We start from the raw sequence: 236,733 nt of genomic DNA on the forward strand, positions 1-236,733 counted from the left end.
TTAAGCGGACAAACGTCCAGACCTCTGGTCCTCAGCCTCAGACGCGACAGGGAAGAGGCCAGAGCAGGGCCGAGGGGAACCCAGGCCAAGTACACACGGTGGTGGCCTGGGAGAGCGCGGGCCGGGGGCGGGGCCATCTGGTGGGGTTTATTTTACAAGCAGCGTCCTTCACGGAGGGGGCGGGAGGGGAGGGGCGTAGGGGAACGGAGAGGACGTTTACAAGTGTGAGGCGGAGGCAGAGCCAGACGCCTGGAAGGCCCCGGCCCCCGCCCGGCCCGGCCCCGCTGGCACGGCCCCCTCGGCCCCCCGCGGCTGTCCGCCGTCCACGGCGGGTGGCCGGTTCCCAAAGCGGGTTCCCTCTGGCTCCGCAAAGTGGCTGCCCTCCGGCCGGGAGACCCCGGGCTGCTGGCAGGGGGCGAGGGTCACGGAGGTGAAGCCGTAGGTCTCCAGCCCGGGGGGCCGGCCCGCCTCGGAGGCCTCCAGGATGAACTCCACGTCCGAGAAGGCCACCAAGGCCTGGGTGGAGTCGCAGGAGCTCGGCTCCAGCTGGCCGGCGGCCGCCAGGGCAAGAGGCCCCGGGACCCCCAGGCAGGGCCGCAGCCGCCGCAGGTCCTCCCGGAAGTGGGGGCTGAAGAGCAGGTAGAGCAGGGGGTTGAGGCAGGCGGGCAGGGGCAGCGCCAGAAGCAGCACGGACTTGACGGCCTCGGGGGTGACGGGGACGAGGCCCAGCGCGGACGCCAGGCTCAGGAAGGCCACGGGGCAGTAGAGGAGCCCGTCAGCGAAGGTGAGACGGGCCACGTGGCGCACGGCGGCGCAGTCCCACACGGCCTCCAGCTCGGCCCCGGGCAGCTCGCAGGACAGCCTGACGTAGGCTGCGGCCACTGCCAGGAAGCAGGAGGCGTTCAGCATCGCCAGCGCCGCGGCGAAGCCCAGAGCGGCCGGCCGGCCATCGGGCGGGGCGTACGGCAGGCAGAGCGGGGAGGCCCCGTACTCACCCACGGAGGCCAGTGGCAGGGCGGCCGCCAGCCCCGCCAGCGCCAGGCAGCCCAGGGCCCCCGCGTGCAAGCTGCCCGGGGCCGGCGCCTTCCCACGGGCCCGCACGCAGGCCACGGCCACGCTGCAGTGCACGGCGGCCAGGGTCAGCAGCAGCATGGAGGCCTCGGAGCCCAGCACGGCCAGGAAGCCCACGGCCCGGCAGCCCGGGCCCGACTCCCAGCGGGCGCCATACTCCGCGAACCGGCCGAAGGTCAGCGCGTCCACCGAGGCGAGAAGGCCGCAGGAGAGGCCGGTCAAGGTGTTGGCCCCTGCGATGGCCCCCACCACGAACTTGAATGGGGGCAGGGGGCCGGGCCCGGCTGCGGACAGGCTCAGCAGCACCAGCCCGTTGCAGAGCACGGAGAGCAGCACGGCGGCCCACACGGCCAGGCGGACGCCCCAGCTCTCGAAGAGGTGCTCGCAGGGCTTGAAGGGGCCTGCGGGAGAGAGGACCACGCTCTAGCCTGGGGCCGCGGGGCGGACATGGCCTCATCCATCTGCAGGGCAGCCCTGCAGGCCACCAGGAGTCTCAGGGCTCCTGGTGGGTCTGGGAGAGGAGCAGAGGGGACACAGAAGGAGGGCTTCCTCCACGAGCTGCAGGGGGTGGACGCCAGCCCAGGACACGGAGGCACAGACACGTGAGAAACGCACACGCGGTACAGACTAAGGCAGCACGGACCAGCCTTGGGGAAACATCAGGCAGAGGAGCCCTCCCCACGGAGCAGCGTCCAGAGCAAGGAAGAGACAGGCTGGCCTGGAGGAGCGGCCAGGGCAGCAGCCCTAGGGACAGGCTGGGGCCAACCCGCAGAGCGGCACCCAGGACCCTGCCTCGAGGAGCCTGGCCAGGTGGGCTCTCCCTGGTTCCTCGGCCACATTTAATGCTCACGACTGGGTCAGTGTTGGGGGCAAAGCCTACTGAGAACATCAGAGGGCAGGTGGCCCCTGGGGTTTTCCCGTCTGGTTCTGCACTGGATGGCGGACAGCCTGGCGCTGTCCATCTCTCTCCCCAGGCCCTGTCCTCAAACCACCTTGTAACTTTGGACCTCTGTTCCTTCATCCATCCTGGCCTGGACTCCTGTTCTTCCATGTGCTGCTAGGCGGCCTGGGCACTTGAGAGGATTTGTGACAGCTCTTTTTTAAACACTTTTTTTTTCTGATTACCAAATAATAGATGTCAGTGGTAGAAAAATTGGAAAATGTAACGTGGATTGAAACTGCTTATGATCGCTCCTCAGAGAAACTCATCATTTTGCCATGTTTTCTATCAGTTTTAAGAAATACATATATACATATAGATTTTTTTTAACTAAATTGGGACTTTACTGTAGATCGTTTCTCATTCTCTCTTTTTAAAAATTTATTTATTTGGCTGCGTTGGGTCTTCGTTGTGGTGCGCGAGCTTCTCATTGCGGTGGCTTCTCTTGTTGCGGAGCACGGGCTCTAGGTGCGCAGGTTTCAGTAGTTGTGGCTCGCGTGCTCTAGAGCGCAGGCACAGTAGTTGCAGCGCACGGGCTTAGTTGCTCCGCGGCACGTGGGATCTTCCCGGACGAGGGACTGAAGCCTTGTCGCCTGCATTGGCAGGTGGATTGTTAACCACTGCACCACCAGGGAAGTCCCATAGTTTCTTATTCTCTTTTTTAAGTTAAAGTTTTATCATGCACACTTTCCCATATTGTTACATTACTGAAAAACACGTTTTAGGTGTCTGTGCAGTGAATATGGGCACACCGGAATTTATTTGGCCATTTGTATGTGCTATTGTAAAAGTGAGTGCAAGTTGGATTTTGTCTTTTGGAGCTTCCCCTTTTACATCATCGCTGCTGATCACCGGTTTTCAGAGGCCGCGTGAACACGCACCTGCGCCTCCAGGTGCGCTGGTGCGCTTGTCGCTGCGGGCACTAGAGGGCGCGCTACAGCCGCGAAGCGCGGGGCGCGTGTGCTGCGGGGCCTGGGCGGGGCTGGAGAGCCGGTGAGAGGGACGCTATCCGCTGCCTTCCACTCGTCCGACGCTTCCCGGCCCGGCTCCCGTGGCCGCTGCTGCCTCCGGGGTGGCCTGGGGCTTCACGCTAAACACAGAGGCTGGGCTGGACCAAAGGGGAATTTTCTTTGTTTCCTGACAGCAAGATGGATTTAGCGGAGACTGAAGGAGGCTTCCTCAGCCGTTAAGGAGCGGACAGTGCTGGAAGGAGCCCCCAGGGACACCTGGTGTTTTACGCCCGGGAGAGCTTTACCTACGAGAGGCGGCACCCCTCCTGGGATGGAGTGGGGAGGGATGCAGAAGGGGGCCTTGCAGGGTGCTGCCCTGCTCGAACTCTGCGGGTCTCAGACGAGCCAGCCCCGCACCCGCCGCCTGAGCAGTGGGGTCTCTTCGCTGAGAGAAAGTTCCTCCTGGCTGTATCACCTCTGGCGACTCGTAAATGTCGCTTTGACTCCCCTCCCCTCCCCCGCTCCCGCTGCCCCCAAGCAGCCACCGAAGGGGGGCGACAGCCCCTTCCCCGGGAATGACAGAAGAGGCTGAACTCGTGGAAGAGCGGGGGCTCCTGCAGCGGAGCAGGACGCTGTGGTCCTCCCCACACCCATGTCCTCCGCCTGCCTCTTGTCGCTTTTAACCAAAGAGTAAGTTTAATTAGAGAAGTGAGAAAATGCAGAAGCAAAGGAAAGAGTCAAAGGACTAAATAATAATAGTCATTGAGCAAAGTCAAGGGCCTTCAGTCCGTCCTCAGGGCTGTAGATAATATTCTGAGCCACGTCCTTTGAGCTGTTTTATAGATGCTGAAACCCGCCCCCGCCAGCTGGAAGAAGTTAACTACATGATGACCAGGCTGTAGCCATGACCTAAGCTGCCACAGTTCTGAGAACCGGCCTGAAGAAATGGGGACAAACCGACCCTGGAACTGAAGCCTAACTGTACTTAAAACAATCAAGATGACGCTGATCAGACCACCGATGACCAGTTTCAAGATGACCGTCAGAGCTGACTGTGCTGTCTCTGCATGTAGCCCCCTCCCTCTGCCTGTACATCCCTGAAACTCCCCCGTAAAAGCTCTTGGCCACTGATTGTCGGTGGGGGGAGTCGGCCGTTGGACATGAGTCCACCCTCCCCCTCCCAGGTTGCCAGCCTCCAAAGTAAAGCAAACTTTCCTTTCCACCGACCTTGTCTCTCGAGTATTGGCTTTCAAAAGGCGAGCAGCTGGACCCCACTTTCCGTAACGCTCCTTCCCCAGTCCCTGCCCTCCCCACCCCGAGGCACCCCTCTCACCTGGAACAGGGCTGCACTGGACAGTGGGGTGCGGCCTGGGGTCCTCCACCTCCAGCTGGAGCTCGTCTGGGTCCACATCATCTGAGGGGAGACCAGAAACTGGCTCAGACCCTGGTCTTGGTGTGGGTCAAGCCCCACCTTTCTCCAAAACCCCACCCCTCTGAGATGTTGTCCCGACTCGTCTGCTGGGCACGGGGCCTCCCTGCGGCCCTGCACAGGTGTGTCTACCCTCGGGGGCAAACCTCTGGTCAGCTCCCTGTTATCCGCCTGTGGGCCTCAGACACCGAGTGCCCCCATGTCCTCCCGGGCGGCTGCACAGAGTCAGGGGAGGCTGCCCTGCTGGTGGGGGCCCTCCACACGGGCCAGCCCACCACTGTGACCCCGTGTCCGGCTGGGAGCCCTGCACACTGCAAAGGACAGAGCAGCGAGCGGGATGCGCTCGGAGGAGGTGGACCAGGGACGGTGACGACAGCCGAGCTGCTGAGAGTGTTGGACTCGGAAAAGGCAGGGTGAGGGGAGGAAGGCCGTCCTCAAAGAGCTGCCGGCCTGCAGGCATCACTACACCCCGACGTGCTGATGGTCCCAGGCAGCAGAACCAGCATCAACAGACGCGTCACAGAAGGAGGCAAATCATGATCCAGAGGGAGAAGTTCTGGTTCTTCCTACACAAAGAAGCTCCCACCATCAGAGGTCACGTGTGCTGACCACAGAACCCTGTTGCTGGGCGTTGGGCACAGGCGGGGGGCGTGTGGGGTGGACGAGACGCGGCCCTGCTGTCGAGGAGCCGTGGGCACGCACGCTGCCCCCACGAGGAGGTCACCTGGCGCCAGGGCTGGGGCTCCCCCAGCTCTCATCCTCCAGGCCCCGCGCCTACGGAGTCCTCACCGACCCTCCCCACAGCTGCAGGAGGCAGGCAGCCACAGGCATCATCGGACACGTGAGGAAAGCGAAGACCTTGCCTTGGGTCTCACAGCCAGTGAGCGACAGAGCGGAAGTCAGACCGAGCCTCGCTGGGCCGCAGAGCCAAGGTGGGGGGACGGGGAGACGGTTGGGGGAGCTTTACAGATGCACACGGTGTGCGTAACTGGAGAGACTGGAGCAGGAAGTCTCCAGTGTGAGAAGGCGCTTCTCTACTGTGTTAGCAGGTGGACTAGATCATCTTTAACCACCCTTCCAATTCTAAGTCTAGGCTCTGCGATTCTGTTCGTCTGAGAAAGGCAAATCCCTTGTTAAAGAAACTCCAAAACGTGATTGAATCAAATGGCATTATTTTCCTTATTCGCTCTTGTGCTGTTCCTTAAACCAGGGCCTGCAATCTCCACGGGGGTGGACATCTCAGGGCCCAGAAATTCTTTAAGGATATTGAAATGATAAATGATAACTAAACCAGTTTATAGTTTATAAAGACGAAACTCTCTTTTGCAGCGATAATTCAGCATTGGAAGATCCCCCTCGAGGCTTGCGGGATCTTAGTTCCCCGACCAGGGATTGAACCCCGGCAGTGAGCGTGCAGAGTCCTAACCACGGGACCGCCAGGGAGTTCCTGGAAAGTTTCTGGAGTTGGGTTGGGGTAGGCGGGGGAAACTGCCTCTCCTGGAAGGTTAGGGAGCCGGGCCAGTGGGCTCTCCACCGTGTACAGGCCAGGCCCAGGCAGGCGACCGTTTGTCACACTTGTCCCCGCCTTCAGCTCACATGCCTGCTTCCTGTGTGGAGCCTTCCTCCCACTTAAAGGGTAAACAGCTCAGTTGGGAGCTTTCCCTGGAGGCAGGGAGGCCCTGTGGAGCTGCCCATGGCCTGGGCACTGCTGGGTGGGCAGGGGGCCGGGCTGTGCCCACAGCCTAGCATGCCATCCCTCGCCACCTTTCCTGCTCTGCAGAACGGAGCTCAGCAGTGCCTGGAAATCAAAATGCACGGACGAGGTGCAAGAGCTGAGGCCCGTGGACTCCGTCTGAGGCTGCAAGGTCACAGCCAAAGTGCTAAGGACCGCTCTTCACCGAGGGGGTGTGGGATGTGGCTGTAGCCGCGGCCCTGGCCCCCTCCTAGGCTCAGCAGCTCCTCAGGAAGTGGGGCCCGGCCCCGGTGCCGTTATGGCAATGGCCGCCCACCAGCCCGATGCCCTGTGGTTCTCCCAGACTCTGGCCTGGTGGAGTTTCACGTTCAGGAAGGAAGGGTTCCACTCCTATCCATGCGGAGTGGACGGCAGACACCCAGACCGCCCCAGGGAAGCTGCTGCCCCTGCCGGGCCTCACACTCTCCCGGGAGGGCTCCAGTCCCCTTCGCCTGCCCACGGCGGCCTCCCGGGCTCCCAGCTACACTCCTGCGTGTCCGGCCAGAGGCCCCTCCCTGAGTAGCCACCGTGGACGGAGGGCACACGCGTCTGTCTGCGGGATCTTCAATGCTCCCGACGGCCTGTGGGGCGCGAACGCCGCTCCCAGCTTACGGATAAGAAACGGAGGCTCCCAAGGCCTTGTCCGTGGTGACCTGACCCGTGAGTGGTCTGGAGGAGTTAGAACCTGGGTCCGTCTACACTGGCGTGAATGTTCTTACGTGTTTAGATCTGATCTTTCTGTTTAGCTTCTGCACTGACACATTGTGAAGAGAGAGTTAGAGACTGAAGGGAAACCCCCGAGTCGGGGCCCTTTCCCCTCCCTCCTAATTCTGCTTGTGCTCTGCAACAGGGGGCAGGCCATGAAGACCATCTCTCTGCCCTTCACCAGAGACCCCAGCCCGTAGGTGTCCCCTCTGGCCTCCCCGAGAGGCCCCCGGGCGCCAGGGCCTCTGAAGCCCCTGGTGAGACAGCGGGGCAGACGGTGGGGGCAGCAGTGACCCCCCAGCTGCTCCTTTTGGCTCTGAGACACGGCGTGAAAGGACTCTTTTCCAGAAGCAGGTTTAATTGATTTAGCCTGACCCCGCCTGGCTCGGGCTGATTGGAAAGCGCTGTCTGCTCTGAGGACGCCCGCTGCAGGGCTCGCGTGGCGGGGCGCGGGGTGCCGTGGAGGAGCTGCGGCCCACCAGGACAGGGCTGTCACGTGAGCCACGGCCTGGGGCGCGCCCTGGGGGCCACAGAGGGCTTGGCAGGTGGGAGGCATGCCTGCCGTCAAGGTCAGCGCCGCCCTTGTGTCCCCGGGGCCTGGAGGACAGGCGTGAACAGGGGCCGCCCCTCCCTGGGCCCCCAGCAGCCCCTGCCGGCTCCCCTCGGGGTCCTGCGCCTCCTCCCTCCCGGCCCCCCCACGGCCCCCCGGGTCACTCACAGTGGCTCTCGGCTGCGTCGGCAGGGAGGCCCAGGGGCCTTTTGGGAGCATCGTGGTCGTCAGGGTGAGGGCCCTGGGGCGTCTGTCGGCCCAAGGCCTTGAAGACGCCACGGCACACGCCGTAGGAACAGCACTGGTAGGCGTAGGGCACCTCCAGGGCCCTGGGGGGGGGGGGCGGGACACAGCCACCTTAGCCACGGCCGGGGCTCCGGCAGCCCGCAGCCGCCCACTGCCCCCGAGTGCCCTGCTGGTGGCCTCCCGGGCTTCTTCCTCAGGCCCGCAGCCGCCCTCTGCCCCCCAGCGCTCTGAGTGCCGTCCAGCCTCGTCCTCCCCCATCTACAGGCCTGAGCCAGGCTCCGACGGGGAGCAGCTGGGCCACGCAGCCTGAGAGCTCCGCCCCTCCGGGCGGCCCTCCTCTTCCGCTAGCGAGGAGACAGGGCTCTCCTGGCCCGTCTTCACCCTCGCTCTCCGCGAGGCCTGCGCCCCGCGCCTCTGGGCACGTCAGAGCTGGGTTGGCGCCCTGCGGGTGAGGCCGGACCCCCATTGCTTTGCAGCAGAGCGTGGGCCACATGGGCCGAAGGAGGCCTGGGGTCCTCGGCACCAGCAAGGGCTGAGCGGCTGTTTTCTACTTATCAGCACCCTGGGCTCGGCCCTGATTCCAGGCCCGGAAGCTGCCCAAGCAGGCGGGGGGCCTTCACACCATCTTAGCTCTGTCCTCGCCGGGGTCCCCCAGGGCTGGGACTGGGAGAGGGAAACGCTACGCGGGGATGAGGGGGAAGGGGCCCTCCCCACTCAGGCTGGCCAGACCCTGGGCCTCCAGGCTTTTCTCGGGGTGAGGCCCTGGGCTCTCTCCTGTCCCTCCCGGCCTGGCCACTGCCCTGAGGCAGACCTCTGTAGGTGTGGGGACAGGAAGCCTCACCTCAGTCTGGGGAAGCTGTCCTTGGGGAAGGCCTGGGACAGAGCCCAGTTCCCTTTGAGCTTCAGATGCACCAGGCCCCCAAGCCCGGCCAGGGGCAGTGTGGTCAGCTGGTTGTCCGTCAGGTCCCTAGGACAGTGGATGGTCAGGGTCACTGGCAGTCAGGGGGTGGCTGGAGGCAGACTGTGCTGAAGGCGTGGCCAGTGTGCCCGGGATGGGAGCCAGAGGAGACGAGGGAAGGAAGGCTCGGAGGAAGGAGCACGGATGCCGGGCAGAGGTGGCAGGGTTGCCAGAGCTCCGTCGTCCCCCACTCGTGGGACCTCGGGGGCCGACTACACGGGGCTGTTGGAGGTGACGCCACGCCGTCCCAGCTCCTGGGTAACACAGCCGCTCGGCCACAGCTGCTGGGCCCCGTCTGAGTCCCACCGGAGTCCCTGTCCAGCCCACCAGGGCATCCGCCTGCTGTGCCGGCCCCCGGCCCCCTGCTCTTCTGAGGACGCGGAGGCCAGAGCTGGGACTGAACAGCGCGGCTGTCTGGCCGCACGCAGGGGTTCGGTCGCCCGTTCTGTTTCAGGGCCAGCTTAGTAGCCAGAGGTGAAGATGTGCATGGCTCCCCCTGGAGAAATATCAGAAGAAGCCAGGCCTCCAAACCAGACAGCGCGGCCACAGACCGGCAGCGTGGAAACGGCCTGGGCTGGACGTCAGGGAACCGGGCCCCGTCACCAGCTCCCCGTGAAGCCGAGGCGTGTCGCAGGTCTGCCCGAGCCTCAGCGGCCTCATCTTTCAAAGGGATAAAAATACCCATCCGACCGCTGTGGCGGGAGCAGAGCGAACAGGCGGGAAGCAGCGGTGAGAGTGTGGCCTGAGCCCAGAGAGCAGGGCTGTGAGCGCCGGGGTCCCGGCCCCTTGAGTGAGCACCACCTCCGCAGGCCGGGGAGCACCTGAGAGGCGAGGGGCAGGGCTGCACGGCCTCCGGCAGACGAGCCTTCAGGACACAGTGGAGAACACGCACCCCTGTGCGCGGTGGCCCCACACGCTCCCCGTTCCCGCCCCGGTGGCTTCGGGGCCTGGCTGCCCGGGGGCTGAGGCTGCGCGTGGCGCCGCAGAGCTCGTAGGGGTGGCTCCGGCTCATCAGGTCCCACGTCTGTCCAGGGGGCTGGGAACGCGGTTAGGCTGCAGCCACGTCCCCAGCACGTGTGGCCGACACCCACGCGTGTCCCACCCCAGGCCGGGCCCTCCTGCCCCCGCTGGGCAGCCCACAGGCCCACGGTGCTCCAGCTCCCAGGAGGAGAGGGCAGTGGACACTCACAGCTTGACCAGGGAGCGCAGGGTCGCGAAGGCCTCGGGGTGGATGGACCGGATGGCGTTCCAGCTCAGGTCCCTACGGACAGAGGACGTGACAGGAGGGTACAGTGACACATGGAGGACCCGTCGTTCTTACCCTGGGTCACCGACACATGTGCCATGGTGTGGGCATGCAGGGAGGCTGCCCGGTGGGGGTCCTCACGGGGTGCAGGCGTGCAGGGAGGGGCCCCACTGGGGATCCTCATGGGGCGCAGGCGTGCAGGGAGAGCCCCCCGGGTGCTGGGGTTCCCTACGGGGTGCAGGCATGCAGGGAGGGCCCCCCGGGTGCTGGGGTTCCCCATGGGGTGCAGGCGTGCAGGGAGGGCCCCCCAGGTGCAGGGTCCTCATGGGGTGCAGGCATGCAGGGAGGGCCCCCCGGGTGCTGGGGGTCCCCACAGGGTGCAGGCATGCAGGGAGGGCCCGCCGGGTGCTGGGGTTCCCCATGGGGTGCAGGCGTGCACGGAGGGCCCCCCAGGTGCAGGGTCCTAACGGGGTGCAGGTGTGCAGGGAGGGCCCCCCCGGGTGCTGGGGGTCCTCACAGGGTGCAGGAGTGCAGGGAGGGCCCCCCCATGTGCAGGGTCCTCACGGAGTGCAGGCGTGCAGGGAGGGCCCCCCAGGTGCTGGGGGTCCCCACGGGGCGCAGGCGTGCAGGGAGGGCCCCCCTGGGTGCTGGGGGTCCCCACGGGGTCCAGGCGTGCAGGGAGGGGCCCCTGGGTGCTGGGGGTCCTCACGGGGCGCAGGCGTGCAGGGAGGGCCCCCCTACCCTAGGTACTCACAGGGCCTGCAGGGAGGTCAGCTGGTGGAAGGTGTCAGCTCTGATTTCCCAGATGCGGTTGTGCTGGAGGCCACTAGGGCAGCGAGAGAGGCTGATGAGCCCAGAGGCCCAGACACTGCCCCCAACCCCGACCCCACCACTGGGAGGAAGAAAGGACCCAGCCCGCAGAATCACCAGAATTAAAGGGAGCATGGGGGACGTGGCTGCCTTGGGTAAGTGGTCAGGAGACAAAGCTACAAAGCCGTCCCTGTGGCCCCAAAGGGAGTGGGCTTCCAGGGCTCCCACTGGCCCTGGCTCCCAGCCCAGCTGGCCTCACTCCTCGGGTCCTCCAGACCCTAGTCCAGCAGCAGAATGCAGCCCAGCCCCTGGCGGCCCCAGACGGGCCCAAGCTGGGAGGCAGAGCTCAACAGACTGGCGTCTGAGTGGGAGATGGACCCTGGGCCTCGGCAAAGGTGCAGACCCTCCTTCCTTCAGTGTCAAGGCACCAGGACAGGCCCTCACGTCCCCGACCCTGCCTGGTCCCGCGGCCCAGACATGGAGGGCCAGAGGCCCTGTCATTTGGGGACGCAGGAGCTGGGTGAAGGGAGCTCGGAGAATCTGTGAAGTGGTTTCGGTCCCCGTGGAACCTGCAGCCCAGGTTTCCCTCCCGGACACGATTGTGCACGTGCGTGTGCGCTTATGGAAACCGAGAGCCTGGGTACTTCCAGTCCCCCACGGCCACCCCACGTCCAGCCCACCTGCCCCTCCGCTGGCCCTAATCACTGTCACGTTTCCTGCTGCCTTGACCCCCAAGGAGCCGCCTCGAGACCCCTTTTGGGCACCATCTCATGGGCTGTCACTGCGAGTCATGGCCTGTCCCGGCCTCTGCCGAGCTCCCAGCCCTGACCTCAGGGTCAGCAAGCCCAGGGCGGGGAAGGTCAGAGTGCTTGCTGACCCCGCCCTCAGGCCCAGTGCCCCACACTCACATTTCCTCCAGCTTCTGACACCCGTGCAGGCTGGGCAGCCCCTCGATCTGGTTGTGAGACAGCTCCCTGGGGAGAGGGGGCCGGGCTGGTGAGGGGAGCTGGGCCTCAGGGACACGGCTGTGGACCTCCTCACCCCGGGCACTTCCCTCCAGCTCCCTGCTGGGCCCCTCCCCTCTGCGGGGCCCGGATGGGGCCGCCTCATCCATGTGAAGGCCCAGGGGACCCTGGGAGGGCCCCGGGGGTCAGGAAGCAGGAGGTGAGAGGCGCACAACAAGGCCACACTAGGACGAGCCAGCTGGCCGAGGCTACCCAGGCGGTACCACTGTCACAGTACGGAGCCAACGCCCCTAGGGATCCCCTGGCCCAAGCCCCCATCCAGCTGAGGCACAGAGGGGACAGGACGTGCCCACGGACACACAGCCTGTCGGTGGCAGGCTAGACACCCGTCCAGGGCTGGTCGTGCACATCTTGAGCCAGGGGCTGTGGTCCGTGGTGAGCACCTCAGACCCGAGTGAGACTCAGGGGAGAGGAAACTCCCTGCTCCTCACGGGACACGTAAGGTCCTCTGTGGTCCCTGTGTAGACTCGGGTAGCCTATTAGAGCCACTCTGGGGGGACCTACGATGTGCCGGGCGCTTCCAACCCTCCTAAATGAGCCCACGTTTTGCAGATGAGAAACCGGAGCTCAGAGACACAAAGCGGGAGCTGGGGTCCACCGGCCGGAAGCGGCAGAGCTCGGCCTCAGCCCCGGCCCTGACTTCGAAGACCGAGGCTTTTCCCCGAATGGGAGAGGGCAGCCCAGTCCCTCTCGGGCAGGTCTCAGCCCAGGCTGCCTCTCTCCAGGAAGAGAGTGGCGAGGGGACGGAGCCCAGGGGGGCCTTGCTGGTGGGAGGGCGCGGGAGGCACTCACAGGACACGGAGCCCGGGCAGCTGCTGGCACATCCCCGGGGGCAGCCGCCGGAGGCCCGCACGGGTCAGGGTCCTGCGGGGAGAACGGAGCGGGGCTGGCACCGACCCGGGCCCTGCCGTCCCCGGCCCCTCCCCGTGCCTCCCCTCTGGCCTGACGCTGACGTGGGAGCACAGAGCTGACAAAAGACAAGTGGGGGGCACGGGGCGGGGGGCTGTGGGGAGAGAGAGGAGGAGGTGGGTTGGGGTGGACAGAGGGGCACGGCCGGGCACCGCCTGGCAGGCGGTCCTGCAGCCAGCCCCTCCCGCCCTCCCCTTCGTGTCCCCCCACGTCTCCTGGTGTCACCAGCAACACAGGGGCCGGACCCTGTTCTGCTCCCTGTAGGGGAGGGGGCCATGCGCAGGCCGTGGATGGAAACTCCAGCCCCAGTGGGGCCCTGGGAACCAAGCCCAGAGCCCGTGCCCTGTGCCTGGGGCAGAGAGGATGCCGGGGCATCCGGGGCGGGGCAGTGGGATGCGAGCAGGCTGCAGGGCGGCGGCCTCGGGACAGGGTGCTCTGGGGAGGGCGTGAGGCCGAGGTCACCCTCGGGGAACTACTACTTCCCTCGTGGAAGATCTTCCAGCTCTGGGTGTTCGCGGGACCCTTCTGTTCACTCTCTTACGGTGAATCGAGGGCCTGCTACGCTCTCCCCCCTCCCCCCAGGACAAAGCGGCAACCAGGAGGCACAGGAGGTGGCTGTCACAGCCCTCCTGCCGCTCCCGGGTCCTCCGTGCACCTCAGCTTGTGGTTAGGATCGCCGAGAAACCCCAGGCTGGGAAAGTGGGGGAGAGCAGCACCACCCCCCGAACCACCTGCCAGCCCGGTGGGAGCGGCCATGGGCCCCTCGCGGCCAGGCTAGAAGGCCAGATAACGGGGACCAGACTCTGGGGGCGACGGGGGGCGACGGGGGATTGGGGGGCCAGCGTCCACTCACAGGACCTCCAGACTGGTGGTGCCTTTGAGATCTGGGAACCCCTGGATGTCCGTGGCACCATTCAGAGATCTGGAGATAGAGCACCAGGTGCTGAAGGGGGTTCAGCCCTCAGGGACCCCCCCACACAGGGACCCCATCTTCTGGGGACACCGTCCTTCCCCGACCTCCCTCCGGTGACCCCAGTTGCTCAGGCCCTGGTGGGGGCTGGACGCCTAGCAGGGTCCAAGCTGCCATTTCCTAGGTCAGCTCCACCCAGCCTGGCCCGGACAGAGCCGGTCACCTGGCCCCCAGCCACCTGGCCACCCAGCCACCCAGGCCCAGTGCGCACAAAACACAGGCAGGGACTGTGGGACTCGCCCCGTTTGAAAGGCAACGGCTTGAGTGCTTCCGGAAAGGTGTTTGTCTGCTGGGGTTGCTCGTTGGAGCCGGGAAGCGGGTCTCCCCTAAGTGTCACCTGCCGGGGCTTCCCCCAGTGGTCACCCCACCTCGGGGGACCACGCAGGCCTGCACGCGACAGGAGCCCAGCAGGATGGGTGCCGCCGGATCCTGAGGAGGACCCTGGGCTCGGGCGTGAGCGGGAGAGCCTGGAGTCCAGCGATGAAACATACGCATGGCGCCAGCCTCAGGGGTGAGAGTGGGGCGCACAGGAAGGTGGAGCTTGCGCCCCAAAAGACTCGGGGGCGTCCCTGTGCTGCTGCGTGTAGAGCGCCACCTGCAGGAGGTTTTCTGAAGACGTTGCACTTGGGATGGGAATTGACAGAGCAGGAGCGACGAGGATGCCTTTGGGTGGCCGAGAGTCCCAGGGTGTGGCTCCGGGGGCCCCGGAGAACCAGAACCTTGTCGGGTTGTTGCTCCTTCAGCTATGTGAGCAGGACCCTGACTTGGCGGGACTGGCGGGCGGGGGTGGTGCCAGGGGGCAGGGGGAGGCACCAACTCACAGGGTGTGCAGCCTGGGCAGGTACTGGAACGCCGACCTCCCCACGAACTGGATCGGGTTGTCATAAAAGTGTCTGCAGGAAAGACACCAAAGCCCTTCATTCTCCCTCCCGGAGGCAGGTGTCTCCCTGCACCGAGGCAGGTGTCTCCCTCCCGGAGGCAGGTGTCTCCCTGCACCGAGGCAGGTGTCTCCCTCCCGGAGGCAGGTGTCTCCCTGCACCGAGGCAGGTGTCTCCCTGCACCGAGGCAGGTGTCTCCCTCCCGGAGGCAGGTGTCTCCCTGCACCGAGGCAGGTGTCTCCCTGCACCGAGGCAGGTGTCTCCCTCCCGGAGGCAGGTGTCTCCCTGCACCGAGGCAGGTGTCTCCCTCCCGGAGGCAGGTGTCTCCCTGCACCGAGGCAGGTGTCTCCCTCCCGGAGGCAGGTGTCTCCCTCCCGGAGGCAGGTGTCTCCCTGCACCGAGGCAGGTGTCTCCCTGCACCGAGGCAGGTGTCTCCCTCCCGGAGGCAGGTGTCTCCCTGCACCGAGGCAGGTGTCTCCCTGCACCGAGGCAGGTGTCTCCCTCCCGGAGGCAGGTGTCTCCCTGCACCGAGGCAGGTGTCTCCCTGCACCGAGGCAGGTGTCTCCCTCCCGGAGGCAGGTGTCTCCCTGCACCGAGGCAGGTGTCTCCCTCCCGGAGGCAGGTGTCTCCCTCCCGGAGGCAGGTGTCTCCCTGCACCGAGGCAGGTGTCTCCCTGCACCGAGGCAGGTGTCTCCCTCCCGGAGGCAGGTGTCTCCCTGCACCGAGGCAGGTGTCTCCCTGCACCGAGGCAGGTGTCTCCCTCCCGGAGGCAGGTGTCTCCCTGCACCGAGGCAGGTGTCTCCCTGCACCGAGGCAGGTGTCTCCCTCCCGGAGGCAGGTGTCTCCCTCCCGGAGGCAGGTGTCTCCCTGCACCGAGGCAGGTGTCTCCCTCCCGGAGGCAGGTGTCTCCCTGCACCGAGGCAGGTGTCTCCCTCCCGGAGGCAGGTGTCTCCCTCCCGGAGGCAGGTGTCTCCCTGCACCGAGGCAGGTGTCTCCCTCCCGGAGGCAGGTGTCTCCCTGCACCGAGGCAGGTGTCTCCCTCCCGGAGGCAGGTGTCTCCCTCCCGGAGGCAGGTGTCTCCCTCCCGGAGGCAGGTGTCTCCCTGCACCGAGGCAGGTGTCTCCCTCCCGGAGGCAGGTGTCTCCCTGCACCGAGGCAGGTGTCTCCCTCCCGGAGGCAGGTGTCTCCCTGCACCGAGGCAGGTGTCTCCCTGCACCGAGGCAGGTGTCTCCCTCCCGGAGGCAGGTGTCTCCCTGCACCGAGGCAGGTGTCTCCCTGCACCGAGGCAGGTGTCTCCCTCCCGGAGGCAGGTGTCTCCCTGCACCGAGGCAGGTGTCTCCCTGCACCGAGGCAGGTGTCTCCCTCCCGGAGGCAGGTGTCTCCCTGCACCGAGGCAGGTGTCTCCCTGCACCGAGGCAGGTGTCTCCCTCCCGGAGGCAGGTGTCTCCCTGCACCGAGGCAGGTGTCTCCCTCCCGGAGGCAGGTGTCTCCCTCCCGGAGGCAGGTGTCTCCCTGCACCGAGGCAGGTGTCTCCCTGCACCGAGGCAGGTGTCTCCCTCCCGGAGGCAGGTGTCTCCCTGCACCGAGGCAGGTGTCTCCCTCCCGGAGGCACCGAGGCAGGTGTCTCCCTGCACCGAGGCAGGTGTCTCCCTCCCGGAGGCAGGTGTCTCCCTGCACCGAGGCAGGTGTCTCCCTGCACCGAGGCAGGTGTCTCCCTCCCGGAGGCAGGTGTCTCCCTGCACCGAGGCAGGTGTCTCCCTGCACCGAGGCAGGTGTCTCCCTCCCGGAGGCAGGTGTCTCCCTGCACCGAGGCAGGTGTCTCCCTCCCGGAGGCAGGTGTCTCCCTGCACCGAGGCAGGTGTCTCCCTCCCGGAGGCAGGTGTCTCCCTCCCGGAGGCAGGTGTCTCCCTGCACCGAGGCAGGTGTCTCCCTCCCGGAGGCAGGTGTCTCCCTGCACCGAGGCAGGTGTCTCCCTGCACCGAGGCAGGTGTCTCCCTGCACCGAGGCAGGTGTCTCCCTCCCGGAGGCAGGTGTCTCCCTGCACCGAGGCAGGTGTCTCCCTGCACCGAGGCAGGTGTCTCCCTCCCGGAGGCAGGTGTCTCCCTGCACCGAGGCAGGTGTCTCCCTCCCGGAGGCAGGTGTCTCCCTCCCGGAGGCAGGTGTCTCCCTGCACCGAGGCAGGTGTCTCCCTGCACCGAGGCAGGTGTCTCCCTCCCGGAGGCAGGTGTCTCCCTGCACCGAGGCAGGTGTCTCCCTGCACCGAGGCAGGTGTCTCCCTCCCGGAGGCAGGTGTCTCCCTGCACCGAGGCAGGTGTCTCCCTGCACCGAGGCAGGTGTCTCCCTCCCGGAGGCAGGTGTCTCCCTCCCGGAGGCAGGTGTCTCCCTGCACCGAGGCAGGTGTCTCCCTCCCGGAGGCAGGTGTCTCCCTGCACCGAGGCAGGTGTCTCCCTCCCGGAGGCAGGTGTCTCCCTCCCGGAGGCAGGTGTCTCCCTGCACCGAGGCAGGTGTCTCCCTCCCGGAGGCAGGTGTCTCCCTGCACCGAGGCAGGTGTCTCCCTCCCGGAGGCAGGTGTCTCCCTCCCGGAGGCAGGTGTCTCCCTCCCGGAGGCAGGTGTCTCCCTGCACCGAGGCAGGTGTCTCCCTCCCGGAGGCAGGTGTCTCCCTGCACCGAGGCAGGTGTCTCCCTCCCGGAGGCAGGTGTCTCCCTCCCGGAGGCAGGTGTCTCCCTGCACCGAGGCAGGTGTCTCCCTCCCGGAGGCAGGTGTCTCCCTGCACCGAGGCAGGTGTCTCCCTGCACCGAGGCAGGTGTCTCCCTGCACCGAGGCAGGTGTCTCCCTCCCGGAGGCAGGTGTCTCCCTGCACCGAGGCAGGTGTCTCCCTGCACCGAGGCAGGTGTCTCCCTCCCGGAGGCAGGTGTCTCCCTGCACCGAGGCAGGTGTCTCCCTGCACCGAGGCAGGTGTCTCCCTCCCGGAGGCAGGTGTCTCCCTGCACCGAGGCAGGTGTCTCCCTCCCGGAGGCAGGTGTCTCCCTCCCGGAGGCAGGTGTCTCCCTGCACCGAGGCAGGTGTCTCCCTGCACCGAGGCAGGTGTCTCCCTCCCGGAGGCAGGTGTCTCCCTGCACCGAGGCAGGTGTCTCCCTCCCGGAGGCACCGAGGCAGGTGTCTCCCTGCACCGAGGCAGGTGTCTCCCTCCCGGAGGCAGGTGTCTCCCTGCACCGAGGCAGGTGTCTCCCTGCACCGAGGCAGGTGTCTCCCTCCCGGAGGCAGGTGTCTCCCTGCACCGAGGCAGGTGTCTCCCTGCACCGAGGCAGGTGTCTCCCTCCCGGAGGCAGGTGTCTCCCTGCACCGAGGCAGGTGTCTCCCTCCCGGAGGCAGGTGTCTCCCTGCATCGAGGCAGGTGTCTCCCTCCCGGAGGCAGGTGTCTCCCTCCCGGAGGCAGGTGTCTCCCTCCCGGAGGCAGGTGTCTCCCTGCACCGAGGCAGGTGTCTCCCTCCCGGAGGCAGGTGTCTCCCTGCACCGAGGCAGGTGTCTCCCTCCCGGAGGCAGGTGTCTCCCTGCACCGAGGCAGGTGTCTCCCTGCACCGAGGCAGGTGTCTCCCTCCCGGAGGCAGGTGTCTCCCTGCACCGAGGCAGGTGTCTCCCTGCACCGAGGCAGGTGTCTCCCTGCACCGAGGCAGGTGTCTCCCTCCCGGAGGCAGGTGTCTCCCTGCACCGAGGCAGGTGTCTCCCTGCACCGAGGCAGGTGTCTCCCTCCCGGAGGCAGGTGTCTCCCTGCACCGAGGCAGGTGTCTCCCTGCACCGAGGCAGGTGTCTCCCTCCCGGAGGCAGGTGTCTCCCTGCACCGAGGCAGGTGTCTCCCTCCCGGAGGCAGGTGTCTCCCTCCCGGAGGCAGGTGTCTCCCTGCACCGAGGCAGGTGTCTCCCTGCACCGAGGCAGGTGTCTCCCTCCCGGAGGCAGGTGTCTCCCTGCACCGAGGCAGGTGTCTCCCTCCCGGAGGCACCGAGGCAGGTGTCTCCCTGCACCGAGGCAGGTGTCTCCCTCCCGGAGGCAGGTGTCTCCCTGCACCGAGGCAGGTGTCTCCCTGCACCGAGGCAGGTGTCTCCCTCCCGGAGGCAGGTGTCTCCCTGCACCGAGGCAGGTGTCTCCCTGCACCGAGGCAGGTGTCTCCCTCCCGGAGGCAGGTGTCTCCCTGCACCGAGGCAGGTGTCTCCCTCCCGGAGGCAGGTGTCTCCCTGCACCGAGGCAGGTGTCTCCCTCCCGGAGGCAGGTGTCTCCCTCCCGGAGGCAGGTGTCTCCCTGCACCGAGGCAGGTGTCTCCCTGCACCGAGGCAGGTGTCTCCCTCCCGGAGGCAGGTGTCTCCCTGCACCGAGGCAGGTGTCTCCCTGCACCGAGGCAGGTGTCTCCCTCCCGGAGGCAGGTGTCTCCCTGCACCGAGGCAGGTGTCTCCCTGCACCGAGGCAGGTGTCTCCCTCCCGGAGGCAGGTGTCTCCCTGCACCGAGGCAGGTGTCTCCCTCCCGGAGGCAGGTGTCTCCCTCCCGGAGGCAGGTGTCTCCCTGCACCGAGGCAGGTGTCTCCCTGCACCGAGGCAGGTGTCTCCCTCCCGGAGGCAGGTGTCTCCCTGCACCGAGGCAGGTGTCTCCCTGCACCGAGGCAGGTGTCTCCCTCCCGGAGGCAGGTGTCTCCCTGCACCGAGGCAGGTGTCTCCCTCCCGGAGGCAGGTGTCTCCCTGCACCGAGGCAGGTGTCTCCCTCCCGGAGGCAGGTGTCTCCCTCCCGGAGGCAGGTGTCTCCCTCCCGGAGGCAGGTGTCTCCCTGCACCGAGGCAGGTGTCTCCCTCCCGGAGGCAGGTGTCTCCCTGCACCGAGGCAGGTGTCTCCCTCCCGGAGGCAGGTGTCTCCCTCCCGGAGGCAGGTGTCTCCCTCCCGGAGGCAGGTGTCTCCCTGCACCGAGGCAGGTGTCTCCCTCCCGGAGGCAGGTGTCTCCCTGCACCGAGGCAGGTGTCTCCCTCCCGGAGGCAGGTGTCTCCCTGCACCGAGGCAGGTGTCTCCCTCCCGGAGGCAGGTGTCTCCCTGCACCGAGGCAGGTGTCTCCCTGCACCGAGGCAGGTGTCTCCCTGCACCGAGGCAGGTGTCTCCCTCCCGGAGGCAGGTGTCTCCCTGCACCGAGGCAGGTGTCTCCCTGCACCGAGGCAGGTGTCTCCCTCCCGGAGGCAGGTGTCTCCCTGCACCGAGGCAGGTGTCTCCCTGCACCGAGGCAGGTGTCTCCCTCCCGGAGGCAGGTGTCTCCCTGCACCGAGGCAGGTGTCTCCCTCCCGGAGGCAGGTGTCTCCCTGCACCGAGGCAGGTGTCTCCCTCCCGGAGGCAGGTGTCTCCCTGCACCGAGGCAGGTGTCTCCCTCCCGGAGGCAGGTGTCTCCCTGCACCGAGGCAGGTGTCTCCCTGCACCGAGGCAGGTGTCTCCCTCCCGGAGGCAGGTGTCTCCCTGCACCGAGGCAGGTGTCTCCCTCCCGGAGGCACCGAGGCAGGTGTCTCCCTGCACCGAGGCAGGTGTCTCCCTCCCGGAGGCAGGTGTCTCCCTGCACCGAGGCAGGTGTCTCCCTGCACCGAGGCAGGTGTCTCCCTCCCGGAGGCAGGTGTCTCCCTGCACCGAGGCAGGTGTCTCCCTGCACCGAGGCAGGTGTCTCCCTCCCGGAGGCAGGTGTCTCCCTGCACCGAGGCAGGTGTCTCCCTCCCGGAGGCAGGTGTCTCCCTGCACCGAGGCAGGTGTCTCCCTGCACCGAGGCAGGTGTCTCCCTCCCGGAGGCAGGTGTCTCCCTGCACCGAGGCAGGTGTCTCCCTCCCGGAGGCAGGTGTCTCCCTGCACCGAGGCAGGTGTCTCCCTCCCGGAGGCAGGTGTCTCCCTCCCGGAGGCAGGTGTCTCCCTGCACCGAGGCAGGTGTCTCCCTGCACCGAGGCAGGTGTCTCCCTCCCGGAGGCAGGTGTCTCCCTCCCGGAGGCAGGTGTCTCCCTGCACCGAGGCAGGTGTCTCCCTGCACCGAGGCAGGTGTCTCCCTCCCGGAGGCAGGTGTCTCCCTGCACCGAGGCAGGTGTCTCCCTCCCGGAGGCAGGTGTCTCCCTGCACCGAGGCAGGTGTCTCCCTGCACCGAGGCAGGTGTCTCCCTCCCGGAGGCAGGTGTCTCCCTGCACCGAGGCAGGTGTCTCCCTCCCGGAGGCAGGTGTCTCCCTGCACCGAGGCAGGTGTCTCCCTGCACCGAGGCAGGTGTCTCCCTGCACCGAGGCAGGTGTCTCCCTCCCGGAGGCAGGTGTCTCCCTGCACCGAGGCAGGTGTCTCCCTGCACCGAGGCAGGTGTCTCCCTGCACCGAGGCAGGTGTCTGCTCGCCCCTCTCCGCGGAGACCAGCACGCAGGGAGCCCCTCTCCAGTTCCGCCTGCCAACCCCGTCCTCCCCCAACATGCGTCAGGAGCAAGGACTCACATCGTCTGCAGCAGAGGGTTCCCCAGGAAGGCCTTCTCGGGGATGGCCTTGATGTTGTTGTTATGGAAACCCCTGGGGGATGACATGGGCGTCAGAAGGATGCGGAGAGCCCGTGGACGGGGACAGGGGACCCCAGGACGCTCTCCAACAGCCGGACAGGAAGGCCATGGGCCCAAAGGGACATCAGCCTGGGGACCCCGGTTCCACATCTGCCTGTGACTTTCCCTCTCTGCTCAACGACCCGTGGACAGGAGAGAGGGTGAGCCTGGGCTGAGGGCACTGTGAGAGCCACTCAGGGGAACAGGCTGGGCCCACACCCCAAGGAGGGCAGAACCCTGGAGGCCCCTAGGGGGGAGCTGAGGCTGCATGGGAGGAGGGAGCGCAGAAACAGGGGCCCCTGGAGGAGAAGCGGTCCCCAGATGGAGCCAGGCTTGGCCTCAAGGCCCTGAACTGAGGAGCGGAGCCCCGGGGGGGAGTAGGGGGGCGCAGGGGGGACGCCCGTGACCGTGGAGGAGAAAAGGCGGCGAGGCCCCCCCGGGCATCCAGGCTCTAGAGGCCGGGAACAGTGCATCTGGTTACGGGGGAGGACAGTTCCAAGTAAATGCTGGACCGGAAAGCACAACCCACGCTGAGCAGCCCCCTCTGCCATCCTTTTTTCACCAGAGACCCCTGGTTTCTGAGTGTCTTCCTGGCCTCTGGGACCCGTCCTCCCTCCCCTCATCACTTCCACGCTCATTCACGAAATTCACCTGCAGCCAACGCCCACCCAGCCTGCTTTGTTCGGTCAATGTTCCTGCATGAGTTCGCTCGTGGCACGTGTCTGATCACCGGCTTCGTGGCCGGGGTTGAGCTGAGCTCCGAGGGATTCAGAAGTTTACGAGACAGGAGCCTCTGTCCTCAGGCTGCTTCTCCCAATAGACGTGGACAGACATGCCCCACGCGTGTGCCTTCCTGCTGCTGCCACCCCAGGGCTCTGCTCTCTCCCCCGAGCTTACATCTCCTGCTCCCAGGCCTCTGCACGCCCTGCTCCGGCCACGCCCTACAGACCCAGCAAATCTTCTCCCCACCTTCCCCCTCCACACCCCACTCCAGGGGAAAGGCAGGCCTTGGTGATTCGCTGGCAGTGGGGGCCGTGCAGCCGCTCCTCACGCGGACCCTCCCCTGCGCTGGTCCAGCTCCCCACCCGCTTCGCTTCCCGGTGTTCACACTGTCAGCCGGCTGGACCAGGCGAGGGGGAGGCATGGGGTTGGTGCTAAAGGCCCCGGTGGCCGTGAGAACAGATCCAGTGCTGCCTGGAGGTTTGGGCTCTGGTCGTAAACTTCCACTGCCTTAACTGGTCCCGCTCAGCACCGCGCAGAGCCCGTCCTGCTACACGGCGGCCCCTCCTCCCCGAAGGCTGTCTCCCCACCGGCTCAGCGCCCCTCTGCGTACTCACTGGCCCGCCGGGTCCTCATCTCCACTGGTCCTCCTCCCCCACTGTCGCCTAAGGCCCGTCCACCCTCTAAGGCTGACCTCAGACACGTGAGCCCACAGCGCTCTTCCTGTGCTCTCTGGACACCCAGACCGTTTCAGCTAAGACGACATGATCTAGGGTCGGAGTTACATGCCGACCCTGAGCTGCTCTGTCCTGCCCCTGTACGCTGCATCCTCGACAGGCCTGAAGCCCTAGGGGACGGCTGGTGTCTGTCTCACCCCTGGTTTGCATTTGAGAATAAAACGAGCAGTGGCCGCCCGGGGGTGGGGCAGAGCCAGCTCCGAGGCCTGTGACTGCTGACCCGGGAGGTCGGGACCTCGGGAGGTGAGGGCGTGGGGGGCCCTTGGGCACAGGGGACTCCCCAAACCCCACAGAGGAGCTTACAGTTCCTGCAGGCGGCCCAGCGTCCGGATGGCCACGGGGAACTCGTGCAGCTGGTTGTAATTCAGGTCTCTGGAAAGAAGGCAGGACAGTCGCTGGAGGACAGTCCCCAGGGCGCGTCAGAGGCTCCGGGAAACGGACGCTGGCTCTGGGCTGGCTGGAGAGAGGGGCTGGCAGCCTGCCGGGCCCAGGGCCAATGTCCGCAACACACTTTGGGCTGTTCCTCTCCCATCGCTGCCCCCAGACCTCGGCAGGGGCCTTCCCGGCCACAGACCTGTTTTGCGGGGACACTTAGGGGTGGATAATGGAACCAACTCTCTCCGAACAGCCCCCTGGGCTGAGGAGAGCATCTCAAGCCTTTGGAGACACCAGTGGATGGGGAGGGGGCCTGGGGAGGAGGGGGCAATTTTTAACACCTTGTCACCGGCACGAGGGATTCTGGAAGCTTCCTCAGGTGACCATCCTGGCTATCTGTGGCCTCTGCTCTCTTCTTTTGCAAAAATGGACAGGACATCTTACCTTCTGGTGGGGGCGTGACAGCTAATCTTTATTTTCTCTCACCCTTTTCTGCATTTCCCCCTTTTCTTTAAACAGTGAACATATATCATGTGTATAATCAGAAAACATTGGAGGGACTTCCCCGGTGGTCCAGTGGTTAAGACTCCGCACTCCCAATGCAGAGGGCCCAGGTTCGATTCCTGGTCAGGGAACTAGATCCCACGTGCATGCCGCAACTTAGGAGCCCGCCTGCCGCGACTAAGACCCGGCGCAACCAAAGAAAGGAAGCAAGAGAGAGAGAGAGAGAAAGAAAACATTGGAAATGATGTTGAAAAGCGATAGCAACCCAGGTTGTCGAGGGGAGGGGGAAACAGCGTTCCAATAAACCCTCAGTGGGCATTTAAACGTGCACAACGTTTTAGGCAAAATTTGACAGAATCTTTTCAAATGAGAAGGTTCACACCGAGTCACTCCACTTCCACGAATTCAACCCACAGAAAAGTCTGCAGCCAGGGGTGCAGATGTTTGTAAAAGGAGGCTTGTGGCAGCAGGCGTTGTGCCCTTCACGGCGATGCAGCTAAGGGCGGGAGGAGACATGCGAGCGACCAAGAGCAAAGCTGATCGTCCTCGAGGAGACTGAGAACCCAGCGCCCACACGGCGGGGAAGCCCCGCCGGAAGAGGGGTGCGCATTTTGAGGAGTGGAGACTGGGGGGGGCGAGCACGACAGGGACTTTTAGAGGATGTCCCCCCGCCCCACCAAGAGACTTCAGGACGGATGTCGGCTTTCAAAGCTGTAAAGCTGGCTTCTGTCTCACTCAGTAGCCAGTGCCTCGGCCCTACGTAGGATGTGCCCTGATCTGGGGATGCCATCCTGGCACCTCTACAAGCCGGTGGCTGTGAGCCAGGCTGGGACCTGGGCCCCTTTGCTGCAGTGCTGGCACCTGGACACATCTCTCCTCGAGCCACAAAATACAAAGAAACTGTGTGGGACTAAAATTAACCGTGTGCGTGCACAGCTGGGGCAAATCCTCGACAAAAGATGCGAAGAGACCAAAAAACCCAAGTGCCACCTCTGAAGAGCCGGGAGCAAAGCAGGGGACTGCAGCGCCAGGACAGGGCCACGGGGAGGCCCTTTAATCGGTGACTCGCAGGTGTCGTGGTAAATACGGGTCAGCACGACGACGGCAGACTCCTCTACACGGCAGGGTCGCGACACCTGACAGTCCCCGGGGAGAGACGGGCGCCTGGCCCAGGGGCCAGGGGGGCAGTGACCGTCGAGCTGGGTAACTGGCCCCTGACACGCGCGCAGACGCAACTCCCGGGCTCCGCTCAGACTCCCCTGGTGACCTCGGGTAAGCCCTGGTCTGCTCTGCTCTGCCCTGTCCTTTAGGCAACCAGACACCGTCCCCTCCTGTGTGCACACCTGGACTCGCTCAGAGAGGCCCCCGGGCCGCATGAGGGGAAGGTAAGCCGAGGGCAGGGGGTTTGCAACGCACCTTCCTGAGGCCAGAGGTGCTGCAGGAGTTCGCAGATTCCTGGGGTTCTACAAGGAGCGGCAGAAGGCGCCTGGAAGATCAGGCCGAGAGGGTTGGGGACGGAGGCAGTGGCGGGGTAGGTGAATTGTTTTTCTGACCTTTGACTGTGCGAACGATTCACCCTCCCGTCTCAACGTCTCCAAATGCAGAGCCCCCGTCAACCTGCTCAGCCCATTCTTCAGGAACCCTCCTCTGCTGCCCCAGGAGAACTGGACTTCCCCCGAGTAACATGCGAGCATCTTCCCTCAGAAGTCTCAGTACTGCAGCCTCATCTTCAATGCAAAGGCCCACCGGGTCTGGCCCCAGAGCTTTTGCTCACCATTTCATCTGCCTGGGACACTCCAGGCATCGGCACAGCTACTCCCTCCCTTCCCTCAGGCCTCTTCAGGAGGCCCCCCCGACCCGCTGGGCGCCGTTCCCTTGCCCTGTGTGGTCGATCGGAGGTGGCCCCGGGTCCCATCATTTGGCAGCATAAGTGAATCAAATCTTCACATCGCACACCTTCAACTCACACAACGTCGTCGGGTCGACGACAGCTCAATCAGGCTGCCCGGAAAAGGGGGCCGAGTCCCCTGCAGCCTCGGCATCCCGGCTCCTGGGCAGAACGGGGTGGAAGTGACGTGGGGTCGCCCCGTCCTGAGTCACAAGAGCCCTCACAGCCTCCGCCTCCTCTGGGAGGGCCCTCAGCACGTGTGAGAGCCCGGCTGGCCTCCCGCAGGACAAGGGCCGCGTGGAGAGGGCGGGTGGCCGGCACCGAGGCCCCACGCGCCCCGGCGGAGCCCCAGCGGAAGGCAGCTTTGTGACGGGTCCGCGGAACAGCTCGGCAGAAGAGCGACCCGCACACGGGTTCACGAGAAATCGCAAATGCTGTTTTCAGCCACTAAGCTTGAAGGTGACCGCTATGCGGCGATAACAACGAGATACCCTGCTTGCTTTGTCCTCGTGGAACACGTTGACATCCGACAGATATCTGTTTACTTTCTTCCCACCAAACTGGCATGAAAGTTCCTTGAAAATAGAAACTTTGCTGTTTTCTAATTGAAACCCCACAAGGGTCCTGGCACAGAGCAGCCGCTCAGCGAACACTGTTGTCTGAGTAAGTGAGTCAGCGAAAGGTCTAGACAAGTTGGTTAATGAGAAACATCAATGGAGTCTTACAGGAATCTGGAGTATTTGCGGGGACAGCCTTAAGATGCCGAGGCTGATGTCGAGAGGCATCAGACAGTCCTGAGCGGTACCCTCAGGGTTGCCCGGGGCCAGCGAGCCTGGGACAGGTCCCCTGGGACCTCGCCGTCGTCGAGCCCTTACATACTTCACTGGACTCACGTCCAGCAGCCAAACCGACTGGTTCCAGCCCTCCTCGACGGTTTCTGGTCAGGAATCTTACCAGGGACGGCCTGACAGACAGTGGGCATGTGAACTAAAAGGCTATTCTTGTAGAAAAATGTGGGAGAATAAAAATGGTGCAAATGTCAAGAAGAACGCTGGAAACCACATGCCAAAGAGGTAGCCTGATTTTTTCCAACTGGAGGTCTACACAGGTTCAAGGGTAACTGCCGCGCCCTGCTTCATCCGGGCCGCGCAGATGTCACCTCTGCGTCACCTCCGGTCTAACGGCCCAGGAACGCCCCCGCAACCCTCTCTGCCCCCGAGGAATTCAGTTTAGGGCGACGGGGGTTTGTTGCTGCCCCCAAACACACAGAGAATTCCACTGGGTGGAGCGGGCGGTGCAGAGACGCATGGGAGACACCCCGTCTGGACGGCAGGAAGAGCGGCTGCGCAGGATGTGGCGGGTCCCACAAACCCAACACCAGGGCCTGTGGAGACGGAGATGCACATGGCTGAGACAGGGCTCCACGGGGATGCGGCCCCTGGACCAGGTGCAGGCAGCAGGAGGGATATCAGGGCAGAGAGCATGGTCTGCGGGAGGCGAGGGGTGGGCTTTGGAGAACAAGCAACGCAGTCGGGTTGAGCAGAAGGCACTGTTTCCAGGTGAAGCCGGGGGCAGGGGCCGCGCGCTCCCCGGCCTGAGCCCTGGCTCCAGGTCGTCCCTGGGACAACCTCTCCGGCACCCAGCATCCACCCCAATGACCTCTTGTCCTGCAGCTGCCTCGCCGGGAGCTGCTCCTGTTACACCCTTGTCACAGTCGAGGGAAGTGAGCACAGGAATTAAGGAAGGTTCCTGACCGCATCCAGCCGTTAACTGGCCAAGGCGGAGAGCACCGTGTCCCCCAAACCCACCCTCTTCTCTCCCAGCAGCCACGCTGCCCGTGCCACAGCCCCTAGCCCCGTCGGCCACGTAAATGTATGACACGTGAGAAAAAGTGAAAGTTCAGCTACCCCGGCCACACTTCAGCTGCTTGGTCACGACGTGCGGCTAGTGGCCGAGGTGTCAGAAGCACAGATGGAACCTTCCCACCGTCACGGAAGTGCGGCCCTCTGTAATGGGGCACAGCCAGGTGCGGCACCTTCCCGGCTCCCTGCGGTAGGCCTGGCCACGGCACTGGTCCTCAGAAGACGGGCAGCGGTGACGCCTGCCACCTCGAGAGCAGGGCCTACGAGGCAGCCAGACTGCCCCCTCCACGGCCTCGTCGCCCTTCTGCCAGCTAGATGCCAAGCACAGTGAGGCCCTGGGGATGGCAGGACCCCAAGACGCCAGATCCCTGCGTCACCACACGGAGGAGGGCCACCTGCCGAGGAAAAGCACCTCCTGGGGCTACTGCACGATCCAGAAACTTGCGCTATGGTTCATGCTTTGGTCTACTGGGGACAGCAATTTAGATATCATTCCACTGACCTGGCATCACACCTGGCCTCGAACCTGAGTCTGAAGCCCCCTCTTAGCTACTACACACCTGCCAGAAAGATGCTTCTAAAATGCAAAGCTGACGCTGTCATCCTTCGGAACCCTCAGAAAAGGCTTCTCACGGCTCACAGAACAGCGTTCGGGTGCCTTCCTGGGCTCCAACGCCTGAGCAATCTTTCAGCTCCACCTGCCGTCTCACCCGCGTGGAGCCTCACCCCCTCCTGCGTTTAGCTGTGGCTCTTCTGCCCTCAGCCCGATGCCCTCTCCCCACATCCTCAGCTGTCAAAGCCCTAGTCATCCTTTGAATCCCACCCAGTCCCTGCGGTCAGGATGACTTACTCGCTCTTCCAGAACCGTCCTGGTGTTTTCTCCAGAAACAGGGTCAGGGTGAGACGGGTGATGACGCTGGTGGTGGCGACAATAACGATGATGACAGTAATAGTAATCACGGTGTAACAGTCACGTCCTAGGTGACTTACTATCGTCATTCATCTCATTCCCACGCCAGCCCTTTGAGGCAGGTACTGTTATCACCTCCATTCTGCAGGAGATCAACTGAGGCACAGAGGGAGACCATCCCCGTACCACGGTTCTAGGAAAGGAATTGCCAGGATTGTAGTCCCAGCTGTTGGCATCCAGAACGGGGTGGTCCGGGTACATACTGTCTCCCACGTGAGACGGGAAGCCTGTTGGCACCAGGAAGCAAATGGATCCCCTTGTGGATTTCCCCGAGCCCAGGCACCGGCCACGTGCATGAAGGTCCACTGTCAGGGTGATGGTCTGAGCGCCCTGCGGCTGGCCACGTGGGGCTGCGTCTCGGCCCTCAGGTCAGGCTCTGACCTGCAGGCTCCTGGGGACGGCAGGGAAGGCCTCCCCTGGCACGAGTCTGATTCTTCCGTCGCAGGTGATTTACGATGCCCTAAACTTCAGCTGGAAAACGCATCCGTGGCTGTAGAGCCTATTGTGTTTAATGACCCAGAATCAGCCGGAAGCCCAGGAAGAGTGAATTGTTCTGTCTGCAGCTGGGAAGGGCTGAGGTTAAAGAGAACCCGTTCCCAGCTCCAGCCAGAACTCGCTCTGGAAGCGCAGTTGTCTGTGGCTAATCCTCCCCGTCGTCTGCTCAGCTGTCCCAGCCACATCCAGCCGGGACCGATGGCGTCGTCAGCAAATGTAGCTAGGAAGGCGCCCCCAGCTCCGTGATGTTCCAGGACCCGCAGCCCCGGTTTCTCCTTCCATCGGGCTGTGAGGAAAACAGCCACTCCTGGGAACCCCGGGAGCCTCGCTGTGTATTCGGAGCACAGAGCTGGCAGGATTTTACTGTCTTCTTGTCCAGCCCCGTCTTTCTATTGATCGGGAAACTGAGGCTCGGAGAGAAGTGGTAGATCTCTGCCCGTCAGAGCCAGGCCCTGAAGCCAGTCCTGCTGGCTCCCGGGCTAACATGGGCTCCGTGCTATGCAGAGCGAGTCCCGCTGGGCTCCAGGTAGCAGGGCCAAGGGCAAGGTTTTGGAGAGACTGGGAGAGACGGGGAGTGGAGGGGGAGTCAGGAGGGAGGGAGACGCTCACAGGCAGGTCGAGGCAGGTGACTCCGAGCTGGAGGCTGGGGTCTTCTGTGAGTTCTCTGCTTTGGAGTGAACGGAAGAGCTCCTGCCGTCTGGGACCAGCAGCGTCACCCTGGACCAGTCACTGAACTTTGCTGTTTGCTCCCTCACCTGTAACTCGGACGCCCACCGCACAAGGCACTCTGTTCACCTGGTCCAGAGCCCGCACGGGGGGTGCTCACACGACGCGATCCTCTCCGTCTTCCTTTTCCTGGACACGAGGCTCCAGGAGAGACGGCACACACACAAGCTGGCCTCTACTTCCCACAGCCGTCAAGGAAGATCAATGTCATTAACTGGGTTTCCACTTCCACTTCTATTCTCAAGGCTCATGTCTGTGTTTATCACCAGATCACAGGGAAAGGCATGTGGAGGAATGCGGGGGCCCAGCCCCCCGTGAAACACAAACCCCAGACCGTCGGAGCCACTTTTACCTACCAAGGCTGGTGGGGAAGGCGGCTAAGCGCGGTGAGCACACTACCAGTCCTAACTGCTGAGCCCGGGCCCCAAGGCTGACTCCGCACACTCGGGGCAGATGTCCTGGTGAGCCAGGAGCCAACAAGACTCACAGCACTGCTGTACTGTCTAAACAGCCTGCCGACCAGGCCACCCATTAACGAATGCAGCCATTAGTAAAACTGTCCTCAGTTTCTTTGGAGAGACGGGCATGCCCTCCTTCCCCTTCCCTCTACCCACACCCTCTTCTTTGCCAGAAAGAAGCCCCAGAAAGTCCCTGATGCAGCAGCGTGGCTGATTTTAACGCAGCTGCTGGTCCTGACACTGAGACTACAAGCTGCCTGCCCTCAGGAGGCGCCGGGGATCGGAGAACCCTGGACTGGGAGGGAAGTGAGAGGGAAAGTCCAACCCGCCCGGGGTCATCCCTGGCGTCCCGGTGGCCAGGGCTCCGCCTCTGCCTCGATCCCCTTGCACTGGCAGCCGCTGTCGGGCTGCCCTGAGAATGAAGTTGCCGTCCTCATCCTGGGCTAGAGCATCCCCTTCGCTTCCCACTTGGCCCCCACCCCATCCGCCAGAAGACCACCCATGTGTAACCTAAGTCACGCTCCGCCTCCGGTCCTCCCAAGTTCTTTGGGTCGCGGTTTGTAGACATTGCACATTCTCACCACCCTGCCCAGAAAAGCCTGTCACTCTAAGATATGATACTCAGAGCAGGACCGGGTCCTGTAGAAGTGGGTGGGTCCCCGTGGGCAGCACCGCCTCACCTGGACAACCTGGATGCTGGGCCCATCCATGCAGGACACCGGAGGCTCTGAGGCGCTCCTGGTCACAGCAGAATGCAGCTGGCCTAAAGGCGGGACCCCGAGGTCTGGACCACAGGGCTTGTGGGAAGGGGACCTCGCGTCAGGCAGGGATGAGGGACGTGGGCATTTCTCCAAGTTAGAGAGCTTGGGGCACCTGGGCTACCTCCTGGGCTGTCTGACTCGGCGAGAGGTCTGGGTACGGGTGACCAGAGCTGAGAAGGACCTTGTGGATGAGATGGTCCCTCGCTCCCACAGCTCAGAGGGAGAAGCTGAAGCTCAGAGAAATGGATTTTCCAGGGGCCACAAGCCCATTCGTCTGTTCACCAAATACCTGCCAGGCGTCCTCCCTGTGCCAGGAGCCGTGCCAGGCGCTGCAGGTACAAGAGTGGACAGAGCGGGGGACAGACCACGGATGACGTCGATCAACGAATAACGAAGACTCAGACTGTGGAGAAAACTAAACAGGAAAAGGAGAATGCCGGGAAGGAGTTGCAAAATGGTGGTGGAGGAGGACCTCCCTAGAGAGGTGACATCTGAGCAAAGTCTTGCAGGAGGCAGATCACTGTGGAAGGAACATTCCAGACACAGGAGGCAGCCAGGGCAGGGCTTGGGAGGCGGGACATACCCGGCGTTGGCAAGGGCGAGGCCGGTGGGAGTGGGGCTCGTCACCTGAGGCCAGAGTCGGACGGGGAGACACTGAGCGTTTGGACAGAAGAGAACAGGATCGGATCTGTGTTTCAAGTCCCAGTGGCTGTCGCGTGGGATGCAGACTGCAGAGTGACGAGGATGAGACCATGGCAACAACCCGGGGACAGACTAGGGCGGCCTGGGGACGGGGGCGGGCGTCAAGCGCTCAGACCGTCCCAGTGAGCTGAAGACGGAGCTTGGATGCGGGACGTGACAGGAGAGCACTTGCGTCATGCAAGGTCCAGCAAAGCTGCCTCCGCAGAGCTGGGGACACTTCTGGTGGGGGGGCTCCGTGGGCGACTCCGCTGGCATGTCAGTCAGCACCCAAGTGAGCGTGGCAGGAAGGCCTGTGGACGTGGAAGTCTGGGGTCCAGGAGCCACGACCTCCGTGCTGGAGGCATCGGCAAATCCACGGGACGGAAGAGAGTGGGGCCCGCGGAGGACGCAGAGGGACAGGAGCTGAGCCTTGGGGTCACCAGGGTCAGGAGTTAGGGTGCTGGGGGCAGACACGCCGGAATTAGTGGTAAGTTAAGAGGCACTCGGGACTCCCGGCCTGGAGCCCCGTAGTCACTGTGAGGAGGGCTACGTCTTTCTTGTTCATAAATGTTCCCCCGGAGCCTGCAGTGGGGGCCTGGCACATACTGGACACCCAGTAACATTCACGGAACCGGTGAACTAAAGAAACAGAAGAAGGAGGGTGGCTACCCTCGATGCCTGCCGGTGCCTTCTGCCCACGGGCCCTGGGGGCCAGACCTCAACTTCCTAGCTTCCTCTCCACGGCGTCCACCCGGGAACCTGCTGCCCCGTGGTTCCGGGCCCTCCACCCGCATTGCACACCAGCTGGCCCGGAGGCTGGGGGAGCAGGACCTTCAGAGCCAGCGGGGAGCAGTGATAAGCGCAGTGACCTTGACTGCCCAGAGAGAGGTTGCAGGGGGATCTGCCCTGCTGGGGACGACTATAACAGCCGTCCTGGTTAGGACGCAGAGCAGACCCGTCCGGAGCTCAGTTTTCTGCCTGTTAGAAGTCATTAGTGGTTCTGCGGGAAAAGCCAGAAAAAAAAGTTTTATATGGAATAATAAATTCTTCTATAAGCCACAAACCCCCACTAATTTGCAGTTAATAAACCCACAAATGTAAGAGGATTAAAAACTGGCGAGGAAAGAGTTCCTCAACTCCTACAAGGCTGGCCTCAAGCGGCCGCGGGCCTGACGGGCTGACGTCGGGCCAGAGGCAGGAAACCCTGGGCGCCGGCCAGCGGGCAGCTGGAGCGGATCGACCTGCAGCCCCACACAGACACGTCCGAGTCCTGAGCCCGGGAATCTATGAACGTGACCTCGTTTGGAAGAAGGGTCTCTGCAGATATAATTAAGTTGAGGATCTTCTCAAGATGGCTGGTTTACTGGGGTGGGCCGTGGAGCCAGTGGCAAGGTCCTTATAAGAAGAGGATGCTCGGAGAGGCCGTGTGAAGCAGAGGCAGAGACTGGAGGAAGCACTGACCGGCCCAGGGACACCAGGGGCCTCGGCAGCCACCAGACGGCAAGAGGGGCACCAGGCAGGTTCCACCACAGCCGCTCAGAAGGAAGCAACCCCTCCCACACCTTGACCCTGGACTCCCGGCCTCCAGAGGTATGGGAGAATACATTTCTGTTTTGTTTTGTTTTGTTTTTTTAAAGCCCCAAAGTCTGTGGTAACTCGTTATGGCAGCCACAGGAAACTGATACAGTGGCTGTGCCCTGACTGACCGGGAATTCCTGTCCACCCTACAGAGAAGGTGATCACAGCTCGGGCCACCGTGAGATGACATCCGCGGACAACACTCTCCCTGCTGCCTTCTGACACGGCGCTGTGGAAAAGAAGGGAATGAGGGAGAGAGGGAGGAAGGAAAAGAACATTAATGACCTAAGGGGGAGGAAAGGCACATTGCTGTCTGCCCATCATTAAATGGGACGACAGGCTGGAGAGGCCAACGTAAATTAAGAACCCACAGGGCTCCAGGGCTGTGAATTTCACTCCACGAACTGTAAAATATCGCCCCATTTTCCACGTGTGGAAACTGAGGCTCCTGAGAGCTCAGGTGACTTGCACGTGTCACACGCCTGTGGCAGAGCCAGGGTCTGAATCCAGGTCCACCAACTCAAGTCCAGTCCCTGGAAGGACCTCCGTGGAAAGCTGCCTGGTTGTCCATCCCTGGCCTAAAGCTGACCGTCGGGCCCAGGACTGGGAGGTGGCTGGATGCTTTCGGGACCCAGTCAAAGCCGGTTTAGAGCAGAATCTGTCGGCCTGGGTGGTTTCAGTGAGGCGGAGACAGAGGGACACGCTGCAGCCTTGGCTGCTGGTGAAGTAAAAATGTTCCGCAGAAGCAGACCCCGGGGGTGTCTGCACCAGAGGAGGTGTTACATGGAATGTGCAGTTTGGGACCATAAGGCAGAACCTTCTAATCCCCGTCCCGTCCTGTAGGCCTCCCAGACCTCTGCTGGATGCTGGTCCTGATCTAGCGAGGGAGCTATAGCCTGGAGGTGAGGTTTCTGTTCCTGCCGGGGCCCCAGGCTCCCCTCTGAAGCGGGGAGGTCCAGCCAGCCGGGGGCTCAGTCAGTCTGATTTGTTTAATGAGGTTATAAGGCGGCCCAGAAGCCATCACCCAGGCCCGAGGGAGGTAAGGCGCTGTTGTCCCCAGACGCCTCCTAGCCCAGCCCCTCTGTTCTAGCTGAGTTGCAAACCCCAAATCCCCAGATCTGGGGGGCTGGTACGGGGCGGTGCTCAGGCTGTAATTATGTGTGTTGGGCCTTTTCTTTTCCTTTTGCACAATTTTATTCGCAACCGCAGCTGGGTCTTCCAGGACCATCCGTGACAGTTCTGAACAGCATCCCGTGGTCTCCAAGCGTGATTTCCAAACACTGACCTCAGGGCCCGGGGCGCCTGGCTGGATCCCTGAGACCTCCCCGGAGAAACCTCCCAGGGTTGCTCTGGGTCACGCTTTCTCTTATTTCTCAGCCCAGGTACCTGGGAAGTCCCGTAACTGGTCTGAATTCACGGGAGCTGGCACTAAATGGAGCCATGTATCAGGAGGCCAGAGGCCTGGGTTCCACCATCACTTACAAACTGTAGAAACTTGGGCATCTCACCCCAAATCTCTGGATTTGGTCTGATCTGGAAGGTGGAGGAAACAGTTCTTGGCAGGCAGGGCGCTGGCCCACCTCTGGTTCCAAATTTCCCGCAGGGGCTGGGCATCCTCATTGTGGGAGCAGAAAGGAGGTGTGGGTACAGGATAGAGGCTGTCCTGTCTGCCTCCAGCTGGGCTTTCCTGCAGGGTCTGAACTGGTGAGGGCAGCGCGGTGGGGGGTGGGGGGGGCACGGCAGCCGAGTTCCCACAAGCCTCTCCCAGCGGGAGGCCTGCACCCACCCACCGCCGGGAGCCTTCGTGCTTTGCTCTGCTCAGCGGGAGGGCGGGACAGCAGCCCGAGCCCCGGCCCCGCCCCTGTCCTGATCACCTGGGTGTGTGGGCTGTTTGGGAGTAAAAGAGCGACGCACATGCATGTTCACCTCAGTTACTCCTCCTGCAGGTGAGGGGGTGAAGCCTCCGGCTCTGGTTGACCCAGCTGGCACGTGCTGGCACGTGTAGAACCGGGCGTGGGACCCAGGCAGCCTAGCCTTCAGAGCAGAGGTCACAACAGAAGCCGCGTGGCCATGGGTGTCCCCATGCTATGCTGCGGCCCCGCGTGACCCTGTGTGTGTGTGCCTGCACCTGGCCCCTCCTCCCCAGGTGGAAGGGTCAGGCCACAGATGGAGCCAAACCACAGCTCGGGCAGGAGGGTTTGATGAGAAGAGTCTAAGTGCAGAGATGCCGCCCCAGAGAGACTTGCCCTTCCAGAGAGACGCGCACACAAAAGCTCCAGGGTAACCGCGGGGCTGCAGAGCAGGCCAATTGTGCAACAATTCAAGGTTGGGCTACCTAACCTTCCCCGTTTCGTTCTCCCATTTCATTCTCCCAGCCACTCCCCCCTCTGCATGTGGCTGCCCCTCCGGCCCCCCCAGCGAGCTCTGGGAGATCGAGGATAAGAATGCACTCTCCCCCTTTTCACTGGGAGATACAAAGTTGGAAGAAGAACTCAGCCCTCAGGGGTGGGGCGGGAGGGTGCTGAGATCAAGGCCCCGGAGGAGGAGGGGGTGGGGCGCGGCTGGTCTCCATGGGGTGCCGTCTTCGGGAGAGCTCTGCACAGGGCTCTCCTTTAATCCAGCGTCACCGAGGGTGGGGAATTGCAGATTGGGTCCCGTGGCTGGGAGACTGGGTGTTACTGCCCCCGGGTGGCTGAGGCCGGGCTGCAGTCTTTGTCCCCCGCCCCCCCCCCACCGCGGTGCAGGTCTCTCAGCCTTGGCCTTCCCGGCTGTAAAGTGGATGCAGGCCCTGGGCTTTGTGCAGTGAGCCAAGCACTGCCGCGGATGAAAGGTGAGTGGGCGCCAGCGGCACCGGCTCTGAAGCTCAGCCAGTGCCAGCCGAGCCCAACGCCCTGCGCTGCCACCCAGGGCTCCCTGAGGAAAAATCAAGCAGCGCGCCCCGACCGTGAAGAAACAGCGCTAGTCGAGGTGCCAACCCACACCCAGCGTGTGCCCCCTCCCCAGCCGACTTCCCGACAGAGCTAACAGCCCCACCCTGCCCCGGGCAGCTGCACTGGCCTCCCTGCTGCTCTCTGGGCGCCAGGCAGCTCCAAACCTGCCCCAGCGCTCCGTATCCCCCAGGGAGGGCGGCTGCAGCCCAGGCCTCGAGGGGGTGCTGGCCACCCCCACATCCGGGGCCCCAGGCACCCAGCACACGGCAGGCTTGCACAGGTCACATGTGGCACAGAGACTGGGCACTGGCTGGGGGTTCGGTGGGTTTTCTCGGTTAACCCCCCAGGTGTGCTCCGTCCCCACGGAGGGTAACTCCGGGCGGCCCCGCCAGCTCCCCAGACATCCATTTCCCAGCACGTGACCGAGCCGCCTAGACTGTCCCGTTTAACTGTCTGGCTGCCCGTGACAGCTGGCGGGGGGCGAGGGGGCACGCAGCCCAAGCCACGTGCAGTGGCAAGGAGATGCCCAGCTTTCCTGACCCCAGGCTGGGGCCCCCAGCCCACCGGGCATCGGGTTGAAGGTGGAGAGGCTGGAAGATCTGTGCCCCATCCAGAGAGCCCAGGACAGCCCGGAGCTGTGGTCCCCACCTCCTGTCCGCTTCCCTCTGTGGCCACAAAGGCAGACAGCCCGGCCCCGCGCAGAGGCCCCAGCCCAGCCCCCCTTCTCAGGTCACAGCTTGTCTCCCACGTTTTCTCCTCTGCCGCTTCGGATGCTTGCAAACCCCTCCCCTCAGGAACGCCACTTCGTGTGCTGGGGGGAGGCAGCACCGTGCGTCGCGGGCTCACCCTTGCTGGCCTGGGGTCCTGCTCTGCCCCGTGCCCTCCCAGGCCTGCGGCCGGCGCTAAGGTGCGGCCCCTCCCCTCCCGTGGGCCGGCTGTTGGCTCCAGGGGGGTGCATCCCGCCCGCTCTGCGGGGGCCGCGGGACCGCAGAGGAGGTGCTGAGGGCTTGGGTGCCTTCTGACCGCAGCTGAATTCCAGGATGATCATGGGTAAATAATGTGGCTTTTCCAGAGTCCACAGCTTGGGCGCTGAACGGGCGCCTCCTGCCAGGCTTTCCGCGAGTTAGAGCAGCCGGAGACCCTCCCCCCCGCCCCCCCACCCCGGTCAGCAGCCGCTCTCCCACGGTGGGGGGGCTGGGGGTCACTGCTGCCAAGCCAGTCCCGCCCCACCCCGAGCCCTCCACTTCCAGGCTTAGTATCCTCACTCTCCTCGCAGTTCCATCTCTGTCTAAGATCTCATTGTCCTGGTCTCTCTGCGGGCAGGGCCACCCTGAACTCCCAGGGGGCACAGCCCACCCCCTGAAGGAGCGCGGAACCCACTGGGAGCGACACTCCAGAGAAAGGCCACGCCCCGGCACCCCAGTCCTGCTGCTTCCCCTCCACCACCCCATGCCAGGACTGCTGTCCCCAGCAGGACAGACCCCCCACCCCGGCACTCACAGAGTCTCCAGGTTGTGCAGCCCCTCGAAGCTGTGGGTCCCCAGATGCTCGATGTGGTTGTTATGGAGATGCCTGTGTGGGAGGAGAGGCGGGTCAGGACAGGTGCGTGCTGCATCGGGCTGCGGCGGGGAAGCAGACGCGCTTGTGGGGGAGGCATGGACAGTGACTCCAGAGGGTCAGCCTTTGTCTCCAGGGACAAACCGACGGGCCAAGATGGACTTCGGAAGCCACAATCTCCAAGGCTGGAGTGGCCAGGGGCTACGCCGTTCAGACTTCCTATCGAAGGAGAAAACCGGAGGCATTCCACAGGCCGAGGTGAAGAAGGCTCCCACCAGGCTCCCACCAGGCTTGAGGGGAGAGGCCCGATGTCGGGGCCCCAGCTGGGGCTTCCTCTACGGGACCCACAGCCGCCTGGGTCAGGGGCCAGACACAACTGGGGGAGCCAGCAGCAAACCACTGCGGACAGCGTGTCACTAAAGGGGAGCTTTCCGTTACAGCCGGAGTGAGCTGTGGGCCAGCTCGGAGATGGGGACGGGTGACAGAATATTCTTCCCCCAATTCCTAGTGAGAGGAGCAAAAGCAGCAGAGACAGGCCCCCTGCCCCACCCCAAATACTACCAGCAGCAGCAGAGCAAGGGCAGAGACATAACGTAAATAAACAGCAAAGACCGTGGCCAAGGAAGCGTCCTCGTCAGAAACTGAACTGGTGAGAAAACAGGATCCTGAGGATTCTCCCTGCAGCCCCAAATCTGAAGAGAGGCGGCTGTGGATGTCCTTCTCCCTCCCCACTGCTGGCTTCCCAGGGAAGAGGGGAAGGGAAAGTAAAATGAAGGCTCCGGGCTCCTCATGCATTGAGGAGACGACCTGAAGCCCAAGGGAATGCCTGCGTGGAGGGAGCGAATTCCTGCATTTACCACAACCTGACCCTGCCGAGGGACCACCCTACCTGCACCAGCGCACCTGGGCACCCACAGGCGGGTGGGCCCTCATTTACCCACCGCTCTGGCCCACAAACTACAGCCTTGGGGGAGAGCCGAGGGGGCCGAGGTGATGCAGCTGTCCCAGCAGAAGCCAGAAAGTGAAATCACATGGCAATTGTGCAAACATACAACAGGAAGAGCAGAAGAGAGATGCCCGGGCCCGGTGAAGTCCCAAGCCTAGAAGAAAACTAACGGATGCACGAGCAGCAAGACATTATCACAGCTGCCTTCTGCTGCAAAACTACCCAGCAAAACATTTCAAACACAGCGTTTCTAAGTGAAAGCGAAAATGACATTGTAGAGAAAGGAAATGAATTGAGGACCAAAAATACATCAGTAAAAAAACAGTCAGTAGGGCTTCCCTGGTGGTGCAGTGGTCAAGAATCCGCCTGCCAATGCAGGGGCCACAGGTGGGCTCAGCGACCGGATCCCAACTGGTTCCCAGATCCCTGGTCCAGGAAGATCCCACATGCCGTGGAGCAATGAAGCCCATGTGCCACATCTACTGATTCTGTGCTCTAGAGCCCACGAGCCAAAACTACTGAGCCCGTGCACCACAACTACTGAGCCCACGTGCCACAACTACTGAAGCCCACGCGCCTAGAGCCCGTGCTCCGCAACAAGAGAAGCCGCCGCAATTAGAAGCCCGCGCGCCGCAACAAAGAGTAGCTCCCGCTCGCCGCCTAGAAAAAGCCAGCGCCCAGCAACAAAAACCCAACACGGCCAAAAATAAATAAATAAAATAATAATAATAATGAAAAGCTACTCAATAAGTTTGAGACAAGGAACAGTATAGACACTGCTGGCAGTGGAATGGGTGTCAGAGAAAAAGCCTGAGCTAAAACGGTGAGCTTGGCTGCATGAGAGCGAAAGGCTAAAACAGCTGGAAACTAATCGATGTGAGTTAACACTGGGCTATTGATGTCTCTGAGGGCCAGGATCCAGACATGAGACAAAGACGTATTCAAAATGCAACACAAAAGAAAACTCTCTACAATAAAGAATGAAATCCGCAGGTCAAAGCATACATTGTTTCAGGAAAATTGGAGGCAGAAAATTCCACACTGTGTCATATTCTAGTGAAGCTATTAAAGTTCAAGGATTAGAAAACATCTTCAGGAAGGAAAAGGAAATCACGTACATGGGGAAGAAATCAGACTGGCCTCCAAGACGTTCAGATGGCAACAGGCAGACCCCATCCTACATGGTGCGCAGGGCCGGGGGTCTCGAGAGAAGGGGGTCCTTCCCCACCTGCTCCATGCCCAGGAGGCAGACAGACCCACCGCAGGGGCTTGGGTTTGAAGAGAGAACACAGCCCCGGCCTCTGGGAACGAGCCCCTCCCCCGCATGCTTCCTTCGCTGTCACCAAACTCCCCTTTCCCGCACCTTCCGCTGAAGCTCATCTCCGTCCCCACCCCATCCCCCAGCCCCGCCAGCGCCTCTGGTCCACAGCGTCTCAGCTTCTGACCGTGCAGCCCAGGCCTCCAGACGACGACTGGGTCACCCCAGGCGTCCCGAGCGCCTTCTGCAGGCCAGCCTGTTGGGGCTTATGGTCCAGAGGAAGAGATGAGACCCCACACAGGACAGCACTGCTGTCCAGTTCAGCGCCCCTCGGTCCCCGCAGGGCCGCGCAGAGCAGCCTGACCAAGGCCCAGCGTTCGGGATGAAACGAAGGCCCTCTCCACCCGCTGGTTGCCTCACGCCTCCGGCCACACCCCCGTCCACCCACCTTCTTGACTCTGCCTCTGCGCTTTGCTGCAGCTCAGCCCTAGGTCCTGGACGGCTTTCTCCAGCCCACTCTGCCCTGCGAGGTCACCGGCCGCGGCAGCCTATGTCCCCCGTCCCAGGGCCAGAGGACCTGAAGGGCAGGGGCAATGCTTCTGGGCCTTCTCCTCTCTCAGCATCGTGGGCCCCTGGGCCCCTCCCCTCCTGTGCCCGGTGAGACCCCCGGCCCCTCCTGGATCCGCGGTAGCCGAACTCCCCCACTCGCGCCCCCGACCTTGGCCTCCCACCCTGTGAAAACCTCAAGTCGGATAGATTCTTCCTTCGCAACGTCCCTCAGGGCCACGCCTGATTCCTCCCTAAGCTGGACTTTGCCTCCTAGATCCAGTCTCCCCTGTTCCCGCCCGTTCTTCAAACCAGACTCCCAACCCCCTTCTCGCCTCCAGCCTCCCCTGCCCCACGCAGGCCACAGCCGGACTCCTGCTCTGACTCTGAGCCCGCAGACGCACCTGCCCGGCCTTCTCTCCGGCCTCACTGGCACGCTCGCCTCAGCCAGCAGCCCGACGCCCCCGGGTCTTTGCTGACACCTGCTTGGAGCCCCTGCTCTTCACCTGCCTACTCGAAGCCAACTTTCCGGCCCAGCAGGCCCCCACTTCCCTCCTCCAGCTGCTTTGGCCGCCCTGAGCCCCGAGACGAGCCTGACTCAGCGTCCGGTCCCCTCGGCCTGAGTTAAGGACTCAGCGCTGCTGTCCTTCCCACCAGCATCCTGCTACTGGGACTGGCCCGCCAGCCTCTGAGGCAGCGGCCGGCTCTCCACCCCTGCACTCTGCAGGGCCCCCACGGGGCTCCGTACACCCCCCGCTGCTCGCTCGTCGGGGGCCCATCGTGAGGCCTGCATTTTTCCAGTAGTCTTGTCTCTGAGAGACCTGACGCCGTTTATTCCCAGGGACCATCACGATGTCACGGGGCATCACCAAAGCTGCAATCAGCTGCCCCGTTCTGTTCCGCCGCAGTCAGTACCCCTCACTGGCGCCCACGAGGAGGACCATGTGGCCGTGCTGACGGAGGATGGGGTTCAGAAGGATGCTGGTCCCGCTTCTCCGGTCTCCCAGGACAGAGAAGTAGACAAACTCATGCCTCGTCCGCTCCCTGGTTTGGAGAATCATACCAGATTTCCAAGAGCAGGGGAGGCCTTACGTCCCCACGGCAATTAGGATGTAACCCAAAGCAATTACACGTGACCTCCAAGCCCTTGGCAATTACCCTGTGAACTTTGCACTCCAAAGTTCCCCGGGGGGATGGTGGGGGGAGGACAGAGTTAACCCCGGGCTCCAGTTCCTGCCAGAGATGCTACCTCCCAGGGAATTACCCGTCGGGGCTCTGCTGTCTAATTACAGCGCTGGCTCCTCTCTCCTTCTCCAGGCCTGGGGATGAGGTGAGCTTATCCCACCCCTGTGCCAAAGCACAAGACTGCATCCACCCATTGCCCGACTGTCAAACATGGTGGAAACCATTCAGGAGATTCTGGGCATGCATTCCCATTAGTACAGTATAGTTACAATATTTGCACATAATAGCAGAGGGAATCGCGGCTTAATTCCTCTCTTCCAGCCTCTCAGAGCACTTCTTCTGTCGCCTGGCCTCACAATGGCCCCACAGGATCAACAGGAGATGGTCATCCTCACGTCAGGAGGGGAAACGCAGACCAGAAGGTTCGGAAGCCTCAGGGACACAGCCAAGAGCGAAGCCGTGCGGGTGGGGGGAGGGGCAGCACTCACAGCACCACGAGGCTGGACAGGTTCCGGAAGGCGTAGTCGGGGATGTGGCCTATTCGGTTCAGGGCCAGGGTCACGGCCTGCAGGGCGCGGAGATTGCCGAGGGCCCTGACGGGGATCTCGGTGAGCGCGTTGTCGTCCAGCCACAGGTGGCGGAGGGAGGACAGCCCCTCGAAGCTCCTGTCCGGGACCAGGGAGATGAGGTTGGCATCGAGGCGCCTGGTGGAGAGAGGGGAGGGTCAGTGCTGGGCCAGTGCAGCCTCCGAGGTGCCTGGGAATAAGGGACCCCGGGGTTCACCTCGGCTCCAAGCCGCAGCTCTTGGCCCTTTCCGCCCTGCATTCCCGTCGGTGACGCAAGACTGGACCCACAGCCCGGTTGTGGACAACAGCGTTCCCCCTGCCACGCTCAAGTTCCTCATCTGTGCTGCGGCTCCCTGCTCTGGGGACGCTGTTCTCCCCAGCCCCGTCCACTCTGAGGCCGGATAACAGAGATGTTCCCACCACGGACACGGGGACAGCTCCTCCCTGGACGTGGCCAAAGGAAACACCTCCTCAAAACCACAGGCCGCTCCCTACTGCTCGGCCCTGGAGACCCTGCTCCCCGGCTCAGGGGCCCGGGTGTTGGACGGGGCTCCCTTCTTGGCTGATGGCCTACGGGAGGCTCCTGGATGTCAGAACAGGCAGACGGGTGGTGGACGGTCCAGTCTGTCCACAGCCAGAGGGTCCACGGTGGCAGAGGACTTCTGGTGTGAGGTCTCGACACTCTTGGCGGCCAGCAGGACAAGGAGACAGCCCGCGCCAGCTTTTCACAGCCGTGCCCCAGCCACGATGTCCCTGACCAATGCGCCTCCTGGTCCAGGGCTCGGGCTGAAGCCCCATCACCCCATGCAGCTGGTCCCACAGGGACGAGACAAGCTGGCCTGTGGCCGTGGATCTGCCCCTGGACTTTGCTGTCTTGAGGGGCTTTGCACTGAGGCCTGGTCCTCCGTGCGGGCAGATGGCACCTACGTCACGGAAACGCCAGCCCTCAACCACACAGGCCCGAAGGCCCCGTCACGCTGACCCTAAGGAAGACTGGGCGGTGGCGGAGGTGCCTTTCTTCCGTCCCAGCAGCACGAGCCCACGTGTCGACAGCCGGCAGTGCTTCTGTCTGTTCCCTGAGCCGTTTCACCAGTGTGCCTCCCAGCCCCGGGAGAAACCCCCAGGCTCACCAGCAGGGGAGCTGTGGGTGAACAGGCAGACACAGGAGCCTTGGATGGGAGAGCAAACCGACCAGGACAGGCCCCGAAAGCTGCAACTAGGAAAGATCTCCACCCACATCAGACCTGACCTGACGGCCACAGACCCTTCGGTGAGTGCCTGTCACTCGGTCACTGTCGTCAGACCCTCGATGGTCTGACTGTGCTGGTGACCTGGGGACCACAGGTGGGAACAGGCTCCAGGAGCCTTCCCAGGATGGCCTGGCTCGGAAGGCCAGGGTGGGGCCTGGAATCTCTTTCTAAAGAGTGCCCTAGATGTCTCTATGTACAGACAATTTGCAAAGTGCTGGATAAGCATCGGCTACGAAGAGGACGGTGTCCCCGCCCTTCACAGCTCAGTGGGAAGGTCGGAAGACGTTCCAGCGCAGTGTGATGGCTGGGGAGGCGTTGGGAGTGGCCTCCAGGTGGAGGTGATGTTACGTGGAGACCTGGCCGAAGAGGAGGAATCAGCCAGTGGAGGAGGGCGGTGTGTGGGAAAGAGAGCATCTTGCAGGGGACCCAAGCAGCCAGGCCCAGGCGGGGCTTCAGGAAGGGCAAGGGGAAGCCGGAGGGAGCAGGGCAGGTGCAGCCGGCGAGGCAGGCAGGGCTGGAGCTTGAGGGCCCTGCCAGCGATTCTGTGTTGTGTCAGGGAAACGGGGAGCCAGGGAGGGTCGTAAACAAAGAAGGACGTGGCCAGGTTTCTGGTGTTGAGGAGGGGCCAGCCTGGAGGCGGGCAGATGGGCGAAAAGACAGGTGCTCTGCACACGCACCTCGCCCAGAGAAGGACAGGCACGTCCGTGGGAGCTCGAGGGGTGAAATGACCACTGCAGGGTCCAGACCCCAAAGGGTCCTCTCCTGAAGGAGCCCCTGCTGCCCTGACCGGGGATGTCACGGTGCCGGCCTGGCAAGCCCCCTGGCACGGGGACCGCCCCCGGCAGTTCTAGGAGCCTTTAGCATGCCCAGCAAAGTGCCCCGCACGGGACGCCCCTTCACCTCACGCCCCTGCCCAGCGCGCCACCACAGACCGTCGGAGGCGGCGCCTGAAGCGTCATCCTCATACAGTCGGAGGCCCCGTCCACCAAGCGTGCACTTGCTATGTTCCGGGGCACTGGATGTATCAAGTCATTTAATTTCACAGCCTGTGAGGTTCTCATTCTGCAAATGAGAACAGTGAGGCACAGAGGGGTTAAGTTACTTGCGCCAGGTCACACGTCTAGGAAGCGGTGCAGCTGGGATTCAGGCTCAGGCAATCCAGCTGCAGATAACACACCTCTAACCGTCATGCCGTACCGCCAGCACGCTCCCGCGTCCACACGCCTCGCCGATCCCTGTACCAACCTGGAGCTCCTCCCTCTGCCCCATCCACCGTCTCCCGCACCCCGCACTCACACACCGCCTCTCCACCCCATCGAGCAGGCTTGGCCACACCGGCTCCGTCATCGCCCCCCCCCCCGCAGCGCCCGCCCCTGGCCCCGGGCATCAGTGGTGCAGCAGATCGTCCTCTGGCAGTGTGGTCCACAGACCCTAAGCTCAGCACCACCGAGGAGCTGGTCGGAAAGGCAGAGTCTGAGGCCCCGTCCCAGACTTTCTGCATCAGAACCTGAATTCCAACCTGACTCCCAGGTCATCGGTTGGGTCATAAGCACATTAATGTCTCCCAAGCACCGAGCCAGGCCTTCCAGAGCTTCTGACGCTCTGGTCGGCAGCAGGGACAGCTGGACGGGAGAGGGAGCCTGAAAGGGGAGCCAGACGTTTCGTCCTGTGGTCAGTGCTCGGCTGGCCCTGGGGCCTTGCTCTGCGGTTCAGTCACCCATCACTCCAGGCCCCGGGCTCCAGCACCTGCTCCTGGGTATGTCATCTCCCACACCCTCCACGACACACCGTTCACAGACAGCAGTGTCCTCAAATAAACAGGGGAGCGACTCCCCAGCCTGGGGTTGGCCGAGGGGACCCGGACAGACCTTCCTACCGGGCGTGGTCTTGCTCTGACACCCGTTCCACCGTGGTGAGGCTCTCACCCTCACCTCGCTCCCGTCCACAGAGACCCCAGCAGATGCCCGGAGGCTCTTCATGGGCCTGGGGAGACCCCCAGTGGGGCAGCACCTTGGTTCCAGCTTTCCCAGAGACCGTGGGCAGGAAGCTGAGCCCTGAGTCCCACTTAGACCACATAGACCGCAGCTGCACAAACGGCCTTAAGGAAGGTAGGATTTAGGCCCGGACAGTGGCGGGTGGGGCTCATGAATGAGGGCCTCAGGCAGGGGACACAGGGCCAGTGTGGATGCGAAGCGGGCACGGACTTCATCATCCCTTAGGAGGTCAAATCCATAAGCCCCCCTCCCCGTGGGACACGGGGGGTTGCGCGGGGCTGCAGCCTGGCTCTCGGCCGCTGCCTTTCCAGGGAGCCTGGGTCCCCGAGGCAGGGGTGCTCCCCCTCCAGGGACAACCGTGACCCCGCAGCGTCATTGCTCCCACTTACGAGCCCTCGTCCTAGGCCAGGTCGGTACCAGGCGTGTGATCCGCATCCTGGCAGCAATGCCATGAGGGGCTCTGAGCGTGCGTTTCACAGAGGGACCAAGGTCGCTAGAGAGCTGGGGTTCCACCCAGGTGTCTGAGCCCAAATCCACGTGCCTCACCCCCCGCGACACCAGTCCTGGGGGCGGGAGGAGGGTGAGGACCTGAGCGCCCGGGGAAGCGTCCCGCTGAAGGACAGAGGACAGAGGCGGGTAGCCGGACGCGAGCCGGGACTGGGCAGGGGGGCGGCCTTCACTCGGTGAGCTTGGCGTCTGGGGGCTGCCTCTGTGCGCGTACGTGTGAGCACACACGTGTGCCCTCACACACGCCTGTGCCCGCTTTCACAGGTCACCACGGCCCTGATTAGTCCTGCTGCTGCGCTGGGTGCAGCCCAGGGGCAGGAGGGCTGAGAAGGGCCACCTCTCCCTGGTCGGCCCTCCCATTCACAGGGAAGGGCTGGGCTGGACCAAGGAGAACACCCCGCCTCCGTCCACAGCTCACAAGCTTCAGGCCGTAGGCAGGGGGTCGGGGGGGCAGTGGGGGCTGGGGGAGGCTGAGAGCAGAGGAAGTGTCGGCAGCACCTCCCACCCTGCCCCGATGCTTGGGGACAGGGACGTGCCGAAGGGGGAATCCAGCAAACGGGCAAGTGTTGGAGCTGGGACAGTCGCGGGCGAGGTCGGTCAGGCCTGAGCCTGCGTCTGGGCGGGCCTGGCACAGGTGGGCTCGGCGTGGGCCGCGGACCCAAGGCAGCAGGGCTGGATTTCCCACACAGTAATCCATGTTGCCCACTTCGAGTTGCATTTCGGGTAAATAACAAATCGTTTTCTGTATAAGTAGGTCCCATGCAATATTTGGGACAAGGCCCGGTTAAATTTCCAGTAAACAGGAATAACTTTGTAGAGTAAGTAGGTCCTGTGCAGTACCTGCACCTTATGCGGCAGCTCTCACCCTGGGGGTCCTGTGAGCAGGGACTTGGCTAGCAGCCGGGTCTCCTCACAAATCCCTCATTTAACCTGTTGGGCTGGTCTCCTCAGCCGTACACGCTGACTCCCCGCCCATCCGAGACCACTCGGAGGTGAAATGCACACAAAACGCAGGCTCAGAGGCTGCCCCCAGCTGCCTCTCTAACAAGGAGGCTGTGCAGAGGGGCTGGGGGCCCAGGGAGGAGCTCGGCACCTGGCGGCCTCAGGTCCTCCTGAGGTCAGAGCCCCCTTGGAGGAGGGTCCCCAAGGCGCCCAGAGGGGAGTGCGGAGGGGCCGAGAGGAAACCGAGCGGCACCGGCTTCCACTCCCCCTGCCCCTCTCCTGTGTGGGGCGGCCCCCTGCTCCCAGCAACCTCTAGCCTCTAGGAACCCTCCTGCGGACCCTGCCCAGCCCCTGGCAGGCCGGGTGTCCTCCAAGCAGCCCCCACCCCTCAGTCTGGGTTCCGGCTCCCGGGTCCCGTGCTCGAGGGTGGGCGGGGCGCCCCCTGCTCTGGGGAGGGGCGCAGCTGAGGAGCTGGTCCAGCTCTCTGGCAGGGAGGAAGACGGCAGTTATGCCACGGAGCCCTGGAGTAAAGCCAACAGCCCGAGCTCCCACGGGGGCTGGGCTCCGCTCCCCGGGAGGCTGCTGGCCAGCAGGCACCTCACAGGCCGGTCCGGGCCTGCCTGGGCTCTGGGGAAGCCGCGGAGCCTCTCCAGAACCAAGCGGCTCCCCATGCTCCCCCAGGAGGCCAGGAGGGAGGGCTGGGCCCCTGCTCTCCAAGCCCTGCAGGTGCAGGCAGAGGCCTGGTCCCGCTGACAGAAGGGGAGGGAGGAGAGACCCCAGCTGGGAGCCCGTGGCAGCAGAAGACGTGGAGCTGGGACCCTGCTCACCGACAGTGACAGAGACCGGAAGAGCGGGGGTGCAGACGCAGACCCTGTTCCCTCGGAGCTTGAAGGAGCCTCCCGCCCCACTCAGCTCACCAGAAGGGCCAGGAGCCCAGAGAAGGAGGGAGAATTGCCCGAAGCGGGGAAGCGGCAGGGCTGGACTCAAGCGTAGGGCTTCTTTCCAGCAGCCTGGGTCCCTATAAGGACGGCACCTCTCTGAGCTGCAGGAGGCACACTCCCACTTGGAGACCAAGGTCGCTTACAGCCCGCAGAGCACTAGGGTGACCGAACAGGCCCTCTCTGCAAGTTCTTTCTCTAACCCTTCCTATGTCCTACCAGATCTTAGTCAAACTCAAGACAGAGGGACAGATTCGGGGCTCCTAGTGGGCCATCAGCTGATCCACTTGTTGTCACCAGGTATCCATTCAAAAGGCATCAGGCATGGTACCTGCTCTCTGAGCGCAGTCCCCAGGGAGGGTCCCCTGGTCTATTCTGCTCCAGTGGCTGCAGGGTCTCTCCAACTTTGAGCCACGCCACGTGGAGGTCCAGCGGTTGTAGGACACAGCCCTTAGGAGCGGAGAGGGACTGACACCCCTGAGGCCCAGCGGGCCCAGCAGAAAAGACGAAAAAGAAAGGTGAAAGAAGGTGAAAAGAGAAAGAAAGCAGCCACTTTGGACCCAGTGACCCTGTGCACGAGGCAGCCGTTGACACCGGGGGGCCACCGTGAAGGTGAGGGCTCGGGGACAGACTGGCACCTGCTGAGCCGCAAGGACGTGCCTGGGCCTCCCGCAGGCAGTGGGCCCCAGTCTCCCACGTCAACACCGCCGCCAGTGCCGGCCTCCAGCCTCAGCGGGAGGGCATGGGGCTCCCAGGGGGAAGGCTTGCCGGAAGGGCTCCACCACCTGGGCACCAAGCAGACACGACCAGCTGTCGCCCAGGTATCGCTACACATGGACACTCTCACCGCTCCCTGGGAGACCGCAGCCTGCACGCCCACCCCCCGAGAAGGCCTCTGCGCTCTCCCAGGGCTCTCACAAAGCCACTACCGCAGCCCCCCAACCACCAGGCTCCCCAGATGCCCCTCATCACAGGAGTCTCAGTTCAGCCAGTATCAGTCCCTTAGCCCTCGATTCCATCGGAGTGGATGAACTTCAATCCCGATGGACTGAGACCTTCCATCCGATGGAGTGCACGGAACACACTAAGCGCTCATCAGCGCCGACGGCTAGGCCAGCCCTGGGCTCGGCTCTGGGTTCCAGCGTGAGCTGCACACAGCCCCTCTCTTAGACTACGAAGCTCTCAGACTATTTATTATTTAATGAAGCAACACAAAAACGTCAGCCAGTGTTTCCTGAGAGCTAGTCGCCACCAGGCGCGCTAGCGTTTCACATACACTTGCATGTTGAATCTCCACCCCAGCCCTGTGGAGTTGGAAGCTCGTACTTCTCACCTGGCCTGCAGGAAAGTGGGCTCAGAGGTGAAACCGTGGGTCTGACTCCAAAGTCTGTGGCTCCAAACCCACGGCTGGTACTTGGTCAAGTGAGCCCGTGGAAAACACTCTGCAGCTGGGACCCGCCCTCTGCCTGCGGGAAATCCAGTAAGGCCTCACAGAGGAGGTGACGTTTGAGCTGGTTCCCAGGGGAAGAGTTTTCTGAAGGGCGAGGGGGCGGGGCCTCTGGTCCCCTCTGAGACAGCACTTCCGATGATGCCGGCTGCCGCCTCCTGCCTCCGGGGCACCTGCGGCTCTTGACCACCTGAAGGGAGGCTGGTGCCCCTGAGGAAAGGAGCCTCTATGTTTATTTCATTTTAATTGACACACATGCCTAGCATTCCCTAGAGGCTTCAGGCAGCCAACCCCACCCCCGTGGCCCACAAGCATTTCAGGACGATTAGAATTTTACCACTTGGACACAATTCCTTTTTTAAAGAATGGAAGTTGCCGATAGTGTTTTTAGAAATCTGGCAGACATTATTAGGTAGCCTTTTAATTTCAATGGAGATTATAGCTTTCTGAGAGAAACTTCTGGAACTGGGACACAGACTTGGAATGCAGGGAGCTTTGGGCAGAAGGATGGGAAGGATGCTCAGTGTAGGTGGGAGGAAGGCCAAGGCCAGCTCTGGACTTTTGACCATTACCACGCTTTTCTCTGATCAGACGGGAAGACCCCTGGGGGCATGGGCTGTGTCCTCTCCCTGCAACTTGCCAAGTGGGCATTCAATGCCCAAGTGGGCATTCATCTGTGTGGCTTTTGTTTGTTTTGATGGAGCTTTGAGCGCTTCCAGCACTGTTCATAGGACTGCCTACCGAGAAGAGACCAGTCACAGGGTGAGAGCTGAAAGGGACCCCCGCAACCAAGGAGGAAAGGGGTCAAGGACGGTCAAGGTCACAGAGCAAAGGGAGGGCGGAGCCAAAGAAGGCGGTGGGCCTGGAGCCAGTTTCCCTTCCCTCCTGCCCTGGTCCACTGGGGAGCACACGGCACTCACCCTTCTCTGCCCCACAGACAGGGCCCGGTTTAGCCGCCCAGAGACCCCAAGGGGGACGGCCACTCCTGCCCCGCGTCATGGCCAAGGTCTCGTGAAGAGCTGGGGTCCCACTGCCCGGCCTCCCGGGGTGTGCGCGACGCTGAGTCCAGAAGTGAAAACTCTTGGGGGTTGGAACCCCGAGCACCCCAGCGGGAGGAAGCGTCCTAAAGTGACAGACAGCGTCGGGGGGGCAGAGCGGACGCTGACGTCTAGGCCCCCAGAAGCTTAAAGCCGAGCTTTGCTGCAGGGGCGGGGGTGGGGGTACAGGAGACGGAGCCTTAATTAATCTCTGTGTCCCCCCTCAGCGGAGGGGAGGGTTAGGGCCACACCGCTCACCGCCTCTCCCCACACAGGAAAGTCTGCGTCTGTCCGAGGACCGTGGTTTCATTAGCTCTGATTTATGTCACCTAATGAGATCCTTCCCCTCTCGCTGTCAGCCTCCCAGCAGATCAAAGGGAGGATATTAAGACAAAGCCGATTCCAACCGGTCCTCTGAGCTCTGCTCACGCCCGAGCCACCCTTCCCCTCCACCCACCAGGAGAGTGATGGATGGGTGAGAACCCCAGGAGCAGAGACAGCTTCCTTTGTGCACATCAAAGGTGACACCTGAGCCTTCCTCCAGGCTATTCCGCGTGTTTAATCGGCAGCAACATATAAGAATAATTACCTGCCCTCCGTGGGGGAGGCAGGGAGGAGCCTCCGTGAGCAGCCTTTACCAGCTTCCCCTGAGGACACCGAAGGCCAGCCCTGTGGGTGATAGCCCCAGAATCCGGGGTGGGGACTCCGAAAGGCACCCATCCACGCCCCCGCCTCCCGCCGCCGGATTCCAGACAGCAGGCTGGCTTCCGTGGGCCTTCCTGGGCCGTCTGAGGCGTGGCTGCCTAGGGCCAGGGCTCGGCAAGGAGCGCTATGGCTGCTGGGGGAGGAGGCAGACGACCCGTCCAGGGAGGTGCAGAGATGTCCGAGGTTCCGGGAACACGTGCAACACCCCAGTGTCCTAAAGGCCATCCCACCAGACTCTGCAGCAGCAGGTGCCACGGAAAAGCGTGCCGTGGGGGATGGAGAGAAGACGCCGGTTCTGCGCCCCTAACCCAGGGTCCGGTCGTCCCTCCTGCCGAGGGCCCCTGGCTCCCCGTGGACCAGTGTGGGAGCCGGGAGGCCACAGCTGCGGGGGGTCAGTCCTTTCCCCCCAGCCCCTACCTCCCGCCCCTCCACCGACCCCTGTCCGTCCAGCCATCCACTCAGAACCACCCCCACGTTCTGGGCTCGTCTTCCTCCTGCTCCGTCACCTACGGCTTCCGGCCAACCCTCAACTCTTTAGCTTGGGCTTCAAGAGCCCGTCCCCGGAATGACTCTCGCATCAGCCTCGTTTCTCAGAAGGGCCCCCCGTTCTCCACCTCATCTGGGAAGTATGACTCTCTCTCTCCCCACTTCCTGTCCCGAGTTCATGGTTTATTCACCTCTGCACCTCCGTAAAGGTCGGTGCCCTTCCTTGCACTAGGCCCCCCTTCTCCCCCTCGGGGGCCCCCGACGCCCGTCACCTGCTCGGGCCTCACGGATTGACCCGTGAGCACCCTGCACCTCCACCCGCGCTGAAGCCCTCGACACGGGAGACTAGCCATAGGCCTCTCCCCTGGCCCAGGAGACAGGTCAGACACTCCAGTAGTTCCCAGTTAAAACAGGAAAATGTAACCACCTTCCCACTACGACACCTATGGAGACACTGAAAAAGACGAAACCTTAGACCTTGACCAGAAGCAACACTTAACTAGAATCTGACATCTCTGCTGGCCCTGAGGCCAGTGGAACTGAGGAAAACAGCCAGGAATGAGTGGTTTTCATCTGTTTTGCTCTGTGAAACAGAGGAGCCCCCAGCCTTAGACGGAAGGCGGAAGGCACGTCCCCCCTTCCCCGTTTCTTCGGAATCGCGTTCCAGAAAACTCCACAGCCGCCTCCCCTGACTGTGTGAGCGACGCGTTTCCAGGCAGCCAGGGCTCCAGCCCCGCCCCCGGTGCCCCAATCCCCACTCCTGTGTCCACTCAGAGACCCCGATTCCCGAAAACAACACGGCAGGAGGGAGGGGCGGGGGGAGGGTGGCACCTGCATCCTGGGAGGCCAGGGCCACCGCGCAGGAGGACAGCCTGAGTCAGGCATCTTGAGACAAAGCAGTTCTGGCCGTGGCTCCACTGTGGCATCACTTGCGGAGCCGGTAAACCTCTGGTGCGTGGGCCGGACCCAGAACCCCTGAGTCGTCGGTTCAGGGTGGAGCCTAAGCATAGCGTTGTTTAACATTTCCTCTGGTGCGTCTAACGTTCAGCCCGGGAGCAAACCTTCACACCATGCAGTCCTCGGTGCAGTGAATCAGAGAACCACCCGCTGGGTGAGGTGGAGGCTTCCACGCAGGACACCAGAGCTACGAGCCCCTGATTGGGTGTTGAAAACGGCCTGGGGGTCACACACACCGACCTGCTTCCCATCCGTGTATCTGAGAAGCTGACTGAAACAGCCCTGGACGATGGAGAGCCAAACCGTGGGGAATCCACATTGCCTCCTGGTGACAAACACCACGTGTACATACACACAGTGGACTATTATTCAGCCCTTAGAAGGAAGGAGATTCTGACACCTGCCACCACGCGGATGAACCTGGAGGACACGATGCTGAGTGAAACAAGCCAGACACCCAAGGACAAATACTGTGCGATTCCACTCACATGAGGTCCCTGGAGTAACAAATTCACAGAGACAGAAGGAGGAAGGGTGGGGGCCAGGGGCTGGGCGGGGGGCTGGGGAGTGAGCGCTTAGCAGGTGCAGAGTTTCAGTTTTGCAGGACGGAGGGAGGTCTGGGGATGGATGGGGGCACGGTGACACAGTGACGTGATGCACTTAATGCCACTCAACTGCACACTTGACTATGGTTAAGACGGAACATGTTATGTTATATAGATTTAACCACGATTTTTTTGTTTTAAATTTTTATTGGCGTATAGCTGATTTACAATGTTGTGTTCGTTTCAGGTGTACAGCAAAGTGCATCAGTTATACGTATACATACCTCCACTCTTTTTAGATTCTTTTCCCATATAGGTCATTATGGAGTATTGAGTAGAGTTCCCTGTGCTACACAGCAGGTCCTTATTAGTTACCTATTTTATATATAGTAGTGTGTATATGTCGATCCCAATCTCCCAATTTATCCCCCCCTTACCCCCCGGTATCCATACGTTTGTTTTCTACATCTGTGACTCTATTTCTGTTTTGTAAATAAGTTCATTTGTACCACAGTATTGATAGTTTGTGTATAACTACATCTTTTTAAATAAAATTTTTTAAAAGAGAAAGGAAGTAGTTTAAAGCAACAATTTTTTTAAATTCTGAAGAACATGAACATGTAATAGCATCCTGAAACCCAGGAAAAGATCAAATCTCTAAAAATAACTTATTACTAGACTGAGAATAAAAACATTCTCAATAAGGTACAGGAAATGATGACGTCGGTGAACAGGAACAGACACGCATAGGAGAGAAAAGGCGGAGGCGCAGGAACAACAGCACAAAACGGGGAAAAGGAAGGTAAACTTCAAAGGCGAACTGAAATGTGAGTGGAGCTGGGTGGGCAGGGAAGGTGCAGGAGGGCAAGTTGAAAGAGCAAAATTGGCACACGCGTCCCAGGTGACAGTGAGCGGAGCCAGCACCGCAGAGAGTTAAGCGGCCGTGAGAACAGGATGGGACGCTGCCCCTGACGTCGAACACTGGTCAGAACAACGAGACCAAAGTCGTGAAAACAGAGATCAGCCGAGCAGGAGAGAGGATTAAATCTGAACTTGAGAACTGCAGGTATTCAGAAGATTAACCCACAGCGCACGGAGCAGAAGCACAGCACAGCTATAATTTTCAAAAATTCTTTGCAGCTGAAGAGAATGTATTTTATAAATGTTTATTGTGTTCCAGGCAAACTGAAGGAAAAGTGATTCCTACCCAGACACATTCTGGCTAAACTTTAAATTGTAAAGATAAAGGGAAAAACTTCCATAAGCATTCATAAGGAAGACACATGCTCTTCTCTGAGGAAAAAATGAGGAGGACAACCTCCGAATTTTCTGGCACACCACGTGCCACGGGAGAAACTGAGCTACATCGACAGGATTCTGAGAAAAATACATAATGATCCATGAATCTTATATCCAGTTATTTTGACAATTATATGTGAAGTCCACAAAAATATATTCTCAAATATGTAAGGGATCAGAAAATGCACTGAATGGGATTTTTTTGGGGGCCGGAGTTAGGTGTAGCCTCATAAAATAAAACTAAAGGCCATGTTATAAAACAAATAGATGAGCAAAATATAACAGAAAAATGGACGGGAACTTTCCTTATCAAACATTAAAATACCAAAAAACAAAACAAAACTCCAAACATTAAAATACCTAATTAAACAACCATTTGAGCTTATAAATAAGTACAGCAAGATCGTAGGATTCAAGATCGATACACAAAAATCAACTGTACTTCTACACACCTGCAGTGACCAATCCCAAAGTGAAATTGAGAAAACAATTCATCTTTAGCAAGTGGCGTTGGGAAAGCTGGACAGCTGCATGTAAATCAGTGAAGTTAGAACTCTCCCTTACACCATACACAAAAATAAACTCAAAATGGCTTAAAGACTTAAATATAAGACATGACACCGTAAAACTCCTAGAAGAGAACACAGGCAAAACATTCTCTGACATACACCGGACCAATGTTTGCTTAGGCCAATCTCCCAAGGTAATTGAAATAAAAGCAAAAATAAACAAATGGGACCTAATCAAACGCACAAGCTGTTGCACAGTGAAGGAAACCATGAACAAAACAAAAGGACAATTTCCAGACTGGGAGAGAACATTTGCAAACGATGCAGTCGACAGGGGCTTAAATTCCAAAATATACAAAGAGCTCATACAACTCCATAACAAAACAACAAACAACCCAATCAAAAAATGGGCAGACATTTCTCCAAAGAAGGCATACAGATGGCCAACAGGACGTGAAAAGATGCTCAACATCGCTAATTATTAGAGCAGCAGTTCCCAACATTTTTGGCACCAGGGACCAGTTTCATGGAAGACAATTTTTCCACGGATGGGGGGATGGTCCAGGTGGTAATATGAGCGATGGGGAGCGGTGGGCAGCAGCAGCTGAAGTTTCACTCACTCGCCCACCGCTCACCTCCTACTGTGCGGTCCAGTTCCTAACAGGCCGCAGACCGGTACTGGTCCGTGGCCCTGGGGGTCGGGGACCCCTGTATTAGAGAAATGCAAATCAAAACTACAATGACGTATCACCTCACACCGGTCAGAATGGCCATCATTAAAACATCTACAAACAATAAATGCTGGAGAGGGTGTGGAGAAAAGGGAGCCCTCCTACACTGCTGGTGGGAATGTAAATTGGTACAGCCACTGTGGAGAACAGTATGGAGGTTCCTCAAAAAACTAAAAATAGATCTACCATATGATCCAGCAATCCCACTCCTGAGCATATACCTGGACAAAACCCTAATTCGAAAAGATACATACGCCCCTATGTTCATAGCAGCACTATTCACAATAGCCAAGACATGGAAGCAACCTAAGTGTCCATCAACAGATGAATGGATAGAGAAGATGTGGTACATATACACAAGGGAATATTACTCAGCCATAATAAAGAATGAAATAATGCCATTTGCAGCAACATGGATGGACCTAGAGATTATCATACTAAGTGAAGTAAGTCAGAGACAAATATCATATGATATCACTTATATGTGGAATCTAAAATATGATACAAATGAACTTATTTACAAAACAGAAACAGACTCACAGACATAGAAAACAAACTTATGGTTACCAACGGGGAAAGGAGTTGGGGATAAATTAGGAGTTTGGGATTAACATATACACACTACTATATATAAAATAGATAAACAATAAGGACCTACTGTATAGCACAGGGAACTATATTCAATATCTTGTAATAACCTATTATGAAAAAGAATACATATACGCATATATATAACAATCATTTTGCTGTACACAGGAAACTAATACAACATTGTAAATCAACTATATTTCAATAAAAAAGAAAACAATTCAATTTTCAATAACATCAACGCAAATAGGAATAAATTTAATAAAAAGTACAAAGTCTATACTTTGAAACCATAAAACATTGTTGAAAGAAATTAAAGAATATCTAAATAAATGGAAAGACATATTCATGGACTGTTAAAATGGCAACCCTCCCCAAACTGATCTATAGATTCAACACAACCGCTATCAAACTCCCAGTGGCCCCCTTTTTTTTTCAGAAATTGCCAAGCAAATCCTAAAAATCCATATGGAAATGCAAGGGAGACAGAATAGTTAAAACAATCATGAAACAGAAAAACAAAGTTGGATGACTCACACTTTCTGATTTCAAAACTTACTACAAAACTACAGTCATCAAAACTGGATGGTGTAGGGACTTCCCTGGTGGTGCAGTGGTTAAGACTCTGAGCTCCAGGGGCCCGGGTTCAATCTCTGGTCAGGGAACTAGATCTCACATGCATGCCGGAACCAAGGAGCACGACTGCTGCAACTAAGACCCGGTGTAACCAAAAAATAAGTTAATTAATTAATTAATAAAAAAAAAAAGAAAAAGACTGGATGGTCTATAAGGATAGACATATAGGTCAACTGAATAGAACTGAGAATCCAGAAATACATTCATACATTTATGGAAAATTGATCACAAACAAGGATGCTAAGACAATTCAATGGGTGAAAGAACAGTCTTTTCAAAAAACAGCCTTTGGGGTGATGAAATGGTTTGTTGAACTCTCCATCTGCGTGCAGAAGAATGAAATTGGACCTCTATCTCACACCTTATACCAAATGGACTCAAAACAGATCAAAGGCCCAAAACTATAAGACTCTTAGAGGAAAACGTAGCTATAAATCTGCCTGACCTTGGATTAGGCAACAGTTTCTTCAACAAAACAACAAAAGAACGAAGAAAAAAAAAAGAAAGAAAACACAGATAAATTGGACTTCATCAAAATTAAAACTGTTCTTTAAAGGACACTATCAAGAAAATGAAAAGACAAGACTCAGAATGGGAGAGAAGATATCTGCACATCATACATCCGGTAAGGGACTTGTATCTGGAATATTTAAAGAACTGTTACAAATCAACAACAGAAAAAGGCCATCCAGTTTTAAAATAGGCAAAGGATCAGAACAGAGATTTCTCCAAACAAGATAAACAAATGGCCAATAAGCACATGAGAAGATGCTCAACACCATTAGTCGCTAGCATGTGTAAATCAAAAGCACGACGAGACACCACTTCACACCCACGAGGAAACTATAATTACAAAGACAGTAAGTACCAAGTGTGGACACGGACATAGGGACATTGCTGGCGGGAAGGTGAGATGCTGCAGCCACCTTGGAAGATAGTTTGACAGGTCTCCAAACAGCCGTCCATAGAGTTACCATGTGACCCAGCAATTTCACTCCTGGTTATACACCCGAGAGAACTGAAAACACATCCACACAAATGTTCACAGCAGCATTACTCACAATAACCAAAAAGTGAAAACAACCTAACATCTACCAACTGGTAACAGGTAAACAGATCGTGGTCTATCCACACAGTGGAATATTATTCAGCCATCAAAAGGAGTGAAGTACCGATAGATCCGCGAATACACACCTGGGCAAATGTCGACAACATGCTAAGTGAAAGAAGCCAGACACAAAAAGCTACGTTTTGTACGATTCCATTTATAGGAAATGTCCGGAACAGGCAAAGGCAGAGAGACAGAAGGTAGATTAGAGGTCTCAGGGGCTGGGGTGTGGGGAGCGGAGATGGGGAGTGACAGCTCACGGGGATGGGTTTCTTTTGGGGAGATGACAATGTGCTGGAATTAGAGAGTGCTAATGGCTGCACAAGTTTGTAAACATGCTAAAAACACTCAACTGTCTACTTTTAAAGGGTGAATCTTACGCTGTGAATTACATCTCAAATTTTAAAAGTACTTAAAGCTAAAACAATGACCCCAGTGCTAGGTTACTACAGTCTCGAAGGAACAATAAAACAGGCCCCAACACAATCTGTAAAGATTTAACATATCATGAAGGAAGCGTGTGTTTGTGAGGGTATGTGGTTTCAGAGAGAAATGCAGACATGTTAACAAGCATCGTGTCTGGGAGGTAGAACTGTGGGTGATTTCTATTTTCTTTTTATTTTCTGTATTTTCTAAATTCTCTACAATGAGTCAGAACAAAAACAAACATGTTTTTTAAAAACAAACTGTGTCAGTGTATAATTAAATCCCAGGCTCTGTTGCGCTCGGCTGGGGATGGCGCCTGTGTGGGGTGGGGCTCGGGGAGGGGAGGATTGGGGGGGAGCAGGAGAAGCCTCATTCTCTGCGGCCACTGCTGGGGTCCAGGCTCTGCCCTGCACGGCCTCCTCCAGGCTGCCAGCCAGGCCTGCACCAAGGCTGCCTCCTCCAGGTCCAGCGCTGCCCCCAGCCCCCCAGTTCACAGTCACTTCTCTGCCCAGCCTGCTCCCCTCCCGGCAGGGCTGCCCTTTTCTCTCTGCTGCTCACCTTTCATTCTACCTTCGAAGTCCAGCTCGGGTGCTTCTCCTTGTGGGGCTCTGCTGCTCCTCCAGCCAGGAGGGACCCTGGCATCGTGAAGGTCCTGCTCATCTCAGAAGCCGGCTGCCAGGCCCCCGAGAGCAGCAGCTCTGTGACTCAGTGTATCCTAACGGCCACAGTTAGACCCAGAGGCCGGGGGTTCTCTAAAGCCCTAAAAGCTTTGGGCATTGATTTCGAGGCGTTTTATGTGCGATGACAGTGTGTCCTTTGGGCCCTTGCTCTTGGTTCCAGGTAGATTCATGGCTACGCTGCCAGCCCAGCGATGCCCCTTTTGACTTTGGACCAAACCAAAGGCCGTGTTGTCTGGAAACTATGACAAGATTGACGCAGAAAAGCTCCCGGTTCCCATTTTATGAAGACCTTAGTTTGGACCAACTGGAGATTATCGTGGCCGCGGAGGATGAATTTGGGTTTGCAAGTCCTGATACGGATGTGGAAAAGTTAACATGTCCACAAGAAGCTGCAGGTCACACTGCAGATCAGAAAGATGTACACGAACAAAGTATCAGACCTCTTCTCCGCTGAGAGAGGACAGAGGGTCCTGGGAGCGTCTGGACACGAGAACACATTGGTATTTAAATTCCCCAGGTGTTTTGCCCTTTAAAAGTAAAGCTATGAAAAAGGAGAGACAAAAAGAGAAGAAACTAGCCATCAAACTCCTCACCTATGCAGAAGACTGGAAGGACCTGCACTTCAGATGAGCTCAGATTCAAACCCCAGCTTGTACACTCGTGGCTGCACGGACCTGCTGTGACCATGTCCTAACCTCCCCCTGACGGTCACTCGCTGAAGCTGGTGTCTGACTGGCCTGGTGCGCGTGCTGACCGCCATGGAGGGAAAGCGGTGAGGGCCTCACACTCACTCTGCAAAGGGGCGACCGGCCCCTCAGGAGGACCCCACCTGGTTCTGCAGCAAAGCCTGATGGGGGTGAAGGCCCACCGCTCCAGCCCCCACGGTCCCAGGGTCCCTCACGTGGAGTCTGCCGGCCCCATGGGTCAGTCTAATAATAAGCCTCATCACAGCAACGCCCTGCGCGTGCACTTGGGACCCTTCCGGCAGAACACGGAGCATCTCAGGAAGCTTCAGAGCAGTCATTTTATCATCCCCGGTTCGCAGCTTACAGAACCACGGCTCAGGATGTGCAGACAACTTTCACCTAGAAAGACGTGGAACTGGCTTCCAAAGACAAGCAGCAGCGATTTCAGAGAAAGACCCTGGAATCACACACACCCCTCGCAGCTGAAAGGACACGGAGCCTGCGGGAGCCCCCAGCCCAGCCCACCCAGGGTCAGCAGATACGTGAGGTCTGGCCACTGGCCACGCCCCCCGAGCCTCACCTCCCTTCTCCCTCTGACTCCCAGACTCCAAGTGGCTGGGGCAGTCAGATCCAGGACACCGGTGAGGTCTCACCAGGGAGAGACGGGCCAAGAAGGGTCCCGTCTGCCTGGGTTGGCATGGACCAACCTTTCTCAGAACTCTCCAGACTTGCCATAAGGTCACCACTTAGCATCCCATCCCCACCACATGCCGCCCTGACCCCCACTCTGAAAGAGATCTGTAGATAATACCTAAAGGGCATTTACTATGTCTGCACCCACACCCTGCCCTCCCCACCGATCTTAATTCTGATTATGTTCTCCTCCAGCCCCGGCAGTCAGTAGCAGTTGGCAGGCTCCAGGTCAGCACCAGCAAAGACAAGAGAGCTCTGCCTGGATCCTTCCTGCTCTGCTCTGCTCGGGCCAGGGCCTCCCCTCCTGCCGTCCTGGTTGTGAGAACTGAGGATGCCTGGTTCTGGTACTCAGTGTACTCAGCAGACTCAGAGTCAGATGGAATCAGTCTAGGAGGACTTCCTGGAGGAGGTGTGTTGCATTGATTCAAGCAGTAGAGAGGCAAATCCTGGCAGAAAGGAAGAGGAAAAGCATCCTAGCCTGAGGAACAGCTCCAGCCCACGCTTGGAGGTAGGCGAGGACAGGTTTGGGGAGCTAGGGACACGATGGGGTAAGTGACCTGGCTGGAGTGGGTAGAGAGCAGGTATAGGCACACCGACGTGAAAGCAGGTGTAACTCATAGCAAGACTTGTCCTGCTGGCCCTGAGGTCTGTGGTTTCTGGTCAGAGGAGCAATATTATGAAAGTGGTGCTATCCAATGACTTGGGGGAGCCTTGGGCCCACCCTCACCTGGCCCCTCCGACCCATTCAGCCCCAGCAAGCAGCAGGACTAAGAACTGGGGAGACAGCTGGCTTCCAGCACTGCCACGCCCGGCCCCCAGGCATGCTCTCCCCCTCCGTTTCCCCCCACTCCAGATGTTCGGAGGGAGGGTTTTATCGCAGGCGCAGGTTAGTAGATGTGCAGCTGAGGGGCCGGTTAACAGGGCCAGAGAAGCACGCTGGGCCTGGGGCTGGGGCTGGGGCTGGGGCCGAGGCAGCTGCGGCGGCCCAGAAGGCCTGGGGGCTCCCTGAGAAGGCCTGCAGCCCCAGCTGAGGAGCACGAAGGAAGGGGACTGGGAGAGGGGGTCCAGCCTCCTGGCTCCCGGCTGAGATGCATCGCGTCCAGACTCTTCATCCCCACCCCTGCCCCACCCTGAGCTCCGGAAATTATGACCCTCCTGGCCCAGCCGCTTCATAGAGTAAGGCCCACGTTGCCCACAGGGGCAGGGACCATCCCTAAGTGGCAGGTAATCCTAAATAATGTTATTCTTGGCTTTGGAAGGCATTGCATGGCTTTTTTTTAAAAAAAATAACAAGTTTATTACCCACCTCTGTTTTATCTGGGCAGATCCAGGCGCTAACGTGCAGACCCTGACAGCACGCGGCCAGGGCCCGTGGCAGCGTCCACGCCAGCCTGCGACCGTGCTCTGCTGGCTCTGCCCGGGGCTGCTGTCATTCCCTGACTCCCTTCCAAGCTCGGCCTGCCCTCCGCCTCCCCCGACAGGGCCAGTGGAGGGCAGGAAGGCCCCCAGGACGCCCTCCTTCCTCGAATGCCTGGGTGTTCTGAGGAAGCTTCCAGAGGAAGGCAGGAGCAGCAAGTGTTGGCAGAAAGACGGTCCACTTAAGAAGCAGACACACCTGAGTCTAAATGCCAGCTCCCGTTCTTACCCCGGTTCATCGCTGGCCGGGCTGCCTCACCTCTCTGCCCCGTTCTGCATTCATTTGTTTATACGTTTATAAGCAAAGATGCCTGAGCGCGTGCATGGGCCAGGCACGGTACCAGCGGCGGGGAGTCCTGAGTAAAAGGAGGGACAGTGTCCACCCTCATGAAACTCAGAGGGGACGGAGAAAGGAAGAAAGAGGATGAAGCAGGCGAGCGGGACGCTCTGGCAGTGCGGGGTGGCGGGGCCCTGCGGAGTGAATGTCGGGGCAGAAAAGGCTTCCTGCGGGCTGCACGGCCCCCCCGAAGCCCAGGCAGGGGAGCAGGACACACTTGCTCAGTGGGTCTGCCAGCGGTGGCAGGTGGCAGCTCAGCAAGGAGCTTTGTCCTCAGGGTGTCGGGAGCCACGGGGATTTTAAGCAGTGTGTGTGTGTGTGTGTGTGTGACACGATCAGGTTTGTGTTTTAAGGTCCGTCAGACTCAGAGTGGGGAAGATCGGGATGAGTCCAGCACGAAGTGGGGGACCGGCTGGGAGGCTGCTGCACCCCGGGCAGGGGCGATGGCGGACAGTGATGGCCGCCAAGTCATGGATCAGGAAAGTAAGTGACGACACAGAGGCTGGGGCTGGAACGCCCTCAGGAGGGGCGTCAGGGGTGTTCAGCTCGAGGTCGGCTTGGCCACCCACGCGAGACTCCACCAGCAGCCCACGCAGCAGCCCAGGCTGCAGGCACGGGCTCGAGAGGGACGAGGAAAGAGCCCCCAGGATTCTGACATCGATAGGGTGGCACGGCTGGGGGCCTGCAGAGAAGACTGAGGAGAGGCCCGTCAGGTAGAGGGAGCTGAGACCCCGTGAGACAAGGGCTGGGCAGGGCCGGCTGGGCTTAGCGAAGATCTGGACCTTGGTGAGAACCACTGCGAGGGACCGGGAGACGCAGAGGCCAGCCTGGAGGTGACAAACGGAACAACGTGTGCACTGTGAAGGGGGATCGGTGGCTGGAGAGGCCTTGGAGCAGAGCGTCCGAGATGGCACCAGAGCCCAGGGCCCTGCAGTCCGCGGAGGCACTGGGTGGTACCATCACCTGGAGATGCTCAGAGTAAGCCCCTTCCCACTTCCCCTCCCTCTGCTCCCGCCCTCTCTCTGCCTCTCCTCCCAGTCTCGGCCCAAACTGCGGTGCCTCGGCTCCGAGGAGCGGGATGGGCCAAGGTCACCTCCAGTCCCAGACAGGTGCTGTGTTCCGGCGCGGGGCATCAGGGTGGGGCGCCCTGAAGAAGTCTCCGGAGGGCGGGCGCGGGAGGAGCCGGGAGCCAGACCTGCCCTTTCTCTCGGGGAGACACGGTTCTGTGAGGGGCTGTCCTCTCCAGGGCTGCCAGGGCCCCTCGAGACTCACCCAGCTGCAGACAGCGCGGCACCCCCGCCCTCCCCACCACCCAGACCCCTCCCGAGGGCCATGGAGTCCTCCAGACCAGGTCCCGCCGGAGCGGACGGTGTTATTTCGGGGCAGGCGGGGGGAGGAGTTGGCTCCAAGTCCAAACACGTGTTGCGGCCGGTGAGGGGGCGCCGCCACTTTGGCCAGAGTCCCGGGGGGGCCACATTCCAGAACCACTGATCTTAGCGCTATCTGGCCAGAGAGGTCACAGAGGCTCGTAAAATGATGGTCCCCTTTCAGAAAGGAGCGAAAAAGCATCTGCAGGCCTGCCCCCATCTCGCTGGTGATGCCAGGAGAGTCCCCACCCCTGCCTGGACCCGGTGACCCGCCGCCTCCCCCTAGTACTCTGAGGCCCTGCGCCTGGGCGGGCAGCCTCCACCCTGCGGCCTCTGCGGCGGCCCAAGCAGGAGCCCAGGCACCTGTGGCCTTTTCCGGCTGGTGTGCAGACTCCCACACACCGGCGAGCGGCTGGCCACCACCTGGGCGCCAAAGGCCAGAAACAGGTGGACGATTACTCACAGACTCTCAAAAAAGATCGCCCCTTCCCAGCCCCTGACCAGTCTTCTCTCCCCGGACGGACGGACAGACGGACGGCTGCATGGCCGGGGAGTGAGGGCAGGGGAGCCCCCAGTGGTAGGCTGGCGGCCAGCACACAGACGCTGTCCCCACCTCTTCCTGGCTGGGATCTGGCCACCCCTCACCTCCCTCTGGGCTCTAAGGCTTCAGTGGGATGGAATTCTGAAACGAGGTGGTGAGCTCCCAGCAAACTGTTTACCAATTCTGTGATCAACTCCCTGAACCTTCATTCCTCATCTGTAAAATGGGGACCATGGGACGTCCCACAGAGATGTGTCCCCAGAAATGAGTGAGGTGACATCTGCTGAGCATTAGCCTAGATCCTGGTACCACAGTGGGCGTTCAACAAGCCAGAACCACAAGTGTGATTGTCATTACATACACTGGGCTTCACCATGTCCATCAGCTCTGCTTCACTTGTCTACACTGACTTTACATCACATTCACCTGCCCTGACTTTTCTGTCTCAGAAGCTTAAGTCCATGGAGTATGGGTGGGGATGGGGGTCTAGGTGTGCGATATTCCCACGTCAAAGCACGAGCTGCTGAAAGGCAGGGCCCTTGTTTTACTGTTGAGCTCAGGCATTTCAGGCTTGAATAAGCAAGTGAACAGATGGATGGAAGGATGGACGGAAGGATGGACGGATGGATGGACGGATGCATGGATGGATGGGTGGATGGATAGATGGATGGATGGGTGGAAGGATGGACGGAAGGATGGATGGATGCATGGATGGATGGGTGGACGGATGCATGGATGGATGGGTGGACGGATGCATGGATGGATGGATGGACGGATGCATGGATGGAAGGATGGACAGATGGATGGATGGATGGGTGGATGGACGGATGCATGGATGGCAGGATGGACGGATGGATGGATGGATGGGTGGACGGATGCATGGATGGATGGGTGGACGGATGCATGGATGGAAGGATGGACGGATGGCTGGATGGATGGATGGGTGGACGGATGCATGGATGGAAGGATGGACGGATGCATGGATGGATGGGTGGACGGATGCATGGATGGATGGATGGATGGATGGATGGGTGGACGGATGCATGGATGGATGGGTGGACGGATGCATGGATGGAAGGATGGACGGATGGATGGATGGATGGGTGGACGGATGCATGGATGGATGGGTGGACGGATGCATGGATGGAAGGATGGATGGATGGATGGATGGGTGGACGGATGCATGGATGGAAGGATGGACGGATGCATGGATGGATGGGTGGACGGATGCATGGATGGATGGGTGGACGGATGCATGGATGGAAGGATGGACGGATGGACGGATGCGTGGATGGATGGATGGATGGATGGATGGGTGGATGCAGGGAGGGAGGAAAGGGAGATGGATGTATGTATGGATGGATGGACGGACAGGTGGACACCAGGGGTTGGAGCTCCTCTGCCCTCCACACATACCCAGAACCCAGGCCAGATCTCCATACTGGCATCAGCTGCTCAGGAAGAGGCACTACTGCAGGAGGGAGGAACCTTGCCTCTGTCATCTCCCCATGGGGGGGTCACCCCACTTCTTGGCTCTGCCCGGGGCCCATGTGCGCCTAATCTCAATCTGAGTGGCCAGCTCCCACCCCTGCCCTGGGCGCCCCTCCCAGGTCTCTCAGGCCTAGGCCTGTCGGTGGTCCACGGGGCTGAGGAGACCCACAAGGGCCGAGGGCCACGCTGCTCCTTGGTGGGCCAGCTTGGGCCAACTCTCTCCCAGACCAGCATTTATGGCTGAAAGAACGCTCACAGGATCCCAGGGCCCAGCCCACGCGGACACTCTCCTAGTTCTCCAGGAGCCAAATTACCCGTGTTGAGACCTTCGTCACACGCAGGGGGCTGCCCGCGTGCCCGCCCACCCACCCACCTCGAACCAGCCTCTGACCCAGACGCATGTAGTAATCAACTCCCGGAACCTTGGGGAGATCCAAATACAGTAGCATATAATCATGGGGCCCGAAATAGCCGTGCCAGGGAGGCCATGTGCCACCTCGTGGTCCCTGGGGACCCCTCGGTGGGCCCCACAGCACAGCCGGGCTTTGGGCTTTCTCTGGCTGGCAGGCAAGTTGGGCGGCGCTGACCATATCCACTGGATCACCTGAGAGCTCAGGGCAGCTCGGGGGCTTGTCCATGGCAGACCGGGCATCGCCAGGGTCAGAGCCGCCCAGACCTGGACCATGTCCCACCTCCCGCTGGTGCCGGGCCGTGCTGGGCAGACGCCGCCCCCCTGCCCGGCTGACTCATGGACCGCCACCCTGGCTGAGCCTCTGGTCTCCTTCTGACTCAACGCCCAGCTATCACCCTGCCACTCTCCACGGGACCCTCACCGGCCCTCTGTCCCCCTCACACCCCTGGCTGGGCTGGGTGGTGCCTCCCAAGAAGGTGCGTTGTCATCCTAACCCCCAGAACTTGTGGATGGAAGAACTGCATCTGGAAAAGAGTCTTTGCAGGTGTAACTAAGTTAGGGGTCTCAAGGTGAGATCACCTGGATCATTGGGGTGGCCCTAAAGCCAGTGACAAGTGTACTGTGAGAGACACAAGCAGAGAGGGGCCTCGTGAGGACGGGTGATGTGGCCACGAGGAACGCTGGCAGCTCACAGCCACGGGAGGAGGCTCTGAGGAGGACCCGCCCTGCTGACACCTTCGTCTTGGCCTGCGGCCTCCAGACCGTGCAAGCGTCCGAGTCTGCTATTTGAGGCCGCCCGGGGGGCTGGGGGGTCCTTTCGTCCATAACTGGCTCTTACTCTTCTACGGGCATCAGAATCCACTGGGGTGGGGGGCTCGTGGAAACGCGATTGCGGGCCGCACCTTCAGAGGTTCTGATTCAGCAGGTGCGGGTGGGGCCTGGGAGGCCACGTCTGACAGGTTCCCAGGAGACGCTGGCGCCGGTGCCCAGGGCCCCCGCCCGGAGAACCACTGCTTGACACGGTCCCTCCAGGCGGTGTGAGCCATTCTCTGCCTGGGCCCCTGCCCCGAAGACACCGTCCTTGGCCCCGTGATGCCCTCCTCCTTCCCCCGGCGCTCAGAGGTCTGAGAAAACGCTTCCCCGAGGGACCCCCTCCCATGCACAGCCGGTTCCGCCTCTACCCCAGTGGGAAGCTGCAGCCAGGCTCCCCCAAGCGCTGTCGGTCAGTGGGCTGTAGTGCACAGGCTGCTCCTCGCATGGCTGGGTCGGAAGCGCTGTTTCTGGCGACAGGGTACTAAGGCTCTTCACGAGTCAATGGTTATCAGGCACAAGCAGCCTCACGGCCTCTCCTGAGGAGCGTCTGGGGGTCTGACCAGCACCAGGGGTCTCTAGGGATCCACGGCGATACCAGAGTGTCAGCAGCCTGGGCTACCCTGGCAACCAACACTGTCCATGTGCCAGGGACCGATCGTCTGTGTCCCCTGAAATTCGTATGTTGAAGACCTCACCCTCTTCCATACGATGGAATTAGGAGGCGAGGCATTTGGGAGGAATTAGAGCCCTCACGAGTCAGGAGAAGGTTTCTTTCTGCCCATCTCTGCTCCCCCAACGCGAGGGCACCGTCTGCAGCTCGGAAGAGGCCCTCGCTCACCAGAGCTCCACCACAGCCCCGATCGCAGCCTGCCAGCCTCCAGCTGCTAGAAATAAACAACTCCTGAGCCACCCACCTACGGCACTCTGTTACATCGGCCCAACCGGCCCCACCCAACCCCGGAATCCCAGGGTGCAGACACACACAGGCCAAACCAGCGTCCGTGGGCATCCTCCAGCGGGGCGTACGCTGCAAGGCCAGCCCTGGGAGGAGATGCACTGGAGACACCATGGTCCCAGAGCCCCCGACGGCCCAGTGCCCAGGGCTCATCGTCTGCCTACTCAGTGCCCTCAGCATGGCCCTGGGGGGTGGCTGAGTGTCACGGTATGTGGGTGGACCCTGGGCCAGGCTGCCTGAGCTTTGACCCCGGCTCTGCTACGTACTGCCTGTGTCCCTTCCACCGAGTCCCTGCACCAGCTGTGCCTCAGTTTGCTCATCTGTGACATGGGGTGACGAGGTTAGCGGTCTAACCATCCCACAGAGCCCCAAGGTGAAGTGAGGTGTGAGTACCAGCGGCTCACACACGGAAGGGGCCATAAGTGCTGGTCATCACTGGTCTGGGGGACAGCTGTGCCTCAGAGGAGGGTCAGAGATACGGAACAAGGGGGATCTGCTCAGAAGCCCCCCAGGAAGACCCGCGATCCCTGTCCTCCAAGAGCCTGTGCGCTGGGTGGCATGGCTGGGCCACTTTCCTCCTCGCCCCACAGGCAGAAGACGCGCGTGTTTGCAGAGGGACCACCCACTGTGCCAGCCCCCAGAGACCAAGCGTGCAGCCGTCACAGGTGACTCGGGCACGGGCGCCCCTCCCCCTCCCTCCCCCAGCACAGGCCCCGGTGTGTCTCAGACGGGGCTGCGCTGCTTCTGACGGGGGTCTCGGGCTAGAGTCCGCACCGCCCTGGACGCGTTTCCCCGGCTCGGCAGAGAGCGGCGGTGTCACGGGGCTGCCCTTGTGGTGACGTGCTCCTCCCAGCGTGTCCAGGATGGGACTGTTTTGTTTTCTCCCCTAATTTAATCCTGCCACTGGGCCTTTCTGATTCCTCTCAGGCCCCACCCGGACCAGGCCTGAGGTCTTTCTGGGCTGTTTCTCTGCTCTTCCATGGACTCCCCTGCCACCCCCGGTCCTGCCTCACCCCCACCCAGTTTCTCTTTTCCCCCAGGCTCCTGTGGCTGCCGTGGTTTCTCTTGGCCGTGGCTCTAGCCTGGCGTGACACGTCCGGCACAGCCACACTCGCCCTCCCACAGCGGTCGGGGAGGAAGCAAGTGTATGCAGGGGCCAGGGGGGTGATGGGGGGGCCAAAGAGCCTGGGTGCTACATCGGGCTGCGTGCCTGGGCCCATCCCCTGACCGCTCCCCACACCCAAACCCGCTTCCTGTCCTGTGCACCACGGGACAGAACCTCCATGGACATTCCAGGAATGTCCGTGGGAGTTTGTCCAGGGGAGGCGAGGAACAGCCTTCCCTGGGGACCTGGGTCCCGGGGGCCTGGCTGCCGTGGATCTGCCGCCCCAGGTGCCAGCTCTGACCGCGGGAGGCCCTGAGCCGGTCGGAGCCTCTGTTCCCTCATCTGATGACAGAGACGGCCACTGTCACAGGGGCGCGTGAGGATGGAACCGGATCACATGGGTGTGACGCCGCACGTGGTGCCGGCATGCAGGGCACTCGACGGAGGCCATTCCCCCCGCTCCGCTCAGCCCGGCAGTCTGGGCCTGCTACTCCTGACCCCTCCTGGAGGGAGGGGCCTGAGTCAGCTGGACAGCGTGTCACTTTGATGTAACACCCACCAAACAGAAGCTTCAGGTAGGGGGACGCCCCCCCTCTCCCAGCACATGCACACACACGTGCGCACACACACACACAGGCACATGCACACTCTGATGTCCTGCAGGCAGAGTGACCCGCGCTCCAACTTATCCCAGATGCCTGGTCACCCCACCAGGTACCAGGCAGGTACCACAAACCCAACATGTCCAAAGGGGCCTCGGCGTCCCCCTTGCCCTGTGCCCTCCCTGGCGCATCCCCTGGGATTCACAACTCACCACTCGTTCAACACGTTCTCACTAAGTCCCCACCGCGGGCCAGGCTGTAGCTGACCGGCCCCTCTGTCCACCCAGGTGTCCAGGCCAGAGAGCTGGCGGTCAATACGACTCTTCCTGTCCCTGGGCGCCCGCGTCCGGTCAACACCACCATCCCCAGGAGTGACAGTGGTAGCAGTAGCTCCTTTCTGTCCTATCGAGGGACACAGACCCTTTCACCACCTCCCTTTTACTGAAAAACGAGAAGCACACAGGCCAGGCCACTGCAGGCCTTACAGGGAGTGAATGGAGGAGCTGAGATTTGAACCCAGGCAGTCTGAGCCCAGAGCCCTGACAACCAGCCTTCTTGATATTCCCAGAGCCAGTCCGCTGCTCCTTTAGCCACTGCCCCCGCCTTTCCTCCAGCCCCGTCACGTTCCCTTGGCATAGGAGCCCGGCACCAGCTCCCCGCCTCCAGGCTGTCCTCCTTGACTGCCGCCAGGGTGATCTGCGGTGATGCAAACTCCGGCTGAAGGTCCTGTTGATGGCTCCCCAGGGCCCTGAGCATGAAGCCGGGATCCTGGGCAAGGTCCTCCTCATCTCTCGTGGATTCTGGATCTCGTTCGCTCCTGCCCTTCCACCAGCCCCCAGCCCCCCCACAGCCAGCCAAGCTTGCCCCCGTGCACACTCTCCACGGCCCACTCAGCTCCTTCTCTCCCAGTCTCTGCACGTGCTGTTCCCTCTGTCTGGAATGTCCTTTCCTGTCCCTTCACCCGTTTGACACTTACTAATCCTTCAAGAGGCAAAAAACTCGGCTTTTGCCTCCGCAGCAAAGCCTCAAAAACGTGTGAAATGAACGGGCGGGAAACAAGCTAAATGAACTACATAACAGCTGTATCCCGCACGGCACAGCTGCCCCAGGTCCTCCCCACATCCGCTGCGTACTTGCTCTTCGTGAAACCCCCTGAGGTGTCGGGGGCGGGGGGGGGCAACCGCCCCCCATGGGGAGGCGGGCAGCTGGGCACAGAGACGGTCAGAGACCAGCGGTTCAGACCAGAGCCAGCCGGCCCGCCGCCAGCGGCGTCTTCACAGGACTGCAAGAGGCAACGCCCTCTCGGCGGCCTCAGACCCAGGGGGCCCTGGGCCTGTGTCCCCATCCCCACCCTGACCCCCCGGGCAGCAGGGGGCACGGCCACGGAGGGAGCTGGCCGTCTAGTCTCCCGGCCGCAGGGCCTCCGTGTCTCAGAAAGTGCAGGAAGTGCCTGTGTGGCCCAAGCGTGTAAAAGACAAGACCCTCAGAGTCCCCAAGCACGCAGAAGACGCAAGTCACAGGGAAAACATTAACGTCTAAGTAAGTGTGGAGACGTCCAGTGGAAGTCTTTTCCCCCGTGGAAACCTCTTTGATGCTCTGGACGACATCCCTTCTGGACGCCCCTAGTGGACAGGACAGGAACTGCAGCGTTCCATGGAGGGCTGGACGGGTCACGGGGGCCAGTGAGTCTGGGACGCGGGGAGACGTCTGTCTGAGTTCGAACGCTCCCCCGCTACCAAAGCCCCAGGGTCAGAGCAGGTGAGCTCCTTCCTGACAAGACAGACCCTTCCTGACGCTTCTTTAGGGCAGCAACCTCCAATGCCCACCCAGACTCCACGGCAGAAGGCCAGACATCCCAGGACGGCGGCCCCGGGGGCCCCACCCAGGGAGGTCCCATCCCCACAGTCCTCCACAGGATCTGGGTGCCTTCTTGCCCCGAGATACACACGCACTCGTACACATGACATATGACGATGAGAGCCCCCTGAAGAAACAAAAGCCAGGAGCGCACTGTCGGGAGGGGGGGTGGGGGGTGTAGGGAGGAAGGGGTGCCCAGGCCCGCCCCCAGCCCCACCTCCGACTCACAGAGACTGCAGGCTCCGCAGTTCCCACAGCGCCTCGGCGGGGATCCCTCCCAGCAGGTTGTTCTGCAGCATCCTGTGAGGGGAAGAGGCGGCTTGAAGGACTCCCACCCGCCCGCCTGCCTGCCCGCCACGCTGGAGCCCCGCCTCAGAGCCCAGAGTCCTGTCCCACCCCTCCCTGGCTGGAGGTCCAGGGCGCTGTGCACGGGGCTGGGAGAGTGCCCTAGAGGGACTTTGGGGAAAAGGCCGGGGAGCGGAACGCGGGATCCTCTGGCCGTCTGCTCTGGAAGGACGTGGGCAAATGCACGATTACCTCCCCAGGCCTCAGTTTCTCCGTCTGCAGCCGAGAGGCCGGGTTTTCTTCGGGGAAGGGGAGGATGCGCAAGGCCCAGGCAAGTCTGTCCTTGTGGTGTGTGTGTCTATAGAGACAACTTGAGGCACCCAGATCGGAGTGTCAGCACCATCTGGTGACGCCATGACACATGACCCCACAAAAGCAGGGACATGCCAGCCGGGGGCACGATCCGCTAGGGAGGCTGCCCTCCTGGACCTGCGGGGCAGTGAGTCAGAGAGCGAGAAGGGGAGAAACTGGGGTCTGGGGCCTCCAGGTGGCACTGCTGACCCCAGCGAACCCTGGCCACCAGAGCTGTGCTCAGAAAATTGTGAGGAGGCCACTCCAGGGCCTCGGGGAGTCCCTGAAGCCTCAGGGCCCTGGGCAAGGGTCCTGCTCGCCCGGCCCTAAGGGAGGACCTGGGTGGCCGCTGCCACTGGAACGTCCTTCCCTGCTGGCCTCTGGAGAGGAGGGGGGGCACGCGGGGCGGGCCCTCCAGGGGGTCAGGGAAGAGCCGGGGGCAGGAAAGAAGGAAGTTGCCCCACCCTGACCCGCACACCCGTCGGGCCCTCCTGGGCCACGTACAGCCCCAGGAACAGCACCTATTGCAGGATAGGCTGCTCTGGAACTGGGAGGGACCTCCAGGGAGACCTACTGTGTGCCAGGCATGCCGTCCACCCTCCCTCTAGGCATTACCCCATGCAGGAGCTCTGGCCACATCTGCCCCTCACCTGCCCCGACGGGCACAAGGCAGGTGCCCTCAGAGGTCCAGGCATCTCTCTACACACCTGGGTCAGAAAGAACTGTGGCTTCCCTGAGGACAGCTCTGGTGGGGGGGCGAGTGGGGGCAGTGTGTCTGGGCTCTCAGCCTCAGGACTCTGCAGGACAGGGATCCCCACCTACGGTTGCGGGAAAAGGCACGGGGCAGGGGCTGACCCTCTTGACCCAAGCCTGGCCAGAGGCTTGGAGAATCAGCGCAGGAAGTCAGGGACCCTAGGAGTAAGACTTCCAGGTCAGGTGTGGGGCTGGGCGGGAGGGACAGGGGAGGGGTTCTGCCACAGCCGCTCAGAAAGGATCAGAGAGGGAACCCCCTTTTTTGGTCCTTTGCCTCCGGAAGGGCAAGGGGGAGGCAGAGTGCCCTGCAGGGACAGCCGGGCCTCACCCACCAGAAGAAGATGAAGTTCAGATAGGGGCCCCTGGAGCAGCTAAAGTGACCGCCTCCCAGCACAAAAAGAGGTTATCGTGCTGACAGCCGGCTTTACTGCTCTATTTTTCTCGCAGGTCTGAAAACAAGTAGGGAAGGCACTGCAGAAGGAGAAACCGTGGCGGACGCCAGGAGGTACTTCTTGCCCAGATGCAAGTGGAATCCCTGCTGTGAAGACGCTGAGCAGGCGGGCACCATCCCCCGAGACCACCCACCCATCCCTGAAGCAGAGAAGCGGACACGAAGGCTTTGGGGAACTGGGGTGTCCTCGGGGGGGCAGTTGGGGGTCAGTGGCGATGGGAATGGACTGCCTGGCTGCCCTCCTCTCCAGCCGCAGCCTCTCCTGCCGCCCGACCCGCTAGGCCGCACGGTGTCCAGGGGGCGGGGCTGCGGCTTCCGGGAGGCTTTGATTAATTGCCTGACGCAGGCGAAGAAGAAAGAGGCTCGACCCTAAGCTGGGGGCTTAGGAACGGGACGCAAGTCTCACATCTTCTGAAAGCCCAGCAGACAGATCCCCCGCTCACCAATCCGGCTGCAGGTCTGGGCCTGCCGCGGGGCACGGATATGCCACCACGCAGGCCGCCTGGGCCACGTCTGGCTCCGGGGCCCTCCCCACCCTCGGGGAAGCGATGCTGGTGGGAGCGGGACAGACAGACCGAGAGAAGAGGCAGGAAGGACTGAGGGCCGGCAGGATGGGAGAGCAGGGTCTGCAGCAGAGCGGAAGGAGGAGGGACAGGGGACAGAGGAAGAGCGCCCAAGGGCAGAGAGGGAGTAGGGCAGCACGAGAGGCCAGAGCCCTGGAGCCAGAGGCCAGCAGTGCCGGAGTCAGACAACGTGGAGAAAGGAGAACGCTTGGAGGTGGTCTGGGGGCTGCTGACAGGCTGGAAGCCTGAAGCTCACGGACCAAGTGGGCAGGGCCACCGCCAGCCCATTGACAACTTGGAGCAAATTAGAAAGATACTCCTTTCTAGATGGAAGTAGCCCCAAGGCTGGCACAGGGCTAGATTTCAGCCCCTTCTCACCCCTCAGGCGATGGTCTTGTGCAGTGAACAACCCGCTCAACTGTACAAAGAAGACCTGCCGGTCAAGTTGGGGCTGAGGGGGCAGGAGAGCGTGGGAGTGGCTCACCATTTTAGGGGAATTTCAGATGCTCCAGGATCAGCCCCCAGGCTCCTCCTCTTCTTCCCAAGCCAGTCCCTGTGGTGACGAGCCCTCCCGAGGAGCCTCTCTGATCCACCCTCAGACCCCCCGCATCCCCTTCTCCCACCTCCTTTCACCCACACTCATCACAAGAGCAGGAGTGGGGCCCGGGGAGGACAGTCGCAGTTGCGACAAGGTGAGCTGTGGACTGGGGTTGGGGAGAGGGTGCCGTAGCGTCCCCTTTTGTCCAATGGGCTGTGGGCTCAATGGAAGAGAATAACACGAGGTCCTTTTCATTTCTCACTTTCCTTTTGCTTCAGGGACAGAGACGCCTAGGAACTGGAGAACGGGACATGTTTGCAGAGAGAATGGGACCCAGTGCTGTAGCCAGAGACCAAGGCTGGGGCTCGAGAGGAAGGAGGTCCAGAGGAAGACAGCGGAGATTCCTCCTCTCCAGAAACTGTCCTAACCGCCCAGCCTGAGAGTTCCGGGGGGGCACGTGGGTCTGAATCTGACCTTGACCCTCAAAGACCTGTGCTAACGGGCACTATTCACGTCACAGAAAGGAGAGGAGGTCACTTCCCTACATGTGGCCTAAGCATCAGGTGCTGTTATATGTTTGTTTACAAATCACAGAGTTTGTTACAGACAGGGCGAGAGCAAAGACATGGACATCATTAAAATGAAAAGTGAAGATAAGGAAATGAGCAGGCCAGTGGCAAACCAAGACACAGGTTAGAAAGCTTCCATCTGCCCAGAGTTCTCCAGGCTGCACCTCCATGTAAAGTGGGACTTAGACTTACAGGATTTTCAGGCTGTGGAGACCAGAGAACGCCTGTCCCGGGATGTGCGAGAGGCGGTTTCCAGAGAGACGCCTGCAAGTCAGAGAGAAGGGCCGGTGGGTGATGCTGGCAGGGAGCCAGGCAGGGTGGTGGCCCTGGATCAGCATCCTGGGACGTGGGAGGGAGGCTGCTGGTGTAACTGCACTGCCAACAGCACCATGACCCTGCAGGGGGCCCACTAGGACCCCCAGCCTTCAGAGGAGGAAACCGAGGCTCGGGTCACAGAGGGTGCCTGGTGTCTCCCTGGACCTGATTACCACTAGGCCCACGTCCACCACGTCCATCCACAGCGCTGACCTGCTTACCCACCATCCCCCTACGTTGTCTCCCGTCACCAGTGGAGTTAGATCAGACGGGTGTGTCTGGGTCTCCCTGTGCCCTCAACTACACAGACAACCCCACTAGTCCAGGGGGCAGGGAACAGGGTGTTGCAATTAGTCTAACCCTGCGGTCTAATTAAGCGCTTCCACGTTTGTCATGCGTGACCCTCAACTCTGAAAGGAGCGAACAGGAAGGAATACGCTGACGCTGACGGGCGTCCTCAGTGCTCAGCCTGGCGGAGCAGTCTGCTGAGGGCGGGGCAGAGTCTGCTGAGGGCGGGGCAGAGTCTGCTGAGGGCGGGGCAGGGTCTGCTGAGGGCGGAGCAGAGGCTCTCAGGCATCACTGGGCGCATCAGTTCTCACTGAGAGGCCTGCCAACTGCCGATGCGGAAATCGTGCTGACACAGCTCAGAAGCTATTTTAAAAAATATATCTCTACTAGGGGACTTGCCTGGCAGTCAGGTGATTAGTACTCTGTGCTTCCACTGCAGGGGCCGCAGGTTCGATCCCTGGTCGGGGAACTAAGATCCCTCATGCAGCATGGTACGGCCAATAAACACACACACACACACACACACACACACACACACACTGAGTCTTGTTATTTGACATGTGTTGTTAAAAAAAAAAAACACATGGAAAGGCATCGTGACCTTTGGGGTAACTAGCTTGGGTACCCTAGGTGGGCGTCTTGCCTCTAAAACAGGCCCAGCCCCTCAGGGAGTGGGGCATGGAGGGCCGGCAGCCCACAGGGCTCAGGCTGTGCCCGGATCGCCAGCCCGGCTCCTAGGCCTTTGCCCTGCTTTTCATTCCCACCAAGCTGGGCCCCGCCACCTTGACGGCCCCTCTGCTGCCTCTCACTCTGTCCCTTCCTTTGAGAACAGCCTTCAAATTCCTCCTTGGAAGGCGTCCCCACCCACCCTGCCCACTCGCTGACGTGGCGAGCCCAGGTGCCCACACCAGGCGCCCTCTCGTCTGCTCCGGGCAGACCGAGTGCACCCTTGGGGGGCCGTGCCTAGGGCCAGGGTGAGGAGGGCTGTGCAGGAGTGGGTCAGGGCCAGGAGCCCCCAGTCTGAGAGTTTAAGCAAAGCTGGTAGAGCCCCGGGATCAGTGGTGACGCCCAGACAAGAACCAGCAGGCTGGGGGTCGGGTGAGGAGGGGGGCAGGGCTGGGAGCAGGTGTCCTGGCTGCCTGCAGGGGACAGCGGGCACTCTGGCCAAGGAGATGACTCTCTCACGTGAGGCCAGCCTGCAGGGCTCCAGGCCGTGGGGAAGGATCAACCAGGGAGGACTTCCTGAAGGAAGTGGGCCTTGTGTTGGCCCTGACGGAATGGAGAGAGAGATGGTGGGCCTGCCGGGCTGGAGGGGCAACCTGCTCAGATGCAGGAGGGCTCCAGGGATGGGCAGCGGGACAGGCCTCCCTGGAGCAAAGCTGGCCGGGGGGGCTTGGGCCAGGTAAGGGAGGGTCCTCGAAGCAGCTCCTTTGGATCGTGGGGAGCCGGAGAAGGCCGTGGAGCTGGTGAGAGGCACCCTGAGGTGGGCAGAGTGTGTCAGAGAGGAGGTAGGTGATCTGTCCTTAGGGGCTGCGGCCGGCTCAGGGGAGGGGACATCAGGGCAGCAGCAGCAGCAGGGATAGGTACGGGGGACCTTCAGAGGAAGAACCACCAGGACCTGGGGAGCGGCTGGCGGCCGGACACAGGGGGCAAGGGCAGGTCAAGGACGACCCCAGGGAGAGAAGCAGCGTTGACAGAAAGCCGGTCGGCTTCAGCTGGGGAGAGGCTGGATGTGCGAGCTCCTCTGTCCCCACCGCCCCCCTCGGGCCCACACCTGGGCAGGTGGGGCTGACCCCGCTCAGAACAGCTCCCCAAGGCCATTTCCACTGGCTCCACCCGTCCCCCTGGGGACCCCCGGTTCCCTGTGTCAGAGGTCACAGTGCCCGCCTCCAGCCCCCCACCCCCCCTCCCCCCATCTACTCACAACTCCTCCAGGAAGCACAGGTTGAGGAAGAGGCCAGGCCGGAGCTCCGTGAGGTTGTTCATGCTCAGGTCTCTGCGGGAGAGAAGGCAGCGGGCAGGCTGTGAGCTGCGTCCTCCCCGGGCCGTGCTCCCCGTGGCTCCCCCTGTGCCTCCCTCCTCCCCCCTCCCTCCACGGGACGGGCTGTGACGAGGGCCACAGAGGAAGCCGGCCCTGTCGGGGACAGGCCAGAGAAAACTTCAGAGGATGTCAGAGCAGGACAGGGCCAATCAGCACGCAGGATCCCTCACGGACGTTCTACCCGAGACCACCGCCATCCCGCGGGCTCCTGGAATCAGCCCCAGACTCACCAGGGGTTGCCTTGTACTCAGTCCCTGAGCCCGCGGGATTCCACAGCCCTCTGAGGCCTGCAGTCTCTCTCCTGTTGTCTCTCCCAGAACCCCACCAGGCTCCTCCTACTTTTCTCCAACCAGAGGGCCGGCCCCTGGTACAGCCCTGAGGAGTCCCACCTTAGCCCAGTCTCGCCTTCCCACATTATCTGAGAGACGCTGAGGGTGGTTTCTGTGTCACTGCCCTCCAAGATACCCTGCACACAAAGGAATCACAATACTGTGACTGTGTAACAGCCGGCGTTTACTGGAGGCCCACTTTGTGTCAGGCACAGGCTAACCTTTATCCAAATACAGTAAGTCCGCTACACACGAACCTTCAAAGATGTGAACGTGCGTTCGCATGTCCAGTCACATAAGTTAGTTCACGCGTCTGGCGTACATTGTCACGTGTGTGCATCCTTTATAAGTGGTTGCGCTTTTGTGTACTTTGCAGTACTGTATAGAGTACAGTAGTACAGTACCTTTATTTCAAGCCCAGGATGTCTGAAAGCAAGCATAAAAGCAGCGGTGATGTAGCTGGGACTGCTAAGAAGCGGCAAGCAATAATGATGGAAACAGAAGTGAAAGTAACTGAGAGAGTGGAGCGAGGCAAAAAGATGTTAGACATCGCTCATTCTCGTAACATGACTCATTCTATCGTTATCACGAATCTAAAGAACAAGGACAAGATCGTGGAACATGTGGAGTCTGCTGTGCCGACGATGTTGACAAAATACTGAAGAAGCATGGAAAAGTGATGGAGGAGAGGGAGAAACTTCTCAGTGTGCAGATGCAGGATCAACGTCAGCGCTGAATCCTGCTCAGCTTAATGCTGATTCAAGAGAAAGCTAAAAGCCTTCATGAAGACCTGAAGAAGAAACACGGCAAAGAATCAGAGGGCAAACCTTTTAATGCCAGCCATGGCTGGTTTCATCGGTTCAAGGCTAGAGCCAACCTTCACAACGTAGAAGTAAGTGGAGAGGCAGCAAGTGCAGATAGGGTAGCTGTCCGGGAACTGCATGAAACACTTTGAGAAATTATTGATGATGGTGTGTATTTACCCAGCCAGGATTTTAATGTGGATGAGACACAACTGTACTGGAAGAGGATGCCGGACCGAAGTTACATCAGTAAGGAGGAAACGTTGATGCCGGGCTGTAGAGCAGCAAAGGACAGGCTAACTGTTGTTTGGTGGCAACGCTTCCGGTGAACTGAAGCTGAAGCCTCTTAGTTTATCACTCAGAGAACCCGAGAGCCCTTAAACACAAAGCCAAGGGCTCTCTTCCTGTTGCGTGGAAGCATAACCCCAAATCCTGGATTACACAGGCCATTTCCCAGGACTGATTTTTCCACCAGTTTATCCCAGATGTAGAGAAATACTGCTTGGAGAAGCACGTCCCAACAAAACATTCTTTTGCTGCTCGACAATGCTCTGGGCCACTGCCCATCCATGGATGACTTTCATCCCAACGTCAAAGTAGTGCATCTGCCACCGAATACTACGTCGCTCATCCAACCTATGGACCAGGGAGTTAGAGCGACTCGCAAGAAATATTATTTACGTCACACTTTCTGTCAGGCAGTAAAGGTAACTGACAAATCAGGAACAACCTAGGGACAACTTTGGAAGGACTATAACATCTACAAGACCATAAAAACATTGACTTTGCATGGTGTGACGGTATGGCGGTCACCATGAATGGGGTTTGGAAGAACCCTTGCCCACAGTTTGTTCATGATTTTTGTGGATTTGAGAAGGTAGATCAGAAGTCCGAAGAGGTCTTCAGCAACGTAGTGACCCTCAGCGAGAAGCTGGAGCTAGATCTGCAAGAGGACGACTTCACTGAACTCCTTGCTGTGCAACATGAGGAGCTTACTAATGAAGACATGATGGAATTGGAGGCCCAGAGAAAGGATGAAGAGGGACAGGAGGAAGAAGAAGTAACTGAGGAACTGGAGAGATTCACGACGCAGAAAATGGCAGGGGGTTTTCTTTATTCGAGGAGGCACTGTTAGTTTATGAGGCACAGGACCTGAACCTAGAATGGTACCCAAAGGTGGCAGCAGCCGTTCAGAATGCAATCCAGTGCTACCTTGTCATCTGTGATGAGAAAAAAAGAGCTACTACCCAGACATCACTGGATCGTTTTTTCAAGAGGGTGGAAAGAATTGAATCCAGCAAGGAGCCAGCACCTGTGCCACCAACGTCAGGCGTGAGTGAAATGGCAGCTTGCCCTCCGTCTCCTGTTGCTGATGTTGCTTCAGCTCTACCATCTCCCACCTCCTCTCCCTCCTCCAGTCAGTAACTGTTCCTGCCTGTTCCCTCGATGCCAGCCTCTGTATACCAGCTGTTGTACTGTAATATTGTCCTTTTCAAGGTACTATACTGTAAGATTAAAAATGTCTTCTTTATTTTGTGTGTTTGGTTTTTATGTATTGTTTGTGTGTAACGTGTTATAAACCTACTACAGTACAGTACTCTATAGCCAGTGTGTAAGTCGGGTACCTAGACTAACTTTGTTGGACTTACAGACAAATAGGATTTACAGACGCGCTCTCGGAACTGAACTCGTTCGTGTGGAGGGGACTTACTCTAATCCCAGTTAATTCTCACAACAACCCCAAGGTGGATTCCAATGTTACCTCCACTTTACACTCAAGAAAGCAAAGAGGAAAATGCTGAACATTTCTAATTTGAGTAAGATTAAATCTATTTTCAAGGGGGAAAAAAAGAAAGAAAGAAAGAAAGCAAAGAGGAAAAGAGCGCTGAGGCCAACTCTCTCCTTGGTTTACCTGCCAGACCTCGGGCTCTTTCTTAATCACTATGACCCTTGGTTTCTTCATCCATAAAAATGGTTGAACACCACCAAACTCCTAGGGCCCTCGTAAGGATTAAATGAGCCAGGGCTTACAGACTGCCTAACAGGGCACACACATCAGTCCTGTCCCTCGGTGACCTGTGGGCAAGCGTCCCAGCCCAGCAGGCCTGGGGCAGGCAGAAGGCGTGACCTTAGCCTGCTGGTCCTGCCCTGCCCCAGCGTTTTCCTCCCAGTATGTGCCGGGGAGCAGTGACGCTCGGGCTGCACGTGTGCGTCTCATACACTTGGGATCCCTCCTGTCTCAGACTCCAACAGCTGCTTCTCACCTCTGCCAACTCCCCCCAGCCTGAGGGCACAGGGTGGACCCAGACCGGCCCACCGTGTGGCCGGGCACCACCCGCGGTGCTTCCTGCAGCTCCCTCCTCCCCAGGGGAGCACGTTCCCTGCAAACCCCAGGGTCTCCATTTTCCACAAGAAACGCGTGGGACGTGTGTGCTGGAGATAGGGTGGGGGTCAGGGGTTCGGGGCCCAGCTCCAACCTATGAAAAGGCTGTTTAGGCTCCGGTGTTTTACCTCCAGTGAAGCCTGGCCTCTGGACGCTACATGCTCTGAGGAAGGAAGCCAGCGGGGGCAGGTAGAGCCGAGGAACCGGCAGGCTCCCGTCCGGCTCCACAGGAGGACCGAGGGGCCGTCCCGGGCCGGGCCATCCCCGGCCTGCCCGTCCAGAAGGAGGGTCGGGCGAGCTGTGGCTGCTTGGCTGGCGGCCGCAGAGCCGCAAGCACGCTGGACGGTGGCGGGAGGGGACGGTGAGGCCACGGGAGCTCAGGCCGCAGACCCTCCTGCCCGGCCCCGGGCCCGGGCACAATCGGCCCGGCAGGAAGGCGTGAGGATCCGCAAAAGCAGGTACCTCTGAACACGTACCCCGAGCATCTCTGGACGTGTCTCCACAGGCGCTCGCGGGCATGTGACTCAGACCCCGTCACTCAGCCGTCGCCCCGGGGGCTGCACCTCAGAGCCTCTGATGTGGCTCCATGCCCCCCCCGCCCCCCCCCGACGAGCAGCCTCATTGTTCTCCTTGGGGAGGAGGGGGCCTGCACCCCGCCCGCCCGCATCCCGCCCGGGACAGCGCCCAGCCCAGCTGCAGGGCTCCGTGAGGGGCAGGAGGGGGGTCCGTCGGCACTGCAGGAAAAGGCTGGGGCTGGCACCAAGGAAAGAGGGGCGGAGGAAGACGCGGAGCCGCGGAGGGAGACGCAGCGGCGGCTCCAGGCCCGGCCGCCGGCCTTGGGGACCAGGGGGCCGGCACGCGGGCCTCAGGAGGAACCTGCCCTCGGGAGCTCTGACCCGGGAGTCCGGTGAAGGTGGCGGTCCTGGGAGAGGTCACCCCGGGCGCCCAGCCGTCCTCGCCCGGACCAAGGCAGGGAGAGGGGCGCGGGCCGTGCGAACGTGTAAGCACTGCGGCTGTCAGGACTCGTGAGGCCCTGCAGCGCCTGTCTAGTGAGGCACCCGACATGCATGCGTGTCGCGGGAGGGCATGTGTGTGTGTTTGTACACGTGCAAGTTTGGGTTGTATTCATGAAAATCACAAGCATTCTCCAAGTATCCACATGTTATCAAGATAGAAGCTCTCTGGGAGAAACTCACCCGGCTCGCGCCCGCAGGTGGAACTCTTTTCGGCTGTGACCTTGGGCGAGCGAGGCTCCGTCCCTGGCCGGGAGGGCGCGGGCTGCTCTGGGGGCTGTGTGGGGCCCAGCTTGTGGGTGAGCTGGACACCGAGGCCTGGCCTCAAACGCTGCCCCACCGCTGCCGCCCTGTGAGCGCTGCCAACGCGCACGCACGCACGTACACGGAGCGCGCGCACGCACGCACACGGACGCGCGCACACAAGCACAGGCACACAAGTGCTCTTCGGGACGGGCTTTGTGGGTGCCTGACCTACACAGTTACACAGAGAGGGCCACTCGGAAGGGCGCGCTTGCTTTAAGTCTGAACACTTCTGGACGCAAGGCACCATGTTTCATGGTGGGCACTGCCCGCTGCATCTCTCAACTCAACTGCAGGGGCGAGAGGCTGGGTTGCAGCCCCACCCCGAGGCCTCTTCCCAGCAGCCCTTGGGGCACGCAGAGGGGCTCTGTGTGCTGGGCCGGACACAGCCATGGGCAGGGAGACAGAGAGGATCGATGAGCGAGGCTGGCAGCCCGAGCACAGGAAGCGTTCTCAGAGCTCGACCCTGTGTAGCAAGTGGACCACCAAGGAAGCCAGGAGAGGCGGCGTCGCCGTGGAGACCAGGAAGATGCTGGGGAACTGAGGGGCAGAGAGCTGCAGGACCCAAACCTGGACGGGGTGGGGGGTAGTAGGAGACCCGCCCCCAGGGCCATCTGGCTGACACCCAAGGGCCCTGGGGGATTTGTTCTGTTTGCATTTTTCCTGTAAGCGGGAGAAACAGCAGAAGGCAAAGCCCCTGGGTCCTGCTGGGTGGGCCTGGGAGGACTGTCCCCACCGGTTGGAAGAGACACCAGGAAGCAGGGCCCATGTCTGCAGCCAAGTAAAGAGCGGCCAGAGTGACCGGGAGATGAGCCCCTGTCCCCAGGCGTGGCTGTGCCCCAAGGCCGCGTCTGTGAGGCCCTCCCAGCCCCGCCCCGCGCCCCGTCCCCCCCACCGCCTCCGGCAGAGCTGAGCAGCGTCCTGCGTCCTGCGTCCTACGCGGTTTTGTTCAAGCTCCCGCGGGCGCATTAGCTGGGCTCCTGCTGTGTGCCTGGCGCTGCCCTGCCCCCATCACCACCCAGCACAGCACTGATGAGCCCGTGGGCCTGGCCCTGACGCGTGACACCTCCCAGCCTCTGTCTTCGCATCTGTGAAATAGGGATCACGATATACTTGCCTCACAGGGGTTGGAGTGAGAATTACATGAGTCATTAAACTGTACGAGTTAGTAAAATAAACTCGGGGTTCGCTCAGCATGCCTTCTTACTAATGCCCTCACCAACTGAATTATGATCAGGACACAACGCCCCATGTGGCCAGGAGCTCCCTCCAGGCAAGGACTTATCTCAGTGCCCTCTGCAGCCTCCAGGCCTGGGGGTACCTGGCACACAGGGGCTGCACTACATACCGAGTGAGTGACCACAGCCTTGCCCGGCCTCTGTGCCCGTGGCTGGCAGCCCTGGCACTAGACGACACTGGCTGACCTCCTGTGTCACTAAGAGGCAGGTGACAGGAGAGAGGGCTCGGATCTGGGGTCAGGGACCTGGTCCAGTCAGACCCACGTCACCCTTCCAGACCCCCAGATTGCTGGTTTCCTTTCTGATGGGCGGCTGTGGGCTCCGAGTGCCGGGCTGGGGGGACACGGACGGCGTGGGGCCAGCCCCAGGCCCAAGTTCGCAGTGTTCCTGGGGAGGGTTTATCACAGAGCGACGAACCCCACATTTGTACCCTGCTCCCTGGTCACCAACTGCTCCCGCCGCCGCTCTCCCCGTTGGGTTCTAAACTGTCCGTCCGGACTCAGAAGGGCGAGGGTAGAGAGAGATGGCCTTGGGGGCAGAAAGAGGGGTACGTGGGACACAGGCGGGTCTGGAACAGAAGGCGCCGAAGACGGGGGGCTCGCCGTGCACACGGGGCTGGCCGAGCACCTTGGGGCTTCTGCACCCCTGCCCGCTCCGCAGCGCTGGGAGCTTCTGCCACCCAGAGCTCCTGCACTTCCAGACTCCCCTGAATGGCTTCTGTGCTTCTTCAGGCAAGAGGAGAGACAGTCACAGAGGGGGACCCAGCCCCGAGGCCCCACGCCAGCTGATGGAATGGGGGCTAGAACTGTGTCTCCTGAAACCAGCGCCTGGACAGCGCGTCTTCCTCCGTCAGCTGACTCCTCATCAGGGGGACTGGTACTGGCTGTCTCCTTGGAGGCTCCTAACTGGTCGACACAGAGTTCTCTCAGATTTCTGCAATTGTCACAAATTTCCCAACAAAGGAGTGGCTCCAGCCAGGGCAAAAGCATCCACCGTCACACACACAACAGCCAACCTCAGGCTCACAGGCCTTGCCAAACCCGTGTGAGAACAACACTGTAGTTTTCAATTGAAGGGCTACTGCTTGGTGCTGCCGTGTCTCGGCTCCCCTGTTTGTAAGGACATCTCCACCCTGTGCGGGGCTGGGCCGGAGGGCTTGAGGAGGCAGGCGGCGTGGGGGATGGGAAGACAGACGCCGACGGGGAGGGCTGGCACCTGACTCGGGGGTCACTGGGGTCCCCGTGGTTTCTAAGCCAAGACCAGGCTTGTGCAGGTCAGAGGGAACCAGGGAGAGACGGGAAACCCAGAGCGCCGTCAGGTGCCCCGGCCATTCAGGCGGGCGGGGGGCACAGAGCAAGGGAAGGCGACATTCCTAAACGTCCCGTGACAGGGGAAAGGTAGGGCATTTTAGCCCTGGGCTGTAAGACCACAGGAGACAGGGAATGTGGCTCACGGTGTCGTGATACCTCATCTATGGATTTGTCTCCTCAGGCTGACGGCGGTGAAAGGAGACCAAGGCCAGGAGAGACGCCTCCCACTCAAGGATGCTGCACTCGGGAGACGGAGGTTTGGCACCAACTTCAGGCCAAACCCTTGTTTCCACCTTCTGCTTCTTGGGAAAGGGAAAGTGCCAGCTGGAACACCAGGTCGAGGGTGTGGGTGCCCGGGTGGGGGGAGGGAGGGCAGCCTCGGAGGCGCAGAGGGTCCCGGGCCTGCCCCGACCCTCAACCCTGCAAGGGAACCCCTTTGTTGGGGAGCCGGCCGCCTCAGCCTAAGGGGACTTCGCTGCTCTGACAGGCAAAGTGGCCAAGCTGGGGTGGTCCCAGAGCCCCCGCCCTGATCAGAGGTGTTTCCCCTGCCCCGGTGGTCGGTCCTAACCCTCCGAGCCACGCTGTGCGGGCCGGCCCTCCACCAAGCCCAGAGCAGGCGAGACACCGCAGAGCGAAGATGGGACAGGCTGCCTGTGTGTCTGCTTCCCCTGCATGGGTCCCTGCTGCCTGCCCAGCCGAGCCCCCCACACGGAGAGGCCGGAGGGTGGTCCTGGGCCCAGTCAGGGCTGCTGTGTGCAGCCCACGAGCACAACGGGCCAGAGGCTCTGGGAGCCGCACGGTTGGCTCCGCCCCTCTCCTCTGGAGACGGTCCAGACCTTCACTGCCCGCACCGACTGTTCACATTTCAAGTCACTGAAAGTAAATCAGAGTAAAAATTCGGTTCCTCGGCTGCGCTGGCCACGTGGCTACGAAGTGCGTGTCCTCGGGCGTGTCTTTGGTGTCCTATCAGCGGCCCCCGGAACGGCCCTGCAGTTGGCCTGGACCCTTTCCTTCCCGGCTCTGCCGCCTGCCAGCTGTGTGACACGGGGCAAGGGACTTCGCGTCCCTCTGCCGCGGCTCCTCCCCGGTAAAAGCACTTTGCCAGCATCCGGCACGCGGTGACCAACCCACCGCCAGGGCTGCTGCTCACCGTGGCCCAGCTCGCATGCCTCCACCCTCCGGCCTCTCACGCCACCGCCCAGCCGTGTGTCATTCAACCAGCATTTATTAGGCACCTACTGAACACAGGCACTGTGCCAGGTGCTGAGCCGCCGGGTCCAATAATGCGGGGTCCCTGCCCTCCGAGCCCAGTCAGGTGGGACAGTGACAAAAGTGGGCGGTGACAAGGGCTGGGCCCACTGACCTCTGTCCTCTGCGGGCTCCGCAGAGACTGTCATCTCCCGGCGGAGCTGGTCCCCACATGGCGGCCCTGGCTGGGATCAACCTGGAGCCGAGGGTCCAAAGCAACTGCTCCGGGACTCGGTCCCGCAAGCTCAGTGCCCTCCACTCACCGGCGTCCTTCCAGCCCTGCCCTGACCTCTGCTCCTCTGCCTCGGGGTGTGGAGGTGCGAGGGCAGGAGTTCTGTCCTCCCCGTGGGCCTGGAGCCCCTCAGAGAGGAGGGCGGGGACGTCCCAGGGGATCAGAGCTCCCCAGGGCGCCCAGGAGCAGGGAGCAGGGGCCACGGCCAGAGGACCGCGGCAGCCCTGGGGCGGGAGGGAGTGCGCTTTGTGTGTGGAGCTGCCCGCAGCCAGCCCTGGCCCTGTTTGTTTGGCGGAAGCTCTGTCCTGCGGCCTTTATTTCACCAGATAAAGAGGCGGGTGTGCCTGGGGGGAAAACGGGAGCGGGCCCTCTATTCAGAGGCGCCCCCCACCCAGCTGGAAGCCTTCCTCTCACCTCAGGACCCCTTGCCCCTTTCTCATCCGGGCAGCTGCCCTTGCCTAGCCGCCACCCTCGCCCAGCCTCGCCCATCACGGTCAGATGGTGCTCTCGACTCTCAGCTTGAATCTAGCAGGAAAGAGTGGACGCTGGACGTTCAGAGCATCTAAGAGCCACCTTTGCTGGGACGGACGCGTTGTACAGACGCGGCTCAGGAGAGCAAGGCCCCTGCGAGGCCACCGTGCTGGGTCCGGCCCCCTCCGCTTGGGTGCCTTCTGTCGGCTCTAGCTCATCCTTGGCCTCATTTAGTCTAATCCTTTTATCAGGCCGGGAGTGAAGCCTTCTTTATTCCCTTTTAAATGAAGAAAGGGAGACTTGGGAATATCAAGTTACTGCCCATCTAGTCACAGCAAGTGGCAGAGCCAACCCTGCGGGGCTGGTTCTGTTGAGCCCAGCTGGGTCCCAGCCCGCCCGAGGCTGAAAGGCGTGGCCGCGGGGTGGCAGCTTGGGAACAAAGGAGGGGATTGGGGGAGAGAGGAGGTTCTCTGTGGCCCGCTCCCCCCCCCACCGTTGCCAGGACCGGTGGGACTTTCCGGAGCCCGCCCCCTCCTCCAGGTTCACCTGGTCGGGCGCACCCTGCTCTCTCCGCCCAGGGAGGTCCCGCCTGCCTGCGGGAGCCTCACCTGTCCCTCCCATCGGCCCCTGAGGCCCCGATGCCCGGTCCCGGGCGTTTCCTGCCACATTCTGCGCTGCTGGTCACATGCCCACCACCTTCGTCCTCCCCTGTGGCGGGCACTCCGACCACCCGCCCTCTTCCCCAGCCCCACCCGTCTGGTTCGTGCACAAGCACTTCTCCACTGGCATCCCCGCCCAGGGAGAAGTCCTGCCTGAGGTCCAGCCCTGCCTCCTCGTGCTGCGGTTGCACTGACCTTCTCCCCGGGTGAAGTAGTCTGTGGGCTCTGGGGCCAGACTGCCGGGTCTGACCTTGGCCCGACCGCTTCCCAGATGCTTGATACCAGCTCTGTGCCTTGGCTTCTGCACCTACACATGTTATTCAGTAGCCCCTCTTCAGGGAATTGCTATGCAGGGGGTCAGCCCTGCCCACCAGGCATGCAGCATCCTGCCCTCACCAGCATCCACCCCAGGACCTTCATCTGGAGAAGCAGCTCTGCAAGGTTCCATCAGAGAGGGGGCAGGAAGGGCCTTCTGGGTCAGCCCTGCCCTTAGGAGACACCAGCTGCTTCTTCTCTCCGCAGCCTCCGAAGTGTGCCACCTACCTCAGCCCCGATCTTCTCGTCTTTGATCTTCTGATCTCTGGCCAGGGTCCCCAGCCAAAGGCATTCCTGTCTCCTGGCCTCCTCCAAGGAGAGGCAAAGGGCTGGGTGCCTCCCGGTCCCCTGGGCTCCCTCCTCCCTGTGCTGTGGGCGTAACCAGGACTCCCACAGAGGCCCTGGGACCAGGACATAGCCCGGTCCCTTTGGGGGGTGTCTGAGGGGAGAAGGGTCTCAGGGATGGGCCGCCACTGGGCGTGGTGCCCTGGGCCAGACACTGCTGAAAGGTGCCTCAGCTTAGGTCGTGCTCCTAGCACCCACGTGCAGAGCCGAGCCCAGCACGGGAGGTGTGTGTCCCTGTGCGCACACAGGGGAGGCGGCACACCCTGCCCTCAGGAGGCCAGTCTGAGGACACCTCCAGACCACAGGCACAGCCGGACAGAGCCCAGGACGTTAGTGTGGGAGGAATGCCATATGCCTGAGGACCAGGACAGTCAGGGAGGGCTTCCTGGGGCAGGGCCAGGAGGGACAGGGTAGGCCTGAGAAAGCGGCTTGACGGAGAGTTTTGCAGAGGGTGGGCCTGGGCTGGGCTGCTTAGGGCCGCAGCGAGAGATGCTGCAGTGGGCCGAACAGTGGCCCTCAGAGAGATGTCCTCATCCCCGGGACCTGTGCGCCTGACCTGACTTGGAAAGGGTCTTTGCAGTGAATTCACTGAAAGATCTTAAAATGGACGAGCTTCTGGGTGGGCCCTGAATCCAGTGACAAGTGCCCCCAGAAGAGACACAGAGACGCACGCAGAGCAGGCAGTGAGAGGTGACTGGTGCCGGTTGGAGTGAGGCGGCCACGAGCCCGGGAGCGGGCAGCCCAGGAGCTAGAGGAGGCTGTGGTGCATGAGGCCCCGCGGACGCCTGGATTCCACAAGAGCCATTCCTGCCGTTTTAAACCACCTGGTTTGTGGTGCTCTGTTACAGGAGCCACTGGCAGTGATGCAGGGAGCACGGACCACAGGCCCCTCCCACACCTCCCCCCGCCCCGCCCCAGGAAACGCATTCGCAACCCCGAGCTGCCTCTAGGATCCACTGTGACCCCAAGATTCCACCCCTGGGTGTCCGTGCTCACCAGACACCCATCCAGATCTGCTCGCGGCAGCCCCACCTGTAAAGCCCCAAACCGGAGGGCCTGTCCGCACGGCCCGCGTCCTCCCGCAGTGAGGAACCGGGCAGCAGTGGGAGTAGCATGGAAGGATTTCAAACATGGCGAGGGGGAGGGGCAGACACAGCAGTGCTCCATCCCCGTGAGGTCTAAACACAGGCGAAAGGTGCCGGGGCTGCTGAAGCCAGGGCTGGGGCTGCCCCAGGGCGTGTGGTGACGGGGGGGGGGGGGTAGACCGGGAGAGGCGGTCGATGCTGTTTCTTGGCCTGGGTGCTGGTTGCCCAAGTGTACTCAGCTTGTGGAAATTTACCAGGACACACTTGCCACGTGTACTCTCTTCTTAAATAAAAATGAGTTTAAAAAGTTAGGGGCCGGGGGGGGGCACTCATTCTGAAAGTCCTCCGTGAACCTGGTGTCGCTAAGGGCTCCCTCTGGATTCCCTGGTTCTGCTTCCCAGCCTTTACCTTGTGGGACTGAAATTGGATGTGTGTTTCCGTGTGGCTTTTCACCTCACTCATCTGTGCATCCCCTGGCATACAGTAGGTGCTCAATAAACACCTGCTGAGATGTGCTGCACAGCAGGGCACGGTGTTCTCAGACTCACCCCAGAGGTCCCTGGCTATCGGTCCCAGCGCCCCGGGTCATCCCAGGATCCAGTAGGACACACCCTCCCCACTGCTGCCCCCTCCCCTGTGCCTGTCCCCACCCAGCATGTGCAGGGCTGTACCTTCTGACCCACCAGCCTGAAATCTCGCCAGACACAGACTCGGACCTTCAGAGCCAGACACACAGTGCAGACTCTAGGACCAAAAGCCTCGGGTCCCTAGAGCGCTCTCTCCATCCAAGCCTGCATACCTTTCTTTGTCTTAGCTTGTTGGAAACTGGATGGAAACCTTCAAAAGAGGTTTTCTTTTTAAAGAAATGGTAAAGAGAATGACTAGGAAAGGCAAAAGCTTCTCAGTGGCAGGGTTTATGGAGCAGACGTCTCACTGCCATGAAACCCAAACCGGCCAACTGGCAGCTTAAGTCTCGGCTCTGTCCTCGCCGCAGCCGTCTGGGTGGACGCCCCACCTCGGGCCTGCCGTAGAGCCAGGCCAGCACGGCCCCAGGTGTGAGGGCTGCCCTCCCACGCAGCCTGTCTCTCAGGGGAGCACATCTGCTCTCGGCCACCACGCCTCCCGCTGCCACCATTCACTTGTGCATTCGCCGCTTCGCTCATCCCAGCAATGTGTTTGAGCACCACGTGCAAGGGTGACACCAGCCCTGCTTGGCTGGGGCCACCAGCCTGGGTGGGAAACAGACGAGGGAACAGGAGTTAGACCCAGGGGGGCTGCGTCCTAGGGCAGACCCGGGAATTTTCCCGGAGAAAGGGAAGTCTCAGTCGGCCCCTCGTATCCTAAATCGAGCTCACGCTTCCCGGGCTGCAGGCTTCTTGCCTGAAGCCATTTCTTAACCACATCCTTGCAGTAAATCACAGTGATAGTCACGGGGCGCCACCTAAGTGCAAATTAGGTAAAAGCAAAATCCCGGGCGGGGCCGGGCAGGGGTGCAGGGAGTGGCTGGCCAGCTGACGGTCTGACTTATTCCAAGGAGAAGCTGGAGGTTGGTGCCGGGCACACTTTAAAATGCAGATGTGGCCCCAGCAGGTCTGGGGTGGGGTCTGAGCCTTTGCACTCCAGATGCGTCCCCAGAGGAGGAAGGCTGCTGGTCTGGTGGGGACCACGCGTTGAGTAAAAGGCTTTAGGATATCCAAGGCACTAGATGGGATAAGTCGCCTGTACTCAATCAACCCTGCCTCGTCCCAGCCCTGGGATCTCAGGTCTCGCTGGGGGACGCTGCACCTCTCGGGGACCGGGGCCCCTCCCTCACCTCGGCCTCACTCGCATCCCTCCTCCCATTCCGTCCCCTCTGCTTCTACGGTCTCCTGGGACGCAGAACTACCAACCCAGCAGGAGACAGGCCCAGAGACCAGAGGACTTGCCCACAAGCTCTCAGCAAGCTGGGGGCAAAGACAGAACTGGAGGCCGGGGCGTCCTGATCCCAATCCCACTGAGCAGAGAGGCGCCCAAAACTGCAGCCGAAACCAGAGGAGGGGCCCGTCGACACCCCCGTTCTTCCCGACCGTGCAGCCCTGAATGTACACGCCAGAGAAAACCGCCGCCGCGGGGGGGACCCGGGAGGGGAGGGGCCGAGCTGGCAGGGGTCTGCAGGGTGGCGGCAGGGTGGGGGGATGCGCACAGCCACTTACTGAGTCCTTGTCTCCCCCTCGTTTGTGGTGGAGAATTCTCAGTGTAATACCAGTGCCCAGCACAGCCGGGCGCTACTAAGTACACACTTAATAAACTGTGACCACGCCAAGTGGCTACCGTGTGTCAGACACCCTTCCAAGCGCTTCCGCGTATTAACTCGTTCACCGTCACTCGACCCCACCCCGTTCGCGCGGAGGCCTTGCCCACTGGAGCCCGACAGCTGGCCGGTTCACAGAAGCGGGGGTGTGCGGGGCTCCCCCAAGCACGGCAGCCCGTGGTTCCCGCCCGGCAGACGCCACTCGCAGGCCAAGGAACCCCCCGCAGTGATGCCCACTCGGGTGCGTCTGGACAGGGGCTGCCTCCACGCACAGCGTCCCTCAGAAGGGGCGCCCGCCCCACCCTCCAGCCTGTCCTGCCCGAGGTCATGGTTCATCGTGACCCTGGGGACAGAAGCAGTCAGGATCCAGGGCACAAGCACGGAGGACGGGACTCCCTTAATTTACCAACACCTGGGATGGGAGGCAGGTCGAGACCCTCATTCCACAAACAAGGGCGAGAGCAGCGCAAAATAAGAATGAGGCCCTTGTTCAACAGCCATTCAGACCTTTGTGGTGGCGACAGCAGAGCGCGAGCCCAGGGTGGCTCCTAAGGGGGGAAGGCGCACGTCCGCCCACCCGGGGCCCAGCCTGGCTGAGGGGCGGCCCAGGCCCCCAGCTCACCGGCGCTGGGTGGTCACTGTGCAGGGAGAACAGCTCCTGAGTCCGCCCCAAGGAGCCTGAGGGCCGACGGCCTGTCCCCATTCCCTCCGGCTTTTGTCCTTGACAATGGTCCTGCCAGCCTCCTGATCAGCGTCCACCACAAAGGCAGGGGATTGGCTTACGGCCCTCCTGCCTCGGGGCTCACAGCCCCAGACACTCGATCCACCTCTAGGTCCCCAACACCCACCCGGTGGCCCCAGACCTGAGCCGGGGCAGGGGAGGACGAGGGCAGGTCCTGTAAGCGCCACTCATGCCCCGTGCAGGGCGCCCCCTGCGGGTGGAGACCCAAGCCGGGTGGGGGCGTGTGTCTGTGTGTGAGTGCGTGTGTGTGTGTCTATGTGTGAGTCTGTGTGTATGTATGTGTGCGTGTGTCTGTCTCTATGTGTCTGTGTGTGAGTCTATGTCTGTGTCTGTGTCTCTGTGTGTGTGTGTGTGTGTGTGAAGGGAGGTGTGATGTCCTGAGGAGAAGCGCGCCAGGAGTGAAGTCCTGCCTGTCTGAAGGGGGAGGCCTGGCCCCTCCCTGAGACCCACCCCCCATATGAGAGACATCAAGAGCCTAAATCAATGAGGCAGGTGGACAGACGGACAAACAGGTGGGCACCCCCTGAGCAGACGTGGGCGGCAACGCAGTCTGGTAGTTCTCAGGAAGGGAGCACACCCCCAGTGTCAGCTCTCCGCCCCCCGGGCAGGGCCTGCTTGACACAGCTTCCTTGGGGGAGGCGGGGGAGACGGCCGCCTGCCTTGCAGTGACTCCCCCAGGGCCTGCACGGGGGCGGCGGCCAGGCATGGGCTTGGCCCCTCCGTCCCCGCCCCTCGCCACTCCTGCTCTGGACCTGCCTGCTGCAGCCTCACCCCCCCACAGGCTGTATGACGTGTGCCCTGGTCTCACCTCCCCCGAGTGCCCCTGCCTCATCTGAGCGGGGAGCAGTCCGGCCCCACGAGGCTGGAGGCAGAGAAAGCCTTCAGGTCGGAGTCTGGGCAGACGGGGAGGCTCAGTCCCCATCCGTGAATGAACGAGTAAGTGAAGGTTCGCTTCCACCACAGCCAGGGGTGGGGGCAGGCAAGGGCTTTACCTCTAAGCAGTGGCCAATGGGCCGGGGCTGGGGGCTGCAGCCCAAGTGAGAGACGTCTGCAGGATGCGCACAGGTGCTCACGGCACCTGGGGCTTAGCCCCCGGGACGTCCCTGCCCACTGAGCGTACTGCCCTGCGTGCGAGGAGCGTGAAGCAGATCTGGACTCACACAGGTCACCTGGGGAGGCATCTGTCCCTCCTACAGGAAGTGTAAGAGGCCCTTGGTGGTGGCTGCCTTTGATGCTTCCAGGAGCCAAGGGTAACTCAGGCTGGGGGGCAGGGGGTGATTCAAACTTGCAAATCGCTCAGGGCATTGGAATAAACCTTGACGCTCCTGGTGCCCATAGGCCCCTAAGAAAGCAATGCATTGGGCTGGGGTGTAGACGGGGACGGTGGACCCCCTTTGCACCTCCGCTGCCCGTCCCTCCAGGAGGCCATATGCCTCGGCTCTGAGACTGGGACCAAGTCCAAATCCCTGACACCCTGCCCGCCGCGCCGTCTGGACACCCCCAGGGCCGCCCACCTCCTCCAGCACCCCAAAGGCCAAAGGGGAGGGGAGAGGCCGGGGGCTTGTTCCAGATCTGACTCTCTGGTCTCGCTCCCAGCAAAGCCCCGGCCACAGAGTTGCGGGAGGACCAGGGCGCTGCAGGTCTGCCTCAGCTTCTCACCCCAGTGCCCCCAGGAGGCCGGTGGGCGACGGCACTGAGCTGGGCCACTCCCCCCATCCACGGGAGCGAAGGAGATGGAAGCCAAGGACAGGGGTACACCACGCTTTCCCACCACAGCAGGGCCTCCGCGTGTGCGTGTGCCAGGGGCCCCCAGCCTGGCCGGATGCTGCCTGGAGAGGCTGGACGATTTACCCCAGCTGCCGAACGCCTTGAATTGCTGTCGTTTTTTTTTCTTTTTTTAATGTTCCCTGAGGAGAAAGAGGCAGAAAGCCCTGCTCTGGAAGGTCCTGCCTCGGGAGGGACGGATGAGGCCATGGACAGAAGGCCAGCTGCCCTTCCCTCTCCCAGGCTCGTGCCTTCTCCCCGCAGAGGGCCTGCCCTGCCCACGACCGACCCGTGTGAATCTCCCGTCCACCAAGGCTCAGGCTAGGCCTCTCCCCTCCACCCCCAGGGCCTTCCCGCAGCTGGTCCCCCAGACACACCCCCGCGTCCACCAGCTCCGGAGGCCACAGCGGGCAGGAGGGATAAGGGCCACCACTGACTCTTCCTGAGAAAAGAAAGAAACAGGCTCTAAGGGGCTGCTCCAGCATCCCTGATCTGCCCCACGAGGCAGCGTGCATGTGGTTAGGAGGCGGCAGCGGCTGAAATCCCAGCGTCAGCAAGCACCGGCTGGCGGCCTTCGTGGGCTCCTGAGCAAGGGGCTTGGTCTCCTCACCTGTAACGTGGGGATGAAGCTGGTGCGTCCCTCAGGGGTTTACACGCGTAAATGGAGGCGGTAAATGCCGACTGTTACCCTGACAGGTTAAGGCAGCGCCACCAGGGTGATGGCAGCTGCCCAGGTACCTCCGCGGGGCTCCAAACATGGGCCCTCCCAAGATCTAGTGTTTTCCCGAAGAAACTTCCAGACTTCCTGGGAAAGTGCAACCAGGAAGGCATTTCCACCACCCGCCAGAGCAGAGAGGGGAGACGGAAAGCCCAGCGCGAGCTGCTTCCCCGGCCCCAGCCCCAGGCTCTACACCTCACAGGTACTCAGAGGGGACCCCGGTTCCCAGGCCGTGGAGAGCTCGGGGTACAAGCCCCCCTTGCTGGCTCTGAGGAGGAAGCAGGTAGTGGCAGGAAATGGGACCCAAAGGAGACCTCGGCTCCCGAGGCTCTGGCCGCAGGGCAGCCGGGGGCAACCCCCGCCTGCCGCCGCCGCCAGCGCTCCCGGGGCCCACGCTGGCAGGGCTCTGGGGGGCGCAGAGCCAACCCCGAGCTCCCCTCCTCACCGTGTCCTTCTGCTGCTTCCAAAATAACTCTCTGCTCTCTGCCCAAGTTTGTTCTCCCATGTCTGAGGCGGGAAGAGAGGCCTGAGTTTCTAGAAATTGGGGACCACCCCTTTACCAAGGGGCTAGTCAGCACAGAGGGGCTCCTACAGTTCTGAGAGCCCCCAAGTCAGCAAATCTGTCTCAGTTTGGCTCCAGGAACTTGTCTTTTCCAACGTGGGGGCCGAGGGTTGGAAATTTCTCCCGCACTCCCGTCCCTTGTACCTTCCCAAGTGGCCCAGCGCCCTGCTCCTAAGGTCACACAGCCGTTAGGGTCCTTGCAGCCCCTCAGGGCGTGTCCCAGGGCAGAAAGGAGCCAGATGCCTCGGCCGTGCACACCTAGCTTTCCTTGTGCTGCACCGGAGAACCCGCTCTTTCCACGGAACTCGGCTTCTGGGGAGAAGCTGGACTCTCCAGACAGGAGTCACCTGGAAGTCCACTTTTCCTCTTGGAAGAGTCCTCACAGGTGCCAGGCTGGCCCATCTCTTCCAGGGAACCCTGTGACAATGGTCACTTCCTCCATCGCCCCGCCCCCGTCCCCACCCCCGCCTGTCCCCATCAGGAACCCAAGAGCAGAATGGGCTCCAGGGAAGGTCATTTCCCTGAAGGTCAGTGGGAGGGGGCTTGATTAGTAAGGAAGGAGGGAGGGAGGGAGGGAGGGAAGAAAGAAGGAAGGGGGCTTCCCTGGTGGCACAGTGGTTAAGAATCCGTCTGCCAAGGCAGGGGACACAGGTTCAAGCCCTGGTTTGGGAAGATCCCACATGCCGCAGAGCAACTAAGCCCCCTGCACCACAACTACTGAGCCTGTGCTCTAGAGCCTGTGTGCCACAACTACTGAAGCCAGCACGCCTAGAGCCTGTGCTCCGCAACAGGGGAAGCCACCACGGTGAGAGGCCCACGCACCGCCACCGCAACGAAGAGTAGCCCCCGCTCGCCGCAGCTAGAGAGAGCCCACATGCAGCAACAAAGACGCAATGCAGCCAAAAATAGATAAATAATAAAATAAAGTAAGTAAATTTTTAAGAAGGAAGGGAGGAGGGAGGGAGGGAGGGAAGGGGGAGGGGAAAGAGGGAAGGGAAGGGAGGGGGAAGGGGGGAATGGGGGAGGGAGGGGAAGGGGGAAGGGGGAGGGGGAATGGGGAGGGAGGGGGAGGGAAGAAGGGGGGAAGGGGAGGGAGGGGGGAGGAAAGGCAGCCCAATGGGGCTCCAGAACTTAGACTCTGTCTCCCTAAGTCTGCGCCCGTCACAGGCATTTCTGTCACCCTTCCCGGGCCTCAGTAGGTCCTTTGCAGTGGAGGGTTGAGAAAAACAGCGCCCATGGTCAACGTTTTAAAGCAGACACAAGGCTTTGCCCCTTTGTCCCGTGGCTCCTCCTACCGCCCTTCCCAGTGAATGCTGTCGGCGTTTCCATTCTCAACATGAAGAAAGAGAAGCATTGGAGTGAGTGAGTAGCGGCCAGAGGACGCACAGCCCATAAACCGAAGTGCTAAGACTGGAGCCCAGGGCTTGGGCAGGGCCTCCCCGTCGGGCACGCAGCACCGCGCCCGCCCTGCCTGCTGCCTGGTGGGCACGGTCCACGCGGAAGCCGTCGGGTCGAGCCCTCGGAAAGGGAGAGGCGGGGCCGGCTGGGCGGGCCGGGCGACTTTGCTCTGAGCCGGGCTTTCTTCTCCTCTGCCCGCCGCCCACCCGCTGAGCCCACACCGCTGTTGCTGGAGCCCAGAGGTTTCCTTTTTCTTTCGCCCGGGGCTGCTTCCTGCCTTTCTTTTGAACTGGGGTGTTGGCTCCCCGACACGCTCGCCCTCCTCCAGCGACCCCCCCACCGGGCCTGCCCCGTGATGGGCCAACTCCGCCCCCCACCCCGGCTCTGCTTCATAGAAAGGCTGGCACCCAGTCCCTAGGGGACCCTCCTCCTGGAGCGGCTCCCCGCTCTCCCCGGGGGAGGTCCTGCGCCAGGACAGGAGGCTCAGAGCCGATCTCTCCTGCGTCTCCAGCCCTGTTTCTCAACAAAACCTGTGCGCATTGTGGTCTGGAAATGTTCTGGCACGGGCTGAGGGTTAGAACTCAAACCCTGAGTTTGTGGGGTGGGGAGAAGCTCAGGCTCTTAGAATCTTTTAGAAAAGGCCACGGAGGCCTGGCCCGGAAAGGGCGGCCTCCGAGGTCCAGAATGAGAAGAGGCCCATGGATCTCCCAGACGCAGCCCGCAAGGCCGCTATCCTCCCTGGAGCCACACGTTTCTCTGCTTCTTCAGACGACAGGCCCTGCAGGGACCAGCCGCTGCGCTGGGGAGCGGGCTGGGGTATCCCACCCGCTGCTGCCTCACCCCCCTCAAAGCTCTGCGTCCGCACCGGCCAGGAGAAAACTAAAGTCTCCAGGCCCCAGAGGGCTCCTCTCGGCTCCCCGCAGCCACTCTCTCCTCTCTCATCCCCCAACACACAGACGCGCCCAGCCCGCACTTCCTCCTCCAGGAAGACCTCCCTGACTAACACTTCTTGGCCCCAGTCACCCTAATAACAACACCACTAACACTGGGCTCTTCCCAAGGGCCGGACACTGTGCCAAACCCTTTACAAACGTCGCCTCAGTGAATTCAGACAACAGCCCTGTGAGGCAGGCATGAGCTCCATTTACAGATGAGGAAACTGGCCCAGGTCACCAGCTTGTGAGGACTGCGGTCCTGCTCTGCCGTGACCGGCACCTGTGCTGGGACCCCCGCTCTCCCCAGCGCCCTGCCTCCGTCTCATCACCCTCAGGCGGCGATGAGTAGGATGGAAACTACCCAGAACCTACACACACGTTGCGTCTGACCTTTCATCGAGGTCAGCAGTCGTCACAGCAGCCTTACAGGGAGTAAGGTCCCAAGGAGGCAGTAAGCTGCCTGACGGCGGTTGCGGAGCGGGGGGCCCCCTTCGTCCCGGCGGCAGAAGGTGATGGAAATGGGTGCTGAGGGGTCAGTGCAAGCGAACGAGCCTCAGGCCTTCTACAAGCAGCTCGGCCCCCCACTTGCTTCCTGTCTCTGCTCAACTCTGGGGGCAAAGGAGGGACTCAGAATACTACCCAGATTCTCCAAGTCAGGGACAGCCCCGGGTATTGCCAACAACACGTGTATATCTCTGTCCCCTCGCTGTGCGGACGTGGGACGGGATAGAGCAAGGGCCGCCCCACCTTCCGGGTGCCCCAGAGCCGGGGGTCCGTGTCTCCCAGGTGAGTTCCGGGGAGGACATCCAAACCCTCATGAGTCCCCACGAGCCTCACTGAGACCATGGGTTGGAGAGACGCCAAGGGCCTGTGGGTGTTGGCGTCGGTCCCTTCAACCCAATCAGCCGGGCGTCCGACCCTGAGGGAGCGTCGTCTTTGCAGGTGAGGGCAGAGCAGAGACGCAGTGGGACCAAGAGAGCGGGGCAGCGGTGGGCAGCTCTTTGCACGGGCTGGGTGTCTCCTGGAGCCCCGAGTTCCCTGGTGCCCCCTACGGCTCCGTCCCTGGCACCTTCTGAAGGTCTTCAAGGGCGCCCTCTGACCGGCCACCCCCTGTACATCCACGTGTTCTCATCTGACCTTTCACCTTCTCCTCCACGTCCTCCCACCCCATCCCCAGTGTTCACAGCTGGCTGGACCCCGAGCCCCACCCGGAGCAGCCAGGCACTGACTGAGGCCAGCACCCCGCGGTCGCCTCCCCTCGTCCCGCCACAGCCTGTTCCCTTGGGCTCTGCGCTCACCCCGGGTGCCATTTCCTCCCGCGTGAGGGTTCAGCACTGCTCGTATGTGCCAGGCACTGTGCCGGGGAGTTTACATGACACGTGGCCTCACTTAGCCTGCCCACCACCCACTTGTCCCCACGTACAGACGCAGACCCCGAGGCTCAGAGGACTCGGGTGACCCCGTCAGGGGCAGAGCTAGGAAGGGGCCAGGGCTTGGGTGCCCCAGACGAGAGGCCCTGCGGGCCCCAGCAGCCAATGAAAGTGTGGGCCGTCCTCGGCTGGAGCTGGGCCACTTGCGGCTGGACTGCCGTATCCTCACTTTGCTGAGGAGGGAAGGGGGCGGCCCTCACGCCCACCCTTCCACGGTGCGTTTGTGCCTGGGCCACTCTCCAGAGAGGCAGAGAAAGGAGGCCCACCGCCCTGCAGAGACACTCCACTCACCACCCAGACAAGACCCTGCGCGGCCAAGGGGGACCCTGCGTCTTCCCCTCCCTCCAACATTCCAGGGCCTGCTGCTGAGGTCCCCAGGCCACGTGGGACCCTCCCTCCTACCCTGGGATGCACAGGCTGAGTCCTGGGAGAGAGGGGCTTTCTCAGGCCCCAGGGAGACCCAGGGTCGGCTCAGAAAACCCCAAATGCAGACATGACAGTGCCAGGGGAACAGCGACGAGACGGTAGGGGCAACCCTCCAGCAGCGTGGATTCTGACGGCGACACTGTCGTCTTTTCCCCAAGTCCTCCTGAGGAAGGATGGGTCTGGGGAAGGAGGTGGGACCAGTGAGCCCCTCAGCCTGGAAAAGGGAACTTTCTCCTGCTTCCCCAGAGAAAGGCTCCACAGAAGTCATTTCCAAATTCTTTTCAGCCACAGAACCCTGTCTTCAAATGAGACAACGTCCTACCCACTTCACCCACACACATGTAAAACGGCTGAAGGGGAGCTGCCCTGGTCCCGTTTAGTTCAACAAATACTTGCCTGACTCTACAAACGAGCTCCTGTTTCCTCAGAGCCCCCAGACCCTGCAGCCCAAAGCCACAGAGCTCCGGGACAGATGGCCCAGACCCTCCTCCTCCGAGAAGAGGTCATGGAGGCCCAGGCAGGGCTGAGCCAGGAAGCCTTCCTCTCCCCAGAGCAGGGGGGAGGCAGGTGGTCTGGAGTGTGCGCTCACTCCCTCCTCCCGCCCAGGTGGCCAGGCCAGAGCCCCCAGCCCTCAAGCCCTGAGGGGCAGCTGCCCCCAGTGGGGTCCACTTCACACACCATCTCACCCCAACTCAGACTCTAAAAACAGCTCTTTGGTTTTCAGCTTGGCACTGCCCACAAATTAGTGTCTCCAACGCGGCCTCTTGGGACGTGACTTCAGGGAGGCCCCTGGGGAGCCAGAGGCCTCAGTGGAGGGAGATGGAGCCAGCAGGGACGTCTTGGAGGAGACGAGGGTGGCTTAGTCCCCTCTCCTGGCTTCTGGGACCCCCACCAAGGCCACCCAGCTCAAGTGACTGCTCTGCTCTCCTTGCCCCGGCTGGGGACAATCTTTCCCCCCACGGGGCCCCTCCCCTCTCCTCCACTGAGCCCCGGCCACCGTCCTGGGCGCTGCTCTGCAGGAGAAGAAACCGGCAAGAGGAGAAGGGGCGGCAGTCTGGGCCCCTCTGCTCAGGGCCCGGAGACCCATCTCTCACCTAGCCTGGGCTCGCGCCATTAGGCCCCGAGACAGGGGCCAACTGGGAACCGGTCAGGGAAGCCCGACCTCACCACTCGCCTGGCCTTCAGCCTGGGACTGTTCTCCCCGCCACGGCCCCACAGTCCAGGACAGGGCAGGAGATGCCTGGGCCTCAGGGCTCCAGCTGCACAGGTGCCCCAGACTGAGGCCGGCCCGGTCAGCGCGCAGCCAGGCGTGCTCAGGGAGAAGCGCGTGGTACTCACAGGTAAGCCGTCAGGGGGTCCAGGTCCCCCGGCACCGCGGAGAGCCCGCGCTCAGAGCAGTCGGCCGACAGCATGATGCCGTCCTCGTGGCAGCGGCAGGGGGCCGGGCAGGCGGGCCGCGGGCCAGGCTGGGGGGCACACGGGGAGGCGCAGAGCGCGGCGCAGAGCCAGAGGGCGCGGAGCCCGGGTGCGCTGGGCATCGCGGCGGCCAGGAGGGCGGCGGGCACCGGTGGCGCACAGTCAGAGAGGAGCAGGCATCGCTGCGCGGTCTTCACTCCTGGGTTTCACGGGTTGGGCTTGGCAGGGGAGGGCGGAGCCAGGGAACTTTCTCGCCTCTCGCTCCCCTTCCCTCCTTCCCTCCGAGCTGGCAGGAATTTCATCCAGGAAAGAAAAAAGCAAACAACCCGGAGAGCGGAGAGCGGGTCCTGCAGGCGTTTGGGCTGCGGGCTCAGGACCCCGTGCCAGAGCGGACAGCCTCGGGGCCACAGGGGATCGGAGGAGGGCCCCGGAAGCACCTTGTTTGTTCGAGGTCACCCACTTGGGGGGGGAGCAGCCCCAGAAGTACAACTCGGGGTCACCCGCCGCATCCTGGCTCCTGGGGAGGGGAGCGAGGGGTTGTCTCGCCAGGTGGGCCGTGAAGGGCCGGAGCCGCGGGGCGGGTGGAGGTCGGGTGGCTACAAGAGGAGACTTCCAGCCGAGCCCCAGGCCCCCCACTAGAGAAGGTGTGACGTCCACTCACAAAGCGTCTTGCACGCGGCCCCAGTCAGGTGGGAGCCCGGGAGCCCTGGACCCTGCTCCCGCGATGGAGCCAGGCGCCCGGCTGGGGGACGCGCCCACCTGGCGGTCCGGGCCGGCCTGAGTCGGCAGTCTGGCGCCACCTGGAGGCCAGTCCGGCAGCTGCAGCTCCACCAGCCTGAGGCTGGAAGGGCCAGGCGGGAGGCTTGAGGGCGAGAGACGGTGGCGGAAGCGGGGCTCATCCCGGCGCCGGGCCAAGCCCAGGGTGGAGCGAGAGCCGGCCGCGTCTCCTGACCTTACTCTCCCCACACGGTCCATCCTGAGTGTACAGCGGCAGCCTGAAAGCCTCAGGGCAGCCAGTGGCCCTTCATCCAGGACCGTCACCCCCCCACGGCCACTCATCACCCCCCTCCCATTCTCTGTTATTGCTCTCACCTCCTGGGCCCCAGGGGCTGCACGGCTGGGCCAGGAAGGCGGAAATCAAACCAACCGTTGGCCTCTGGGGTGTGGGGCTCGGCCCTGACGTAGATGAGCCCCCAGGAAGGCCTGGGTGGTCCTTGTGCACGGAGGGCCGGAGAGACCACAGGGGTGCTGGCCACTCGGCCGTGTTCCCGGCCTCACTCCCCACTCGCTGCGGCCCTCCTGCTCCTTTGCAGCTCTGGTGTGGGGGCCCTGCTGCCCCCTCAGCATGGCGGGGCCCGGGCCCAGTGCGAGGCTCCAGCCCGCCTACTGGAGGGTCGTCATGGGCCAACCCCGACTCCTGGGAACGAGTGTGCAGAGGGTGTGACCCAGCCCAGGGAGGCCCAGGTGAGCGGGGAGGCTGCCCTGCTCCAGCTTCTGCTGCACAGGCCGCGAGGGACCTCCCGGCCTCTGACCCCTCGCCTTCCACGAGGAGCTCGGGGCGGCCAAGGAGAGCCCTGCCCCTCCCCGATTCGGGGTCTGACTCCTTTCGGGGCGTCCTGCTCTGGTTTGTGCAGGCTTTCTGTGTCCCCCAGGCCCTCTACCGGGAGCAGCTGGGGCCCCGCCGCTGGCGCCAGCCGTCCAGGGCCTCCTGGTTGATGAGGGGACGGATGGGACCTGGTGAGGCCACAGGTGATGGTGTCGCCACGGTGAGCACTCCTGCTCTCCTTTCTGCTTCTCCTCCTGGTTTTCCCTCCCCAGACTCCCGCACTGTGGTGGAGCAAAGGAGGCAGAGAAAACTCAGCCCCCCCGCGCCTGCCGCTGGCGTCGGTCCTGCTGTGCACAGGGCAGCAGCTGTGCCGCCTCGCCCCGAGTAACCTGCTCTGAATCCAGGGCCGCCCCCCGGACACTAGAAACTAGATCTGAGGAACAGGGAAACTGGAGGGCGGGGCTGGGGGCTGCCCCGCGAAAGCCACCCACCAGGCCCCCCCAGCCCCGCTCCTGTTTCCCACCAGGCCCTGGCATGGATGGACAGAACGCACTCGGCCTCTGGCTTGACCACATGCCTTATTCCCCGACTCGGCCTCTTCACGGCACGGGGCCCGGCGGGTGTCGGGGAACAGACTCCCGAAAGACGACGTCAGGGCAGAGTGAGGAGGGGGCTGTGTCCGTACCCACACCCCGAGCCGCGGGGCAGCGGGGTCTCTGCCTGCTCCTCTGGGGCCCTGTCTAGCGGCACCTGCAGTGGCTGAGCGGCGTGCCTAGCTTCTCCACGCCCCAGGAGCAGCACGGGCCCGCGGCAGCCAGGAAGGGCAGCAGGGTCATGGTGGGGAGCTCCTGCCCGGCTCCCCACACGGCAGCTGCAGCCTCTGCACCGGCCCCTCCTTCCTGCTCCCCCGCTGGGCAAAGACGTTGGCACCGGTGCCTGGAGGGGCCGGGACTGTTCCGCGGAGCCCACCCCCAGCCCACGGCCCTAGCTTACACGTGTGACACTGAGGAGGGTGCAGGGCCAGCCTGCAGCACTGCTCACGGCCACCCAGCGCACGGTCACCGCGTCCGTGGCGACGGGCTGTGACTCTGTGGCCCAGACCGGGTCAGGGCTGCTCGGCCGGTCAGCCCATCCCCACCCAAGCCCCGGTCACACCACAGCCCCACCCCAACCCCCAGGCATCCCACCCTCTGCCCCTGTTCCCTCACCTTCTCCCGGGGGTCTGGCAGGCACAGGGAGACCAGCACGCGAGCCCCGTGCTCCCACACCAGCTCCCAGAGCTCTGCGGGCCCCGGTCAGCATGACGTGATCGCGGCCAGAGGGCCCGCCCTGCAGAGCACAGGGTGTCCCCTGCCCGTCTCAGCTCTAGGACCCCCAGCCTCCCAGCCCCAGACCAGGAAGCACAAATGGCCCAAGGGCATGGTCCCACGGGGAAGAGCCAGGCTGCGGGCATCTCTCCAGCAGGGCCGTCCTCTGCCAGAGGGGACCGCCCGTGACAACAGCCGTCTGCGGGACGAGGGTAAGGGTGAGGCTGCCGGAGGTCCCAGCCTGGCCGACGCCCGATGCCCCGTCCACCCGCAAGCCCACTGGCACTCACGGGAGGCCATGCCGTCCTGCCCACAGCCAGGAGAGGGCATCGCAGAGCTGGCCTGGTCCTTGAGGGCCTGGAGCGGAAGCTGGGGAGGGTGATGGGCAGAGGGGCACCATGAGACAGGCCGCAGAAGTGGTGGCACGAGGGGACCCCGCGTCGTTGTGCCGCCCAGCCCGCAGCCACCTTGTGCTCCCCCAAGAAGCCAGCGTCGCCAGATCACGCCTGGGGAGGAAGCGCCGCACGGGGATGGGCTGCGGCCTGGGCAGGGCGCGGGGCGCGGGCCGCGTCGGGGGTGCCGGAGGCTGCCCAGCTCCCGCTCTTGGTCTCCTCGGCCCTGCGTGGACGGAGCTGGCAGCCTGTTGGTGGGAGGGATGGGGACCCTGCCCCCCACCGGGCCAAGTTCCCAGTGCTGCACGTGCTCAGAGGTGCCAGGGAGCCCCTTCCAGGACCCTGCTCAGGAGGCAGCCGTGCAGGAAGATGTACTGGCTCTGGGGGGTGGGACGGGAGGCGGTCGGCTGAGGGACCGTGGCCCAGCAGGGAGACTTCCAGGCCCTGACCAGCCAGACGGCCCGGGGCAGGGGAGGGGGTTTGGGGAGCCTTCCCGTGGGGCCCCCCCGCGTCAGAGCTGGCAGGGGCCCTCCCAACTCCCACCCCCGGCACAAAGGGAAACAGAAGCCCCGATAGGAGGGTGAGTGTCCGAGCCCCTCCCCCGGGGTTCTTCCCTGGCCCCTGGGGACCCTGTGGCCCGGCTGTCTGCCCCACGCCCTCCCAGGGTCCGCAGCCCACCTGCCTTGCCCTCACCGGGGTCTGGATCATGAGGGGCCGGTGCAGGCGCAGCGAGCACACCGTGTGGAATACGTCCACTGTATCCTCCTCCCCCAGCTGCTGCAGCAGCCCTGACAGGGCCACAAAGGTGTCCGAGCGGCCCACGCCTGCACTGAGGGTCAGAGGGCCCAGGGCTGTGAAGCAGGGCCCTTCCCCAGCCCACCCCACCACCCGCCACCTGCCCCGCCTGCCTGCACCAGGACGGGCCCCGCTCCTCTCCCGAACGGGGTCCACAAAGGCCAGCAGGGAGCTGGGGTCTCGGGGACGCTGTGGTCTGGCCGGGTGGTGAACTGCAGCAGTTGCTGGGCAGCCCGGAGGCTGGGGGGCAGAGGAGCTGCTTCTCCGTCCCCTCCTAACCCACTGTCCTCTGCTCAGCCCTCATTCTGTCACCAGCTCTTGAGGGCGGGGTGGTGCCCCCCCCCACTGGGATGCTCCCCTCAGCTCCTCCAGCCTCCCGGGAAGTCTGCCTGCAGGGGGCCCAAGGGGGAGGGGGGCACTGCTGCCCCAGGAGGACACAGCCTGGGATGGCGGATGGGGCCCAGGGGTCTGGGGTGAGCGGGGGCCCTGAGCTGGGTGCAGGGCAGGGCAGAAACCGTCCCTTCTCACCCAACTTCGGATGACCCTTAGCCTTCCCTGTGCTTCCCTACCCTCCCTAACCTCCCACCTCCTGGGCAAGGGGGAGGCCAGGGGCCCAGGAGGTGAGCTGACCTTCCGAGGAGTCACAACCCCTCGCTCGCGGGTACGCACGTGCTGCATCTGGAAGTCCCGCGTGGTCCACTCGTCCTCGGGCTCCTCGGCCAGGAGGTGGACGATGTGACCGTGGGTGACAGGGGTGGAGTCGGCTGGCCAGTGGTGCTCACGTAGCACCTAGGGCCAGAGGGATGTGGGCCCACCCATCACTGCCACCCCTGCTGTATCAGCACCTCCCACCCACCCGTCTGTGTCCGCCACCCTGCTTGTCCGGAAGCCTCTCTCCCCCTGCCCGGCCCCAGCACCTCCACCCCCAGACCTCTATGTGACCCCTGGGACTTCCAGGCAGCTGCCGGGTGCCTGTGCAAACTGCATGGCCTTACTTAGGACCACCTGGCCTGGCCTCTCCGCTCCAGCTGGAGGGGCTCAAAGGTGTTATCCCAGGGCCCCGCACGGAGCAGGGCACAGGCGTGTTTAAAGCAGGGACGCAGACTGGGCCTGGAGCAGGAGAGGGTGGTCTCGGTGAGAAACAGCAGAGGCAATGGAGGCGAGTCCAGCTGGGAGCCTGGGTTCCTGGTCTCCTTCCCTGCCCCATCCTGGGCGGCCCGGGGACCCCACCAACCCCCAGGCCTCACCTGGCCTCCCAGACCCACAGCTGGTCCTGTGGGGAGAGCCTGCCACCTGGTGGCCACCCCGGGGGCTGTGGCACGCTCACCCGCCCACTCTCCATGCCCACCGTCAGCATGACGACCCGGACCTGCTGCTCCCACGCCAGCTGCCAGAAGTCCTCCAGGGTCTTCTTCAGAAGCCCCTGGGTGGTGATGAACTCCTGTGGGCGGGTGTAGCCCTGGGGGGCGGGCAGGATCACGTTAACTGGGGCCCCAGCCCACAGCCACGCATCCCACGGGTGATCTCTGGGAGTGAGGACTTCGTGTGCAGGTCGATACGTGTGCACACACGTGAACACACGTGCACCAAGGACCCAAATCAGGAGGGTGACTTGGAGACAGCCCCACCTCGATGGGACGATGACAAGACACTGATGGCCCTGAAGTAGCTTCCCCAGGCCACCCCTTCACCACCCGACCCACACCACCTGCACTTCTCCCAGGGCTCCACTGCCCACCCAGCTCCCCGAGGCCAGCACTCAGTCCCTCCTCCAACAGCCCCATCTGCCTCTCCTGCCTCCGCCTGATGACCCCGCCCCACTCTGTCCACATGCACCGCCCGGCTCTTCTCTGGGTCTGTCCAGCTGCAATGTCTGCCCCTCTTTCATCACTTATCAGGATTCTGCTCATCCTTCAAGAGACCAAATGCCCCCTCCTCCAGGAAGCCTCTCTTGATTCCTAGGTGGACTAAACGTTCCTTCTTCACGAGCTCTGAGCACCACACGTGTGCCCTTATTACAGCACCTGTCATGCCGCGTGGCAGGTGTCACACACATACACACACACACACACAACTCCTGCTCCTTTGAAGGTGGGAATCCGCGTAGCCCAGCCCTGCCTCCTGCGGTCCCAGCACAGCCACCAACACACAAGACACACAAGCTGGCGGTCTTCGTGGACGGCTAGGGCAGGACAGCGTGTCCTGCAAACCGGGCCCCTCCCGAGTGGACGCCGCAGCCAGCGCGCAGGCGGCTCTACCTGCTGGTGGATGAAGCTGGTGTTGACGTAATTAGAGTGAGGCTCTCCGTCCAGCGGGGTCAGCCTGACCCGGCAGCGGTCATCTGCAGACGCTAAAAGCCGGGCATTCGGGGGGGCACACGCAGCGCCTCCTCCGGGCCGAGCTCCGGCCCGCACGCCCCTGCCTACCATGCTCACAGGGCAGCACGAGAGGGTAGCGGTTCTCGTGGTGTCGGCAGGGTGCTCGGCCTCCAGCCTAGGCTGCCCCTTGCCCACCTCCTTCAGCTCCTGCAGAGACGGGGGCCGAAGCAGACCCATGTCACCCCCACACCGGGGGCGGGGTCGTGCACAGCTGGGGCCCCCCAGAGCCTGGGGGCGGCAGAGGCCTCACCTCGAACTCCTGAAAGCCTGGTGGGCACAGGTGCTCTTGGCCTCGTAGCCCTGTCGGAAGCTGTGGGCAGGGATGGGCCAGTGGGTCCACCTGGGGGAAGAGGGTGTGCAGAGTCCTGCCCTGGGCGCCGGTAGGGGCCAGAGAGAGGGGGCAGGGCAAACAGGACCACACTCGGAGGAGGTGGGCATGAGTGTCTGAGGCCCCGACCCCGGGTCCTGAGGATGGCTCTGGGCACAGCTGCTCGCAGCGCCGCTCAGGGTGCGGCCGAGAGAAGGAAGAACAGTAGCGATATTGGGAAGATTGCGAAATCCAACGTCGGAGAGAAAGAAGGAGACGGAAGCGACTTGGCCCGCAACCGTCCAGGTGGTCAGTCGGGGACCGAGAGGACGGGAGTCTGGAGGCAGAGGCTGAGGGCCTGGGAGGAGCCGGGGGCCCCTGGGAGCAGGGTGACGAGGGTGTGACAGCGGCTGAGGGCGGGCTCGGCTGGGGGGGTGAGGGATGCAGTCCCGGGGAGACCCCGTCATCACCGAGCCTGTGGAGGGCGGGCCGCCTGCCCCGCCCCACAGGGGCCACACACTCACCGCAGGTTGACCAGCTCCTGGGAGCACAGGTTCTTCTCCGACCTGCAGAGGGTGACGGGGCCTGGGAGGCAGCCTGGGGCTCCCCCAACACGCCGGCCCAGCCCTCCCCGCCGCTCACCTCCGCCCCTGCACTCACCTCCAGCACAGCAGGCCCAGCAAGGCGCCAAGCGCAAGGCCACCGCCCGCTGCGACACCCACCGCTGCTGGGAGGGGCTCTGTGGACGGAGACGGAAGGGTGAGCTGGGCAGCCCCGACCTGCCACCCCGTGAGACACACCAGCCTCCCCTGGGCCCGAGACCCCCTGGGTGGAGGGCGCAGTGACAGCCCTCACCCTGCAGAAGGAAGTCCCAGATGCCGAACCGAGGCCAGAGAAGGCTGCCGGGGGGACCACCCTGGACGGGCACCGAGAACGGCCTGTGAGCCCTCCCTGCCCCCAGCTCCTGAGCAGGGCCCCCCCAACACCCCTGAGGATGAGAGGGCGGAGGCCTGGCCCCGCACCTTCTGGAGCTGCTCCGTCCAGTACGGTCGCCACGTGCCCTGGGCTACTCTACTGAGCACCTGAACCGGAGCGGCTCCAATTTCAGATTTGCCGCAAGCATAAGCTACACACAGGATTTCAAAGTTTTACTGATTAGAAGAAAAGGATGTAAAATCTCTCATTAATCATTTAAAAAAGTCGATCACATGTTGATACGATATTTTTAGTATCTTGGTTTAAATAAAACGTGGCTGAGATTAATGGCACCTGTTTATTTTTCTCTTTGTTAACAGAGCTACTGGGAACCACAGATGTGGCTCTCACTTGTGGCCTGCCTTATGTTCCTACTGGTCAGCGCTGCTCCAGGATACGGTGGCCAACCGGGAGCAGCATGGCGGAGGGGAGCCTTGCGGGAGGGTAGAGCGATCGCAGCAGCAGCAAACCGTTTCCTCAATGCCTGTCTTGCCCACTACCCCCAGCCCACCCAGGTCAGGGCTGCCACCAGGAGCACCTCCTTCGCTGGCTCTGGGGCTCCCAGCTCTGTGAGGCAGGACAGGTCCCCGCTGGTAGCTGAGCCTCAGAAGGGAGGTCCCAGCACCCATCCCCACCCCAGGACCCAGCTGGAGTCCTAGCTGGGTGCCCACCTACCTGAGAAGGCTGAGAAGGAGATGAGGGGCTCAGAGCTGTACCTGGTAAAGGCTGCAACGCTGAACCTGTCACAGAGGGGCAGGACCTTCCATTGCGGGGCCGGGGGGGGGGGGAGGGCGGTGGCAGGCAAAGAGGGCCGCGCCCCTCCCAGGAAACTGAGTCCCGGGCAGCAGATGGTCAGGTAGCAGGAGCCCCCTCGCCTGTTTAGGGCTTGGCGCCCCGTCATCTGAGACTTCAGAGCGAACTCCACCCTCTCCTGGCTTCTCTCCTGCCTCCACTGCCCTATTCTGAGAGCAAGAAGCCCTAGAAACAGGCGCCTGGTATCCTCAGTATAGCCCTAGCAAAGTGAAAGAGAATCCATCCCCTGCTTTGCTGAGAAAAGAACCACGTGGCAGGTGGGCATTCCCCTTTTTGCCTTGCCTACCAGGAAGCTCAGTCAGAATAGCTCTACTGACCCTACTGGACCAGCACATGCTTCCTCTCTATGAATCAGTCCAGCTCTTTTGTTGACACAGGTGTAAACAACACATCAATGAAACTTTCAGTGTCTCCCCCTCCCTTCAGCCTTGGCCCTCACCGATAGCGGGAACCCGGTCTGAGTTGCCCATTACAAACGTCCTGGGTCTGGCCACAGTCCTCTGTTCCCACAGGCACCATCCAGGACGTCGGCACGGCCCAGGGCCCCGGGTAGAAGGGGCCGGGGAGCAGGGCGGCCAGGTAGGAGTCACGTCCCCCGTAGTGTTGGTCGTACCAGGTGTGGTTGATGGCGTCACAGGGAGGCTGTGCCGCTAGGAGAGGAACGGGGAGGGGCGGGGCAGGTGGGCAGTGGGGTGGGGCCTCTCCCCGCCAGAGGGGCTTGCCCGTGTTCTAGACGTGCCCGCCCCCGTTAGTATACCAGGCCCTTCCGCCAGAACGTCCCAGTCCCCCTTCCTGCGCCGAGACTCCCGCCGGCCTCAGACATTTCATCTCACCCGTGTCAGCGCCTGGGCCCCTTGCCACCCCTGCCAGGCAGTAGCCAGGGTCCCTCACCCGCCTGGGCCGGGACTCACGTGGCATGTTAGCGGTGGCGATGACGCCATAGCTCTGGATCTGCCCGTCGTCCTCGCCAAACATGCCCTGGGATATCAGCGCGTCCATCCCCATCTCAGGCTCCAGCTGGGGGCCTCGGCCAGCTCGGGGGTGGGGGGTGCCAGGCTGGGGGCGGAGGGGGAGAGTGAGGCCCTGACAGTAGTCCCCAAGGGCAGGGTCATGCCTGCAATGGCAGCTGACTGGACGCACAGAATCCAAACTGGGCTGGGTGCTGGGCACAAGCCCCGCAGGGGGTGTCAAACGAGTGTGGCGTTGGGTCAGGGTCGGGGCCGGGGCTGGGGGCGATGGGGGAGGAAGACTGAGGGACGGGGCCTGAGGCCAAGGGGGCGCCTACCCTCGGCAGCAGTGGCACACACCACGGTGACTTCCCGGCTCCACAGGCCGTTCCTGCCCCGCACGGAGAGGCTGAGGCGGTAGGACGTGGCGGGCTCCAGGCGGGACAGCAGGAGGGCATCCCCAGAGGTGTTGGCCTGGAAGACGAGGTGGGCGTCCCCTCCTGCTGCCAGCTGCTCCGCCACCACCGGACACGTGTCCACGTCCCCCTTGGGCACCATCCAGGCCAGGGCCAGGCGGGCGACCTTGGGCTGGCACTGCACGTCCTCCACTGGGCCGGGCTCTGCGGGTTCAAGGGTTCCACATCGCGTGGGAGTCAGCGCAGCCCCAGAGGTGGTCAAAGTCAGAGGCGCAGAGGGACCGGGCATTTCTGTCCCTGGAAAGGGGCAGCGGCCACAGGGAGAAATAAGTCTCCTCGGGACCTGACGCCCATCTGGAGAGCGAGGGGCATCCCGAGGGCGGGTGGGCACGGCACACACCCAGACGAGCAGGGCTGGGACAGGATGGGCAGCGCTCAGGGTGCTCTGCTCCCCCTGACAGACACCGACGTACCCACGGGCAGCAGCACCAGGTGCGTGGAGGCCTGGAGCGGCCCCGCCGGGCACAGCACGGACAGGGAGAGGTCGAGTCCAGGCGTGTGCGGCACACTCCGTGCCCCAGGCGGCCGCTGGCCCAGGCCAGGCTGACCACAGCACTGCCCGCCTGCATGGACACCAGCAGCTTGGTGGGCACCAGTGGGGCTGTGGGGAGGAGAGCAGGATGCCTGTGACCCCACGCAGGGCCCTCGGGGTGCAGGTGGGACGGGCGACTGGGGGGCAGCAGTGCCACCGAGGGAGGGAGCAGGGGTCCAGGGGCGGCCCTGCCCGCTGCTCCTCCCCCGGCCATTCCAATGCCACTCACAGGCCCAGCCAGAGGCGCCGGCTGTTGCCACACGGAGGGGCCCGGCCTGTGCGACCACCTGCACCTTGTACTCAGTGCCCGGAGTCAGAGCTGAGAGACTGGCACCATCCACCTGGGCCCCCACGGGGCTGGAGCCCACCGGGACGCCTGCCTGGTACAGGGTCCCCCGGTAGCCGTCCCGGCCCCACGGTGTGTGGACCCAGGATGCCCAGGGCTGGGGGGGGCCTTCACTGGCCACACTTACCAGAGGGGGGGCGAGGGGGGCTGCGGGGACAACAGGGTCGGGGGGAGAGAAGGGAGGTGTCATGGCCTGAACTGTGTTCCCCCCAAATTCAGGTTGAAGTCCAGACCCTCAGGACCTCATAGCGTGACTGTATTTGGAGATTCGGTCTCTAAAGAGGTGAGGAAGGTAAAAGGTCATCGGTGCGGGCCCTGACCCAGAGGGGCTGGAACGCAGACACTGAGGGACAGCCGTCCACTCGCCGAGGACTCTGCCAGCCTGGGTCTCAGACCTGTGGCCACGGAACTGGGGACGCCTCCCCCGTGCGGGGACTGGGGACTTGCTGAGGGCAGCTCTAGTGCGGGGTGAAGAGCACAGCCCCGATCATGGCTCCTTTCTCCCGAAAGGGCCCCACTTGGCCCTCCACCCTTGGCCCAGTCGCGAAACACCGGTTCAGGTGACCAGTGAGAGGAGATTCTACCCGTGGGGAGGCAGACCGCCTCCCGACTTCCCCAGACAGCAGAGCACAAGCCCCAGCCATGCTGAGTGAGCGCATCGATCACTGCTCTCCCAGCCAGACGGGGCGGCCAGGGGGTTACACGCAGAGCCTTTTCTGGGCCCAGCCCCAGCCCTGGCAGCCCCCCGAGTGGGTGGATAGGTTAAAGGGCAGGCAGTGTCTGGGGTCCAGGCGGGGCCCCTCCACCCTCCCCTTGGGCCCAGGGCCTGGGGTCACCTGGTGGACCCCTCCTTTGTAAACTGAGGCTCAAAGAGGCACAGGCCCGATCTGGGTCTGAGCCAGTCAGAGCCCCTGGCCGGAGCTTTCCCACCCCTCCCAGGCCGGTCCGAGGTCTCAGGGTCCTGGGAGGGGTCGGGAGGGCAGGGCGGGCAGTGGGGGCCACCACACTGGAGAAGGATGGGCAAGGAGACCCCACTGTTGCCCGGCTCCACCGAGCAGGCCTCGGGCCTCTGGGAGGGGCTTCCTGGCCCAGCCTCCCGGCTCTGGGCCTCCGGGCCTCACCGTGTGACCCGTCCTGTACTTCAGGAACTGTGACCCTTCTTGGGGCCCCCCCAACCCCCCCTTCTCTCTGGGGCTGTTACGTGGCCAGGAGCGTGGACCCTGGGCCACACTGCCCGCACGTGAACCCCGACGCCCCACTGAGGACTGGGAGCCTGCCCTGTGTTTGGCTTCCTCCTCCGTGAGACGGAGGCCTCCCGGATGTTGTTTAAGTGAGACAACACTGAGCAAGGGGCCCGGGGGGCCTGGCAGCCAGTCCTCTGGTCCACCCAGTCCCCACCTCCCCGCCGCTGGTCGTGAGAGAGCTCGAGGGCCCAGCCCATGCCACCGCCCGGGAGCAAAGCCCAGGTTCTGCCCGCCTTCCTGGTGCCAGAAGGGCCAGGCCCCGGGGACTCTCGGCCAGGGCGAGGGGTGTCCTGGTGCCCGAGGGAGCAACCGTAGTCAGCCCAGAGGCCTGCGCACGGACCACAGGGAGGTCAGGGCGCCGTGCAGCCCCTGGGACCCACTGAGCAAGGGTGGCCTGTGAGGCAGGGCCATGCGGAGGGCACTCACGTGTCCAGCCTGTGGCACTGGTGCCGCTGCTCTTGTCCAGCCCCTGCAGGGTGGACAGCCACGCCAGGAACTCGGTGCCCGGAGCCGGCTGGGCCCAGGAGAAGTCTGTGCCTCGGGGGCCAGGGTCTCCTCACCCTCCAGAGCCAGGGGGCTCAGGCGGTACAGCCACAGGAGGAAGCCGTCCCTGCCCCCGACGTGGGGGGGGGCGGTGCTGCAGACAGCCCGCAGGGCAGGGGGCTGGGCGGCCAGGCCCAGGCTCAGGTTGGCGGGAGGCGCAGGGACTGCGGGACAGGAAGAAACGGATTTGGAACAACCCAGCACCCGCCCCTCCTGCGTCGTCGTCTGCACCCTGCTCGCTGGCCTCCAGGCACAGCTAGCCACCAGGCTCCAGCCCGCTCCTTCCTTCCCTCCCAGGAAAACCTCTTGGATGACACGGTCTCCGCCCTGATGCCTGCGCCCCACCTGCTTCCCAGACCATCAGCTCCTGGAGGATGACGTCTGGTCCACCTGGTCCCCACCAGCACCCAGCGCCTGTGCCTCGCACCCGGGACACGGGCCTCCAGCTCAGCCACTGACGTTTGGCCCCCACCTCCCAATCTCTCTCTGTCTCTCTTCCTCTCTCTCTTTCTCTCCCCAACCTGAGGGCCTGGGTCCGCACTTGCCCCTTGCTAAGGCCCCTCTCTGCCCACCCTACTCAGACACACACGCTTTTCGGCCCACCTCCTTCCTCTGGGAACCCTTCCCTGACTCTTAAGGTGGCCCTTCTGTACGCCCTGAAGAATTAGCCGGAACCACACACGACTCCCCACGGCCCTCGGTTTAACCCGTGAGAGCAGAGCTTCACGTGGCTCAGACACACCGTGAGCATTCTCTGCGCATCCACGCTTACGCTGTGACGTATGAACCAATACGCGTTACTTCAACAGGCACGTAAAGCATGTGTTTAGTCGGCAGCCTTCCCTTCTAGATGGTCTTCTTCGTAACCCTTAGCTTTAGCGCCCAACCCCATACCTAGAAACGGCAAGCATGCATTAAATACTTGCTGGAAGGATGGATGGATGGATGGCCGACCAGATGGCAGGAGGTGGAGAATGCTTGCAAACAGATTCACGAGCGGCCCCACCTTGGATGGACGCACGGCTTCTGAGCCAGGAACACGGCACACAGAGGGCAGCGTGTGAAGGACATCGGTCCCCACCGCCACCGCCCAGGCTGGCCCCCCAGGGCCCACAGCCAGGAACTCATGGGGGCAGGCGCTGGCCCTCTGCCCACGCCCACACCCACATGGTGCAGCAGGAGCCGGGCACGGGGCCCCTCAGTGTCAGGCCGGAAGTATCGGGGCCCAAGGCGACAAGACCGCCCAGAGAGCTCTGGTTGCCCTCCTGGCGCCAGCCGACCCTGTAGGCTTCCCGCTGCCCTGGTGCTGGGGCCCGGCCAACGGTCAAGTCAGAGGGGCTGCCCCTGCCGATTACCTCCAGTGACTGTGGTGCCAGGGGCCCTGGAGAGAGGAGCGGCTTGGTAAGGGGGCCCTGCAGTGTCTGTGGGCTGTGATGTCCCCACCCAGATCTCCAGCCCGAGGCAAAGCCCCCCAGCCCTAGACCAGGGTCCGCGGTGGCTGGCACTCACCTGTGTGACTTATGGTGCTCAGGGGGGTGTTGCCTGGAGAGGGGACAGTGTCCACTGTCCCCTGAGTGGGCCCCAGGTCCCTGGAGAGTGACCTGGGTGGCACCAGGTGGCCCAGCGATGTTTCCGAGGAGGCTGGGGGCTCCCTGGGTGTAGGGCAGTACCTGGGTCCCAGGATCCCTGCCGGCCTCCAGCCCATCCAGGGGCAGCTCGGTACCATTGCCTTTCCGGCGCTGGGCTGCAGCATCTGGAGGGGGTGTGGTCCCTGGAGAGTGAGGACTCACACGTCTCCTGATGCAGGTGCCCCTGGGCAGGACCCCAGCCTGTACCCCGCCAGTGCAGACTCCCCTCCAGCCAGGCACTGGCCTGGGTCTAGGCGTCATAGGGCCCGGCCAGAACCCTCAGCTCTAGAGCGTAGTGTCCAGTGGGCAGGGGCCCCGGGAACGTGGCATTAAGGGCCCGGGGCCCAGCGTGATGGTCTTCTCCACCGGTCCACTTAGCCTGAGCAGGTAGCCATCCCGGGCCCCCGGCCCTGCCTTCCAGGTGGCCCAGAGCTCGGGGGGCCGGGGAGCGAGTACCAGGTCCAGGGGGACTGAGGGATCTGTGGGGAAGGGAGACACACGTGCAGAAGGTCCTGGACCCCCGTGTCAGCTTCTTCCCGCACGCCCTGGACCAGGCCTCATCCAGGCGCTGGCGGTGACCCTGAGCCATATTCCAGGTGAGTCCTGGGACCCGGCCGAGGACGTGGTGACAAACGATAACACATCCGGTGCCAGACCTCACAGTCCTCACAAGGCTGCCATCTTCATCCTGCTTTGAGATACAGCGGCTGAAGCACAGAGAGGGTCAGCACTTTGCCCGAGACCCACAGCCAGCGAGTGGCAGCGAGACAGCACTTCCCTGAGCAAAAGTGCAGCAAAGTCCCCGCGGGCTCAGCCCAGCTGGACACTCCTAAGCCTCGGGACCTGGTCCTTCTCTCTCTGAACCTCGAGGCCTCCACCGTACGGAGATAACACAACTTAAGGGGTTGTTCTGGGGGGTAAACGAGGTGACACACAGACGTGCCTGGCACGGGGCTGGCACATGGTTGCTGCCAGTGCTGATAAGTGTCACCACCGTCATCGTCTGTGGTGGGGGCGGGTGGACTCCTGCCACCCCCTCCAGGCAGGCCTCACCCCTTCCCTGCAGGACTCCTGGAAGCCCACCCCACCAGCTGGCTCCTGCCTGCTTGACTGAAGAGCCTCTGCGGCAACCCCTTACCCGCCCAGCACGCACGGGTCCACTCGGTGGCGTTGGGCCTCGCCGCCAGATGGGGCCCGGCAACAGTGCTGAGTGTCAGCTCGTAGGGGGTTCCCGGAGAGAGGCGAGCGAAGGTGTGACTGGAGATGCCCCGTGTGACCCCCGCCGTCAGGTTGGAGCCGCCAAGGAGGTCTGTGAGCATGAGACGCAGCCCGGCGGCGACCCCAGAGTCATTCCAGGAGACCTGCAGGGCACTGGCACCTGGCGCACGCAGCGTCAGCTGAGCTGGAGGCACAGGCGCTGGAGAAAGGGTGGGGAGAGCACAGCCGGGCTGGAGAGAGGGCCCGACGCGGGGCCCGGGCACCGCCCCACCAGCAGCAGCCCAGGAGCCCAGTCACGGGACGCGGCTCTGGACGGCCCCCCACTTCCAGACCGGCCGCCCCCCGGGGCCTCGCCGAGCGCTGGCCTTACCTGTCCACTGATAGATGCTGGGCTTCGCTTGGAGGTCGGCAGCCCAGGTGGGAACCTCCAGAGCGTGCTCGCTGCCGGGTAAGAGGTCACTAGAATTGTCGGACAGGGTGCCCGGGGACGCGGACACATTGTGAGCCAATGTCTGCGACTCCAGGTGGTAGGAGAGAATCTGGTAGCCATTCTGCCTCCCGGGGGCAGCGCCCCGCAAGGCCTCCAGGTGGGACGGGCTCCCCAAGCTACAGAGCTGCAGGTCCTGGACCGTCAACAGGGCTGCATCAGAGGCAGAGAGAGGCACCAAGTTCAGGGCCGGGGCATCACCTCTGCTTCTAGTGCCCCTGACGAGTCACTGCAGCAGGCGTGGTCCTCAGAGACCTCACCGTCTCTGGCCGCTCTGCCCCCTGCCAACCCTCCAGGGCAGCCGCATCCTGCTCGGCCCCTCCCCTGCCCGCAGGCCATGCACCTGTGTGGGCAGTGCGGATGACAGTGGTGTTCTGCCCTCAGGGGCGCAGGGCTGTCACCTCCAGCTGGTAGCGACTTCCCGGTACCAGGTCCTGGAACTCAAAGCTGGACGCGTTGGTGTGGGCCCGGAGTGGCTGCTCTTCCGGGGACCCCAGGGGGGTCAGGCAGCTGAGGCAGAGGGTGTGGCTGGCAGACCTCCCCTGGACGCTGACATTCACCCTCAGAGGCGGTCCGGGGGAGAAGGGCTGGGTCAGAGTCTCCCAACACCTTCTGCCCCAGAGGAGGAGAGGTGGGAAGGGCCAGAGCAGAGGCGGGGTCTGGGCAGAGAAACAGCCTTGCCCAGCCCCCTCCCCATGGAAGGCACCTACCTCCACTCTCCCCGAGCGGACCCCCTTCCAGGGAGGGGCACTTGTCTTCCTGTAGAGAGGGGGCAAGGGTGTGGGAAGAGATGGGCAGAGGCTCTGGGCTCCAGCCAGGACCAGAGAAAAGGCTGTCCTCTCGTCTGTCTTCCGCAGACGTGGCTGAAGGGCATCACCGCAGGACACCGAGGTGCAGAGGCCCTGGGGCCAGGAGCAGACTGTCCTGCTGTCCCGTCATTGGGGTGGGAAGGAGCCTCCCCTGCCCTGCTTACTGCAGCCCAGCCGCGGCGCCACGGGGCAGGGGGAGGCCTGGATGCCCTGGAGAGCAGGGGCGCACCTCACCTCGGCCAGGAAGCCTGGGAGCCACAGGAGGACCGCGCACGGGAATGGGGGCCCCATCCCGGCCGAGTCTGCAGGGAGAGCTGGGCGGTAGCAGGAGGAGCCCATCCCCACCCTCCCCTTGGTCAGCGGGCGGAGAGCGAGGCGCTCCCTCCCCAGCCCAGAGCCTGTGCCAGCAGGGCCCTGTCAGGGGCACAGGGCTGCGGCCCCCAGGCTGCAGGCAAGCTCATCTCCCCCTGCACCCCCAGCTCCACCCTCTTCCAGCTGTTGGCTTTCCAGGCAGGAAACTGTCCCTCGAGACCCAGACCCAGAGGAGAGACGGCCTTGCGGGTGGGCAGAGACAGCTTGGTCCCCGACGCCACGCCCCCCAGGAGAGGAGGGGGTGTCTGACCCTGCACGCGCAGAGGTGGACCGGGCCTTTGTGTTCCTGTGCAGAGGGGTCCTGGTGACGTGGTGGGGGTGTGTGTGGCTGGGTGCTGGGTGGATGGACCAGCTATGCGTGTGCGTCGCTTGTGGACATACACAGGCGTGCGTCGGTCCCAAAAGCCTTGAGTCCCAGTGATGGTAGGTCTAGAAGAGCCCTCTGGTTTCACACCCTTGCCCCCCAGATAAGGAAGAAATATCCAGGGAGGGAAGAGCCCAGGCCCCAGCGTGAGGAGGGGAGCTGGGCTTGAACCTGGGACCTCCAGCTCCTGCTCCAGGCCCCCTAGGATGCGTGCTTGCCTCCCCCCCCGCCCCGCCCCCGCCCCACCCCCTCTACCTAGACCCCGCCCCTCCCCGCCCCCTCTACCTAGACCCCGCCCCCTCCCCTCCCGCCCCAACCTGGCCGCAGGCCTGTGAAGGCCCGGGGCAGCCTCCTGGAGGTCAGGCCCCCCACCTCCTGGAGCCAACAGCTCACCTGGAAGCACTCCCCCGGAGCCGCCACCCCAAGGCAGCTGACGCGGGGAAAGGAGGAAAGGGAGATGGAGGAAAGGAAGCAGCTCTGGGCCCCGGAGCAGGCTCGCAGGTGGGGAGGCGGACGCCCAGCAAACAGGCAGGTAGGTACGTAAAGTCTGAGCAGCTAACTGGCTTCCTGAGGAGCCTTCTCTCAGCCTGTCTGGCAGGGAGCGCGGGCCTGCACAGGGACCAGCCCCGGCCAGAGCCGGGGGCTACCTGCCCGTCCCCGCTCTGCCCAGCCCCAAACCTCAGGGCCGCCCACCAGCCTCTGGATGGGGGCCTGGAAACTCAGCACTGCAGCCTCATCAGATTTTCCAGGCCGCGCGCGCGCACGTGTGTGTGTGTGTGTGTGCGCGCGTGCACACACGAGTGCACGTGCGCTCTTTCAAAAGTGCTGGGGGTGGGGAACGACTAGGGAAACTGATCTGGGGCCAGTCTGGCCAAGAGGAGGGGGCCACACTGAACCTTTGGCCCTCCCCCTCACCTGGGCACCTCACTTTGGTGAACCTGCAGAGGCTGGAGACGTGGGGTGGAAACACCCTAATTTGGAATCTAAGTAGAAGAGGTACAGCAGGGCATGGCTTTAGGGAAGGGGTGAGGTCTCAGACTGTTCCCAAGACTCCCCAGAAAAGGGGGTCCCACAGCTAGTCCTATGGACGGGGCCTGGCTGAGGCACCTGGCCATAGGGGCACATCTGTCAACCCCCAGCCAGACTGGGGCGGCCTTGGGCTGGGGGGCAGGGGCAGCCTGGAGAGGGTGCAGGAAGGTCCTGACGGTAGAAGCGGTCTCCCCAACCCAAGCCTCTCCTTTCAGCCAAGAGGTACCACAAGGGCTGTGTCTCCTCCCAGCAGCCCCTCCCACAGACAAAGCCACATCCTCCACCTGGAGAGCCCTGAGCACCTTACCGATGCCTTCTGGAGAGAGCCAGCCAGAGGCAGCGGCGGACAGGGGACAGGTCCAGGCCTCCTGGCTCCCGCGTGCGAACCAGCCCGTCTCCCCCCTGCTGCCCGGCAGCCCTCCCTCTTCTGGCGCCCCTTCCGCTCCCACCGCTGAAGGCCGGTCTTGGGCATCTCCCACGCCCCGGCAAAGGTCCCCAGGGAGGGGATAGGCCTGGGTCCGTCTGACCAGGTTGTTGCGTGGGGCGAGGGGGTGTGCGTGCCGGCAGCCTGGCCATGTATGTGGCCTTACAGTGTACGCAGGCAACACTCGTGAGCCACGAGGGTGCACACACCTGCCCGGGTGCACGTGCGTGTGTGGCATCCAGGGACATCAAGGCGGCAGGCGCCGGGTAGGGCGGGAGCAGGAAGGCCTCTGGAGAGAAAGGCCACGTTGGGGAACACATGTCCATTTCGCTGGCTCTGGGCTTGGGAGGGAGAGAACTCTGTTCTGTCCTGAAGTCCTCCTACAGGGGCCTGAGTTCCAGCAAAGAACAGGGCTCTTCCCGGGAGTCCCAGGGTGGCTGGGCCAGCCTACACGCGGGTCCTTCAGCCAGGGGCTTGAAAAGTATGGAAAGTCCCCTGCACCAGCCGGCACCCAGAGGTGTCAGGAAACTGGGTCGGGTGGGGGCTGGGTGTCTGGGGGGCACCCAGAGCCACTCCCACCAGCCCTCCCAGCCGGGCTCTCTGCAGCGTCCTCCGCGCGTATCCCAGCTCTCTAGGTCTCTGTCTCCCCTACACAGCCAGGGACACGCGGAATGGAAGCCGCCTGGGCTGGCCCAGGATCTGAGGGCTGTTCGTGGGGTGCCGGGATCAGGGCTTCTCCGGAGAGGAGCGGAGAGGAAGGCGGGGAGGGGAGCAGGACGTGGCCGGGTGCAGAGCCCCCGCAGCTGGCCCAGTCCCCGAGACCCCTGCCTCGGGGCTTTTATCGGTGGCAGCCTTTGACCCCGGGGCGAGCAGGTGCGGCAGGAACAAGTGCCTGTGGGAATTCCCGGTACACCGGCCCCTCTGGGGGGCTCCGGACTCTGGGGCTCACAGCTCTGGGACTGGGGAGCGGCTGCAGAGGAACAGTGCGGCCCAGTGCGTGAAGGCCAGGTGGGGAAAGGGAGCAGTGAGGAGGGGGACAGTTCCGGCGCCCTTGGCCCTCCCGGAGCCGCTTCTCCAGCTGACAGCTCTGAGCGCCCGGTTCCACTTTCTCACCGATGTGGGAGGGGCGATCCTCGGCCCCTGGTGGGGGGGGGGGGCGGCAATCCTGCGAAGGAGCCCGAGCCTCAGGGAGGAGCAGTAACTCTCCAGTCTCAGCAAGGGCTCAGCGGGGTCTTCCTGGCTTCCTGCACCCCAGAACCCAGCTCTGGATGCAAGTCAGCAGTTGGAGTGAGCCACCCGAGAGCTGTTGGGGGCAGGCTCACGCCAGGAGCGGGGGTGGGGGGGGCTCGGGGACAGGAGTCACTCCTGGGGCATACAGGCCTTCACGTGCTCCCAGCAGCCTGGATGGGGCAGAGTCCACCCCAGACAAGGCACAGCGGGACCCCCGGCCCCCAGGCCAGGCTGCAGGGCTGTTGCAGGGCTCTGTCCTCTCTGAGGCCTGTGGCGGTGCCGCCCCCCGCCCCGCAGCTGTGTTTGCACCTCCAAAGATGTCCAGGCGTTTCTGAGTGGAAAGGGGCGAGGGGTGGGCAGGAGGCAAGGTGACTGTCCACCGACCCCAAACACACCGAAAGGGAGCTGAGAGGCCCTCGGGGTCTTGCTTAACGCCCAACCACTACCCGCCCCCCACCCCCTTCCCCATTTCCTGGCCCCCAGCTTCCTTGCTCTCCACCCAAGAGCTCGACCTTCGGCTTCTCAAACCTTGGAGGGAGGCGTGCTCACAGCCAGAGGGCTCAGACCCTAAGAGCCTGGGGGCGCAGGCAGAGCAGTTTGGGGAGGGCCTCGCCCGCTTCCTCCTCCCCACGCCTGCGGTACCCTAGCTTCCTGTTCTCGATAACAATCAACAGCTTGCCCCAGAGTGGGTGGCCCTCTTTCCAATCCCCTCCTGCCCCCCTTTTGATCCCCAGGCCCCCGCCATCCACTAGTGGAAACACGGGTGGGGTTGAGGGCCAGTTGAGGCGGAGGTCACACCCCACAGGTCCACCCAGGCTCCTGCCCCCTCCTCCCCGTCTGGGCACCAGAGCCGAGTGCTTCCTCAGCTCTGGACCTCCCGAGCCCCAGAGGGCCATCCTGTTCTCCACCTGGAGGCCAGCCCTTCCCCAGCGCCCCCTCCTGCGTGCCCACCCCCGGGCCTGTTGTACGTCATGCGTTTTTGCTGTCACCCTTTGATGGATGGCTGAATCAGAGAAGTGGGTGGAAGGGGAAGGATGGGATTGTGGGTGCCGGGAGCAGAGGGTGTGGGGACTGTTTCAAGGTGACAGGAGCCAAGCAGGGAGCCAACAGGAGGCCCGCTGGTGAGGCAGAGGTGGGCCATTGGGGTCTTGGACTTGGGCACCCCCCTTCCAGGCCCAGGCTTCAGGCGCCCCAGCGGCAAAGAAGACACAGGGGGGGTCCCCTGGTGTGAGAGCCAGAGGCTGTCCACTCTCCATGGGTCTCTGAGTAGACGTCAGGGCTCTGGGAGGAGGCCTGGGGGGGCCTGGGGACGGGAAAAGCCCCGAGACCCTCCTACCCTCCAAGCTGTCTTCACTACCGACTCCCAGGGCAGCTGGCCTGGCTCAGGCCAGAGGCGGCTGGGTGCCGGGGTGCGGCTCAGGGCCTGGGATGACCCTTGAGCCTGGCCCCTTGGGAAGCAAGAACTCCTGCCTCCCCTTGTCCCACCCAGTCTGTGCCCACTTCTGTTTGTGCCTGGCATGATTCCCGCGGCTTGAAGGGGCGAGGGCTTCCAGGCGAGGCTCCGAGGCAGAAGCAAAGAAGTGGAAATCTGTCTCCAGCCGAGGTCCGTGGGAGCCGGAGTACCCGGGCCTCTGCGGGGCAGCCTGGAGCTAGGCTCGGCTCGGCCCTGCCCCACGAGCAGGCGGAGGCTGGATGCGCCCAGGACCCGGAGGAGATGCCCTGGAGGAGGGGGCCGGGTGGTCAAGAACGGCCCAGCACCTCGGCCATTCCCAGCGAGCAGGGCCGGGCCCGTGGCAAAGGTGCCAGGACAGGCCAGCGGCCCCCACAGGGGCAGAGGCGGGAGGCCGCCGACCCCTGGTGGTGGCAGCAGGCAGCTGGGGCGTGCGTGGGTGGCAGCGAGGAGGGGCGGAGGGAGGAAGCTGGCTTCCTGAAGCCTTCTCAGCCCTCAAAGACAGACCAAGAGACAGACAGACAGCTGGCGAGAGGCGCTGGGGGACACAGCTGCTTCAGTACGTACCTGGGCGGGCCGGGGAGGAGCCCCGCGGGCCAGGGCTGTGGGAACCTGGGGAGACACGGGAGGGCGTCTGGGGGGGCATGAGCAGGAGGGTGCCCGGGGCCACGGCGCCCGGCTGGGGCACGGGTGCTGACCCCCTGACGTCCCCGAGGGCCGGGCAGGGCCCCCAAGGGAGAGAAGAGGCGGACGAGGCCCTCCTGCTGCGAGAGCCTCTCTGCCCGCTCGGCCCCTGCGGGCGCGGTGACCCCACAGCCCCTCCCGGACTCGGAAGCTGGGACTCTGGTCTGGAAGATGGGGACCGTACCCCAGGGGAGGGCCCCCCACCACCTCTGCGCCCCCTCTTGTGCCCCCAGCTGTTGCCTCCCCATGTGCGCTGTCGCTCAAGGGCTTGGTGAGGCCATTTCCTGTGACGGTTACCGACCGAGGCGGGCTGGGGGGGGGGGGATGGGCAGAGGAGGAAGGAAACACCCCCAGCCTCCGTCCTTGGACAGAGACCCCAGGAGCCAGGACGCCCCTGGGGCTGGAAGCGGCAGCAGCCTGCGCGCCCGGGGCCCTGGCGGCTCCAAGGCTGCAGGAGGCCTCCACCTTCCCGTCCAGAGGAGGCCCCCGTACACCCAGGAAGGGTGTGTGTGAGCCTTTCCTCCATCCAGAACCGCTGTATTCCCCCCTCGCCCTCCCTGACCTGGCCTCCAGCGTGGGGCTGGGGCAGCACCCCGCCCCGCCCCGCCCCCCGATTCCTTCCTATCTTCACCCACAGTCTCTACCCTTCATCTTGCCCTCACTCTAAACACAGGCTGCCGCCTCCTGGGTGCCCCTGCAGAGATCCTGGTCTTCCCAGGGTGAAAACACCGCCACTTCCTGGGGAACGGAAGACACCCCAGTGAAAACAGAGGTGCCAGAGAGCAGAAAGCCAGCCTGGGCCTGGGAGCCTCCTCTGGCCGGCCCGGCAGCCCAGAGGTCAAAGGTCATGGCCCAGTGAGCCTCCCCTGGGCCCAGCCCCCCCGCCCGAGCATGGTCCAGGCCCGCGGGGGGCACTCCAGAGCACAGCCACCGGCCACCCCTTCCCCTGAGGGCAGCCATGACCCAGCTTCCACCTGACCAGGCGCCAGCCAAGAAGCACGTGCGCCTGCAGGAGAGGTAAGACCTTTTCCGGGAGGGGCTTCCCTCCTGCGGGACCCTCGCCACCTCTCCAGGAGAAGGAAACCAGATGTGCTCATTTGCATGTCATTTGCATGCCTTTTACCTGTCTGGGGCACAAGCTCTGCGTCAGCCTCGCACCTGCGCCCCAAGCCCCAGGTGGGGTTGAGCACCCCTGGAGGGGGCCGGGGCCTCCAGGCCTGGATGCTGGTCAGAGCTTTAGGGGCCGGGCCGGGAACGGGAAGTGGGGGCACCAGCTCTGGCCGACAAGGGGCAGAGGTGCACAGGGCCCAGGGCCTCTGGGGCAAGGGGAGACAAGGAGCCGCCCCCCAGAGGTGCCCGTAACAATCGTAACCATCAGAGGCCGGCGCGCGTGGGCTTACGGGGCACTGGCTGTCTGTGCTGCAGGCGCGGCTCCAATGTGGCTCTGATGCTGGATGTGCGGTCCCTGGGGACAGTGGAGCCCATCTGCTCGGTGCGCACGCCCCAGGAGGTCACCCTGCACTTTCTGCGCACAGCCGGGCGCCCCCTCACCCGCCGGGCCCTGCAACACCAGCCACCCAGCCCCAAGCAGCTGGAAGAGGAATTCTTGGTAAGAACGTGGGGTCCCCTCCGCGTCACTGCCCTTCTGAATCAGGAGAGCCAGCTGGTACCACTCTACCCTGGCCTGCAGGCCTGTCCCCTTTGGGCCCCTGGGAGAGAGAACCCTGGGGTCTCCAGGAAGGAACCCGCCCAGCCTCCCTCCTCTGCCCTCCGCCACATCTAGACCTGCGTCCTGATGCCAGGACGAACAGCTGGGTCCCAGCTCTACTAGGAAAGGTGGAGGGAGAGGAGGCTGGAAGGGGGCTGGCTGTTCACTTGCTCCCTCCCCCCGCCAGAAGATCCCCTCAAACTTTGTCAGCCCTGAAGACCTGGATATTCCTGGCCATGCCTCCAAGGACCGATACAAGACCATCTTGCCAAGTAAGGACTGCGGCAGGGGCCTGGGGCTGGAGGTGTTCAGAAGGTAGAACACAGCCTCAGCCAGGAGAGAGCTGCCGTATGCAGAGGCTCTTCTTCCGGCAGAGGAATGCCCACATCCGGGCCTGGCCGGGGAAGGGGAGCAAGTAACCACAGCCAGGGTGATGCTAGGCCAGCGCTGCTCAGTGTGACCCCAGGAAGCCGGTCTATGGTGTTCTTATCCCCATTTTACAAATGAGGAAACCAGGTCACAGAGAAGTTGTGTAACTTGCTGGAGGTCACACAGCCAGTTGCACCAAACCTCCTTCCTCCTCTTCTTCCCACGTGGGAAAGGGCCCACACAGGTCTGCGGGGGGAGAGGCCCCGTCAGGACGGCTCCCCGAGAGGGGCCTGGAGGGCCTCAGATGGACGCGGTGAGGAGGCTGCAGATGGCGGTCCCGGGGTCAGCGCCTCCTGTCCTTCAGAGGCAGGCACAGGCCCTCTGAGCACGAGGCCTGGGGACACTCTCCCCTCCCGCTCCGCTCAGAGCACCCTTGTCTGGCCAGGCCACCTCCAGGAACCCCCAGTCTGGAGGCCACAGCCCTCTGCCTGCCTGGGCCAGTCCAGGGGCTGTTAGCACTCAAGGAAGGGGGACTGCCCTGCTCCTGGCCCCGAGGCACCCTCCGTCCAGACCAGCTGGCCCTGGGGAGCCTGCTTCTTCATCCGGCCTGGACTGGAGTTGGAGAAAGGCCCCCTTAGATGGACAGCCAGGCTGACTCGCCCTGGGGGTGGAATGAAGCCTCAGTTCCAGTCCGGCCTCTCAGGAGACAATATCTCTTTTTCCATTTGTATTGCTATGACCCTGTTCTGCGCCTCACTGATCTCCAAACTAGAATGTCGTTCAGTAAAGGCCCTCCCCTCGCTTGTCCATCTTGCCCAGCACCAGCCAGGGAACCTTCCCAGTTACTTCTTTGACCATGGCCCACTGCTGGTCAGGAACATTCGGTGGCTCCCTTCTGCGTGCATATGAAATAATGCCATAGGTATCGGCCACCTGCTATTCGCAGGTGCCGTGACAAGCACAGGACTCCTCTCTCTGGCCCTGCGTGAGTTTGCTTCGCTGGTCACCTTTTGACCTGTGGCCTCTGCTGATTTTTACTTCCTAGACCCCCAGAGCCGCGTCTGTCTGGGTCGGGGGCAGAGCCGGGAGGACGGAGATTATATCAACGCCAACTACATCCGGGTGAGTCGCCGGCGGAGAAGTGGGGGGGCTGTGTCCAGAGAACCCCCAGGACACCACCTAGCACGGCTGGTGGTTGGGGCACCTGGTGTCCCAGCTCCGAACCACGGCTGCCACAGCCCTTCCGAGCCAAGCCGGCGCAAACAGGCCAGGACGCCAGGCGGGAGCACAGAGCAGACGTCAGACGCCGGAAGGAAGACCCCGGTCTCCTGGGCGCACCCCGTCCCGCCGCCCCTGCCAGCCTCACAGCGCGGAGGGCGGCTCGGGCCAGGCCCAGCCTGCGGCTCCCAGGTCTGCACGGAAGGTGCAGCGCCAGCTGGGGGCGCTCGGCAGGCTCCCTCCCCTCTGGCCTTCGCTGCTCCAGGCAGCCCCTCCTTCGTGGAGACGGCTTCAGTCAAGGAGCCGGGAGGCGGGGAGGCCAGCTGGGCTCCATCCCCAGCGTCAGCCCGCAGGGGTGGGAGGCGGCAGGTGCAGACTGCGCCCTCTAGCGGCTCAGAGTGGGTGGGACCGCGGCCGGGTGCCCCGGTGAACAGCCCGCAGCCCGGGGCCGCCTGGGGGGGGAAACGCGGCCCGGTGATGGGGAGTCTGGGGAGTCTGGATTTCACCGTCCCCTGAGGAGCAAGAAGCTGAGGATCCTGAAAGGGAGAGAAAAGGCTGGCAGGAGTGTGCTAGGCCTCGCTGCTAAACGCACAAAGTAGCACGTAGGGAAACATCCGCTCGATAACTACTGAACTGTTTCTTGCCTTTTGCGCTAGTATTCAATAGAGAGCAGCAGGGGAGGAAGGGGACAGTCACAGAGGCCCTGAAAGATGCTATACTCAACCCAACACACTTCGTAGAGTTTGGTCTGCACCACGTGCTGCTGGATGGCCATTACTCCCCGTTTACAGACCAGAAGCTGGGAAACTCGCTCCCGGCTGCACAGGCAGTGAGCAGAACAGGGGTTGGAACCCGGATGTTCTCACTCAGAGCCCGTGTCGTGTCCACCATGTGGCGTCTGGTGTGTGTGTCTGTGACGTGTGTGTCCGGGCTGCACGGTCCCTGGCTGCAGCCTGAGCCCGGCACCTGCAGGTCTGGCCGCCCCAGGGCCCTGGCCTCACCGCCCACCCTTCCCCGGCCTCCTCCGCCTGCAGGGATACGGTGGGAAGGACAAGGCCTACATCGCCACCCAGGGCCCTATGCCCAACACCGTGTCAGACTTCTGGGAGATGGTGTGGCAGGAGGAGACGTCCCTCATCGTCATGCTGACACAGCTCCGAGAGGGCAAGGAGGTAGGAGGCTGAGGTGCAGTCCCTGGCGAACCCAGACGGACAGGCTGCACCCACGTCTGCAGCACACCCCTGCTGGGGCAGCTCCGGGCAGGGGCCTCCCCTGGGAGCTGAGGACACCTGTCAGTTCCTGAGACACTTGGCAGGGAGGCCAGCCCCAGCCAGAAGCAGGGGTGGGGGGGGGGACACTTTATCTGCAGGTGTCAAATTCAGGACAGCCCAGCCCTCGCAGCAGGGTGGAAATGCCGCAGGTGGTGTGTGGGGGGGTCCCTGCTCCCATCTCTGCCCTGGCCCCTGACTCCCAGCTCCCTCCCCCCAGAAGTGTGTCCACTACTGGCCCACGGAGGAGGGGACCTACGGGCCCTTCCGCATCCAGGTCCAGGACGTGAGAGAGCGCCCGGAGTACGCCGTGAGGCAGCTCACCATCCAGGTACCGCTCTCTGGTCCACAGGGAAGTCGGGCCACCCTCACTCTCTGGAACTTCCCTGGGAGGCACAGGTTTACTCAGGGAAACCTGCTTGAACCCACATGTAAAGAGCTGCTTGGGACCAGAAGAAGAGGGATGTGGGTGCCGCCCTCAGGGAGCCTCTAGTCCAGTAGGGCAGCGCCAACGATCCATGTGGGAACCGCCAGGAAGGCCCAGCGGTCTGTGCCAAGCGCCCAGAGGAGGGAGCGGGGTCCTGGAGTCACTGCTGGAGGAACCGCGGGCCGTTTGACAAGATGCTTAATAACTTGTAAAAGGGCCTAAAAACGCATCTGTTATTGTGTAGCGTCTTCTGCTCTCCAAAGCGTTTCTCTATCCTCCGAGCATCATAGTCCCATTTTCAAGGTGAGGAGAGTGAGGTCAAGGGACTCACCCAAAGTCACGTGCTGGCTGGAGGCAGAGCCAGGACTGGAACCTGGGTCTTTCCGCCCTCCCCAGAGGTGTCCCAGGAGGGAGCGGTGGAGCAAAACGAACGGGACCAGGCTGGCGTCTTCTGCTCGGGCTCCCTCCAGCCCCAGCACCAGGGAAGGGGACGGGCGATGCCCTCATCCTGTGCCCTGCTCTCATGCCTTGTCCCCACACAGCACCAGCAAGAGCGCCGGTCAGTGAAGCACATCCTCTTCTCGGCCTGGCCTGACCACCAGACCCCAGAGTCGGCTGGGCCCCTGCTGCGCCTGGTGGCCGAGGTGGAGGACAGCCCAGAGACGGCTGCCAACACTGGGCCCATCGTGGTCCACTGCAGGTATGTGCCCCCTCCCCCGAAGCCCTTCCTCCCCGCTGGGCCCCTCCTGGGAAGGAGTCTAAGCAGAGCAGGCCCAGGTCTTACTTGGACAGGAAACTCTAGGTCATTCAGCAAGCGCTCTGTCCTTCCCTCTGGCTGCACAACCTGGACGTGTGGGCTGGACACCCAGGCACAGTCCAGAGAGGCAGCTCCCAGTCTGCTGAGGCAGGAGACGAACATGATCCCCGCTGTCGGGAAGTGCATTTATTCACTCATGAATGTTTACTGAAAACCTGGTATTGCCAGGCACAGTGTTAGATGAGACAGCTGTGAACAAGACGGTTTGGTTTCTGCCAAGTTTTATGGTCTGGTGGGAAAGACAGCCAACGAAACAAACAGGACGCAGCATGAGGACATAATGGGGAGTGGGGGGGGGGCACAGAACGAAGTCGCCCAGCCCAGACTTTGGCCAGAGAACATCTTCCGGGAGCAATGACCTCTAAGCCAGGCTAAGACCTGAAAGGTGGATTAGCCAAGCGAAGGTGTTGGGGGTGGGCGGGGAAGCCTGCCAGGCAGATGGAGCAGCACGTGCAAAGGCCCAGGGGTGCAGTTTAGAAACTGACACGATGCTGGGAGCAGAGTCAGCGAGTAGGGGCCGGAGTCACATGGGAAGGGGGCAAGGACGAAAAAGCCTGGAAGATAAGTGACGAGGGGCCTCACGGGACTGGCTCGGAAAACTGGATTTGCCAGTTACAAAGAATACTTAGGCCACAGGGTAAGAAGTGGAGTGATGCAGGGGACAGACTTAAAATAAGGAAAGCATTCGGGATGCATATTCTAACTAGAACACAGCGGCCAAAAGCACAGGCAGAGGGGTTGGGAAACCCCTCCCGCAGGTGCACCCAGATGCAGTGCTGGGAGGTCCGGGGCTCACAGGGGAAGACTTCCTGAAGAAGGGAGGAAGTTAAGGGCAGGACAGAGCAGAAGGGACAGGACTGTGGGCAGGACCGAGGCGGGCAAGGGGGCCGGGCGCCAGCAGCTGTGAGGACGCGGCGTGGTTAGGGAAGGACGTTCCGCGGGGTCATCCAGCACAGCATAGGCACCGTCAGCAGGAAGTTGCTGCCCCCCACCGACCAGGAGGGAGCGCCTCAAAACGCCCACAGGGACCCGAGGGCGACCCGGACCGGCTTTAGGGGGAGGCCAGCGAGGGATGCAGACGCCCCCGTGGCCACCCCGCGCCCCGTGGAGGCCTCCCTATTTCCCTTCTGTTCCCCACCCACCCGGCCCCCTGTGACCTCCCCGCCCCCTCCCTGGACCCCTGGACCCAGCGCAGGGATCGGCCGGACTGGCTGCTTCATCGCCACCCGCATTGGCTGCCAACAGCTGAAGGCCCTAGGGGAAGTGGACATTCTGGGCATCGTGTGCCAGCTGCGGCTGGACAGGTGGGTCTGCGGACTGAGCGGGGCCCTTCACCACCAGGCACTTCCTGTGCGAGAGGAAGCGGCCCCTTTCGCTCCAAGAGCTGTTCTTTTGCAGCTCCCACCCTGGCGAGAATCTCTATCTAGAATTTTAGCTCTCTGGCGGGGGGCGGGGCGGGGGGCAGAGGTGGGGCGCCTAGAGGTAAATAGGCCACCCTGTGGATTTACCCCAGCTTTCAACCTCTTCTGTTTCTTGTCTCTGTTTTTCCAAATTCCCTACTCAGGGGAAAGGTGGGGGGAAAGAGTACGGTTGGTTCTAGAAACTAGGTGGCCATAGGCGATGCACAGAAGCTCACTGGATTTGGAGAGAGAGGACCAGGGTGCATCTCACCGAGCTGTCACTGTGCTTCCCTGGGTCCCCATTTCTTTATCTAGAGAGAGACAATGGCCCTTTCCCCAGAGAGCTGCTGTAAGGAATGAGTTAACTGATGTGAAAGTATTTGGGGAACAAGAGCACCTACTACACACATATATAGAATTATTACTTCTAAGATTACCGGGAAGAGGAAGTCTTGGGGTCAGGAATGTTCCTGGCCCAGCCTGGGGACTCAGGGGCTGGTTCTTCCCCAGGAGCTGAAGGGTCAGAGAAGACGCCTGCCCGCATGGGGCCCCTCCTACCCCCACCGCGGGCTGGGGAGGGTGCAGCGGGAGGGGTCCGCTGCAGAGAGGACGCACCTGGAAGGAGGAGCCCGACAGGCCTTCGGGAAGCTCAGGCTCTCCCCTCTGGACCGCCATTCACGGCCTGTGCACCTCTCCCCGCAGGGGGGGCATGATCCAGACCGCGGAGCAGTACGAGTTCCTGCACCACACCTTGGCCTTGTATGCCGCCCAGCTGCCAGAGGAGCCCAGCCCCTGACCCTGGCACCCTCCCCCGCGCAGGGCCGCCTCCCTGGGCCTGGGAAGGTGGGTTCGGGAGAGTGGGCCTTGTGACCTGGGGAACCCCCTGAGTGGGCATGGGAACAGGGTGCCCCTCGGGGTGTGTCTGGGGTCACAGGAAGCTGGACGGTGAGGACAGGGCTAGACACTGTCCTTCAGCACTGCCCACTCCCCTGCTCCCTGCAGAGGCCCCCCATGTCCCTCCGAGCTTAAAGCTGGCGGCTGACCTCTACAAGAGCTGGGAAAGAGGCCCGGGCATCCTGGTCCCTGCAACGCCGCGTGGGCCTCAGTCTCCTCCTCGGACATGGACATCAGGTGCTTTACTGCCACCGGGGGAGAACCACCAGAGGAGCACCTAGAAGCCACTCCAGCTGCACCCCCTTCCTGGGGCTGGCGAGAGAGTGACCCCAAGATCGCCCCCCACCCTGGCCCAGCCCGAGCACAGGCCGATGACCTGAGCTGGGAAAAGCCTGGTGCTACCTGGGCCAAGTCCTCAGCATCCTAGCAGGGCCTCTTCACCCACATCCGTGAGGCTGGACACCCCCCAAAGAGAGCAGGGACCAGACTGCCCCTGTGCCCACACGAGTGTCCGGGGAGCAGGCTATGGAGCTAACCTGGTGGGACAGTTGAACTCTCTAGAAGAGGGAAAGTGTGTGGACCCCCTGGAGGCCCAGACGGCTGCCCCTGCCTCCGTAGCTGCCGGCCACCCACCCCAGCTACTCTCCAGGGAGGCCCAGCATCCTCTGCCTGCCTTCGGACCCCAGAAGGGACCCCGAGTACCCAGGGAGGACACAAGAGACGAGCATGGGGCCGAGGGCGCTACCTGACTTTAGACAAGCAGCCCCGCCATGGCCGCCTCCCTGCAGAGCACACCTGGACGGCTGGCTGTTGCCATGAGCGACCCGGGTTAAAGCACCTACGTGGACCCAGGGGCTCAGGCTGAACCCGGACCCCCCATAGTCTACCCCGGAGAGCTAACTCCCCTCCGCACCTCACATCCACACGATGTCCAGGGCCCCCCAGCTCTATGTCAGGGCTGACCACCACACCCCAGGGAGGCGTCCAAATCCTTCATCCTTGAATCCGAGATGGGCTGCCCATGGGGGGAAGGCAGGCACCATCCTTCCAGGTGTTTGGCCCCTGGGGGCTGCCTTTGCCGGGGCCAGTTCTCCGAGGAACCCCCCAAGGAGCTGGGTCCTGGAGAACAGCTGGCCTTTCCCTCAGACAGCGCTTCTGGAAAACATGCAGCGTTGGAACCGAGGGTGACTTCCTAATGCTTCTGCTGGTCTCCTCCTTCCTCACCGCCTGGGAATGGGCTCACACCCTCCTGAAGCTTTCCTGCCCTATGAGAGGCACTCCCGGGGCCCGTGGCGCTGGGTGCTGGGCCGTCAGGCGCCTGGTCCTCCCTGAGCTCAGACCCCACAGGAGGAAAGCCACCGCACAGGTGGCAGGCTCCCCTCCCCTCCCTGGGTGCTGTTACCCCAACCCCGTCCCAGAACTTGAGGACAGGCTCTGAAGAGTGACCAGGTGGGAAAATAAAGACTTCGCGGATGACTGAGTCATTCCTTCTGTCCCTCTTCCTCTCAGGCCTCTGGAGCCTCTTTACATCAGTAGAGAGAGTGAGAATCCACAGGCCAAGAACAGGCTGCTGACCTTCACCCCAGACGTGCACTTTTCCAGCCCTTCCAGGGCCGCGTGAAACAAAGTGACACTGGGGTCAGTCTGGGAAACGGGCAGAGGTGTTCCTTAGGCGCTAGAGAGGGACTCACAGAGGGCAAGGACTAGAAAGCCCATGTAAGTTAATAACTTAATAACCCAGGGTACTGCACGGGCCAGGACTTTGTGATTTCTCCACTTCGGCAACAGATCATTTGGGGTCAACTCGGCTGGGCTTGGCAGGTGTGGTTCAGATTGAAATTTTACGCACCTTTGACTGAAGCCACAGACGCCACGTGAGTGCCTGTGGAGGCCAAGTAGGAAGGCACGCCCAAAGCGGGGTGTGGGCTCAGGGGGTCCAGCAGCCCCGGGGTTGGGTCCTCCCAGGACCAGCATCTCTGCAAGCCCCACACCTCCTACCGCCAGCTCTCCTGAAGAAAACTTTGGTTTTTACCAAAACAGGCCAACTTTTTTCATTTGCCACAAACCTCCCTCACGGGAAACCCCCCACAGGACTCTCTCTCTTTAGTATCATGGTGGTCCCAGTAAAAGTCACTTTGGGCCAGAGGCTTCCTAAGCAAGTGGCCCTGGTACCTCGTGGTTAACGAGGCCTCACAGGTGGATGTTCCCCTCCACTGGGGCTCCGGTACCCAGAGATGCGCAGAGGCAAGGACTTAGGGAACAAAAGATCTTAGAGACATCGTCCCCGCTTCCTGGGAAGCCACGGACCACCATCCTCCACCCTGGAAATGGTCCCGCTCAGCGGGGCCCTCGCCCACCTCGGGCCCACCGCCCTGTAAGAAGGAAGCGGGTGCCAATCGGGGCACAGCAACCCGGGAAGGCGAAAAACAATCGGAGCTCTTTCCCCAAGGGCCCCTAGCGCACAGCAGCCCGGCCCGCCCCGAAGGCCGCGGGCGCCCCGCCCAGCGTACCCGCAGCCCGGCCCGCCCGGCCCGGCCAGGAGGAGCGCGCCCGCTCGGGGGCGAGCAGGGCCGGCGGCCGCGCGGACGGAGGAAGAGGACGAGGAGGAGGACGCCTGCGAGGAGGACGGCGACCGGGAGGAGAAGGACGCGCGGAGGCCACACCCATCGGCGCGCCGATCCGGCAGCGAGTCGTCGGCGGCCGCGCGCTCCAGCCGAGCCTCCGCCCGCACCGAGTCCGGAGCCGGGCCGCACCGGGGAGGGGCCGCTCCGGCCGCAGCGCGAGGGCACGAGGGGCGGCGGGGAGCCGGCACCGGGCGCGGCCGGCGCAGCGACCATGATCGCTTTGTTCAACAAGCTGCTGGACTGGTTCAAGGCCCTCTTCTGGAAGGAAGAGATGGAGCTCACGCTGGTCGGGCTGCAGTACTCGGGCAAGACCACCTTCGTCAACGTGATCGCGGTACGGGGCGCCGGCCGGCCGGGCCTCAGGTCCCCGCCGCGCCCAGCCGAGCGGGTCGCCGCCTGGCGTGGCCGGCACGGCTGGCGCCGGCGGGGAGACGCGGGCCCGGGCGCGCGGGGCCTAGCACGGCCCTGGGGACCCGGCGGCGCGCGCCCGGGCTGGGATGGCACGGCCGGGCGCAGGGGCGGGGGACGAGGGGACGCGGCCCGGGCCCCAGGACCGGCGGCGCCGAGGGTGTCACGAGGCCAGAGGGACCGCCGCCCGCGGAGACGGGCCCCCTCCGGCACCCGCACCCTGGCGCATGACGGGGCGAAAGTGCAGGGCCTGCCCGTGCGGCGCGCGGAGGGTCGCAGGACGGATGCCCGCGAGGCTGGTGGAGGGGGCCCGGGCCGGCCCGGCCCCACCCCGGGGGATTAACCCCTCCTGGCCGGAAGAGGAAGCCCCGGTGCTATTGACGAGGGTGTGGGGGGGGGGAGGGATCCCTGGGGGGAGTGGAATCGGCAGAGGCCCTGGGTTCCAGCCCAGACTCCTTCTCCACGGGGAACCTCTCCCCGACCGTGGCGTCCAGCTGGGGGTCCGGGGAGGACGCACTGCATCCTAAAGGGAGCTCGGAGTCCCCGCCTGGCCCGGAAGTTGCAGGGGAGAAGGAGGTGCCTCGGACCCAGAGGATGAGTTGGAGGTGGAGGGGCAGGTCCACTCTGGGGACACAGGGGAGAGTGGCTCTGAGGGCTTTGGGTCATCAAGACCAAGGTGGGCAAGTGTAAGCCTTTCAGCGCCAGGGCAGTGGTGGGGAGGAGTTAAAATCTGCCTCGAAAAAGGGGAAGATGAGCTCCCTGGGTGTTTGAGCTGAGCTGCAGTAGTGGCTGCGGCCTGCATCTCCAAGAGGGCTGGGCTGGGCATGTGGGGCTGAGGAAGGCTTGGGCAGAGCTGAAGTGTCCGGGGACCCGGCCCTCGTCCGCAGACGGGGGTTTCTGAGAGCTGTGGAGCGGCCATACATGACAGGGGTCAGCAGAGAAGTGTGACCTGCCAGCCTGGGTACCTCCCCTGCCTGCCTCCTGCCCACCCTCGAAGAGAAGGGTGGAGGGAGACTGGGGGGCAGGTACCCCATGATGGCGTGTTTGGGCACTGGCTTCCTTTCCCAAACGTGTTTGCGATGACCTCTGCCCAGGGGCTCCTGGCCGCTCACCCAGCAGCACAGGCTCTTCGGGCCCAGGCTGGGTTTGTTGGCACGATGGTTCCTGGGCTCCTGTCTGCCCAGGCGCTGGCCCTTGGTCGCAGGCTCCTGGTTAGACCTGGTGTTGACTTGGACTCCAAAAGCAGGAGCGCAACGCCTGGCCTCGGGTCCTGCGGGCCTGTGGCTTCGCTCCGAGGTGCCGAGATCCGGGAGCTGTCTCCAGGGAGAGGCCGAGAGGGGACCAGTCGGTGCCGCTGCTACTCTCGTGGCTCAGCCTGGGCATCACCTCTGGTCCCCAGGGAGTCTCTCCTCCTAGAGCGTTTACAAAGCTGTGTTCCTGGGCGGGGGTCCACAGGAACCCAGGCGGTTCCGTGTCCTGGTCGTGTCCAGAGAATGGGATGCTCTGGCAGGTCAGAAACGGAATCCAAGAGTCGCAGCTTTCACTGCCAGGGTCAGGAGTTTCCGAGGGGTGCAGCGAGGGCTCCCCTCCCCGAGCCGGGCCTTCATGTTTATGACATAAATTTGCCACCTCAACTCACACATCCTGAAAGTGCAGCCTGAATTTCCCTCGAAAGAGGCTTCCCCAGAACACCCATCCCTTGTGGGCTGCAGTGGGAGTGCCCGAGTCCGGAGTTCTCAGCTCCTCCAGGGCCACGGCATTTCCGCCCACCAGTGTATGATCCCAGCGGAGTGTCTTTCAGAAAGAAGTGAAGAGTCAGGACCCCGGGCTCTGGCCCGTGCCCACCACTGACCTTCTGGATCCCCTTTGCCTCTTCTTGTGGCCTTTCTTTGTCTTAGCTTTTACCCACTTGGGTTTTTTCTACTCCTTGTATGAGTCCGACTGTAAATGGAAATTGAGCTCATGTGTAAGCTGCTGCACTGGCTAATGTGAGCTGGGAAGCACCACAAAGAGATTCTCCAGCGCATCTGAGAACCCGGAACTCACTGTCTGAGTTCTGAAAAAGTTGTGCTGCCAGAAAGTGGGAGATGTTTTGCCCGAGGGAAACAAGAGGCCATTTTCAGATACTCACAAGCGTAAAAGGCCATCCAGGGGAAGAACTAACGTTGGGGTACCCAAGGGGTAGAGCTGGGAAGGTGGATTTTTGACTCATTAGAAAGCACTTTGGAGTGTTGGAGCTGACCCAGGAGGGATGAGCCAGAGGACGTTCAGGTCTGAGCCAGGGGTTCCTCCAGATGACGTTAGGGTGCCTGCTGACCTTGAACGAGGAGCTTGTGAGATCTGAGGCCTTAGCCGGGAAATGCAGTTGTGACTGGTTCCAGCTTAGCTCTGATTCACAGCTGAACTGGAAATACTGAGGCCGGGGAGCCTGGCTCCCTGAGGGTCCTCCTGGAACCCTCCTTTATCCAGGATCACATTCTGCCAGGCTGGGCTTTTCATTTCTATGGGAGCCTGGGAATGTTCTGGGTGGCCAAAGAGCAGTGATGGTTCCTCATGTATGGAAACCATTTCCAAGCACTTTGTGAGCCCTATTTGCCAATTTTTAGGAAACCAAAACCCTTTTCTGCCATTTCACAGAAGGAAACCCTGGGGCCCAGAGAGGTCCAAGTGTCTTGTCCAAGCTCCTCCACGATGAGGGATAAACAAGAGCTGGGCTTCCTTCCTCAGGACCACGTTCTTCATCTGCCCGGTTGGGGATGGAGTGGGCTTGGGCCCAGTGGGTGCCCCATTCCACCTGCACCCTGTTGGGGTTCGTGGAGTTAAAGCATACATGGTCCTCCCTGCTTAGCCAAAAGCAAACCCTCGTCAGGGCACTCCCTTTTCCTCACGTTTCCTCACTGTTGGAGGCTCTTGGACCCTTTTGATATCTGATAAAAAACAGAGACCCTTTCCCCAGAGGCGTGTACATGCAAACAGAAATGTGCGCATACAGACTGTGCACCCCTTCAGGGGGTCTCCGAGCCCCTCTTCGGCCTCCAGGTTAGGAACCCTCATCCGTCTTCTCTTGAGCGTCAATCTTGGGCATTCAGTGCTCACATCTGAGGGACTTGGTGAACGAGCTCAGGTGATTCCTAAAGATAAAAGGGAATCCATCCGTCTCATTCAGGGGGGGTTCTTCATTCAGACTCACAGGCTCTGAATGAGAGGCCATCATGTCCTACACTTTGGCCAATGGTCAGAGCCCCTGACCACTCTGTGTGGCCTTAGGCAAATTACTCCTCCCACCTGGTAGAAGACAGTGACATCGTAAGGGAACAAGGCTGTCCCCTCAGGTTCAAGGTTAAGTAAGCCCCAGCTCCTTCAGCCTGCGTCTGGGGGAGAAGCGGAGGTGTCCTACATGTGAACGTGGAGATGACCTTGAGCGGAGTTTGGTCTGGCCTTAATAGAGTCCTGTGGCTAGTTTAGAACAATCTTAGAGACAATTTAGAGGGGAGACGTGGGAATTGTTAGAATTTGAAAGTGGGTTATGGGAAACAGAATTACGGTTAACTTCTACTTACTGGGTGAACGTTCACCAATGTCAGTGTAGACATGGCTCCTCTCCCAAGAGCTCTCGGTCTAGTCGGGGTGCACGGTGAGGGGTACCCATCCTACAAATGGGTACAGTACAAAGAAACCCAGAAGTTGCTTGCTGCGCGTTGCCTTTGGGGCGTGGCTGACTTACCGACCCTCGGTCTGATGTGAACATTGACTACCGCGTGGAAGTGTAAACCTAGATTGTTTAACGTGACCTGCCGCACCGAAGGCTAGATACAGAAAGGGGGCTCTGGTCCAACAACAGAGAGGTGGGTTAGACCTCAGGAAGGACTTTCTCCATCCTGGTCGAGCGACTTCGAGGGGCCTCTTTGTCACGGGAGCTCGGGTGTGAGGTGGACACCGGGCTTGGACATGGCCCGTCTTGCTTGAAAGCAGGGGGCGCGCGGGAGCTGCCCGGGACACTGGGGCGCCTGAGAGGCTCCGGCCTGGCCTCTCTGCTTCATTCCCACAGCCTTTTGGTCCGTGGCCGCCGCGGACAGCGCATCTGGGTCCTGGCGATTTTTGCCCCTTTTCCAATTCTGACTCTTCCTTCCAGTCGGGACAGTTCAATGAGGACATGATCCCCACCGTGGGCTTCAACATGCGCAAGATCACCAAAGGGAACGTGACCATCAAGGTGCGCGGCCGAGCTGGCCCCTGGGCGCAGGCCCACGGCCGCAGAGGATGTGTGTGTGCGTGTGCACATGTGCGCGTGTGTGCACGTGTCTGTATGTGTCGGGCCTCCGGAGGAGAAGCTAGAGGAAAGCAGAGGCTTGGGTCCGACCGGATAGTTGGGGAAAGAGCTCAGGTAGGCTTAGGAGTCAGGGACGTAGAGAGAGAAGGAATTCCGGTGGGGCGGGCGGGGGGCACGTGGGAGCCAGGATGGACTGGGGACCTGCCTGCTGCTGACACCCGCTCACCTCTCTTGCTCAGCTCTGGGACATCGGGGGACAGCCCCGCTTCCGCAGCATGTGGGAGCGCTACTGCCGAGGAGTGAGCGCCATCGTGTAAGTGTGCAGCAGGGCCGTGGTCGTTGGCAGGTGACTCACACCTGTGTGCAGCTGCCTTTGCTTTGACAGGCGCTCTGGACGCCCACCAGCCAGTCTGAGAACCAGAGGACTGACCACTTCATGCTAAAGCATCTGTGTGTCCCTCCTCATCTCCCTGCCTACCCCCAAACCAGACTCACCCTTATCCTGAATTTTGTATGATTTAGTGGTTCATTCCCTTGCTTTTTTTTTTCCTTTCATTGTTGGCCGTGCCACACAGCTTGTGGGATCTTAGTTCCCCAACCAGGGATTGAACCCAGGCCCTTGGCAGTGAGCGCCGAGTGCTAACCACTGGACTGCCAGGGAATTCTCTCCCTTGCTTTTTAAAAATAATTTTATTCTACGTATATATATGCCCAAACAAAAGATCATTTAGCTTTTGTTGTTTGGTGTTTTTTTTTTTCGCGGTACACGGGCCTCTCACCGCTGCGGCCTTTCCCGTTGCGGAGCACAGGCTCCGGACGCGCAGGCTCAGCGGCCACGGCTCACGGGCCCAGAGTCTGCGCGGCATGTGGGATCTTCCCAGACCGGGGCACGAACCCGTGTCCCCTGCATCGACAGGCGGACTCTCAACCACTGCGCCACCAGGGAAGCCCAGCTTTCGTTGTTTTTAATCTGATTTTTAAATTTAAATTTTTATGTATTTTTATTTTTTTATAGTTTTTAAAGGTGACACTCCATTTACAGTTATATCAAAATATTGGCTCTATTCCTCGTGTTGTAAAGTACGTTTTTGTAGCCTATCTTACACCCAGTAACCAGATTTGTTTTTATTATTCTTATTATTTAAAAAAATTTTTTGGCCGCACAGCATGAAGGCTCTTAGTTCCCAGACCAGTGATCCAACCCTTGCCCCCTGCAGTGGAAGCTCCGAGTCCTATAACCACTGGACCACCAGGGAAGTCCCCAACCTGATTTTTAAAAAAACATTTTGATGCAGGAAAGTCTTCTGGGGCTTCCTTTGCTGTTTTCACCCCCTTGTCTAGCCAGCCCTGCCCTGAGAACGTAAGCGGGTCACTCTGGGAAGGACTTAGGTCTAATCCTATGGGGCTCAGCGCCGCCACCGGAGCGGCAGCTTCTCCAGAGGTCTGGGGGATGGGACAAGGGCCGGCCGCAGCAGCCCCTGCAGGTTCTCACTCCCATCGGTTCAGAAGACATTCTCAGAGCACCTGCCTGAGCCGTCCCAGGTGGCGGAGACCCCGGGTGTCGAGCCAGAGCTGCTGCAGCTCCTTCCCCCCCAACCCCGCAGCCTGTGGTGTCAGCTTGTCCCCACCTGCCGCCCCCCAGGTACATGGTGGATGCCGCTGACCAAGAGAAGATTGAGGCCTCCAAGAATGAACTCCACAACCTACTGGACAAGCCCCAGCTGCAGGGCATCCCGGTCAGCCCCGAGTGGAGTGGGAGGGTCGGGGGCTCGGCCGGCCGGGGACCGCTGGGGGCAGGTGGGGGTAAACACTGCTGGCGGTGGGGAGAGGGAGGGGTGTGGATGCAACGGGGCTGCGGAAGCCAGCCCCCTTCTCGGGGCAGCCTGGCCGTGGCTGCCCTGGACCGAGCCCTGCCCTCCCTTCTCGGCAGGTCCTAGTCCTGGGCAACAAGCGAGACCTCCCGGGAGCCTTGGATGAGAAGGAGCTGATCGAGAAAATGTGAGTTGACCACTCTTCCCTGTCCTTCCTCCCTGCTCCCCAAACTCCCAGGCGCCAGAGCGGAGGGCTCGTTGCTGCTTTCGGCGCCCACCGCTTGGTGGCGCTAGAGCGCGCCTGCCCGAGCCCCGCCCTTCGCCCCTCCCCCTCCCCGTCCCTCTATCCCCGACCGCCCCCGCGCCCGGCCCCCGGCGCCCGGCCCCCGGCCCCCAGCCCCCAACCCCTTGCTCAGTGGCAACCTCAGCAGACAGCTCTGGTCCCCTGCAGGAATCTGTCTGCCATCCAGGACCGAGAGATCTGCTGCTACTCCATCTCCTGCAAAGAAAAGGACAACATCGGTGGGTCTGGGGGCGTCGCTGCGCTCGCGGGGAGGGGCAGGAGGGGAAGGCAGCCGGTGGCTCTCTCCTTGGAGCCCGGAGCGCCGTGGCTCTCCTGGGCAGGACAGGCAGCGGGAAGCCCCGATGCTGAGCATCACCCCAGCTCTGCCGTCAACTGGTGTGTGATCGTGGGCAAATCCCCCCTCTCCTTGGGGCTCACTCCCTGCCTGTGACGTCGTAGGGTCGGACCCTTCTGGTCTGAGGGACTCGTCCTATGGCTCCGTCTCTTTCACCGCAGCCAGACGCCCTTGCACCCATCAGGGGCTGTTCGGAGCTTGGCAGCTGGAAGCTGGGCTTGTGATGCCCTTAGAGTTGACCCTAGCTGCAGCGCGCCCCCTTCCTCCCCCCGCCCCGGCCAGGTGTGTGCTCTACCCTCAGGAGAACCAGCCCTGAAGCCCTGTAACCTCCTCTCTTGCCCCGCAGACATCACCCTACAGTGGCTTATCCAGCACTCAAAGTCACGGAGAAGCTGAGACTGCGGCCCCGCCCCCTCGGACCAGGGACCGCCCTCCGGATCTGAAGCCGAGCTCCCGCCCCCTCCCCCCGCCGCCCCCCAAGCCCACCCCTCCTTACTTGGTGTGGGGAGGGGCCCTCTGGGGGTCCCAGAGTCCTGTTCTGCTGAGGTTTGAACTCCCGATTTTATTGTAAAATAAATTGCTCCCCTCCGGTCCTCTAACCTCCCCCCCCCCTCCCTTTGTCTCTCCACCGCCCTGCTTCCCTCCCCCTCTGAAGCCCCGCCCCACAGCCCCGCCTCCTCTCCTGTCCCGCTCCCTGCTTCCCTTTCCCACACTCTTCTGTTATTGTCCTGTGTGTACAGTATATATATGTATATATATTTTAATTTTTTAATTTAAGCAAAGACTAAAATCAACCATTTGATGCTGCAGGGGCCAGTCAGGATCTGGGAGGGGGCGGTCTGGAGAGAAGGAGAATAGCGGGGTTAGCTGGGGCCGGTTCAGATCAGGAAGGTGAGGCTGGCACGGGGGCAGGTACCAGCCCAGGCACGGGTGTCCGTCCCCACGTCCCGTTTGTCTCCACTTCCCAGTCTGGCCTGTCTCCGCAGTGTTTGAATGTCACAGGCTGACGGGAGCTTCCGGAGACGCCCTTCTCTGCCCCCAGCCTCAGCATGGCCACCAGGCACAAGCAGGCGCCGGAGACCGGGGGCCGAAGGGGCAGGAGGCCAGCGCCCTAGCAGCCCCTCCCGCCTGTTCCTGGCTCCCAGCTCCGGGCCGTCACCTCCACGGGCCACCTCATTTTCTGTTCTCGTTTTGCAGAGTTGCACAAGGAGAGAACTCGGCATGGGGGGTTGGTTCTTTGGGTTCTGTTTTCCGTTTGTTTAATGATTTGTAAAGTGATGTCCCTCTTCCTTTTTTACACTTTTCAGCTCATATTTAACCTCTGTTTGGAAAATGATTCTTGTAACTACATTTTTTTGCCTCCTAACAACAACAAGAATAAATGACAATTTTGTGTTGGGGGGGTGCGCGGTGCGGTTTTTTTTTTCTGTCCACGGCCCGGCAGGCTGGGGACTCTGGTTCCCGACCCTGGGCGCACCCAGCCAAAGGGAGGCACGCGCTCGCCCGGGCGCACAACGGCCCTTCACAGAGCAGCCCCCGCGAGCGCGCCGGCTCCTGCCCTGCCGCCTCCTCTAGTCGGACGTTCCTGTGTCCCCAGCTCTGAGCCAGCAGCTGCCAGGGGAATGGAGGGGGTCTGTGTCCGGAACTGCCCGGCTGCACCTGGCGTGTGCGGGACGGAGCCCGCTTCCTGGAGTCTGTCCAGGCCCCCATCTGCAGCCAGAGGTGGCGGAGCCGGTGAATTGTCCTGGGGGGCGCGGGGGCAGTGCCGGGCCTGCAGAGTCCACGGCTTACCACCCTTAGCGGCTCCTCTGTTGGTGTCCAGGCTGCTGGCTTCCCGGCAGAGGCCGTGCCCTCCCTTCCCTGCCCACCCCCGGCCCCTCCCAGCCCACTCCACTCCTAGAGCTGGTCCCCTCTGCCCGCAGCCGTGGCCTCGGAGGCTTGCGCCCCGCTTCCCAAATCCGGGGCCATCTTGACCCACTTTTACCGTAAGCCCCGCCCCCTGGCTCCCCTCAGCGTGGAGACGGAGCGGCCCTGCGGAAGGTCCGGCCCTGCTGAAGGCTCCACCCCTTCTCGCCGCACCTCTGCGGGGAGGAAGCCACTTGCACCGTCTTGGGAGCAGGGCCTTCCCTGGTGGCTCTGAGCTCACCGGCCCTTCCTCGCTGCTTCCTCTTGGAGCCTCCTGGTCATCAGAACCGCAGGGAGGAATGGCCTGCCTGGAGAGGGCTTCCCCACTGCCGGGGAGTTTGGGGAGAGAATGCAGATGGAATTTGGCGGAGGGAGCTAGATGACTTCAGGTTCCTTGCAACCCCTAAAGGATAGGACACGTGCCCCCTGGTCGAGGAGGTCGAAGCTGGGGCCGGGCTGTCCCCTGGGCCCTCGTGGCTGCTGAGGTGGCTGGAGATGCCACGGCCTGGGAGGCTGGGACAGGACCAACAGTCACTGGTCTGGCGAGCAGGATGGGGAGTTTTAGGGATGAGCTGCCTTTCTCGCCTCCTGCGTCCTCTGAGGAGATAAGACAGGATGGGCTGGTCGCCAGCAAGCAGGCATCCTCCTGCCCCAGTGCCTGCACCCAGCACACAGCAGGTGCTTCGTAGGACAGACTGCGTATATGTACACCAGCATGGGGGGGCCCTTTGCACGCCTGGCCAAGCCTGCTCTGCAGTTCTGGAGAATTGAACCCCCAAAGGGAGGGAGGGAAGGAAGGTGCCAGGCGTCATGCCGGGAGCTTTATGTATCTTGTCTCATTCAATGACTCCAGGCCTCTGTGAGGGGGGGTTATTCCTGTTTAACTGATGGGGTCCAGTAACTGCGTCCAGTCCGGCCCAAGGGGGGCAATTCTCAGTGCAAGGTGCGCATACTGACGGAGTCCGGGCGGCTCAGTGGGTTGGCCCTCCTTCCACCTGGCTGACATCAGGGCTCAGGGCTGGTCCCCTAAAGACCCAGCTCAAGTCCACTGCCAGCTGCCGCCCCACCCCAAGCCCAGGACCCCTAGGCAACAAATGCCACATTGTTCCCCCAGCTGGCCTAGCCGGAGAGACAGTGGCTCTTTCCCAAGGCCTGCTGGCCTGCTGACTAATCCTGCAAGCCACTCACGTTGGCGGGGCCCAGGGCAGCGGTGGTGGCAGGGCCTCAGAACCGCAGGGAGGGGCAGGGGCCCCTTTGTGGCAGAGCCCCCAAACAGGATGCGGCGGTGCCCCCTCCCCGCCCCCAGCCTCCCATCCTCGGCCTGCGCGTCCCGCCTTCACCCTGGCCCCCCTCCTCCATCCCATAGGAGGCTGCTGGTGCATCTGGGACTGGGGCTGGGGTGGGGGGAGAGGGAAGGGCCCCGGTCACCTCAGCACCGCAAGCCTGTCCTTGGTCTCCTCTCCAGCCTGCTCCCCCCACCGTCTTAAGTTGCTGCAGACAGAGTTTGGGGCTTTGGTCACTGTGGCAGCGGTCGGCCGAGAAACGGGTGGGTGTCTCTCCCGCACAAAGAGCGTGCAGCCAGCAGCGCCATCGCCTAGCAACGGCCTCCCTCTCTCTTGGCATCACCCGTCCTGAGGGTGGGTGCCAGGGGGAGAGAACAAGGCCATTAAGATCCGCAGGAGTGGGGGAAGGAGGCTTGGCTCCGGGCTGAGGCCGGGGGGTATGGGTGGGGTGGGCAGAGGAGAATGGAGCCCAGGGCACCGGGCAATGCCTGCGCCTCCCCGACCCTGCCCTGGGGACCCTCCTGAGGCCCTGCGCAGGTGATCCAGGCAGAGCTGGCAGCAGGAGCTCCGCAGGAGCCTGAGCTGCGCTTCAGATGGGAAGGGTGGGCTTGCGGGGCGGGGAGTGGTCTGTGGCCTAGGCCAAGGTGTCCCTTCGTTTGACCTCATGCCAACTTCGCTGGGCCCGGGCGGGGCTAAGGGGCCTCTGGAAGGGCCCCCTGTCGTGGGGGGTGGGGGGGACCAGAGAGAGGAAAGAAGGCTCTGTGGGGCTGTCGATGGAGCTCTGCCTGCCGGGAAGGGGGTGGGGGGGGCGGGCGGGGGGCAGGCAGCTGGGCCGTCTGTAGGCTAAACAGTCTGTTCTAAGAAGCCAAACAAGGGCAGCTCTCAGAGAGGCTGGAAGCCCCCCAGGCTGCTGGTTGCCCTCGAATGGGGGCTTTGTGGGGAGGGAGGAACAGCAGCGGGGGCTCCCGGGGAGATAAGTTTGCAGCCTTCTACTTCCCAGGGACGGCTGGGCTCAGGTCAGCCTGAGGACACAGTGCCCCAGCTCCCAAGCCCCTCCGTCCACTCTGCCCTCAAAGCCACAGGACCCCAGGCTGGACAGGACACCAGCCACAGGCCAGGAAGGGCCAAAGGTGGCCAGGAGGGCAAAGCCCAGGTGCATCTGGGCACTGCCGGGATGTGGCACAAGAAAGGCCCGTGGGCACAGGGGTAGTTCTACCTAGTTTATTGTTTTCCAAGAAGGGTCTTCTACAGGGGAGCACCTGACCGGGATTGGGGGGACCGGGCAACCAGGGTACGTCAGAGAAGGAGGAGGACAGAGACAGAAATGCTCCTGGAGAAGAGACGGCACCTGGAGGGGGCGTCCAGGGCTGGGCCCATCCTGTGCAGAGAAGAGACCGGTTGCTGGCCCCCAAGGCCCCCGTCCAGGATGGGCGATGCCGAGAGGGGCAAAGTAAAGTGTAGTCGGGCTCCAGATGGAGAGGGGAGAGTGAGGCTGGGACCAGGTGAGGTTCTGGCTCCCAGTCGGTGGGATGGAGAGTCTCTGGGCAGCTCTGAGGACCTGGGGGATCACCGCCCCCCAGCAAGAGGACAGGCGGGCCGCCCCCGAGAAGGGGCTCGGCCGGGGGCTCCGACATACCCAGACCCCAGCCGGGGGAGCCGAGTCCATCTCTGGACAGAGCTCCCCCTGCCACGGCCGGCCAGCCTCAGCAGGGCGTGCCCAGGGCCAGGAGCGGGGGCGCCTCCCGGGGCTTGTGGAAGTAGACAGAGGTGGACAGCCCCGTCTGGAGCTTGGCATCGGGGCCGTCGGTGGCTGCCACCCCGCCGCAGCCCTCGCAGCAGCAGCAGCAACAACAGTCCAGGAAGGCGCGGCCCAGCGGCCGGCACACGCACAGGAGGAGCACGGGCGTGGCGGCCGCCTTGAGGAAGGTGGCGAACTGGCCGACCAGGCCCAGGAGGTCCAGGGTCTGGCGGGTGAGCGTGGCCGAGAGGTAGGCGGCCACGACATTGCACACGTTCTCGGGGAGGGTGCAGAGGGTGTAGACGGCGGTCAGGCCCACCACGGTGCCGCTGAGCTGGCCCTCGCGCCGCTCCTGCTGGCCCGGCCGGCACTCCGGCTTTCTGCCGGGCGGGCCCCACACCCGCCACGTCACCAGCTGGCAGGTGACCGTGAAGAGGACGGGCAGGCAGAAGTAGCAGCCGAAGGACCACCACATCCGGGCGTTCTGGTAGGTCAAGACCAGCGAGTAGAGGGACTCGGGCAGGCGGGCGGAGGGCTTCATGACGCACGCATCCACGGGGCCCGCAGCGGGGCCGGGCTCCTGTACCAGCTGCCAGAGCAGGAGCTCGGGCGCAGCCAGCGTCATGGAGCCCACCCAGATGACCGCCAGCTTGGCCAGGATGGACGGGCACGGCTCGATAGGCCTGGCCTCGGGCAGGGTGCTGGTGGCCACGTGGAAGCGGTCAATGCCCAGGGCGCAGAGGCTGAAGGTGGTGACGCCGAGAGAGGAGACCTGCGAGGGGGCGTGGTGGGGGGAGAGGCGGGGGTCAGCCCCAGGCAACCGAGGGGCTGGCTCAGACTGGAAGCGCACGGCAGGCGTGGGAAGGACAGTGGTGGCACCGCCATTCAGGGGCATTTCAGATCTCACGGCCAGGGTCTGACGGGACAGACCGGGCTCAGGCGGGACCAGGGCCTTGGTGGACGGCAGAGCTGAGGTTCCCCTGCCGGCCGCCCGACTCTTGCCGCCCGCTGCCTTGCCTCTGGGCCCAGGGACGAGCGACCTAGGCCCTACAGCCCCTTGTGCTCCCGAGACTTTGGGAAATCATCTCTGAGGACAAACATGGACGGAGACGTAGGGCTCCTGGGCCTGCGGGTGCTTGGATGGCCTCAGCCACCACGTCCATGGGGGGAGTGGCCTTGGGGGTGCAGGGCATACACTCTCCCACCCTCCTCGCCCTGCCCGGAGAGGCCCAGGGCCAGCCCGAGTGGGGACGCAGTGGGCCTGTGCCCACTCCCCGCAGGCAGCTCACAGAGCACACAGGAAAACCACCCTGTGAGCAGAGAGGAAGCCAGAGCAGCAGGGAAGAAAGTGGCAGAGAGAAGTGACGGGGCTGGGGCGGTGCTCCCAGCTCAGATGATGGCTGGGCACACTCAGGGCTGTGCTCAGTTCCCCCTCCGTCCAAGCACTCCCCTCTCCGGCTGGCTCCTGCCCCATCTCCAGGCAGGCCCCAGGCCAGGACTCAGGCTAAACAACACGTCCTCTCCTTTCCTGCATCTCAAAAATGGCCCCAAGCTGTATTTAGCTGCCTCCTGTTCCCTCCTGGGGTCTCCTGGGGCCTCCCTACAAAAGGGTGCTGGGCGGTGCATTCGTCCCTCCACTCTCACCCGTCACCCCAGCCTCCAGGGAGGGCTCAGGGGTCACCTCTGTCCTCCAGGCCGTGGAGGGGGTTAGGCGGCAGCCTGCGTATCAGGTGTGTTGGGACCCACAGTCGGGCAGGGGGCAGGGGGCAGGGCCGGGCTCTCCTCGGCCGCCAGCTCCATGCAGACAAGCGCTCACAGGGGTCTTAGACCTTTCCCAGTAAAATCCACCACGTACTAAATTATTTCAGTTCTAAGCCCTTTGTAGACGTCACACATGTGAGCCTTCAGGGACTCACTCAGCTATGGTGATGGTGGTCAGCCCCGACTCACAGAGAGGGAAGCAGAGGTTTGGGCAGGCTAAGTGGCTAACCACGGCCACTCAGCAGAGCCCGGGCTCTGACCCAGTCTGCCCAGTTCCAAGACCCTGGCTCTGACCTCCCACAGCTCTCCTGGGCTCTGAGTGCCAGGTCACTAAGATGCAAGGGCTGTCCCCGGCCGGAGGGCCTCTTTCAGGTCTGAGCAACTTGGGGCCACCGTTAGGTGGTCTCCCTGGGCTGGGAAGGTCAGGAAAGGGCTGTACCGCCCGCTGAGCCTCAGACAGTCTGTCCGGATAAGAAACCATCGCTAAGTCATGGGACGGGGACAGAGCTGGGAATAGGACAGTGTCCAGACGCTGATCCTAATTCCTTCCCCACCCAGGCCGGCTGCCCACTCACTCAGCATCTCCCATTGTCTCGGGGGGAAAGCAGCGTTTGCGGGGAGGGAGGCCACAGCCACCCCAGCGCTCATTCTTCCTCCTCCCACAGCGTAAGTAACATGCAGAATGCCGCAGGCTGATTTCCCGTTCCTGGGCAGACATGCTGGCCTCGCTGTGTCCCACGTAAATGCACACATATTGGTGTATCTTTGCACTGTTTTGATTAAGCTGGATCCGCGTGAGCAACACATCTATCAACACCCACGTGCTCATCCAGCGTGGAAGTTCCCCGAGGTGGGGCCAGTGGGCACCTTGGAGCCGCAGCTGGAGGGCCAAGTGGTCTACCCTCTGGTCAGGAGACAGTGAAATGGGAGGGGAGCTGTGACCTGCCCAGGGACGCCCCAATACGCCAGGGACAGAAGCTGACGCTAGAGTCCCTGCTTTAGCTGCAGCCCCAGAACCAGCTCTCTCCTTCCAGAGGATGGAGGAGACGTCTGACGGTGATGGCGGCGACGAGAGTCGCAGTGAGGGAGGGTCTTTCCTTCCTTCCGTGTTTGCACTCCCGGGAGTGGACACAGACTTGACCCCAGGGCCCTGACACCCGCCTGCTCGCTCGGGTACCTGAGAGCTCCCAGGAGCCAATCCTGCATTTGTCTTGGGGGAGAAGCAGCGAGACAGAGCCCCAGGCCTGCGGGGCCTCGCACACCCTCGCAGCCCACCTCCGGCAGCGCCCCCACCACCACCACCCCGTGGGCTCTAGCGGGACACACACTCACCTCCACGAAGGGCACAGCCCGGCAAGACACGTCACCCAGCAGCCTCTGCTTGGTGATCTCGTGGAAGATGATGACAGGGAGGCAGAAGAAGAGGACCAGGAAGTCCCAGAGGGCCAGGCTGGCGAGGATGGAGTTCCAGGCGCTCTTCAGGTAGTAGCTGTGCCACACGATACACATGACCGCCAGGTTGCCCACGATGCCCACGGCGAACAGCGCCAGGGCCAGGAGCAGCACGGCGTAGGCCCCGTAGGAGCTCTCCGTCACCGGGTACAGGGGGTTCTGGATCTGCAGCCTCCGGCCCGGCGTCCCCGTCGTGTTGCCCCGAGGCTCCTGCCTGCTGCCCCCAGGGACCACGGCCCGGTCCGGGTGGGCGCTGGCGGCCACCTGGGGCTCGGTGGGCTGCGGCCCGGTGGGGCGGATGGGCCGGGGGTACTCAGCCCACTCCTGGGGCACATACTGCTGCACCCCCTTGGCCTCCTCCTCGGTGCCACGCCCGCCCCGGCGCAGGGGGACGCCCCCGGGGACCCTGCCGGGACCCGCCGCTAACGCCACAGCGAGACAGATGGCCAGAGGCCACGGCCACCGCATGGCCGGATGAGCGGCAGTGGCTGCCCACAAGCGGAGGCGAGGCCGGACCGAGTGCAGGGCCGACTCGACGGGCAGCTGGCCGGTGGGCCCGCCCCCATCGGGCGTCTGGCATTGCCAGCCGGCTCCGGCACCCCCTCCATCCCCACCCCTAAGCCACCAGGCAGGGCAGGGCTGGGCCCTCTGCTGGACACAGGGCGCTCTGTGCCATCCGCAGGACACGCCTCCCCGGGCCCCCGGGCAGCAGCGCTCAGACCTGTGCGGCCCCCAGAGGCCGGGCGCCCCCGGCCTCAGACGCTGGGGTCCTGGGGGGCGGGGGCGGGGGCGGGGGCAGGGTGGGGTGGAGGCAGGGCGCCGGCCCCTCCTCAGGAGGCTGGATAATCACTGTCGCTGTCATTTACTGAACCTGATGAGATCCCGCACTCAGCCGGCTTCTGGATGAACCCTCACCACGGCCCTGCAGGGCGAGCGCCCTCATTCCCGTGTCTCGGGCTGGAGAGGTGGCCAGTCACTTACCCAGAGCTAAACCTGGCCCAGCTGGCCCGGGGCCTGGGCCTGACTCCAGACCTTCTGACCATCGCTGTTCTCAGTGGGCACGGGTCCACCTGCTTCCCGCGAACCACACAAAGTTCCCCTGAAAGGAGCAGCCGCCCGAAACTTAAAGCACCGCGTTCTGATCCGGACACAAGGCGGGCGGACGTTTGCAGCAACAGGTCTTTCCTGAGCACCTGCTGGGTTCTAGACACTCGGTACAAAAACCTAAAAGACCTCTGTCATCAAGGAGCCTTCAGTGCAGGGTCGGGGGGAATAAATATGTAAATAAATAATTATGGCTTAGGGATGGATGCTATGAAAGGCAAGGGACCAGCCGCCCAGGGAGCCCGGAGGAGGCTGGAGGCATCTGGAGGGCCTCCCAGAGGGGGCGACTTTTAAATGGACCTTGAAGAGCGGCTTCAAGCTCCCCAGACAGACAACAGGGAAGGAAGGGTGCTCAGGGAGAAGCAGCATTTGCAAAGCCACGGGGGTGGGACAGCAGGGTGCAGCGCGAGGACAGCAAGGCGGCCAGCAAGGGAGCAGGGAGGGGCGTGAGGGCAAGGAGCCTGGGAGGCGAGCAGAGGAAGGACCGAGAAGGGCCTTGTACGCCAGGCCCGGGGTGGACGCCTTACCTTGGAGGAACTGGGGGGCTGCGGCTTGCTGAGCAGAGGACGTGGCTTGAGCACGTCCCTGGGGAGGATCCCTGACGACGGCTGGGGTCACGCAGCCTGGGGCAGGGGCACCTGTCAAGACGCAGCTGTCTAGAAGATGGTGAGAAGCGGAGTCCAGGAAAGCCGAAGGCTGTGCGTGGGAGGGACAGGTCAAAGCTGACCCCAGGCCTGCGGTGACAGCGAGACACTCACCTGGGCAGGAAAGGTGAAGAGTCTGGTGTGAGGTTGGGCGAAAACCTCTGCTTGTGCAGGTGAGTGGTCTGGGTAGAGATGCAGGAAAGAGGCACCTGCGGCCTAAGAGAAAGGCTGCAGCAGGATGCAGAGGTACAGGGCTAGAGGTGGGGCTGCGGCTGCCCAGGGCTGTGCAGACACTTAGCGGGGAGGGCGCAGGGTGAGGCCCCAGGAGCTCCCACACTCATGAGAAAACGAAGAGAAAGTGAGGAGAGGAAGTGGCTGGGTTCCTGCTCCCTCGAGGCCAGAGAGGGAAGGCGCGCCATCTGGGTGGCCAGAGACAAAGGTCACTCACAGTCCATCAGCAGACACCAGCCGGGGCTCCCGGAGTGGGACCAACCCAGAACTGACTTTCCGAGAAGACCTTCTGACCAGAAAGCTCTGTGCTACCCAGAGGCCCAACGTGCTGTGTGAAAACAGGGGTCCAGGGAAAGGGGACGGAGGAGGCGGAGGAAGAAAAACCTCGTGCACCCTCAGGCAAGATAAGGGAAGCATCTTGGGCTTCTGGAAGATCTTACCTTTCAGCCTTCTTCTTGTTTATTCTTCGTGTGGGAACAGGGACATGGGGGCTGCAGGGCCGGGCTTGTCTGGGCCTCAGAGTGTCACAGCGAAGATGAGAGGCCCATCGAGAAATCAGACAAGGACCAAACTGGCCCCTTCGTTGTCGCCGCCCCAGCCTCCACGGCAGAAGGAGGCCAGGCCTCCTACCTCCACCTCTCCGGCCTCAGGAAAGGGCCGAGGAAGGACTGCAGGAGATGCACGGGGTCTGAGCATCCTGGGGTCCACCCTCGGAATGTGCTTCCCGAATCCTGGAGGGCTGCCCCCCAGCCCACCCCGCAGCAAGTCAGCGCCTTCACACCTGCGGCTCCCGGCACTTAGCTGCTGTCCTTGAAACCCAGCACCTGCCTCGTGGTGGTTCGGGCAAACAGAGTCATCACCAGCCATTTAGTGAGCGCTCACCAGTGCCAGGCCACCGTAAACGTTTGGTAGAATCATCATACTTCATCTTTACATTCTTACCCCAGCTCAGAGAGGGAAAGTAACTTTCCCAAGGACACACAGCTGGGATCCAAATTGCAGGTTTGTCCAACTCCAAAGCTGAAATTCTTAGCCACTCCTTTGCGTAGCCTGACAGAAGTTCAAAAGGGATCCTGAAGAGGCTCTACACCAACTCTCGTATTTTTCAGATGTGGAAACTGCAACCAGGGAAATCGAGCGCCAGGGCCAGGCACACACCAGCACAGCGCCGACCCCAGCCCGTCAGCCCTCTGCTGCTTCCCGACTGCACCTCGGGGCAGGAGTTCTGTAAACCCTGGCCGCTGCGAGGGCACCCCGCCTGCCAGTCCTGGGCTCCCTTGGCTCTTTGGGGCAGTGGGGATGTCAGAGGCCACTAGGTGGAACCAAATGTTCAGAGATGGAAGTTCAGGGCTGCCTGCGCTCTGAGCCCTGCCCACAGACCCTGCGGCTGTCGGAGTCTCCACCGGGTGGGTTCCCCGGGCCGACCCCGGGGGCTGTGGAGATGCACCTGCCATTCCACCCCACCCTCCTGGGGTGCCCAACTCGGCCCCCTCGCAGGTCGGCCTCCCCAGCCGAAACTCCTGTCCTGGACCAAGCTGGTCCCCTACTCAGAGGCAGGCCACGTGGAAGGCGGAGACTTCCCAGCCCTTAGGACGGGCTCTCCTCCATCCCCGGAATTCCCCATCCTGCCCCCTGGGAATTCCCCAGTGAGCTGGCCAGGGAAGGTCCTGGGGCGGGAGGCGGTGGGAGCGGGACTGGGGCTGTCCCCTGGCGTGGAGCGCGTTGAGGGCCTTGGGGCTGCCAGGGCGGTGCCGCCTGAGAAGACAGTTCAGAGTTGACGTTTTCTTGAACAAGTTCCACTAGCCAGCATTGTCCAGCGAACGGAACCACACAGTCCAGGTATGACTTCTTCAACGGTTCTGCCACTTACGAGCTGTGTGACTTTGGGCAAGTACTGAACCTCTCTGGGCCTCGGCTGTAACGAGGGGACAGTAACAGACTAAATGGGCTCGTCTATGTCCATCACTAGAACAGTGTCTGGTACACAGGAAGCACTAGATGAGGATAAGCTGTTGCCATGGTAACTCGCTTATTACCACAGCCTCACGAGGCAGGTGCTGTCATTACCTTCACTTTACAGATTTGGAAATTGAAGGACAGAGAGGTCGGAGGCAGCCAAAGAGGTGGGGGCGGGGGGTAAATTTGAGACAAGTCCTCCCCCGCCGCACACCTTCCCCTCCGTCTGGCACCAGACCTGGGCGGGGTGTCCTCGGGACCCCACTGTGGCAGCCCTCTGGGCTCCGGGCTCCTGGGGCCCAGGGGCACTGGGGGACAGGTGAAGGGCCATGGTTAGGTGTGCTTCTAAAAGTCAGATGGTCAGGACCCGCTCCCAACTCTAGGACGAGCCAGCCATCAGTCATCATTCCTCGTCCAAATGCCTGCTGAGCACCTACTGTGCTCCAGGCATTGTCGCAGACACTCGGGAAACAGTGAACAGCATGCGCATGACCTCTGCCCCCCGAGATTCACATTCAAGGAAGGAGGCGGCCACTGAACAAACTAACCCCCAAATAGCATAACTATAAATTGTGAGGAAGGACACGGGAAAAGGAGAGGGTGCCGTGACATCCTGGAATCTCTCTGCCCTTCAGCCTTCTCGTGGGTGAAAGGTCAGGAGTATCACCGGGACCTGAGGTCTCACAAGGACGCTGTTGCAGTAGAATGTGGGCATTGTGAAGGCAAGGTTTCCACTGTACTGAGCGTGGTCCCTGGATCGCCCGCCTTGGGGAGCTGGTTGATACGCCGGCTCAAGCAGACACTCGGGCGGGACCAGCACCCCACGCTTCAGCAAACCCTCCAGAGGATGTCGATGCAGTGCCTCAGGAACGCCCGCTGCATCGAACAGACAGTGTGGAATGGAGGCTGAGCTTGTAGGAGGGAGCAGACACAGGGAATGCTGACGTGGGGAGCTCCTGGACCTCAGACCCACCCAACTCTGACGAGCAGGGCCTGTCTCCCCGTCTGCTTCCTCAGCGCCTGGCATCCAGGAGTTGCTTGGAACGTGTGTGTAAGGAAAAAAGAACACACAGTCAGCAGAGGCACAGAACTACTCACCAAGTCCTCCCTGCTCGGGGATCCCAACGTCCCCTCAGTGAAGGAAACCCCTGGCCTCCTCGACAGAAGGAAGCCTTACAGCGGCCCAGATGGTCAGTGGGAAGACTTCGCACCACCCCAAGATGCTCCTTCCCTGGGACTCTCCCCAGCACGGTGCTGGCTCTCCCAGACTGTCATGTTCCAATCAGGTCTCAGCACCTCCCCTCTGTCTCCCACAGCCCAGCCTAGGCGAGGCTGGGATGTTCAAACACAGGGAAGGGCTCAGGATGCCACGGTGAGATAAGCACAGCCTGTTATGAGGAGCCGCTAATCTGGCCTGCAACGTGTCATCCCGCCCTCCAGACCCCAGGGCACCTCCGCTGAGCTCCGACCAGCACTCAGCACCCTGAGCTCACCATAGAGGAGGCTCTCTTCCCGTGGTGAAGTCAGGTCCTCTTACCTAAAGACGGCCCTCCAGGTTAGCGTCTCCCGGTAAGGACCCTCCCACAGCAGCATAACTTTGGGACCCAACTGGCTGGCCCCATCAGAACAAAATCCCAGATTTTTATGAGATACTTATACACTGTAGGAGGCGAGTGAGTGACGCTGGCCTTTATTTAACAGATGTTTACCGATGCCTGCTATGTTCCAGACTCAAAAGCACCTGCTACTAATGTACAACCAGCCACCTTTGAAGCCTCCGTTGACAGAGAGGTCCCTCCATCCCAGGCAGCCCCGTCCAGTTTTAGACGGCTCGAAAGTGGAAGTTGCTCCTTTATTAGAAATGTGACTCCAGGAAAATCCACGTGTCCCCTGGAGGAGGCAGAACACACCCAGGATCCGGGTGGGAGAAGCGGTCAGCAGACGTAAATTCAACTCCATAAGGAGGAGAACAGGTGGAGGTGTGTGAGGGTGACCAGACGGGAATGCTGGGGCCAAGCGGCCGGTCTTGGGGAATCAAAGAACGTTTCCTAGAGACGAGCCTTAGAAGGGGTTTCTCCCATGGGCTTCCCTGGTGGCACAGTGGTTGAGAGTCCGCCTGCCGATGCAGGGGACGCGGGTTCGTTCCCCCGTCCGGGAAGATCCCACATGCCGCGGAGCGGCTGGGCCCGTGAGCCATGGCCGCTGAGCCTGCGCGTCCGGAGCCTGTGCTCCGCAACGGGAGAGGCCACAACAGTGAGAGGCCCACGTACCACACACAAAAAAAAAAGCAGAAGAAGGGGTTTCTCCTGGAACAGAGTCCGGGTGGAAGAGGGGAGGCTCCTTTGGCAGAAAGGAGGTGGAGCCAAAGTTCCAGCAGGAAGGTGGCTGGTGGGGAGGAAAGGGTGATTCCAGAAAGATCCCACCTGCTGGTGGAGCAGAGGGCCACCCAGCGGGAGGAGGGAGCCTGGTCCCCAGCATTGCAAGACCAGGAACTGAGGGGCAGGGCAAGGGTGGGGTGAGGCTGGAGGAGCCTGGGAAGCCCATGCAGGGCAACCCCCCACCCTGTTCCTCCCCGTCTGCCCCCCCCCCCCCAAGGTGATCCCAGGCAGGAGGGCACCTGCGTCCCTGAGCATTCTGTAGCTCTCCCTACAGAAACCTCTACGTGGTTCCCATCCTCGGGCAGCTAGAGGGCTCTCTGGAGTCCGGAACCTGGTTCCAGAGCCCTGGGGTGGGCGGGGAGGGTCGGAATGAAATCTTCTGGGAGAGCCAAGGCCCAGCTGTGACTGTGACAAGGGGGCCTGCAGGAAGCCACTGCAGCTTCTGCTAGGGTGGTGAGGGTCTGGGAGACAGGTGAGCTCCAGACAGCACAGGTCCCTCGCCCCTCACCCCCAGGTGCTGGCACTGGCGCCCCCCTTCCACTCACACAGCCTCAGGCACCGGGGCTGAGACGAGCAGATTATTCAGTGCCAGGTGCCCAGGCCGTGTCCTCTCGGCCTTCTCGCCCTGATGTCCTGCCACAAGCTGCCAGCCAGGCTCAGCACAAATGAACACGGAGCCGAGCCGAGGAGAAGGGCTCGGCCCCCCTCCAGGTGGCACCTGCCCGGCTGGCACCAGGGCACAGCTGGGGTGCTGAGGGAGGATGGCTGGGCTTCTGCTCTGGGGACCTTCTGAGCCCAAGAGCTGCTCTCACTTCCTCCCGCTCTGGGGTCGGAGGGTGGTCCGGACACAGCCTGAGATGGAACCACGCAGGGTTCAGGCTGTGTGGCCCGGGGCAAGTCACCTTACCTCTGACCCTCAGCCTTCCTGGCTGTAAACCCTCCCTCAAAGTGTTGTACTGAACGTCAAACTGCATGGCTAAGGGGCGCTCCCGACACAAAGTGGGCTCCTCATAAACGCCCACCTCTTCCTTCACACCCTCCTCATCCCCTGGTCCCACGAAGAGCCACCCTCGGGTGGCCCCGGACCCTTACGTGCACGCGGTCCCCCTGGAGCCCCCGTGTTGGGAGGGCCTGGGCCTGCCGTCCGGCCTGCCTGGAAACGGGCTGTGACTCAGAGCGCTGAGGGCCCTGGGGCCACGCGGCCAGGAGCCCAGCACCTGAGGGCCCCTCCTAGGGTGAAAAGTCACTGCATGCCCTACTCAATCATTGCCCAGGTTGGGGTGAAGAGGGGGGCAGTGCTTCAAAGGAGGGGAGAAAGACGGGGTGGATTTCCTCCCTGTATGCAAGGGAGGCTAGGGACAACCTCGGAGCCCTCACCGCGGCCGGGTCTTTCCCACCCGGAATCGCAGCCCAGCCTCTGCTTGCAGGAACAAGCAGGGCCAAGCCAGCTGCCCCAGACCTGGGGTGAGACAACCTGTGGACGAAGAGAATGGCTTCCGGCCCAGGCAAGACCCCCCCACTCTGGACGTCCCTGGTTGCGGGGGTCGAATCTGGCCCCCTCCTGATTCCCCCTGGACTCGCTTTTTTTTCTCTCCTGTCCAGACCAGCACAAAGTCTGCGGGTCTGCAGACTGCACTGGGTTGGGTCCTCAATCTTAGGAGCTGGGAGGAGGTCCTCTGCTGCGCCGACATGAGCACAGACTCAGGGAGGCAGGTGCCTGCTGACCCGGCCCAGCACAGCCCCTGACATCCTGACGCTGTGTCACTTCCTACACAGCAGGGCCGTGCTGGCTCCAGCCGAGGCCATGCTCAGGGCTCAGGACTCACAACAAAAGCACCCCAAAACCCGGGGGCTTGAAAAGGTGAGTGCGGGTTTCCTCAACCTCCAGGGTTACTCTGAAACCGACCTCGACTGTGCCGTCTCCCTGTACGGACATCCCTCCGCGTGCAGCCACGTTCGTATGACCAGCAGCAGCGCTTGGTCTCGGCCTGGGCCTCTGACGGCGGAACCGACAGGAGGTCCATCCTCCTGGCCCTCGGCGTGTCCCAGGATGCGTTGCCTTTCTCCAGGTCTCCCTCTGGGGGTGTCTGACCGCCACGGCCCAGGACGCCCTCCAGGGTGGGCCCACGAGGCCAAAGTCTGGCCGGGATCCTGGAACTTGGGCAAGACCACCTGGCCAACAGCACGGGCCCCTGCCTCCCCTGGGGGGAGGACCCACACTGGCCCCCGACCCTCACCTATGAAACGTGGCTTTGCTAGGGGAACTCTCAGTCCCTTCCAACCCCAGAATTCCCAGAAGAACTTCCGCGGACGACGCCGAGGTGACGTTTTGCCTGTTTGCTTTTGTTGGTTGTTTTTTGTTTTTTCAGAGGATGAGGGAGAATTCTGGACCCCTTTTGGCCTAACGGTCTATAGAAAGCTGGCACTGGACACTGCAACCTGCTGGACCTTTTCCCTTTGCCCATCTCCACCACGGGGTGGAGGGAAATGGAGATGGCGGCAACCCTGGCAGGGGCAGGAGGGAGCGCCCATCTCACTTGTGCAGGTGCGCGTGTATGCGTCTGTGGGCCTCTGTGCTCAGGACGGGGCAGCGTGTGTCGCCCTCCATGGCGGACTCACAGAGCTCACCACATGCAGCTGTATAAGGAGATTTATATTTCTCTCCTGAACGGCCGGGGCAGGGGTGTGGTCCAACAGATGGCTGGCATGTTCCAGGTGTGTCTGGCTGGAAAAGGCATCTGGCCCAGCCTCCTGATTGGCTCTCAGTGAGTCACGGCGGTTGGGTTCCTGGAGCGGCTGTCATGGAGCCGGGGTCATGCCCTGCGTTATCTTTACTGCCTTCTCTGCCGGCGCAGACGGACAATGTTCCCCGTGTCGCAGTGACACTCGCGGGCTGCTGACTCCGGGTCAGTGGGACATGCCCTCTGGGTAATCTTCCTGGCGGGGCGTGGGTTCACCTCGACCTCGCTGCGCCTTGACGCTGCAGCCCACCCGGGTCCAACGGCCCCGCATGGGAGCGATTCGAGGGGCCAGCTTGCCAGCTGACTGAAACCTGGCAAAGCCACAGAGGGGTTTCCTCAGTTCCCAAAGACCCACCTGAACTGACCGGCAGCATAAAAATGTTTGTGGGTAAACATTCTAGAAACCAGCTCCGGCCTCTGGGAAGGGCCTCCAGGGAGATGGGCAGGGAGGTGTTGTCATGGTAACTTGGCAATCTTCTGAGGCTCTGGCAGAGAGGAGGAGAGAGGCAGGTGCAAGGGTCCTGCACCCTGGCTTTTCAGACACAAGGTACCCCTGGGCTTGCGGCCCAGGGGACACATCCTGCCTCCCAGTCCCACGTCACATGCACCCACAGAGCTTTTCACTTCCCAGGCCCTTCCAGGAGGGCGGGCCTGACGGCTGTCCCCCGTCCCAAATGGACAAAGCAAGGCCTCGACAGGGACGTGCACTGCCCAAGGTCACCAGGCGGAGGCCGGCAGCCAGTAGGAGCAGACACAGAGACATCGCCTCTCCACACCTGACAAAGCCCTCTGTCTGCCTGGCCGCTCAAACCGCTGCAGCCGCCAGGCCTCCATTAGGGTCCTGGGGCCACTCATCTTGGGAACGGGGAGGACCTCGTACGACCACCTGGACTCCGGCCTGCAACTTCTGAGAGGCTCCAAGGTTTCAGCAAACCACCGAGAGCCTCGCCCTCCGTCTGCCTACCTGAGCAGAACACAATTTCTGTGTCTGGGTGGGGGGCGCCGCTGAGCTGGGGAGGCCCTGGCCAGCTCCCTGTGGCTGCCAGACTGTCCGCCGGTGCCCTAGACCCGGCTCCCGCCCGCCAGGCGGGCACAGCGCCTGGGCAGAACGCCAGGGGGAATTTTCCACCTGCCTGGCTCTGCCGCCCGCTCTGTGGTCTGGAGCGGGGGTTGTCTCGGGCCGCCCACACGGGAAGGGCCGGCTGTCGCCTTGTTCCGCGACTGCCGACAGTGTCTGTCCCCCTTCAGAGACGAGGAGCTTTTGGCTCTGGGCCGTGCACGCCCCCAGCTCACCCAGTGAGCCCCCGCCTCGAACAGACGGGGAGAATGAGGCATCAGCGAGCGATGACGTGACCGAGGTCACAGGGAGAGGTGGTGGCCGAGCCAGGCCCCAGACTCACTGCCCTTGACCACATCTTCCAGGCTTCCCGGAGCGCAGCTCTCCCGACCCTCCTCCACCCCAGGTTCACTTGGGCTGCTGGCCCCCTGCCCCCCCACACACACCCTGCCCTCCCTTCTTGGCACGGCTGGGTGGGTCTGCCCTTCCCAGCTCAACGTGAGAAGCAGCTCTGGGGTGTGTGTGTGTGTGTGCGTCCCTGCGCGTGTGACAACTGAAACCACGATGGCCACAGAGGCCGGAAGACGGGGAGAGATTACAAGCAGATAGCCGGGGACTCCGTACCGAGCAGGGGCAGGAGGGGGTGGAGGGTGAGACCTGCCGAGGGACCTTGGCGGGGGCGGCACCCTCCGCTTGCCCCTCCCATCTCTCCCCTTGTTGGGGACCCCAGACCCCCGTGCCGGCCTCAGGCCACCCGCAGGGATGGGGTCAGATGGCGCCCATGTCCCCGGGGCCCAGAGCCCGACATCTCTCCCGCCCACGGCGAGGTGACCCAGGTACACCTGCTCCTTGGAGTAAACAGCAAAGGAAAGGCCCCGGGCTGGGGCGGCTAAGGCTGAAACTGGGTGCCGGGAGCGCATGAGTCACGTTCTCGATCGGCGACTGCCAGGGAGGGGAGCGGGAGGGAGGGTGGGGGACCAGGCCCACACCCCCTCCTTTGGGACTCCTGAAAGGTTCTCAGAAATCTCTCCTACAACCTCTTTGTTTCATCGAGTTAGGCGGCTGCACCCTAGAGATGGCCCAGAGAGGGCAAGTGACTTGTCTATAGACACACAGCATAGTAGTGGTCCCAGGACTTCTGAGCTGCGGGTTCAGATCCCAGAGCCGGGAACAGAACTCCAGCAGGCCTGCCCTGCCCTGCCCGGGTCAGACCCGCTGCCCGCTGGGGAAAGAGACTTGCAATTGCAGTCATCGCAGAGATGCCGTCAAGCCCCGGGGCTGCTCTGGTCACTGGGCTGACATCAGCCGGGTGTCCCCCGTCCCCGGAAGCCCCGCCCAGTGGTGTGACGTCACGGGCTGGGCTGGACCAACCCTGCCGGGAGTAACTTTCCACCCGGGAAGAGGGGGGCCGAGGGATCCGGGTCTGAGCTTGCGTGGGCCCACGACCTAGCTCCGCCCCCCGAAACTTCGTAGGCACCTCTGCTGCCCACCTCCTGCTCCCCTCACCTCCCGGGGCTGCTCCCACGGGCGACTGAGTCAGCTCCCGGGCCAAGTCAGGAGTAGCGTAAAGTCGGCCTTCCCTGGCTCTGCTGGTATTGTGGCTAGGAGCGGTGGAATCCAGAGAATTCAGAGTTTCGGGTCATTCTAGCAGATCTCAGCCTGTCACCTCGGCCGAGCCCTGGGCAGGTGTCTGGCCTCACGGAGCCTCCTGTGTAAACAGGTCCCCCGCAGGGCTGCTGGGAAGATCAAGTGGAATGACTTGTGTGTAACTCCGGCCCAGGGCCTGGCATGTGGCAACAAGGGCTCAATTTTGGGACGATGGAATGTCCCAGAAGGGGACTCTAGCGTTAATTAGCCAAAGCTCGGAACAGTGTAGGGTCCCTGCCTTCCGCTTACTCAGCCACCGCCTCTGGAAGACGGCACTCGGGGTGGCAGTAGGAGGACGGAGCTTTGTGTTACCCCAAACCAATGCGCTTCCTCTCCGTGCCTCTTCACAGTTCGTACCGGGGGCTCACCCAGACGGACAGCCGTCCCCGGCGGGTGAGGGCCTCCTGCGGGCTCCCGACCGCCCTCTCTGCTCCTTCCTTCTTGCTGTCTGTCCGGGGCTTATCCCCTTTCTGATCCCAGCATCCGCCACCTCCCACGTTTGACTGCAGGCGTCCCTGAGCCAGGGACCTCTTGCGTCTGAGCTCCCCGCAGAGGGAAGAGGAAACGTCCACAGCGCGAACGCACGAAGGGGTGGGCTCTCTGGGATCTGGGCCTGGGAGAGCGCCTGGCTGGCCGCACAGCCCAGGGGCCCAGGACAGCCGCGCTGTGTGCTGCTGTCCTGTCTTGGTCATTCGTAGTGTCCCTGTCACCGCCGGAGTGTCTGCGTTTGAAGAATAAATGTTACAGTCTCCCCAAGGCTGAGAGGCCTGGACAGGAGGCCCTGTCTCGCCAGCCAAGGATTTCGTGTTACCCTTCCCTGTGGTCGTTTCCCAGCTGTGCTGTGGGGTGTTGATGGAGAGCTCCATTCCAGCGGGGGCCACGGGGGATGGGGGGTGGGCAGCGAGAGAGAAACCTGTCGGGGAGAAAGACCACGCTGGCTGTGAGGGCGGCAGAGCCTCCCCGCGAGGAAAGTTCCTCTCCGGGACCCTGAGGGCCGAGAACAAAGGGCAGTAAATGTACAAAGATGAGTTCAGTAGAAATTCAATAGGAACGTGGAGGAAATTTCCATCAATCAAGCTCCCAGGGTCTCAGAGTCCCTGGGGGGAGGGGTGGGTTGTTACTCCCAGAGCGAGTGAGGGAGTGAACCCCCAGCCCCAGGTGCCCAGGGTCAAGGGGCAGAGACCTGGAGACCCTCCTCCCAAACACGAACAAACGTGAACCTCAAACGTGCACGGTGTCCCAGGGCCGCCCACACCCCCGGGGCTGCGTGCACCCCCGGGCAGGGGCCCTGCTGCTCCACAGTCCTCACTCGGATGGGGAGGCCTTTCCTGTCCCAGGGGCTTTCGTGAGGTGGGAGAGAGGGGGAGGGGGACTGAGGATGAGTCATCATGGCAACCATCCACCCTGGACCTCGAGGCGAATCTCGCCGGCACCTCGCTCTGTATCAGGACCATCATTCAGCCTCACAGGGTGGGCTAAGCCCCCAGAAACAAACTGAAAAGACAGTGGCCCTGAGGGAGCCAATCAGGCAGACTGGCGCGGCAGTGATGACCTCGGTCTGGGACGAGGGCAGCTGGGGGTTCGCGGGAACCCGGGAAGCGCCCAAATCCAGACGCAGCAGCAGCGGGGGGCAGCGGACCTGCACCTCAGGCCTGAGGAGGAGAAAGGTTTAGGGAGGGAGAGACATGCCGTTGGGGCACAGAGACTGGACCGTCCTCCCAGCAGAGCCGGTCCAGCCCTGTGACGTCACACCCTGGGCTTCCGGGATCAGGTGCCCTGGCTGACGTCAGGGAGACAGAGCGCCAGGGAAACTGAGGAGATGCTCTAACTCGTGGTGGGGTGGTTACGGGATTGCACTCGTGAGCCACACTTAAAATGTTACTGTGCAGAGCGGGCATCTCCTGTGGTTGCTTTAAAGGGGCTGGGGAAGGGAGAGGGGTGAGGAAGGTGCCTGCTGAGGTGGGCTGGGGAGATAAGGGCTGGTGGGGTCCACAGGCGGCTGCAGCGGAGCAGGCTTTCTTTGGCAGGTCCCAGCCCTGCGGTCAGGACAGACAGCTCTCAGCCCGGTGTTCAGACCGTCCATCTCCTGCGTGACGCACATCACCCAGTGTCTCAGAAGGAACACCATACAGGCCCCTGAGGACCTTTCTCATCTTTACCACTGACGTTCGGTCCCAGAAGCTAGGTCCCAGGTTCTGCATCTGGAAATACGGATCGTAGCCCCGTCCCTGCCAGCTAGCACAGGGGTCTTGTGAGGGTAAAGTCAGAAAACACGTATGAAAGCATTTCACCGCAGGGGCCACAAGTAGGTAAGTGGGGGACGGTCCTGGAGCTTTGTCCACGTCCCACCGGCTCCCTCCGTCCTGCGTGTGGCTGATCCTGTTACGAACCCCTTGAAGACAGAGACCGAACGTGTGCTTCTGTTTGACGGTCACTGGGGCAGTTCTCATTCCACAGCAGGTAGGATAAGCCTTGCTGAGAGGTCTTTCAAATAAAGGATCTAAACCTCGAGGACTCTTTTTGTCTGCTTCTCTGGGCTGTCTGGCGCGCTACGGCTGCTGCCGACGGTGAGAGTGTTGGGGGGGTACTTCCTCTACCCTCTTAGGTTCCGTGACTGGTATCTGCAAATTAAACTAGGAAAAGACAGATTAACGGGAGAAAAGGCATACAGCTTTTATTTGATGTCAATATTTTAATTTTTATATGCATGAAGGTCTTCATAGAAAAGAAGTGAAGGGACTTGCCTGGCCGTCCAGTGGTTAAGACTCCACAATTCCACCGCAGGGGGAGAGAGCATGATCCCTGCTGGGGAACTAAGATCCCACACGCTGCGCAGTGCAGCCAAACCAACCAACCAACCAACAAACGAACAAAACAGGTACAAGTCGGGCGCAGGTCAGGGTGATCTCGGCGTCCCAGGCTCAGCCATGGTGCAGGCCTGGTACACGGACTAGTTGCCGACCTCCCAGGGCAGCCCCACAGCACAGAGCCCGGCCCCCGGAAGCTGGACGCTGACAGATGGGATGATCCAGAACCAGAAAAGATCCAAAAAGATAGAAACTACTCTTGGGTGGACGTAATAACCATATACAAAGATAAACTACCAAATTATGAAGAAAAGAGTAAGATGTTCTGTGAGGTGCGTGGGCACTTGGATGTGGACACTCGCTACATCTTGGATGGCAGTGGATACTTTGATGTGAGAGATGAGGGGACAAGTAGATCCGGATTTTCCTGGAAAAGGAGACACGGTCGCTCTTCCTGCAGGGATTTTTCGGCTCCAACCTGGATGAGAACATCGTGCAGGTTATGCAGCTGTTTGTGTGGACGGCGCAGAGCCAGCTAGCTGACCAGTTTGAGGCCCCGGGGGCAGTACATGGGGTGTTGGCACGGACAGCAGAGCCAGTGCCCTGGGGCCTCGCACACCCCGGTCCCCCTTGTGAAGGTCCCGAATGTGGTAGCCGCAGGAAATATGTCATCTTCTCCTTGCTTTTATGTTGTAGGCTTGAGGCTAGGTGAGCTTTCCTTCGCAAGATTATTTGATCAGAATACGTTTTAATGAAAGGAGCTATAAAGCTGGTTTGTATTTACATGGAAGCCCCTGTGCAAATCTGTACGAATCCACTTGTTTTCTCTGATTTGGTATCAGTGGTCAGTGGCCCTGTGTCAGCTCATGCCTTCAGCTCTAACTGAGTGAGTTTTGTTTCCCCAGACACAACCGCTTCGCTGCCCCATCTGGACCCGATTCTTGTTTTTTTGTTTTTGTTTGTTATTGCTTTTTGGTTGTTTTTTGTTTGTTTGTTTCTTTATTTTTTGTTCTTGTTGTTGGCGTGTTTTTTCGCCGCACCGCTCAGCTTGTGGGATCTCAGTTCCCCGACCAGGGATCGAGACCCCTGCAGTGGAAGCGCAGTCCTAACCACTGGACCACCAGGGAAGTCCCTGCACCCGATTCTTGGACTTTAAGCAGATACCAGGCGAGGCCAGGCCTGCCTTGTGTGCATGTGTGACAGTGGACAACAGGACTGGCCAGAGAGAAGACGCTTTTCTCCCAAAACGTGGGGGAGGCTGGCTGGGGGGCACTGTGGTGGACAAGCTGGCATATTAGGGAGACGCTTACAGTTGCTCGTGCCTCTTTCTTGTTCAAAATAAAGTAGCTGCCTTAATTTTAAAAAGAAGTGAAGATGCAAAGAAGTGGTTAGCTTGGGGGCTTGTACACCATTTTAACAAATTGTGGGGAAGAGAGAAGACAGAAGAAAGAGGTAAATTGCGGGGCAGTAAATCTCGGGGATCTAACAGAAGATGAGTGTCATCTAGTTTGTGCAGACGCATCTTGACACCATCTCCATCTCCAGCAACTAAAAGTGTTCTTCCTTTCCTGGGACCAAGGCGGGCACCTTCACAGGGGAATTTACGCCCCGATTTCAGGCAGGGGACAGGCAGAGAGCTTTTTTTCAATTGCCTTCAGCTCAAAGTAATCTTTATGCCAAAGTGGCACATTTTGGGGTGGCGTGTTCCGATCCCCCTCGATGTCTAACACTCATAGACATCTCTAGGTCTCATTCATAACTTTCTATGTGGCAGGCCCTGTTCTAAATGTTCTCTATGCATTAATGCATTTAGTCCTCAAAACCCTTCTGTGGTAGGTACCATTATAATCTCCCCATTTTACATATTGTGGAAGTAGGGATCAGAGAGATTACGAACCTACCCAAAATTCTACTGCAAACTTCTTCTCTTTTTTCTCCCCCCTTATTTTTTTTGGCCACATCGGGTCTTAGTTGCAGCACATGGGATCTTCGTTGCGGCACACAGGATCTTCATTGCAGAGCTCGGGCTTCTCTCTAATTGTGGTGTGCGGGTTTCCTCTTCTCTAGTTGCGGTGCGCAGGCTCCAGGATGTAGTTTGTGGCGGGTGGGCTCCCTCGTTGAGGCGCGCGAGCTCAGTAGCTGTGGCTCACGGGCTTAGTTGTTCCTCATCATGTGGGAATCTTAGTTCCCTGACCAGGGATGGAACCCTTGTCCTCTGCATTGGAAGGCAGATTCTTTACCGCTGGACCACCAGGGAAAACCCTATTTACTTAGTTATTCATTTGTTTGTTTATTTGGCTGTGCCGGGTCTTAGTTGCGGCCTGCGGGATCTTAGTTGCAGCATTGAACCCGGGCCCCCTGCACTGGGAGTGCAGAGCCTTAACCACTGGACCACCAGCAAATTCCCTCTATTGCAAACTTCTAAAGAACGAAGCCCAGATTCAAACACAGGCAGCCCAGCCTAAGGGCCTGCTCTCCTAAGTACTGGTCTGAATGTCAGCTGTTATCGAACGTTTTGGTCTCAGGACCCTTTACAACCCCTAAAAATTATGGAAGACTCCGAAGAGCTTTTGTTTATGTGGTTACAGCTATCGCTATTTATCAAATTAGCAATTAGAACTAAGGAATTTTTTTAAATATCCATTTTTAAATGACAGTAATAAACCCACTCTGTGTTACAGAAATAACATTTTTTTTAAAGACCTAAATTTTCCCAAACAAACAAAAAAATTAGTGAGAATAATGGCATTGTTTTACATTTTTTCCAAATCTCTTTCGTCTCTGCCTTTATAGATTACAGCTGGAGTCAGCGTTCGATAGGCTGTTTGAAGTGTGTCTGAATGAAACCCAGCCTCACGTGGACACGGGGCTTCACAAGCAAGGGGTATCTTAACAGCCTTTTCGCATCACTGTGGATGCCTCTGACACGACACCAAGACTCAACAAACGGAGTCTCTTAGAGGTTTGCTGCGACGAGGAATCGGAAACCGTATCGATGAACTTTTTGTGCCCTGGAACATTAAAATCCATTGTTCTGCCCCTCACTCTGCGGAAGCCTTTCAGGATGGATGGACGTGTCCGCTCTTCTGATCGTGCTGTTAGTTTCAGGGGTGTATGCAAATGTCAAAACTTATCAAATCGTACAATTTACATACGTGCAGAGTATCGTATGTCAATGATTCCTCAATAAAATTGTTTAAAAAACAAAAACTGGCACAAAGGTAAGCGCCTGCTGTGCGTGTATATGCTGCTTCCTAGGTAGACTCGGGCCACGTTCGTTAATTTAGTTGTTTCACGGGCACTGAACGTCCTCTGGCTCTACTAGGTGTTGGCCTGAAGCAGCAAACAAGACACAATCCTCACACTGGGGAGCTTGCAGTCTGGTTGGGGAGACCGGCGATGACAAAACATCGAGGCACGGAGCTCTGTGGAACAACTGGGAGGGGCAGCTAATCCAGGGGGTGTGGTCAGGGAGTGTTTCCTGGAAGAGGTGCCGGCTAAGGTGACACCTCCATAGGGTAGGATAGGAATTCATCAGGCAAAAATGAGCCTTCCCAGCAGAGGGCATGTAATTACAAAAGCCCAGAGCCAGGAGAGGGGATCGACAAGCTCACAGGAGTTAGATGGCAGGGGGCGTGCGGAGGAGGCCAGAGAGGTCGGCGCTCAGGATCCAGGCTCGGTCCCGAGGGCAGTGGGGAGCCGCAGAGGGCCCGAGGGAAGAGTGCTGAGGTCAGGGGCACAGGGGGCTGCAGAATGGAAGGCAGGTCGGAGGGACTGGGGAACAGGCACGTGGCTGGAGGCTGGAAACCGGGTAGCGGGCAACCGCGGCGCGCTGGGCAGAAGTGCCGAGCGGAAGAAGTCGCACTGGATACAGAAAGAGGTTACAACGGGCAAAGCTGCTTGAAATCGGTTTTAATGATAAAAATAACGCGTGTTCTTGAAAGCAGAGCAATACTAAAGCATCTGAAGTAAAGACCGAGGGCCAGTCCCTCTCCTGACATGGAGAAACTCCTCGCAGATCTGCGCTGGCTGGTGGATGGAGACGGGGCCGCGCAGGCGGCAGCCCTCGGCTGACACAGCTTCTCCACGGGGCCTGATATGTGGATGTGCTCTGGACGGGTCTTCCCTGGAAGCTGAGCCGGGACTCTGATCTGGGCCCTCCCAACAGTCCTGGGAGCCATCTTTATCGGCCAAAACATCCCCTCTTGCTTAACATAGAACGGATGCTACTGTCTGCAGTTAAGAACACTTAAGACTTAGGCAAAAGGCTAGCTGAGGACAAGGGGCTCGGAGGGGCTGGAGTGACAGGCCGAGGGTCTGCGTTGGATTTGGAAGGACAGAAGCAGAAAGTTGCAGATAGATGCAGAGTCTGGAGGTTTCAGAACTATGTGGGGGAGGGGTGGTCACGGGACATTTGAATACAAGATTTAAGTGGCAGGGCAGTTCCTAGTGATGACAAAATACAGGATGTGGTTACGGAGCTGGGCAGCTGACGTACGGTGGAGGGAAGACTTTCGGAGCCGAGGGCAAGGAACGAGGAGGTTACTGGGTGGATGGCGTCTCCGTGGTCTTGGAAATCACCCAAATAATGGCAGGATGAGAGATCCCAGAGCAGGCCCCCAAATCCATAAAGAATGAGGCCAAGAAACCAGCAGGTGGTGGAGACAGTGACAAACAGGGGAGAGATGGCAGAGCTGAGGGGAGGGGCCTCTGGGAGGCCCGTGGGCGGGGGAGAGGGAACTTACTGAGTTGGGGGTGGGGCATGGTGCCTGGAGGTCAGGAAGGTCAGCGGGGCCCTCAGGGCGGCCACAGGTCCTGGGAGGAGCCTCAGGAAGGGGCGGGTTGAACAAGTAGACTGTTCAGGGGTCAAGAGTTTCAGCTGTTGAAATGGAAAGACCTAGAAGGAGGGAAGCAGTGGTCTGGAGGGGAAGCTCAGAACAGCCAGGGGATGGGGACACGGGGAGAGAACACAGGCCGGGGCAGCTGAAGCTGGGGGTGGCCACCCGCAGGCCCAGTGCGGCCGGTGTGAAGCCTCCCGGGAAGGATGGACGGGCCTTGGGGGAAGGACCAGCCCCAGCCAGGACCCATGGGCTTTAAAGGAATCCTAGGCCAAGAGAGAAAGTCACGTAACTTCTCTGGGACTCAATTTCCTCAGTTGAAAAGTGGGTACAAGAATACCTAATTGGGGACATCCCTGGTGCTCCAGTGGTTAGGAATCCACCTTCCAATGCAGGGGACGCGGGGTTCGATCCCTGGTCCGGGAACTAAGATCCCACGTGCCGCGGGGCAACTAAGCCCGCGTGCTCGGCAGCCTGTGCGCCACAGCTAGAGAGAAGCCCTCATGCCTCGAAGAGCCCACGTGCCGCAGCTAAGACCTGATGCAGCCAAATAAATAAATAAATATTAAAAAAAAAAAAAAAAACCTAACTTGCCAGGTCGTTGCAAACTTTAGAGATAAAGTTAAAATATGGCACGTAATCAAGCGTCCGGCCCAGGTGGGTTTTCAGTACACAGTAGCTGCTCTGATTTTTCTTATTATAATTAAGTCCCTTTGGGAAGACCGAGGCTCAGATGAGAGAGGGTGTGGAGCGAAGGTGGAATCCGGGGCCCTGAGAAAGCTCCCATGCTCCCCTCCCCTCCCTTGCTCTCCCTCGCCCTCAACCGGCCTCAGCGAGAAGGGTGGCCCTCGGGGGTTCGTAGAAGCCAGGCTTCCTCTTTGTCTGAAACTAGGGTTGCCCATCCCCAGACAGAAAGTCCCCCGCTGGTCTGCCAGACCTCATATCCTGCTGCCCAGAGCCTGGGCCCCCCCAGGGCCCCCCACCCACTCCTCCCATCAGCGTCTCTGACCCCTAGACCCCTGCCCATCCCACCGCATCTCTCAGCTTGTGAGAGGCCAAGGCTTGGCCAGAGGACCACCCATGGGCAGCAGAGGCCGGACACAAAGTCCTGGGCCAGCCGTCGCCATGGCCACCAGCTGGAGGGCCTGAGGACATTGTGGGGTGCTGACCCGGAGGAGAACGGATCCATCTGGCCCCATCCCACCCGCCCGCAGCGCCCTGCTCCTCTGTCCCCCTGCCCTGTCTTCCCACTGACCTCTCCCTGAAGCCGCTGCCCCAGCTCTGCGCGTGGCTCTGCCCATCCCTGCCCTTTGCTGGCTCTCTTGGGTCTGCATCCCACCGTCCCCATCTCTTCCCGAGAAGGACGACCGAGATCAAGGAGAGTTTTGAGCTGGAGCGGCATTCGCGTCCTACAGGTGCGCACGCCCATCCCCCACCCCACTTCCATCCTTCCCCTCGTCTGGACTCCTGCCCGTCCCTGTGGACAAGCTGCCCTCTCCTCTCTCTTCTCCCTCTCCCCCCCCCAGGTCGCTCCCCTCCGGGTTCTGCGGGCCGAGGTCTTGGGGACCGGGGGGATGCGGCCAATGGCACAGCAGAGCTGGCCTTTGAAGACCCAGAGTCTGACTTTGCATCCCATCCCAGCCGCCCGCCCAAGCTGCTGAAGACCCCAGGCCCCGGGTTCTCCATCTGTGAAACCGTCTGTGGTGCTGGATCGTGGGCGCGCACCTAGACCCCAGCTCTGCCACGAGCGCCCCAGAGGGTGACAGCTGATGCCTCCGAAGCTCGCCTCTTCTCCCCCTGCCTTGTCTGCCGGGGTCTTCAGTCGGGGACCAAGAAGAGGTCGCGCGTGTGGTCCCGCTGCCCCCAGCGCGGGCCTCAACCAGCTGGGCCCGGGGCCAGCCCCTCCCCACAGCCGCCTGCCAGCTTTGCTCTGCCAGGGCGGCCGCCTGCAGGACCGGGCTGGGAACGTCTCCAGCCCCCGACAGGCCAAGTGTCAGTTTCAGGCCCTTCTGGGGTGGGAGGAGGCCCAGGGAGGGGCTGCCAAAGTCAACATGCCCGTGTCCCTGGGCAGGGACTGGTTTGGCACCTGCGGGCCTGGTTCCAGCCCACAAGCCCCGGCCTCGGCCTCTCCTGGGTCACCTAGAGTTCCCGTCCCCCAGCGCTCTGCTTGCTTCCGGTAGCTGGGCCACCGCTGGGCAGGACCACTTCCCACCCCGAACCCTGGAGAGCTGAGGCCCTAAACCTACCCCTAAGGCAGAGACCACCTGCCCCACGCCTGTGATCAGGTCACACCGACACGGACTCTGCGCTCTCACCGTCTGGCCAGCGCGACGCTCCCAGTGCAGGGAAAAGCCCTGCTCGTTCACGAGCTCGTTCACTAGCGGAGCTTCCCAAAAGACCCGTCGACTCACTGACACATGCTCCCTCACAGTCTTTGAGTCCTTTGCTTCAGAAATACTTGTCTGGCTGTTTCCACCAGTCCTTACCCAGGTCTGCTCCAGGCCCCTGGCCCTGAAACGCCGGTCTTAAATCTTAAACCAAACTTCCACGCCGGCCGCAGCCCCCCACCCCACGGAGGTGGTCGTCTCGCTGTTTCTCCAGGTGAGCAGTGAACTCTGTGTCACCAGCAGGCCGTGCTAGTGATGTCTAGGGAGTGGGCATTGGGCACTGTCTACTTATCTTCCCCCCGAAATGAGCCACATTCTGGTCTCTGCAATCCCAATAGGATTCCAAGCCCGGCCCCCCGCCCTACAGCTGCCCCTGACGGGGAGGCCGGTGTAGGGCCAGGACCGACCCAGGTCTGGTCACACACGGACAGAGGGATGGCAGGGAGAGAACGGGCTGGATTGAACCAACAAACGTGGGGGTGCAGGCACAGCGGGGCTGGGCAGAGCTGGACAGGGGCGGCCAGACTCAGCGACAGCCTGATTTTGTCTTGCACCATCTGCAGGGGGTCCACGCCCAGGCCCCAGGGAGGCCTTGAGAGCAGGTGGTGAAGTCCGCTGAAGAGTTACACCCCCAGCAGCCCCCTTCTCTTTCCCGTTTCCAGGGTCCTCCAAGCGCTCCTAAGCCGGCACTCTGCACCCCAGTCCCCCACCCCCTAGCCTCGCACCTGCGCGCTCAGCTGTGGGAACCTGGCCACAGGGAGCCCGCCCTCCCCCCACCGATGGAGGGGGCGACTCAGCGCCCCAAGGCCAGCGCCCACAGGGACAGAGACTGGGCCCCTCAGCCCCCTCCCACCCCGCACGGGCCTGGGCGTGCCCCCGGGGCAGGCAGTGGGCACAAAGATGCCCTTTGCCCGCCAGGGGCAGGCCGGGTGGGAGCCCCGCCCAGCGCTGCCCTGCCCAGCCCCCCTCCCCGCCCAGGGCGCCTCCTTCCTCTCCCCCAGCGGGTCCCAGTGCTGTACAAAGAGTCCTTTGTCTGGGCTGCAAACAATTGTTCTCCCTTCTGTGGAAACATGGGCTGTGTCTCATAATCAAGCCTTCAGAGGCTGGATCAAAGGGCACTGCAGCCGGGTGGGGGGGTGGGGGGGTGGGGGCGGGGACCAGGGTGCTGTCCTCACCCTGACAGCCTGTCACGAGCCCTTAATCCTTACCTGCCCCCTCCGAGGACACCCTTTCCTCCCTGGGCCAGGCCTGCATGAGCCTTGGAGTGGCAGGGAGCCGGTGGGGGGCCGGGTGGGTCCCCTCCTGGCATCCGGCGCTCAGGTTACAGCCCCTGCCAGCGCCTTGGGTGTGAACGTGCAGAGAGGCACTAGCTGGTGAGAAAGGTGGGGCCTGGCTTGGCCCAAGGCTACCCCTGCCCCCAGATACTCAGTCGAGGGGGGCGGCCCTCGGCCCACTGGGGCCTCTTCCCCTCACTTGCTTTGGCACCGGCTGACTCCCTGCCCAGAAACACAGCTGAGTCTCTTCCACCCCCCACTCTGCAGCCCTCTGGCTGGCAGCCTCCAGCCCGGCTTCCTCCCGCCCTGTCTCTGCTCCACCCCACGTTCCCCTGCATTGCCCACATGGGAACCGCCCAGCCAGCACCCGGGGGCACGTCCAGGCCGAGGCCAAGGCTGAGGACACACGAGATACAGACCACACATTCCGCCTCTACCTCCATCAACGAAGCCCACGTGACTTTTTTAAGAACCCAACAAAAACCAGTCCTAGGTCACGTGGGGATTAAAGCCGGTCCTTCCTTCCAGGTTGGAGGCTCCCTGGGCCAGGAAAGTCGCAAGATCAGAGGGGAAGAAGCCTGACAGACAGATGGAGAGCTCGTGACCCTGCTCCTCCTTTCACATGCAAAGTTTTGTGCATCTGTTCATCACCCTAGGGAGATCCACAGATGTTGCTGGTATTTCAGAATATATGACAATCACTGACCCAGCCCCGAGCACAGGACGGGAGACCGAGGCTCAGAGAGGAGAGGTCACTCCACAAGTTCACGGGCGCAGCTGAGGCTGGACGTTAGGTCTTCAGCTCGTGGGCCACAGACCTGGGTCCCTGCTCTGTCTCTGTGACTTGTCTCCCTGCCAGCAGCTGCCACCTGGGCTCAGGACCTCCCAGTCCCTCCCCTGAAGAAGCTTACAATCCAGCAGAGATGGAATAGATAAGGGGGACAGACTGGGATGGGAGTAAACACTTAGGTCCAGAGCAACGCCCCGAGGTTACATCAAAACCTCCAGAGAGGTGAGGACGGGTGCTGGGGAGAAGGTGGAGTGGCCTCAGAGAGTCCCCGGTCTGCACCCATGCTGGGGAGCCTCGGTGGGAGGGTGCGGAGGGGCTGCGGGCAGGGCCCCCAGGCTCTGAGGACAGGCCCGGGCCTGGGCCGAGGGGCTGTGCAGGGAGCAGCAGGAGCAGGCCCTGTGCAGGGGAGGATCTCACAATGCCTCGGAAGGAGATAGGGCCCAGGCGAGGGCAGCCTGTGGTTAGGGGCTGGGACGCAGTGCTTGGCTAAAGAGCTCCCCCTTCCCGGAGAGCCAGAGCCCTGGGCACCTTCTAGACCCTTCCTTTTCCCCAAATCCCCACATCCAATCAGCTTAGGAAGTCAAGCCTTCCCAGCCCCCTGCGAGTTAGCCGCCCTCATAAACCCTGGTCTACGTCGAGCACCCCGGAGCCCAGGGAAGCGGGTTCGGCTGTCACCCCTCGAGCCCCTCCCCTCCCCAGACCCCGCGACTGGAGGCCCTTCCGGTGGCACCTGGTCTCCGGCTGACGTCATCTCCTCCAGGGTCTTTCCTGACCACACCTGGTCACCTCTTCCGAGTGTCCACTCTTATTCCTGCAGCCTCGGGGCCCTCCCTGCAGGTTGGCTGGCTTTCAGCCTCATCCTCCCTCGTTAGAACATAAGCCCCACGAAGGCGGAGGGCCAAGCCTGCCCCGTTCACCTGCCTCTACCCACAGTGGCACCTGGGCACAGCAGGGGCTCAGGAAAGGCAGGTTGAATAAGCTGCATTTTAGACCTGTGAAAACAGAGGCCCCGAGAGGCCAAGTCTTGCTCAAGGTTAACAGATGTTTGGGGCTTCCCTGGTGACGCAATGGTTGGGAGTCCGCCTGCCGATGCAGGGGACACAGGTTCGTGCCCTGGTCCAGGAAGATCCCACATGCCGCGGAGCGGCTGGGCCTGTGAGCCATGGCCGCTGAGCCTGCGCGTCCGGAGCCTGTGCTCCGCAACGGGAAAGGCCACAACGGCGGTGAGAGGCCCGCGTACCGGAAAAAAAGTTAACAGATGTGAGAGCAGAGCCTCCCATGCCTGCCCCTCCCGCCCCACCTCTGCACAGCAGCCAAAGTGAGTTTTCACAGCGTAAGTCCGATTCCCTCTGATTCGACTTCCCACGGCTTCCCAGTCTGCATATAATAACAACAAACTCCTCGCCTGGGCCCACCCAGCTGCGTTCAGAGGCCTCTGCCTGCCACCACTGTCCACTCCTCTTGCCCCCCGCCCCCCCCCCCCCCGCCCTGCTTGTTTGTCCCCCAGATGATCGCACTCGCTCCTACCCCAGGGCCTTTGCACTCGCTCTCTCCTCTCCAGAAAAGTTTGCCCTTCACAACTCCTTATTCTCCAGGGCTCTGCAGAAAGGCCATCCCGACCACCATATCCACAGCCACCTGGTCATCTCCCCTTGTTCCCCTGCACTGCATCCTCCTACCATTTCCCCCACTGCACCCACCACTCCCTGTAATCACTGCGTTATTGTCCCCGACACCCAGAGCATAAGCCCTGCGAGAGAAGAGACTTGCCTGGCGGCTTCCCCACTGTATCTCCAGCCCAGAACTGTGCCGGCACGAAGCGGGCACCCATGAAATACGTGTTAAGTGAATGAACGTGTGAGTGAATCCACTTGGGAAGGAGGCCCAATGGGTAGCAAAGAAACGAGGTCGGAAAGGCGATGCCAGCCGCCAGAGCTGCCCTGCGGGGCAAGAGCAGAGCCCTGCAGGCCGGGATGCCAACACCGGGGCTGATGGGACCAGTGACACTGAGCTCCAGCCGTGCTGGGCTCCAGGGTGGAGTGCTGGCTGTGGAAACTGGCAAGAGGCAAACAGGCAAGCCTGGTGAGCCTAACCCAGGGCATCTCACTGCCCTTATCAACTTTCTCTAAAGCCGTTATCTCTCTGGACTTCAAACAGCTGCCTCTTATCTTGGCCCAGCCCAGGCAGTTATCGGGTTCTAGAACAACAGATCTTCAGGCTGCTGGGAGCCGCTGGGGAAGCCGTGTGTCTTCCCTCCCAGGCCCCCAGGGCCCCTCCTCGAAGTCTGGGGAGAGACAGCAGACAGGTGGGACCTCCCCGAAGCAGGATCTCTCAGGCAGGATCAGGGCTAAGAAATTCAGCCCAGGGGCCCAGCCGGTCTATCTGGCCTGTTAAGGGCCAGGGACTGGCCTCCTCTTGCAACAGAGCCTGGGCTCAGGTCTTACCCTGGGCCCCTGGGCCCCCCAAACAGGACTCCTCTGAGAGCATCCCCGTCTGCCTCGACCTTGGGTGCAGAAAGAGAAGTTTGCCAGGGAGAAGGAGGGCACGGTGCCCTGGGAAGCCACCTCCCTCGGGCCCAGGACCGAGTCACCTTCAGGACTCGGCGGCCACGTGGGCAGGGGGTAGGGGTCCCTGTGCAGCGCAGGTCAGGCCCTCGGGACTCTGCCCCCTCCTCCTCCCCGCCCCCGCCCGCCCCAGCCAACACAGGCCCCCTAGAAGCTCAAACAGAGTCCAGGAGGCCAAGGCTGACATCTGCCTCACCTCCGTTCACACCAGGTGGGGCCTTGGCCCAGGCCCAGTTTCACAGCCGGAGGTGACTCTCCCCACACCTCGGGGCAGGGGCAGGAGGTGGGAACAGCCCCACACAGCCTGAGGGACGGGTGCCACCTGCCGTCGTCCCCTGCCCCCTTCCTCCCACGGCTTAGGGATGCATGTGAGTATGGGTGTGGGGATCCCGGAAAGCAGGCCGGACCCCCGCTTCCCTGCACCATCACGCAGTGAAGCAGGGGGCTGCCAGTGCGGACAAGAAGTGCACAGGGCAGTAGGACTCGGACGCCACGTGCGCCTGTGCAGAGCAGTTTGTCTGTACATAAAGGCCAGAGTGATCGGAGCAGAGACGGGGAAAGGGCACGGGAGGCCGGGGAGGCAGGCGAATTTCAGATCCCACAGGGCCCCTTGAGCTGGGGTACAGAGCTCGCGCTCGACCCCGGGGACTAAGGCAAGCTGTCGTAGGCTGGAGTGTGACCCCGGCACCAGATCTGCAGGTGTGAAGGACCCTCTGGCTGCAGCGAGAGGGGAGTGAGGGACACAGACCTGCGAAAACATTTTGGGAGGGAAGGGAGAGACGGGTGCCTCCGGAGAAGCACAAATGCCCGTGTATTTCTCACTGTGAAGATGCTGGAAGCCAAACTCCTACCAAGTGGAGGGCCCACAGGGTTTTTCAACTGTTTTGGAAAAGGGGGTCTTCATAGTTCAAAAGGCTGAGGCAGACTCCAGCTACAGGGTAAAGTGCAAACCTCGGAGACACTGCGGGTTGGGTCCCAGACCACTGCGTTAAAGCAAATATCACAACAGAGCGAGGCACACGCAGTTTTTGGTTTCCCAGGGCCTATAAAAGTTATGTTTACACTATCCTGTGCTCTATTAAGTGTACATTACGTCTACAAAAACCATGTACACACTTAAATTAAAGAATACTTTCTTGTTAAAAAAAAACACTAATGATCATCTGACAATGTAGGGCTGCCACAAACCTTCAATTTGTTAAAAACGCAGTGTCTGTGAAGCGTCGCGAGGGAAAGCACAGCGAACAAGGGATGCTGGTCCCCACCTGCCTCCCCATACCCCGCCCCCGGGGGACCCAGTGCCCCGAGACCTCGGTCAGTACTCTGTCCCGCTGCCTGGGATGTCCCCTCCCCATTCCCGAGTCTCGCTCCACCCCCGGCGCAGGGCCTGGCGCACGGCAAACGCTCCGTCAGGTGTTTGCTTTACACACGGCGGACTCCCCCACGCCCTCTTGCACACCCTGCCCCGGCGGGGCTCACACATCCCCGCACCCAGCGCCCGGCTTGCTCTGCGATGCCCTGTTTACCCAGGAGGGAGGGCTGCCAGTGGGCCCTTCTCTGCCCCGCACACAGTAGGTACTCAATTAATGCTGGTGAGGGGTCGAGGGACACTCTGAAGCTCTCGCCGTCCCTTTGAGTGACCGGAGCGCGATGACGCTCCTCTCTGCCCTGCACCTCGCGCTTCCGCGCCGGGGGTCACTGCAGGGCCCAAGCCCTGGCTGCACGGTCACCGACAGCCTGGCTGCCCCTGCAGCCAGCCTCCGTCTGTCTGCACCCAGGAAAGTGAGGGCAAGGACAGCATAGGTTCCACCGGGGAGACGGGGGTGCGCGGTCAGGTCTCTCACGGCAAGGGTTTGGCAAATGCCGAGCAAGTGGGAGCTGTGCTGGCCTCACCCAGTGTCCTCAGCCCCGGACCCTAAGTCCGCCGTCCGGCACCTCGAAGGCCTTGCTCTTACGGGGATGAGGCACCCCAGCGGTCAAAGAACAAGAAGATCTGAAGTGAAGATAGCATTTGTTTCAATTTATAAAACTGAGGGATGAGGAAAGCAAAAGGGAGGGGAGGGAAGGCTGGCTGGGGCGGTGACACGGGGGGAGCTCCGGTGTGCTCTGGTGTGGCCGGGCCACCCATCAGGGCCACTGCTGGCCGGGGCCAGCCCGGCTCAGGACAGCTCCTCCGGCCCCGCTGGACAGTGCCCACACCCCCGCCCCTGGGGCCTCCTTCCTAGTCCCCCAGCAAGCCTGCCATGGATGTTCTGGAGGTGCCCTGCCGTTGGGGATGGGGCCCCTCGGGGAGCAGGACAGACTGTCCTCAGGAACTCGGACTGACCATCTAGCAAAGTATGGGGTTGCGCAGGTCCCAGAGTTCCCTACATGCAGGTTGGGGCAGCCACAGCTGAGGCGCAGAATTCAGGGACTGAACGAGGGCGTGTTAAGGTAACTTATTATCCAAATGGCGATGCACCTGAGGTTGAAAGGGGGCGGTCACACCGGGTCAACAGGGCAGACACCGGGAGGGGATCCACCAGCGTCCTCAGCGTGCTGGAAGGTTCCAGGTGCTTTCCCTTGTTTGGTCCTCAAAGCAGAGAGAATCACCTCCTTTGCAAGTGGATCTCCACCACTTTATAGGTGAATAAATCAAGACAGGGAGTGATAATGAGGGGCCAGTAGTGTGTGCGGCGTGGCATCTGCGTCACACACCCCCTCGGCCTGGGTCACAGCTGTCACCTCCCTTCCTTTTCAAGCCTTCCCACAATGACTCCCCAGAGCCAGCGCCTCAGCCCTCCTGATTTACCACGGGGGGGAGCGTGGCTTATGCCAGCGTGTGCCAAGGGCTCCCACTGCTCTGCTTCCCACGCGTTGGCGTCCTGGGTGCTGGCTGGGCAGAGAGGCACCCAGACCCGAACCCCATCTCATCCCCTGCTTCTTGGACCACTCCCGACCGAGTTCCCTGGAAGCAGACGCTGACACCGAGCTGGAGTACAGGGACTTGATCAGGGATTGACCCTTCTGGACAGAAGGGAGGGGACGCAGGACCGGGCCCGGGGAAGCCAAGGGCCAGTGGACAGCTCTGGAGGAGAACCGCCCGTCAGGTCGGCCCACTTTGGGCCAAGATGCCAGGTGCTTGCACCTCCACCCCTCTCAGTCCCCAAATCTGGATCCGGGCTCCCCTGGGAAGGGTGTGACCCAGGCTCTCTGCCACCAGGGCAGACCACAGAGCTGACACTCTGGGGCAGCCTGGTGACCTCCCTCCCCATGTCCAGGTGGCTGGTTCTTCTGAAAGGGGCTGGGCAGTTTAACAGTCCTTCGTTCAGCAAACATTGCCCCAGAAGCACCGTTGCAGGCGCTGCAGGTACATAGAGCAGAGACAAAGCGTGTCTCTCACAGAGAGTCAAGTCTGTGACGGCAGATCGTCAGCTCGGGGCCAGGCAGCTGCGGGGCCGCTTTACGGCGTGAAGACGAGGACTGAGGCCCCGCATCGTGTGCTGTGGACAATTACCTTCCTAAACCGCCTTACTGAGCTCTGACTCCCATACCATGCAGTCACCCATTGCACGCATACGATGCAATGGTTTTTAATATATTCATAGAATTATGTGACCATCCCCACGATCAAGTTTAGAATATTTTCATCACCCCAGAAAGAAACGCCCATGCAGATTAGCCGTCACTCCCCATTTCCCAACCACGCAACCCAGGCCCGGGCAACCACTCATCAGTCCACCTCCTGTCTCTGTGCATTTGCCTGTTCTGGACTTTTCCTATCCGTGTAATCACACAACACGTGGTCTTCTAGACTGAGTTCTTTCATTTAGCTTAATGCTTTCAAAGTTCGTCCACGGGACTTCCCTGGCGGTTCGGTGGTTAAGACTTCTCCTTCCAATGCAGGGGGTGCGGGTTTGATGCCTGGCCGGAGAACTAAGATCCCACATGCATCACGGCCAAAAAACCAAACATAAAACAGAAGCAATCCTGTAACAAATTCAATAAAGACTTTTAAAATGGTCCACATCAAAGAAATCTTAAAAAAAAAAGAAAAGTTTCGTCCATGTTGTAGCGTGGACTAGTACCATTTTAATGCCTGACTAATATTCCATTGTATGGATAGATCACATTTTTTTTATCCATCTATCGACTGAAGGATTTTTTCCTGTTATGAATAATGCAGCTATGAACATTCATGCACAAGGTTTTGTGTGAACATGTTTTCAGTTCTCTTGCTTGAGAGTGGAATTGCTGGGTCACGTAAACACACGATCTTTAGCATTTTAAGGAACTGCTAGACTCTCTTCCAAACTGGCTGCACGCTTTTTTTTTTTTTTTTTTTTGGTACACAGGCCTCTCACTGTTGTGGCCTCTCCCGTCGCGGAGCACAGGCTCCGGACGAGCAGGCTCAGCGGCCATGGCTCACGGGCCCAGCCGTCCCACGGCATGTGGGATCCTCCCGGACCGGGGCATGAACCCGTGTCCCCCGCAGCGGCAGGCGGACTCTCAACCGCTGCGCCACCAGGGAAGCTCCCTGTCTTTTTGACTATAGCCGTCCTGGTGGGTGTAAAGTTGTGGTTTTGATTTGCATCTCCCTACCTGCTAATGATGTCGGCATCTTTCATGTACTAATCAACAGCCTTAATGATTTTAGCTCGGAATTAAAATGATCCAGTGTAGGGGTTTTCACGCTTGCTTGAGCCTTAGAACTCTTAGATGAGAGTTTACAGTAGGAAAGTCTAATACACAAAACAAAGAGACCCAGAGCTGGGGTTGGGGCGGGTGACAGGGCGAGAATGGACCCGGGCTCGAGCCGCCCTGCCCAGTGTCGCCCCAGAGCCTCTCCCTGATGGCAATGGCCCTGAAACAACTAGAACTTTGTTAAGCATAGTTTGAAGACCACTGACTAGGGCAACATCACAAGATAACTGAGAAGACAGGGCAGTAAATAATAGGGGGTGACAGATCATCCCGGGAACAGGACTGAGCAACCGTATTTTCTAAACGAAACAGAGCAACGGGACCTGAGAGCAGAACATCAGAAAATCCTGTCTTCATTCAACAAATATTAATCAAATGCCCTTCCCGTGCCGGATTTTCTCGGTCCTGGCGGTTACAGCCCCGGTCTCGTGGGATCTGCATGTCCTCGGGCGGAGGCAGACAACAGGCAAAACGACAAGAACATCGGACAGTCACCAGGGCGCGGCGGCGGCTGGGATCCCTGTGGGGACTGGTGGCTACTTCACAGGAGGAGGTCGGGGACCCCTGAGAAGGGGTCACTTAAACTGAGAGGGAAAGACTAGGAGGCAGAGGAAACAGTCGATGCGAAGCCCCCGCCAGACCCGGCGTGACCTGCACAGGAGCCCCAGGGAGACTGGAATCGGTGGCCTCTGGGCCGGGCTAAAGGATGCAGATTTCAAGCGTGATCGGAAGTTGTGGGGATATTAAACTGAAAGGGATATCGCTGGCCTCCCTTCATTTTTTTGGAATAAACTTTCGCCTAGGAGTGGCATTTAACTTTCTAGAAAGACTGAGAGATAATGCCGGGCTCCCACGTACCCCGCGTGCAGCGTCGCCCCTTGTTATCAGCATCTTACGTTGGTACATTTCTCGCAGTGGATGAGCCAATCCTGCTACAGGATTACTGACTCAAGTCTGTACTGCAGGCAGATGCCCTTAGTTTTTACCTAATGTCCATTTTCTGTTCCAAGATCCTGTCCAGGGACCACGTGACGTTCAGTGGTCGCATCTTCTCAGGCTCCCCCTGGCTATAAGATTTTCTCAGGCTTTCCTTGTTTTTAATGACCTTGACAGTTTGAGGACTGCTGGTTAGATATTTTGGAAAATGCTCCTCAGCTGGGATTCATCTGACGTTTCTCACACTATTACCAACAGTGTTGGAACACAGGGCTGGGGGTCAAGGGCCATCCAACGGGACAAGCATTGATTTATTTCAGAATAGATGTGTGGATATCTGCTGTATACACTGGGTTATGCTCTAATCCTACTTTATGTATTTTGCTGTTCAGGTCGTCCCAGCCTCGGCCATTGGGAGTTCTTTCAGCTGGTTCCTGTGTGCTAAGACAGCAGCGGGAAAGCCCAGAAGCTGCCCAACTTACAAGAACAGAACGTGGTACATGCATCTTCCAGCCCCATCAAGCCTCCAGCCAACATCTAGACTGAAACCTTATGAGAGACCTCAACCCTGAGCCCACCTATCCAAACCCCACCAGGATTCCACGACCCCTAGAAACTGTGAGGCAATAAAGTTTATCTATTTATTTATTATTTATTTATTTTTGGCTGCATTGGGTCTTGGTTACTGTGCACAGGCTTTCTCTACTCGTGGCAAGTACTCTTCGTTGCAGTGCACGGCCTTCTCGTTGCAGAGCACGGGCTCTAGGTGCGCGGGCTCCAGTACTTGTAGCTCACGGGCTCAATAGTTGTGGTTGCGAGCTCTAGAGCACAGGCTCAGTAGTTGTGGCGCATGGGCTTAGTTGCTCCGCAGCATGTGGGATCCTAGCAGATCAGGGCTCAAACCCGTGTCTCCTGCATTGGCAGGCCGATTCTTAACCACTGCGCCACCAGGGAAGCCCCTATTGCTCTTTTAAATTTCTAAGTTTTGGAGTAGTTTGTTATGTAGCAATAGAAAATTTTCTTGGAAATTATACACATGAAAGCAGAAATAATAAACTCGACAGACAGAAAATAAAGTGGAGAGAATCTTCCAGAAAGTAGAGCTAAAAGGCAATGAGATAGAATATACAAGAGAAAAAATAAGAAAATTAGGGAATTAGTCCTGGAGAGTTAAACTTCTAAAAAACAGGGGTTCCTGGAAGAGAGAAGAGAGGAAATAGGAGTAAGAAAATCATCACTGAAACAGTCCAAGAAAACTTCCCAGAACTGAACTGAAATATCCTTCAGTTTCCAAGTTCAAAGGGCACAGCAAGTGAACAGGACAGTGTTTGAAAATAGAAATACACAAAGGCATGGCATAGCTGACTTTCAGAACGCCAGGGATAAGGAGACCCTGCCAGCTTCTCTAACGTACAGAGAAAGGGGTCACATTCAAATGACCAGGAACCAAAACGGGTTCAGACCCTCACTGGTGGGGCAGGTCTCTGAGAAAGAAAATGTGGGGGTAACTTTTTTCGAGATTATTAAAAACTGAAAATGTATATCCCACTCTCACCCTTGGTGAATTGCTGGGCTAGGTATAGAATTCTATGCAGGAAATTTTTTCCTTCAAGAGACTTTTATATTTACAAAACAGAAACAGACTCACAGACATAGAAAACAAACTTATAGTTACCGAAGCGGGGAGGCGGAGGGGGGCACAAAGGAGGAGTATGGAATTAACAGATACAAACCACTATACATAGAATAGATAAGCCACAAGGACCTACTGTGTAGCACAGGGAACTATAGTCAGTATCTTATAATAACCCATAATGGAAAAGAATACATATATATATATGTAACTGAATCACTATGCTGTACACCTGAAACTAACACAATGTTGTAAATCAACTCTACGTCAATAACTAAATACAAGAGCTGTGGCTACTCTGAACAGTGTTCGTGGCGGGGAGAGGGGACAGGACTCCAGTCGAAGGGCTGAGCTAGGAGTGCAGGTGGGGGATGAGCGTGGCCAAGGCTGGGGTGTGAGGGGTGAAGACAGAGAGAACTGGGTACATTTGGAATAGTTCTGAAGCCTGATAAAACTTTCTAGAGGATTAATACGAGGTGTGAGGGGTACAGAAGAATCAAGGATAATTCCTTGAATTTGGGCCGCAGCAAGCAGGTGGACTTGCTGGCTCCTGAGGCGGGGGGATGCCTGTCCACCCCCGCTCTGTCCCTGAGGGCAGAAGTCTGAGACCAGGGGAGCAGCGCCCCCAGGGCTGGGCCTAGCCAGAGGGTTAGGTGGGGACAGGGAGTCACGGGAGGGTAGAGGTGACCGGAGCAAATAAGGATAATGGGTAGGGGTGGCCTCGGCCACAGCGGGCCTGGCCCCGGTGCAGCCGGCAGGGAGAGGGCTGCTCCCGAGACTGTCGCTCCTGACAGAGCCTCTGCAGCTCACCCTGCGCTCCCTTCTCAGGAAATGGCCTGAACTCTGGATGCAATGCTTCTACTAAGGCAACATCTGCCTTCTAGCGACCTCCTCCCTGGTCCCTGACGTGTCCGCTGCTCACCCGCGATGCGGAGAACCCGCTTCCAGGCTTCCTCGCCCCACTTCAAGCATCAGAAGATTTCCCTGATGATCCAAGGCACGGACAGCTCCACAGGCCACGGGTGAGAAGGGCCAGTTCTGCAGTGGGTCCCAAAGACTGGGGTTCACAGCACTCTGGCCACCAAGAGGCCTTCAGCTAATCCACCACCGGAAAGCCTTGCAGAATTTTCTTCTCTGTTCTTGGGCCCCTTTCGCCAGCAGGACCTAACAGTTTTCCTCTTGGAACTCCCCATAGTTCTACTCATTCATTCATTTTCTTTTTCTTTTTCTTTTTTTTGGGCCACGCCTCATGGCTTGCGGGATCTAGATCCCCAACCCAGGATTGAACCCAGGCCAAGGCAGTGAAAGCTCGGAATCCTAACCACTAGGCAACTAGGGAACTCCCTGCTTGTTCATTTTAATGTTAATGTTTATTGAGCAACTGCTATGCTCCAGACTCTGAGATTTAATGGTGAACAAGAGACACAAAACACCTCTGATGGCACTTATCTCACACTGTGTCATATTATAGTCAATCATGCTTTTATTTATTCATTCAACAAACTTTTACTGAGCACTTACTGAGTGCCAGGCCATGTACTAATTGCTGAGTACACAATCTCTGACTGCTTTTGGAGGAGACAGGACATCAACCCACAATGCTGAGTCAGTGTGGTAAGGGCTCTGACAAATGCACGGATGGGTGGATGGGTGGATGGGTGGGTGGATGGGTGGGTGGGTGGGTAGATGGATGGATGGATGGGTGGGTGGATGGATGGATGGGTGGACGGATGGGTGGGTGGGTGTGTGGGTAGGTGGGTGGGTGGGTGGGTGGGTGGATGGATGGGTGGGTGGATGGGTGGGTGGGTGGATGGCTGGTGGATGGATGGATGGATAGGTGGGTGGGTGGGTGGATGGCTGGTGGGTGGATGGCTGGTGGATGGATGGATGGATGGGTGGGTGGGTGGGTGGGTGGGTGGGTGGATGGGTGAGTGGGTGGGTGGGTGGATGGATGGATGGATGGGTGAGTGTATGGGTGGGTGGATGGGTGGATGGGTGGGTGGATGGGTGGGTGGGTGGGTGGATGGATGGATGGATGGGTGAGTGTATGGGTGGGTGGGTGGGTGGGTGGGTGGGTGGATGGGTGGGTGGGTGGGTGGATGGATGGATGGATGGGTGAGTGTATGGGTGGGTGGGTGGATGGCTGATGGATGGATGGATGGATAGGTGGGTGGATGGATGGATAGGTGGGTGGGTGGGTGGGTGGATGGATGGGTGGGTGGGTGGGTGGGTGGGTGGGTGGGTGGATGGATGGGTGGGTGGGTGGATGGCTGGTAGATGGATGGATGGATGGGTGGGTGGGTGGGTGGATCAAGAGGAAGAGTAGAGAGAGAGCGGTTGAGAGGAGCTACAGGGACAGGCTGTGAAGGAGTCAGTTACCCGCGGCGTAATTCCACTGGGCTCTAAGCTCCCGGGGACAGAACCCGTGCCTCAGCCAGCTCTGTCTTACACATGCAAGTGCTGCCCAGGATTTTACTGAGTGACAATAAACTCGTCTCTGGTTGTGTTCAGATGCCACAGGGTCTGTGTTCAGCCTGCCCTCCACTCCCCCAGCTGAGGCGGACCAGACACTGGGGTCTGACTTCCCCGTGTTGGAGCCTGCAACCTTCAGAATAGGGGGCTCCTCCCAAAGGCCCCAGCCCCGACCATCAGCCCCTCTGCACGTTAACCACTTGTGGCTGTAGCAGAGCCTATCTCTCCAGATGAAGGGCTGCAGGGAAGGAAACCAGAAAAGGCAGTTCTACCAGCTCCCCACCCACCTGCATTGCCCCAGTGTGTCTCCAGGGAGAATCACAGGGTCCCCAGGCCACCCACACTCATCTTGTTCATCTGTCCTCCTGTCTCCCGGGATAACCCTGACCGGACTGGAGCGGGGCCCCCAGGTCAGCGCAGTGTGACCAGCCCCTCCCTCCGCGCTGCAGTGGCCCTGGGTGCTGCGCCAGGTGACAGCCCAGCTGAGCCCCACTGGGTGCGTGACTGCAGTCTGTTTGCAGAGCAGCACCCAGCTGAGCGCCAGCAGAGCGGCAGTCCTGCCCCCAACTCTGGCCCCAGGCCACACAGCCACGCCACCCACACACAGGGCGCTCAGGTTACACCAGTGCCCATGGTCACCAGGCAGCCAAGGGCCGGGAGGGAGAGCCACGCCCCACCCCCCAGGTGGCCCAGGAGGCTGGGGAGCGAGGAAGGTCCTGTTCCAGGTCACCAGGAGAGTCAGGCTGCAGCCCTGGTTGTTATGGATACAGAAGCCTGGGCAGCCTCACTTTCCCTTTCCCAGGACTCACTGTCTGAGGCCTCATCCAGCCACTCAGGGCTTGTCCACACTTGCCGGGCGCACCTGAGTCTGGCCTCAGTGCCAGCCCCAGCCCTTCTAATCTGGACCCCCTGGGCTGCGAAAGCGTTACAGGTAACAGCACAGCAGCAGTGACCACGGTCGCTGGGCCACGCCCCCCCTCCCCCCACCCCCATGTTACCTCTCAGCCAACAGCTGACAGTTTCCTGGGCCTCACATCACATCAGCAAATCCTGTTCAGCTCTCCCACCAAAACAGTCCTGATCTGCTCCTGTGTCACGTCTCCACAGCTCTACCCTGGTCCACAGCACCGTCCCCTCCACCCTGGACCATTGCCACGGTCCCATCTGTGTGCCCTAAACCCTCACTCCCACCTGTGCTCTCCACGTGGCCACCAGAGTGAGCTTTGCAAGAATACATGGGACGGGTTACCCCGGCTTCCCGTCTGCCTTAGGACCCCCCAGCTCCCCACTCGGCCTGCAGGGCCCCGTGCCCCCAGGCACCCAGCAGCTTTAGTGCACAGCTTCTCTGCTTCTCAGAACCCCCCTCGTGCTCCGGCCTTGAGGCCCACCTCCCCCTCCTGGGGCTCACGGCTCCCCAGACAGGTCTTGGCTCAAATCTCGCCCCTGCAGAGACGCCTTTACCCAACACGTCCCAGTCTGCCCTGCCATCCTGTCTGCAGAGCACTGAGATTATCCAGTGTCTCTCTTTGCCTGTTTATTACACAACTCTTTCTGCCTTGACTACAAGGCACCGTGTGTTCACGTGGGCCTTTCCAACACGTCACACGACATACGCTCAGTAGAAACACTTCAGAGACACGAGTGATGCTACAATTTAGTCACCTTCCCCAGGTTTATGCCGAAGTCAAGGCCTGCTGGGCTTTGTACAATATCTGTAACAATAACAGATGGTTGCAATATTCCTCAATATTTCAATAAATAATAAAATAGGAATAGAATAGAATGGGAAATAATAAAAAGGAATGAAGGGGCTTCCCTGGTGGCGCAGTGGGTGAGAGTCCGCCTGCCGATGCAGGGGACACGGGTTCGTGCCCCGGTCTGGGAGGATCCCACATGCCGCGGAGCGGCTGGGCCCATGAGCCGTGGCCGCTGAGCCTGCGCATCCGGAGCCTGTGCTCCGCAACAAGATAAGCCACGACAATGAGAAGCCTGCTGGTTACTGTATGTGCCAAACTGTGCCGAGAGAGGAAAAAGAAGTGAAAAATCATCTTAAGTCTCACCCCTGGAGGTAATGGCCGTTGACCCACTGGTGAGGTCGGTCCAGACATTACTCGGCGCCCACGCGGGGTAGACGGTCCCTCACAGCCTTTTCTGAGACTCTGACTTTGTGCCTCAGGACCCCGGCTTACGTCGGGAAAGTCTGACCGCAAGCTTCCTCTGCTGGGGGGTCGGCTCAGGACAGGACTGTGATGAGAGGAGGGGACGCTCTGTGGTTTGTGGAGGAGCTCTCCCGCCCCTGCACCACAGGGCGATTCTGACACAGCAAAGAACAAGTGGAGACCCTACAGAAACGGCACCACGTTACAGACGCTCCGCTGGAACCTGCTTGCTTCTGCCTTTTCCTCCCAACCCTGTACCCCAGACACCTCACCATGTTACCACGGGGGGCTCCACCCAGCTCGGGTACCACCTGCATGTCCGTCCAATGTGTGGATGCCGCGTGATCCACACGACTGTCCCCTGAGAGGCCACCTCCTCCAGGAAGACCTGGGGGTCCCCCGCACCAACCCACCAAGCTCCAGGGGGAGAACCCGGTGACCTGGGACCTCCCGGTGGTGCGGCCTGTGCACCGCTGCCTTTGCTTCCTCGACAGACTGCAGGGCCCCGGCGGAGAGCACACGCCAGCAGGTAAATCCTTATTAAATGAGCAAAGGAAGGATGAATTAATAAATACACCGAGGAGTGAAATTAAAGAGTTAATCGGAGCCTGGGACAGCTCTCAAGGGGTCTCTGAGGTTGTGAAAAGCCATCTTCCCGCGACCCTTGGGTAATTTTCAAATTTATAAAGCATTTTCCTGCACATACCTTTTTCTTGTTTTTTTAAACACCTCTTGAATGTCAGCAGACAAGAAGGCATCATCTGCCCCATTTCTGCGTCGACAGAGCTGAGGTTCAGAGAAGTCGCAGGTCTGACCTGCCGCCCCCAGGTCTCCAAGGGTGAGCCCCCGCCTGCCCCCCACCACTGGGCTCACTCCAGAGCTGAAGAGTGAAGGTGGGTCTTCCCGGCCAGGGGGCTGCAGGCAGCAAGGTCCAGCAGGTGTGTCCTAACACCAACCTGATTATCTGATTACCCGATTACCGATCACGCCCCAGAAACTGAAGAGTGCGTAATTTAAAATCCGGGTGTTCCAGTGTTTTACCATCGCCACGCCCACTGCCTGGGGTACTCCAAGTCCCCCTCCCAAGGTGCAGGGCTGAGCCGGGAGCCTCCCCCTCCCCCATCAAGAGGTCATTCCTGAGGACGCAGCTCCGAGGAAGGTCACCCAGGGTCACCTTCTTCGTGCAGCCTGGGATGTGGTGCAGAGACCAGCGCTGACCCGTGTGTAGAAAGGTTTACGGCAGTTTGACAAATAACTTTCTATCTGTTGATAGAATGAGAGCAGCAACAGAAAGGGCTTGTAATTGGTAGGTCTCTTTTCTTCCTCCTTATTTTTCCAGTCATTCATTTTTATTACGCTTTGCAAGAGCATGAGATTTGAAAATCAAATCAAAATGTAACAAAGCAAAACCAAACTGGTCCCTCAGCACAACTAGCTGGAGAGGCTGGGGGTGACGATTCAGCCTGAGGGGATTCGCTGACCACGAGACCTCTAGCTCCCTCAGCCATGGAAACAGGACGGTAGGATTTGCTCACGGGATGGTGGCAGAGCCACACGAGATCTCGGGGCGGGGAGCGGCTCCCCAGTCCCCACCCCTGCCACCCGTCCCTTCTGCCGTTTGTAGGACCATCGACTGACCACCAGAGAACCCAGGGGCGGACAGAGAAGGAGCCACAGCGGTTGGACACCTGGGGGGGTGGGCAGAGTCAGGGGGCAGCAGTGGGGCTGGAGAGCCCTGGTGGAGGGGCGTGCGGAGGGGGCCGCGGAGGGGCCCGCCTCCCAGGGAGCCCGTTCAGGAAGACTGTGCATCCCAGTTAGACCCCGAGCTGCCGGGGCAAGGCGGGGGGCGGCAGCCCGAGGTCCCACGTCCAGCAGCTGGTCCTTTGCAGGGAGCTTCCCGGGGCCCCTGTGGGAAGCCTGCCATGCTCCCGGTGGCTGCCAGGCCACTGAGGCACCGGGGGGGGGGGGGGGGGGCGTGGCGTGGACGGAGGGGCGGGAGGGAGAGCCGTCGAGGCTGTGGAGCAGTCGCTGCAGCTGTGGCCCGAGCACAGGCGAGACGGGGGCTGGAGTCGGGGGCCGCAGGGCAGCGACAAGGCTGCTTTCCCAGGTCCGGGCACTTGCTCCACTGGCCTTTGGCCCTGTGGGCCCCCGGGAAGTGGCCGTGGGCCGTGGGCATGGAGGAGACAGTCAGGGAGCAGAGAGCAGAAACGAGGTCTCGGAGAGACGACGGGAACAGCGGACCGGAGACCCGGGGACACGAGCCTGACCCTACCAGGCGGCGGGAACCCCTTCGCCGGGGCCGCTGAGGAGACCCCAGAGCCTCGTCCCCACGCCCGAAGGAAGCCCGAGAGGGGCGCTCCAGGGCCCTGCTGAGGAAGCCCCGCCCCCAACACGCAAAGGCTCCTGGCAAAGCGCGGGGAGCGTGAAATCAGGGTGCTGCGCCCCGGGGCGCCGGGGTGGGGAGGGCCGCGGGGCTCGGTGCACAGCGCCAGCTGCTGGGCCACCCAGAGGTCCCCAGTGGCGGGCGCGGCAGGACCCCTGACCTAAGCCTCGCCGCCCTGCAGCCTCTGTGCGCTGACCGCCCCTTCTGAGAAGCTGAGCCGGGAGGAAGGGGTGGGAGCAGATTTGGACAGGAAAGGGAAGGAGGTCCTGCTGGACTTCCCGACCCTTGTGGGGAGTAGTGTTGAGGGGAAGGGGGTTGCTGGCGGCCAGCCCCCAGGGGACAGATGCCGTGGGCCTTGGCGTCCCCAGCGGACGCCGCCGGGATCCCACCGGCCGCAGTCAGTCCATGCTTGGCGACTGTCTGCTCTTCGTGGTCCCGGGAGACAGAGGAGACTGCGCGGAAGGGCATCTTCTGTGAACGGGGCAGTCGGTCCCTTGGAGGAGGAAACTTCTCTCCCGACTGTGTCACAGCTCCCGAGCCCCTGACCCTCCCTCACCTGCAGCCAGAGATAACCCCGGGCTGGACACCCCGAGTCTCCTTCCTGGGAGGACGGTCTCCCCCCGGCTCTCCACCGGACACGCCTCCCCACGCCCGCGCTCTCCCCTCGCTGCTTCTCCAGGTGTGACCTGTTGCTTGCCTCGCCCAGGGCACCCGACTCTTTGGGGCCTCGCATGGGGGGGCCAGTGGCTCTCACGTGGTTTCTACGTCCCACCCGACTCTGTCTCTCCCGGACCTCGGTTCCTCCAGGAAACGCCCACTGAGGATGAAGAGTCTCTGGGGATTTGGACATGACTCCCCGACCCAGGCAGACCCCCTCGTCCTCTTGGGCTCAGCTGAGAATCCCTGGCCCAGGGCGGCGGGAGCTGCACCATGGTGGCCTGAAAAGGCACCCAGCACGCTCCCCAAGGGCCTGAATCACCGCCAGTCCTCGCCCCACCCCCAAGGTCTCTGCCCAACCTGTCCTACAGGTGTGCCTGGCTCCGGGCCAGCAGGCCAGGGCCCAGCTACTTACGGGAAGGAAGGACATAAACAGGGGACAAGGGGCAGGTGGAGGACAAAGGCGACCTGGGTCTTTATCCCTCACTTGGCCCTAGGGCTGCCCACATCGCACCCCGGGGGGCTGGCACCCGGGGACCTGGGGACCCTCCCCCCACGGAGGGGCACCACACCAAGTCTCGGGCTGTCCCCGTGGCTCCCATGGGTCCCCCTTCCCCTCCCCTGGGGCTGCCCCCGGCCCACCTGTTCCCCTCACGACCAGGGTCCCGGCCTCAAGCAAGGCCATCCAGCTCAGCCTGTGGCCAGGACACAGCTGGAGAGGCAGCTGCTGAGTCACTGGCCAGACCTGGCCGTGGGGCTGCTCAGGGGAGAGGAGGGGCTGTAGGTTTCTGTCCCCACTTCCAGGAGCCGGGAGGGGGAGGGCGGGAGACTGAGGGCGTCTAAAAGGGCCTCAGCAACATTGGCCAGGACCCAGGTAGAATGAGAAAGTGGTACCACCTTTACCACCTGGCGGGGCTACTGCAAGTAACATGCTTGTGAGTGCTTGGGCCACAGGAAATAAAACATTGCTGCAGTCGGCAAAGATGCAGGGACCCTTCTAGGTCCTGCCTGCCCCCCTCCTCCATCCCAGCCAGAGGACAGACCCTGGACCAGAGGAACGCGTCCACACGCTGTGCATCTGACACTGCGGGGGGGGGGGGGGGCGGCGGTGCCAGGGCGGCCTCTGCAGAGAGGTCATCTAGTAAAGACAAGGCAGGGAGGGAGCCGCCTGGGGGCATCTCGAGGGGAGTCACGGCAGAGCGAACAGGACACCCGAGACCTCGAGCCAGGAGACAGCTAGGAGGCCAGCGAGCGAGTCAGCACCCGGGGCCTCATGGGGGTTCCAAGTGTTCTCTGGCGAGAGGAGCCTTGGAGGGTCTGAGCAGAGGAGAGTCAAGAGCTGACGCAGGAGTTCCTTGGACCACTCAGGCTGCTGGTTAGGGATATATGTGTATACTTACATGTGATGACATATTCTTATCTATAGGATATATATATATTAATACATAATTATTACGTTATTAGTTTTAAATTTTTTCAAATTGTGGTACAATATACATAGTATAAAATTCACCATTTCCACCATTTTTAGTGCACCGTCCAGCGGCATGAGGTGCCTCAGTGATCTCCAGGATGCTTCCTCCTCCCGAGCTGAAGCTCTGCCCCCATTAAACACCAACTCCCACCCCCACCCCCGCCCAGCCCCTGGCGGCCCCATTCTACTTTCTGTCTCTGTTAATTGGACCTCACGTGAAAGGAATTTAGAGCGTTTGTCCTTCTGTGTCTGCTCACTTCCCTGAGCTAGTTTCTTTTCTTTTTTTTTTTTGCGGTACGCGGGCCTCTCACTGCTGTGGCCTCTCCCGTTGCGGAGCACAGGCTCCGGACGCGCAGGCTCAGTGGCCATGGCTCACGGGCCCAGCCGCTCCGCGGCATGTGGGATCCTCCGGGACCGGGGCACGAACTCGTGTCCCCTGCATCGGCAGGCGGACTCTCAACCACTGCGCCACCAGGGAAGCCCCTGAGCTAGTTTCTTATTCTTCCGCCCCAAGGGGATAACGATACTGCCATGACCACTTCGGGGTCATCCTGTGAAGACCTGAGCAGGTGATGGACGTGCAGACGCTCTGTAAACAGTAAAACCCAACCCGAGGGTCAGGACGCCTGTTGTCATCCTGCCGCAGCAGGTCTGCCCAGCTGGAGGTGGGGTCGTGTGCTCACTTGTATCGGAGGGAGTCCTGAGCTTCCTTCCAGACACTGAAGGGACGGCAGGGGGTGTCAGCACGTGCTGGGTGACTGCTGTCCCTGGGTCAGCTGGTTGGAATAGTCCCTCGGGTCCCCGCTGCCCTTGGCTGGGGTGGGGGCCTGGTGTGCGGACCCTGGGAGACCCCGGAGCCACCTGCTGCTGCTCACTGCACACCCGCCATGGTGTGGTGCAACAGGGCTGCCTCTGCTCACCCCGAAGATGCTGGCCACTCTGGGGCCAACCTAGGTAGATCCCTGTGAGCGACTGCATGCAGCAGCCTTTACCCTTCACTGCCGCGAGACACAATGTCACAATGGGGCATTCCCGAGGAACTTGGGAAGCACAGTCTGGGCAGTGGAGGAGGCAGTCAGGGAAGGCTCCCTGGAGGAGGTGACCAAATACCATTTCACCCTCTGCTCAATAATAACAGCAGGGAGGACAGGAATAAAGATGCAGACGTGGAGAATGGACTTGAGGACATGGAGAAGGGGAAGGGGAAGCTGGGACGAAGTGAGAGAGTGGCACGGACATATATACACTACCAAATGTAAAATAGATAGCTAGTGGGAAGCAGCCGCATAGCACAGGGAGATCAGCTCGGTGCTTTGTGACCACCTAGAGGGGTGGGATACGGAGGGTGGGAGGGAGACGCAAGACGGAGGGGATATGGGGATATATGTACATGTATAGCTGATTCACTTTGTTATACAGCAGCAACTAACACACCATTGTAAAGCAATTATACTCCAATAAAGATTAAAATAATAATAACAGCAGGGGACTTCCCTGGTTGGTGCAGTGGTTAAGAATCTGCCTGCCAATGCAGGGGACACAGGTTTGAGCCCCGGTCTGGGAAGATCCCACATGCCACGGAGCAACTAAGCCCGTGTGCCACAACTACTGAAGCCCACGCGCCTAGAGCCTGTGCTCTGCAACAAGAGAAGCTACCGCAATGAGAAGCCCATGCACCACAAAGAAGAGTAGCCCCCACTCGCCACAACTAGAGAAAGCCCGCGTGCAGCAACGAAGACACAACGCAGCCAAAAATAAATAAATTAATTAAATAATAATAACAGCAGAAGAGGCTTAAGTGGAGCTGCTGTGTGCCGTGCTGTATGCCTTACATGCCCGACATCAATTAATCCTCTCACTAGTCCCATGAGGTAGGAACCCTTAGCATCTCCACTTTACAGCAAAGAAAACTAAGGCTCAGAGAAGTTCAACCACTCACTCGAGGTTACACAGCTCATACATGGAAGCATCAGGATGGGATGTGAGGCTTCCAACGTCTGCCCCCGTGTACCCCAGGCTGCCTCTTGAAGGCCAGGGTACCCTGAGGTGTGGGCAAGCATGCTGCCGGGATGACTCACAGCTGTTCACAAGAGGGACCGAGGTGGTACACGGACAAACATTTCTAAACGTTTCTAAACATTATCCCCTAGGAAAAGGGTACGTAGCACAGGAAACCCTTGATGACACAGAGATGTAAGGTTTCCTTTTGAATTAAATTTAAGTAAAAAGGGAGTCTTTTTGTAAGGTCTTAATCCACGTCTAATTAAATTCTTCCAAGTGTCACATAAAAATATTATGTTTGGGGCTTCCCTGGTGGCGCAGTGGTTGAGAATCTGCCTGCCAATGCAGGGGACACGGGTTCGAGCCCTGGTCCAGGAAGACCCCACATGCCGCGGAGCAACTAGGCCCGTGAGCCACAACTACTGAGCCTGCGCGTCTGGAGCCTGTGCTCCGCAACGAGAGAGGCCGCGATAGTGAGAGGCCCGCGCACCGCGATGAAGGGTGGCCCCCGCTTGCCGCAACTAGAGAAATCCCTCGCACAGAAACGAAGACCCAACACAGCCAAAAATAAATAAATTAAGTAAGTAATTTTTAAAAATATTATGTTTATCAGCTGGGTTTTTTTTTCAGTTGTGGTTAAAATATATCAATACATAAAATGAAATCAACCATTTTTAAGAATATGGTTTAGTGGCATCAAGTCCATTCACATCGTTGTACAACCACCACCACCAACTTCTCTAGGACATTTTCATCTTCCCAGATTGAAACCCTGTCCCCATCAAACACTCACTCCTTCCCTCCTCCCCTCCACTGGTCCCCACCCTTCTACTTTCTGTCTCTATGAGCTTGACTCCTCTAGGGACCTCACGTGAGTGGAATCGTTCAGTATTTGTCATTTTGTGTCTGGCGTATTATACTTATCTCAAGGGGAGCCTCTTTACGGGGAAAACATTAGAAGAAATCACAGTTGAGGAGGTTTGCTGATGTGGCAATGGCTCGGGGGTGACTAAAGGTAGGACATCGTCAGACGGAGACAGCAGAGGACTAGCTCACCCCGCCTGCTAAGGACAAGCCCAGAGCTGGACCTGCTTTGCCGGGAAACGCAGGAAACGTGCTGGAACAGGAGGAAGAGGATGCAGGGAAGCAGGAGGAGGGCGCCACGTGTGGAATCGACCAGAAGATGCCTGGCTGCCCAGGGAGACCTTGTGCTCCCCCCGTGTGGTGTGGGGCTGGTGGTTCACTCTGTGGGGAGTTGCCTGAGGGCTCATCTGCGTGCTACCCCCCACCTAGGGCCCACTTTCTCCCACCTGTCTCAAGGGGTGGCACCCAAGCCTGGGCTCCAAAGGGCTTGGACTCAGACACGGCTAAGAAGCAAAAGCAGAAACCAGTGACTGATGGTCCGTATCGCAAGGATCTGCGTCAGTGAAGGAGATAAACCCAGGGCAGGATTGGAGCAGACAGAAGACTGAGGCTGGGACCTGCCTGGGTGCTGAGCTCCTGGGGTTGGAACATTGCAGGCGTCTCCAGAAGGAGACGGAGCATCCTCCCGGCGGTGGGAGGTGCAGGCAGAGTCCAGAACCACGGCCAGAGTAGGCCAACTCCTGGCACCACGACCCAACGGACCAGAAATGTCGACATGTGAGATTTCATATATATTCTATGTAAAGATATACAGCATAAGTATATATGTAATATATATAATGACTGTATATATGTCATGCATATATAATGCATGTGTATACGCATATAGTTTGTTAAATTTATATATATATATATATGTTTTGGGGTTTTTTCAATAAATTTATTTATTTTTGGCTGCGTTGGGTCTTCGTTGCTGCGCGCGGCCTTTCTCTAGTTGCGGCGAGAGGGGGCTACTCTTCGTTGCGGTGCGCGGGCTTCTCATTGCAGTGGCTTCTCCTGTTGCGGAGCACGGGCTCTAGGCGCATGGGCTTCAGTAGTTGTGGCTCGCAGGATCTCTAGAGCGCAGGCTCAGTAGTTGTGGTGCACGGGCTTAGTTGCTCCGCTGCATGTGGGAACTTCCCAGACCAGGGCTCAAACCTGTGTCCCCTGCATTGGCAGGCGGATTCTTAACCACTGTGCCACCAGGGAAGCCCTGTATATATGTTTTTTAAGTCCAGAATCTTGTGATATTTCTAGAGAAAAATATTAGCTTTCTAACATATAATTTGCATTTGCATTGCTAGAGGACCCTTTACCAATTTCTACGGTCAGTACATCTATTTCTGAAGACAGAATATTTACACGAGGGCCAAAAGTGTCTTAAAAAGTGGTTCCTTTTTTAAAATTCACAACAATCACAAGGAATCTTCTTTTGAAAAGGACACAATTCTAATGTGAATGAACTCACTATGGAAAAAAAAAAAAGAGCTCCAGCCGAATTCTTTTCTGTGCAACATTGCCCGGGGTGGGGGGACACCATCTCTTAATGAGAAGAATTCTATACCTTCCCCCGGCTGAGAACTTTCTGCTTCAAGTTGCTAATACCGGTTCAGCATCCTACTTCAATTCCTGGGTCTGCTCTGGGGTGCGAAGTCCTTTCTGTGTCACGTAAAACCCAAAGGGGACATACAGGGCTGCGATCTTAAGTGGCGAAAAGTATTTTTAAAATATTTATCTTCCATCTTGGTTCAGATGCAAACATACTTTTTGAACAAGGTTAGACGCATAAACATCCACCTAAGTTCGTGCGAAACGCAGAACGTGCTTTGCCATCAGGAAGCTGCCTCAGCAGCTGTACAGTCACATACACACGGACAGATCGGTACAATACTCATGAGCGGAGTTGCAGAGAAGGAAGCAGGGGCCACCCCAAACCCCGGCCCTGGCCCGGGGGTCCCCTCTGTCCCCCACCGTATGGACGTGCCTCCCAGCCGTGCGCCCCGGCCCCGTGGGCTGGTGAAGGATCTCGCTGCTCTGCTCCCCGGGCAAGGTCATCAGCTCCCTGGGAGGGCGAGGCCCTGCGGGTAAACCAGCCGGGCCTGCACCGCAGGGCTGACGTCACCCACCCTGCAGGGTCTGCTGCCTGCCGGGCCAGTGGGCTCAAGCGAAGGGCACATTCCTGGCTGAAGTCCCCTCCCTCGCCGGCTGGTGGAAAGCCCCGGCCAGCCCTGGGGCCCTGGTACGGCAGGAAGGGCGGAGGCCCGGAAGGGCCCTCAGCCTGGTCGGAGGGGCACTGGTGGGGACGGGCTGCGTGGCCGGAGAACTGAACGCTGATGGAGAGAACGCAGGAAATGCTGTGCAAAAAGCCTTAAACTGGGAGTCTGCCAACCTCAGTCCCGGCTCCGCCGTACACACCCCTGGCCCTGTGCGGTGGCCCCAGCCCCCTTCCCCAAATGAGGACAGACCATCAGTTCCTTGGTCCCTTCTCTCTGGCTCTAAGCCCCTACCATGCGCCAGCTGCTCTCCGTGGAGGACCCTATTTAATCTGCAGAACAAGCCCAGACGGTGGGCAGGGATGTGAGCCACATCTGAGAGACAAGAAAAGAGGGGCAGGGAGCCAGGAGTACGCAGCCCGGGACCCCCACCCAGGCGGGCTGGCTCCAGCACAGGACCAAGATGCCATCGTGCCTGGTGCCCACATCCCTCCCTGCGTCCCCCCGCTCCTGCCACCCAACCCCCAGCATCCCATACCTTCCCTCCCTCTGCCTTTTTGTACCCCTTCCTTGCAAACCCCAGGCCCCGTCGGTTCTCAGGGAGGAAGGCCTGGGATGAGCTGATTCACACACGCATCTCATCCAGCCCAAGAGTACAAAGAAGAAAATCCATCAGGAGCAGAGAGGCCAACCTTTCACCCACTGGTCAGAGCTAAAGGTCTTCAGCTGTGCCAGAGGTCACCAATCAGGGAGTCAAAGGTGATAACTGATGGCCATTAATTTCTTTAAGAAGTATGAGGTGGGACATTCATTTGTTCGATAAATTATGGATTGCAGGTCTGCTGTGCGACAGGCATTGGGCGCAAAACGGGCAAAGTGCCGCTCCCTCACGGAGCTTACGCGTTCGTTCGTGGGGAGATAGACAGTTAACAACAGAACACCAAACTGCTCATACGGCATGTCTGATGGGGTCAGGACAAAGGAGAAAAATCAAACTGGACGAGAGGATGAGGAGGTGCAGAATGGGCTGTGACTTTCACTAAGGAGATGGGAGGCCATCCCAGAGGACGTGACATTTAAACAGAGAGTTGGAGGAGGTGTGGAGTGACTGCCTGGGCGCAGCGAGGGCTCCGGGGGGAAAGAAGTGTCTGTTCACCGCCCGAGGCAGCGAGGAGGTGTCGGGGGCAGAGCAGAGCAGTCAGGGGGGTGATCCCAGAGGTGGGGTCCCCAGCTTTCCCTCCGAGGAGAAGGACCTGCAGGGGGGTTGGGGGTTGCTGGGATCAAAGGGCAGAGGAGCAGTTAGCCGGGATAAGCGAGCAGATCCAGAGGGCAGAGGTGGCTGAAGTTGTTGGATTCGGGGTGTACTTTGGTCCTAAGGCCCACAGGCCTTGCTTCCGGATAGAACAGAGAGTGAGAGAAAGGGGGCAGTCAAGGCTGCCTCTTTGGCTTGATCAACTTTGCAGAAGGAAGACGTTTGCATTTATTCCGCGGGGCTGGATGCTGGGGGCCGTCAACGCTTCAATGGCATTTACTGCTGAGACGAGTGACATCACGATGAGAGGGTGTGAGGACAGAGAGAGGCCACTCCCCAGCTCTGGCGCTCAGTCCTGTGACCTGGGGAAGGAGTCAGGAGGGGTGGCCCGCAGGCCAGCAAGGAGCATCTCAAGGAGGAGGACTGTCACGTCTACCCACCAGATCAGAGACGGAGCGAGGCCTGAGACCAGCCACCACTAAGCAAGCCGGAGTGGCCGCTAGCACTGAAGCAGAGTTGTTGCCGGAGGGGGCCACTGCCTAGTGCGTCTAGGAGACCACAGGTACCCTAGGGGAGGGGGGAAATGGGCGGTCCTGGAAGGGGATGCGGGGGAGAGACCGCCTGGGGGTTCTTTTAAGATGGAAGAATTTAAAAGAGGAAATCTATATGCCCGTGGGACTAATCAAGTAAAAGGGGAAATTTCAAGGGCGGGAGAGGGAACTGCAGGACCGCTGTCCTTGAACAGGCACGTGGTGGGGGAGGGGAGTCAGGCACAGGTGGGGGTGGGGGCGGGGGCGGTGCTCATCTGGGCCAGGAGGGGTGAAGGCGGCGGGCACGAGGTGGATGTCAGTGAATGAAGGATGCCATAGTCCGAGGTTCTGAGAGGTCTCTTCTGATCCTTCCATTTTCTCAGAGAAACAGGGAGCAGGGTCCTTGGCTGAGGGCGGAAGGGAGGGGATGGGACAAGGGAAGGGGCGAAACGATCCTCCAAGAGCCCCGGGGGGGTCAACTAGGGAAAGGCAGCCCTGAGGCCACAGGAATTGAAACCAGTGGCTCAATTTCAGTTCACTGGCATTTTAGGCTGGTAGGTCTTTGCTGTGGGGCAGTCCTGTATTTTATAGGAGCCTCTGCCCCCAGTGAAAGCACTGCTCACCCCATTTTCAAACCATAAGCATTTTGCTGATGAAATGTTACCTAAGCTCCCTTCACTTTTGTTTTTTTTTTTTTTTTGCGGTACACAGGCTTCCCACTGTTGTGGCCTCTCCCATTGCGGAGCACAGGCTCCGGACGCGCAGGCTCAGCAGCCATGGCTCACGGGCCCAGCCGCTCCGCGGCATGTGGCATCTTCCCGGATCAGGGCACGAACCCGTGTCCCCTGCATCGGCAGGCGGACTCTCAACCACTGCGCCACGAAGGAAGCCCCTCCCTTCACTTTTGAAGTGTGCACTCCTCCCGCCTCGGGACACCCTCCTCTCCTGGTCCTGCTTTCTTCCTACCTCGTGAATCCTACTGTCTCCTCCTCCATCTGTCCTTGGACCCCCTCCCCTCTATTTTCTACACATTTTCCCTGAGCGATATCCAGACCTTAGCTTTAACTGTCGTGTGTGTGTGCCTGATGACCCTAAAACCTGTATTTTGGGCCCATATCTCCCTCCTGAACATGCCAAGCCCTCAAATCCAACAAGGCAGTCAGAGCAGCAGCCCTTTCTCCTGAAGAACGGTACCCACCTCCCTACGCCTTCAGTCAGGACCTTTGGGTGGTCCAGACTCTGGCCCCAGGTCCCAGCGCTGAGTTCCGCGAGGTGGCCTCCCGTGGCTGCCTGGCCCTGTGCCCGCCCGCCCCAATCTCCACTGCCATCACTTTGCCCGGGTCCTCACCCCTCTCGCTGGGAACCGAAGCAGCCTTCTAGATGCTGTCCTTGTCTTCAGTTTTACCCCACCGATCTCCCGCTACTCCGCCATCAGCAGGATGTTTCCAGAAAGCAATTATGACCCTGTCACCCTGTTGCAAGCACCTTAACCATGACCCTCAGGATCTACGCACCTCACAGCCTCATTTCTTGCCACTCCTGCCTGGAAGGCTGGGCTCCAATCCTACCCAATTTCTCACCTGTCTCTGTATAAACGGGACCAATTCATGCATCTTCACCTTTGCACGTGATGTTCTTTCTACCTGGACGCCCCCATCTCTGTGCCCAGCTAGTTCCCACTCACCTTCCCCGAGCCCACCCACTCCTGCTTCCAGGAGCTCTGTGGCTTCAATGGCACTTTGTAAGTACTTTCATCACACGAGTCATCCAGTGTGTCTAAACACCTGCTCACTCGTGAGCTCACGAGGGGAGGGTCCTTGTCTTGGCTTCCTTTGTATCATCAGTGCCTGGCACAGAGATTCTTAAAAGAATCACCATTTTTAATAAGGCGTAGTATTCTAGATTATAAATAGATGAGTCCTACTTAACCTATCCCCAATATTGGATGTATTGTTTGTTTCACATTTTTTGGAATTACTAATGTCTATTTTTCAAAATGGAGAAAACATTTGTCCTCTTTTTTATTTTAAGAGCAGTACAGACTTTTTGTAAAAGAAAATTCAGGCAATATAGCAAGGCATAAAAACAAAGTAAAAATCATCGATAAGCCCCCATCCCCAGACGGCCTTTGTCATCAAGCTGATGTATACCTTTGCAAACTGGTTTCTATGCATTCAGTTACCTCTACATTTAAAAACTAAAATTGAGACATATTGCACATGCTGTTTTATAAGCAGCTTCACAGTGTCTCATGAACATTCCGTGTCATTAGATATTCATGTATCATTTTTTAATGATTGCATAGTGTCCTACTGTATGCATATGGTAACTCGTTTCATAAATCCCCTCTCTTTGGATGTTCTGGTTGTTATCAAGATGCCATGAGTCTCCTTGTAGATATGTTTCTGTACTCTTATCTAATTATTTGCTTAAAATATAATCCTTGACATAGAGAATAGACTTGTGGTTGCCAAGGGAGGGGGATGGAGTGGGAGGTTGGGGTCAGCAGATGCAAACTATTATATATAGGATGGATAAGCAACAAGGTCCTACTGTGTAGCACAGAGAACTATATTCAATAGCCTATGATAAACCATAATGGAAAAGAATATTTAAAAAGGATTGTATGTATATGTATAACTGAATCACTTTGCTGTACAGCAGAAATTAACACAACATTGTAAATCAACTCTACTTCAATAAAGAAAATTAAAGCTGAAAAAAATATATAGTCCTTGAAGTTGAATTGTCGGGTTGGATGCTCGCACATTTTTAATGTTTTGGCCCAGTTGTTCTCCAGGATGGTCGTTATACTTCTAAGAGCAGCATAAGGCAGCACCAATCCCCCCTACCAAGACCCATATTGGGTATTACCCTGTGTTTCCTCTTTGTCAGCCCTGGATGGGGGGAAGTGTTTATGTTTCTGGTCTCTTCGGAGAATATCGAACACCTCTGAGGTCAGCAACTCTCAGATAATCACATGGTAGGTGTTTAATAAGTATTTTATGAATGATGGATGGGTGAGTGAAGACAAGCGCACAAAGGGTACATAGCATCTGGGATACTGGACTTCGGTCAAAGATGCTGGATTTAAATCCTGGTTCTGGGAATTCCCTGGTTGTCCAGTGGTTAGGACTTGGTGCTTTCACTGCCTAGGGCCCATTTTCCATCCCTGGTTGGGGAACTAAGATCCCACAAGCCAAGGGGCCAAAAAACAAAACAAAACAAATGCATACAAACCCCCCCAAAAAAATCCTGTTTCCATGGCTTGTGCAATCACAGACAAGTCACTAAAGTTGATTAAACCTCAGTTTACTCAATTGTGAATTGGAGATCGTAATTCCTACTTCACATGATTACTGTGAAGTTAATGAGATATCGTGCTTTAAAACAATGCAAAAAGCATTTTGAAAGTAATACTTATATATGGTAAAGTGTTCAAATAGTACAGCAAGTTATACTGTAAAAAGTCTCCTTCTCACCCACCTTGACTCCCTCTCCTATTCCAGAAATAACACGGGGTTTTTTTGTGTCCTCCCAGAGACACACAGGATAACTAATTAAATACATTGTTTTGTAGCTGCTTTTTCCACTTAATCTGTTTTGGAGACTGGTCCACACACATTTACACGTAGCTACCTCATTATTTTGAATTCATTGTAGTTTATTTAACCACTTCTTCGTGAGCAGACATTTAGACATCATGCTTAAGAGCATAAGGTCTGGGATCAAACTGCTCGAGTCTGAGCACAATTTCAAACTTACCAGCTGTGAAACCTTGAGTCACTGGCCTTAGTTCTCTGTGCCTTGGTTTTCTCATCAATAAAATGGGGGTGATATAGACGCACCTCAAAAGGCATTGTGAAGATTTAGAGTTTGCACGTGTAAAATACTAACAACATTCGGCATATAGTAACCGCTCAATAAAGTGACTTACTTTTTTGTTTCCAGTTTTATTTTCCAAAAAGTCCACAACGATTATCCTTGTACCACCCCGCCAAAAACCAATATGCACATTATACAATAGAGGGTGACCTTGATATGGAAACAGAATGAATGGAGGGTGTGTTTCTACTCAGGACGAAGTAAGCTCAGGCCCTAATAACAAAAAAAAAGTCAGATAAACTACAGAATCAGAAAGCTGAGTTCGGACTTCCCTGGTGGCGCCATGGTTAAGAATCCGCCTGCCAATGCAGGGGACACGGGTTCGAGCCCTGGTCCGGGAAGATCCCATATGCCGCGGAGCAACTAAGCCCGTGCGCCACAGCTACTGAGCCCGCGCACCTACAACCCATGCTCCGCAACAGGAGAAGCCACTACAATGAGAAGCCCGCACACCGCAACAAAGAGTAGCCCCCGCTCGCCGCAACTAGAGAAAGCCCGCGCGCAGCAACAAAGACCCAACACAGCCCTAAATAAATAATTTAAAAAGAAAGGAAGAAAGAAAGAAAGAAAGAAAGCTGAGGTCACAGGGCAACTAGGTAACCTAGAGCCCAAGGAAAGACGGGCCCCTCCAGGGAAAGATGGGATGAGAATGACTCACTTGAGGCAGAGCGAGGGGGAGACAGCCCAGGGGATGAGAATTTTGCTAACGTATTTAACAAATTGCTAAGGGCGGAGGGAGGCTCTCCTCCACAGGCCTCCTCCGGGATCAGGAGAAAGACAGGGCAGGTGGGAGAGTAGAGAGAGCCCCCCCCCGGGGGGGGAAAGGCAGAAGCCCCACCCAGACCCGCCCCTAGAAAAGCAGGAAAAGGAGGAGGAGGAGAGAGGGATGGGCACAGAAGGGGACCTAGAACCTTCAGGCGCTGGGAGGAGGGGCAGAAAACAGCTGGGGGTCTGCGGGTTCTGGGCAATTTGCCCCCAGGGACATTTAGCAAAGTCTAAAGACATTTTTGGTCCCCAGAGCTGGGAGGACAGAGTGCACTGAGGGCTTTTGGTGGGTGGAGGCCAGAGACGCCGCTGAACTTCTACAAAGCCCAAGACAGCCCCACAACCAAGAGTCAGACAGCCCCAAATGCCAACAGTGTCCAGGTAAGGAAGCCTGCGTGACAGGCCTGCAAGGTCTTCTCCACACAAGTCCTGCCACAGACGGGAGGGTCATTGCAAAGTTCCTACCCTGGAGGCCCAGGCACATGGGGCCTGCCCAGGAGGAGCCTGGACCAGGACAAGGGGACATCCTGACCCCCAGCACCGTGCCACCGGGACATCAGGCACCAAGCAACAGCCACCTACACAGAGGACAGCATGGACAGAGCACCTTCCATGACACAGGTGCAGAGGGACATAGGTGCTGAAGGCCCAGGGTGCAGCAGGGACTCAGAGAAAGCCCAGCACCAAGGGATGGGCAGCCAACTATCACCATCACAAAGCTCAGACCGACCTGAACTCCTGCCCAGCTAACTCAGCGTTCCTGGACACACACAGACAGACACACGGCCTAGCAGAAGAGGCACACCCATTCCCAGCCACATATGCTGTTTATCTCATCCTCTACTGTTCTACACAGATGTCCAGCACTTACTGCAAAAAAAAAAAAAAAAAAAGGAAAAATATCTCGTTGTCAAAAAACAAAGTTACCAATAGAACCAGATTCATGTATAACTCAGATGTTAACGGTTCTAGTGGAAAAGGCAGACAACAAGCAGGAACAGATATAGAATTTCAGCAGACACGAAAACTGCAGAGGTCACACAGGGATGCTAGAGATAAAAAAGGACACTGAGGGGCTACCCTGGTGGCGCAGTGGTTGAGAGTCCTCCTGCCGATGCAGGGGACGTGGGTTCGTGCCCAGGTCCGGGAAGATCCCACATGCTGCAGAGCGGCTGGGCCCGTGAGCCATGGCCACTGAGCCTGCGCGTCCGGAGCCTGTGCTCCGCAACGGAAGAGGCCACAACAGTGAGAGGTCTGCGTACTGCAAAAAAAACAAAGGACACTGAGAGGAGAATGGCTTCCATGGGATCATCGCAGAGGAAAGAAAGAAGAAACAAAAACACCGGAATTTGTTGTGAATCTCTGGGCAAAGTCCTAACCTCTCAGAGCCAAAGGCTCTCATCAAATTGAAAGTGATTGAAAGGAAGAAAGAGGCAGTAGGTGTAAATAACAGCCTTTGGAAATTTCTTCTCACCCATTGATACCTAAAGTTGGTTTTCTGTGTGTGTGTTTGTTTTTTCAAAATGGGAAATAGTTTAGTTCTTTTATAGTAATATACACAGAATCTGTTTTTTTTAAGAAAATATAGTTATTTTCCATGATTCTGCCCAGAGATAACCACTAACATTTTTACAAAAGTGTATCATTCGACACACGGTGAATGCAAATCCACTTTCTTCCCACTTAATGGTACATCATGGACAGCTGCACATGTCGGTAAATAGAGGTGCCCAACCTCACTTTATGGGCTGCCTGGGAGGTGAGTAAATATCTCTACTGCAGTGAGTTTCGCCAGCCCCCTTTGGGTGACACTTAGGTCGCTACCATTTGTCTCCAATTACACCACCGCCACAGAGGGAGCCCTGGTACACGTATCTTTGTGCACCTACCCAATTATTTTCTTTGGAAAAAAGTGCTCAGATGTGAAATTGCTAGGGAAAAGTCATGCACGCTTTTCAAGGTTTTTAGACAGCTTGTCAAATTGTTCTTCGGAAAGTGTCTCCTAATTCCCACCTAGACCAACGGTTTGTGCAGGCTTGAGTTTCTTCACATCCTCACCAGCCTAGACACCAGGGGTTTTCTTTTTACTCTTTGCCAATTTGATATATGAGAGGTGGTGTCTCTCCTAATCTTAAGTTGCTTGCATGTCAGACGATGCTACGGAAGAGTGTACATGCTCTGTCTGCACCCTCCAAACCCCAGCATTTGCACTGACTTTTCCTCACGGCTAGAAATCAGCCAGGGCACCAAGCCTGCACTATAAGGACTATAAATCCCAGCATGCCCTGCAAACCCATGGGGTAGATAAGGATAGACCAAGGGATGTCGGGACTTTCCCCTCCTGCTGTGGCCTGGGTCACTGAGGCTGGCAGGTGTGGAGGTGGGCAGGTGAAGCTGAGTCATTCGGGACACTGGGTGTGGTCTCCTGGATCAGCTCCAGAGTTGACACGAAGGTTCCAGTAACGGGTGGCTGAGCTGGGCTAACTGCTGCTGGTGCTGCCCCAGCCCAGCCCTGCACGTAGCAGGAGGGGAGGAGGGAGAGGTGGGAGGGGGAGGGGAGAGGTGGGAGGGGGAGGGGAGAGGTGGGAGGGGGAGGGGAGAGGGGGAGGGGAGTAGGTGGGGGAGGGGGAAGAGGGGGGAGGAGAAGGAGGAGGGGAGGAGGGGAGGGCAGGAGGGAGAGGTGGGAGGGGGAGGGGAAAGGGGGAGGGGAGTAGGTGGGGGAGGGGGAAGAGAGGGGGAGGAGAAGGAGGAGGGGAGGAGGGGAGGGCAGGAGGGAGGGGGAGGGGAGGAGGGAAGAGGAGGAGGGGGAGGGGAGGAGGGATGGGAGGGGGAGGGGAGATGGGGAGGGGAAGGGGAGGAGAAGGCAGGGGGGAGGAGGGGAGGCAAGCTGGGGGAAGGAGCGGAGGAGGGGGAGGGGAGTCGGGACAAGAATGAGGAGGCTACTGTGAGTGTCTCAAAAACTGGCACCTCGTTCTCCATCCTCCCACAGGGTCACTGGGAAGCATCCTGAAACCTACTCTGATGGAGCCCCCACCCCAGGCGCTTCTCAAACTGTGCATCTGGCAGTGGGGTTTCAGGCGGAGTCCGGAGTCCGTGGTGGGGCTGAGGAAAGAGGCGCAGGAAGCCAGGCTCCAGATCCTGGTCTCAGGCCCTTATAGGCTGTTTCTTCACCCTGCACAGCCTCGGTTTCCCCGCCTAGGAGAGGAGGGTCCATCCTGCCTCACAGGTCTGCTGGGAGGCTGATGGGGGTTTGTTCTTTGAGATCTCGTGGGCTCCGCAGTCCTGGGTGACCCTTCCCTCCCGGGCCCCCCGCACGCAGCCCGGTGGCAAGGCAGATGCTCAGTGAGAGGAGGGATGAGTGACCCCTCACCCAGTAGGTGCTGCTTAGGGGGCAGCTGTCGACACTGAGCTCACGTTCTCACCGCACGCTGTGTGCCTTTGAGCAAGTCGCCTGCCTCCTCTGAGCCTCAGTTTCCCCATCTATGAAATAGGGCTTGTTCACCTGGGTCTAGTGTCCTGTCCCTCAGGCATTGGGATTTGGTTACGATGCAGGACTCACCGGCTCACCTAGGGACGGTTTTTCCTTAAAAGAGGTCAGTTTCAGGAAGACTCTGTGAAGAGGTGTTGCACAGATGAATCCCTCCACAGGGAGAGGGGCCGGGCCGGGACAAGGCTGCCGGGCAAGGGCGGCTCTTCAGCACCCTGGGTTAATCAGCTATGCCCAGCACAGAGGGCACCCATATTCCAGGGTGTATATGGGTGTCCTTGATATGTTGTACACCAACTGGGCTAAAAGAGGTCTTGAGGTGAGAAAATTTGATGCTTCCAAGTGCATATCAGGGGGCTCTGGTCCCAGGCCCTCATGGTGGAGGCGGCTGGCAGGAACCCACATCCAGGTATGACCCCCCCCATCACCTGTTTATTGATTGACAGCCTCAAGGAGCCATCGTTTTGCAGGTAGAGGGGCTGCAGGACAAGCTCCTAGTCCGGAAGCAGTAGGTGGGGTCAGGCACTTTCACCCCGGCTGAGGACTTCCTGCTTACGGGCCACAGGGCCCTGCGTGGCAGTGACGATGGTGGCTGCGGGGACCCACGGTTCTGCCTCCACAGACTGTGGTCCAGTGGGGAGCTGGCTCAGCACAGCCAGATCTTTTGGTTAAAGAGAAGCCACCATCCCGTTATTGTGTGAAAATTGTTCTGATTTTAAATTTATTTACTTATTTTTGGCTGCGTTACGTCTTCATTGCTGCACAGGCTTTCTCTAGTTGCGGCGAGTGGGGGCCACTCTCCTTTGGGGTGCGTGGGCTTCTCATTGCAGTGGCTTCTCTTGTTGTGGAGCATGGGCTGTAGGCGCGGGCTTCAGTAGTTGTGGCACATGGGCTTCAGTAGTTGTGGCACGCAGGCTCAGTAGTTGTGGCTCACGGGCTCTAGAGCACAGGCTCAGTAATTGTGGCACACGGGCTTCAGTAGTTGTGGCACGCGGGCTCAGTAGTTGTGGCTCGCGGGCTCTAGAGCACAGGCTCAGTAATTGTGGCACACGGGCTTCAGTAGTTGTGGCACGTGGGCTCAGTAGTTGTGGCTCGCGGGCTCTAGAGCACAGGCTCAGTAATTGTGGCACACGGGCTTCAGTAGTTGTGGCACGCGGGCTCAGTAGTTGTGGCTCACGGGCTCTAGAGCACAGGCTCAGTAATTGTGGCTCACGGGCTTAGTTGCTCCGCGGCATGTGGGATCTTCCCGGACCAGGGCTCGAACCCATGTCCCCTGCGTTGGCAGGCGGATTCCCAACCACTGCGCCACCAGGGAAGCCCGATTGTTCTGATTTTAAAGAGTTGGCCACGTATTCCTGGTTTTCTGCTGCTGCAGATGCACCTGTAGCAGGAGGCATGGTGGGCGGCTCAGCGGCTCTGACGGGCAGGGATGCGGCCCTCAGGGGTCGCTCAGGGCCCCATGAATGCCCAGCTCTGCTGAAGGCAAGCAGAACCGCTTCAGAGAGGAGGGGGGAGGTGAGCTGATAACTCAGGGGCTGGGGCTTTCGTCCACTGCAGGGGGCGCGCTGAGGCTGTGTGTGTGTGTGTGTGTGTGTGTGTGTGTGTGTGTGTGTGTGTGTGTGTGTGTGTGTGTGTGTGTGTGTGTGTGTGTGTGTGTGTGTGTGTGTGTGTGTGTGTGTGTGTGTGTGTGTGTGTGTGTGTGTGTCTGGGGGGCCTGAGTGCGTGTGTGACCAGGGGGGAGGGGGCGGCCGGGCAGGGAGAGGCAGGGAGAGGCACAGGGCAGCCAAGCAAATATTTATCGACCGCCTTCTCTGTGCCAGGCGCTGCGGAGGCACCGAGATGAGTAAGCCCGGCCTTGCCCGGAGGCCCCACAGCTCCTGAGGGTGAAAGGGTGTAAACAGAGCGAAAGGAATCGAAGACAGGGAAAGCTCAGCTCCCCCGCGTGCGGGAGGGGAGCTGAAGGGGCGGAGCCGCCCCTCCCCCGCAGGCACGCCCCGAGGGGCTCCCTCACCTGCCCAGCAGTCCCCCGACCCCACGGGGGCAGTAAGAGGTGGGCCACGCCCCTGAGTCCAGCCGGCGGAGAGATGGGGACGGGCAGGGCTGCCAGGGCTGCCGGGCCCTGCAGTGTCCTGGGGAGGGGGGCGGGGGCGGGGTTGCAGTGTTGGGACGGAGACACTGAGGACCACGCCCCCTAGGAGGGAGCGAGGCCCCGCCCCCTGTCGCCCCCAAGCGCCGGCAGGAGTCCAGGCTCCGCCGACCTTGGACCAGCCTCCTGCCCCAGCCGGGACACGGGGACGCCCAGTCCCCTCCGAGGGCTGTGGTGCGGAAGGAATGAGATAAAGGATGAGGAAAGCACCTCATAAACTGAAAACGGCAGGACAAAGGTCGGCGCGCCGTGCGGGCACTGCTGCCTCGGGCCCTCTGGCACGGGATGAAGGGCTGGACCGCGGGCAGCTCTCCTCCCCAGCAGACCCTCCGGGCCGCGTCTCACCAACGGTGCCTCCTTCGGGGCTGAAGAAGCTGATGGAGGCGGAGGGTCCTGGGCGGGCTTGGGGTCCCGGAGGTGTGCTGTGGTCCCGGGGCTCCTGCCCACTCTCAGAAGGGACTCAGGCAACGTGGGTGACCCTCTGGGAGCGCGAGGACCCCAGATAACACGGGCGGAGAGGTGAGCACAGCGCCCGCACTTGGTCATTTTCAAGAAATGAGGCGACTATTAGGCCAGGACCCCCGATAAAGCAGCCGCGGGGAAGTGAGGACTGCTCCTAGCCCCCAGGCCCTGTCCTCCTGAGTGAGCCCCACGCACACACGTGCACACGCACACACCAGCACACACCTGTTTTTCTCAGATCCCTTTCTTACCCGCATCCCTTTGGTGAATAATCTGATATTTCTAAGACAGCTAAACAGCCTTGCAAACACACAAAATGGCTTTTTAAAGTGCTCCCCGGAACTCGAGGCCTCAGACTGAAGGAACTCCGCTCTGGGAGATGTTCTGCACGAGGACCCCCCACCCACAGCCCCACCTGAACCCAGATGTGTCATTCTGTGCAGACAGAGCAGCACCTTCTGGAGTCTGCCGAGGACACCGTCAGAGGAGCCCCAACCCTGGAGAAGCCTCTGGGGAGACGGCAGGGAGCATGGCTGAGTCCCCAGGGAGCCGAGCCTCCCTCTGCGCCTGTGACCCGGGCTGTCAGTCTCCGTCGTGGGGAGGGGGCCGCGCGGCGGCAGCGGTGCCCGCGGTGCCACACAGACCAGGCCAGGCGTTCCTCCTCCCCCGAGTCCTCAAGCACTCATCTCGCTTTGTTTGCTTTTCCCTCCGCAAGATCATAACTCCGATTCCACGTCCGACAACGAAAGCTTGGATTCATCTCACAGATACTCAGCTTGCAGCCAGCTTGGCTGGAATGCACATCTACTCCACAAGGCCAGACACGCAATTCCAGACTCCTTAGTGGATGCCAGGGCACGGCGGCCTGACAGCGGGGCAGCGGGCTGCAGAGGCCTGGCTCGGCCCAGGTCGCCCCGCTGATGCCTCGTGGCGGCAGGACAGCCCAAGCTCCAGGGAAGGATCACCCGTCCCCTCACTCTCCCCCAACCTCAGCCTCCACCTTCACCTGCAGCCGGCAGATCCCTGCCCTGGTCCCCTTTCCCAGCCCCATTGCCCACATCCGGGCCAGAGCTCTAGACTTTAGTATACAGGTAGCTAAGACAAAGGTTAGAAAAAGCCCAGAAGGCACTTTATTGGAGGTCTCTGCCCCCATTCACAGGAGGAGGGAGCCAGGAGCCCCGTCCCAAGGGTCCCGGCACTGCCCTGCTCCTCACTGGTCCACAGAGGACCTAAACAGTCAGTGTGGCCACCAGCACCTGGTGAGGGAGGGGCGGGAGGGGAATGTCTTAGAAAAAATAGATCTCTATGTACATATCTGTATTTATAGCACATAAATTACGGAGTGCTCTGACCCCCGCCCGCGGAGTCCAAGCACTGAGTGGGGAGTGGGAAGCCAGTCCAGAAAGAGGGGGCCCTTCTCAGGGCCCAGGGCCCCCAGCCTTCTCAGCCCGCTCCGGCCTCTGTAGGAGGGAGGTGTCCGCCACTGGGGTCTGATTTGGTCTGACGCAGCCCAGACAGAAGGAGCCGCGAGCGCAGCTACAGCCAGCACACAAGTGGCCTCAAACACCAGGCTTGTAATTCCAAGAGGAGAACAGAGAGCAGAGGCCACCTGCCCCAGATGCCAGGACGATGGCCGACAGGAGCCAGAGCCTCAGCTTCTCTCCACGGCGCAGGGCGCATGCGCAGGCGTCCTGGTGGTCCCCTCCGGGGGCTGCAGCCTCAGGTCCGAGCTTTGGTCGCAGGGCCGGTCCGACCCTCAGTTCCTATGCCCGGCCACCTCCTCCTCCTTCCAGCCGCTGGAGTTTTTGCCAAACTTGTAGACAAGCCGCCGGCCGTCCACCCGCTCCAGGATCTCCCGTTTGTAGTAGTACCTGAGGGGAGAAGGGTGGTCAGAGGTGCCCAGGCAGGGGCCCGCCTGCCAAGAATCCTCAGGTGACCTGCCCCACTGGGCTGCAGCCCGGCCGACCTGGGCCCGAGCCACTTCCTGCACGGAGCAGCCTCTGCTCCTTCGCCCTGCTCTGTCCCGCGCACCGTCCCGCGCACCGGGCCATGCCCTGGCTTCTGTGTGGCTTTCGCCTCTGTCCTGGGCCCATCACGAAGCCACGTGATTTTAGGGTTGAGGAAACCTTAGCGACGGTCTGCGAGGAAACCAAGGTCCAGAGACAGGCAACTTAATGGCTTCAATGGTGTGGGCCTCGGCTACTGCCCTTTTTACCACCAAGAGCCTTTCTTAGGACGAGCCTTGCAGGCGACACAAAGAAATGCGGTCAGACCGAATTCAGCGTGTGCTGCGGGCCAGCCAGGCTCCCACAGAGTCCACGAGGTGGCCAGACCCCGTGGTTCCTCGCTGCCCGGGACTCACAGCCGCCGGAAGGGGGAGGTTCTGATGGTGCCGGCGCCGCGCTGCACGGGACTCACAGCCGCCGGAAGGGGGAGGTTCCGACGGCGCCGGCGCCGCGCCGCCCGCTCACCTCATGGCCCGGCTCAGCTTCTCGTAGGTCATGCTGCTGTTCTTCTTTTTCTGGCCCCAGAGCTGGGCCACGGCCTCCGAGCGCAGGAACTTGAAGACGCCCTCTTGCCGGTTCTCCCACTTCATGAGGCCCTCGTTGAGCTCCGGGTGGATGAGGATGTCGCGGATGAACTCCCACAGGTGGGTGCCTCTGGGGGCTGCAAGGCCAGGCTCCATCAGTCAGCGGCCCAGGCGACCCCTGACCCCCACGACTGCTGCCCATCCCGGCGCACAGCCTACTGGCGGCTGCCTCCCTCCTGGCCTCCCCCACGGGACAGCTGGGGAAGCTCCAGGAAGACCACGTCTCGCACGGCACAGAGGTTTAACTCGCTCAGGTACTCATCAAATGTCTGGCTGGGATACAAGAGCGGTTGAGACATGGGACCGCATTGAGGGGCTCACAGTTTCGAGGGGTCACGGTAAAAAAGCAGATACAGCAAAAGGTGGTGAGAGCTTAGCAGGGGCAGGACCACAGAGCTGGCCCCGGCCTGGGGGACAAGGGGACGGCTTCCCGGGAAGAATGACCCCAAGACGCAAACAGGCCCAGTGCGTGTGGGAGGGGCTGCACGTACAGATGAGAAGGAGCTGCGGGGGCCCACGCAAGGGCCAAGGCCAGGGGGCAGGGACTTGGTGGGTGGAAGGGCCACCCCTGCGTGGCCCTCGGTGGACGGGCCGTCCAGCGGCCGAGCCACTGTCCCTGCCTGCGCCTGCCCAGCACCCGCCAGCAAGTGTGTCCCTCAGGCAGGACGAGGGGTGGGCAGGAAGCCTGGACCCCAGCGCCACCCTTCCTGCAGCCCCCGTGGCTCCACCGCCACATGCACCATGAAGGACCAGCCAGGCCCTGCCACCGGGCAGGGACCACGCGCACCCTGGCCCCGTGCACAGCAACATGCAGAGGGCCCAGCTCAGGAGAGAGGCCCCCCGGCCCCACCACGGCCCCCAGCTGTGCAGGGCCCCCCCGCCGTGCAGGGCCCCCAGCCGTGCAGGGCCCCCCTCACCGTGCAGGGCCCCCCCGCCGTGCAGGGCCCCCCCCCGCCGTGCAGGGCCCCCCAGCCGTGCAGGGCCCCCTCTCACCCTGCTTGCTCTTCTTGCCCTCAAGACACTCCCGGGAGTCTTTACTCAGCTTTCGGGGCCGGCCCCGTTTCCGCTTCCCATGCTTAAGATCCCCCTTCTTGTAGTCGGGAAAGCCGTCTGTGGGGAGAGGTGGAAGGTCAGGAGAGGGAGGGATGGGGGCTGCTGGGGGACAACCCCCCTCCAGGAAAACCCTGAGGGGGTGGGGGCAGGGGGCCAGCCCCTGAGCACTGCCAGAGGAACACCCACGGGGACCAGGAGGTTCCCTCCGCTCACCCCCAGAGAAGAGCTTGCTGTCCAGGGCGTCCAGGTCCACGTCGCTTCCACCGGAGTCTGAGGCCTGGGGGCTCTGAGACGCGCCAGTCCCTGGAGGGGCGGGCCAGAGTGAGCCCCTTCCGGTCCTCCCAGAAAGCCCGGGGTCTAGTGCGGGGCGCCAGTGCTCAGGGCATCTGGGGAGGGGAGGCTGTGGGCAGACGCCCGAGGGCTCACCTGCGGTGGAGACGTCAGAGCTGCCCGGGGAGGGGGCCCCGGTGCCGAAGCTGCCCGGGTAGAAGGGGCTGGCCTGTCTGCAGTCCTCAAGCATCTCCGGGGCAAAGGGGCTTCCCTGGTCTGGGGGGAGGTGAGAGTTCAGAGGGGGCCCTGACTCTCCCAGCTGGGGGTGTGGGGCAGAGAGGGGACAGGACAGGCTGGGGGGGTTGAGAGAAGGGGCTCTCACCCAAGGGCCCCTGGTCCCCCAGGGGTTCCAGAAGCGCCATGCTGTCCTTCTCCAGAAGCTCCATGATCCAGCTGAGCTCGTCGGGGAAGCTGGAAGCTGATGAGAAGGGGGTCAGAGCCCAGGGGTCTCCCCTCCCCTCCCTGGGGCTCTCTCCCTGGTGGTGCCCTCGGGCCAGTCCCCAGACCAGCCTCCCTAACTGAGGAGGGGGCGGGGCAGGAGGCGGGCTCCCCTCCAGGACTCACTGAGGTCCCACAGCTGGGAGTAGAGCTGGTCCCCCAGGGGCCCGAAGACCAGGCGCAGCTCCTCAGGGGCGCAGCGGCAGAGCGCAGCCCCGTCCATGTCACAGCGCGAGAGGTCAATGGTGCTGGCGTCATACTTGTGCTTCTCCACTTGGTAGCTGATCCAGTCCAGGACCTGGGCCTTGGACCAGAGCTGGGGCTGCTCTCCCAACCAGCTGGCCTTCTCTGCAAGGGGCCGGCACAGCGACGGGTCAGCCCCCTTCTGGGGCCAGCTGGGGATTCCGGGGGTCCCGCCTGGACTCTCAGAGCACCCAGCCAGGAGCAGGGCGGGCGGCGGTGCTCACAGCACCCCGGCCAGCACCCCCGCCAGACGCAGCCCCCAAATCCTAACACCCCAGCTTCTTACAGCTCACCCCAGCCCTCCCCCTGCCCGATCCCCCACTTGTCCCAGGCTCTTAGGCGGACGTCTCCCCCTCCCCAAACGCCCAGCCCCTCCTGAGACCCACCTGTGCCCTCCAGGGGCACCTGCGGGCTGCTGAGCGCCAGCACCAGGTCATCGGCCCCGAAGGCGGCGGCAGGGGGAACAGAGGCCAGATTGGGGTCATCCGAGCTGTACATCGTACTGAAGTAGGTGCTAAAAACGTTGCTAATCTCACAGGTTGCAGCCATGAGGCTACCTGGGAAGGGAGGGCAAGGCCGGTGAGAGCCAGGGGCCCAAGGGCGTGAAGGTCAACATCTCGTAGGACACCCTCTCCTCAAGACGGGCTCCAGGGTCTCAGAGCCCGGGGGACGGAGGGTGTGCTGGTGGGGGGCACAAGGCCTCCCGCTGGGCTCCCTCCTCTGCCCTCCTGGGCCCACGAGTGGGACCTGCAGTCGTGGCCACTCTGTCCTTTGCAGGGACAGGCTCTCGGGCCCTCGGGACACCGCCCAGCCCTGCAACTCCTGCTTGGGCAGGCTCAGAACCGAGCTCCACCGGCCCCTCCCCAATCCCCCCGGGGCCAGGCGGGGGAATGTGACAGGCAGAGGTCCTACCTTGGCGGCCGAGGGTGTGGCAGGCGGGTTTAGGGGCAGCAGGCGGAGGAAATCCAGGGAGAAAGCCCCGCCAGGTAGCGCTGACACGCAGGCCGCGCTCCCACCGCTGCGCTAAGTAGAAGCTGCGAGCTCCGCCCGCGCCCGGGCCTTTATAGGCACCCGCGGTAACCTGAGCTGGTGGCTCATTGGTCGAGGGGATTTCCTGGCCTTTAGACTGGGCTCCTGGCCCCAGGTGATTTGCATATTTTGTGCCACTTGGCCGGGATCCAGGCCGGCGGTGCTGGGAAATCAGGCCCGGCTGGTTTAATGATTGTCAGGGTCTGTCATCCCGCACCCTCTGGGGTTGGGCACAGGGCAGTGGCCTGGGCGGGTGGCAGGTGGACGCTGGGTGGGCATCTGCACTTTCGGCCACCCTTTGGCTCAGGAAATTCCTCTGGGGGGGGCCAAGGCAAGGACTGAAGCGGGGAGGGGCGGGGAATCTGGGTCAGAACTGGGTCAGGAAGGCTCCTGGCCCCCAAACGTCTGCGGGTCTGAGGACAAGGGGGCCTAGCAGGGAGGGAAGATATGGAGGTTTGGGGATCTTTCCCGTGACGCCCGGGATTCGGGCTGGAAGGCTCTCCAGACACCAGGCAACGTTCACGGCCTACCAGCCTTGCCCAGGGCCCCAGCGTCCCCAGCAGCCACAGGGCCGCCACTGGCACCCACTTAGTTGGCAACGTCTTGGCATCCTTTGCCTGCCGGACGCCATCCAAGCACCAGAGTCGCTGCAGCCCCCTCTGGAGGGCCTGGTTCTGCTCCAAAGAACTTACCCGGCCCCTGGCAGAGCCCACTGCGTGGGGCTGCCGAGGGAGGGGCCGGACCCACGTGGACGTGTTTACCCCTCTATCTGGCCTCCATCTGATCGCCACGCACACGGCTCAGCGGCACCTACCTGCTGCCCTCTAGCGTCAGAGGCCCGGCTACCTGGGCTGGCTCAGCGCTCATCAGGGGCCAGGCCACGTTAGCAGGGCTCCGTCTAACCCTTGTGAGAATCCTCAGGATGTGTGGTGATCCCCATTTTAGACGAGCAGGTGGCAGCTCGAGGGTTGAAGACGTGCCCAGGCCACGCGGAGCTAGTTAAGTGGGGCTGGGGGGTTTAAATCCCCCAACTGGCGCTCCTTCCAGAGGCCCTCACCCTCCCCGTGGGCAAGGCAACCCCTCCTACCCGGGTCTCCTCCACGATCTCAGCCCTAACCACAAGGGCCGTGTCCCGCAGACCACAGAGGCCTGCGTAGGGACGGCACAGGCTGGCGAGGGGGCACAGACGGGTCCTGGGGCCTCTTCCGTTTCCCATCCATGAAGACAAGGCCCTTTGGACTTACTGATCCCTCAGATCTTTATGCATCAAAGATGCAGCATCTGAGCATCTCTTTCCCCTCCTCCTTGGTTAATGCCAAGGTCCTGGGAGGCCCGGCCTCAAGGGAAAGGCCACGCCCCAGCCTCCCTTCCTTTAACCCTCTGTAGGACTAAGAGGTTTGTCTCAGGAATCTGCCTCTCGTCCGGGGTCTGACACTGCTGGGTGCCCCGCAGAGCGGAGGGCATTAAGGTCCAGGGTCCCTCCCACGGGCCACGGCGGGGAGCCGAGCTCTGGGGCAGCAGCTCCCCAGCCCTTCAGGGGCCTCCCCCACAGCCCGAGGCACGCCCTCTACCCTGTCCCTCGCCCTGGAATGTGGGAGAACCAGCTCCAGCTCCAGACGGCTCACGTGCTCCCCGCCAGCCCTCCGAGAGCACCTGGCTGGGAGAGGGCTGTGGAGGGGGCAGGAGAGGCGCTGTCGCAGGCCCACCTGGCGGGACAGCGGGGGACACAGCTCAGGACGCCTGGCTGTGAAGCTGACTCAGGCTCCGGCTGCGGAAGGGGTCCCGCGGGGCCCCTCGGCGCCCCAAGGTCTGCACGGAACCAGGAAGGACACCGCTGGGCGCAGAGCTGAGCGGCTGGGCACCGAGCAGGGCGCGGGAGGCGTCTGGCCGGCCCCCGGTTGTCCCCGCCTGTAACAGCGCCGGGAGCAGCCAGGAGCCAGCGCCCGCGTCCTCGCTCCCACGGTGCTGGGAGGTCTGCGCCGCCCGCCCGCCCGCCCGGCAGCCAGCCACCAGGGAAACCCTGGATCTAGGAAAACAAAGATCCTGAAATACTTCTGTGCGACCTCCCCTCGCCCCACACCCCACCCCAAGTCGCTAACTGCCTAGATCCCCACGTGGAAATCAGAGCTTAGTGCCAGGTTCTCAACAGACTCTACTACAGACCACACGGAGGCCATCACCCAGGACCGGGGAGGGCAAGGCCCCACGAGGCCCACGGATGGCGAGAGGCTGCAGAAAGAGCACTCCAGTGCGCGCTTATTAGCAGCAACGGTAAAGAGGAAGGGACGGGCGGGACGCTGCACGGAGGGATGCTGCTCGAAGAGGCGGCCTCTGTGCCCTCTGTTTTGCACATGCTCCTGTGGGAACCCCACCTCCTCCAGCCCAGGCTCCTTAAGAACAGGGAGCCAGCGTCCTGCTCTGGGTCTCCCCCTAACCTGCTCAGAACAGAGAGCGGGACCTGGGAGAAGGGATTTCACAGTCACCAAGATACTTTTCACTTTATTTATTAAAATAATGATTAAACCTGAAAAAGGAATCACCAGAAATCAGCCCTTTACACAGTACTTCAAGAATCAGCAAAAAAAAAAAAAAAAGAAAGAAAGAAAAGAAAAGAAAGAGAGTAAAGAAAATCCTTCCTGCTTTTCCCAAGACCCAGGCGGGGAGGGCGAAGCCTGCCGCCCACCCAGCCCAGAGAGTATGGAGGTTCCCGGTTGCACAACGGGTCCAGAGCCATCCAGTCAGAGCAGAAGCCCAGAGTCCCAAACACCAAGGCCAGAGAACAGGTTACCCCACGGGGACGTGAACTTGGGAAGCTGATGAGAACTGGAATTGGCAGTCTGCAGACACAGAGGCCACAGTGGGAGCCTCTAGCTGCCCAGGGGCGCCACGATCTGCTGGATGTAGTGGACCACGTTGCTGTGGAGGTGGGAGGCCGTGGCTGCGAAGGTCTCCTTGGCGAGGGTCTGGGCGGCCTCACTGCCCCCCATCATGGCATGGTAGAGTGGGAGGGTGTACTTCTGCTTCCCCTGCAAGAGACGTGCGTGCTCGAGGCCCGTCAGCCTGCACGGTGGTCTGCAGCCCCCAGCCCCTGCCCTGGGCCCATCTGACAGCCTCATGATCAGGGGCCAAAAGGGACACGGGTATCACTGCTGGAATGAGAGGCTTCCTAGACGCGAGGGCTTGTGTTCCAGAATCTTCTTGGCAGCCAAAGCTCCACGCGGCTAGGTGTCGGTATTCACCCTCCTGGAGACGTCTACACTCAACAAAACCGAGTAGGGGGTTGGCACGCGGGAGACTCCAAACTTTCAGAGCTCTAAGTGGTCAGGCACCGAGGCAACAGCTCACGGCAAAGGCTGCAGAGCCTAAGCCTAAACCAGGGTCCCAGAAGGGCCGCCTGCAGCCGAGTAGAAGGAAACCCGCACCTTCACGTCAGCGCGAGACGGCCACACCTGACACCCAGAGGCTGGGAAGCCTGCAGGGGCTCGAGAACCTGCCAGCAGGTACCTGCCAACAGGTGAGGGAGTCTGCGCGTGGCTTGTCCACAGCCCGGCTCTGGAATCTCGTGGAATGGTTCATCCTGAGGGCCGTGGGCCCCTCCCCGGCAGGGCAGCGCTCCCGGTGACCTGGGTCCAGCAGGCCTCTGGACCCTCTCAGGCCACCGGCTTCCCCCAGAGGAGGAGCCTACAATCTCACCTTCACTCACCTCTCCTGGTCTCCGGCCTCTCCCGGAGACCAGCCCCGCTGTCGCATGACCGTCCCTGCCTCGGGTCAGTGCCGTCTGGCTCTCTCCCCACAGGCCTCCCCGGCTGACCTGCAGGAGCTCCCGGGCCGGGGCTTCTCCCCCAGGGCGGCACCACAGCCTGCTCACAGGACCCCGCCAGGCCCTTCAGCCCTGCTCCCGAGAGGGCAGTCCGAGAGGCCCTGCCTGCCATGTGCGGAAGGGGCACAGGCAGGTGGCGGTCACCCACCTGGCTGTGCAGGAAGTCCCTCACTTTCCAGAAGTCCTCCTGGTGGTCGTTCTTGAGGACAATCTGGCCCCATCGCAGCCGTAGCTCCGCGTTCTGGGCACTCGAGATCTTCGGGTACGTCTCTCCAAGTTTTTTCACGTTCCCTGGAGAAAAGAAACGGGTCATTAGTGACTTCGCCAGCACACCATGAGCTAAGGCGGCCATGTGTCCGAGGGCACCCGGAGGAACTTCAGGGAGGCTGCCGACCACCCTCTTCCTGCTTCTTCAGGCCCGAGGGGGTCAGGCCTCGTCTCGACTTTGCTGTAATTCCCACGGCTCTTCCTCCAACCTTCCCTTAATACAGACTGCCTGTGGTCACCCCACTAAAGCCTGCGCACCTGCCTCAGATATCCCACCGCCAACCTGCTACACGTCAGCTTGCTCTGTCTGAGTTAACACCCCTTGGTGAATACTACTTCTGGCTGAGAAGCAACAAAGCATGTGTGCCGAAGAGCTGCGGCCCAGCAGGCCCGGACCCCAGCCCCACGTCTACTGGCTGTGGGATCTGTTTGTGCCCCGGGTTCGCTCCCCAGTCCCTGGGGTCACAGAGCAGCGACGAGGATCAGATGGCGTCAGAGCCAGGGGAGCTTGGAAGAATGACCTGCACGAGGTGAGGACTCCACGAGCACCAGGCTTTACGATTTCCCGCCCCCCGGCACTCGCGCGGGCACCTGCATCCCTCCGCCGACGCGCTCCTTGCCCCGGGCTTCTGTCCACCCGCCTTCCCATGCCCCGCAGCCACCTGGGACGAGCGTCACAAGTCTGTCTCCCTCCAACCTTGAAGAAACAACCCACTTTTTCTCACCGGGAGGGAGAGGGGATTTCTGGAGGATCTTATCCAGGAAATAAACCAGCTGGTAGGTCTTCCAGGCAGAGGTGGACACGGCCTCAATGGCCTTCACGTCCAGCTCCTCGGCCGCCCACAGCTGAGCCAGCTCCTCAGCTGGCCTCATGAGGGAGTCCCCGGGGGAGAGGTCAGGGAGGTAGGGGGGCCAGCCCGGGGTGTTCAGCCAGCGATCAAATTCAAATCCTGTTTGGCAGAAGTAGAGAAGATTCCGTCAGAATTCCCCAGCAGCATCACGGTCCGCCTGCCCAGGCAGCGCCCGAGACCTCGAGCCTCCGTCCATCCTAAGCTCTCCCCCGACGACGGCACCACTGCCCCGCACGGTCATCCGCTCCACAGGGCCCCAGCCAGCGTGATGCCTAGACGCCGTCTCATGGACCTGGCCGCCCCTTTCCACGTGAGCGTGTTCTGTGCTGCAAATCAGCCGTAGAGCCACGTGCACAGACGCGGCCCAGCCCCCACGACCAGAACGGCCGTGCTGATGCCCCTGGGCTCCAGAGCCAGCTGCCCGGGGTCCTGCCCGGCCCCACCCCTCACTAGCTGGCAGGACGGCGCCCAGCATGGAGCAGGAAGTGGGGACACATCTAACGAGCTGCCTGGCCCGCGACGGGCCGTGCTCGCCCTCTATTAGGAAGCAGGCCTCTCACGCGCTCCCCAGGCAGGGCCACTGCCCCATTCCTGCCCTGGGAGCCCCTCGGGGCAGGGGCAGGCCTGGGCAGAGCTAAGGGTCTGACTACGTGTGTCCAGGAACGGGGAGACCAGAGGACAGAGAGGGGCAGAAGAGCAGAGTGGGGAAAGGGGGCCAGGGGGTGAGCGAGCTCCTCCTGTGGGACAGAGCCTGGGCCCCTGGGCCTGCCCCAAAACGCTGCCCCCAGGGGGCGCACCTCAGCCCCCCCCCCCCCCCAAGGCGTGGACCAGACCCCACCCTCCACGACCACCTGGAAGCGGTGGGCCGGCTCCTCTGCTCACCCGGGATGGAATCCACCCTCCTTCTCTTCAGCTCAGGGAAATAGTCCAAGAAGAATTCCAGAAAGTCATCAGCTAGGACACTTTGGAACTTAAACTCATCCACGTAGGCCTGTGAGGAGGGAGGCACGGTCGGTCACCCAGAGCCCCCGGCAGCGGGGCCCCCGCTCGTCTCCCCTCACCTCAGAGCTGATGTACCTTGAGGAAATCGTCAAACTGGTCCTGGTCACCCACCAGGTGGGCCAGATAGGAGACAAAGCAGAAGCCTTTCTCGTAGGGGGTCTCGTTGTAAGTATCGTCTGGGTCGACACCTGCAGAGAAAGCTCTGGATTCAAAGAGTAGCCACGGAAGAGACCGGAATTCAGCTTCCCAGGAACAGCAAGGCCACGAACGTTCCGGGTCCATCCTGGCCTCTCTCGAGGGACTTGAAGATGGACCCAGTGGGAGGACAAAGAAAGCAGGCTCGGGGGATCGCGGCTGCCCCCTGCCCGGGGCGCTGTGCTCGGGGGGCCCTTCCACCCAACGCCTTCCCAGCCCCACGGGTCACCCACAGGCGCTGCGCCTGCCCAGACCGGAGCGGGGTGGGTTCTGTGCACGTTCTGGAGTAAACAGAACTGACTGCCCGACTACAGGAAGTTCATGGTCAGAGTCAGAGGCATCGGGGAACATGCGCTTCAACTGCACAGAAAGGTTTAAGTTAGTCACACGTGGAACTGAAGAAAAATCTTAGGAAACAAAAACCCATGACCTCAGAGCAGTCACGAGCTTTCTGGTGCTGGGTCACGCCCTCGGTGAGGGGAGGGCGACCTCGCTCTAGAAACGCCGCGGGGCTGAGCTCACCATGGACCAGGGGCGGCAAAGGGACGAGTAAGTGACAGGGACCCAGACGCACAGAGCATCTCGGAGTCGCTCAGGAGCGGCCTGGGGGCTCCTCCCTCCCGAGGGGGGATCCAGGTGTGCCCAGCCCGACGGGGGCTGGGCGGCGGCCAGAGCAGCCCCCACCTGGCTCGATCTTCACGCGCAGCTTGTTCAGCGGGTGCTCCTCGCCCGTGACGTCCATGTGCTGCCGAAGCAGAGCCCGCCCGGTGGCGGCTTCCAAGCAGGTGTAGGCGGGTCCTGCGCGACAGGAAAGCGGCTGGCACCCCCCGCGGTGCCCACGAGGCCCCGAAAAGAGGACGGAGGCCCCAAGCCCGGGGGTGGCACTCCCCAGGCACGGCGGGCGGCGGGGGCTGTGGACGGCTGACTCCTCAGCCTGCCCCGCCCACACCACCCCTCTGACAGTGAGTGACCTTTCCCTTCAGCATGTTGTTATCTGTGGAGACGGTAATTTGATCTCCCACGAAAATAGAATCTCTTCATCTGACTGTTCTGTCAGACAAGAGAAACTGTCACCCAAGATTTTTCTAGCATCTGAGTCTCCTTCTGGCTCTAAAGACGACTGAGGGAGGGAATCCCCTGGCGGTGCAGTGGTTAGGACTGCGCGCTTTCACTGCGGAGGGCCCGGGTTCAATCCCGGGTCGGGGAACGAAGATCCCACATGCCGTGGGAAAGAAAGAACAACAACTGAGGGAACAGGGTTGGGGAGGGCCCGGGTGTGTACCAGCCACCGCCGCCACTCGCGAGATGCTCTGATCTGGGCCAGTGACCCCACCCCCACCCCCGCCAGCCTCAGCGCCCTCAGGCGCACGCACGGTACACACGAACAGCTGCGTGCGGGAGTCCGAGCGGCCGGTACACTACTGCTTTACGTACTCTGGATGAAAGTGTAAACTTGGGAAGCAGGAGACAATGTATGCCAAACAAAACAAAAAGCCTTGAAAATGTTCAGGTCCTGAAATGATGTTTCTAGAAATTTGTCTTTACTGAAATCATCTGAGACGCACGTGAACCTATGTAAAGATGTCTGTCAGAATATTATTTCGTTTGAAAATTGAAAACAACCTAACAACTGGAGGTTGACTGAATAAATTATGAAGCCTCCATACTCTGGAGCTGTAGAAAAAATTTAATGACTCGGGAAAATGTTTAACTTTATTATATTAAAAAAAAAGGCAGTTCTAAAACCATGTACAGTCTGATGATACGCACACACACACACGTAGAAAAATGTTTGAAAGGATAACCATCGATTACCTCTGAACAGTGAGATTACAAATAAGTATTTTTGTGTGTGCTTTTCCACTGGTGCCAAAATAGATTTTGATCAGAGAAATAATAAACGTAACAAAAGCACCTGATACACCATGGCTTTTCAACATCGAGATTGTGTTGATAATGTATTACATTTTATTTTTTGGCTGTGCTACGTGGCTTACGGGATCTTAGTTCCCTGACCAGGGATCGAACCCATGGCCTCGGCAGTGAAAGCGCGGAGTCCTAACCACTGGCCCGCCAGGGAGTTCCCGAGAATGTATTTGAAAAGCACAGCTGGGCTCCATTTGAGGGTCTGCCCTCACCTGCTAAGTGGCTGAGGGACGTTTCCTATCCTCTCTGAGTCGCAGTGGACTCACACGTAATAATGGGAATAACAGTATCTCCACGCAGCCGCCGGGAAGGTGGTACGTGACAGAGCTGGTACAAAACAGGTGTTCAAGCCAAGGTGATGGGGACAGTGATCTGACGACTCGCTCACTAAGCGACCTGGTACCTGGGCGACCAGCCCGGGCCGCTCTCCCCCAGGCAAAGCACAGGGAAGCTTCAGCCCCAGCGGGAGGCGCGTCCACCGCTAGCTCATCCCGCCGTGTCATTTTCGAGACTCCCTCTGCCCCCAGCCCCTGCTGATGTGCGACATGCAGTGAGGTGGGCACAGTTACTTCCGTGTAACTTTGTCTCGAGTTGCCCTCCCTGGCTGTCACGGGCTCACTGCACTACCCCCTCCTCCCTTCACTCCCCAGAAGGAGCCTTGCAGGCCCAGGACTGGAGGCAGGTCCTCAGGGGCGGCTCACCAAACAGGACGGTGGAAATCCTCCTCTGGGCGTACATGGTGAAGCCTTCGTTCAGCCAGAACTCCCCCCAGTTGGCGTTGGTGACCAGGTTCCCAAACCAGCTGTGGGCGATCTCGTGGATGATGACGTCGGCCAAGGAGCGGTCCCCCGCCAGCAGGCAGGGGGTGACGAAGGTCAGGCAGGGGTTCTCCATCCCTCCAAATGGGAAGGACGGGGGCATGAAGAGCACGTCGTACCTGCCAGAGGCAGGCTGCCGTGAGGGGCCCAGCTGCATCCGGGCTACTGACGGGGGTGGCGGCACGGCACAGCGAGCCGGTCCTCAGCCCTGCCCCCGCCCCCGGCCCACTGGGCCTCCCTCCCAGGCCCCTCACAGTGGGCACGCGCTTGACTCCATCACACCCAGCTCCCCAGAGGCCCACATGGGTCACACAGACCTAATGGAGCCTCTTATCTAGGGGACCTCAAGTCTGAAGATGACAAAGAGAAAACGGGTACGGAGCTGCTTCCGGCAACAGGAAAGACAAGTCAGCCACGTCCCCGACAGCGCATCCCCATCTCCACCCCGGCAACTGCTGGCACGGGCACGCCTCTGTCCCCGCAATGCCTGCCCTCCCAGGCCCCTCCTTGACCACAGCGGATGAGGCCTGGCTTATCTCCTCCCCGCTCCCCTACGCCCCCCGGATCAGGGCCGGGGAGGGGGGAGGGCCGGCTCACTGTAACAACAGAGACATGAGAGTCCACGTGATACCGCACCTTCCCCAAACGTAGGGTCCGAAAAGCTTCTCTCCCGTTGCCAAGAACTCTTCTATGACCCCGTCATACTCCTCCTTAGCAGCTGCGATGAGGCAGGGCTCGGCCCACACCCAGCTCCTGGAGACAAGGGCGCAGAGAAGGCAGCACTGTGCTCAGAGGCCACGGCGGGACCCGTCCTGAAAGCACGTGCACCAACTGGGGGGGGGGGCGGGGGGCTCCTGCAGGCGACAGGCTCTCCCCCCGCCCAGCCTCAGTCCCCATCTGCAAGGTGCGCGGTAAGGAGACGAGATGGGTGTGAAGACCGTTCATACGGTGGCTCAGGTAGGAAATGCTGGTGTACCTCCGGAGAGATTAGAAAGGATTCTCACAACCGAATCTTTAGAATTGAAAGACACTTGAGAGATAAACCAATTCACATTAACAGAAAAGTGGTAACTGTCTTCACTCTTCGGACAGGCAGGCGGACCTACTTGCTTTCAAATGGTCTAGTAAAAACCCCCACAGATCCACACGAAAGCAAACCTAGTACAGCAACACGGATGGGCAGACAGGTGCTCAAAGCATCATTCCTTCAATGTCCTGCAGGAATTTCCAATTATGAAATTTTCACAGTAAAAAGATGAGGAAACAGAGGTAAGGGGGGAAAAAAAATCAAGAAGATCCAGTGCGAAGGAAGCCAAGGCTGAAAGGGGATGGGAGGGACCGAGACCGTTCTCGGGGTTCAAGGACGAGCTGACCCCAGGTTCAGGGGCCCTGCAGCCGAAGGCTGTGTCAAGGCCCCTCGATGCTCCACAGAGTGTTCCCTACACGGACATCCTCAGTCGGGGGACAGACGGCCAAGTGGGTGGGTGCGAGGCCAGGACGAAGAGAGCTTCCTTTCGGCAGAACTTCGGGGACTGTTCTAGCAGGAGGGGGAGCGGGGCGACCCGCATCGGGGGTCCCAGCAGCAAAAGCAGGAGCCTCGTAGCGGGAAGGAAGCCGCACGTGCAGGCGAGGAACCACCGGGGTCTGGGGTGACCAGAGTCCAAGGTCTGATGGGGGTAGGTTGGGGGTGGGAGAGGCCCCAAGCTCGGGGCACAAAGGGCTTCAGATGCCACGTGACACAGCTGCCCCTGCAGAGCGCAGGGGGCGACACCATCAGACTGTGTCTAGGGAGCTGTGGACACAGGAAACATGCTCAATACGAGGGGGCGTGAGCTTTCCCAGGCACAGCCGGGGGCGAGGACCGAACCTGGGGCACCTGCGCCCAGGGCAGCCAGACCCCCGAGGAGCCCAGCGAGGACCAGCCAGGAGGGCCCGGGATCGGGAAGCGGAGGCCAAGGGCACATCCTCGAGTCCCTGCACCTTCCACGCTGAGCAACGGCCTCTCACCTCAGGAGCTTCAGCGAGTTTAGGGGACTGGACTCCAGGGGTGGAGAGGAAAGAGCCAGTTGGCCAGTTGTGGGTGGGGGCCGCAGGTCTGAAGACGGGACTAGACAATGAAGCAAAGCCCAGAGGACGGGGGTGGGGGTGAGTCAACGGGTCAGGTGAAGACTGGCTTTAACAAAGAAAGGACCTGTCGTCGCGGTCCAGACGGACGAATGTGGGAATGAGAGCAGACGGAGGGACCTTGGACGTGCAGGACACAATCGTACCCGACAGACCAAACATCTCCACAAAGCAGAGCCGAGACCCTGTGCTTGGAGGGAGGGGCCGGCGTCTGAAAGGAAAACTGGAGAGACGGTTTAAGGGGCGCGAGATGCAAAGGTGCGTGAAAGACGGTTGAGCGCACGGAAACCTCTCAAACGCCTGCATCACCTTTTCTCTCGTTCCAGCTTCTCACCAAGAAACCAGAAATGTGAACGGGTACCACGCACAGCTTCATTATTTTCTCCATCTCTCAAAAGAGAGACGCTGAGTGGAGAAAGGTGCTGAGTGGGGAAAGGGGATGGCAGGAGCCTGGGGCAGATGGGCGGCAGCAGGACACGCCGGAGGGCCTGGGGTGTGGGCGAGAGATGACCAGTCACCACCCAGGCGGGAGAGAAGTCCCGGGAGAGGCTGCCGCCCGCCCGGGAGCAAGCACCGCCCTTCAGGGCGAGGTGCAGGCACAGCGGGATGGGACGTGGTAGGAGTGAGGCCCCCAGAGGGCGAAGGTCAGCAGGAGGGGCAGAGAATGAAGGCCTACATGCAGCTGGAGGTTTCTGATCCCGCCCGGTTCACAGCGATACCCAAGTCCAGGCCTGGGATGCAGGGTGCGGCCGTGAGTGGGAATGGGGGTCGGAGGCGGGGGTGGTGTGGGGAGAAGGCAGAGGAGGTAGAGAAGCCCTCAGGCCACCCTCAACCCAGGAGAAACCCACATGGAGAAAAAGGGCACCGGGCTGAGAATAAGACCCCAGCACAGAGTCCAAGTCCCCAGGCACTACTCTGAGCTGCTCCATCCCCAGCCAGGGCACCACAACTAACAAAGGCCTTCAGCCCTGTCCTCAGCGACAACGGGCTAGGCCGCGGACGCCCACGACATTTCCGCCAGCACACAGATTTCTGTCAAAGAAACCAGGATGCTCTCAGTCAAGCTGGAATCTCATCACCAGGATTCTAGGGGCAAAAAGCACGGGATCTGCAACAGAAACCCTTGCCTCTGAATTCCAGTTCTACCAACCACGTGACTGCACAAGGCTCTTTACCAAAGCCACAGTTTCTCAACTGCAAACTGGAGACAGCAATACGTCCCTCAGTGTTGCCTGTAAGGGTTAGAAGGGACCGTACATAAAGGGGCCCCTGGGGATGTCCGCCAGTCTCTCCTGCCCAGGGTCTTCCCCCTGAGGTAACAGGGACTAGATGGAAGATCCTCCTACGCGGCAGACTCCCTCAAGACCCTCCGACGTGACCCAGGAGGCAAGGACTGTCCACCTGACGGGGGACTGGAGTAAGTCATCAGCACCAGTAAAACGGGTTCTGTCACCTGGATTAACGTACTGTGTCGTCACTTCAGTACAGAGGGTTGAGAAAACCTCCGTGATCCAGTGTATTTAGAATAGACTGTTCTCTCATTTCCCCTTAGTAGCTCCTACTCCTACTAACAGAACCTCAGCAAGAGTAAACACCCTAAAAGACGTTCCTCCCCTTGTCTGTTTTCCATGCTCGCAGGTCACCTACTGCCCTGTCCACCAGGAAGGGACCGCTCGTCTCTCAGGGCTGGTGCTCTCCTAGCGCGTGGCTGGAAGCAGATGCCAACGGGGCCCCACCCATCTCTCCCTCTGATCTCACGGCCCTGGCGCCACTGCTGAGCCCAGTTGTGAAGCCCGAGGCGTGTAGCCAATCCAGCACCTCCAGGGGCTGAGGGCCCGGCAGAGAGAAGGACCGCAACGGGGCCAGGAAGAGCCACGGCTTCACATCCAAACCGACCCTCTCACTTTTCAGGACTATGCTACGCTGGTGGGTAAGATGACAGCCAGGAAAAACCTGTGCTCCTGGTCAAATTTCTTTTTCAGGAAACCGTACAAAATCCTTATTTGTCTCCACCAAACCCATCTCACTTCACGGAGGCCCCTCTGCCAACACAGGTCCAGGCCTCTGTGTCTGGAGCAGACAGACAGGCGGCTTCCCCGGGCCTCTCCAGAGGGAGACAGAGAGATCAAGGCCGTACATTTCCAGGACTCAAGCGCCAGAGAAAATAGGGAGATTTACTACAAAGATAAAAAAGCAACTATAGTAGCAAGAAGATAATTTAGACCTTAAAGATGCCAATAAAGATCATCTAAAACTGCTGCTGGAGCTCCCACCTCCCTCTGAAGGTGGCCCAGGACCGCAGCCACTGCAGGACCGGCGGTCTCAGCGCAGACACGGGAGGAAGGCAGGAGGGAGGGGGAGGAAAGGACACATCCTCTGGCCATTCAGGCCGCGCCCTGTCCCGCAGAAAGGTCCCGGGCTCGGGAGGCTCCGACGTGACCCCAAGGGCCACCCCAGGAGGTCCGCTCGCTGGTCAGAGGCCTCCGTGCTCAGAGGTCGGTTCACTCTTGCCTGCGGGGTCTCGGTCTCCTACCTGGGTCCGACTTCAGCCGAAACCAGATCTCCGATGGCCAAAGCTATCAGATAGGACGGGATGGGCTGACACATCCGGAAGAAGAACTTATTTGGCCCTCTCTTCTCCCAGGTGTTGGCACTCATCACAGCTGTGAAGCCATCTGGGACCTGACAAGAGAGAAGGCTCAGGAGATTTCGCCTGGACAGAGTCTGCCCTTGATCAGCTAGAAGGGCGGCATGGCCAGCAACCCGTGTGGTGACGGCAGCGGCCTGGGGTCCACCTTGGGAAGCACAGAGGCTTCAACAAACTGAACTTGTGCCAAACTGATGGGATTTAGCACAGATCAAATTTCTGCAGGTGGAGGCGTTTTTCAGAGGTACCCCCCAATGGAGCTAATAATCTACCACCTGAAACATGACCTGATAGAAGTGAACTTTTCAGTCCCAAGGGCAGGTACATTTGCTCTCAGCCTGCTTCACCTCAATAAGAGCGGAGTACGTGCACTTCACCGCGGGAGTGTCGAAGCAGGGGAAGAAGGACCGGTTCAGGACAGCCTGGCCCTGCGTGTAGACAAACGGCTTCCTCTTTCCTGCTGTCTGCTCCGGAGCCAACCAGCAAACCTAAGACGAGGCAAGACCCTTTGGGAACGGACATCCTACACAAGCACAGCGCGGCCGGGCGGAGCTGGCCGGAGGGGAGGCTTCAGGTGACCCTCGGGATCCTCCGCCCGCCAGTCCAGCTCAGACTGCGACGCTCTCTCCCCCTGTGTATTTAATCCCCCTGGAGTCCAGGCCGAGGTCTGACGTCCACTTCCCAGGGTGGACAGCACCCAAGGGCCACCCCTCAGTGTGTCCCATGGGCCGTCTCAAGCATTCCTGGGGTGGCCTCCGACCCCCTGGTCCTGCCTCCCTCCTCTGTCCCCCCCGCTGTAGTAACTTCTCACCAAAAAACAAATACTGAAGAAGCTGTTCTTGCACTTGTGATAAAAGACACAGAAGAGCAGAAGCTAACAGCAAGGGGTCTGATTAATGCATGTTCTCCATCCCTCCAATCTGCCCTTTCAGAATAAACGTGTTTTACATTATAGGCATTGGCTATGATTCTTGTCTTCTGTCAGCCCTTAATCAAGAGCACATTGGAACGATTTTTACAAACCCAAATCCTGCCCACAGCGAAGAGAAGTTCACCTGTAACACAGATGCCACCGCGGGGGGTGAGGAGGCTGTGTGTCAGCACCGCACACCACGGAGAGGTTAGAACAGGGTCAGGTGACTCCAGGAGGGTTTCATAGGGGAAGCAAAACCCCCTGGCTGGACCTTCAAAAGTGGGCAGGATTTAGACGGCAGGAAGGAAGGGAGGAGAGTCCCTCCAGGAGGTGGGCAGCAGCATGAGGACGGCGCGGGGGAGTGCAGCTTCCGGCAGAGGTGGGCACCCACCCGGCAGCTGTGATGAAGGGCTTTGAGCACAGAGGCACTTGAGACCAATTTTCTCCCCCCTGGGAACGACACTCAAGGACGAGAACATTCCCTGAGGTGTCTCTTGTTCTTTCTAAAATTAATTATGAATTAATTTGGCTGCGTGGGGTCTTAGTTGCGGCACGCGGGCTTCCCTCTAGTTGTGGTGCATGGGCTTAGTTGCCCCGCGGCATGTGGGATCTCAGTTCCCCGACCAGGGATGGAACCCACGTCCCCTGCACTGGAAGGCAGATTTGTAACTACCGGACCACCAGGGAAGTCCTGAGACCAATTTTTAAGAGGCACAAGGGAGACACAATGGGATGCTGGGGTTTTCTTTGCTTGAGAGAGAGAGAGAGAGAGAGAGAGAGAGAGAGAGAGAGAGAGAGAGTGTGTGTGTGTGTGTGTGTGTGTGTGTGTGTGTGTGTGTGTGTGATGAGTCTCGTTCCAGAGTCCAGTACAGACGGAAGCAGGGGAGAGAGAGGAACGTCCTGGTGCAGAAACCCAACAAGCTCTGCCTCATCCCGGAGACCGGAGGTACACTTGCACAGCAAATAAATGTACCGGAGGTATATTTGCACAGCAGCCATAAATCCTGTCAATACTGTTGCCCTCAATGCGACGTTACAAAAATGACACCTTATCTCTGTGAACTTCTGCTCAGTTTTGCTGCAAAACCGGAACTGTTCTAAAAAATAGTCTATGAAAAACAAACAAACCCCCATAACCCCAGTCTAATCATGAGAAAAACAACAGACAAATTCCAATAGAGGGTATCACACTCCTCCAAGCTATCACGGTCACCACAACAGGAACGTCTGAGAAACTGTCACAGCCAAGAGGAGCCAAAGGAGACGTGACAGCGGAACACACAGTGGATTTCTGGATGGGACCCTGGAGCAGAAAAAGACACATTAAAAACTAAGGTTGTGGACTTCCCTGGCTGTCCAGTTGTTATAACTCCGTGCGTCCACTGCAGGGGGCAAGGGTTCCATCCCTGGTTGGGGACCTATGCTCCCACGTGGCATGCCGTGCGGCCAAAAAAATAAAATGAAATAAATTAAAAAAAACCAAAAAACTAAGGTTGCTGTACACCTGAAACTTACACAACATTGTAAATCAACTATACTCCAATATAAAATAAAAATTTAAAAAACACTAATAATACCTTGTACATGAACGTCGCTCAATAAATATCCGTTATTATTTTTTAAAAAAACTAAGGAAATCTGGAAAAACTGTGGATCCCAGTTTATAATAAAGTACCAACACTGCCTCATTAACTGGAACAAATGTATCCCACTTGTAAAACACCAGTAAAGGGTAAACAGCGTGTGTGTGGAAGCGGCTTGTGGAGACTCTGTACTATCTGCTCAGTTTTCCTGGTAATCTAGACACCTATCTATCTATTTAGGCTGCGCCAGGTCTTAGTTGCGGCACGCAGGATCTTCGTTGTGGCATGCGGGATCTTTAGTTGCGGCATGCAGGTGGGATCTAGTTCCCTGACCAGGGATCGAACCCGGGCCGCCTGCATTGGCAGCACGGAGTCTTAGCCACTGGACCACCAGGGAAGTCCTCTACACAGCTTTTTAAAAAATAAATCCTATTAATGAAAACAACTGTAATGAGTTGGCAGTGAGAGGTACCAGGCACCGTACTAGGACTTTACATAAAGACAACTCATGTAGCTATTGTCAGGCTTAGCTCAATAAACACTGACTATCATCCCCTCAACCACAATTCCTTCTCGCCATCTTTGCTTGAGTTTTCTTTGGTTCTCGGCTTTGTTTTATTGACATGAAGAGAAGAAAATGAAGGAGGCTGGCAGGACACACACTACAGAGTCCAAGTCAGGGAGATGCTGCGACCCACGGTGTCCAAGGTGAGAGCCCTCCCTGGGACGGTGGCAATGAGAGGAAGGAACAGGCACAGTGCCACCAGTGCAGCCTTCACAGGGCAAAGGGCAGTTCTTCATCAAGCGTGTATCTCTGCCACCACGTCTTAAATGAAAGCTATTTAGTTCCGATATTTAATTTGGGGTGCCACTTTTGTTAGGCACACCCAGGAGGGCCTAATTTTTCCACTCATCCTATTTAATTTCTGCCCCAAACCAGGAACCAAAATATACTAAAGCAACCAAACACATTTCCAGATGGCATGTTATCCCTAGAAGTCCCCGGGTTTCTCCTCTGCCTTAGAGGTCAGTCTACATTGCTTTGGACTTTAATTTTTTAAACAAGTTCTATCATAAGGTTCATTTACTTCCCGAATGGTGAAAGATGGAAACAACTGCCCTTGGAGCGAGCTGCAACAGCAAAAGGGGAAGTGCAACCAAATAAGCAAGCTTCCATGGTAGGCAGGCAGCAGCTGAGACCTGTAGCACACCCCATCCAAGAAAGGACTGGCAGCCGCGCCCGGACATTCACAGATGTGGACACATGACCTTCCCCTTTCTGATCGCCAACATCTGCCGCCCCCCGCCCCCCAGTTAAGATTTGAGTCAACCAACAGTGAGAAAGCCAAGTTATTACAAAGCCTGGTACACCCTAATTCTGGTTCTCACTTTTACTCAGATTTTTTTGTTCATCAAATCCAGGACTTCGCAGGAGGAAACACTACTAACTGCCCAGTTTCGAGCTGTTCCAGCCCGAGGCATTAGGAGGGCACCTGGAACAAAGGACTGAGTCAGCAGCGGGTAACCAGCCAGCACTGTCAGGCCGCCCTGGAGGACAGCGGAGCAGCTCATCACCAGGGCCCAGCCTAGGCCGAGCGCAGCGACAACCCTAAGTTCTGTTCGTGAACCGTCTGCTGCCCAGCCTGGAGGAGGTGACCTCCTCGGTGCCGTGGGAGGCAAGGGTGGGGGGAGCATCTGGATGAGGATGGGGCGGAGGGATGGGAGGGGAGGTGGGAGGGGATGAGGGGGGCGCATCTGCACGAGGAGGGGCCGGCGCGGGGCTGGGGCACTCACCCCGGGTCCTTCGCCGACGCGGTAGGTGAGCTGCACCCGCAGGCGCTCGCCGGCGATGCAGGGCTGCGGGAAGCGCACGCACAGGGCCTGGCCGTAATGCGAGAAGGGCCGCGTGCACACCGGCACCGGCTCCGGCTCCGGCTCCGGCTGCCCCGCGTCCGGCCGCTCCCGCCGCAGAGCCGCCGCCGTCACCTCCACGCACGGGTGCGAGTCCAGCCGCAGCTCCGCGGCGCCGCCGGGCTCCAGGCAGCGCAAGTCCAGCACCGCCGAGCCGCTCAGCCCGCGGCAGCCCGGGCCCGGCCCCGGAGGCCCGAACTCGGCCCGCAGGTCCAAATGCAGGTGCAGCAGCTCGAAGGCGCGGAAGTTGGAGGCCGACGCCACGTCCTCGGCCTGAGCTGAGTGCAGCACCCGCCCGCCGGCCCCACGCCCGCTGCCCGCCATGGCCCCGCGCCGCCGCTGGACCGGGCCGCCGCAGGCCCCGCCCCGCCGCGCAGGCCCCGCCCCGCCGCTTGTCGTGGTCCCCGGAGCTTCTGCAGCGCACCCGAGTGGGCCCCAACAGGCAGCGCTGGGCTCGCCCCGGCACTCAGCATGGCCACGCCCCAAAGCTCAGACTACGCCCCGCCGTTCGCCATGGCCCCCGTGCACTGGTGCAGGCCCCGCTCCTCAGACCACGCCCGGAACCGGCATGACCAAGCCACAAAGCTCAGACCACGCCCCGCAGCGCTGACCACGCCCCGCCGATTGCCAAGGCCCCGGTACAGCCGCACCCGGACCCTGCCGCCGGCCCCGCCCCACCATGCAGACCCCGCCCCGGAACGCGGCCGGGCCACGCCTCTCTTCTTGACTTTCCCCCACTCCCAGCTCTGCACCGGCGTCTCAGGACTTCCGACAGGCGTGCGGGTGGGGGTGGGGGGGTACAATTTGATCCACCTTGGCCCGAATTCATCCCACTGGGATGTTCCCCAGTCCCTTCTCTACTGAGGTTTCCCGTGTCCTACTCCTCCAGGCAGGCCGCACTGAGCACGATTGCAAGGGTCCGGGTTGGAGGTTCGCAAGCTCGACGCTCGCCCAATTATTAGGGCCGTGTCATCCTGGGCCGTGTCAAACCTCCCCCAAGAAAGGGGACTCTTTCCGAGTCTCCTTGTGTACCTGTAAAACAGAAGGAATTATAGCATCTCTCGAGCTAGCTGTGAGAGCTCAATCGGAAACAGCACGGGATACCACGCCGATGGGGGTCCTCCCGGGACTCCAGGCGCGCGAGTCCTTTGTCCTTCTGCCAAGGGATGGGGAGAGGCACTGCACCTTTAAGGCTGGGCGTCTGCTGTGCCGCTTGCCCCCCCCCCCCAATGGGACAGCTCTTTGAGCCAGGTACACACACTTCTGCTGTTTCTCTCCTGTGCCAGCGGTCGCAGTGGCCCTTCTGTGACTAGGAGCCACTCGACGGCGAGATTTTTATGGATCCGCTAGGAAATGAAATTTTAAGAGAAGGTAGGGAGTTTTTCATAAAAGGAAATAGTATCCTAGTATGTTCTTCCTAGTTTTACACTGTTAAAATACATTTTATTTCATGAAATGCTTATAGTAGATATTTTTAAATTCCATATAAGGTCAATGTTAGTTTTTTTTTTTTTTAACTTACTGGCTAGTGAAATCCAACAACTTTGGAAAACCACTTTTCCGTGGCACTGAGCACAGTACTTGGTACTTACTAGTCATTCAATATATCTACCCTCAAATTATTCATTCCCTTATGCAATGCGGTTTTGTTGAGCATCTGCATACACCAGCCACTGGGCTGGGTGCTGAGGATACAACTGAAGCAAGCCTGGCACTGCCCCTGTCCTGGTGGTGCTCACGGGCCAGCTCACAACTTAACCTAGAGACAAGGACAAAGGTCACGATAACTCCATGTGCTGTGCTGTGACCTGGGAAGAACAGGACTACGGGAAGCAAGGAGAGACACCGGGCCTGATGTTTCCAGGTAAGTGTTGCTGGAGGAGGAGGGCCTTTTATCCTTATTTTTTTTTTCATCAATTATTTATTTTTGGCTGTGTGGGGTCTCCACTGCTGCATGCGGGCTTTCTCTAGTTGCGGCGAGCAGGGGCTACTGTTTGTTGCCATGCGTGGGCTTCTCATTGCGGTGGCTTCTCTTGTTGCGCAGCACGGGCTCTAGGCGCGGGCTTCAGTAGTTGTGGCACACGGAGCTTAGTTGCTCCACGGCATGTGGGATCTTCCCGGACCAGGGCTCGAACCCGTGTCCCCTGCATTGGCAGGCACATTCTTAACCACTGCACCACCAAGGAAGTCCTGAGGGCCTTTTATCCTTGGCTGTAGAGTCAAACATTTGTGGAACTATGCTGTTTCTCCTTTCAGCATTAACTTCTCCCTGGGGATAAGAGCAGTCTCATCCCATCCATTCTCCTTCCTTCCTTCCTTTTCTCCTTCCCTCACTTTTGAATGCTTAGAATGCAACGTATCTTGGACATTTTGAAATAATGGCTGAAAATCTTCTAGAACTGATTAAAGTGTGATTCTAAGGATTTAAAAGTTACAACAAATTGCAAGGAAAAATATAAAAATAAACCTATACCTAGACATGTTTTAGTTAAACTGAGGAAGACCAAGACACAAAGGTCTTAAGAAGACCCAAAGAAAAAAAGACAGGTTACTTATAAAAAAACGACAAATGGAAATTGGACCAAGGGCAGACCTCTCATTAGCCACGAGAGGCCAGAAGGCATTATCTTCAAAACACTGAGAAAAACCCTGTCAACTTAGAACTGTACCCGACTATCATCCAAGAAGGCAGGCAAGTAAATTTCCTGATGACAAAAATTCAGTGTTCACCATCAATAGAGTCCTGCTAAAGAACTTCTAAAGGAATTACTTCAAGAAGGAAAATGAGATGAAACAAGGAATGGTGAGCAAAACAAGTGGGAGAATTTCAACACTGTATAAAGCAACAATAATAAATATATATTAATCATGTTTGCATGAGGGAATCCGAATAAAATGAAAATATTAGACTAAATGTACATAAGAAGAGGGGGTGATTGAAGTTGAAGCATTCTAAACTCCTTGAATTATCAGGAAGAGAGGGAGAGGGATAAATGTGAGATTTTTTTCTTAGGTATGTGTTTTTTAAGATTTTAAAGAAAATAACTTAAGGACTATAAAATGAAGATAACTCACAAGCCAACAAATGGGAAAATATGTAGTATGATTTTTAAAAATCAAGGAAAAAAAGGAAATGAGCTGGACAGGATAGTACTTACCCCAGGCTGGAGGAAGCAGAGCTCATAAATACCCAGATGTCAACTACTCGTCAGTGTTCTAGCTCACATGTTGGGGATGTACCTAACAGTATAGCCTCAAACTACAGAAAGTAGAAGGTAACAGAATTACAAGGGAAATGGGCAAATCCGCCAACAGAGAGGTTTACGTACGTCTCCCAGTAATTAACAGATCACACAGACAAAAGTCATACAGACATAAAAGATCTGTACAAAAATGTCACAATCTTGACCTAATCAACACACACCAAACTTTGCACCTAACAATCAGAGAAAACACACAAAACCATAGATAGGCCATGAAAAACTCCCAACAAATAAAAGAATCGATGGCACACAGAACAACATTCCTTTAACCACAATGCAATTAAGTTAAAGCCAACGTTGGGAGCCAATTCTCCACAGATCACGTGCACTTCTGCACATCTTGCAAAAATGAGCTGCTGAGTGTCCTTTGTTCTGGACCATCTGGTTGAGAATGCTTGTATAGAGAGCCACTCTGAAAGACAGATGGTGACTTCCTCTGGAGCAAAGGGTGAATCTGCTTATCATAATGGTTCTCAACCAGGGCCGGTTTTGCCCACTAGGAGATATTTGACAACATCTAGAGACACATTTGATGGTTACAACTGGGAGAGGAGGTGCTGCTGGCATCCAGTGGGCAGAGGCCAGAGATCCTATATCCTACATTGCACAGGACAGGTCCCCACA

The 236,733-nt window shown here is 60.6% G+C and overlaps 7 protein-coding genes across 8 annotated transcripts; 2 read left to right on the forward strand and 5 right to left on the reverse strand.

The window, feature by feature from the left end:
• Positions 1-216: 216 nt before the first annotated feature.
• Positions 217-100,482, reverse strand: LGR6 (leucine rich repeat containing G protein-coupled receptor 6; the record flags this gene model as incomplete). Its single annotated transcript, XM_082647204.1, has 18 exons — positions 217-1,472; positions 4,295-4,375; positions 7,546-7,706; positions 8,465-8,590; positions 9,771-9,842; positions 10,582-10,653; positions 11,546-11,611; positions 12,455-12,526; positions 13,425-13,493; positions 14,363-14,434; positions 20,891-20,962; positions 22,749-22,817; positions 37,174-37,245; positions 41,654-41,869; positions 71,020-71,091; positions 74,494-74,565; positions 76,829-76,900; positions 100,283-100,482. The coding sequence occupies 18 exons, from the start codon at positions 100,480-100,482 to the stop codon at positions 217-219; spliced, it is 2,892 nt and encodes a 963-aa protein (XP_082503330.1).
• Positions 100,483-102,646: 2,164 nt separating this feature from the next.
• LOC309830716 (receptor-type tyrosine-protein phosphatase V-like) lies at positions 102,647-122,904 on the reverse strand (the record flags this gene model as incomplete). Its single annotated transcript, XM_082667434.1, is given in 48 exon segments — positions 102,647-102,741; positions 102,744-102,816; positions 102,900-103,010; positions 103,115-103,199; positions 103,201-103,235; positions 103,336-103,412; positions 103,504-103,582; positions 103,718-103,853; positions 103,927-103,985; positions 104,299-104,579; positions 104,582-104,624; positions 105,031-105,189; positions 105,728-105,859; positions 106,659-106,741; positions 106,836-106,865; positions 106,868-106,925; positions 107,029-107,045; positions 107,048-107,148; positions 107,610-107,651; positions 107,746-107,824; positions 107,941-108,001; positions 108,108-108,167; positions 108,572-108,627; positions 108,736-108,800; positions 109,313-109,523; positions 109,785-109,914; positions 109,916-109,929; positions 110,159-110,440; positions 110,710-110,797; positions 110,800-110,897; positions 111,058-111,321; positions 112,845-112,949; positions 112,952-113,125; positions 113,968-113,987; positions 114,117-114,342; positions 114,574-114,714; positions 114,812-114,839; positions 114,843-114,925; positions 114,928-115,068; positions 115,743-116,006; positions 116,178-116,447; positions 116,638-116,674; positions 116,678-116,906; positions 117,333-117,405; positions 120,331-120,432; positions 122,146-122,241; positions 122,540-122,584; positions 122,679-122,904. Coding segments are annotated over 48 exon segments (5,364 nt in total).
• Positions 122,905-123,532: 628 nt separating this feature from the next.
• Positions 123,533-132,198, forward strand: PTPN7 (protein tyrosine phosphatase non-receptor type 7). Its single transcript, XM_082665044.1, is given in 11 exon segments — positions 123,533-123,595; positions 123,597-123,673; positions 124,082-124,265; positions 124,552-124,636; positions 125,779-125,855; positions 126,986-127,123; positions 127,440-127,550; positions 128,189-128,346; positions 129,654-129,767; positions 130,566-130,706; positions 130,866-132,198. Coding segments are annotated over 10 exon segments (1,086 nt in total). The 5' UTR covers positions 123,533-123,547; the 3' UTR covers positions 130,660-130,706; positions 130,866-132,198.
• A 1,149-nt stretch (positions 132,199-133,347) lies between these two features.
• ARL8A (ARF like GTPase 8A) lies at positions 133,348-141,905 on the forward strand. The gene is made up of 7 exons (XM_082665284.1): positions 133,348-133,715; positions 137,922-138,002; positions 138,299-138,372; positions 139,702-139,795; positions 139,990-140,057; positions 140,322-140,392; positions 140,855-141,905. The coding sequence occupies exons 1-7, from the start codon at positions 133,593-133,595 to the stop codon at positions 140,902-140,904; spliced, it is 561 nt and encodes a 186-aa protein (XP_082521410.1). The 5' UTR covers positions 133,348-133,592; the 3' UTR covers positions 140,905-141,905.
• A 3,494-nt stretch (positions 141,906-145,399) lies between these two features.
• On the reverse strand, positions 145,400-149,115 carry GPR37L1 (G protein-coupled receptor 37 like 1; the record flags this gene model as incomplete). Its single annotated transcript, XM_082657801.1, has 2 exons — positions 145,400-146,206; positions 148,528-149,115. The coding sequence occupies 2 exons, from the start codon at positions 149,113-149,115 to the stop codon at positions 145,400-145,402; spliced, it is 1,395 nt and encodes a 464-aa protein (XP_082513927.1).
• A 61,104-nt stretch (positions 149,116-210,219) lies between these two features.
• Positions 210,220-214,782, reverse strand: ELF3 (E74 like ETS transcription factor 3). Its single transcript, XM_082679126.1, has 9 exons — positions 214,673-214,782; positions 214,147-214,317; positions 213,644-213,865; positions 213,402-213,497; positions 213,176-213,295; positions 212,963-213,052; positions 212,690-212,806; positions 211,578-211,773; positions 210,220-210,977 (listed from the first exon to the last, which is right to left on the reverse strand). Exons 2-9 carry the CDS (start codon positions 214,307-214,309, stop codon positions 210,863-210,865), a joined length of 1,119 nt encoding a protein of 372 aa, XP_082535252.1. The 5' UTR covers positions 214,310-214,317; positions 214,673-214,782; the 3' UTR covers positions 210,220-210,862.
• Positions 214,783-217,262: 2,480 nt separating this feature from the next.
• On the reverse strand, positions 217,263-233,170 carry RNPEP (arginyl aminopeptidase; the record flags this gene model as incomplete). 2 transcript variants are annotated; one of them, XM_082681027.1, is made up of 11 exons in its annotated part: positions 217,263-217,815; positions 218,758-218,900; positions 219,602-219,826; positions 220,610-220,718; positions 220,805-220,917; positions 221,609-221,722; positions 223,552-223,787; positions 224,305-224,421; positions 228,326-228,474; positions 228,787-228,927; positions 232,730-233,170. In XM_082681027.1, the coding sequence occupies 11 exons, from the start codon at positions 233,168-233,170 to the stop codon at positions 217,657-217,659; spliced, it is 1,947 nt and encodes a 648-aa protein (XP_082537153.1). In that variant the 3' UTR covers positions 217,263-217,656. The 2 variants fall into 2 exon arrangements, with proteins under 2 accessions (XP_082537153.1, XP_082537154.1); XM_082681028.1 differs by lacking the exon at positions 228,787-228,927 and having other exon boundaries at positions 232,730-232,800.
• Positions 233,171-236,733: the final 3,563 nt, after the last annotated feature.

Source organism: Grampus griseus, assembly GCF_964374135.1.
Source record: "Grampus griseus genome assembly, chromosome: 1".
NCBI lineage: Eukaryota > Metazoa > Chordata > Mammalia > Artiodactyla > Delphinidae > Grampus > Grampus griseus.

Excerpts from the sequence above, each read along its gene's own strand:
- ELF3 (XM_082679126.1), bottom strand. The coding sequence starts at position 214,309 with ATGGCTGCAACCTGTGAGATTAGCAACGTTTTTAGCACCTACTTCAGT. Across the intron at positions 212,807-212,962 it reads CAGCAAGCTCTTCTCTGGGG|ACGGCTTTCCCGACTACAAG; the intron begins GTGAGCGGAGGG and ends CTCTCCCCACAG. Across the intron at positions 211,774-212,689 it reads GGGCAAGAAGAGCAAGCAGG|CCCCCAGAGGCACCCACCTG; the intron begins GTGAGAGGGGGC and ends CTGGCCTTGCAG.
- ARL8A (XM_082665284.1), top strand. The coding sequence starts at position 133,593 with ATGATCGCTTTGTTCAACAAGCTGCTGGACTGGTTCAAGGCCCTCTTC. Across the intron at positions 138,003-138,298 it reads AAGGGAACGTGACCATCAAG|CTCTGGGACATCGGGGGACA; the intron begins GTGCGCGGCCGA and ends TCTCTTGCTCAG. Across the intron at positions 138,373-139,701 it reads CGAGGAGTGAGCGCCATCGT|GTACATGGTGGATGCCGCTG; the intron begins GTAAGTGTGCAG and ends GCCGCCCCCCAG.